Below are 288,358 nucleotides of genomic sequence, written 5' to 3' on the forward strand. Positions count from 1 at the left end.
TCATCCTGCAGGTGGGAATCCAGCTTCCTGTACCATGAGGAGAGGGAAATGAAAGCAACAGACATCATGGCTAGCCAGACAGGAGGCACAGGTGTTTTAATTCCATTTTTAGTGGTGAAAAAAAGAGTCATTGAGCAAACTTGCCATTTGGAGAAGTGTGTGTGTCATAGTTGAGATGTGAATGATTAATGGAAAGGTGAATATGAAAACAATTTACAACATCCAACAAATGCAGAATCTAGTCTGCAAGTTTAATTTAAGCTTAGAAGTTAATTGAAATGAAAATGAAATAACGTGTTATATGTGTATCTAGTCAACCAGAGAACACTCAAGCTCTAATTAAACACCAAGCAGTAAGTCGTCAGTAACATGGAAGAAAAGGCAGATACGCTGAACTAAAGCTGAAGCAAGTGCACAAAGGGCCGGAACGAAAAGAAATGTTAATTAAAAGATAATGTCAAAGGGATAGAATGTTTTCTTGGGATAACAGTCTCCCGTTGCTGAATAAATACCAAGGTGAAGTCCAGGCATCCATCAAAACTGAATGCCACGCCAAAGGCAGCATATTTTAAAACGAAAGACATTTATCTGGAACTCTCATAAAGAGACATTATTCCTCATGAGAAAAGAGTGCTTCTGCACATTTATCCTTGGTTTGACAGATACTGCTGCTGTTGAGGGACCATTCTTCATAAGGGTATTATCGATTTAGCTGTACAACTGTGTAAGAAATGCTTTTTGTATCTATTCAAGCAGGGTTAGTGAAGTACACTTAGAAAGTGGCTTTTGACTTGAAACGAGCTTATTATTCTCATGTGTCTGAATTAGCAATGGTGTTCTTGGGGTGAAGCCTTGATGTGCCAAAACCAGTGGGAATTCTGCTGCCCTGTTAGGTACCACCACTATTTCACATTTGCTTTCCTCATGCTGCTGCTGACCTGCTATAAGTCCTCACCTGATGGTATCCTGTTGATTTTATTTTGTAATAAGAATCCTGTTTTCCCATCCAGAGACACTGTGTGGAATGGTTGTGAGGGCCTTGATAGGCCAAGGGGAATGGCTTTAACCTGCCAGAGGGGAGACTGAGATGAGCTCTTAGGCAGAAGCTCTTCCCTGTGAGGGTGCTGAGGCGCTGGCACAGGGTGCCCAGAGAAGCTGTGGCTGCCCCATCCCTGGCAGTGTTCAAGGCCAGGTTGGACACAGGGCTTGAAGCAAGCTGCTCTAGTGGAAGGGGTCCCTGCCCGTGGCAGGGGTTGGAACTGGATGAGCTTTAAGGTCCCTTCAACCCAAACCAGGCTGGGATCCTGTGGTTCCGTGATGCCAACTCCTGGCAGCAGCCGCCAATGTAACATCACACCCCCCTGCGCGGAGCCCAGGCCCTCCCCTCTCCCAGTGCCGGGGCTCCCCCCTGGTGCTGGTGCCGCCGCTCCGGGCCTCGGTCCGCCCGCCCCGCGCCTGCCCGGCCGCTCCGTGTCCCCGCCCAGCGGCGGGCGGGGCCGCAGGGGCTGTCGGTGCCGGGCCGCGGGCGCCCCGTTCCGTGCGCGGCGGGGGGATGTGAGTACGGCCCCGCGCGGGGTGCCTGGGGGCGCGGGCGGGCTCTCCGCCAGCCTGGGGCTCTCGGGGCTGCAGGAGGGCTCTGCCTGCGGCCGCGCTCGGCGAGGCCTTCCCGGCTGCGGGGCCCGCGGCCCGCCCCTGCCCGCGGCAGAGCCCTGACATGGGCCCGGCGGGGCGGGCTGAGGCGGCGGCATCGCCGCGGCCCGCCCCGACAGGTGCGCGATTTAGGCCTCCCGAGCCCGGCCTCGGGCCGACACGGGGAGGTCCCCGCTGTGCCCTGCTCCCAGCGGCCCTGGCCCGGGTGTGCTGGGCCCCCGCCGAGGGCAGGGCGCGGGTCGCTGCGGGGGACCCGGGGGAAGGTCCCTTTCGCTGGGCCCGCGGTGCCGTGGCGCTGCCGGAGGCACATCCAGTTGTACGGGAGCCGCCTCTTGTTGCGCGGTGGGAGGGAAGGCGCCGCCGAGCCCTGGCTCTGCTGGTGGGCAGCGTGTGGGGACAGGGGCTGCAGGCGGCTGGAAACCTCCGTTGTGCTCGTGTCTGCCGTTCTTGTTTGGTTTTTGATGGGTTTTATAAGGGTGGGTTTGAGCATGTTAAGGCTGGAAATAAGGGTGGTTTTTTCCTGTTTGTATTGTTCACCTGACAAAGATGCCTTTGTCTTGCTCGGTAAGTTGTGAAGCCTTTTGGAAACTTCAGCTATATCTGGGGGCTCAGAGGTCTCGGCGCAGGAACAGGGGCCTTGGGGTGGAGAAGGAGGTGGAATGGGCTGAGAGTGAGCACAGAACCCCCTGGGGCCCGGGCTGCCCACTGACACTGTGCGAGCACAGGCATCCACCGAACCCCGGGGGTGCGTGTTTGTGAATGCAGAGCAGGCATTGCTTGCCCGTTCGGTGGACTGGTTGTGAAGGAGGGCTCCGAGCTGAGCTGGCTCTGCTCCCTCCCCTTGTATCTGGGGAATACAAGAAGCTGGAGGGGAGGGTGTAAAAGAAAGCGTTGGTAGGGGTTACACACATGAGATCTAGAGCTGAGATTATGTCCTGTGGTTGTATGCTATGCAGGTACAAACCCAAGCATCTTTACGTCTGCTGGGCTGGTCACAAAGTAATCTGTTGCTCCAAGGAAAGGATCCTAGAAGTCTTGCCAACCTTGTTTTGATGGAGGTGTCCTGTAGGAGCAGTGTGGTTTGGCTTTTTCAGTCGTGTTTGAATACAGGCTTGAACATGTGAGGCTAGTTACGTGTTGTTTGAAGGTTATGTGGTCTGTAAACTGTACACACCTTCTAAGGGTAGAGGTACTGCTTGATAGACTTGAAAGACAAGTGAGGAGAAGCAAGTGTTTCCATAAATTAATGTCTGCAATGAAGTGGGTATGCATAACTCATTAATGAGCAGTGTAACTACTGGTTGGAGGTGAAGGATGTTCCTCTCCCTGACACCCTACTGCTGAAGCCGAGTTAAATGACCAAATGTTACGTTTTCTTCCGTAACTGTTGGAAATAGCATCTTCAGGAATCGTTCCTAATGTAAAGTTGGTATTAATAATGACTCTAAATTGGGATTTTAGTAGAAAAGCATTTGGCTTTGTGAACAGTTGCTACCAGTGGTGACTAGTTTGTTTTTTGCTTTCCAAGGCCTCACAGAACTGAGTTGTATGAGGATCCCCCATCAGCATGCTGGCCCATCATCTATTCTCCCGACTACAACATCACCTTCATGGGACTTGAGAAGCTGCATCCATTCGATGCAGGGAAATGGGGAAAAGTTATCAATTTCCTGAAAGGTAAAACAATGGAAAGTACCTCTTAGACCAACATTTGCACAAAAGCCAACAGAAATGCTGCAGTTAGTTCAGGCTCATGTTAATAATTGCTGATATAATAGTGACTGTACGTCTTCATTGCTCCTTGTGTAGATGTAAGCTGCACTCTAGTACTATCTGGAGTGCTTTGGTGTTCTTACATATTTGCACACTTTAATCTTAGCAAGTTAAATTGATTATAGCGTTTCTGAGGTGAGTCAGATGCCATGTGTTACATACACATTGATGAAGAACTTGTCTCTGAAGTATTTAAGAGATAAAACTGTGATGTTAGAGCTAGCATCCTACACCAGGGCCTTTCAAGTTTTTTGAAAATGTATTTTCTATCCTGCTCCACTGAATAAACCCACAGTCTGGTTTCAGGTCAGTCATGGTGTCACTGCAGAGTGAAGCTCATGAACTGGGATTGAAAATTCAAGCTCATGAAATGATTTGCTCTCCCCAGAGGCACGAATAATACTCATCAGAGTAACTAATATGGTTCATTTTAGTCTGGACCAGAGCTTTACAAGACTGAGTAGAAAGGAGGAATTAGAAATGGGAGCATAGCAGTATCTTAGACCATTTGAAAATACTTCTCTTCTTTGCAATCTGAATGAAAGCATGAAGTGAGCAGAATTTCCTTGCTTGGCCTTTACAGGAAACATTCATGTGGGATGTTTGAGAACTGTTTCCACCTCTGAAGTGAGCACCAGAGCCTTGTGTTTGAGCCCAGCCTGAGTTAGGTGCAGAATGTTGGAGCCTCACGGACATATCTCAGTGTGCTGTGTTTTCATACTCAGTAGATTTCTAATGATGCCAACACTTTCTTTCAGTTCTAGATTAATGTATAAGAGCAGTATTTCCCCCAAGTCTCCTTCTGAGGGTAACTGCTGTTTGCAGTTCCAGTTTCTTCTTTCTTTTCAGGGCCAAGCCTAGGTCTAAAACAACACAGGCTTAGTTTTGTAGCAATGAAATGAAAAATGCTTCCAATGTTCACTGCAAGCTTACAAATGTTTTGGCTTGCAAGACCTGAATTGCAGTTTGGGAGCAGTGTGTGAAGCTTCCTTGTGCTTTCATTACACCTGGTGTAGCAAGAACTAGGGCACTCCTTGTGAAACTGTAGGTGTTAATGACCAGCTTGCTGTGGGATGTAACTTATTCAACTAGGCTGCAAACAGTCTGTTGGCAAATGGTGCTTTTCAGGATGAAAGGTAAGTGCAGCTTGTATAAATTCATTCCTTATCAACCTTATTCTGTTAATGTTTGGGAAGAGTTCTGATGATAGGCAGAACTTTCTGTGATTTTTGTTATTGCTGCTTTAAACAAATTGGAAGGTATAGGCAGAAATGCATTAAGGAAATACAGGTGTCAGAAGCAAGGATGAGGGCCTATAAAGTTTTGACATCTCTTCACCTAAAGTGTAAGCTTGCTCATCAAGGGAAAAGGCCAAGGTTGTCTGAGAGCCAAGCCCCTTCCATAAGCCTCTCCATTTATGTGGTCCTAAAGACTCCTCCAGGTGATGATCTTTCCAGTTTAGTATTGCCCTTGTGCCTTCAGGCTGCCTTGTATCCGTCTAACCTTGGTTAGACACATGTTAACACTCCACTGAGTGGCTGAGGTTTGGATCTTCTCTCTAACAACCTCAAATAATTTAGTCTTGGATTCTGTGACCATTTTATTAAATAATCAAAACCATCGCCTTTCTATTCCTACTGTAGGAAGGCTTTTCCTCTAGCTCTTCTCTGAGTGAAGTGTCCCCTTTTTACTCCTAGTCTTTCACAGAAAATCAGTTTTTCCTATTGTTTTCCTGTCCTTGTTTTGTAAAGGAGAGAGATGCCACGGGATACCCCAGGGCGCTCCTGGTTTTCTTTGGCTCTGCAGCAGCTCTTGGTGACAGGTGATCTACCCTGTTCCCTGCTGCCTTCTAGAAAATCACCAGTGGGAATCTTTCCACACTTCCCTTCTTCCTCAGGAATGGCACTGTTAGCAGTGTGGTGTCTGTCTGAATGAATGAATGAGAAGTTTCTTAAGCCTCAGTCAGGAGAAACATGAGCATGCCAAAACAAATATTGTTGCAGGTGCTGTTCTTGTCTAACACTTCAGAACAAAACCTCTCGCATGTATGAGTTGTTTTCTTCCTCCTGCAAGTGTAAAATTGGAGAAGAGGTACAGTCTTAGAAAGCTGCAGCTGTGCAGCAATTCAGCATCAACATTTGTATGGGGAGATCAGCATGATCTGTTTGTCATTTGTGTGATCAGATGCAAAGCAGCCTGGTTCTTCAGCACTGCTGGGCTGGTTAAGCTGACTCTGACTTGAACTTCCTGGCAGGATATCCAGATGTATGCCTTCAAATTGATCTGTGATCACGTTCTGAGATTTTGGAATGATATTTTGTAACTTGCTCTTATAAAAATAAGTTTTTAACTAAACTATACTTTGGTCTCTAAGGGGAAGAATTAAGAGCTGGTCATTGGTATTTCTTAACATTAAATGAAGGTAGAGGTGTGACAGAAATACCCTAGCTAAGCATAAGTGTTTGCTTCTATCAACATCCAAGCAATTGTTTTGTTCTCAGTTTTTTTTTTAATTCCCTGGTTTAGGGAATTAAATACTAGCATCAGCTGTGGAATTTCTTAAAGCATGTTAAAGAACGGTGAATATTTGTTGCTATGAGCACTAAGATTTTCCCAGTGTATCAAGACTGTCAGGAGTCTTGTGATTCTTTTGTATCTGTGTATCTCTGTCACTACCTGTCCTTTGTTTCAGTTTAAACAAGAAGTTACTATCGTTACATTCTGAAAACTTCCTGCAAAGTGTTTATCATATACACACTACCCTAACAGCTTATGTGTGTGGAGGGTCTGTATTTGGAAACTCTGTGAACAATGAGTGAACAAAAGTTATTTCAGTGATTTAATTACAGATGAGGTTACTATGTCAAGATCAAAGTAGCTTCTTTGGCAGGGTGGACTATGGAAAGTGATGGTATGCAATGCCAATTGATATTTCTCTCCTGTTTCAGAAGAAAAACTAATTGCAGATGACTTGATTGTACAGGCACGGGAAGCCACTGAAGAAGATCTCTTGGTTGTTCACACAAGACGCTACCTTAATAAATTGAAGGTGCTGTACTCATTCATGTTGTTTTTCAAGCAAACTGTCTAGAATTTGTGTCAAAGGCAACAGATATCCTACTAGATTTATTACAGAATCCACTTTTACATACTATAGCGTGATACATTTTGGTAATATTTGGTAACATTGAGAAGACGGAAAGAAAACCATAGGCATAGTAAGCAATTCACACTAGAGAGGGGTAGAGAGAAAAGGTGGTCTATCATGTTAGATACATGAACGTAAGGAAAATGTTAATGCTTGAGATGTAAATTATATTCTTCTTGGTACCAGAGTTTGTCTTCAACAGTGTAAGTTTTGATTTACTCTACTAAATTCTTCTGAAATTGAAAATACCTTGCAGAGCACTAAAATGGAGTACTTCCTTGGGTGTTTTTTAATGCAAGGATTGCTCTGTGAATTCAGGGTTTATGTAATCTCAAAAGAGCACTCACATGGCAATTCTGTTGTCAATCTGTTGTGGGGGGAGTAATGACTTCCTACTTAGACACTGCCTGTATCAGTGGAGTATTGAGAGAGTTGAAAGATAGATGTAGGTGCATAACCTTGCACATTATCTGTGTGTGAAGGTTTCTAGTACCAGCTTATATAAGATTGCATATTCACAGGGGTTAAAGAGTATTCACTGGGCATTTTTAGATGAAACATCTGCTTGTTAAATGTAGCTTTAAAACACAAACTTGAGATCTCTGTGTATGAATATATTAAGTCATCTGTAGGTGGAATTAGCAGATGAGTGCAGGTGACACTGCTTTTATTTTGCGACTCTTGGAGGGCAGAGAAGGGATTTGTATAAGAAGTAATCTTCCATTTCATAATTCAAAGGGAGTTATTTTGGTCACCTTTGCCCTTCTGCAGTGAAAGAGTCCTTGTACTGCTATTTCTGGAATGTCTTATTTTTCTGTGTAAGGGCTCTATTATTTGTGTCAACCTTTTTCACTCTTACTCCTTTTCTGAGTTGTCTTACACTTCTTTCTGTGCTTTAAAGTTATATAGAATTTCATACATCATTAGATTTGATCTTGCTGCCGCTATTCTTGATATTGAGCTTTTAATTCCGTAGAACCACCTACCTCTTCCACTGGAGCACATCTTTGAAGTGGGGTGTAATGTGCATAGCACACTTTGGAATACTGTAATATTATTTTTATTACCTACAGGATGGCTTCACAGGGAATTGTCTGTATAACTTGTGTCTTGGTGTTCAAAACCAGTACTGTGGTATGCTTGCAGGTGTGATGAACTGTGCGTCTATCCTTGAGAGTATTTCCTGCAACTGTAGAAACTGGAAGATGTTGAATTGCTCGGGCCAGCAAATTCCTGTCAAGCAGTGAAAATAGACGTGCTCAGTTGCAAACTGAAAAGAACACAGCTAGACATGAAAAATCCCTGGGTAGCCTCTGTATGGCTTTAGCCAAAGTCTGCTCTGCTTTTCTATATGTAAATTCAGACCAAGGCAGACCTACCAATAAATGATGTAGGTTTGTATTAGATCAGCTCTGAAGGCTACAAAGGTGCCTGCCTTTCTGGGAAAGCTTAGCTCTCTTAAAGTAATGGATCACTTGAGTACTTTTCATGTAAAATTTGAGCACGAATTCGGTAGGAAATTTCATACTCTTGCAAGAAGTGCTGTTTGGTACCTTAGCAGCAGCTGGAGGAGCTGGCTGGAGGTTGGTTGAAGAGAAACAAAATGGTGTGCACAAAGTGGATCAAGCTGTACTGGACATTAGGTCTGTGTTGGAAGGAAAGGTCTCCCTTTTTGCCTGCTTTAGGTAGCATGGCATTTGGCATTTTGAATTTGGGTGCTTCCCCCTCAGTTGTTCCTTTGAAGAGTTTAGATTTCCAGGATATTGACTGGACTTTGGATAACTTGCTTGCAGTACTTTTCCACTTACTGCCTTTTTCTAGTGGTATGTAAAGTGATGAATTTCTTGCACAGCAGCACTGTGAAAGTTTGGAAGAAGGTTGGCAGTGAGGCTAAAGCAGGTTTCAGAAAGTGCAAGTCTTCATTTGAACCATTTTTATATGTGAGAAGCTCTGTTATAAATGTGCAAATACTGAAATGCAAATGAGGAGGGTGACGCTTGTGCATCAGTGGAATGCAAGAGGTGCTTTTTTGAAGGTGATCCAAAACAGGTGATCCATCAGTTGAACTACAAATCCGAGTCTGTTTTACATATTTGTGAATGTTGTAGGTTTAAATTAATAGTTCTATTAGAAATATGAGGTTTTATACCCATGAGAAGTGGGTTGATGTGACTACAAAGAGTGGTGTCTGGTGCTCAAGTGCTTGTGGGCTTTGGTTCTTGCCTGGTGGTGTGAGTGCCTTTGCCAAGAGACCTGAGATACCTGCCTGCCTGTCTGGTGGTGGTGTCAGAGGGGTGCTGGGGAAGAGGGTTGGACTCTGGGGAGTGAAGGCAGTAGAATCAGCCTCATAAAATACCCAGTTCAGCCTGCAATACTTGTGGCTTCATTTGGCGTTGAGTTAAACCAGCATGGGATGCTGCTTGGGCTGTGTGCACTGCGCTGGTGACTGCAGCTGAAAACGTGGGTTTAGTTTGGATGCAGTGGGCTCCTTCAGTGTGCTTATGGTTCCCCTGTCCAGTCCTTTAGTGGATGTGGTGCTTGTGCTGTCAGCACTGTCTCTGCTTCCTGTGATGTGCCTTCTGGCTCAATTTTTTCAAGCTTCATTGGTGAGAAATTCTTGAAGGTGAGTGGTGATTTACTACAAAATGTTAACTTAAAAGGTCATGAGAGCAGAAAAATGAATTAGATCCCTTTTACCTAAATTTTCATGTGCATGTTAATGTGTCAGGTGAAGGTCTGTAGGAATATACAAAAACTGAACAAGAATACTCAGTCATGGGGACAATGTCTGAGAGGTTTCAGTGCTTACATTGCTGCCCAAATGCTGCAGGGCATTCTTTGCAGCTGAAGTGACTAGTAGAACCCTTCAGGGTAAGGTAGCATTTGGTTAGCAGTGATTTATTTATTTATTCTTTTAATATTTCCACCTCATTGGTGGGAGACTGATGCACCCAAATTGTTTTTTGGCTGGTTGGTTTTTGGGTGGTGCTACCTGGGTACAGCTGATTGCTGCCAGCACAGTATCTCATTCCCAGTGCCAATAGTGTGTTCATACCTTGATCTGGAAGCTTTTGTGAAAATTACAATCTTCCTACTCACCTTTATGATATTATCTGAAGTAATTCAAGCTAAAGACATACTTTCAATATCTTTTGAAGATGGATCTAAATAGCTTTGTCTGAGGCCAGCTTCTGATTATTACATCAGTTGCTTGGTGTTGGAATTACAAGTCCATGAATTTTCCTTTGAGCTGGGAGTAGCTGTAGGAAACAAAGATTTAAACACAGTTGAAATTTAGATATTAGACAAAATTGCACATATCCTAAAAACCTGATGTGATGTTGGATATTTCATAATGCTGGAATGCACTGAATGCATAACACAAGGCAGTACATCAGGGGTTGGTTTTGATCATTAATGTGCTGTTTGTATTAATCCAGATGTATCAGTAGCTACTTCAGCTTTCTTTTCCTGATTTTAGTTTTTCAGTGTAACTTTTAATCCTCGAGCACTAATAATTTGAAATTATTTGGAAAGTCATTTAACCTTACTAAAAAGATGTTTTTGTAGTTAAGGAACTAAAGTTGATAGTGGTAATACTTCAAAGATGAAGTCCTGCAAGAATATCCTCTTTAAATGTTTATGCTGTTAGAGAGTTTTGACATAAGCAAGGAAAATTAAGGACTTCTGAAGCTGGTGATGGGTTGGTTGGTTTGTTTGGTTTTGTTGGATGTAACTTTGGATGCAACCTTAGTTACTGCACTTAGCCACGTTTAATAATACCTGCCTAGTAGTTAACTGAGTAGGAGGTGTGTTAAAGGAGAATGTACCTGGTTAAGGGTTAACCTGGCTTCTTTACTCCTTTTAACAGGGAGTGGAAGTTTTATAAAATTGAAAAGTTTATGCATTGAATTATTTATGCAGAACACAGGAAGGTAAATCACTTTTAAAAAATCTTCTGCTATGAGCAATAGCAATAAAGAAGAGTTAAATGGAATTGATAACTAAAGAGGAAGTGAAGGCGTGTTATTAAATTTATATATGATACTCTTCCCTGAATCCAGACCAAGTTTTCATTTCTGTTCAGTTACGTAACTACATGTTTACAAAATGCTACTGGAGTCAGTCACTTGATGGTGGCTGAATGAGAGCAAGTATCTACCAAACGAAATAGTCACTGGCATTATTCTGATATGTGCAATTTGAATGCAAAAATGTAGTGATTAAACAAAATGTGAAGGGTTGGTTCTCTATCGTAGGAGACTGCTGTGCGTGAAGACTCATGTTACAGAAGCCAGCTGACAGCCTGGAAAACGTAATTGATGTAGTCCTCATCTGTGCAAAATTATCTTTTATTTTTACAGTGTGAAAAAGTATTCAATCAAATAATTGCTTTTAATTCCTTTTTATGAGTATGTACAGAGCTGTTCTGAGGAGTTATTGCAAGAAATGCTGGAAAACAAAATCAGCACATTGAATTAAAATAGCACAAAACTGTCCACAGCTTGAGGCAATGTATTTCTCTATTATTACAGTGGTGGTTTGGGGGAAGCATTTTAATTTGTCTATAGCTGCATTCTTGAATGGCAGGATTTTCCTCACAGTCACCTGACTCTTCCCCAGTATGTTAGGAATTCCACAAACACAGTCAAGGGCTGCATCTGAAGCAGGGAAAGCTGTTGGGCTTGGCACTGCTCTCTGAGCATCCTCAGCTACATGCAGAAAGCTGTGCATACTCTTTCCTCGTACCATGTATGGATTTCTTGCATTCACCACAAAACCTGCAGCAGGGTACGTGTTCATTTGAGTCTGTATTGCTCCCACTTGTTCCCATTGAGATTAAAATATTTTTAAACTGTGTTAAAACTATGGGAGAATTTGTGATCATCATTCACATTTGAGATCAAATTGTATTTTATCCAATGTGACATTTTTGATTCCATTTTAGAACAACAGGATTGAACCCAGTTCTTTACATTATGCTTGTTTAAAAGCTAAAGTATCTTGCAAAAGGACTTTACCAAAACTGACTGTATTACAATACAGTTAAGGTATTTTGTTGATGTCGGAGGCCTGATGATAAGGTAACACAATAATGTCTTGCAAATACAAAAGTAGTAGGAGCTTAAAATGAACTGTTCACAAAATATAGTTAGTATTTAACTTTATGAATAGTGCCATCCCTCCACCTCATCTCACCGTACCTTGTAGTTGAAACATTGGTAAATGGGAAGCCAAAGCATTTCTAAATGTCAGAGGACCCTGAAATTGGCATGTGATTGTCCTTGGTTAAAATTGACCACTTGTACCTCCTATCATCTGTAAGCAGACAGCTAACAGCAGTTGGGCAGCAAATGTACTGAATCTGGTTAAATTCCCTAATGCTGAAGAAAATAGAATCCCAGCCTGGTTTGGGTTGCAGGGACCTTAAAGCTCATCCAGTCCCAACCCCTGCCACGGGCAGGGACACCTCCCACTAGAGCAGGGTGCTCCAAGCCCCTGTGTCCAACCTGGCCTTGAACACTGCCAGGGATGGGGCAGCCACAGCTTCTCTGGGCACCCTGTGCCAGTGCCTCAGCACCCTCACAGGGAAGAGCTTCTGCCTAAGAGCTCATCTCAGTCTCCCCTCTGGCAGGTTCAAGCCGTTTCCCCTTGGCCTGTCCCTACAGGCCCTTGTCCCAAGCCCCTCTCCAGGTTTCTTGTAACCCCTTTAGGCCCTGGGAGCTGCTCTAAGTTCTCCCCAGAGCTTTCTCTTCCCTTCCGAAATGGGATCTATTCAGACTCTTTGTGCAGGGTGTCTATTTCATAATTCTCAGTACCTGAACGTTTTGGTATTGGATGAAGAGGTATCTTCTTGCTTGTGACTAACTCTTTGAATTATATTTAGAAGTGTTATCGCTGGTAGCCATGTTAGTAGAAGTTCTTTGAAGTAATATATGTGTTTGCAAAAAAGCATTTATATATTGCAAATATTTTGTGTTCTAACCTTCAAATCATGTTCGTGATGATAGGACTTTTCAACAAAACATTTTTTTGAAACATTTTTCCAGAAGTGTTTAATATGCTAAATAAATTTTAATCAGTTTTTCATGCTAAAATGTGCACTGTGCATTCACTTCAGTATTGAACTTCTTAGTTGTCTGTTCTTCCTTTCTCCTTGGTATATCCTTTTACTTGACACAGGAAAAGATACTTTAGGCTTGAACAGGCATAGCCTGCTATTAATGCTGCAGAAGGACATGTTACAATTTTTCCTCCCAGTCCCAGGGATGTTAGATTTTCTGAAATACTGGCTTGCTGGAGAACTGCTGATTTATTCCCATTCGATACTAAGGTCTGAAAAACCTGGCGATGGTGATAGGGAGTGATGGTTTTCATAGTTAACAACTGGAGGAGGAACCTATTTGGAACTTACTGATAAGGACCTTTTGGGTCATGAGAGATCCAAATGTCATCATTAAGACAGACTACACTAATTGGAACTTTTTATTCCTCTCATTGTAGTGGTCATTTGTTGTTGCTACAATCACAGAAATCCCACCAGTTGCCTTCCTGCCCAATTTCGTGGTTCAGAGAAAAGTTTTGAAACCTCTACGGACCCAGACAGGAGGAACAATAATGGTAAGGTGATCTTGAGTCACTTTTGTTCTATTTAAACTTGGTGATTGAAACACGATAAACCTGTGAGTGGTAATACTTTGTGTAGCTCAAAGCCTGCAGAGGGAAGTGAGATACGCTACAGTCCTGACCATGAGCACAGTTTGCCACTTGTTAGCAGCTACCCAGGAGAAGGACCTACCTGATTTCATGGTCTGTAATTTGCAGAGGAGAGGAAGGGGCAGCCTGGACCAGCAGTAATAGACATGGCAGGACTTGTGGCATATGCAGAAGTGGAATTAGCTTTTAACAGTGTTCGAATTGCTGATACAGAAGCAGTTTATTAAAGCACGAAGAGCCGTAGGGCTGTGTGGAAGGAGCTGCATATTTGGGTGTCAACAGACATGTAGGTACTTAGTAGTCTGTGCTGGAGTAAGGCTTCTTATTTTTAAATGCTTACATTCATTAACATATCAATTGTTAAAGACATAAATCATCTAAAGAACATGAACGGCAGTGCAGCAGAATCAGTGAAGAAGGCTGAAGTCTGTCTTTGAGAGGGCCCAGAAGTTTGGTGAAGCAGTTCTCTTAAGTTTTCTTTCATTCTGCAGAACTGATGTGAGATGAACTGTTGCTGCTGTCCCTGGTGTGTGTATAAGTGGGTTGGGCACTAGTAAGTTTCACCCCTCCTGCGTTTCACTGTGTGAAGTGAAAGCGGAGAGCAAGTTTTCACCAGATTTTAAGGCAAGATGAAATATCCTGCTTTTCTGTTGTATTTCTTTTTTAGTGATAGAACTATTCAGTGCTTGATCTTTATCAGAAAAAAGTCAACTTCTTTCAGTATTTTAGTACCCTTGTTAAACCTGTGTCCCATCCAGCTGCTGGATTTGCATGTGTGTATGTAAACGAAGCTTTGCCAGTTGTTTTCTGTTACAAAAGGTAGTAGAGAAAGGAGTAGAGTGAACTGGACAACTTGTGACTGATCTTAAATCTCTACTATAAAGATTCAGAAGCATCTTCTAACAGTGCAATTTTATTTGTTTTAGGTAGGTCATCTTAACTGCCTTTGTAATAAACCAAACACTGGTCATAATTATGTGGTCAGAAAAACACGTGTTCAGAAAAATGTTGTTCATGGGTGGAGGAAGAGCTGAGAGTTGCAATCATAGAAGTGGCAAAGGAAAGGTCCAGTAAGTTCTTGAGTGTGGGGATAGTAGAAGGAAGGATGAAAAAGTCACCTCCTCTGTGCTGAAATTGTGTGGAGTGAGTTAACTGCTTATTGCTCTCAGCTGTTAAATGAAAGCAGCCAGTGGTTTCTTCCTAAATCATAGGAGAAGAGTTCTGTGACATTCACCAGGTTAAAGGATCCTTGACAGTTGCTAAGGCCGGTTTTAATTCAGGCTTGTGAGTGGCAATTGGTTTTATTTTATAAAGCCTGTATGTATCTTGACCACCTTGGACTCTGTTCTTTGAACTATTGCTGTTCTCACCTCATAAATCCCATTTCCTAATTGTACATTAATTCTCTTGTGTTACTCTGTTTTCTTGGATGAACGTGTAATTTAAAGTCAAAGAATAATGAGGTAAGGAAACATATGGAAGTGTTTGTACAGTGTAGCAGTGTCTGATGCTTTTGTTGAAGCCTGAAAGTCTGCATAAGCATGAGAAAACCAGGTAAATAACTGCAGATGTTAAACCAACTATAAGGACAATTGAAGCACATGAGTTTGGAAAGAAATGCTAGGTCCTGGATAAATCTTCAGGCTTACTGGGTTATGGTAGTACATTCGATAAGGAAAAGTGCTACTTCCTTTAGTAGATGCTCACTGGCAAAAGTGGGGGTGATGGATGTGGAAGGCAGTGCATCTCCCTAATGCAAACCTGCATAAACCACCTGGAACATTGTCAGTTTACCAGCAGGAGCTGGAGATAGCACCCAACTGGTTTTGCTGGAATTGTTAAAAAAACAAACAAGAAACAAACAAACCAACCCCAACAAAACAGAAAAACAGCCTGATTTTATAGGCCGGGTAATGGTATCACCATAGAATTGTAGAGTGGTCTGGGTTGAAGGAACCTTAAAGCTCATCCAGCTCCAACCCCTGCCACGGGCAGGGACCCTTTCCCCTAGAGCAGCTTGCTCCAAGCCCCTGTGTCCAACCTGGCCTTGAACACTGCCAGAGATGGGGCAGCCACAGCTTCTCTGGGCACCCTGTGCCAGCGCCTCAGCACCCTCACAGGGAAGAGCTTCTGCCTAAGAGCTCATCTCAGTCTCCCCTCTGGCAGGTTCAAGCCATTCCCCTTGGCCTGTCCCTACAGGCCCTTGTCCCAAGCCCCTCTCCAGGTTTCCTGCAGCCCCTTTAGGTACTGGAGCTGCTCTAAGGTCTCCCCTTGAGGAGCCTTCTCTTGTCCAGGCTGACCCAGCCCAGCTCTCTCAGCCTGACTCCAGAGCAGAGCTGCTCCAGCCTTTCGAGCATCATTGTTGTGAACTGTCATGGTTTTAAGCCCAGCTGGTAACTCCGAACCATGCAACTGCTCACTCACTCCCTGCCTTTCCCCCCTTCCCACTTCCGGAAAGATGGGGAGGAGAGCCTTGAGACTTGAGCAAGTTCGCACCCGTCTTTTTGTTGGGGGCCCCAGAGCTGAATGCAGTTGTAGTAGAGAGAAAGAATTGTGGTTTCATCTGGTTCCTGTACTTCAAGGTGCTTATATAAATGTTTGGTTGTCACTCTCAGACAAAGAAGTAGCTCCATTCTGTCTCAGTTTCATCCTTCATCATCATTTCTGGCTCCTGGCTAGGTCTCTGCTGTGTGCTGTGCTTCTGACTGCAGTCAGTAGTTCTCATTGAGCTGAGGGTCTTGGCAAAGTCCCGTCTGAATAGGAACAAGCAGAGCCTTCTCTTACTATAGCCATACTGCCTTTCTGTACCATAGTTATGAGGAAAGAAGAAAATGGTAGAACAGAAAAATAATTGGGAAGAATCTATAGAGTTTCCTAATAGTCTGCTTTTGATACTTTGTGAGAACCTTGACAGTACGTGTGTATGGTATCTATTTCAACCTGGTTCTAACTAGTCAATACTTTTACGTAGTTTTGTGGTGTTTTTCATTGTGCTGATGTTATCTTTAATTCATAAACGTGTGTTCACTTGTTAGAAATGTGACTGTGTAGAAGAGCTAGCCACTGTTATGTCTTTGTGTCATGCCTCCTGAAATAGAGATGCCATTGCTGTTCACTTTTGGATTGCTGTTGATGCCATATGCTGATAGTTTTACCTTTTTTAGTTTTCATTATGGGGCAGTAGGTATCAAAACTTTAAAAGCAATTTTGATTCATCAGAGAGTAAACTTTGTGCAGTACAAGCCAGAAGTACAATCTTCTATTGCTAATGGTCCTGTTTATCATGAAGATTCTTGTATCTGTACTTTTAATGATGTTTTTTTAGCAATATGGGAAGATTGCTTTTTTGGGGAGGAATCCCTAGGCAGTCTGCTAAATCACACATAATGTGTTTTCCCTGTGATTTAATGGGGTTTATAGTTCAGAAACTACAATCTTTTCTCAGGATCTAATCTGTGTAAGTTAGTGCATTCGTAACAGAATGATGTTGATCTTCCCAGTAGTGTCCTTAATACTAAGTTAGAACTGTTCGAATGTAAATAGTGGTAATGAGGAATTCTCAGCTGCTCAAAGTTCTTTCCATAGACGATGTGTAATATGTTCTTTCCATGATTATGGAAAACAATAATCTGGCTTTCCCTTGTTTATTTATTTTTAAATTATAGCTAGTAGTATCTTCTTTTTGGCATGACATTAAGGAGTACTGCAGTTAAACATTTGCTGAACCAAAATAAGTCAGGTTTTTCAATTAAAATGTCATCATTTAAGCCTTGTGTTTCTCTTCTCTGTCAGTTCTTTCCCTTCCTTGAATGTCATCTGAGCTCAAAGGAGAGATACAGGCACAGTTTTGCTGTATTGGAGGGAAAAAGGATTGGTAATATTTTATACTTTGGATGTATTAGTGTTTAAAAAATAACAAGTCACAGGAGACTTCACACTGTAGCATTTTTTTGTCCTCACCCCCAGTTGTAACCTTTAATCTGTATTTCCAAGATTTGGAGCTTAAGTTCCTCCTGTTTTGTCATGAACAGAAGTGATATTGGAAGATCCTTGCTCATTTTTTACTCTTAATTAACGCTTGTACTTTTCCTGTATCATTTCTCTGCCAGGGGTCAGTGTTCACCTCTGCAAAGCGCAGTTGGCATTAGATGTATTCAACTGCCAGAGAATGAAATACAGAGGAGAGAGCAAATAGTCTTTTCAACCAATTATGCTGGGGATAGTTTTGGTTGGATCACAGAGACCTGATCCAGTGTGACCTGCAGTGCTGAAACATCCAAGCATTCCATGGGCATAATTCCAGTGCCAGGAGCTGTGTGTGGGGAGGGAGCAGGAGGTGTGAAATGGTTCCTCCTTTGTTCATGAAGTTCTCCCTGTCCTTTCCTTAAGGCAGGAAAACTGGCTGTTGAAAGAGGCTGGGCAATCAACGTGGGTAAGTAGACATGCAGGGCACTGAGTGACACTTGAAATAGCATGGTTAAAAACATACTGTTTTCATTTAGCACGATCTGTATTATAATAGTAGAAAATGACTGGGTTGTGTTTAACTAAATTCGATTTTAAAGATAAAAAAATGAGAAAAGTGCTGGATTTATTTTCTCATCCACTATCACCCTATTGCAGTTTTATAATTCCAATATTTTTTTGAAAGAAAAAGGAAGATAATGGATAAAGATAGTGGTATCGTGTGTATGTATATCTATATATCTATAATGAAAGTGTTTTGATTGAAGTAATGAAAAAAAAATTAAGGTAAAATGTTTGGAGTAAATATAAATATTTCAATAAAATCTTTGATTTCAATAAATTATTTTATAATTTTCATAGATTTTATCATCAGCTATTTTATGTTATAGCACTGAAGAGACTGGTGGATATGCTGGAGAGCAGGGCTGGACGAGGTAGTGTCTGTGTGCAGTTTTTCCTGAGAAAGACTTGAATGAACAAATTATGAAAAAATTACATGAACTGAAATGATAGTGACTATAAATGTGGTCTCCTGCTTGCAGCAAACAGCAATGCAAACTCAGGAAACTATTGAAGCAATAGCTTGTGTTACTTGACTCATAGCTGCTTGTTTCCATAGAACTCATCAATTTTGGGGGTTTTCCATTATTTCTGGCATCTTCCGCAAAGTGAACATCCAATATTAAAAGTTAAATAGACATTAAAAACTAAGTGCAAGGCCTGCCGTACTTACTGATATGTAAGTGAGCTTGTTAAGTTTCCTGCTTAGATACTGGTAGTGGGTTTTTCAGTAAAAGGTTCCAGTTTATTGTATAAGAGGTATGTCTGGGAGGGGGAGGCCCAAGTACTTTTTTTCCTGTGAAGAATGTGTGTGATTGTGTTGTAAAGAGGAGTACCTAAAGTTTCTTCTGGTCTGAGCGTTTGCAAAAAACATCGTGCAGGTGATAACACCATAGTGCTTAGCTTGGTGGGTTTGACCTGGTGTTTAGCATGGAAAAGAACCTTCCCACATGTCCTTCCCACCTGCCCATAATGTTTATTATGAACCTCCAGCATGCCTGGAGAGCGGAACACTCACGGTGAAATCCTCTTTGTGTTACCATAGAACCATGGAATGGTTTGGGTTGGAAGTGACCTTAAAGCTCATCCAGTTCTAACTCTCTGCCATAGGCAGGGACACTTTCCACTGAAGCAGGTTGCTCCAAGCCCCATCCATTCTGGCCTTGAACATACATTCATGCCTTAGTTTGTAGGGTGAGGGTGGTTGCTAGATGAAAGGGCAGCTCGTTTGCCTGATGCTCACTAGGCCACACATAAGGTATGTACAGAAACCCATGAGATGTTTTGTGTTGCTAGCAAGTGTAGGGGTGGTATTTGCTAAAGAAAATAGTATGTACCATATAAGTGAGCTCCATCTCTTTGCAAAGACCAAAACGTTCCTTAGTATCTAGCTTTTCACCTCTCCAACATTTTTATGTCTAGGGGGTGGTTTTCATCACTGTTCAAGTGACAAAGGTGGAGGATTTTGTGCATATGCTGATATCACACTGGCTATAAAGGTAAGAAGTGCTCTTAACGCAGTACTTCCTACAGTTTGTGCAAATGGAAAAAAATCCATATAAATTCATAAGGACTAATTTACATCTTAATAGGAGAAAATAAAGCCATCTATAGATGGGTTGGAATAGGAAAAAGGTGTGGTACTTGATGCTGCAGAACACAATGTGCGGTATTGTGAAATGGGAGGGAAGAGTTGCAGGGGTCAGAATTCTGAATGTAATTATGAACCACTACAGTTACATTAATAATGTCTAACTGCAAAAACCCACTCACAATCAAGGCAGATTGACTTATAATATCCTCACTGATAATTATCCCAGCCTTGCAGTTGAACCTGAAAATCCCGCATTAGTTTCAGTGGTTATAGTCAAGACGAATGCAGACAGCAATTTTCTCTCTGAATCAAGCTGCACTATACAGTGCTCAGAGTGGTTCAAAATCATGAATAAAAATGTGAATGTCTCCAAAATAATCACTGACTGTGAATGAATACATTTGGTATTTAGCTGTTGAAAGGCTGAAGCAAGAGACTTCTGCAATTAGGGCTTATTTTTATCAAATGTACTATGGTATATTTGTATACTAGATTATTTATAAAGTATCAGTAATAATCAAACATAAAAAGCTCTAATGATTGCAGCACACTACATGACATAACATCCTAATTTCTGTACGTGGTAATTTTCAGGAAAGAAATCCAGTGTTCTGTTTTCCTGCCATCAAAATACAGATTGAGAAATTAGAGCGGGTGGCAGTTTGTACAAAATCCTTGGGGTTTACCATGTCTGTGTTAAAGATAGTAACTTGTCAAAGCTAAGACTCAAGGAATTCAAAAGCATTTTTTCTTCACAGACTGGGATAAGAAATGAATCCTGTTACTAAAAGTGGCTTTAATGCATACAGTCCCTCCAGCAGCTTTGCCTAAATGGTGGAGTTTATGCTTATACAGTTGGATGCCATCACAGTGGGGTGTTTTTCCCTCCCTGCCAATAAGCCTCACTTGTGCTGTCATTGGTGTCCCATGAAGTGAGCTCCTTGATGTTCTGAGGCATGGGCAACGCTCTCTTCACCCTGTCCCAGCCCACAGTTGTTGCTGTTGCTTTTTCTATGTTGTTGCTGGTTCCACTCCAGCCTCTGACAGCACCAGTGATCAATGACTTCGATCAATCAATCAGTGACAGCACCAGCGATCAGCTTTATAACCCCCAGTAGACCTGTCCTTTGCTGGCTTGCTGGGTGGGGTGCAGAGATGGACCTGCTACCCCTGTGCAGAGCCAGCACTGCTGCAGCTGGGTTTGTTACTCTGGGCCATGAGGCTTATGCTTCATAGAATCATAGAATAGTTAGGGTTGGAAAGGACCTTAAGATCATCCAGTTCCAACCCCCCTGCCATGGGCAGGGACACCTCACACTGAACCATATCACCCAAGGCCTCGTCCAGCCTGGTCTTGAACATCGCCAGGCATGGAGCATTCACAACCTCCCTGGGCAACCCATTCCAGTGCCTCACCACCCTCACAGGAAAGAATTTCCTCCTTATGTCCAATCTAAGACACATCTTTGATCCTATGTTATGTCTGGTACTTTGTGGGAGATAGAAGAGATGAGTAGAAATCTCTCCTCTCTACTGACTTGCTCTGCAGGTAGGCAGATACCTGCACAGATGACTGTAAAATGCATGTTCCATGCGTTTCATCTGGTGTAAATATATAGGGTTTTTATTGTATGGCCACAAAAATGACCATATTATGTGAAATAACCAGAGCTTTTGTCATTACATATATTGGAATCGTTTAGCTGTTTATTCAGTGAATGAAATGAAAGACATGCAGTACATTGAAATCAAACCAGTAGTATATTGGGCAAGCTTCAAGCCCTCAGTTTAATCTGTCACGCAACTTCATAACTTTCTCCATCTTTTTCTTTGCTTATATATCCAGTTCCTATTTGAAAGAGTACAAGGGGTGTCTAAAGCCACAATTATTGATCTGGATGCTCACCAGGTGAGTACCTTACCTCTATTCAGTGCTGCAGTTGTTTTGCTTGAAATACAAGTGTTTGATAAATACCATTTTTTCTAATAGTGGTATAAACTGTCAGCTTGCGGAATATATTGATAATCATAGATGATGGCAACTGTGAACAATTTAGTTGTTAATTAAACTGGTCCAAAAGGCTGGTAGGCCAGTTTAATAAAATTAAACTGAGTTGTAGCTCCATCATGTGGCTAGATGTAGAACTGTTTTAGAGTGGCATGCGCAGGCTGCAGAGTAGATCAGTATTCCAGAAGAAACAAGAATCTTTTAAACCAGAATTACAGTTCGTTCAGCATGCGTGATTGTTGCAGCAACCTTTGCAGGGGATGAATTTGACCTTCAGTGTTTTAATAGGAAGCCTAGCTTCAGGCTAATGAAGTGAAGCGCACATCACTCTTCACCTGGTAAAGTGATTTACTGTGGGCACTGAGAACAGATCTCATCTTCGGTAGCATTTCCAAAATAAATCCTGAAAGGAGGGAACTGGTATTTTTAGAAAAGCAGTTAATGCACCATGCTTATGTCCAGGCTGAACCATTGAAGGTAATTTATTATGTGTAAATAAAGCATTTTTAAGCATTTAAGTTCCATGGAACTGAGGAAGCTTAAAGGCTGTAGTTTTCTATCTTCTGTCATTTCTCTTATCTGCAAGTTAAAGCATCCTAACATTACCATTAAATAAGGACAGATTATGCAATAGAAAGATGCTTTGTGTTTGTGATTCTCTTCAGCCACCTCTTTCAGGGTCTGGATGTGTTTGTGCTTCTTTGGGGTGTTTTATTTGTAAGTTTGTTTTGGTTTTGGGTTTTTTGGGGGGTTCTTTAAACCTCCTTGGAATATATTTTGATTTTCAGGTCACCTCAGCCTGCACACTAAATAACCCATTTGTTTCCTTTCTTTGGGGAATAAGAGGTGTGGGACGTACTAGCTCAGAAGATCCTCTCTGAGCATGCAGATATTCGCGTCTTGTCAGTGGTCCAGCTCTTGGTGCATTGGCAAGTTTCACCTTTCATAGGGAAACGGTTCTCCTGGAGGCTTTCATATTCCTGGGTTTCTGTTCATGAGCTCTTTATTTGTAGAACAAAGGTGCTGAAGAAATAAGCAGAAGTTGCCATTTATTAGGAATTCTGGTGCTTCCCAGGAACTTGAATTATGCAGCAGAATTCCAAAAGATACTATCTGTGGAAATGTCTGTTTCTGTAGTTTAAATGAAGTTCTCTGGTGGGTAGGGTCCGTGGTGCTGTATGAGACACTGATTTCAATACAGTCATCATGGTGATTGCTGTGAAAAGATGATTTTTGTACTAGTGGAAAAAAGTCTAAATGAGAACCCAAAGCATACTGTTTAACTTCAGGCTCTGAGTTTTCTCTTGAGCATCCATCTTTTCACCCAATGCAGTCTTTTTGTAGGGAATTCCTGGTGTTAAACAATATGCAGAACTATTGGGTCCTTAGTATTTGTAATTTTTCCAGGGATTACTTCTCATTAAGGCTTGAATTATCAAGAGCTGTAGTTTGCTTTATTTATTTATGAATCCTTGTACAAGAATGAGTATCCCTACAGCAGCTGAAAGTGATGTGTGTCCTCCATCCTTCCCCCAGTTGGAAGATGAGGGATCTATTTAGTGGTCACAGTTGCTTTTGTGATGATGCTGAAGATAATTAACTTCTAATCTTCATTTATTTTACTTCTGTGTGCAGTGAGATCTGTGATAATACCTTCTCAGAGATGAAAGGATGTTGGTTTTGATAAAACCTGCAGTCTTCAGACTGATGCTATCAAAGGCCCCAGAGCTCTCTGCCTCAAAATAACCTTCAAGACTATAAACAGGAAAATGACACAGGAGTTTTAAAGATTAGATCTTTGTAGGCTTAATTACTGTAGGATTTGCAGCTGATTTATTTTTGTGCTAGTTTGCTAGGAGTAGCTAACTGTAAATTTCCTTCAGGGAAATGGCCATGAGAGGGACTTTATGGATGATCATCGCGTCTATATTATGGATGCCTACAATAGATATATTTATCCAGGGGATGGATTTGCTAAACGTAAGTATGATTGAAAATCATATTCCAAAATGCTTTCCTGCAACAAGGTTAATTAGATATTTATTTTTGAAAATTGCACATTGAACATACGATTTTCAGTGATGACTGTGATATCTCACAACAGCGTTAAGACTGTAGTGTTCTCCCGTCACTCCTGGAGTGGATTTCTGGAATGCAAGGTGTGGGTATGAGGTGGGTTTTGTTAGCAGTCCATTCAAAAGCTCATGCTGCACTTAGAACAGCGAGTTAAATAATCCTTTGGATTTAAAGATAGCTGTTAGAATTTAATCTTTGCCTTACACTAAATTTCTAAAGGAATTCATTAGGGATTGACTTACACTGTGTAAAAAGATTTTATGTTTTGAAAATTACTTAGATGTTGTCTTTGCAGTAGAACTTGTTTTATAAGCATCCTGAAAACAAGATGAATCTGAATGTGAAACAAGTTCAGAAACAAAAGGAAGTCACACAAACATTAAGAGCTGGTGCTTGATTTTATTGCTGTTTATTTATTCCTACTGTGACTTGCCCATTGTGTCTGAGACCTGTCACCAGTCATTAGTGGGGTTTTGATAATGGTTCCTTGGAATGCAAAAGCCCAAAGTTCATTTGATCTTTGATTCTGTAACACTGTCATTTATAGCAGGCTTAATTTGTGAACTGAATCACAGTTTATTGGGGGAGATATTGTTCTGCTGCTGAATTCCTCAATGCTGTTGTCATTCTGAGAAAACTACTTAATTGGGATTCTTGGCACGGATTAGGTGCACTGTATTCTACTTTTAACTAGTAAAGAGTTTAAAAATGGTAGTATATGTATTTCAAGGCATTAAACTAAAAAATGACATTTAAAGCACATCATGTCTGTAAGCAGACAGATTGAAGCAAATGAAGATTTACTTTTTTTCCCTAACAAAAGGATCCCTTTATTCATATATCAAATGGCAACAATTTGAACAGATGAATTAAGACCAAAGCAGAGTAAGCCCTTGTCAGCAAATGTGAAGTACTGAGCTCAGCCCTCTCCTGTGCAGCTGGGAACATGAGCATTCCCTTTGCACAGTGAAGCACGAGGCACAGGGCTGTGGCCAGAGGCACGTGAATATGTAGTTTCTTATAATTTCCAGGTGTTTAAATAGGCGTTCAATGGCTCAGTCCTTCAAACATGACTACGTGACCAGATGAAGGTGAGATCAGAGAGGGCATCTGTTTGAGGGGAGGTAGAAGTTGGGCCTGAGAGTTTGAATATTTAGGTTAAACTCTTAACAGATCACTGTCTCCCTGGCCTTCCTGCACATTTTATTACAAGAGTCTCTTCTGTACTTTTTTTTTGCCCCATGCACTTATTAGGGGAGAAAAAAAAGAAGTAAAAATATGAGCCAGCATTGCCTAGGGCTTAGCCATAACAGTATTGAGTGCCTAAGGGGAAGTAGTTTGGAATTATGCAGATTTTGAGGAAAAGAAAGGAGAAAATGCATGTTGGGAAAAGCCTGGATGAAGATTCACTGAGGGGTAAGCTTAAGAAGTTGACAGCTGAAAATCGAAGTTCCGGCCTTAGAAAAGTGTTGCTGTTGGTCTGAGTGTCATTCTGCACTTGTCAAAGCTGTAGAAGTACACTCACTAATGAGCAAGAGATGGACAAAAGGCTGTGCTAGTTCTAACCTACAGACCCATTGCTGAGGCCATCAGTAGTCCCTGATCTGGGTAATAACTGATTGCTGCAGTTCTGTGTCTTGCGATGGGGATGAAGACAAGACCAAGACCTGCAGAGGCATGCAGTCTTATTCATGACGCTGAGCTTATTCATGGCTTCATCAGAACAACCCTGAGTTGCTCCCCACACTGATGTGTTCACCTCCTCCTCTAACGCATCTGCAGCTCGTGGATTCTTTACCCTGAAGAGGTTCTAAGTGCTGTCCAGAAGAGCACAGCTGTGCAGACTTATATGGACATTTATGTAACTGTAAAAAAAGAATTCAGGAAAAATATCATGGAGAAACAATAATCTTTGAAACTAATGTTGATGCAATAAAATAAAGAAAAATGCTTCACTGATGTTGAACAAGGATACAAAGCAGGGAAGAGAATAAGTAACCACCATTCTGTGTCATATGCATTCATGCACTATTGGTGGGTGCTGAATCCATGTGTAAGATGTAAGACACCCATCACAAAATTGAAAGCATAGGGTATGGTGAGGTAGAATCATACCTTGAGACACTTCTGGCATAGGTTTGATTAATTCAGATTGAGTTACACAGAGCCCTGTAGAGGCACCCAAAGCTAGGCTGCATAACCTTGGGCTTCCTCCCTCTACCTTCTCAACCCTCCTCTTCTAATGCTTTATTATAAGCATTAGAAATAATTTGATTTAAATTAAGAATGGGTATTTGCTCTTCTGGTAGGATTACAGGGTAAGAACGTTAAATGGAAAATGCTTAGGGCAAAGCTGAATCTTGTTAGACATTCATAAAGCAGTTCACATGAATTCGTGATCCCTTAGTGGTAAGCTTTGCGTGTTGTGATAAAAATAAAATATCTTAATGATTTCTCAGTGATACTTATCTTGTTTTTTTTTCTACCAACTGTTTCCGCTGCAATAGCAATTCAGTGTTTTCTTCCCCTTATCCTTTATTTAGGTTACTTTTAATAATTTTCTTTATGATTTCTTTGCTGATTGGTAAATGGACTTGTACATCAGCTGCTTTTCAATCACATTTTCCTCTTGTGTCTGAGAGATTCCCCCCCTCCTCTCCTCCCCCTGCATCTGATTTTCTCTCTTCAGTGGAATTTTTTCAAGGTCACTGTGCTTACATTTGCTGGGGAAGCAAGCACTTGGATAAGTTTCTGTAGCTCAAGGTTCTATGAAAATACAATGCATCTTTTCCTCTTGCTTACCTCAGTCTTGCATTTCTTTCAAAGCAATGCTTTGTTTATTGAGTGACATTGAAACGATTTCTTTTTAGGTGCCATAAAACGCAAGGTGGAATTAGAATGGGGTACAGAGGACACAGAATACCTGCAGAAGGTGCATACTCATGTGGAAGGAGCATTAAATGAATTAAGACCTGACATCATTGTTTATAATGCCGGGACTGATATTCTGGATGGCGATCCATTGGGAGGACTTGCTATTTCACCTCAGGTTTGTAGAGCACTAATGTATCTCCAGACTTTCACTCCTCACTAGATATTGAAGGCAGTCCTGAGAGTGACTTGTGACAGTTGTTAGGTGAAGGTAAGGGGCAGAGTTTGCATTAAACCAGTGCAGATACATATAGATACATCTCCCTTGCTCTTTCACCATGTGGTTTTTTGTTGTCTCTTCCTGACTCATAATACTTTTGCTCTCCAGGGTGCCTGCATCTTCTCTCTAAAATACACTGATTTTGAACATCCAGGCTAACCAGAGACGCATATATTTTCACGCTTCATCTGACCTGTGTTTTTCCTGTTTGGTTGGTTCTTTCTTTGTTTCTTTTCCCCTCACATACCCTATTTTGTGATGTACTTCTTTTGTCACCTGCTTCCAGTATGGCGCTTACAATTAATTTTCTCTGTAGCACTGCCAGCTGTTTTAAAGTGCTCATCAGGTATCTCCCAGGTTAGCAATGCTGGGCTGCCTGTCTGTGTGCTCTTAGCAAATAAACAGATCTTTTTCCCCTGTTTCCTAATGCTTTTCTGCACAGATACCATTACCCTTTCTCAGTTCCGTTTACTTTCCCCCCTCCCCAGTTTGGTACCAGATACAGATTTTGGTTTATTCTGTATGGCTTCAAAGGAATCTTCACCTTCCAGGGTCTACTTTTCTCAAAATAAAAATAACTTACAGATCTTCCATTTCCTCCATTTTTTTTATGCTGCTTTCTCTGACAGCTCCTCAGTTCTGTCTCTCTCCTGTTTCCGCATTTGGTGGAAACTCTTTTAGTGTCCACGCATTCAGTATAGGAAACTGCTCTCTTGCTACGTGAGCTCTTGGGTTCCCTTCTCGACGAGCCATCACTCGATCAGTTCTCATATTGTTTTGCAGTACTTTAGTTCTCTTGCATAGTTTTTATGGGTTTCCTTATGCATTTCCTCAGCCATACCATCTGTCACGGAGCAGCCTTTTCATTGCTGATGGCCCTGATGGAGCCAAGGTGGGACCACTTGGGAGCTGCTCTGAATCTCCAGGTTTTGTTTCCTTGGCTGTGTAAAACTGTCTCTAAGTAGAAGGAAGAGCTGAGTGTTTCCGCTTGTTTGGGTTTGACCTTGTAAAGGAAATGACCCGAGATGTTCAGTTCTCATTTGGTGGAAGAGAGCTTTTTTGGAAAGCAGTGGCCACCATGAGAAACAGAAACTTAGTGAAGGAGAATACCTTAAGGTGTGCCTTTAAAAAAGAAAGGGTTAAAATCCTTCCCTTGCAGAAGGAGCAGTGCCAAGAAAAATGAGAAATGAGTTGCTGCAGCTTATAGAGAAAGACAGAAGGTAAGGATTGGGGAAGGAAAGGTGAAATGACTATGCTGGTCACACCTAGAGGTGCAAGTCAGAGAGTGCCATTTGTCTGCACACTGATGGAGCAAAGGTTTCTGTAGCTCAAGCGTTTGTTTTCTGAATTGAAGACAGGGTTTCTTGTTGCACTTGGATCTTGTTGGCTTAGGTGTGAATGGCATGTTTCACCAATCTTGAAATTCCAGGCTACTGGAAATGCTGAAACTGAGCATTGAGCCTGGGTAATTCATCTTGTCAAGGTGCATTAGTCCAGTCTTCACTCCTACAGTTGTGGTCGTCACTCATATTCTAAAATCTTGCTGCAGTGTTAATCCTATTCAGAAGTGTGTCACCTGAGAGTTCTGTCTATGAGTGATAGTTTCTTGGTGCTTGAGGCCAGAAACTACCCAGAAAACTCGAGGTGTAGCAGCTCAGTCCTTCTAATCTTTGTAATGAGGCTGTTGTATTCATCTGCTGGTTTTTCTTTCACAGAGATGCTGCAATAAGCCCATGTGTTTTCCCCTCGGTTCTCCCAGGCTCAGGAACTAGAGTTGTTGGAGCAGGGATGAGGCAGTGAGGAACAGTGTGCTGTAATGTTTCCTGCACCCACTGATGGTTCCCAAGAGATGCACAGTAACTCTGTTACTTCCTTTAAAGCTCTGTTCCAAATGCAATTCTTCGGTTTCCTTTGTCTTTATTTTTCAGTTGTTATTCCTTACTCCCATTGTTGTTCCGCAGGACTGTGTCAATCTGTACAAACCCCATTACTGCTCCATGGTTTTACAAAATACGCTTGTCAGCTGTGTTGGAATTTTATTCTTTACCATTTGTTTGTGGTCTTTTTCAATGGCAGGGTAATATTTCTTTATATTTACAGCCTTCCTGTAAGCAGTGAGAGTAGTGCTCATCTTCATTGTGTAACACTTTGGCTGCTGCTTCCTCATTTTTTTTATATTTGATTGCATTTGAATCCCTTCCCCTTCTCCAAGTTCTGCAGCTATTTACATTTCAAGCTGTCCATTGTAAGCTGTTGTCTGTTTTGTTGTTAGTCCTTTTTTGTTTGTTTTTCTTTTGAGACGTTGTAATGGGTTATTCATGCCAGCTGTGGATCTGCAGCTCTGCTTTTACTTTCCACAAAAGCAGATTTGAATTCTGTTCTCACTTATTTCTGAATTCTCTTTTTTTCTACATGTACTTTTTGAGGGCCAAGAGACTTGAACTCTCCTGTATGTGTTCAGTGACAGTCATAGAATCATAGAATAGTTAGGGTTGGAAAGGACCTTAAGATCATCCAGTTCCAACCCCCCTGCCATGGGCAGGGACACCTTACGCTAAATCATATCACCCAAGGCCTCGCCCAGCCTGGTCTTGAACACTGCCAGGGATGGAGCATTCACAACCTCCCTGGGCAACCCATTCCAGTGCCTCACCACCCTCACAGGAAAGAACTTCTTCCTTATATCCAATCTAAACTTCCCCTGTTTAAGTTTAACCCTTGTCCTGTCACTGGAGTCCCTAATGAAGAGTCCCTCCCCAGCATCCCTATAGGCCCCCTTCAGATACTGGAAGGCTGCTCTGAGGTCTCCACGCAGCCTTCTCTTCTCCAGGCTGAACAGCCCCAACTTTCTCAGCCTGTCTTCATACAGGAGGTGCTCCAGCCCCTGATCATCCTCGTGGCCTCCTCTGGACTTGTTCCAACAGTTCCATGTCCTTTTTATGTTGAGGACACCAGAACTGCACACAATACTCCAGGTGAGGTCTCAGGAGAGCAGAGCAGAGGGGCAGGATCACCTCCTTCGACCTGCTGGTCACGCTCCTCTTGATGCAGCTGAGGATACAGTTGCTTTCTGGGCTGCGAGTGCACACTGAAGCCGGCTCATGTTCATTTTCTCATCAACCAACACCCCCAAGTCCTTCTCCTTGGGCTGCTCTGAATCTCTTCTCTGCCCAACCTGTGGCTGTGCCTGGGGTTGCTCCCACCCAGGTGTAGGGCCTTGCACTTGTCATGGTTAAACTCCATAAGGTGTCAAGGTCCCTCTGGATGGCATTCCTTCCCTCCAGGGTATCAACCGAACCACACAGCTCGGTGTCATCAGCAAACTTGCTGAGGGCGCACTCAATCCCACTGTCCATGTCAGCGACAAAGATGTCGAACAAGACCGGTCCCAACACCGATCCCTGAGGGACACCACTCGTTACTGGTCTCCAGCCGGACATTGAGCCATTGACCACAACTCTTTGCATGCGGCCATCCAGCCAGTTCTTTATCCACCGAGTGGCCCATCCATCAAATTGATGTCTCTCCAATTTAGAGACAAGGATGTCGTGTGGGACAGTGTTGAACGCTTTGTACAAGTCCAGGTAGATGCCATCAACTGCTCTACCCCTGTCCATCAGTTCTGTAGCCCCATCATAGAAGGCCACCACATTGGTCAGGCAGGATTTCCCCTCAGTGAAGCCATGCTGGCTGTCACCAAGCACCTCCTTGTTTTTCATGTGCCTTAGCATGCCTTCCAGGAGAATCTGCTCCAAGATTTTGCCAGGCACAGAGGTGAGACTGACTGCTCTGTAATTCCCCGGGTCATCCATTTTCCTCTTCTTGAAAATGGGGGTTATATTTCCCTTTTTCCAGTCGTTGGGAACGTCACCTGACTGCCATGATTTCTCAAATACGATGGCCAGTGGCTTCGCAACTTCATTCACCAGCTCCTTCAGGACCCGCAGATGGATCTTATCAGAACCCACGGACTTATGCACATTCAGATTTTTAAGATGGTCTCGAACCAGATCCTCTCCTACAGTGGGCGCAAGGTCTTCAAGTCCAGTACCTCCTGGTCAGCAGTCTTTGCTATTTTTAGTTGCATACCCATCTCTATTAGTAAGAAATAATAATCTGGAATTTATTTTTCTTTTTCTGGATTTACTGTTGATTATATCTGCAACTCTTCTTCAGCCACGGATTCTTTTAGTATTAACTACAGACTTTTATTAAAGACACTGGAAGCTTATACCTCAGCTACTGATTGTAAGCATATAGTCTGATTTGGACTCTTGGTTCTTCTGTAGGTCTGTGAAATCTTGACCAGCTTTTGTCAGAGGGTGCCAGGCAAGTTGAACACAAACTAAAACCACTCTGAATTCAGTCTTTCTTGGCCTCAATTCCTCACCTGTACAATAGAGTGAGCATTCCTTAACTTTGCACTCAGGTTAGATGTTATGGCCTTTGAGCAGGAATTCTAGGAATTAATACTAAAGACTTTTATCTGTTGTCCCCTCTAAAAGCAAGTCAAGGATTTTTTATTTGCCTTTTTTTGTGTGTGTGTTTATTTTAATGATGCATGTAAGGCAGATAACAGGACTTCTAAATGGAGGTTTTGTTCCTAAAATGTAAAGCTTCATCATTTATGGAGTAATACTATAATACTAATAATACTAATACTATAAATCCATAAGCCACAGGCTAGAACTGAAATATATTCATACGACTTCTTTTGTACCTGTTGTACACTTGCAGGGAATTGTGAAGAGGGATGAAGTTGTGTTCAAGGCTGCCAGACGCCGCAGAATCCCAATCCTGATGGTGACATCTGGGGGCTACCAGAAGAGGACAGCGCGGATCATTGCTGATTCCATCCTCAATCTGCACAACCTGGGGCTTATTGATAAGGAGCTAGCAACCAGTGGAGCTGGAAACCCTAAGGTAGAACAGATGATCAGAGACTCTGTTAAAGACTTAACGAACTTGTCACTGCAATGACAAGTTACTAGATTTTAGGACACAACTTCCTGGTTTAGGAGCAGGGATTCTACACATCGCTATCAGGGTTAATAAAATGTATTGAAAGAAGACTCAACTTGCCTGTAAAATAACACAGTAAAGATATAATATGCAGTCACAGAATAACTGTGTCTAACTGCTGAAGCTATCTTGAGCAAAGGAAACAAATCCTTTTTAGCTAATTGAGACATATACTCAAGGGTACTGTCTTTCAGTTTATAATATTACTGTAGATAGCTTTAATTGTTTCTCTTATTGTTACGGGTGGTCTGTTATGTTGGAAGAACTATGCAGTTAGTATCCAAAGACTGGCCCTATTTTGGATGTTGCAGTTTGGATTGTGATGGGGGAAATACAGGCTAAACCTACTGGCACTTTTTTTTTAGGTACTGCATTTTATTTATTGCTTTTAAAATTGAAATACTGTTGTAAAACAAGTTTTGTGCAGGCTTCAACTGTCACTTTAATACTGAAGTTAAGTGCAATACTATAAAAACCAGTTCAGTTGGTAGGCTTCGAAGCCATAGTATATTAGAACAAATAGTTATTAATTTATATTTTGTTATTGTTGTTGATAGTGACTTAAATCCTACTTATAAACACCTTGAGAAACAGAATATGAAATGCCTTTGGCTGCTTATGCAAATTAGCCAGAAGGGCTCAGTATTAACACTCTGTTTTTTGCCTCCCTCAAAATGAGGCCGGCATATAAATAATGCTAGGTACTATGCATTGTAAATCACAGAGTAAAGGATCTACAAGAAAATGAAGACTAATTTTAGAGTTCTGAGAATTCCTGCCAAAATCACGTTGTAGAAATACAGGGTATCTTTTGTTATTGCCAGCTTGTTGTGTAGAAACGAGGGAAGAGGAAAACTGGATATTTGTTTTTTTCCCCAAGTAGTGCTTTATTTTTCACTTGTTCGGAAAGTGGTGGTACGAGCAGTTGTAGTCACAGCTGGTAACCTAATTGTTCATATTTACAGATAAAAATACAGTGAGTCTTCTACATTAAGTTAATGTGCTAACCTTATATAGGAGCTTCTAGGAGGAGATGGGACCAAAATAGTGTATTCTAAAGCAAACTCAGTACACTAACTGTAAAGTTCGGTTTCATTTAAGTTGGTATTTATTGCATTAGGCACTGTTTGTAGCATTGGGTCATAAATGTACTGAACTATGTATTTTGCAAGACCTTTTTAACTTTCAGATATTGACTGATTTGTAGTACAGGTTTCACATCATGTTTAGATTTGAACCTGTGAAGGAACACAACTATTTTCCTTGCAGTAGAATTGGTTTGTAAGCTATTTAAGGAATAGTTCATTCTAATTAGAGTACTTACCTCACGTAGTGTTAATTTTTAGATTGATGGGGTTTGTTAATTGTAAGAACATGCACAATTGCTATAAATACCTGCTTTAAGATTTGACGTATTGCACTAATCTTGAGTTGCAGCACTGTTATTAAGAAGCACTTTTAAATTTCTTACTAGAAGGACCATCAGAGTACAGCTAATGTCAAGGTTTATTTTTTCTAGACTGTCTGATGTTACTGAAAGATGTTATTCTTTCATATAATTTTTATAAAATTATAAATTACATTTCTATAACCTAAACCCTGTCATCGTACCATATGGGCTTTTCCAAAACATCTTTTGTTTGTGTTAACATGTTTATATGGTTTTCCCTCAGTGGAGATTAAAATGATGTTGAACAATGCTGACTGACTTTTCTTCTCACTTCGCATGTATTTGCCTGTCAGAAGCTTTGAATGGAACTTACTGAAATTGAATGGAGCTTATTGAAAAGATAGGAGGATGTGTTTTTCATACTTAAAATGTAACTGAAACTGCAGTGAGTTTTAAGGGTGAACAGTACAAGTTTGTCAACAGGCAGATGACACTTGAGCTTGGAAGTTTTGTATCCAAATACTTTTAAGATGTTATCATAAGGGGTCAAAGTCACTTTCTATTTCCAAGTTATGTCCCATTACCCATCTTGTAATTCCTATTTCAAGTATTTTATTGCTACAGGTATTAAACTCTAAACTAAGCTTCTGTTAAGGCTGCAGTAGTCTCTTATAAATCAGTATCTTTTAAGCGAGCTAAATGTTTGCAGAAGAGCTGGTAGCTTTCAGAATCACCTGGAAAGCCTGCAGTTGTTAAACAACAGACGTACTGACTGCACTTTCCTGGCAGAGTTAGAATGGGTAAACAGGCAACTCCTTCATATTTTTTCAAGATGTTAATTCAGTGATATTTGACTTGGTTGCTAATGTATAGAAATCAATCTTTTGGCTCGTTGAAGATAAATGTGTACTGCTTTTCAAAAAGAAGTGGTGAAACTGTTTCTAAGTTGAATTTGGACCACAGATGTTCTATGATTCATAGTTAATGTACTGTTATCATTTGGCAGAGTTTTGGAACGCAAAATCCTGTGTAAGTCTGCTGGGAGAATGCCATGGAGTTGCAAATATTGTGGGGAAAAGATGTCTTGTCTTTTGGTTCTGTTCTTTCTTAATTGCAGTTGTAACCCTAAAATCCTCCCGTCGCAGGAAGCAGTGTTTCAGAACTGATGCCCTAACGTGCAACAAAAAGCTGGCTTGAAGAAAGACCTAGTAGATTTTTTCCTTTGTAATAAGACATGTTTTGATTCAAAGTACTTCAGAAATGCTGAGGATCATTCAATAGCTTATAGTTAATGTACAAACCTGCATTTCTTGCTAGTCATCCCTGTGTGAAAGATACTTAAGAAACAAACTGAAGAGGTGGTGGTTTGATCTATTTGATCTGACAGTTGGCACGTCGAGCTTCAGCTTCCCTGGCAGTTGACACACAGGATAGAACTTGGCATTCAAAACACTGGGTGTTGTGGTTGTAGTCTTACACTCACTGAATTTTTTAGCTTTCATCTCTTTCATGCTGAAGGTAGAACTTTCTCTTTGTTTGACTTCGTGGGTTTTTAACACCCTGCACTGTGAAGTCCCAGGCTCCTATCTTGAATGCAAGAAAGAATTTGGGAAATGCCCAGTGTCCCACAGCTGTGATTCCAAAAAGAAAAGCAACCAAAAAACCCAAGGAAAATTAGAAGTCATGAAAATGAATTGGTAGACAGCTTGTTGTATGGGGAGCAGGTAGTGCGTATGTTTGGTGAATAATAAATGTCTGTGCTCCCAGGTTCCCTACTCCTTGCTGTTTCTCACAGCTTGAGGAACCTAATGACCCTTGAAACAGCTCCTTGGTACCTTCTGTTCCTGCTACCAGAGTAAGTTGCCCAGCAGTGCTTCTGTGTTCTCTGGCACATACCAGAAGGCACTCAGTTCTTGTCAGTGCTGGCTACATATGTTTTTTGTGCTCTGTGAAGTGACACTTCGGAATTCCTTGTACTTTACAAACTGTACTGCACCACTGTGTCCTACAGGCAGCAGAGCCACTCTGGGGAGAAGAGTCGCTGACAAATCCAGAAGTTACGAAGTTAGTAATCTTGGAGCTAGGCTTTGCTCACACTGTGCTGCCAAGGAGCTGAAGGAGCTTGCTGGGTTCAGAAGCTGCAGGGTCTGGGATCTGTTGCTTGTGTGCTAAGCCAGTTTTTGAATAATTGAAAGCATTTTTCTTTCAAGAAAACTGCAGTCCCCTGGTGAAGAAGCGAGTTCGCTTCCTGTCTTTGTGCAGCAGAGGATGAGCTTCCATATACCCCTGGCTTGATTCTGAAATGGAGAGCATATCAGAAGCAATAATAAAGGGCCTAATTCTAAGTCTTAACTTGCTTTTAACTGAGCATGGGTTGTGTATTCCCCAGCCATTCCAGAAGCAAGCTTGCAAGCTGTTCACTGTGTGCCAGACTTTAGCTTAGACTGCAAACAGGTGTGATTTTCAGGTTTTTAGTCTTTCCTTTGTCCTGATGCTTTTGGTAATCTCTTAGATTTTCCATCCAGTGCTCATCTAATTTTCCCTTTTTTATTTTACCCTTTATGCAGACCATTTTGCTACAGCCACTCACTTTTTTGCCTAAGTTCGGTAGAATTAATTCCTTCAAAAAAGAGCTGTTTTCTGGTAAGCTGCGTGAAGGCCTAATTCCTGTTACTGGGCCTGATGCTCTCCCATGGCAGTGAGAACTGGAGGTTGGTTTCCCTCACTGCCTCACTCAGTGCAATGTGCAGTACACACCTGTAGATGACCTTTAGCCCGAAGCAAGTAACTCCTGCCCAACTTTCCTGCAGGATTTTGAACGTGGGAGGATGCAGCGCACGCACATAGCACTGCCTGCCTAAGCTCAGTTCAGCATTCTGTGGGAAGTCAGAAATGCCATTTTGATGGAAAAGATTGAGTGAGCATAGGAAATGATTGTGGTGAGGCTGTGGTTCTGACTTACCCAGCCTGGTGCAGTTCTGACCTCCCCCCCAGCAGCTTCCCTGAGATGAGGCCTCTGCTTTGAGATCGGTTAAGTACAAAAATAAAGAGACTGACATGCCTATCCTGTATTACCATCCTGCAGTATTGTATTTTGCCAGTGCAGTGGCCTGTGGAGCCATGGCACACTTCCATAAACCATTTCCTCTCTCAAAAGTAACGTTAAAGATAATTAGTTAAACTGTTGGTTGTCAGATGTAAGGTTAGTTATATGTTTCACTAATAAGATCCAAACTCTTGTTTTATTTTGCAGTTGAGAGGAGATGTCCTTTAAGCTTGTCTGGTACTGATTAATTCTGGAAACGCATGTTGGATTTATGGATTTAAAAAAAAAGGAAAATTAATTCAAAGCCAACCTAAAATAATGCATCTTGTCTTTATGGTGTCTTAAATTTAGCCCTTAGTAGAGCTATACCAGATTACAGTGCTTTGTAAGAGCAGAGATGTCTCCTGTCTTGTACTTTTGACACCTAAGAAAGATTGTTGTTAACCCTGTTAGCTTGTCATTTGTTCTGGGTGGGTTTTGCCCTTGTGCTTGCCACAGGTACAGAAGAGGGCAGAATAGATTTAAAGTCTGTTTAGGTCTGTAGCAGAGAGGAGTCAAGGAGGCTGAGAGTTTCCGAAACAAGAAGCTGGAGCCTGCTCTCTGCTTTCCTTGCATGAGGCACCAGAGCTGCAGCCAGCAAGAGCCTCTCTGCTTTTTGTGTGCATTGGGTAGCATCTTTCCTGGTATGTGAGTACTGGCATATTTGTTTGCTGCTCCCATATATTGTGTGTGCTCTGGCTTCTCTCTTTCTTCATTCTCTCCTAATCTCTCCTGTGACAACCATCCACCAAAAGTGTCACCAGGAGCCTCCTGCTGTCCTGTGCTGATGACCAGGACTTCCCCAGCGTTGGCACTGCTCTCCAGCCATGGCACAGCTTCCTGCTGAGTGGTTTCCACTTCATAGAGACCTCTGGCTACTTAGAAATTCTCAGTCTCAGGGCTTAGTGAACTTCAGGCTTACTTGTTTTGGTCTGGGCTATGTCAGGGTTTGGATCTTGCATATGAGGTTTTCAGAGACGGATGTGCCAAGGCAGGCTCTGCACGTGCACCAGAATCTGAGTCTGTGGCAGGTACACACAGCGACTTCTGTTGACAGATGTTTGTGTTTAGGGTACGCAGCTCAACAGGGCCCCGCATCAGAAAGAGGTGTTTGATTGCTGCCTGAGTACAAGTAATTCATAATAGCTTGTTGAAGAATGGAAACAGAGTCAGATTTTAATTTGATTACAAATGCAAACAGGTTGACAAACATCAGAAGTAGATTCATTTCATTCTTCCTGTGAGATGACTAAAAACTGGTGTGTCTTAATTTCTGGATGGTTCTTGATTTCAAGATACTGTGATTGTCTTGGAGTACTATTGTAAATTAGATGAGTTAGTCTTTGCCAAGACTACGTCCTGTCATAGTCACAGAAGTGCAGAGGGGAAAAGGCAGAGCTGCAGGTGCTGCGATGCGAGTTTGAGCGCAGCACTGCTTTGGCTTAGCAGAGGAAATAATGGCATAATAAGATGCTTGTTGGTCTGTGGACGTAAGCAGGAGGGTGGAACTGTAGTAGGTAAGTGGTTCTACAGTTCCTCATTCCTATTTACTTTTCCCAGAAGAGTTAAAATGTTATTATTTGCAGTCCATGGGAGAGGCTGATCAGGAGCACCCCTGAGCACCAGCGCCCAGTTCTGGTCTCTACTCTCCTGCATCTGTTTCAGGTAGCCCTGTGAGATTGCACAGTACTCTTCCTATCCAGGAACTGAGTTCATAAAAATTCCCTAAAATACTGCTAGAGGATGTGCTGAGACCATTGAAGTTACAAACAGAAATATGGATGAAATGAGCCTTTTCTGGGTGAATTGTCTCAGCTTCATGGTTGCTTGCTCTGAGAATGATTCTGAGGTTAATTGTCTTGGCCACTGTTCCTTAAAGTTGCCTTTTGGTCACCAAAAAACCCCAACCAACCAGGCAGAAAAAACCCCAAACTAAAATCCAAACCCCCCCACTTCTGGGCAACTTTGTGTTGGTGCTAAATGTATCACAGGGACTATGAGAAAATGCTTTCAGGAGTTTTATTTAGGCATGCAATTAAATAATACACTTAAGGCTGTTGCTGCCACATTAAGACCAGAGAACAAATTCTATGAACAGAAATTAGATGTACTCACAGCCCAAAGAAATATTCTGTGATGAGATTATATAAGAGTGATGATTATGTTATGAGATTATATATAAAGCCAGACTAGGGCTTGATGCCATGCAGTTGAACAGAACTGGCAAGCAATAAGCACTGAAAATCAAAGAAGTATTTGAGATGGTAGAAATAGGCAGAGCTCTATAAAAGCAGTATGAGAAGGAGAAAAGCCAAACCCAGCCTTTCATTCTTTCTAATCTGCAGTCCCACCAGCTCTGTAACTGATACTAATCTTTTGTCTCTTTGTTACTGTTTCTAGATATAAACGTGGTGTCACAAAGATGCAGTTTTAGAGTGGAAGCCTTATTTAAGCAGTGGTGTTGATATCTGGAGGGAAAATCACCCCAGGTTTGCTTCCCAGGTGATTCCCTCCATTTCCTCCTTATCTTAGTATGCTAATTTATGGACATGTCTCGTAGTAAGACACTAAAGTAACTCTTCCATATAACTCCAATAGTGGGCAAACCAACCAAGGTAGCTCAAGCCAGCTGTCCTTGTGATTCCTTCTCTTTACTGTTGATATTGTTAGAAAGCTTTAAGAGTTCCCAGGTAAGAGTTATTCCCAACTTGCCAAGAGCATTAAAAACATACCTGGAGTGTTTCAGGCTTGACACTGATCTGTAGGAGAGATGCACATTTTACCCAATCCTTAATTAAGCACAAGTTTTACAAATAACACAGTAAAAAGTGTATTATGCAAGAAAAGTAAGTACAATGTGCAGTGGGAAGAGAAGTCTTGTATTTTCTCTAGCCTGCATTCATTTACTCTTTAGGGAGGAGAATACTGAAACAAAACTGGTGAGAGATGGATGTTCCACGGTCCATCAAGATTTCCCACTGTTAGTTGTGATTAGATGCAAGACCATTTGCTGATAAATTAATCTGGAAACTGTATCTAACTGTGCTGAAGAACACAACTCCATATAAGCCCTAGTGCTTCATCAGCTCTATCTGCTGCTAGGGACAATATTTGCTATATTGTCATAAGAATCCGGATATTACTAAATGCTTTATAGTCTGGTTTCATTTGTTTGATTAAAATATGAGCTGTGTTTCTGTGCTGGCTAACTAGAAAAACAAATTCAGAGAAAGATAGGCTGTGTGGGGGAAAAACCCCCCAAAAAGCTGGCTAGAGAAAGATGACATTTCTGTGAATGCAGAGTTTGCTGAGCCACAAGAGAAAGATGAAGAGCAAAGCTTGATTTAATGCTATTTAAAACTCTTCCCAGATCTCTTGCTTCCTTACAGAAGCTGTGTGATGGTAGCAATTACAGGGTGCTCTGTGTAGGTGTTGAGGATGTGTGCGTGGCTGTAAGAAAGGACTTGATCATTAATGAAGTTACAGTGCATTTCCTAAAGTGCTACAGCAGGAGGGAACTTCAGCTGAATTTGTCACAGCAAGAAGTTCAAGGCCCGTTTCCCTACTCAGTCTGCAGAGAATCTTTGTGACCCGCTCACAAAAGCGGGCTGTGTTACATAGATAGTTCTCCATGTGTCCATTTGTGCACGTGTTATGTCAACCATGGAATGCTGTTCTCTGACACCATAAGTAATGGTCAGAATGGAAAGGCAGCTCTAAAGATGAATCGCCTACTGTACTGGTACATCAAAGCACCTCATGATTTATTTTGTGAGGTAATCTGGTTTTACACAGTATTTAGATGAGCTCTTAGGCAGAAGCTCTTCCCTGTGAGGGTGCTGAGGCACTGGCACAGGGTGCCCAGAGAAGCTGTGGCTGCCCCATCCCTGGCAGTGTTCAAGGCCAGGTTGGACACAGGGGCTTGGAGCAAGCTGCTCCAGTGGAAGGGGTCCCTGCCTGTGGCAGGGGGTTGGAACTGGATGAGCTTTAAGGGCCCTTCTAACCCAAACTGGTCCATTTTTAGACTGACGCTTCTTTACTGGCCAGAAAGCAGTGTAGTATCAGTCTGAATGCTGCAGCTCCTTGAATAGTATTGAGGGCAATGAATGTACTTCAAAGTTTTAATCTCGTATGTACTGTAAATTGAAAACTGAGTACACAGTGATACAAAAGTAATGATGGTTGTTAACAAGTGTTCAGACAGAAATCATCCGAACCTGCGGTTAGGACGTTTTATTGGATGTGCCAAAAGAAAGGCTAGGTAGCCTTATTTTATAGCAGTTCTTGGCTTATGGGGTAGCACAAATAATCATTGTTACCTTCTCATGTTGGTAACAATAACATGAGAATCAAATGCTTGATTCTCATGTTGGTAACAATCAAGCTGTTGCACATATCAAGCTGGTGGCTTGATATGTGCAAATTGTTGTTGAGTCTGTCTGCTCGTGAAACTGTTGTTTGCACAGACCAACAGCATGCACAGAGCAGGAATGTGAAAGGTGAGACTTGCAGTATAAACGGGTGGCCTGCCATGCCAGCACACTGGTTGAATTAAAGGGTTTCATGAAGTGTGACAGCAGCAGTGCTGATGAACTGCAGATGTGGCTGCATGTTCTAGAGAGCAGTATTAAGAATTCAAGAAGTTTACCTTATTTTGACCTCAGAAAAGTAAATATGTCTGGAAGTTAACAAGCTACAAGAGATCTGTGCTTTACGGTGTAGTTGCAGTAATTCTATCTTATTTTTAATTACCTGATGCTCTTGATGAGATGGGTCTACCCAGCATGAGAAGTAAAGCTGAGTCACCAAATGAAGACTGCAATAAACTGCATTCAAAACAGTTGCCATCTGGGCTTTTTTTACATTCCTCATTAAAACTGGAAGGTTGATTTTTCCCAAATGCTGCAGTGGAAATGGGGCATTCCAGTGTTGTAGCATGGCCATTCTCATGTCGTTTACAACTTGAGGATCATACACGCTGTCTCCCTCTCATGCTTGGGAATGAATTTAAAGCATACTTAATGCTCTTAAGCAAACAACTTGAGGAACTTTAGAAGGAACATTCTCAGGGTAGAGGTAAAACCCAATGCTAACCTTCTATTTGTCCACAGAGGTGATCAGTCCTTCCCCAGGCCTCACCTAATTAGTCTAAACCAAGTAAGTCCATGTGCTGCACAGTTGCCTGGATGGTTGTTATTAAAGTCAGTTTTATTATAAAACCAATTGATTGGGGGTGTGGGCAAGAGGTGATAATTGCTAAGAAATGAAGTTGTAAGCTTTAGTTCACATACAAGTCTTTCCCAGCTAAGGACAAGGAATGTTTGAGCTTAGATGCAGGCAGTGGGATTATCAAGGTCAGAGCTAATGAAGTTGAGCCTGATTTATTGTGCATTTCTACCACAAGGACAGTGTGTAGAGGCTTGGGTTTGATTTAGTTGTCACCACTGAGGTACTGCCGGGGTAAGAAACAAGCAACACACCAAATCAGCGTGCTGTGGAGGTGATGGAATCAGTGGTGGTTGCACAACAGCAATACACTTCTTGTTTCTTTTTTTCAAGGCATGTACCTTGAAATGATACAGATCTTCTAGCACATCTCAGTGAGATGCTGTCTTTGAGGTGCACACTGCTTCCATACCGTCCCTACAGAATACACTTATACCTCCTCCTGTGCTGTGAGGAGAGCAGCCTGCGGCGTTTGGGGAGTGGATGACATCCAGGGGGAAGAGTTGGAAATGTGGAATCATAGAATCACAGAAGAGTTTGGGTTGGATGGAACCTTCAAAGCTCATGCAGGCCAACCCCTCTGCAATGAGCAGGGACATCTTCAACTAGAGCAGGTACCCCAGAACCACATCCAGCCTGGCCTTGGGTGTCTCCAGGGATGGGGCATCCACCACCTCTCTGAGCAAGCAGACTCTTGTAATACTCGGCAGTGTTTTAAATGAGCCTAAAGGGAATCATGGGGTCACTTTAGCCATCAGAAACAGTTCAAAGTTAGAAGCAGGAGTAGTATCCAGGCAGGTACATTTTGGCGGTAGCTCAACTCAGGGAGAGGAATAATACTGTTGCTCACCCTTGACCTGCGACTGCCCATAAGTGCTACCCAGACTCGGGTTCTGGCAGCTCACTGAAGGTATTTTACACTTGAAGGTGATAATTCAGATGCTTAAAATGTCTCATTTTTTTTTGTTTTTAACATTTTCCTTCCATTGTATCAGCTTAAGTTTACCAAACTGGACTCCTGGTGTATCTAAGACTTGGGGCTCTGGTTGTGTTTCATCTCTTCCCTCCTCTGCTGTAGCTGTTCTGCAGTTCATCTGCTTAAAAGGAGGTGGGAAGGATTTTTGCAAATCAAAGGTTTGGCTCAGTTCTTCCTTTGACTATTTGGAAGAATTCCATTGAGAATAAAATGGTAGATCTGAAAAAAAATGTGGTGCTTTTATAATAATACTTCCCCTGGCACTATGGAAATGGCTTGCTTTTCTTTTGCACTCTGTATGGGTGGTTTTCAAGCTGTTCTTTCATGGAAGAGAGGGGGATGTAATATCTGTGTCATCAACCAGGAGTTGCGTAATCTTTAGTGACTTAGTGCAGAGATGGCAGAATACCACGTGTGGAAGCTGCTTTTGAACATTCCTGTGTGTTACCTGGTGTTTGGTATTCTGCTCTGCTTCCATTGGGTTCCTTTGCTGTGCAGTCTCAGAGTAAATCAGAGCACAACTGCTCAAAAGATATAATGCTTAATCTTTAACTGTTTATAGAGGGAGTGAAAATAAGACTAGAAATACCGAGTAGCACACAAATGATAGGAAAGGTACAGACCCTGCAGGGGCTGAGGAGTCCGAGTCTGGCAGCAGGCGAGGGTTTGTCCTATGGGTAAGTAACTCATGAAGGGACAGTGAGGCCACAAATCCTAGAAGTTAACCTTTTTTTCCAGAGGTCTTTCCAGAGAAAAATTGGCCTGGCCTAGAGAAATGATGTGCAGATCTCGACAAGCCATCGTAATTAAAGGATATTCATCTATCTACACTTGGATACCTTCTCACGCAGTGCAGAGCTGTGTGGCAATTTAAGACGCCCAAGTCTCTTTCAGTATTTCTTTACAAACAGAGAGCAAGACTCTGGTTAAATTTTGGCTGCATGCACGTTAAGAGGAAACCGTCGTTGCTGTTGGTGCATGTATGTGTACGTGTATTTATTTTACACTGCATGGTAACTGTTTAACAAGTCTCTGCTGCCGGGACACTCTTGAGCTGGCCTTTCTGTCACCACGATAACCTCCTACCAAGCAATCCTAGTTCTGGTTTATGGCTATAGTCACTAACATGGAAGCAAACCACTGGATTTAAAGAAGATAATTTTTTCTTTTCTAGATTTCAAGAGCTTGCCTTGGTTTTTGCCAGTTCAAGGACCTGTGGTGGAAAACAACAGCCATTATTATCATGGAGATAGAATCTGAGACATTGTGTCTGATAGGAGCAGGGCTCCTACTGAAGCGTGTGATGGTTGAGTTGTAGGCTAATTATCTTTCCCATCTGTTACTTTATAGGAATTTGTAGCACTGGGATTTAAGGTTTGTCAATTTTTGCTGTCTTTCATTCTGAACCTGGACATCTCTGCCAAGGCCAACAATGAAATGAGCACATTAAGATAATAAATCTCCAGTGGACCAGCCAAGTTATTTATTTTGGATGAACGAGGCTGCATGTAAAACTGGGGTGTTCTTGGGTTGACTGCTTACTAGAGGTGGGAGTGCTTTAGGAGTTGAATGCTTTTATAATAAGCTTTAGTTGTGGGAACATTTGAGCGTGAAACGTGAAAGAATGCAGACCTTTCAAAATATGGTATGTGAGAAAAATGTATGATTTAGTGTTTCCATTTCCATGGAGGAAATAGCAATGCTTTGCTTGAACCAAATGATAAATTTCCTTTAAACTTAGTCATATCATGATCAGGGAAATAAATTACCTTTAAATCTTTGTGAAAACAGCTGGGGGAGAAGTGAGATGTTTTAAAGCAATCTGCTGCCTACAAGGGCATGGTTCTATCAGTCAGTGAGCAGAGGATTGCATTAGTCCTCTTTTTAAAGACATAACAGCCCTAGAGAAATAACTGGTGTTTATCGGAATGTGAGCTGGGTTTGTGGGCACTGCACTGGTAGGCTAGTTGTAAATAATTGTCACTTATTGTTGGACAATGCCACACTTGCTCCTTGCAGGCCTATTGAACAGGCAGCATAACGTAAGAGGCATATTATTGAAATGAAGTTATTTCAGCTTTCATTGCATTTACAACAGATTCAGTGCTCTGCAATGAAAAACCCCAAACTGCTCAGTTTTGAGCCGCTGTGTGAATCTTTCCATGAGCCCTTTCTTGGTCCTTGTCATGTAACATCATCGTGTGGCCCAGCTTGCTGCCAGTAAATGGCCTCTGTGGCCCGTGGCAATCTCAGCACCAAGCCATTCAGCTTCTCGCCGCAGCAAAGAGCAGTGATGGGGAAGATGACCAGTGTTTACAGGAAGCTAATGGGAAACCCTGCTGTTTTGATGGAGAGGAAAAGCCAGTGCCTTGAAGAGCAGGCAGTACCAATTATCCTCGTGATGGTAATGCTGTTTAAAGATGTGTTTTCCTCTGTGTGCATGGTCACATTTAAACCCCCCAATCTGGCTTTTCTAAGTTACTTACTGCAGGAGGGCCTAGCAGTTTTACATTTGAACTGGAGGAAATATTGCTTGAATGCGTGTGGAATTTGGAAGTCTGATTTGGCTCAATTAAAATGTGATTAGGCTTTCTGTCTCCATTGTAGAGGCTGCAAGTGCTCTGGAGAAACATTTAATGTTGAAGGCTGGCCTGCTGGTTTTGACTGAAATGGAGATAGAAACATGCAATGCTCTGAGAGATTCCAGGACTCCCACTAGGTCAAAAAACCCTTCAACTACAACATTTCCTCAAGCTCCCTAGTAACGTGTCTCCATGTATCACAATTGTTATTGCTTGGAAACCTACCAACTTTGCAACGAGCTGAGAGTATTTATTACATGTGCTGGATGACATTCTCTTAGGAGAGAGGTCTGATCAAAATAATTCCCTTCCTTCTGGTTTCAGACTGCATTTGTGTTACGCACTGTTGTTTCACTGTATGTTACATGCTTTGGATGAGATTGACTGAGTTTTGTGAGTATTTATCTATTCTAATTCTATAAACTGCAATAGTTTTAATCAACCTAACCTGATAGAATGTGTGCAGGATCCAGTCGCTTAACTCTGGGCTAAAGCAGAATTAGTTATGCTTTCAGAAGTGTACTCAGTATAATCCAAACCAAAATATACAGGAGACCTGAAAAGTCCCTGAGCTAGTAGTCTTGTTATAACCATACTAAATGAGAACTTTATGATAATGGCTTACTTCAGTCTATTTAATCTTTAAATCTCTGTAAGAACTGTATCTAGATGGTCTTTCTGTGTGGAAATACAGAAATCTTTGCTGAATCAAAGTTAAGATTTGTAGTGCGTAAACCTGGCTGACGGTGTACCTGAGATCTCACACCAGACCTCTCTTGGTTTGGCATGGTGCCTTCAAGCAAGTTGTTAAAAAGTAGCCCAACAAATGACTTCACCATTTTCAGCTGAAAGAACAATGTAGTTTGCATAGGGAACAAAGACCCTCTTCCTTTGTTACCACTCCAGGCTGAAGATGCTGATAATATGGTAGGCTTATAGTAAAACAGGGCACTAATCTTTCATGGAGTCTCAGTGTATTCCAAATCTTTGATCCTATGATGTGCTGGATCCCCTAGACCCCCCTTATTCTAGGATGTGCATGGTTCAAGCTGATTTCATGAGTCTTCACGGTGAGTAGCTTGATGTACTTTTTTTTTAAGGGGAATTTGGGGAGCAGAGCCAAGATATTGCACATGGGCCTCCCAGCACCTTCTCCATGGGGCCCCATGTGGTGAAGGGTTGTCCATGCCCTTTCCAATATCCTGCCTATTAGAAGTGCTGTGCTAGCGCTGGGAGGTGTCTCTGTGTCTTCATGACTTAATGAAGACATAAAAGGTTCTAAAAAGTCCTAATGTTGCAAGCAGGGCATCAGTAAGTGTTGGCTGGACCCCAAGTTCCTGAAAATATTTGGGCTCCCTGGGCTAATTTAGTGCACGTTAAGCACCTCAGTGGCTGCATGGAACATACCCAGCATGAGTAGCCAAAGGCTATGCAGAAGTTACCTGCAGAGCAGAGTGAGCTGCTGGGCTCATAACTCCATGTCCAGCGCTTTAACCACTAGAGGACACTGCCTCATTATTATTATTAGGGAAATTAATCACTGCGCGTTCAAAATGCCAAATTACAGGGGTTGTCCTCCTGTTGGATTAACTTAATCTCAGATAAGATTTGTTTGTTTTGCACTGTAACTATCCATAGTGCTGCCATGCTCTGATTCTACTTCAAGCTGAGCCAGTGCCCAAAGACAATTATGTTGTCCTTCCCCAGGTGAAAGAAAATACCTGGTCTTACTGCTTAGTGCCGCGAGCAAAGCAAAGCACTGCTAGAAGACCCTGCAGTATAAAGAGTGAAGCATCAGTTGGGTGAGTTCCTCTGTGAGCAATTGGTTAGGATCACGCTTATTGTTAGAGTCTCTTTCAGGCTTGATAAACTTTGGCCTTTGCTCTAAAGCACACCACAAGGACTGCGCAAGAAGGTAGATCCCATGCTGATCCTGTGAGCAGCAAAGAGGAAGCAGGAAAGACACCGTTCCCATTGGGAATCCTCCACAGGGTGATGGCAGAGCTGGGTGGGATGGTCTCATGCTTTACCAGCCCACGATGCTCTTGTGCTCTGGCTATGCAGAATCAGGAGGCCATCAAGTGAATGGTGCTGCAGTCCAGTGTGTGGATCTGGTATGTGTAGGCAACAGGGGCAGAGCTTTGCTTCCTCTGGGAAGAGAAAGGAGAAGGTACAATTCTTTTTCTGTCTCCATCCTGGGACAGCTTCAGAAGTAGGCTGTCCATCAAAGAGCATTGTTTTATGTAGCAGGATCCAAGCAGGAGAATATAGGTATGCTTCAGGGCAGATTGATAGAATTTGCTGCTGCTTTCGTCTGTCAGGGTATGGAATTGTACCAGAGTCCCATGGCGGTAGCAGGAATGTATCTAGGTTTTTGATTACATCCACAGAGCTGCTATAACCATAAGGAATAAGTGAATATAGATGTTCTTCTGCTGAATCCCACAACTCACTTCGATTGCATCATGAACTTACTGACTTGGGAAGTCATCCCTCGTGAATCAGATAAATGCATCTCCTCCAAGAGCTGCTTGTGCATCCCATACCCTGCAGATTGGAAAGAGGCAATTTGCTGGGTTATGTTACAGAACTGGCTCTGTTCAGTTGCTGTGAATCGCTGAGGTGTCAAAGTGAATTCAGCTTTGATAAAGTGCTGTTATAACCATGAGGAGATAGGATAGTCTGAAAGTATCAATCAGTCAGTTCCTGTGCAGTGTCAACATCGGTGTGCCCATGTGCCTTGTATAAAAACTGCTGCTCTCTGCAGCACATCTCACTGGGTCTCAGCAGCTCCCTCCATGATGAATATTCATACTGGTGTCTGCTCCCCATAAATACAAGCTATCCCAAATACCCCTTTTATGTGGAAAATTTGGTGTTGTTCTACTAATAATGGAGAAGTGAAGAACCTCATGGACTATCAGAATTGTCTAAAAGGAGATGAATGTTGTGGTGCAGATGTACGAACCCCAATAAACGGCTGTGGCAGGGTCTGTGTCTCAAGGTAAACTGGTCACTCCTAGGCAGCGTTTCTGTGCACTAGTCAGAAAGCATGTCTGCAGATTTCCTTGCTGGATGCTGCCAGCAAGCACTATTTCACTCACAAGTGCGTGTATTAATTTCCGTTGTTGTAATTGTGGTGAGTTCTGTTCCTGTACTCTGCACGAAAGCGATTCTCAGAACAACAGAAGAGCTGCTCAAAGGTCTCTTGAGGCTTGAGCTTGACTGAAAGGCAGCCGGATGGGAAACATATTTTTGACTGACAGGTGCCTGAGATTTGTAGCCGTAAAGCTTTGGTAAGAACAGGGTTGCTCAGAACACAGTGCTGCTTGGAAAAAGGGAATGTAACGTTGGGTAGCTAATAACGGTTCATGCATGGATGTACAGGGAGCTTGATCACTTTCATACAGCTGGAAGCCCAAATCAATTACCTAAGCAATGATAAATGTTAATTGCTTTGTGTTCATTTTACTAGGAAAGCATTTGGGTTTGTTGTTAAAACTGGATATAGGACTATTCTGTGACTGCACTGAGCTTCCTTCTGTGTCAGACCAGCTGATGGGTGATTTTTGCTGAGGTGAGTACTCCTGCAGGTCTACCTTGACTCATCACCCTCATCACCTGCTCAGGCAGAGTTCTTTGTGTTCTGGATCTTGAGCTGGCTCCTCTTTGGAGGAGAGAGCTGCTAATGCAGCTATCCCAGCTGCTGATGCAGTCTCTGCAATTTAGTGCTGTATCTGTTCTCCTCTCACATTCAGCACAGCTAAGGCGAGGGGAGTTTAAGTCAAATCTGTGATGAAAACAGCTGTAAATGGGTCTGTTCAATAGGCTTACAAACTTAAAAGAAAAAAGCATTAAAATCACGCTGCAGCACAATTGGGCAAGTCACCCAGATCAGCACCGTTTAATGCCTGAGCCATAAAGCGTGGGCATGCCACCCCTGAAGCAGAGCAAACGCTATGAAGGATGCCCTCGGCCACACTGTGGTCCCTCTTTGAGTCAAGGACGTGTGTGATTCCCGTAACCACGGTCCTGGCTTCTCTCATGTGTATCATCAAGGGATGCCTACCTGCTGTGGGAGAGCAAATCAGGGGCATGTAGCATGGGAATGGAAGCCACCTATGCCATGGTAAGGCGCTGGCACAGGGTGCCCAGAGAAGCTGTGGCTGCCCCATCCCTGGCAGTGTTCAAGGCCAAGTTGGACACAGGGGCTTGGAGCAAGCTGCTCTAGTGGAAGGGGTCCCTGCCCGTGGCAGGGGTTGGAGCTGGAGGAGCTTTAAGGTCCCTTCCAACACAAACTGCTCTGTTCTACGACAAAAGCACACATAATAATCATGTTGTTTACAAGCAGTGTTTTCCATACACGTGTCCTCTGCTGAAGTTGTTGAATGTTTTTTCAAGTGTAGTGCTATTACAGAGCATTTTAATTATTTGATATGAGTGTCGTGGTTCACAGTATCAAGTCTTATCACATGTTTCTGTTCTTTAAACAGACACCATTGCTGAGTCACTGTCTAAAGGCCTCAGCACTGCAATGTTTGCTGTCTTTTAATCAACATCTGTTCTCATCAGTGTGGCTATAGATATGTTGCACTTCAGTTGTGGGAGGTTTTAGCACAGAAATACCTACTAGTTGGGCTGTTCTTTTTGGGATGCCAGTGAGAGTTGTCTCGGCCACATCTCAGTACCTGAGGACCCCCTCATGTACCAAATCAAGGAGGGTCTTCAGGTCTCTGCTCTCCCCAGCTTTCCCAGCGGACGTTTCACCCACGTCACTGTGGTGAGGGATGGCTGAGCAGAGTCAGGGTCGAGGTGTCTGACAGAGAACCCCACAGCAGCAGCACTGCTCCTTGAAAAGCAGCAGGTACACCCTTGCGTGCTGCTTTACCCCCTGTGTGATCAGATTGTCTTGGGTTCAACAGAGGTGAAATCCTTTCCCCATTGGTGGCTGTAAATGGAGTTCATCTCCACTGCTTCACTTGCATTGCCATGGATTAGATGCAGTTGATAGCAGAAGGTTGCCCAAGTTCCCAAAAGCTCGCAGTTGACTGTTGCTGTTTTCAGGCACCGTCTAAAGGAGCTCAGCTTTCTGCCTGCTCTCAGGTCTCCTCAGAGCCCAGCAGGGGTAGGACTGCGCGTTGGAGATGTCTGCACTTGAATGGCAACCCACAGCCAGCGGGTGTTGTGGTCCCACCACCTGAGGGTGCTTGAGAGCAGGGTGGTGACACCAGGAAGAGGACTGCAAACTGGGTCTCTTGGCAAGAGCTGGCAGAGATTTGTCCTGGACAGCTTCGTACCTGGAGCCCAAGTCTGGCCACGGCGTAACCTTTGATGCCAAGAGTTTTAGTCCCCTCTGGCTGGGGGTGGTGGAGCAGTTTGAAGTAGGTGGGGATAGAGAAAAGAGCTTGGATGAGTTTTAAATGTTTTTCAGTGAAATTCTGCAGCATTTGCTGTTATTTGCATTGTCTCCTTTGAATTTTGCCCTGTTGCAGGATCAGATTATCTAGAAGATTCAAACTCTGACGATTAAATTCCAGGTTAAAATGGGTAAACATATTGGGATCCTTTAGCACTAGATTGCAGTGATGTTATATTAGACACTGAAAAGATAATGCAAACATTGCTCATTTAGAAATATCTCTGAAATTATTTTAGGTGCCTGATTTTAATGTCTTCTGGCATGAACTTTTTAAGTGGTTTATCCATGCGTTTATAAATTTCTCTTTTGCTTGGAATAGAGCAGAACTGGGGCTTTGGTAGTTAGATCCTCATAATTGTTCTTGGAATTTTTCTTTGGATGAAGCTTTTGGCATACTTAGTGAAACAGCCCTGTGTCTGGATCTCATTCATCACAGATCTTGAAAAGAAATGTCTCTTGGCTTTCAGATAGGGCCATGGAATTTTTCAAAGGATGAATTCAAACTATAAAGTGTATGTACATTAAAAATAGGTTCCTTTAAATCTGCAGAGCTTACGTAGGGATCAGGTTTGTATATATTCCATTAATGGTAAGTGTAAATTTTAAATTTATCATTGGCAATGGAATATGCAACTCTGTGTTAAGCTGGGGTTACATTTTAAATATGTCAGCATTTGGCAAGTAAATTTACTTCCTTGAATTAATTCTGTTCTCATCAGGCATCGTGAATGGCAACCAAAGTTATTCCTGTGTATATGTCCCTGCCCATGGCAGGGGGTTGGAACTGGATGATATTAAGGTCCTTCCCAGCCCAAGCCAGTCTGGGATTCTCTATTTTGTTTTATCAGCTTGCACGTGCACAGGGGTGTTCAGCAGCTGATGAGCATTGAGCAGACCCATATGGAGCTGGGATCCTGGCAGACCTGGTGGGTGCTGGGCAGAGGTGAGGCACACAGACAGCTTGTGCAGCTCCCAGCTCACCAAAGCACAGCAGGAAGGAAGGAGGGAGAGCAGAGGGGGAGCCTGGGCCACACAGTGTAATAGTTTGTCTCTGTCTCTGATCTCGATGCCTCTGGTTCTGAGAAGGTGTTTATGAGCAGTGCTCTGTCCTGCTGCTCTCCAGCAGAGCTACTCCTAGTGTGTAAAATTAAGCTCAGACATCTATTTACATCAGGTTCAGGGCTTATCACTTTAACTGGAGCGTGGTTATTGGAGCCAGTATTTGCTTTAGATGGTATTATAAAGTAGGGTGCTGGGTTGTATTAAAGCAACTGAGCTCATATTAGCAAAGCCTGGCAGTTCTGGATGGAGCCTTTAGATTTATGTAGTTTTTTTGTCTTGGGCCTGACCTAAATCACAAGCATTTAGGGACAAGAAATGAATTAAGTCTTGTCTCTGTACAGTCTAAATCCCTGGCCTCTGCTGAGTGTACCATTAATGGAGCCAGCAGTGGTCGTGTCTTTCCTTGAGACTATCATAAATTGCATTTACTAATGGCAGATTATATAAGTTTCAGCCAAGTCTTTATCAGCACTTAGGCCAGACACCAGATAAACACTTGGCTGCAATTCTGTCCTCTAATAAAATCGCACATGAAACTTGAACTCGGTTTTGCAATTTTAACGCTTAAAAAATGAGCTGGTTACTCAGCGGTGTAAACCGCCACCTGAAGCCAAAGCAAATCTGCCGCGATGCATCAGATGAGAATCCAGCCTTTCCCCTTGGCGTGAGAGTCCTGGCTCCTGCCCTGGCCCTGGAGGAAGATGAGGAGGAGGAGCATGGTAGGAAGGCTGCTCAGAGCCAGTGTGCATGGCACCCATCCCTGGGGCGCGGCGTGCATCCCTGCTGTGTGTTTCCTTGGTAGTGCCGCACATGTTCTCCTCTGTCTTGCAATTTCTCCTCAGAAGGGAGATTTCCCACTGCTGGGAAGAGATTCCCTGCCTGGGCCAGGCCTGTGCTGTGGAAGGGGTGGACGGGCACATGCCGGAGCCCCCAGGGACTGTGCTCCCCAGTTAAAGTGACAACGCATTGGCGATTGTCACAGAGACGGGAGCAGCTCCGGCACAGCCAGTGACTGCAGCCTGCGTGCTGCTTTCCCGAGGTTGCTTGCTTTCTTTTTCAAGCCTTTGAAATGCTTTTTGACATCTGCTCTCCATTACCCATCACCATGGCTGTCCTTTTAGGAAACAACATTTTTCATTATTCTTTTCCAAGTTAGCAAACACATCTTAATGTGCCCACAACAATGGCAAGGGATTTGCTCTCAGATGATTCGGCCATACAGCCGAGTCCAACTACAACACTGTTTTCTGCTCCACATCTACATTCATCCCAGTCACAACTAACCCCAGGTTTTTATTGGAGTTCCTGGGTTTGTTTTTCATTAAAGAAATACTTTGACGCTGTCTGGATGGGCAACAAAAAATCTGGCAGGAAATCTGAACCTTGCAGTACTTCACATACTGAGTTCACTGGCAAAAGCATTTTGTTTGTTCTTTGTAGGCACAACACAGTCATGTTGGGGCAACCCAAAGTATCACATTTAGTTTTCTTCTTTTGCACCCAAGTGGAAAAATATGCAAACGTCAAGGGAGTTTTAAGCAAAAGCAATGTGTAGGAATTGTAAGATAGAGGAGGGCAGTAGCGAGAGGCTGACCTCCATTTCCCCTTTCATGCCACGTCACATTTGCTGTATTTCATTCTCTGAAGGTAAGGAGGCTTTGAAGGAGAGGCCAAGGGTGCAGCTGCTGTGAGGGTGAGAACGCACACATACCTTGTCTCCTGTCTTCAGTAGTTATTGCTACACTGCCTGCATTTTCAAATTATAGAATCACAGAATCCCAGACTGGTTTGTGTTGAAGGGCCCTTAAACCTCCTCCAGCTCCAACCCCTGCCACGGGCAGGGACCCCTTCCACTGGAGCAGCTTGCTCCAAGCCCCTGTGTCCAACCTGCCCTTGAACACTGCCAGGGATGGGGCAGCCACAGCTTCTCTGGGGTTGCAACATCAGGGAGAGCATCATAGGCTCGCTTTGGGATTTGTGACTCGACACCCCCCCCCCAAGTCTGTTGGGAGTCAGAGATGCAAAGCGGGGAGATATTGCAGGCCAGGGATGCTCTGAAGGAGGAAGAGGAGGGGCCTCTGGACTTAACAAGTCCCACTTCCACTAGGGAAGGCTGGGGTTGTTGGTTTGGTTTTGTGTGGTTTAGGAAGTCATTAAGCTTTTAGTAAATAAGGAAACATTTTCTACATTTCAGTTGCTCCTTGAGACAATTCTTCGCTTGTGGTTTTGTACATGTAGGGGGAGATTTTGTGATCTCTGGGACAGTCAGAGGAGATTTTTAACTTTCAAACTATTAATTCACCTTTGAGCAGTGCTAAGAGCTTATTAAGGGGGGGGGGGGGGAGTTCTATTCATCAGCAATAATGTAGTTTCCTAAAGCACACAGCCTCTTCTGATCAGGTGAGTTAACCTGGAGCGGTGCCTGCGAGTTGGTGAGGGTATAGCAGAGAAGTTAACATGGATTTTTCTGTGCCCCTGACAGCTTCTGAAAGGGTGGCCCCAGCACTTCCAACCTGTGTTGTTCTGTCTTTTGGGAAGAGAAAGATAAATCAAAGGAACAAGTAAGAATGAAAAGACCAGGGGTCATCTGTAACAATATACAGAGAGCAATCTGTAACTAACCAGCACCCTGCAAGCATCAAAGACCTGAACAGCAGTGTAAGTGTCTCTTATGTTTGCACTAGACCTTCTACTCCAGTCACATGCAGAGCCCAAGCCTCACTCCGTACTCTCATCCAGAAAGCAGATGTTGGGTTTGCCTGCATAGCATGTTTGTTCTGCTCCTCGTTGTGGGCAGTGGATGCGTGAGGGACTGGAGCTGGGACTCGCTGAGCCTTTGCCGCACAGGGAAAGAGCCCAGGTGAGTTTTCTGATAGCCCCAGAAATGAGAGGCGCAGCAGCAGGCTCCCGGCTCCCTTACCGAGGGAGCCAAATAAATCCCACCCCTCTTGTCCGGTGTAAAACAGATGTCAGAAAACCAGAGAGAAAGCTCCTGTCCTCACAGGGCAGAGGAGCTTTAGCTGTGAAGAATGGGGCTCCCTCATCCCTGTCCAAAGCCTTTTGATAAAATGACAGACAGTGCGTCCCTGGGCTTTGATTTCCCCCCTTAGGGCTGCAAGTCTGTACTCTCAAAATAGCCAAAGCTTATCAGTGTGTGCTCTGTGGAGCCAGGCTGCTGCTGTCCACTCACACTGAGGCCTTTCTGAGAGTCCTGGTGTCATGACCCCAGCACATCCGACAGAGCAGAAGGGTGGTTTAAATTTAGAGCACAGCAGGGTGCAGCCGGGATTAGGCAGGACGGTGACCAGAGCAGCCAGCCTACAGCCTACAGCTTGGCTCGACTTGTTCCCGATAGCTGAGCAGGATTTGCCTCATTTCGTTGTGTTGGGTACTGCAGTTGCAGGACATTGCAGGTTTCAGAGGTTGAGCTGTGGAGCTGTTCACACCTGGAGCGTCAGCAGGCACATGGGCTTGGAAGAGCTCTGGTCTGGGTAGGCTCCAGGGACCTCTGCCGCCTTGTTTTCTTTTTGCCAGAGATAATTTCTGGTCTCCATCCAGTCCTACTGCAGGATGACAGTGTCCGTCCTGAGAGTTGGAGCCCCTTCAGCCTGTGTTTCTCCATGGGCAGCTTTGCTGTTCAGGTGTGAAATGGTATGGTGTTTGCTCCAGATGTGAGAGAGGCGTCGGTATCGGTGTAGACCTGATCACTGAAGCGTTCATATTGCTGTGGTTGACTCCAGAGTGATGTGTGGAGGCTGTAGCACTGCCTCAAACTGCTTTTGAAGATTATAGCACTACACTTGCATGGGGTGAGAGAGCCTGTTTTATAACTGCTCGCAGAAATCCTTCAGCGTTACAGTCTGAGGAAATAACTCCACAGTCAGAGCTGTTAACGTGCATTTATTGAGCAGCTCATTCTGATGCTGATGAGAACACGCAACACGTTGACTTTTTCTTTCCAGATTAAAGCAGGCAGTTTAGTTTCTGGGAAAAAAAACTGTGTCAAAGCATGCTGCTCCCAAGTCATGGAGGGGAGGGAGGCAGAAAGATTTGCCATTGACTAATTTAAGGGGTGCTCTAATCGGCTCCAACATTCAAACAAGCTTCTTTTCGTACGGTTGTTGGGCCATTTTCGGTACTAAATAGCTCCATTAAATGGTTTTCCAGGTCTTATGCTGGCCAGGCAGCTATTGAAGTCAATGGGAGTTTAGCCTCTGTAAGAAATGGAGCATCAGTTCTTCTGCCAGGTGAAATATATCACTCAAAAGCTAAGCTCTTGTTCAGAGAACCCAACAAGCTAATGTAAACAAGGATATAAAGCTTCTCAAATCCTGCTGAGCTGGTTTTGCAGAGGTAATGTCTTTCACAGCACTGAAATCAGTTTCATGGGAAAGCGAGCCGGGAGCCACATCGGTGCTGCATTTCCAGCTGGAGGAGTGGGAATGGGGCTAAGAGCACCCCGCTTGTTCCACCAGGGAGAGCGAGTTCTTCCAGCACAAACCAGGATGGCGTCCCTGGGAGCTTCCTGGAGCCCGCTGTGCTTGCATCCTGGCAGGTGACCTTGTCAGAGGTGCCCCGTAAATGAAGTGGTTTTGCAGAAAAGAACAAAACTCCTTCAAAGCTATCTTGGAAAAGGCCTGGAATGGCCATGGTGGTGGCTGATCTGGCTGTGGTTAGGTACAAATCTCCAACTGCAAAAGAGCCTCTCCAAGAGGCTGCTCCTCACTGGGATATCTTAGTGCTTCCTAGGGTCAAGATTAAGGATTACAGGTAATTAATTCTACTGTTTCATGCAGAAAGGTCAGAATATTTTTGGTTTCCCAGATCTGTGAAAATAATCCTCTGACAAGCAGGGGTGGTCCTAAACTGCAGAACCCATCCCTATGAAAGACATCGACTCTTTTGTCATGGATAGCTTGTTTTTTCAAAACCCCAAACCAGCCCAGGCGCATGTGTCTAAAGATGTAAATGACCTTGGAACGTGTCACTGTTGAAGTTTCACACACACAGATCAGTAACTGGATTAAAAGGAGCTGAGTTGCCACAGGGCTGGTGTCCAGGCCCTGTGCAGGGTGCAAGGGGCCTGGCACTTCCCAGGTCACCTCAGTGTGAGAAGAAGAGCAAATTCCAGTCTGTGTGTGACTCCTGAAATGTAAATCAAAGGTAACAGCCCATGGCTTGGCAAACACCATCAGTCACTCTCGTGCTCTCACCAGGTTGTTTTTCACTGATGTCCCTCAACATGGATGTAAAACTAGATACAGAGAGGATTTCTCTTACTACTTTTTGAAAGAGGAAGACGATGTTGCGTCAAACGCAGATTTCCATAGACACGTGGCTGCTAAAGGAGAAGGACATGAATATTTCCTTTTCAGCTGATGGCTGAAGTGCACTGTTTGCTTTGCTCTCCCATACGTGTAACCTTCTCTGGATGGCCCTGCCTTGGCAGGGGTTTGCACTAGATCTCCAGAGGTCCCCTCCAAACCTGATGATTCTGTCATATGAATAACCTGGGCTGCCACCCGCTGGCGTGTTCCCCTCCTCTGGTGTGCTCCTGGAATGGGGACGGGTGGCACAGCAAGGCAAACGGATGCACTTAGCTGATGTTCTGAAGTGGATCTAGCCACAGCACTGGAAGCAATGCGCAGAGGGAGGATGCAGGAAGGGGTGGCCGCAGGTTTTGTTCTTTGCTCACTATTTGGTTTGCATGGAATCTGGGGGCCTACTGGGGGCCGTGTTGCCGGCTGTGCTGCAGTGCCCAAGAGGAATCTAAGTGTTCCAAAGCTGGGAGCAGCCTGGTTTGATGCCAGGAGTGCTGTGGGGGCTGTCTCACTGCTGCCCAGCCTGGGTCAAGGAAACCTGTCTCACTGAGTTCTGTGCTGCCAGTGTTACTCCTGGGACCTGGGCTGTCCTGGGGCACCTGCATAGTGAGCGCTTGTGGGCTGGCCTGCAGCCTGCTCTTGTCTTTAGGGTCTTAAGGACAACAAATGATCATAAAATTCTGTGGGAGAATGTGACACAGAAGAGGATATGGACATTCCATCTATCCTTCTGAAAACCAGGTCCCCATAATCTGTGAGGTGTCTGTTAACTTTTGGATGTGCTGTGGTGTTGCTAGTGGTGTTTGCAATAGGTTCATGCCCAGGGATGTCTTGGTGGGAAGTAAACTGTGGGGCAGAGCAAATGGTGCCCCTATTTCCCACCTTCCTGATGAGTCCACGCTCAAGTGACCCTTCTGTGCATCCATACCAAACCTATTATGTGACCTAGAAGTAAAGCCAGACTGTCCATTAGGTAGAATTAACTTAGCCCTGACCAGCAGGTAGTTGCCATTGCCACCTGCAAGAGAAACGATGTGCCTCCTCAGTGGAGCCTGTTCCTTCTCATGTGTCCCTATCTAGCATCAATCTTCGGGTGCCTGTGTCCATAAGGAATGCTGTGAAGTAGCCACAGATGGAAGGCTGGAGCAGTGGGGCCGTTTCAGCTGGAGCTGCAGGATGCTGGGCTGCTTGCACTGTGATGGCAGGATGGAAGGTGTGGGCCCATGAGGAGGCTGAGAGGGATGGTGTACCGGGCAGGAGAAGTTCTTGGTGTTGGGTCCAGATCCCAGGGGTGATGGTTTGGGTGGTCTGACTCCCAGGGGGATGGGGTGGATGGTCCAGCTCCCAAAGGTGATGGGTTGGGTGGCCCAGCTGCCAGGGCTGATGGGTTGGACGGTCCAACTCCCAAGGGTGATGGCTTGGATGGCCCAGCTCCCAGGGGTGATGGTTTGGATGGCCCAGCTCCCAGGGGTGATGGTTTGGATGGTCCTGTTGCCGGTCACGAGGGGCAGCCACCACTTTCCAGGCGGTCTGTTGAACCTCAAAGAGGTGCATGTGGTGACAGGAGGCCACTGAGGCCCTCAACTGCAGATGGAACACAGGGACTCTCCTCCACAGCACGGCGCAGAGCTGGCAAGGCCACCACGAGTGCAACTGCTGGCACACTGTGGCCGAGGTGAACACGTGCACTTCACAGCACCAGCAAGCAGGGGCATTCCTGTGGGCAGGTTCACGTGTCAGAAGAGGGCACGAGTACCAATCTCACAGTACAATCTCATCCCCTGCCCCACCTCGCCCTGCCTCTGCCTGTCTCTCCTGGGAGCTGCTCTTGTCCCAGCAGGGTATTGGAGCTGGCATTGGCTGCAGTCAGAGTGGGCTCCCCATAAGGGACCAATTAAAACATGTGACTACAGCAGAAACCTCCACAGATCGTCTTTGGCCAAGCACTCACTTCCCACTCCACAGCAGCCTGATGAGAAATGCTTCGTACCAAGAGCAGGCATGAAGGAAGCAGAGTGTGTGTGGGGGGGAAATGACCAACTCACCCTTATGACTTCTTCCGCCGCCGGTACATGCAATAACAAAACGCAAGTGCAAGAGGCACAGAAATCACGATGGCTGCTGTGCCGATCATGCAGCTCCTTCTCACGTCTTGTGGACAGACGAAACTTGCTGCACCCTGAGCACTGGAAGCGCTTGAGGCTCTCTCCTTGTCAGCGCCTGCAGGGGCAGTTCAGAAGGTGAGCATGGCCTGTGCAGCGCTGCTAAGCTGGCAGCACGGTGCTATGCCCAGGAAAGACTGTTTCCCGCAGTGCTGGTGCCTGGAGGACGCTCCCTGCTTTTGGGACAGGGCGTCGCAGTGAAAACGACTCGGGGGCCAGGAGGAGAGCCTGGGGGGACACAGCTGCTTGACCAGCTGCCCCTTCGAGGGACAGGGACAGAACCCACCCCTGCAGCAGGCAGTGCCAGCCCCAACTCTCCCTCGCCTCGGGCCAGCCCCCACACCCCAAGGGAACAGAATCACCCCTCCTGGGAGAGACTGGAGCCTTGCTCTCCCCTTCTGCCTTGTCTCCAGCACAGGCACGGTTTACAGCCCCTCCCATGTGGGATGTGTCTCCTGCTTAGGGACCCCAGCAAGAGCGGTCAGTACCTGAGTCCACTGAATAGAAGGCGTACACGCGGCCACGCGGATCCTCTCCAGGCTGTGACAGCACTGCCAAAAAGCAGAGATGACAGGTAGAGCCTCAGCTTGGTTCAGGCCCAGAGGGGGCAGGAGGACAGGGAGGTTCCCTCTAAGCCCCTGCCCAATCTGGCAATCAGGGCAATTACCTGGCTTGTCAGTGTCCTGCATTGCCACTGTGTCTCGAGAAGAGACAGGCCCTGAGATGCTGTGTCCTCCTGCAGCCGCCTCACTCTGCACAGCCTCTTGTTCCATCGCTTGGGAAAGAAAGTTGGACCTATTGGAACCGTTCCTCACCAGGGAGATGGCATCTTCATGAGGCAATAGTTCTCAAGGACATAGATCAGGTTTTGGTGCTGCACCTCATCACTACTGCACGGAGTAGTGTTGGGGATCTCATCACTGTGCACCTCATCCCCACTGCACCTCGTCCCTACTCCAAGCACGAGCGCTGGGGACCAGGGAGTGGCAACTGCCTCATGGTGTGCAGTGCACGCGTGCATTTTGTCCCATGTAAGGTGATGCTAAATGGTCCTTCAGAGAGGACAGGAAGAAGCTGCAGTGAGGCCAGTGGGGAAACAGCCTTTGTGAGAAGGGCTCCTGCACCCATCCCTATCAGCACCAGCAGTGTTCACATTCATCCCATCCAGCTATTGCTCTGCAGGCAGGAAATGGAACACATCCCAAGAAGCTGCTGTATCGGCATCTCCACTTCACTTCCAGAGCTGGGAAAGGGTTGCCAGGTTGGCTGGGGCCTCGCTCCTGCCCGGAAGTGGCCCCGTGGGTGAGCAGTGCTGCACATGGGCTGAACACAAGCTCGGCTCATGCCAGGCTTCAGCTCTGCTACTGCCATCTGCAGAGTCCTGCTCTGAGCTGTAATGGGAACACTGGGGAGCAGCTGCCCCTGGCGCTCCCTGGAGCCACATCTGGCAGCAGAGGCTCTGACCCACCTCTGTGCTCTCCAGCTCCTACAAGGCATGAAAGCAGCACTGCTGCAGCGAGACTCTTATCGATCCCTTCCCTCTTGGCAGCCTATGGGAGCTCCAGATGTGTAGCTACAACCTCACGGCTAAAGCAGAGTGAAGTAGACCCACCGTGTCCTCTCCTCATTTCCTCCAGTATTTGCCTCAGAACTTCAGAGGGCTCTGGGGTAGTTATTATTCTTTCATCCTGGGGCTTTGCTCTTGTAGGACCTGAACGGGAAGTATTTGGGTCAGTTTCACACAAATAGTTACAGAAAACCTGCCATCTCCTCTCTCCAGTTCCTCCAGTATTTGCCTTGAGACTTCAGACTGCTCCAGGGACGTATTCTCCTTCTTCCTCCCTCTGACATAGCTCTGGGATTGCTTTCAGGCTTGGGGAGAAGATCAGCAGAAGGAGCTAGGACGCTGTTGACCTGCAGAGGATCTGAAGGAAAATTGCACACGCATAAGCTCTTGCCACATTGACAGTTGTTGATTCTGTCAAGGAAAGGGACATTGAGGACTTACCCCCAGGCTGCTCCAAGGTCTCCGAGGGCACTAAACCAACATCCTGCCAAGTAGCCTCTCGACCATTGCCACCGGCCTTATCTAGACCCAAGCACAGGGGAGAAACGTTGCCGTTACATGTTGGGATCCACTTCTGCCTTAGTGAACTGCAGGCCCTGTGAGGGTCCGGTAGCAGCGTGGGAGCTTGACAGAGCTTCTGGGGGTACTTGTGAGCTCTTGGCTGGCATGTAGCAGCTACAAACCCTCTTTCAAGGGCATGTCCAACACCCCTCGAGGGGTGGAAGGACCAACATGAGGCCCCTTGGGGCGCTCTTCCTGGGAGCGCTCCTGCTCGAAGAGGAAGCCCTGCCTGAAGCAGCAGAGCCACTGCTCACCTGCTCTCCGTGCTCGCCATGGAGCAGCTGCAGCCTGTGGGGCAAGGAGGAGGATGAGGAGGATGAGGAGGAGGTGATCAGCGAAGGCCATTCCCCCCTGCACCCGCACCACACTGCTGAGGCTGCTGCTGCTATTGCTGCGGCTGCTGCTGTTGCTGCGGCTGCTGCTGCTATAGCTGCTATTGCTGCTGCTGCTACAGCTGCTATTGTTGCTGCTGCTGCTGTTGCTGCTGCTGCAGCTGCTATTGCTGCTGCTGCTACAGCTGCTATTGTTGCTGCTGCTGCTATTGCTGCTGCTGCTGCTGCTACGGCTGTGGAGGGCAGCTACTGCTGTGGCCTCCAGGGGCTGGGACACAGCTGCCGCTGCAGTCAGGCCTGGGCTGTCACAGGGGCAGGTGGCTCTTATTGCTGGCTGGCAGTAAACTAAAACATATTCTTAAACTGACATGCAGAAGGAAGCTGTGAGAGAGCACACAGCGAGTATCTGCTGCCTGACCAGCCTAGGGGCCTTCTGTGGTGGAGTGACTGCCCCAGTGGACAAGGGAAGAGCTACTGCTGTCATCTCTCCAGGGCTTCTGTAAGGCCTTTGGCAGAGTCTCCCACAGCATCATAGAATCCCAGACTGGTTTTTGCTGGAATGGACCTTAAAGCTCACCTGGTTCCAACCCCAGAGAAGCTGTGGCTGCCCCATCCCTGGCTGTGTTCAAGGCCATTTTGGACGGGGCTTAGAGCAACCTGCTCTAGTGGAAGGTGTCCCTGCCCGTGGTCGTGGTTGGAACTGGATGAGCTTTAAGGTCTTTTCCAACACAAATCATTCTATGAAAACAAAACTGCTGCTGATGGTGATGCTCAGCATTTACACTGTGCAATATGTGCCCGAGGGGGACCCTGGTTTATAGCTGAGGTTTCCAAGTGTGTTGATTATTTAGAGGTTTATTTTGAGAGTAAGAATTGGGATTCTGCCTCCTACTGTTTTGGTTCCTCTGTGTATCTCTTGCAAGGCATTGCAAGGTGGAAAGGATGGGTGACATGAGGGATGCCCTGCAGGCACTGCAAGTTGGAAGAGATGGGTAACATGATGGATACCCTGAAGGCATTGGCAAGGTGGAAGGGATGGGTAATACAATGGATGCCCTGGAGGCATTGCAAAGTGGAAGGAATGTCCTGGGTTCAGCAGTAAGTCATTTTTCTCCTTAGTAGCTGGTGCAGTGCTGTGGTTTTGATTTTCGGCCTGGGAACAGCGCTGATAACACCGATGGTTTTAGTTGCTGCTCAAATGTTTAGTCTGACCAAGGACTTTCTGTGTCTCATGCTCTGCCAGGGAGGAGGGGAAGCCAGGAGGAAGCAGAGACAGGACACCTGACCCAAACTAGCCAAAGGGGTATTCCATACCACAGCACGTCATACCCAGGATGTAAACTGGGAGTTACCTGGAAGGGCTGGCTTATTGCTTGATCAGCCTGAGTATTGACAGGTGGTATTGTATTCTCTCCCCTTGTTATTTCCCTTATCATTATTATTATTGGTGGTAGCAGCAGTGGTTTGTGTTATACCTTAGTTATTGGACTGCTCTTATCTCAACCCGTGGGGTTTACATTCTTTCGAGTCTCCTCCCCATCTCTCCGGGAGCAGGGAGGAGGGGGGGGGGAGTGAGCAAGCGGCTGCATGGTTCTGAGTTACTGACTGCACTTGAACCATGACACCTGCAGACATTGCAAGGTGGAAAGGATGGGTGCCATGATGGATGCCCTGCAGGCATTGCAAGTTGGAAGGGATGGGTGACATGATGGATGCCCTGCAGGCGTTGCAAGTTGGAAGGGATGGGTGACATGAAGGATGCCCTGCAGGCACTGGCCAGCCTGGTCCCGGTGCCTGGTGCTGCAGGTAGCAGCCCTGGAGGGCTCATCTCAGGCTGTCTCTGCACTGTGGGCAGAGGGGCTGCAGCAGACGCTTCCGCAGTGCCTGCGGGACCGCGGGTGGTGGTTGTTGGATGGCAGCACTCTTGTGGAGCCTCGCAGCAGGGGCTGGGCTCAGCTGTGGCTGGCGCTTGGGGGTGTGGATGTAGCCCTGAGCTGGAGCTGTGCTGGCTGGGGAGGTTCACCAGGCACGGTGCTGATGCCAGGCTGGATCCTCTGCCCTTCACACAGGGGGAGGGGCCCGACACACCCTTTGTGAGCGTTTTTCCTGCTCCGGCCCTTGGAACCGAGGCAAAAGGTTTCCAAGGGTGGGTTTGTGTTTCCCTGTTGGAGTTACTGGAGCTGCTGTGGGACAGCTGATGGTTCCTGCCTCGCCTCTCACACCTCCGTGGTTGCAGGTGTGCTGAGGGCGCTGAGGACCAGTCTGACCTCCTTCACCTCTCCTCCCACCTCACTGCCCCCTAAATGGGGGCTGCGCCTGTGCGGCTGTCACTCTGCATAGGCTCCCTGGACAGATGTCATCACCGGCACTCTTCTGTCTCCATAATGATGTTTATGCACACAAACACTTTGCTGTCCTGCTAGTCTAGTAAAGGAAAGAAAATCCCCTGCTCTGCTGCTTTTGCTTTCTTTTCCTGGTGCTTGGCCATGGTGGCACAGGAGGCTCTGTTGCTCCCCAGCCATCTCCTGGAGATGATTCCTCTTCGCCGCCCTGCCCTACTGCCATTGTGATGGGAGACAGACCTCCAGGGAAGGTGCACTGCTGCCTTCCCTCCATTGAACAGCACTGCTATTGCTGCTGAAACCTCAGGCTTTGGGCCTCTCTTCTTTCCTGCAGAAACCATCCTGCGCTCTCCTGCCCAGGCCAGGCTGGCTGAGTGCCTGGGGCAGAGCAGCACTGCAGCTCAGCCTGCTGGAAGGTGTTTGTCCCTGGGGCTGCTTTGCTGAATGCCCCTTGCGCAGGTGAGCATCCATCAGAGTGGGGATGCATCACTTCAGCAACCTTTTGATGTTGTATGTGAAGGGTGGGATCCCACAGATGGGCTCTGCTCTGCCTGGGGGACCCCAGTGACCTGAGTGACCCCACCACGATCTCTTCCAGCAGCACGCCATGGCTCAGCCCCAAGACAGACACCAGCTTAGCACAGGGATTTCTCAGCCTGTTCCTAGTGACACCCAGGATAACTGCAGCTGCATTTCAAGATACCAGGTGCTCTGTTGTTTACTTCCCACTGTGGGTTTTCCACTGCCCCAACCTTGGCCAAGGGCAGCCAGCCTGGATGCTCTCCCCACTGCGCTCCAGCAGTCCTGCCGGTCCAGGCCCTCCTGTTTCTGTGGAAGGCCTTTCAGGTCAACGAGTCCCTGCTCCTCCATATTTGGATGCATGTCCCGGTGAGAGATGATTCACTGAACTTGCACCAGGATGTTCAGCAATGACACAGGCAGCTTTGCTCCAAGTACCAGAGCAGGACAGCTCCTGCTGCCAGGCACGGCTGAGGAAGCTTGGGCACAGGGCAAGTGTGCACAGGGGCCTGTGGTCCAGCTGAGCCCAGCGCAGGGCTGCCCAGCAGAGCACTCACCCAGGGAAGCACTCTGGGAGGACACGCACTGCGCTGAGCTCTGCAGCCCATCGTGTTGGTGCGCGATGTTCACAGTTCAGTATGACTGGTGTTTCCATGCTTCTTAGAGCAGCTCCAGTGCCTGAAGGGGCTGCAGGAAACCTGGAGAGGGGCTTGGGACAAGGGCCTGTAGGGACAGGCCAAGGGGAATGGCTTGAACCTGCCAGAGGGGAGACTGAGATGAGCTCTTAGGCAGAAGCTCTTCCCTGGGAGGGTGCTGAGGCGCTGGCACAGGGTGCCCAGAGAAGCTGTGGCTGCCCCATCCCTGGCAGTGTTCAAGGCCAGGTTGGACACAGGGGCTTGGAGCAAGCTGCTCCAGTGGAAGGGGTCCCTGCCCGTGGCAGGGGTTGGAGCTGGATGAGCTTTAAGGTCCCTTCCAACCCAAACCAGTCTGGGATTCTGGGATTCTTAGATGTGCTTTGGCCCCTTGGTGTGCACCAGGGTTTGCGTTTCCTGGAGTTCCCACAGGGCCTGGGGACCAGAAGGTGCACAGCTGGAGCCCCTCTTTGTGAGTGAATGTATGGCCTTGAACAATGTTGTACTTCTTTGTAATGTATCTTCTCTGTGTGGCTTGTTGTCCTCTTTGCATCTCCTGTTACCTGCTTTGCATCTCCCTTTGTATTTTCCCCTTTGTCTTTGCACCAAGGTTTCTTTCCAAAGCCCATGAGGATGTGTGGTGCTGCTGCCGAGACCACTGCAGCCCTGTCCCAGGAAAGGGGCAGGGTGAGGGTTTCATGCTCTGAAGGATGCTCATGACAGGTGTGGGGGGGTTGGCAGGGTGGGGAGCAGGAAAGGGAGCGATTGCTCCAGAGGAGCCAGCTTTACTCACTGTTACAGGATAAGTCATGCAATAAACTGATGCTTCAGTCTTGCACCTTCTGCTCTCAGAATGAGTCATTTAAGTGCTACTGGGTTCTTACAGTGCGCTTGGCAATTACAGGGTATGGAAAACTAAGTGAAAAACTGAGTAAGGACTGAAAACAGAAAAAAGGCCACTCCTCCCCACAGCCTGTGGATTAACTGGGACGTGAGTTGCTCAAGCACAAAGGGTCTTGCTCCACTCCAGGAAAAACCTAATTCAGTGCACCAGAAAGATTTTCACTTAAACCACTGCTGATGTTCTCATGCTGCCATTCATTAGTGAAGATGGGCTGATTTTTTAGTCTTTATGTTTAATTTTTGTTTGGAAATAGGAGGAGAAAAATCGTGCCCACTGTGAGGATTTGGTTCTCAAAGGCTGGTGTATTATTGCAGCTGCAGAAGCTGCACAATGCATTCATGGTGGCTTTCCCAGATGAAAATAGGTTCTGGTGTGTGTGTGTGTGTGCCATGGGGGTCTGGAATGGGGCTCTTTTAGCCTCTTTTAGCCACGTTATGCCATGCCATGCCACTGTTTGCGTTTGTGTGCATGTCCTCCGGTGTGTAGTGACTGTACTGAGCAGCCACCCATGGAGCAGAGCATCCTAGGCAATATGCTTGTGTGTGTTCCTCTCTTTTTCTCCTCTTGCTCATAGTAAATAACTCTGATTACAAGAAATAACCAGATGTTGCTTGAAATAATTTGGCTTTGTGATAAAAAATAGCATGTTCACTGCAGAGCTTTTTTTCCTAAAAGGCAAATTTCTCTTCAATTTGCCTTTTCCTTTCACATCACCATAAATCCCTTCATTGTATCAGAAGGGATCCCTCTCCTCAGAGTCCCTGTTCATCCAACACTTCTGACATGTGGGCAAGTGCTGGAGGAGGCGCTGGGTCCTTCTGTGGGCACTGGGCATGCAGCAGCTGCCATCTCCTGGGGTGGAAAGGAGAGTAGAATGGAGTCCCGGTAGGTAGCAGAGTGTGAAAGGGGGCAGCTCCATCCCCAGGGACACCGGGAATGCTGGTGTGTGGCTGGGCCCAGGTGCAGCAGGAGATGCTGCGGGAAGCCCTTGCAGTGAGGGGGCTGCAGAGTTTCTTGGAGGAACAATCCCACTGTGAGGATTGTGCTGTGAGAGGAGAGGATCAGGCAGCTGGAGCCTGGGTCAGAGTTCTCCTTTCTTCTCTCAGGAGCTTGTAGAAGCTCTGCATGGGACAAAGGAAAAGGGGTCGGGCAGCCTTTCCAGCACCGCCTCAGCTGCTGGAGCAGGAAGTGGAGAAAAAACAGGGCTGCAGAAAAGTACTGCCCTTCTTTCTCTCCTGTGTAAATGGCTTGGTCCACTTGCCACCATTTTCTCCACCTCCACCCTTCAGTGCATCTCCCAGCATGTGGAAGGAATAAACCAGGTGGGAAGGTTTAAGTGTTCAAGGCCAGGTTGAATGGGGTTTGGAGCAAGCTGCTCTAGTGGAAGTTGTCTCTGCCTGTGGCAGGGAGTTGGAACTGGATGAGTTTTTAAGCTCCCTTGCAACCCAAATCAGTCTGGGGTTCTATGACTGGGGAAGGAGACCACAGTGCTTACCCTGATTTGTTGCAGGGCAGACAGAGGCCACCAGTAACTCTTCAGTTTGACACCTCCTTGCCATTAAGCAGCCAGCCCCAGAAGTTCCTCTCGGCTCAAAGGGCATCTCCATCCTGTGTTCACCCAGCACAGGTACCATGAACAGCACAGGACAAGTGGAGGTTAGTATGGAAAACTACCCAAGTGTTGCTGCAGGTTTCCAGCAGGTTTTGCAATCCCTGCTGAGCCCGTGGCTGGCTCAGGGTTGTGCTGTTCCTGGACACCAAGCTGGTGAGATCAGAGCGAGCTGAAGTTCATCTGTGCAAGCTCCATTGCTGCCTCTGCTGCTGATGGGCACTGCCCATGCTCCCCGGGGGGAAGCAGTGGGGCAGGCTGAGTGGAGACAGGCCCCACATCCACCTGAGGTGGCAGGAGTCCTGGGGGAGCTGGAGCTCAGCAGAGCTCTCCTGCTGCCCCTCGGCGGTGACATGGCAGCATGTGTCAACCACGGCCTTACCAGGGTGGTGTTCTGGCTATGGGTGTTTTCCATAGTGAGTGTGGGTCGGTATCAGCAGATCTCTCTGCATGGGTGATTAAGGGACATTTTAATCTTGCTTGCTACTGATCAGAAAGCAGAGGACTGGGTTAGAGCCATAGCTCTTGAGGAATAGCCAAATAGTCATAGACAGACCCAGGGAATAACATGGCACCAGCTCCGTTTGGGAAGGATTATTAGCCCAGCAGGAGCCTGAATGCCTGGAACCACAGCAACACAAATAGTGGGGAGTTCATTCATACAGCAGAAGAATCTCCTGACCTTATCTAACCTTACATATTCACTACACCTCTTCATTTAAATAATCACTGTGGGAGCACTCTGCCCGTGCCGGAAGGTCCATGCTTCCCCTGGTGCTGCGCTGCAAGAAGATGCTCTCTGTTACACTGCTGTGTGGTGAGCCTCCTGGGTCCCTACCACCGAAGGAAAATAAATCTGTTTACAAGGAACAAACAGCTTTGTGTAAACTACAGCAATGAGCTGCCAATTCCATGTTCTTCCAGCATAGAAAAGCATCCTTCCCCCGCCATAAAGCACTCCGTTAGCAGCCACAGTACAGCTCCAGGGGTGTGTGGTTATGAGATCATGTCACTCGGGACTGGAAAGCACCAGACTATGCCCTATGTCTTATAAATGCAGATGTGTGATGATTATCTCATGATAACCATCGGAGCTCCTGCTGAAATGATACTCCTCATAATTTATCCTTCGGAAGTTTTTAGTTGGGATCACCCCGTGCTCAGGGTCTGCTCAGTGAAGAGTCACTGAGAGCTGGTGCTGTGTGTGCCATGGAAAGATGGAGCTGTAATGGGCTCCTGAGCTCACACGGTGTCTGTAACCAGAAAGTCAGATAATTCCTAGTTGGGATGATGGATACTAATGCTCAAACCATTAATATCACTGAATATGGTTGCATGAGATTGAATAAGAATACCCTTATTGTCACCCATGTTCCCTTTTTTTATCACCAGATGATACAGTAATATATTATTATAGTTCTTTCTGTATGCTTCTTCCTAATGTATGTTCATCATCTAGACTCTAGGAGGGCTGCAGCTGCAGCAGGAGTGGAAGCACATGGGGTAATGACTCACCTCCCATGGGCTAGACATGGATTTTTGACCCAGCAAACTACAGTAAAACTGACATAAAGGTGGAGCATTGTGTTATTCAGGGAACAAAATGTCACAGCAAATGGCTGCTTGAAGTTTGGCCTGTTTTAGTAGGAGACTTGTAGCTGTGAAGTAAGTGTGAAGAAAATGTACTTGTTGCATTACAAAAGGTCAAGTATGCTAAACACCTTCAGCTGCAAATGAGCCAAAGGATGCTGCAGCCACAGTCAGTCCCTGCCCTGCTCTCTTCTGGTAGGAAGCCTCAAGTTCTGAAACAAGGAGCTGGTCCAGAGCTGGGTGAAGAGTCAAGAGACAGCAAGAGGGTTTCTTTTCCTTTATGCTTCTTAAAAACTCCTCCCCTGGTCCCCCTGAATGTCCTGTACAAACACTGTTGGATGTAGCTTTGAGTTGCATGATTTCTCCTTTCACTAGTAGGGCTGAAATTGGAGGGCCCTGTAGGAGGGTCCTCTGATAGCAGTGGGGTTTGCACGCTTTGTAGTGGAGTCCAAGGAAAGTCCTGGTTATATAAGGGCATTTCTCCTCTGCAGTTTGCAGAGGTGCATTCAAACTAACCTGAAGCTTGTTTTAAGGCTTGGCTTGGTCTCTGTGGGCTTCCAAGAGAACATGGAATTGTTCGTGTTGAAGGGCCCTTAAAGCTCATCCAGTTCCAACCCCTGCCATGGGCAGGGACCCCTTCCACTGGAGCAGCTTGCTCCAAGCCCCTGTGTCCAACCTGGCCTTGAGCACTGCCAGGGATGGGGCAGCCACAGCTTCTCTGGGCACCCTGTGCCAGCGCCTCAGCACCCTCACAGGGAAGAGCTTCTGCCTAAGAGCTCATCTCAGTCTCCCCTCTGGCAGGTTAAAGCCATTCCCCTTGGCCTGTCCCTACAGGCCCTTGTCCCAAGCCCCTCTCCAGGTTTCTCGCTGCACCAGGGGACTGCAGTACATGCAGGGGAGTCCACATACACTTTCAGATTTAGACTGAGCTTGGAGAGGGACCTTAACATTGAGACAGACAACTCACCTTTCCCTTTTCATTTGCAGAGCTAGGAGGGATGGGGCTGGGAATGGCAGTGCAGGACAGTTCTTTCTCTGTCACACCTGTAGCAGTCCTTGCCTTCCCCACTGCCCTTGCAGGCGCTGTGCAGCTTCTCCCCATGGGAATTCCCCACAGAAAATCCTCTGCTCCTGCTCAGGATCCAGAAGTAATGCAGATCTCTCCCCTGTTCTCCCATTCCCAGAAATCAGGCTGTGTGTGTCTGTTTGCATGTGTGCACGTGCCAAGTTTCAGCCCAAAGAGAGTTTTTACACCTGACTTACAACCTGATGAAATGATTTTATGATGGAAGCACTGACATAACCCCACAGTAATGCAAACACACCAGGGGCATGCCCGTGGTTTCTAATGCTTTTATGAGGTGTGTGTACAGGAGGTGACATCCCTGGCGCAGACAGGACCTGGCTGGGACCCTACTCCTGAGCCCTCACGTAGAGACAACAAAACCCGTTTCCTAGATGTTGATCAGCCCCAGGTGAGCTCAGTAGTTAAATCTCCCACTCCTCCACCCCTGCCAAAGAAAAGCAGTAGCAAGAGAAGAGAGTATCTGCTCTGGAGTGTGGATTGCTGGCATCAGAGCCTTGTAACAGTGGTGTTTTGCTGCCTCGGGCCATGAAATGAAATGTCCTGGGCTGGAGCACTTGTGTTTGAGGGAGCTGGGACTTTCCTGAACTCTTGGGTAACTCTGGAGCATCGCTGGGGACGAGGTTTTAATTAAAGTGTAAAACTGCATCTGCTACAATCCTGCATTATTGTTATTAGGGGGATAAAACCTTCCATTATCAGCTAATTTCTGAATGTGCAGAGTCGTAGCTAAGGATGAGCTTGGTGACAAGAAAGAGGTTTTGGCTGATCAGTCAGGAGCTCATGTAAAGGTGGCGTTCAGCAGCCAGTGTGCGCTGCAGCGTCTGTGAAGATGAGGTGCTGGAAAAACACCTTTGATGCCCAAATTGTCCTAGAAAACAACAAATATGCCTTTAAATAAAGACTGTTATTGTTTCTATTGCACAAGCAACGCTGGGTGAGAAGGCTGCCTCTATGCTGATACTTACTTGATGTTCTGCAATGATTGATTCAGAAACCCTGACCCGAATACACATATGAGCAAACCAGCAGCTTCAGTTCTATATCTACACTTATTTCTTCTGGGTATCTCTGAGCTGCATAGGTTGGTCACTCCACAAAACCACACATAAACAGGTATTATGTCCAATAGCGTGGTACAGAAGAACAAGCTTCTATCTTAGCTAAAACTATGACCAATGAAATTAGAACTTTGGCATTTGGTGCACTGTAATATTCCTGGAGAGAATAGTGGCTGTGGAGGAACTGCATGTGTCAGCACAGCGAGAGTGAAATGGTTATTTTTTGGTCTTTCACAGATGTAGTCTCTACGGTGAGACCGGGAAATGGAGCCCAGGTCTGAAACATGAACAAACTACGTGGGTTTTAAAACCTCCATGGATCTTCGATGCTGTCCCACATTGCTTCCCTGATGTTCTATGAGTGGTGAAAACCGGACAGGTAACACAGACAGACACCGCCACCAGCAGTGTGGCCTCGGGTGTAAGAATTTCCCTTCGTTTATGTTTTAATATTAAAGACAAGGAGCACCTGTAAAGTTTGTTTAAAAGTTAGGTGTTAGGTAAGATGGACACTTTACAAATGCAATTTATAACTGTCGAATTGCTACTGTTGATTAGAACAGGGAGGTGTGAAACTGCTGCAGTGGATTCAGGAACCATTTATGATTTATTACCTCTTTTTTTTTAAATCAACAAACAGAAATCTGCACAGGGGGTGCAAACACCTGATGAGAGAGAGGTGCTGGTGCCAGCAAGTGCTTTGGTGGGTCTTGAAGCACATGCTCCTGTTTCATGCTCTGGGTGTGGACCGAGCTTTGAGCAGAGATGCGGATGCCATCTGATGATGCTCAGCCAAGGGTTATTAATCCTGGTCACTCCTGCCATGTCTCTGTGCTCATATCCATGTGACTGTGCATGGCCAGAAGACGAGCAGAAGCTTCTCACGATGCAGAGGACATGTGGGCAGGTGGGCCTGTGCTGTCTCTGCACTGCTGCGCTGGTGCAGAGCACTCTGGGTTTGCTACAACCATGTCTGAGCTTACTCACTCCATTACTGCAAACGCCAAAGCAGCATCTGCTGCGCAGCAGGTAACTGAACTGCATTCCTGGTATTTTCTGAATGCTGGTTACTGCAGTGGAATGAGTTGTCTAAAAAGTTGAAACAGAGACACGGGAATGTTATGGCAACTGCTTCAGGTTGAGATTATTTCATACTTCACAACACCTACATGAAACAAGTAGCACTTGTGATGGGGATGTGTTAGGTAAATGCCATGAAGAGGCCTTGGGCAGTTCTGCTCACAAGCTGTGAGCACTGCAGTGAGCCTGCCTTGCCCTCAGTGCCTGTGGGAGAAGATGAAGGAGTCCAAGGAGCAGCTCCTGTGAAGCCCTTTCTTTGCCTGTGCAAGAGCAACTGGCAAGCCAAGCAGGTGGGTAGTGCTGCAGGATGCCATTTTGGGGTAGTTTATATTGCAGTCCTTCACACTGGAGTGTCAGGAAAATCCCAAACCCAAAACCTAACCATCCAAAAACCCTACAGGGTACCCAGGGGTCTCAGAGATCACGCAAAGCCTTCATGTGAGGTGACTGGTGTGATTGTTGAGTGAAGGCTCGTAAGGCAGGTGAGCCAGGTTTAACACATAGTTGAAAGCTACTGTCCAAAACTGGGACGAAACCAAGAGGATGCCGCATGTAGGTTTGTCTCACCTAAAACCATGTGTATTTTAGTACATCTCCAGAGAGCTCCTTGCTATGGGAAATCTTTAACTCTTGCCACAACATTGTCTGAACTGTGTTCTCACCCCATATTGGCACAAAACACTTCATTTCAGAACGGCTGTGTTTGAAACAGGCTTTGCATCTTTTACTGCAGTTTCTACGACTTGTTTACCTAAGTCACTCCACGGGGAAAGAATAATCCTCTACATATGTCCTGTGGTATTACAAATAGCTGTTATTTAACTCAGGCTTCCTCTCATGCTAGCAGTCCATGTGTTCAGTATAATGCAGTGTCTTGGATCATCACTTGCTAAATCTATTTTAAAATAAAAATCTATTGCATTTCAATATGCACCTACAGCATTAGATATGCACTGTGCAGGTGTGTACTGTGTGTGCACAGTGTGCAGTGTGCTCCGCTCTGCTTCCCAGGTGGAGTGGCTCAGCTGGTTATGTAGAGGTGATCATTTAAGCAGACAACTATGCAAACCAGCAATTACAGCATCATTTCCACTTCTTTTATGGGGTTCTCTGGTTTTCCAAGCCTCAGCCTGCTCAGCCTACTGGTGGGCTCCGCAGCATCGGAGCACATAGAACAAGGCTCTTAACAATAGCATGAAATGATGGAGCATCGTGTGTGGACGCGTGGTGCTCCTTGGGGTTTTCATTCAGAGCAAATCTAACAAACTGGTGTTTTCTCCCTTCCACGATCTTCTCCTGCTGTAGTGGCTGAAGGATGAGTTTGGTTGTGATGTGATCAGTGACCAGTGTTGTGATCAGTGCCGCTGACTGATCTGTGGGGTAAGCCTTGTTACCCTTCCAGCCTTTAGTTTTGCTCAAATATTAATCTGAGGGTTGTTTCATTACTAAGCCTTTTCTGCTTTCACTTTTAGATAATTTAGGGGGTGAAAGTGCTGTTCAGGTACAAACTGCTCCCTTTTCATCTTCAAGGTGCAACTACAGTTTCTCTCCCTGCTCCTTCTATGGGCCTGTGGTGACCCATTTCTCTGTGCGGGCTACAGCCAGAGCACAGCCACAGGAGCAACTTGTTTCGAGGGCTATTGCCTGAACAGAGCCCAGGTGATGGGCACAAGAGGTGATGATTTATGTGGGTCATGTTTAAGCACAAATTTATCCAGCCTTTTATAATAGTGAGGCATTTACCAGCCTCTTGATTATTTTGACCTTATGTTCACTTGTGAACAGATTTCGAGTCTATAGTAGTTTTACTGCCTTCACCGTACCATGTGTCTGTTCAAAACCTTGGCTCCATCCCTTTGGTGGACTTGTGAGAGATGGTCAGTCAGACGCTTGCAGTCCTTTCAGCCCCTCTCCAGCGGCTATAGCCTGGCTCTGCTCAAGTTTTCTGTTTTCATTTTATATTTTTATAACTAATTGTCTCTTTCAACACTCAAAATCTTGCTTAATTGTCAGTCATGGTGTAAGGCCCGTCCCTCTCTAGCATGGGGGGAATGTGCAGGACTTCTGCTGACTGCCTTGATACCTGTAGGTCTTACATTTAGTATGCTTATGTGGGGCTGTGCTCCTGTTGGAAGTTAAACTACTTCTTTAAAGAGGCTGCAAGACTGGCAAGGAGGATTTCATCATTATCATGGAATCCCAGACTGGTTTGTGTTGGAAGGGACCTTAAAGCTCACCCAGCTCCAACCCCTGCCACGGGCAGGGACACCTTCCACTGGAGCAGCTTGCTCCAAGCCCCTGTGTCCAACCTGGCCTTGAACACTGCCAGGGATGGGGCAGCCACAGCTTCTCTGGGCACCCTGTGCCAGCGCCTCAGCACCCTCACAGGGAAGAGCTTCTGCCTAAGAGCTCATCTCAGTCTCCCCTCTGGCAGGTTAAAGCCATTCCCCTTGGCCTGTCCCTACACCCCTTGTCCCAAGCCCCTCTCCAGGTTTCCTGCAGCCCCTTCAGGCACTGGAGCTGCTCTCAGGTCTCCCCTTCAGGAGCCTTCTCTTCTCCAGGCTGACCCAGCCCAGCTCTCCCAGCCTGGCTCCAGAGCAGAGCTGCTCCAGCCCTCGCAGCATCTCTGTGGCCTCTGGCCTCACTCCAACAGCTCCATTGATTCAGTTTCCTCATGGCAGAAGCTGTGTCCGTTTGCACCTACAGCCATTTGAAGGGGGACTATCAAAGTCTGATGACAGAGTGTTTAAACACCACATTCCATGACTGAACTACCTGTAGCTGAAGAACTGTGTATGAATTTGCATTTCCAGGGGTATTTTCCTGTGCAATCTGAATGCAGCCTGTTCGGTTGACACTGCCGCGGCTCACCTGAGGCACCACTGGCTTTCAGTGGACATCCATGTTCTGATGTGACTGTTCAGAAGTTAGCAGAGAAGTTGCTCAATGTTTTCCAAGTACCTGCTTTGAATTCAGCACTAAATAACAAGCTGAGGTCTGCTGCGCTGCCATTTTTGGTGAGGTTTCAAACGGCCTATTTCTGTGCGATGATGAATGTTAATAATTGCTGTAAGTATGCTATTAGTCAAAATGAAGCAGAAAGAGACCCAATTATTGAACTAGACTGCTGTGACTGGAATCTATAGCTGATATATTAAAGCCCAACTGTCATGCTTAATAATTAACTCAAGCCGCTGGCAATTCTGCAAAAGAAAATGAACATTAATAATGAGTTAACTGATCATTATTTCTTTTTCCCCATACCATTGGAACAGCGTCCTGCAGTATATCAATTAAACAGTACGATAATTTGACATCATATGAACTCTCTTTTCACGTGTACTTTCCTACCTCCTCCTTTCCCAACACCACTTCTATGTAATTACTGCTTTTACCAAAATCTCCAGTTGCTGCCCTTGTCTGTGTAAGTGTTGAAGGAACCATTACAGGATGCAAACATTACCTAAAATGGCTCTGTTTTCACCTGAACCAAGAGGAATGATCCACATTCAGATATATGTCTCGTTAAGAGCACTTCCTGTGCCTTCAGTCTCCTCATTCTCTAGGCTGCTTAGCAAAGGATGGTGATAGCAGAAATAAACACCCTAATGAAGTGATCCATGCATTACAACATATGGGCGCCTCCCCAGTTAACCTCCCAGTGATTACTCCATCAGGTCTGAAGTGGCTGCTGATGGGCAGTCCCAGCAGTGAGCTCCTACGGAATAAACTGGTGGATGAGGCTCAGTTGGGCTCCTCTCTCAACAGGGGTGAGCAGCAGCCAGCGCTCTGCTGGGGAAGGCACCCCCCCATGCTGAAGGAAAACCCCAGCTTTGGTGGAGTGGCTCCATGACCATGGTCTTCCCAAAGTGTTTCAGAAGCAAGCTGTCCTTTTTCAGTGATAAATGTTCTTGCAGGAGGAGGGACAGGCTGCGGTTTGACATTGCCTGCAGTCCCATGCTGCAGCTACCTCAAGGGAGTCATTTCAGTTGGACTTATCTCCCTCCTCTGGTTGAGCTCTGCCAGCCTCACCTTGCCCTTGCCAAAGTCACCGCCTGGGTTCTGAACTTCCTGATCTTTGCAAGGGAGTCTGAGCAACAGCAGGACCATTGCACAAGTTGAGAGTGTTCTCTGAAGTTACTGCAAAGGTGATGATTCCCTAGTCTGGGCCCAGGCAAAGCAAGGCTGGATGCAGATGGCAGAGGAGAACTGCCCTCCGAATTATTCAGAGTTTGGCACCCACCAGAGACCTCGAGGTGAGCAAGATCCTTTTGTACATTTACCTTTTCATTGAGTTTGTTTTTCGTTTGAGGAGGAGACTGAACTCTCCAAACAGAAACCTGGACTTAATGACGCCAATCAGAGCTTATCAAACACAGGGCGATGCCCAGTGGGCTGGATGGATTGATCTCTTTGCTCTTGCTCTTCATGATTAGAGGGCTGAATTTACAGATACAGCCGTGTTTGAGCGATGGCTGAACTCAAACCATGTTTGGGTTTTGGCATCCTACAGAAAGGTGGTGCGTGCTTGTGCAAGAGCATTCACTGTGCACTGTTTGCCTTTGCTCTTTCTTCATCCTCTGTCCCCTTCTCACCTCCAGATGGTACTGACAGCAGGCATGTGGTACTCTCAGGAGGGAAAGCAGAGGCCAGGGAGGTGAAGCCACTTCTTCAGGGTCAGATGTTGAACAGCAAGATGGAGAGCTCAGCCCTGTCTGGGGGGACTCCATCATGTGGGGTTGTGGGGACTCCCCTGAGGGGGGATGTGGTCTGACAGCAAGGGCTTAAAGCACAGCTTGGAGTCCCTGCCCCTTCCTCTCCTCTACTTGCAACTCATTTTCTAGACTATCAATCACCCACCTCTTTGGGCTAACTCTGCCAGGCTCCTCCCACAGATCCAGGTGACAGAGCCCAGCATGGCTCAGCTAATCTGAAGGCTTTGCAGGATGGAGATGTGCTTTTTGCCTTTTTTATAAGATAATTCTACCTTGAAGTGGTTCAAGAACCAGTTCTAACATAAGTGGTTCTTGAAAGGTTTAATTAGAGGGATACATAGACCAGATTAAAAGTACCTTTGTTACGAGTAACAAGTACCTTTGTTAGTTATTAAAGTAAATCAAAGAGCAACTATAGAATATTGCTTTTAAAAAGGAGAGGGAATAAGCAAAAAACAACCCTGAATGTGGAAAAACTCAGTTATAATCCATGCAAGAGAAATATTGGGAAACAGCTTCTGGTGCTTCTAGTCTCACCTCTGAGAAGCCCCAGGCCATAGTAACCATCCTCCATGAAAGCCACCACAAACCAGCTGCATCACTGCATCACTGCATCCCTCAAAGACTCCAGGGACTGGTGCCTGGCCCTGTGCATGGACATGAGCAGAAATGAATATAAGTGAATTGTCTCCCTGTGACACTAATGATAGAAGTACAGTTCCAGATGTGTAAGATCAGTTTTTCAGGTCTGGCTGTCCATTTTAAACAGTGTATGTGTTTTATTTTTGTATTCCTGACGTGAATTTTAGTTCCCCTGGTGTTTTCTGGGACTTGCTGCTGCTGCAGTCCCTGTTGGAACTGACCATTCTGAGTAAGGTGACTGTAAGGGTGTAGAAATGGGACTTGTAAACAGAATTTTCTTATGTCAGCGGTAATTCTAAATGTTCATTGAAAAAAAACCCCAACTAACCTTATTTACACTGTGCATTAAAAATAGGAGGATTTCAAAGGGGGTTAGCATATCTCGTTCTTTAATACATATAAAATAGGAAGATGATGTTAGATCACACATTGCTAGTCTATGCAAAAGTTCATATAAGGTTTGATCTATTCTACATATATTATTGCTGTTGCAGCACATGTGGAAAACTGATGGTAAAGCATTTGTTTGGTTGTTGATGGGATGTGCTGAGCCAAGCCACGCTGACATGGGTTTCAGCAGGTGCTGAGCTGTGCTTGGAGGGGCAGCAGGGACACAGCTCAGCACCACCACAGGCACAAACCTGCTTTTCACACTGTTTGGATTTTATGTGTTTAGTTCATCTCATGCTCAGTGATGGTGAAGTTGCACATTGGTTGGTCCCCTACCACACAAGATCCTGAGCATCCTCTTCTGCCTCTTCCAGCTCTTCTTGAGTGGGTGGTTAGAGGAAAAAGGGGATTACTGGAGGTAGCTGTGGAGCAAAAATAAATTAGCTTTGGATCTAATTTGGCACTAGCATTTAGCTGGGGACATCTCATGATGAAGAATATTCTCTGGACAAGACAATCTTATCTACTCTGGGAGAGAACACTGTCATTCTGTGTCTCCTTGGGGTGGATATTAGGGATCAGCCTATAAAGACAAGACTGCTCTGATCCTGGAAATGGCTGGTCCTTCTGGTGCCCTTCTGGTGCCATTGCAATGCACTGGAGGGGATGGAGATCAGGATACCCACCGTGGTCTCACTCTCCTGCCTGAAGTCACTGACAGCTCAGGTAAGCAGCGGTGCCTCAGAGCCTGGCCTGCACAACACCAGTACTGAGGTGTTGCACATTGAGGAGTGAAAAGTGGAGCTTGCTTGCTCTGGGAGCCACCGCAGCACCATCCTGCGGCAGACAGTGAGTGGGATTGAATCAATGGTCTGTTAGCTTCAGTGGGTGTTCAGCTCAAGCTCAGCGGTTCAGGTTTGCAAGGGAATTCTGCTCCAAGTAAGTTTGCCCCCAAGGCCAGCTTCTCCTTAGCACAAGAGCAACAGGAAAATGACTTTCCAGCACTCACCTTTGCACCTCCAATAAATTCAGCAATGAAATACCAGAGCAGCACCTATGAAAGAAGCTGTCCTGCAACTTGAGAAAGAAAGAATGCAAGAAATCCCTGGACTTCTGAACTGGTTGGAGGGGGTGCTGCTTTTGGATGTGGAAGAGACATGAAAGGATCTTTAGAATGATCAGGAATAAGTGTTACTTGTATATAAAACTTTCGTTAAAACTGAAGTTAGCTGTATTAATAATCTTAACAGTTTGGAGCAAGTAAATGACTCATTGCATTGGAGGATATTTACTCACTAAGTTTCTTTAGATAAATCCTCCGATACCTCCGTTATCTGACACTTCTTATTTTTCTGTATTTAACAGGAACCCAAGTACAAGTCTGTACTCCAGGAACCATTGCCAAGGAGATCATTACTCATTAACTCTGGGTAAGGAAAAATGGGCTTAGCAACATCGAAGATCTCTGGGGGGAGTCACTACGTTAATTTCCTGTCAAACTCCTGTTGGTATTCTGTGTAAGCATTACTCCAAATTAATAATGCAAAATAACTAGAAAGCAGCGAAAACCCCAAGGAGAACATTGCCATTTTTAGCCAGAATGGGTTTAATTCATATTATCTGATGCATCCGTTGCTGAGCTATTTTTAATGCGGGTACCTGAATAATTATTTCCCTGTGCACTTCATATAGAAACTATAGCTAAAGGACATTTTATCTCTAAATTAGAAATGGTGGGAGAATAATTGCTAGTAACATGTTTGATTAATTTTCACCACCATTGTCGAACATACTTCTTATGAACAAATGCCTTCATTAATAGATCATTTTCACAGAGTACAACTATATTATTTGGGACACTTCTTCCCATCAGTCACTGAATAAATGATTCTTGACTATTCCTTTTCATTCAGCCAGCTGCATTCCATTAAGAAAATGATCAAAACCATAGTTCAGGGAAGGACTCTGAATTCTTTAAAAACCCACAGGGAATATTTCCCTCATATCAGTGTTCTACAGATCTAATCTTTTAACCCGGAAACACCATGCTCCGAGTGTAAGCTGTGGAAATGACCAGAACTGTTGGGACAGACAAACTCATGCTCCTGGATCCCAGCTCTGCAGAGCCCCTGGGATGCAGCCTGGGTGGTGTAGAGGGAAGGGACACTGTCATTGGCTTTGCATGGGCTCAGTGGGCTACAATAAGCACTTTGCTCCGTGGGACCATGTTCAAGCATCTTTGAGTGCAGCAGAACTTGAGCATGTCCTTTTCTGAGGGAAGATCATGGGAACTTGGGCTGTTGGACACGTGGGAGGGCCGGAGCTGTTTCTTTGCCTGTCCCAGGGCTGGATTCCATCTTCCTCTTACACTGAAATTCCTCCCTAATAACTGTAGAAATGAGTGACTATTTGGCAATAAGGGCTGAAGGCAATTCATCCTCATCACCTAAATCTTGGAAGAACGTCTCATACAGCAGTAGTTTGACAGTACCCACCAAAGCACATAGACCCATTATAATTTTTTCCCACAATTAAGTGGGTTCATGTTTGAGCTCTTGGCATAGTTTCCTATAAATTCCCCCCTAATCTCTTAAAAAGGAGCCAATATAATTTTGATTTGTAAGCAGTAATAATCCTCTTTCCATTTCAAGGGTCTACTCCCTTGTTTTTATTCCTGTGACTAATTGTTCATCCATTCCTTGCTGATAAATGCCAGTTAGTATGGTTGGTGGCAGGAATTAATGGAAATCGTAAATTACTTCTTGTCTGTGGCAATACTTCACTTTGCAGTCCATCTGGTAGACAAAATTCTTCAGCGGTGCAATGTTTCAAGGGATGAGAATGTCTTTGTTCTTGGTGAAGGCATAGCACCATAACCACTTCAAAGGTATATGGGCCTTAAAACTCCAAACTGATGCAGCACACCACTGGGAAGCACATGGGACTCACAGCAGTGTACACAGGATGCAATGGTGAAGTTAGGTGAGAAAGAAAAGGGCCAAATACCACTCTAAACCAAAACAAAACCACACACCTCCAGGACAGTCTAAGTTCAGTTTAATGAGGTGACTTGGTTGGAGATGACTGAAAAGAAGTAATAGCCCAGTTAAAGAACAAAACTTCTTCTATACCTATGGAGGACCCTTAGTCAGCAGGAACAGAGATGAGATGAATGTCTTCCCCGAGGTGTTTTTCCATATGCAAGGACTGTTTTCCTGCTGGTGGTTGCTGCAGCAGTTCCCTGGCAACCCTGGTACCTCAGCAGCCAAAATAACCTGGGTGGCGAAAGACCCCTCTTGGCCTTCTGTAAGTCTGAGCAAATGCTGCAACAACAGTAACTTCCTGTACAGTGTTTTCAAACAGATCCGTGCTGTTTCACTGGGAGGTGTTGGGTGAACCTTCTGAACCACCCTCTGTAAATCTAATTGATAGCTACACACGATCTGGCTGCTCAGCCTGGCTGGGCTCTGTGTGAATTCCCATGTGCTTCCTTGCAAAAGCAGCTCCATGCTCGTGGCAGCGCTGCTGCAGCGCGCCTTGTTCTTCAGCCCCAGGAAGCGGTCAGTTGGTGGTGCGCGGTACAGCTTCTCTGTGCCTGGGGGCAAGGGTAGGTCAGCCAGATGAGCTGAGCTCAGGAGCAGCACAGACCAGCACAGGCCCTTGTAGCTGGGGGAGGAGGGGAAGAAAAGGGAAAGAATTAACAATACCAGGAGGCCAAACCCGCTTTGGTCCAGTAACCGCTGCCTTGGGAGCACTGACAGCACCTGGGGCTGTATGTGATGTCAGCTGCATGGACATCCAGCACTGTAGCACAAAACTGAAGGAGAGGCCTTGAAGGCATTTTATGAGCTACTCACGCAAAATAAAACACAGAACTTCTTAATTGTCAAGGTTTTTCTCTTACATCCTTCTCATTTTCTAGGTACAATATATTTAATATAAAACTTGATAAGAACAAGGAATGCTTCCCAAAGCAGGTGGCTAGTGATGAAATACTGTCCTGTGCTCTGGTCCCCTGCTTTTTGTCCCCAGAGCTTTGTTAGACTGGTACACATGTACACAATATGCTCTTACAGAGTGTTGTGCTGTGGTTTTGGCACATGTAGTAACACAGATTTTGCATTACATTTTTAACATATTCTCTATGTAATTACACTCTATACAGTATTTTGTTATTTCCACTTTGGATTGCTTTGATCATTCAATGAACAAACATACTGAGGAAATTCTATTTACAATGGTCTTAAATTCAGACAGCTTTTGCTCTTTCTAATGGATCTTAATAAAGATTTAATAACTTAAACTTTAGGGACTGTAGCGATAGGACAAGGGGTAATGGGTTCAAACTGAAACAGGGGAAGTTTAGATTGGATATAAGGAAGAAATTCTTTACTGTGAGGGTGGTGAGGCACTGGAATGGGCTGCCCAGGGAGGTTGTGAATGCTCCATCCCTGGCAGTGTTCAAGGCCAGGTTGGACAGAGCCTTGGTTGACATGGTTTAATGTGAGGTGTCCCTGCCCATGGCAGGGGGGCTGGAACTGGATGATCTTAAGGTCCTTTCTAACCCTAACTACTCTATGATTCTATGATTCTATAATATTACATATGAGACATGAATTCTATCACTACGCCAATGTTAGCAGTCAGTGACAAAATCAATAGATATTTTACAAAGAGGTTTTTTTGAGTTTCAGTAATGTCAAATGACAGCTCATAAACAGGCAGCATTTCTAGTTACGTGTTTATTCTGGGTCACTGCTTTTTAAAGACCTCTATTTGAATGTTCAGACAGTGAAAGGAGCAGCCAGCTATCCAGAAGGAGCTGATGGTTATTGCAGATGAGGACACATTTACTGGGTGCCTTATGAGGGGCTTGGAATACACAATTAGTTATTACATTTGTTTTTTGTTTTTTTCCCTCAGGTTTTATAAGTTAAAATAGGAATGTTTCTCCCAAATTTACCAGATCAGAATCAGAACTTAAACTCCAGTTGCTGGGAGAAGGGAAGTTCTACTCAATCAGCTCTGAAGGTGGTGTCTCCTCAGCAAAGAACCCTGTGATCCAGGGATAACTTGTGGATGAGGGACAAAAAGCCACTCACCCAGCCATCTATACTGATTAAGTGAAATTACTTTGAGAAGTGGAAGAAATTAAGAAATAGAAAAAAATGATATAAAACAAGGCCCTTGAGCTGTATGGAGTACCCTGAAACTGTCATAGCCTCATTTCTTAAGGCCTGGGGAGGCTTAGGAGGCACAGCTTCTGCTGTATCCAAAACATTCTGCATGCTGTGATTTCAATCTTGTGAAAGAGGGTGGGGGAAAACGGAATCACCTGTGAGATTTTGGGGGTTAGACTGAGAACTGCTTAGGTAATGATAACATGAAATGGACCTCTGAGTGTTGCTCTTGTCTCCCTCCTCCTGCAAGCATATGGCTTGTCTTGCGGACTTGGTGTAACCTTCACTCCAGAGAAGTGGGGAGGGGGAATTTCACACAGGGGCTATTGGGCTGCTGCAGCCCTCAGTTATTTAGGGGTAATGTCTAAAAGAGGACCCTGCTGACATGTTGATCTGGTGATAACTCTCAAATGAATTTCGCAGGCAACAAGGAAATGGCTGTGCCTCTTTCCACTCTCACTAAAGACCAAGCAAATATTTAATGGATGACTAAAAAGGAACATGTATTTTAAATTTGTAAATACCAGTGTTAAGTGAAAAGGCAAATTAGCATGAAATGAAGGAAAGGGGAAAGGTACAGCCTTATATCAGAATCATACTAACAGCCTGACACTTCGAGCTGTGATGAAAACTGATCAGAAGTCAGCACTGCCACTGCTGGGAGGCTGCAGAGCTCTCGAGTCTGGGATGGAGCAATCAGCAGAATGTTTTGTACTTTGTGTTGCAGGAAATACCAGAGACACCCGAAGCATTCAATTTTTAATGCTGTGGAGGAAGATGTGGGCACCAGGACAGAGCTCCCACTGGAAGAGTGTTTCTGTGCTTCTGAAACAGTCTCCGTGTTCCTTGGCTGTGGGTTTCCTGTCTATCTTGTCCTGTGTGGTGGAAAACAAGGCTTGGAAGCATGAGGAGTGTGAAGCTGCTAATGCAGAAGGGTGCAGCAGCTTTATGTCAGGACCAGCCTATGAAACACAGAGCTGAGTGACCTGGAAAGCCCTAGATGTGGCTAACTGAAGCCAGCATCCAAAACCCTGTCCCCACAGTGATTGCTATGCTGTCCTCACAGAAACAGTCTCTTGCTGTGAGTGAAAGAGGAGCTTGCCTGCTTTTCTCACCATGCTTGGTTACAGCTGGGCTTGCAGCTCTCTCTTTGAAGCACGGTGTTGGTTTTGACTGACCACTAAGCATCACTTAAACGATATCTTTAAAATTACAGTTATCTCAGATTTCAAGTGGCTGATACGCTGGATTAGTTGTTGTTACGTGCCAACATTTGATAGCTTGTATGGGAATTTGGAAGAGCAACTAGGGATATACTCTCAGCCCCATTGTAGTGTTGGAGTAAATGGGCTCTTGATAATTTTTCCAAGTGAATAAAAGTGGGAGGAGAAGGCGCTTGCCAAGAGGAATAGTTAGCAATTAATGAAAAATAGCCTTGCTCTTTGTAGGCTTCACAGATGTGAGGATGGGACAAACATGTTTCTGGTCCTGATTCAGCAGGTTCATGAGGGTCACACAATTCACAGCACAAAGCACTGGCCTGACCTGCAGCGAGCAGTCCACTGGAGAGCCATGGAGCTGCAGGGAAGGCTTTGATCTCTGCGGGCGCCTGCCAGTTGGCCACTGCTGTGTCAGAAATGCCTGTGCTGCTGGTGAGGAATGGGAATGTGATAAAGAAGAACTTCAGAGCATGCCGTATGCAAAGCCTCAGCTTTCTCCTGCCTCCAGAAGCCTAAGCAGCTCCAGAACCAGCTGCGTGGTAAAACTGTGGCTGCCTCACTCCCCCAGACAGCAGATGCCTCCATATAGCATACGAAGAAACAAGTGAAACCAAGCCTAAAGACCCTCAGTCAAGTTGTATTAAATCTTTTGTAGCCACAAAACATTTCCGCTAGCTGCAGGAACAAAGTAAGGAAACACATGTAATTTATACGGCTGTGCTAGTGCCAGAGGCTGCTTCAGCTGCCTGTGGTGACAGTGGTGGCCGTGTCCTTTAGTATTGCCCAGGATGGAGGCCAGCTTTCAAGGACAGCCACCATGTACTCAACCTGCAGCAAGAACAACGTGGGAAGAGGAGAGTGCCCAGCCGGAATTTTGCAGAGAGGCACAGGGACAAACACCCTGTGTGCTCAAAGCACGTTTAAAATGCTTGTGCTGTTCAGTCAGTCATGCAGGATTTCCCTAAGGAGCTGAGCAGTAGGTGCAAAATGAAGTCCAAGAGGCTGCAGGTCTAATGAGGTCCTACCACCCCGCACAGAGCTGGAGCCTGAATGCAAGAAAAGAGATCAAAAGGGACTGGCTCCCCACTCTGGGTGCTGGCAGACGGCTCACAGGCCAGTGAGCCGGTATGGATAAGCTTCATCTGTACTTCTGCTGAAGGCAGCAAAGAGAATAAGGTAAGGGGCAAAAAAAAGATTGTCTGGAGGTAATGAGAAACCGAACTTCATGGGGGACCGAAAGGATCCCAGAGCAGCACTTCTTGTTGAGCACAGAAATGTCAGGGTGAGGACCACAGCCAGTGTTACAGTGCTGGGATGGCGCTGCAGGAGGCAGCTCTGGGAATGATATAGTTGAACGAGGTGCCATCAGCTTGTTCTTTGCCTTACCAAAAAATATCTCTGGTTTGGTCCAAGCAGCAGCCGGATTTCCAAGGTCTTGCAGAGAGCTGGTTACTTGAAAATGGGACTAGATGGTCCTGGGCTTAAATTGTGAGTATTCTGGCCAAATACAACTGTTAAAAACCACCTTATACGGAGGAATGAAAAATGTTGTATTTTTGTTTTATTAGGAGTTTTTCATCTGTTCTCCAAACTGCCTTCAATTCTAAACTGGCTTTTTGACTCTTTATGGCTGGTTAGGTCAAATGACAAGAAGGCCACTGCTGCCTCTTGGGAAACCCACTGCTATGTACAGTAATGCAGGAAATATTCTTACAGTAATGGGGCTGGGTGGAGGATTGTGCCCTGGAATCTCCCTCCCAGCAGGAGCTGCTGTAAGGGTGCTGAGGCGCTGGCACAGGGTGCCCAGAGAAGCTGTGGCTGCCCCATCCCTGGCAGTGCTCAAGGCCAGGTTGGACACAGGGGCTTGGAGCAAGCTGCTCTAGAGGAAGGGGTCCCTGCCCGTGGTAGGGGTTGGAGCTGGAGGAGCTTTAAGGTCCCTTCAACACAAACCAGGCTGGGATTCCATGATTCTAAGTGAAAAGTAAAGGGCTCTGTGTGTGTGTGTAATATACAAATACCGCATCACATCTTCCCTGTGCAAAGGTCTCTGGACTGTGAAGCCAACAGGGACTTGGTACAAGCAAAGATTATTCTTTTCTGCATAACAGCAGCATTAACCATGAAGAAACCCCCCAGCATTTTTGAAATCCAGTTCCAAGTTTACACTGTGCTGAAATATCTTTCCATTGCACAATAGCACAGGGAGCTGCTCTGGGAGAAAGATGGAGCAATTTTTCATTTAGAGCTCCAGAAGCAGAATAAACCACATATATTTTTCACACCACATGAGGATTTATGGGAAATATTGACATGGTTGCTTCTTTCTGTTAAGGTTACAACAGCAGCTTCGGTATTTTCTTGGCACATGTCTTTAAAATACAACTGTTTACTGGTTTGTCATCTTTGCCTTATAACAAGGAAAGGAGAATTCTGTTCTGCACATCAGGGTTCCCTTCAAGTAATCTCATCTCCATGAATGTAATGACCTCTGGTTTTCACATGTGTATACTCAAACTGCAGCTACCAGTCTGTTCCTCACTTTACAGGAGTAAAGCCATCAACTGATAGACTGATTTAACATTTTTATGTGGTTTATAGTAATTTTCTTTCCATACTACGTACAGGAAACTGAGCATACTTTCCTGTATAATTTGTAGGGCATTATACAAAGCAACTCATTGCTCTGGACATTAAATTCAGTTTGCAAAACAATGTTCCTACTGCAACCATGGCTTCCAAGCAAAATATTTGCCTATTTACTGCCCTGATAGCCTTGGCAGTTGGACTAGATGGGAGCAGAGCCATAGCATTTACCTTTGCTAAATAGTAAGGGTTTGCTAGCGGATTATATGTCTCAAATGCCTTACAATCAGGTGGAGACAGCCTGGAGAGTCAAGAAGACAAGGCTGAGGCTCAGGGTGATACATGGCTGAGACTTACTATGGGAACTTGGGTAGAAATAGAGGAAGCTAAACACAAAATTTCAGATCAGCCAGTGACAGACAGAATCCCTGGGGAGTGTGCAAAGGCTGGGAAGTGAGTCTGGACTACAGTAGGGAAATAAGAGATCGAACCAAACCTCTGATTTTGCTCTGTTAAAGCTTTTCCCTTTTATCCAGTCAGTTTAAGTAATTGTGGAGAACCTAACAGTAACATTAACAAGCTAATTAGCACCTGGATTTTACTGGAAATAGGTTTTGGGTTTCATTGCTGACAAAAAGTGTACTAAATATATTTGGGTTTATTTAAAGCACTGCCTAGTTTTTGAAGGTGCAAGTTCAATAAAGGTACAAGCTCAGTCAGTGCTGGTTCCCTGCCCTTGCCCTGCCCTCTCCTCCCTCCCAACTGCTGAGCGCAAACAGCTTCAGGAGACAGAGCTCTGCATGGTTTTCATTAGGCAGAAGGGTTAAGCGAGTTTTTCCTACAGCTCTTTATTGCTAGGGTATGACAAGGAAGGAATCCAGCTTGCCTGTCAGATCCCAGATTCGGTTTTGTAGTCTTAGCAATAAATTAAAAAGCAAAGGAAAAATCCCCCCTGTGAACTGTGCACATATTATCGTTTCCCATGGATTTCCAGCTTGCTGTGAAACCCCACCAGGCCCGCTTCCCGATGTCAAACTGCAGAGTGGAATTGCACTGGAAGAAAGGGGTCACTAACAGGAGGTTGGAGCTGAACCAAAGAGCAGCACAAAGGGCCTCAGTGGTGTGGGCTGCGTGCAGCCGCGCTGCCAACCTGGGGCTGTGCAGCCGCATCCTGATGTCCGCCACCTCCAGGGCACAGTCAGGTAGGCCCACTTGAAGGGGTGCATGAAAAACCTCTCAGGAACTTGCTAATACTTTGGAAAGGCCCAAATCTACCCATTCTTTAGGAAATATGCCTCCAAGTTCACAGAGACACTGCGGGTGTCCTCACCACAGAATTGAGCAATTATCAGTAATAGAAAGAAACTTCAGGCTTTAGGGGAGCTAAATGTATTGTAATGCAACATATACTGTAAGACAGCCACGTTAACATCCTGGTGATGGACCAGCTGACAAACACCAGCGGGTGAGGCAGACTAATGAGTGTTATCTTAAAAATATCAACAAGCAGAAGCAATACAAACCATGCGATTCATTAAGTAACCACCTATGATCCTTTGAGTTCCAAAAGCTCAGAAAATGCTGATTAGGAGGAGGCTTTTAGCTAATAGGAATCCTGTGGTTTGACAAAGCAGAGGAAAGCAGGACTGTAAATTCTCAGGCATTGCAGTAAGAGCTGCATGGCACAGCATGCTGGCTCCTGGAGATACTGCTGCAGAACTGTGTGGATATGCCTGTGTAGAGCTTTCTGTCTGACTGCATTGGGAAAGCCTCTTTGCAAATTCTAAACGAATGCAGATAACTCGTGGAAGTGAGTTTCAGAAGCTGCACAGCCTCCAGAGAGAGAGTGCATGTGTTGCAGATGCCCCTTCACAATCTCCTGCCCTGTGTTGTCGGTGAGCCTGGCAGGGACCGGAGCAGCCTCCACTGCTGCAGCTCCTAAACCCACAGCCACTGCTTCTTCTGCTGCTGACTAGTCACCTCCAATGTTTGTGGGTAGCTGGTGAAATTAGGTATCTGGAAAAACTTGATAATATGAAAGTATACTGGAACATTTCTTGGATCAGACTGCTGCATTACTCATGCATCATTAATTCTCAAAATATTAAGGGAACATTTCTTAATATTAGGCCATATTCTGTTAAAGAGACACAAAACAACTCGCTGGGTTTAAACCATAACACAGAAGGCACCATCAGCCAAGCAGATCCAGTGCATAAAGGCAGGTAGGAAAGGTTTGCTGGGCTCAGCCGGAGAGCTTTAGATTTTCTGTTATGCATTGTGGTGTGTAAAGTTTTATTAGACCAGACCTGCAAAACCTCATTGTTAATGCTCATGTAGCTCACCTCCTATGTAGGATTTTCTGTTGTCACAGCAGACCAATTTAAGGCTTTATTCAGCATTCCTCGTACAGCTAAAAACACTACTAACTTTGCCTGCAAGCCTGAGGCTGAAGAGGATGCAGCCTCACTATTAGTGGTATCAGGACTGCAGCTACATTCATGAGCTCTGTTTTTTCTTTCTGCCATTCCAGCAAGGTATCTCCTCTTTTGCAGGCTTAGAGCTGCCCTGGCATTTCCACTGCATTCATCACTGCTGTGCTGGGAGCACAAACAGGATCTCGGGCGAGTCCTTGTTTCCCTCTTCTCGACATTGGTACATAATGATGTTACCTACTGTCTTATTGCTTGTGCCCCAGCTCCTGTGAAACTGATAGTTGTGCATAGCACTTCGTAATTGGAAAAAGTCAGGAGCATGTTGGCAACCGACTGCTTTATTAAGTTATTCTTCTGGGCAGATGATACTATGCCCTGCATCTTAAGGTCATCTATTAAGATGGAGTGTGGAATTGGTAGATGGCAGAGGAACAGCTCCCAGGCAGTGGCTGGTCTGAGCTCACATGGGTTCCCATGCCTCATGCCTCTTCACATAGTCCCAGAAGGTCTGTGCTTGCAGTGGAGGAGGTGGCATGCAGTGTTTGACAGTTCCATCGGTTGGCACTATTTATTCAGTCCAAGCTGTGGGAATAGCTGACCGGATGCTGCTTCTGCCTGTTTATCACTTTGCAAACCTTCCATGTTGCTCTTGAGCTCTTAATCTCCCTGGGGTGACCTGGCTGTCAGGGTGACAATTTCGGGTGACAAGCTGGCTTATTGCAGCTAACTCATTCTCTAAGATCTCTGTGTAGCACTAGTGTAATACTTCATTGTTTTCTCCACTAATGACCCCTTATTAGATGCTTTGTAGGTAGATATCTGTCAAATTTCAGCCTAAGATGGACATGGAAGGCTACAGAAATGGCCAGGGCCATGCATCCAATTAATGGAAATCGGATAATTATCCACCCAGGATGCTGGGGGGAAGTCTGCAGTGCGTGTGTCCTGCCAGGAGCTGCCTCTCCTCCTGCTCTGCCCCTCTGAGGAGTGAAGCACCTCTGCCTTTGGGATCCCCTGAGGATGTAACCACTGATTTCTGCAAACTCACACATCCCTGTGAGGAAATGATCAGAATTCTACATTGTCTTCTTGAGCTAAACTTAAACTGCCCTTGAGCATCCCCCCAGGTTCCACAGGATAGCTTAGCTGGGGTCAGGTGTTAACTCCCTACGCCCACTGTAACCCCCCAAGTGCTGATGAGGACTCTGGTTTGGAAGACGCAGGAGCAGGAGGGAGCAAGGAATCAGAATCATAGAATAGTTAGGGTTGGAAAGGACCATAAGATCATTCAGTTCCAACCCCCCTGCCATGGGCAGGGACACCTTACGCTAAATCATATCACCCAAGGCCTCGTCCAGCCTGGTCTTGAACACTGCCAGGGATGGAGCATTCACAACCTCCCTGGGCAACCCATTCCAGTGCCTCACCACCCTCACAGGAAAGAATTTCCTTCTTATATCCAATATAGCTTCCCCTGTTTAACTTTTAACCCGTTACCCCTTGTCCTATCACTACAGTCCCTAATGAAGAGTCCCTCTCCAGCATCCCTACAGCCCCCCTTCAGATACTGGAAGGCTGCTATGAGGTCTCCACGCAGCCTTCTCTTCTCCAGGCTGAACAGCCCCAACTTCCTCAGCCTATCTTCATATGGGAGGTGTAGGACAGATTGGATAAAGTATGTAAACCCTGGGCCCTGGGGACATTCCTTCTGCAGCAGAGTGAATTGTGCTGTAAAAATTTACCGGCTTCACTTGCTCTTGCATACAGAAGACTTTATTCTGGAGAGTGCTATTTTTTTTACTTCTTTTTTCTATTTTAGTGAGATTATTGTAGGTGTTCCTGCTGGCTATAAGCAGACATTTGAAAGGAAACAATATATCTGCATTTGGAAGCTTGTCCTGGAACTGATTCCTTGAAACAAAAATAATTTTCTATTTAATCTCTCTCATGTGTTATTTCTGCATCATGCAAAGTAGTTCTTTACAAAAAATTAAGCTCTTGTGTATAATGTAAAAGGTAGACTTTAAATAAGAAGATATTTTTGGCAGTCTACAAGATGGAATTTGATCAGGTGAGCTCTGGGGAGTTACTTTTCTGGGAAGCACAGTGAGGGTACAGGAGCCAAACTGTGCCTTTGCTAGAAAGTCCCAGTGGCAGGGGCTTAGGGGAGCTTTGAAACAAGCTCTGCATCACTACAGCCTACTTCACATTTAAACCCTGTCAGCATAGATGGAACAACAGAAAGTGAGAGACTTTTGTGTGAAGCCTGAAGAGGGGGAAGGCTGCTCAGCACCACTCGGGAATCTGGGAAACTCAACTGCTCTATTTTTCACCAATTTTCTTGTCTCCGCCATGTCAGGTGGGTGTTAATGCTTTCAAGTTGTTACCACCACAGGGACTCACTATGAAGTCTAAGCATGACATCAACAGCAGCCAGGCACCAAGCAGCTGCAAGGGATAGCGGGCACCAAGCAGGGTGGGATTGCTGCTGGAAGTGAGCCTGTGGGCCTGCATCAGTCAGTCATCACCCACGATGGAAGAAAAGCCAACAGAGAAATACAAATAGCACTGGAAGCAGTAACGTAAACATCTTACAAGGAAGGTCAAAACTGCTGTATTGTATTTATCAGCTGGATTAGAGTGAAAAATGAGATGTGCTCGGAGTGTTTTTGCAGATATCTAGCAGGTCAGTGCTGTGAGCTGCTGGGCTCAATGCAGCACTAATGCTTGGTAAGTGGTGAATTACCCACGTATTGCCTAGACATGTGAGCTCAGCTTGGAGTGTTAAATGGCTGTTGAAGTACTTCCTTAGCAAAGACAGCTACTCCATTTTTCTCAGTAGCTTTCCCAACCAGCACTCCTTCCTTTCACACCTCCCCTCTGAGGGGCACAGATGCTGTTGAACAGATCTAAGCACAGAGTTTTTTCTGTGTCCCAGGAGCTGGCTTAGTCTCTTATTAATTTTATATATCTATATCTGTACCTCCTTTCCTTCAGGGTAAAGGTCAAATATCTGCTATTCTAACGCTACCCAAGTTAAAGTCATGCTTTTGTTGAACTCAAACAGGGGAGCAGGTAACCTGCGGGGATTTCTAAGGAAAACTCATGGAGCTGAATGCGAAGCTAGAGGTGGCCATTGGACCTACATCATAACTGCCCTGTCTCTGCACTGGAGGTTGCCCTGGGCTTTGGGGAGGCATCTGTGCCACCCCAGTGTCATCTGGGACAGTCACCAGCACACATGCCTGTGTTAAACCAGTGCCTCTGGAGGGTGCTTCTCTCCAGCATTTTGCCTGGTTGCTCAAGCAGGACAGTTGCAGGAAAAATATTTGTTCCTGGTTTCTATGTGGCAGCAGGAGACCCAAGACAGCCTACTTGGAACATGAATGCCTGGAGGCTTGTAAGTCCTGAGTCAGCTTCAGGAAACCATTCCTTGATGGCCTTCCAGATCCAAAGCCTCTGCTTAGCAAGGTACCTCATCTTACCTAAAAAGAGGAAGTCCAAGATGATCATCACCTGGTTTCCCTGGGTATCTAGCCAGGATCAACAAGTTACCAATCAGGTTAGTTATGATAAGGGCGATATTGAATATCAACATAGTTCACCTAAACCCCCACTGCAGCTAAAATCTGCCAGCAAGGATGAAGAATAAATAAGCACATCATTAAGCTAATGAGACCCATATGCTTGTGTAGGCAAATAAAAGTGAGCTAAATCTATTGAAGAGCCAAAAAGCAGATGAATGAACCATGACTGACATCCTGGAATCATGTTTAAAATGCAAATATTGATATTTCTCACACTTCTTTTCCCTTATGTAAATCACATCTAAATAAGGCATCTGGTAGAAGAGAATGTATTTCTGCCTTTGAGCTCTTTCTCAAATGAATGAAGTAAACCCAACTTGAGAGAATACCTACAGACTGCTACAATTACTGGAGACTGCAGACAGTTGGGGAGTCACAAACAAGACTTGTCATCATGGTGGAAGCTGAGCCTGAAAGTAATTTGTATCCCAATCTGCACAAATTAATCTGAGATCTTGTCTCCCAAAAAAAGCGAGCCACACCATTTCCAACCGGGATGAAACTGCAACTGTCGGGACTGTGGAATCCAGAAACAGCTGCAGTCAGAAAGAACTTTAACATCAGAGAAATTATCCTCTTTCTTCCGTTTTGTTTCCATGTTACTTATACAGAAGAAGAAAAAGAAGAAGGAAAGATAATAAAACCTACCAGCTTTTATGAGCTTGATATTACTTTTTCAGGAAATGTGTATCTCAGGGAAGAATTTTCTTTCCTTTGCTAAAGGTTTGGGCTACTTGTTGCTATGCACTTGCTCTTCTAGGAGCTGCTGTCCAAGACATTTATTGCTTTGCAGGTCTGACAGATCAGCCCATCTTTCCTGACCAGTCACGTCATTTAATTGGGCAAATTATCTCTTATATCTAGTGCTGGCAGAAGGCTATGAGCTTCAGGTTACCCTCCAGGGAAAGCATGCCAAAATTTCTCTCTTTCCCTTTGCTAAGTGCCACTTTGAATCGATGGAGATCCTGACTCAATTAGCGTGGGATGGACCAGCCCTCCTGCCTGCTAAGATGCGAGGACAGGGCTTGCTGTTGCCCTGAGCATGGTTATTACAGCATGTGCCCCTGGGTGCTGGTGTTTGTGACTGAGAGCAAAGTGACTGTGAATTTAGAGCCAATTCAAAAGGAGGTCAGGGAGGAAACTCTGTGGTGGGGCTTGCTTACACTGAGGAAGAGGATTCTTGGTCAATGTTACACTCACATGCTTGCGTAATGCATCTTCCCCAGTGACACCCAGGGATTGCACTGGGAGCTAGAATGAGCCTAGCATCAGATAGTCTTCTTGTGATACACTGTATGTAGCATAGAGTACATGTAATATACTGGCTCATACAGGCAAGTGTGTGATACTAAATGACTCAATGGCAGTCAGATGTATTTTCTTAGCTACTTTCCTCTTCATATATGTATTTTTGCCTTTTGCTGATATTCTTATTTTTCTGGCTGCCATTTCAGGGAGCAGAAAGAAGAAATATACCATTTTCCTTGGCTTCCTTTTGGACTATCTTCCTGAAAGCAAAAAACCTGTGAATATTCATCACTTTTAGTTTAATTCATAGTGCATTCTCAGATGGAAGGCTCAAGTAATTAGCAGGTACTGACATACTGTCAAAAATGAACACTTTGCCAGTCATAGAATCACAGAATCCCAGACTTGTTTGTGTTGGAAGGGCCCTTAAAGCTCACCCAGTTTCAACCCCCTGCCACGGGCAGGGACCCCTTCCACTAGAGCAGCTTGCTTCAAGCCCCTGTGTCCAGCCTGGCCTTGAACACTGCCAGGGATGGGGCAGCCACAGCTTCTCTGGGCACCCTGTGCCAGCGCCTCAGCACCCTCACAGGGAACAGCTTCTGCCTAAGAGCTCATCTAAATGAAATGAACACTTTTCCAAGCTGTGTGTACCCAAGTGAAGCACAGCAGCAAAAGACGTAAATGTTTGGAAAAGACATTTACAGGTTTTAAAAAAGCATAGATTTTCACCAAACAGTTTCAGACTGCTAGCTCTAAGTTTACAGTCTTTCTCTCTGCACCTTGAAGTGGGAAGGTAGAGCTTAAAAACTATGAAATAATGAGAACTAAGCCCAGAATGGAGAAAGTGAGTGTATATGTGCCAATTTACACCAGCTAAGGATTTGGCTCTCAGCTCCTATAAATTATCTGATTACATAAGTTGTTATTGTTGTGGGCTTGGTTTTGTTTTGTTTCTGTCTCCAGGTCCGCTGTTCTGGGATTTGACAGCATTGCAACATCCCCAACTAGAAGCCTGTCAAAGAGCCCTCTGACAAAAGCTTTGTTGTGGTCCATGTTACATCTACAACATCACTGAAATATAACCTAGCTGTTGTGACTAGAGAGGTGCACTGAGTGTAACTGAAGTGTTTATTATCTGACACTTGTCCACCTGAAGCATGGCAGGGTCCTGAGCTGGCATCAGCTTGTAATAGTAACCAACTATTTACAAGCCACTAATGACAATTTCCTTCCCTCATATCAGATTGTAAATGCATTAGCAGATCACAACTGTAGCTCATATCTTGCTTAGCAGATGAAAGGAAATAATTCTCCTCTGGATTAACTGAATTAAAATGGGAGTGCCATTCCTGATTCACCAGGACTGAAGCAAAGGCTTCTTTTGTGATTCAGGATTGAGGAGAATAGCTGTATTTTCCTGTTTCTTCTCAGTAACTGTAAGGGTTTGGGAGATCACGTTAACGACTCTCATGAGTGCACCATATGTTTTAGTCTGTTTTAATTACTGCAGCCTTTACAGTCTCAGCTAAATGTCATACTTAGTGCTTTATTTTACAATTAAATCTCTCCTTTGGGGAGATCTTGGAGTCTTTTTCTCTCCTCATCTGGGAAGGGTGAAGGAGAACTGCGAATTTACATTACTATGGCCAAACAGCTTTGTTTGGAAAACAAACTTGATTATTATTATCTCAAGATGGTTTTTATTAGATGCTTTGTTGAGGCCACAGAACAACAAAGTAGGAGATAAAAGACATTCTCTCTCCCTTTTCAGCAGTGCCTTGCATAAGCTGAAGCATCGCTTTAGCATTTGAAGGTAAAGGTCTACACAAAATGAAAAGACAACACGAGCTCAGGCTTCCACAGGGTTTTAAGCTCTTGGTACTAAGGATGCATTTACATCTCAAGCAGACTCCTGGTAACTGCGGACAAACTTGACTCTATTCACAGCTCTCACCCACTCCTCAAGCCCACGCACGCTTCCCGCACAGCGCCTTGCGCACAGATATGTCTCATTAAGAAGTGAGTTGATTATCTTTTCCCTTAAATAACAGCAAGCCTCAATTTAGCCCTTCCGACCCTCGCGGGGAGCCGCGGAAGGGTCTGCTGGAAACCGTGACTGCGGGGCCCTGCAAACGGCACTGGCGCGGCTCCAGAGGGTCTGCCAGGCGCTGCCCCAGCACGGCAGCTGCGCCGGCAGGCGGACGGGGAAGCACACGGTGTGCCGGCCGGCGGGCTGCCCTGGGCGGGAGGGGCAGCTGGCGGGTGCTGGCCGTCCGGTTTTATCCGAAACTGCGAGCGGATCAGCTGCTCCTGCCATAAACGGGATGAGGTGGTTACTTACAGCAACCATTTCCAATGATCTTTATGCAGGCAACACTTCAGAGGGAAATCTTTGTCGTCTTTTCCTGTTTCTGGGAGACCGGTGTCGGTCTGAGGGAAAATTAATGTAATTTATTGCTGATCAAACCAGGACCGTCACAAACAAACCCCTAAACCACCTCCCTGCTCTCTCCTGGGCATCGCGGGGCTGGTTCTAACACTTTTTTTCCTCACGGCCATGTGGAATTGTAACCTTCATGGCCACCTCTCCTCAGAGGCGCCTGAGCGGCCAGAACCGGCCGTGTCTGTGCCGCGGCCGCTCCTGTGAGAGACCCTGCAGGCCCGCCATGGCCACAGTGCAAAGGCAGCGGAAAAGGCAGGTTCTGTGTGGGAACCATGAGAAGCAGAAGGCACCGCGCTGCTCCGAGGATACCTGGGCAAAGGTGAGCGCTGGGAGGCGGGAAGGAGCTGCGGGTGCCCGGCCCTCGCCCCGCAGCAGGGCAGCGCTCTCCCCATGGCTGTTGCTGGCGTTTCACACAGCAGGAGCTGTAAGTGAAGCTCATTCATCTTGGGACACTGTCCTCCTGCCTGTCGCCTTTCCCCGGCCTGAAACCCTCCCCCGTGGTCAGAGGCTCCTCCTCATGGGCTGTAAGCTGCACTCCTCCATGCTCCCTGTCTTACCTACCTCCCTTGCCTCTGGCCCTGGGCCAAGGCACGGCCTGGTCAGCACCTGCACAGACACGAGTGCAGCCTCTGCAGAGGCGCTGGGGCAGGAGGAGCCCTGTCTCCAAGGGCTCACCATGTTGAACAGGGCTTTGGCAGCCATGCGGAATCCCCTCTCCTCCTCCTAAAGCCTGGCTTGTGTTTAAAACTGGGGGGGGAGAATCCTCCTTCCTACTCTGGTGGCAGAGATGGAATCCAGTTTTCCCTCTCCCCCTGTGGAAAGGCAGAGTGTAGCCCAGCTGTAACTGTTCCAGGAAACCTGGAGGTGAGCAGGTAGCACAGGTTCAGTGGGGCCTTTCTGATGAGCAGCTGCCACAGTGCTCTGGCAACCCCAGTTCTCCCATCTCAACAACAGCAAACCCACCCAACAACCAGCCTTTCCCCTGTGACCCTCTCTTTCCCCTGCAAAGGCTCATGGCTTACACTGGAGACCACCGGCGTGGGACCTGCCCCAACACTTCTGCAGAGCAACACTTCACCATGGAGCGTGCTGTGTCAAGAACAGACAGCCCAGGCTGCTGCATGTCAGACCCACGCTGGAAAGCGGGGGTCCCTGTTTGTTTATTTTTGCTTTCTGATGGTTATAAAACTAAGGGGCCACATTTTTCATTCTCTCGGGCATTACTAAGGGCTATAGGGATATTCCTAAATAGTTTACATCTGTGCTCTGAGTCTGGAAGAAAACACCGAGCTAGATTTCAGGAGAGAAAGAAACTGGAGACAGCTGCGAAAGGGGCGTTGCTGCTGTCTGCTCTATGACTGTGTGGGTCATCTATTCCCTTCAGTAGTAACAGAAGAAGCACATCCAAAGCAATAGTGAGCTGGCCTTTGAGTATGAACTAACCAGGGCTACACAGTATTACATATAGCCTTGTTACTTTCCTATGCAACAGCATCCATAAATTCAGCAAAGAAGTATGTGGATGCCTATTGCATGGACCAAGCTCCAAAGCTGCAGTGGAAAAAAAGAAAAGGAAACTTTGCAGTTGGATTTTCCAGAGCAGGTAACATTGGGACCACTTTTTAACTCTCAATTGAAATGATTTTGTGTGAACTAGATATATTTGTGCAAGATGACATCTCCAGATAGTCCCTGTGGGGCTCATGAGATGGTTTTGCTAAGAACTTGGCTAGCTGTGTGTCTGTGCTGCCCAACAACAGGGATGTTTTGCCTCACTAGATGATAACTTTCACATGTTGTTAGAGATCCATCACAGTAGAAGTCAGTACTAACTGGCTCACATGGCCTTCAGCTTTCCAACATTTAGTCATCAGGTCTCCAGGCTGATTCAAGTTTTTATTAGCTCCACCCCTTACCCAATTTGGGAAGCTTCTAACATGAAGCCTTGTTCCTGGCTGAGAGGTATGGTCTGCTAGTACTTGGTGATGGTCACCCTTTTCCTCACAGCAGTCAAAGCATGTTTTTTCTTGTTTCTTTGGACTATTTGCATTTTAAAAGATACAAGGAAATCAGTCATGACAATTGCATACTAAATAACAATAAGTTGATTTCTAACCTAAGTGGTTTATTCTAGCATAAGGCTGGTTTTGTGTAGAAAAAAGGGCAAAAGCCTGAGGATGATGCTTTTATTAGAAAATAGCTTTGAGGAAAGAAAATGGAAAAAGAGTGTTCTGGTGGTGGTCACCCCTGCCTGGTGGGGTTGAGAGACAGATTTATTGGTAAAACCAGCAATCTGTGCTATGTTTTCCCCATGATGGTGTGTTACTGAAGGGCAGAGCAAGGCAACGTGGCACAGCTCTGCCTGCCTCATGGCTGAACCCACATTCAGGCTCGGGCAGCTTCTCACATGCTCTAACCATAATGGCTTGTAATAGCTACCGAAAGGTATTTTGGCAAGGAATTGCCTGTCTTGCTCCTTCAGGAAAGCAGGCAGCATCAAACAGCAACTTGTGAACTGGGTAACTTTGGTAGTCTGGGGAAACAGCCATTCGGGTGGTTTATTTGTATAGTAGGTATTTGTTATGAGTACAGGATGTTACTAGGGCTCAGACCCTGAATTCTTGACCTCAGTGCAAACATCTTTATTTGAGACATCCACCAGAAGAAAACAATGACCTGTGTCAAGTAATTCTAGGGGCTTATGCGCTTCTTTGTCAAAGGGGACCATTCTGTACCTCCCAAGTGCATAGGTTATTGCCAATGACCAGCACTCACTGGCACCAGCTTGAGCTGGAAATCTCTCATCAGTAGTGATGGTCTCTGCCTCAGTCTTGTGTGTTACTACAGCTCGGGTTACACCAGGGTCCTCACAGCAATCCAGGTGCTGGTTAGAACAAATGGCTCTGTGTGAGTCATATGTGGGGACTGAGCAGGACTGGGTATCTGGGGCAGATGAAACAAAGCCACACCTCGATTAACAAGGGGATGTAAAGTACCGCTGGGATTTGAGATCCTGCTGGAGAATAGAGGGGCTCTGTGGAAGGCTTAAACAGTATTTTCCTCTGTGTTTGTGAGCACAGAGATGAGACAGAGGTAGTCTTATTTATGATTCTAGTGGGTTTGAAGAGTTGTATGTTTATAGTAGTTTTCTGGTACCTCAGGGAGTGGGAAAAGGCAGTGGGCAAGCCAGATGGCCAAGCAGAAACTTGAGAAATGGTGCTTCCCATGCAGTGAAGCACAGAAAGATCAGATGGAAATCATATCTTTCTTTGGGAAGACACAATCTTCCCATTTTTGGAAGTGTGTTATGGGGATGATGAGCTTTCCATTGGCATCTAGATGGGAATGAAACCTTTACAAAACTAATTTAGAGTTTGGAAAGGAAAGAAGGGGATCCTGCGTAGGCTGGGATATGTGAAAATCACACAGAGTTGATGTTATGGACATGAGAGTGAAACCCAGGTTTTCCAAGAGCAGAAATACGAGTGCAAACGCATGTGCCTACAGTGCTGTCTGTGCCCTGGTGAACACACATACACTGGGTTTGGGGAGTTCTGTGGTGCTTGCAGGGTGTATATGAGGATGCTGACTCCAGCACCAGCTCCTTCTGATAGCTATAGGATACTACAGCATGAGGTGGATATGGGCTCACCTTGGAAGCAAATGCAAGAACTGTTAATTTTGAGGTGCTCATGCAAATATGCGCCACTACACTGCTGGGAGCAGAAAGGGAAGAGCTTCTGGCAGTAAAAGAGGAGCAGGCAAAATTCAGCAGTTGGGAGGGACATAAACTATGTATCTGAGTAAAGGAATGACAGAAGATATAATTAGCTTCAGGTTAGCGACCTGGCAAGTCCTCGCTTGCATTGAAAGGGCAAGGGATTAAATAACAACCACACACAAACTGAAGAGAGAGGTTGAAGTTACCTAGCCATGCTGCCTGGGGCTGGCTGTGTGCCCCTCCGCTTCTCCATGAAGCTTCCATGAGAAGCATCATCCCTTCTCACCCCTGGCCCATGGCTGCTGCCCAGCTTCCTGTGTGCCTCTCAGTGGCTGCTCTGAGCACCCCTGGGAGCACTCTGTGCCCCTGAGCCAGTCTCAGATCCTGCCTAGCCGTGGAGAAGCAATGGTCCCATATTACCAAACAGGGGCCCTTTGCTGCCTCCTGTTCCCTTTGCTGTCAGGCCCTCTCCTTGTTTTACCACCTGCCAGTTGCTCAGTCAATGTTCTTTAGGAGATACCCTGATCCTCAATTCCTCTTTAGCTCTGAATAGCTCTGGGCAATGCCACCTATTTGCCTTGTCATTATGTCCTCTCCAGACAAATTACTGTCTTGTGACATTAATTTGTTCCATGCACCAATAGGGGACAAAAGTATAAGAGGATTCCAGACTTTGAAAACTGAAGCAGCTTTTTACAAGAAGAGCCACACAGAGTGTGCACAGCTCCACAGGGCATTTCAGCCCTGCTCAGGCATGGCTGCCAGGCTTCCCCTTGCTTACTTTCTTCTTGCAACCTGTAGCCATCCTGACTTTCACACTGGCTGCTCTCTTGCATCCTACCTATTGCTATATCCAGCAAGGCTGGGCAGCACTGACAGATCACTGCACCCACAGAGAACCCTGCTGACGTTAGCAGAGCTGTATGTGTGTAAAACCCACATGAAAAGAGCCCACACAGAAAAAGCCTGTGGGGTCTGGGTCCTAGTTGACAACCTTAAATATTTGTAATGTTCTGCTGAAATGACATTTCAATACTGTTGCCCCTTCCAAATTAGGAGCATGTTTCAGAATCGTGATGTGAAGCATTACTTGGAGGGTAGCTTTGCATGATGCAGCGTGCTGATGGTTATTCTTATCTGGAATATCCATGGTGTTTAGTTTACAACCCGCATGCTGTTTGCTGCAGCAAATCTGAACAGTGTGCATTAGTTGGCTCCTCCTTCATGAGAAGACCTAGAGCTTCATCTGGTTTTTGAAAACTTTCAAGGTCAATGTTTAACCCTTTCAAAAAAAAGCAGTAGAAAGAAACTCGTTGTTTCAATTGCACCCTCAACTTCCTCACCAGCAAAACATTCAGGTACAGAAGATTCTGTGAGAGGAACTGGGATAGCCAGGAGGAAACTGGAAATGCCAACAGGGGTCACTGGGGGGAAATACAACTCTGCCTGCTCTCTGCACATCTGTGTGGATGTCGGGTTTGAGCCGCTACTGCATAACCAGGAATCAGTCCAAACTAAAGGGTGTCGGATGTGCTCTGCTGGCGTTTCTTGGGGACTGTGTGTGACAAAAATGAAGGTAACAAGCCCTGGAAGAGGGCATGTAGTACCCATTTCTAAGACTATGGGGTAAAGGAAGAGCTCTCCTTGGCAGAGAGTTTGTTTCAGTAGCCTTTGCCATCTGAGAGTTCATCAATGAGATGACATTTGCTGGCATCAGAGTGCTGATTTGAGAGCTGTTCCTTCCATTGTGCGATGGAAAAAGAAATGGTGAAAGAGCATGAGAACAAAGAGTAGTTTCAAGTCAGGTTCCAAGACAGGGATAACTTTCCTGCTATTTGGAAGAGCCCTTTGATCTTACATTTGGGTACATTTCTCAGACACTTGCAGTAAAATGTCGGAATCTGAAAGAACACCTTATCAGATGCTGCTTAAAAGTGCTCTTGGTTTGTTAGTACATTAACTAAGTTAAGTTAAAACATTAAAGTTGCTGTCGGGCACGCTTGCTCCTTGCTTAAAGAATTATGCTTTACTCTATTTCACATGTATAACTTTACTTCCTCCAAGGCCACTGGATGGGTACAGCAGACTATTGAATTTGACCACATACCTGCTGAAAAACTCTCTAATGATAAAGAAAGTGTGATGCCCTTTTCCTCCTAAACTGCCTAAGTAGGTAATTCTCCCGCTGCACTCATCCAGTGCTGCAGGAACCTTCTCTTGTAAGCTGTTTCTTTAACTTCACATTAAGAATTCAACTGTGCTATTCATAGGATACCTTTGTGAGTCCTGGTGAGCAGAAGTCTCCAGAGCAGCATGAGCTTTTCTGCCCTGGGTTCAGAGTACACATACATTGCAACTGATGTGTTTGGACTGGGCTAGTCTATAAACTGTGCCTTTTTTGTCCCATTTGAAATGTGTTAGACTCTGGCATTTCAAAGCAGCAGTATCTTCTAAAAGCTCTTCCTGTGTGAGCTTTACGTGTCTTACACTTCTCACCTGTACACTGCAGTCAAAGGCACACTGCCCAGCCTGACTTTGGCCACGTAGGCATTGTCTTCTGCTGCTGTGTGACATCTTCCCAAAGTCTGAAAAACTGTGGCCGGATGAGGACACGGGAGGAAATGTTTCAGTCAGAGCCTGCCTGCACTTGACAGTTGTTCTGCTTTGTGGTTATTCAACCAGAGTAGCACTGCTTTAAAGTGGGAATGCTGTAGCCATGTGGAAGAGATGTGACAAATGAGTTCCTCCTATTAACAATGGCAAGAAAAAAAAGGGGCAGAGGACACTGGGATGTGCTTCCCACTGGTTTGCAATTAGGAAATGGTTGCTTAGGAAAACATTAAAGACTTTTTTTTTGTGTTAAGTCTGGAATTCTAAAAAGTCTCATTTTCCCTTCCCTGATTCGGTTCCACTTCTTTGGGGCTTTTATTTGGGAAAGCTCCAGTTGATTCTAAGTGTGTCAAGTTCTCTGGGATTAACCACACCATGTATAGAGTCTTCTCTATATGTTCTGGTTTCTTGCCTGTCTCTTGGAAGGAGGCAGTGCTACCCCTCTCCCCTTTGGTGCCCAGTGCAGAGCTCAGTTTCAGGAGTGTTGGAGATGCAAAAAAATGGCTGAATGCAAGTCCAATAGAACAATTCCCCTCCTTAAGTCAGACTTTCTAGAGTTAGTTTTGTTTTCCAAAGCTAGTCCCTGTGTGTGTATGTGCTAATCACACCACTGATGATGGCTGCTTTGTATCTTTGTCTGGGTTCGTATGACCTGCCTTATCATTTCAGGCCCCAGATAATGTTGTCAGTTTTCTTTCATTCACGAATGATGGATATTTCCATTTAGCCTCACTTTATTAAATCCTAGATGTATTAGTTCTTCAGTACCACCTGAAGTCAAAGCAAAATGTTTTAAGTGAGCTGATGTTGTTAAAAAAAATCCTGTTTCTGAGCCATGTTTTCACTTGGGCAGTGAACGCACTACCTAAGGACAGGCCACCAGCATAGGACTCCAACTGTCCATTTAGTTTTAGGGCTTCCTGGGTTTATGCAGGTGAGTGGTGGTGTGTTGAGGTGCAGCAGAGCTGAGCTGGCAGGTTCTTAACAGCCATTTTGCTCTCTGTGGTGAGAAGTTTCTATGCTCTACAGCAAGGTCCTCTGGGGCTGTATTGCATCCACCACTGCTGTTTTACATTGGCATGTAGAGGGATGAATTGCTTGTCCCAGCGGTATGTGAGGAGATTAATGGCAGAACAGGGTAGAGTCTGCTCCCCATGTCACACTTACCCACCCTACAATGCCATTGCTCTCCTTCGGCTCGGTCATCAGCTGCTGGACACAAGACTGACACCTTGAGCATGACTTCGCCACACCTCTCCTAAAGGTGCACCAACAAACATGGAGTCTGTGGCTGTGTTTCCTTCTGAAGTCCCCCCCATTGCTGTACCTGCAACTCTGGCTGTAGCAAGGACATTGGAAATACTGTTGTACAAGTGGTGAGAAGAATTGTAAACCAGTCTTTAACGGGTCTGGGTATTGGGATCTCCGTTTCCTCTGCCTGTGTTGGTTGTGTGAGTGGGGCAAAAATGGTGGGCACAGTTGGGCACTTCAGGGAGAGGAAACCTCATGCTAAAGGTCTAATGTAGCCGGGGCAGCTTGCACCCCCACTTAGATCTGAGGATGGATATATGTGCCTGAAAAGTTCTCAAGTATTTTCAATGTGCATCAATTGTTCTGAGAGATTTTGCCCCTACTTAGAGACTCTGCCTTGCTGAGGCCACTATGACTTTAACAGCAAAAACTGCTGGAGTGATTCTGGGAGTCTCCTGTAGTTCCCATTTTCATTCTATCCCAGTGCTGGAGGTGACTCCATTGGTCTCTCCTGGTCTCCTCCAAACACGTGTGACTCAGACTCCATGGTGTGGAGCTGGGGGACATGGGCTCGCTCTCAGCTCAGCCACAAAGCCAGGTCCAAACTCGACTGAGGCATTACTGTGGGTCCTGCTGCTTCCCGGCCCCTCATGGTGCAGCAGGTGACAGCAAGTGGCACTCAAGGGCTGTCACTAGGTGTTTTAAGGAGATTGTAGATGCCACCTTCAGAACAGCAGTGCTCATGTTGCACCTTTGCAGCGTCAGAGAGGAATCAGAGTCCTCTGCTCTTTCTGTGCTTTTTCTCCCGTGAATGATATCCAGGACTGTGTAGGATCAGTTTTTGAGGGTTGATTGTTTCCCCTCACAGTAAAAAGCATTTTTCTCTCTGGCTAAAGTTACGCAATGATTTTGTAAAGCTGGTCAAGCCCTGAGGGTGTCCAGCAGCAATCGGCAGCAATCCCTGTCCTCACACATGCTGTAACATCACAAAATAAAATAGTCCCACTTTCCCAAGCTTTGGCTGTGTCAGAGACAGGATACCACAGCATTCAGAAATGGAAACTCTTCCACTGCTGCTTCTCCCTAATTGCATGCACATTGTGCCTGTGCAGATTTCAGACTTGCCTGTGGATGGGAGCTGCTGAGAGCCAGGGGCAGCCCCAAACTTCCTTTGATAATGTTGCATTTTTCCAGTCACAGGCAGGGCTGGGCTGTGTTTGCTATAAAGAGGGGAGCGCTGAAGGAAGAGGGCATGACAAGGAACCTTTCCCCAGAGTGGCAGTGATAGCAGAAGCTGACCCAGCACTGCAGGGAGCCACCATCTCTGACTGCAGGAGTAGATGCTGCTCCACCCCTTGATTGCAAGGAAAGGCAAAGCCAGCAGCCAGACCGTGGTTGCTGTGCTACCCTCGCCAGCTAGTTGCTCCAGGCTGGTGTTCACCTTGCCTGGGCCAGGGCAGGGTCAGTGCAGAGCTGCTGTGCTGAGGGCTGAGTAGGCAACCTTGGTGGGGCACTGAGCACCACGCTTTGGTGCTTCCCATGCAGGCCTGGCCAGAGCAGGACAAGCAATGGGGCCTGGACACACAGGGGGTGTTTGGTCAGTCCCTTCCTCCCATAACTAAATGCCTGAGAAGAAGGAGGAGCTCTGCAGTGTGAAACCAGCCCAGCTGGGTCTCCCTGTGCTCCCTGTCCTAGGGTCTTGCTGCAGAGGTTCAGGGCTGGCCCTGCAGCTAAGCCATAAGGGTGTCCCAGGCGAGGTCCCAGAGCTCCCCACCCAGGGTGGGCCAAGCTCCCTCTGCCTGCAAGCACATCCTGCTGCCTGGAGGGAGAAGGCACCCCGGCTATTCTTACGACCCTCTGAAGGATGTTTTCTCGATGACATAGTGTTGCAGTGACTTTGTTCTTCCCAGGGACTTGTCTCTAATTTATACGAGGATGGGTTTCTATAAGCAGTCTCTATTGTCATAGAAATATGACAACTGGACCCTCTCGAGGTAAAGATTAGGATCGAAATCACCAAACGCTTCCATGGTGGCTTGCAACGCGGTAAGTTTGGGGCTGCTTAAACCTCGGTAAGCAGCGGTGGGATGAAAAGAAACCGAGAAGCGCTTCTGAGCAGAGTCTTGAGGCCTCCTTTGGTGGCCTGAGCGGGTGAAGCTGGGCAGACTCCGGAGGCGAGGCGGCTCTGCCCCACGGAGGGCGCGGGGCTCGGCCTTCGCCTCTCTCCCCCTTTTGTTTTGTGCTGGCGTTTGCTTTTCAATGGCAAGCCCCGGGGAACGGGTTGCAGCTTCTCCTCCTTCACGTGAGCGCTGCCCCACAGCCGCGCTCATTGTCCGGCCGTGCCCGGCCCCGCTTTGCGCTCGCCGGGGCTGCAGGCGCTGGGAACGGAGCGGGACGGCGGCGCCGGTGTCAGGTTAGACAAACACCCCGCGCTCGGGCAGCCCCGCCGCGGCTTTCCGGCCCCTCCCTCTGGCTCCCGGGGTCCGCTTGCCCCTTCCCCCGCAGAGCCGAGAGAAGCAGCGCGGCGCCGTGAGGGCAGCGGCGGAGGCAGCGCGGCAGCGGAGTCCCGGGCGCGGATCGGCCCCGGTGCCCCATCCGCGGAGCACAGCGGAACATCCCGGTCCCGGGCGGAGCGGAGCCGGCTGCACCCCCTCCGTGCGGGGGACAGGACCCACAGCCCTTTCCTTGCTGCAGGGACATGCGGGTATTTCCTTACGCTGCTGCTCTGCGCTTTCTCCTTTTAGGTTTCTGTTGTTCTGAAAGTGGCAAATTGTCAAAGCAGAAAAGTTGTTGTATATGTTTCAGGGCTGTTGCTTTACTGCAGACAACTCCCTGGGTGGAGGGGGAGCAGCCTGCGGTTCCGTGGGAGTGTTTGGAAATCATATGTCATTTGGAGGTGGGGGGAGATCTGGCAGAATTTTTCCAGGAGCGCGCTCTCCAAGCTGCGCAGGCTGGACTACGTCGTGCGAGCTCAACCAAAGCCAATGGCAAGTTTGAAAAGAAGAGCAGGAAATAGATGGGTAACTAAGGAAAGTGCTTTCTGCGTGCTTTTGCCGGTGTGCTGGCACTCCTGGAGTGATGGGTGCTGAGGGGGGCACTTGCCAGCTGCCTCACTGGCAGGGTGGGCTGTGTTGGGGGGATTTGGGGAATAAGGCTTGCAGGATCGCTGCAGAAATCCAGCCCGGCAGCAGAGTCGCCCCCGGCGCGTACAGGGCTTCAGCGAGAGCCACCCTGTTCTCTGCCCCACGCCTTCCTCACCTTATCTCTTCCTCTTGTCACTCAAAGCCTTGTGCTGGGGCGTGGAGGTCCACCCAGCGCTGAGCCACCCGCGGGGAGTGAGGCCAGAGGAGGTGGGGTTGGGCGCAGGGTCTGTACCACCTCCTGGACCTGCAGGAAGGTCCTTTGAGCTTAGTGGTGCCACAGCGAGTTTTTTTTCTCTAAGCCTTTGGTGCTGAAGGAAAAGATGTTAATGCTGAGCTCTACAAGTACTGAGGTTTGTTTCTTTGCACCTAGAGGTGATGAGTAGAGGAGTGGTGTTTGGCAGTGTAGCTGTTCCCATGGTTTTGTAGCGCATCATCAGCACCTGAATTCTCCTTTCCTGCTCCTCCTCATGGGACATCTTTGTTTCAGGCATCCTTTGGGTCGCAGAGGGAGGCTGTGGGCACATCCCGCAAACATGGCTTTACTCCTGTGGGGCCTCTGGTCTGAGCATTCTGCAGGAAGCTGCTTTGCTTGATGGGGTAAATAATATGTAAATGATAGCCTTGCAGGTATTTAAATCCTAGGAAAAAATGTTTTTCTTTTAATTAAAATCAGTTTCTGTAATTGGAGAGATTTCTCATTGTTATCCCTCCATCCACTTGAAGACCTTTTCAGTGTCATTAGGTGCTAATGTCACATTACATACTGCTAAATTTGCCTGGTCTCCATGCAGGTGGAAGAAGCCATCCTTATGCAGTTCTGTGCACTGAAGGGCAGGTAGCCTTTCAGGGGTGGTGCTGAGCAAAGTCCCACAGAGGTTGGTGGCATTAAAGGTGATATTCCAGTGCCATCAGCACCTTCTGTCCCACTCAGGCACGCAGCATGGGAGAGCTACAGCGATGCCCATACCTGCAGACTGCTGGGGAAGCAGAGCTGGGGATCAGTTGCACACAGGAGTCTGCACTGGGGTGCTCATGGGTGTAGTCCACCAGGCACCTCAGGCTGGCTTTTGGCTCTTTTGACGACATGGCATCTTCTCAGCTGCTGTGTCCCTGGTTGTGTTGAGCTCTGCTGTTACACTTTTGGGAAACACTGTTTTGCTGGACAGTTCCTGCTTGGCAGGAGGGACAGTGCTGGGGCACTTCCACACTGCCAGAACCACTCCAGCCCTGTGGATGTCTATTCCTCGGGATTTGCAGGAGCAGAGAGTAGTTACATCCTATCTCCAGGCTGTGGCCTGCTTTCACTCCATGTTGAAAATCATGCTTTTTGTCCCTATTTTCTCTGTGTTTGAACCTCCTGTGGCTCATTGCTGTAGTGTTTGGTATCTGCTCTCAAAGCCTGCATGGAGGGTCCTTCCTTGTCATCCCTGTGCCCTTACATTTTATCCTGTGTTAATCAAACCAAGTTTACTGCCAAACATGCCTTTCACAGGTGCCTTCTTTCCTTTATTTCAGGAGGAGACAAATGTTTACAATATTGGTCTTCTCTTTCAAGCAGTTCTTTGGAATTTTTTCCATGCTTGAGAGTTTCCTCCCCCAGTTTGCAGGTCAGAGGTGGGTTTCAACTGCTTCTGGCAAGACCAGAAGTGTCCTTTAAGTTGTCCAGAGATGTTTGCAGTTGCTGAAAGACTTACAGTGGGCACATGCTTTCCTGCAGCTGCCTTCTGGCTTTCCAGCTGAAGAAACCAGAGGGCTGCTGGGTGGCCCACCAGTGCCAGGGCTGCACGACTCTTCCATGAGCCACATCTGCCCCATGAGAGGGCTGTGTCTGCTGGAGCTCCTCTTCCTCCTCTGGCCAGGGCTGAACTGCACTGAGGGCTTTCTTTGCAAAGTTGCATGCAGATCCCTGGTGGGATTAAGGACTTTGATCTTAGTTATTCTGCCTCTTATCTCCTCTTAGATGTGGCAAAAGCCTGGGTGTTTTAAGAGTAAGGCTCTGATACAGTGCTATGGTCTCATGCATTCACTTTTGTTTAGCTTTTCCCCTCATTCTCTTGCATTAGAAATGTGATTTCCTTCTAGCTCATTGGCATAACATTATCCTTCCATTTTTCTGGAGGTGACATGTTGCCTTTAATAACATAGGTCTGGATTTAATATCCCAAGTAGTCCTTTTTCTGACTCCCGTGTTTGTACAGATCTAGAGCTAAAAGAAAAGAGACTTCTGAAAGGGACTTTCCGAAAAGTGGTTTCTTTTCTCCTGCTTACATTATTGTGGTCTTTTTGTAAGAAATCAAACTGTTGAAGCAAATATGTATCCTGCATAGGTATGAAGAAATTGCAGCTCACTTGTGGCCTGGATCCAGTCTTCCTTCTGCTGAACATGGTTAGAGCCAGACCAGACCCTTTGGGTTTTACCTTTTCATTCTGGTGTTACAACCCTAATATATTATTCATGAAAATTAAGCTGTGTTAATTCTATCTCCTGGTCTGCTTTAAGACAGACATACATTCCTGTCCGTCTTGTTTGCTAATGAACTCTGTGGATTAAATCCAAAGTCAGGCAGAAGTTTAAGCACTGTCACTGTTTCACACAAGTAGCTTGCCCTGACATCATTGTCCAGATGTGCTCTCCAGGCTTCCCACATCGGGGAGGCTATGGAAGTGAATGTCTGGCCGGGAGATGTCGCTGACCTGTACCCTGGGAGCACTGGAGCCTGTGGCTTCCCTCAGGGTGGTCTCATTTTATGAATGAAGGCAGTCCCCACTGGTGCCAGCAATCTGCTATTGTAGCCACGAGGGTGGAGACAGGAGCCGGGAGTGTGTCCAGTCCCAGCACAGCCATGCTGTTCCTGTGCTTGTGGGGGGCCTGGGCTCAGGGCACCCTGGAGAGAGCAAGTGAAGAAGTGTGTTGTGTTGTGAAGGCTTACAAAGCGTCCCTTCTCGCCTCACAGGCTCTCTCCTGCCTGTTTTGGTAGGAATTTCTTTTTGATCCTCAGCATGAAACTTGTTTCGGTTCAGTTCTGGTTTTCACTCTTGACTCTATTCAGTTAAGACACCTTGGAGACAAGGAGCTCATTTTTTCCTGTATCCACAAAACCTTTTAGTAACTGCTAACCCTTTACACCTGTGCATGTATAGTCAAAAAGGGATCTTAATGTGGTTTTGTCTAGACTTGTGATGGAGGGAGGGAGAGAAAGCAATTCCTGGGGCATGGATACATGACTTTTTGGAAGCAGAAAATACAACCAGCAAAGGTTATACCCCTAACAGAGCTGGCAGAAGGCGTCTTATGGGTGTTCTTAATCCACCTCAGTGCAAAGCCAGCCAGGTTAGCTCAATCCACCTTTGGTTTTGACCTAAATTAGCTGAGTCTGCACTAGTGCAGTGAATGTTCTCTCTGTCCCTCCTGCCAAATGTATGGTGGGGGACTACCAGCCAGCTGCTGGTCCTCAGCCAGCTTCTGCTGTAGCCACATCCAGGAGAGACTGTGTGTCCCCCAGGCTTTGCTTAAATGAGAGCTGAGCCTTTGTTCAGTATCAACAACGTTTGTCAGAGACAGCTTAAGATGTGCCCCTTATACTCATGTTTGTGCTGTCCTAAATCACCTCAGTGTGTAGCTCTGAGCCCTGCTCCCATTAGCAGTTCTTCCTGGGAGATGTCACAGGTCGCTCCCTGCTGCTGTGCAGTTGGACACTTCACAAGTGGGACTGGCTGAACTCCTTCCTGCAGGTGGCTGTGGTTCAGAGTGAATACTTATGTTGCCCATGGAAGGACAGACTTGTTCTTTTACCTGGGGATTCATGAACCATCTGGGATGATACTGGATATTCCTGGGTGGACAGAGATTGAGAGGATGCCTTGAGATCTGAATTCCCATTTAAATTGAAGGGCAGTTTGATGTCTGTGTTTCTGTGGCAATCCCATTTGAAGTGTTTTATAGAAACAGCTTCTAGAACTTTTGCCTTTCTGTCCTGTGCACTGGGCTTTGGAGGCCAGGTTACTTATAAAAGAAGATGGAAGCTGGGAAAGGTGTTTTGCTAGCATCGTGAATCTTTAGGTGGGGGAGAGACAGAACATCTAACACTCTGAAGTGTTGTGTAGCCTGAAACCTATTCACAGGACAATGCTACTTTAAATATATGTCTGGAATGGGAAAAAAAAACCCACTTCTGCAAATGATGATTTTTCCTTTTTTTTTTTTTTTTAAGAATTAAACCTAACTGTTTAGAAATGATGAATTATTGTAACCTGTGAGTGCTGTAAAGTCCCGTCTATTCAGAATAGTATTTCAAATGATTTAAAGTTGTTTGCTCAAGGTTTGCTTTTACCATGCCATGAATTGTCGTGGATTTATTCCAGCTGTCTTCCACAAATGTCTCACTTGTGATGGATTTGTGCATGGGAACAGGCTGCAAGGGTTTAGTTTTGATACCAAAGCCCCATTTTGTTTTGTTTATAATATCAGTTTGCTTTGCAGAATGTATTGCTGGCTTTTCATGGAGTTGGCTAGACTCCATGTTGGAGTAGACATGCTAGCAACTCCCCCGGGCAGAGTTACTGGACCTACTTTGCACCTTCTGAACCCCCTTGAGAATGGGTCAAGGGTGGCATATCTGTAGATATCCCGCCTCTCTGCCCAGCGCGAGACCTTCCCCTCACATTGGCTGTGTGGTCCCAGTGCTGCCTCTTGGCCGAATCTAGCAGTCCTCCTGCTACGTGGTTCACAGCAGCACTTCCTAACTTGCTTTAGGCCAAATCAAGTGGATTATTTTAAGACAGTAATTAGACTACTGAAGAGAATCCTGCTGGCTTTTGGGTTTGTCTTTTCCTTTCCTGAAGTGAATGAGGGAGGACCATGAAAGGCTGCTCGACCAGCCACATCTGAAGGGAGCTGGGCTGTTGGTGTAAGGGCAGGCAGATGGAGGTCTCCTCACCAGCACTGCTGCAGCTGAGGGTGGGGGATGGATAGTCACCATGGCTCACTAGCAGCCTAATGAAGTCCTTACTGAAGGAGAACATCTTTCTTTCTGGGCTGCTGAGTCTTGCCCAGTGGCTCTACCACCTCTGATGAGGCTTAGTTTTTACTTATTAAGTTCTCATAAGCAGAACACTTATATTTGGTAGCATGTCATGTTCTCCTTTGCAAATTAATCTGCCTCATGCATGGAGCTCTATCATATATATAATCAGTATCACATACTGCCTGATGATCTTGAGGGACTGGGTATGATTAGTGTGTAAAACTTGGATGGCCACTTGGAAAGAATATAAACTGATACTGTGCAGAGCAGATTTATTTGGGGGTTTACTCCTCAGTTCCAGACTGGTAAATAGGGTAAATGGATCCGCTCAGTAAGAGGAACTACTCTGAAACATTAGTTTGCCTTTAGAGCAAAACCAAACAGACGATCAGCTTTCTGACATGCAGTTTGGTTCCTGGCATGGCTGCTTGCGTATCCAGAAGGATACGTTCTGTGGAAAGCATTTGTAATCATTTGTGGGCTTTTCTGAAGTGCAGACATCAGTGGCAGGAGTGCATGATAGGCAATGGCTGTATATAAAAATGAAGATTTCTGCATTCTTCTCAAAGTGTTGCCATAGTTCACTATACCCTGGGGTGCTGGAAGTGTCTGAATATTAAGGATGTGTAAAAGAGCAAGAATATGCAACCTGTCTGGGCAAACAGGTTATCTTGAGGGCACCACTGCTTTTCCTGCTTTGAAACAGAATTAACTTAGATGCTCATAATCAAAAAGGAAACTCACCTGTATGTATTTACGTTTCCTATAATCTCTCCTTCTGTCAAGAGTGAAAACAAACAGCACTTTGATGTAGATTAGACAGTTGCATGTATTTCATTCTGATTCTTGGTTATGTGTCTCTAGTTCATGGTTGCTTGGCTTTGAGGCTGTGACTAGCACTGTGTTGCATGTTTGGGCACTGTGGTACTCTTAACACACAGCTCAGGTTCTGCATGCTGCCATGATTGTGGTCTGTTTTGCACTGGGAAAAACCCACTAAAAGAGGCAGGGAAATGTTTGGGCAAGCATGTGTGTGTATTTCAAACAAAATAGTCTCCACTGGGTTTAAAAGAAAATGTTTCCATTGCTTTTTAAGCCTGCTTTTCTAAAACTCCTTTAAAGAGCCAAAATAACATCTGCCATCAGGAACACCCTTCACTTTGGGCCTGTCCCTGGGAGTGCCCAGCATATGGCACTCCCGTAAGTCCCAAGGATGGGCATAGAGTGAGGGGTTCATAGCAGGACCGGGCAGAAGCAGAGCCCAGGGTTTGGGTAATGATGCTCTGAGCTGCTTTTCAGTGCAGTCTTTCCTGATGGGTAAATGAAGGAAGATAAAAATTTGTTAATTCATTAAAATAAAACAAAGTTAAAGAAAACTGCTTTCTGCAAATCACATCCTGTTTTCATCCACATTCAATTAGCATGGACTTGAAGCTGCAGAGTGAGTGTCATCCATCTGACCCACCTCTCCTCCCCTCCTATTGACACTGATATTAGGACTATGGGAAAACTTAGACTGCTGGCAAAAGGGGTGGAAAATCAAATGTTTAATGTTTTGCTTGAACATTTTGTGGTTTCTCCTGAAATTCTTTGTCTGAAACAAAGGATGTTCTTTGTTCTTTTGGAGGGTGCTTTTTAGTTGAAAAAAATATGCAGTGTCATTGTGGATTGCAGAAGTTCTCTACGAAATCCTCTTTTTCTCAACCTGGAAAGAAGGTCAGTTACAAACTGCAAAGACTTGTTTGTTCTGATGGTGAAAAAGGGCTTGTTGGCAGATTCTTGCCAATACACTCAGAATCAAAATGTTAGTGATTTGGAAAAATCTTGAAATAGAGTAATTTCACATGACCCCCTCTTGGAACTGTTGGAGTTCTGCATTCTTTGTTCCAGCATAGCTCCCACTGAAGAAATACTTCAAAAACAAGATTATGGATTCTTTTAAAAGAGTCATTCTTTGCTTCGTGGGTACAGCACTAAGTTGTGTTTATGTACCTTAATCTTACCCTGATTTATGAGATCAAAACCAAGCATTCATGGGTTTTGTCTGGAGAAGATATGAACTGAGCAGTCGCTGCCCTGCTGAATGCACAGACTCAAGCTCTCCCAGCTGGGTGATGTGCTGCTGTAGCCATGTGTTGCCCTCATTCCCAACATCCCAGCCAGAGGTACCAGTCCCTTGGCTCTCCTCACTGCTCAGAGGCCTGAGGGGTAGTGATGGGCACAGGGGTTTGGCTGAAGGCTGAAGGCACTCGTTGGTTCCCTTTGCAGCTGGGAAAGGGAGGGGTTTTGCAGCCTGGGGTGCAGGAAGAAAAAGGAAAAGCCCTGGGAGTAAGCAGGGAGGGTGGTGGTGGTGCACCCAGACTTGGAATGCTTAGTGGCCAGTAAAGGGCACCTGAGCGCTAAGGGCTGTCTGAAGCAGGGAAAATTGGTGACGTTGTGATGTTGTTGGTGAAAGGACCTTCTAGTCATGTACCTTCTGCCCTGTCAGCCAGACTGGCTCCTGCTGTGATGCTAGCTTGTGCTGTTAAGTAGCTGCTGGTTGTCACAAAAGTGTTCCTTTGCCACTTCAGAATTACTGAGACACAGAACTGGCTGTTCATTAACTGCCTTAGAGGAAAATAAGATCTGATTAATCATCATTTCAGCAAATTATAGCCTGTGCTACAGGGGGGTAATGAAAGCAAGCAGTGAAGAGCTGCTCCCTGCAGCTAGCTGTGACCCACCCTCGCTGTGCAGCCTCATCGCCTAGCCCAGACCTGCAGGGCTTGAGGTGCACCAGCATCACTGTCAGGAGTCAGGATGGGGAGCATAGAGTCCTATTGAATGGTGTGAGGACCACGGAGCAGTGCCCAGAGCGCAGTGGAGATGATGCTTGTGCCTGAAAGAGGTACAAGTTGTGGGCAGAAACACAGCCAGCCAGCAAGAGAGATGTCTGTTGGCCGTAATTCCTAACCTTTGAGATCACTTCACTTCCTCTTTGTTACTTTTTTCTAAGCAGTTGCTGATCAAGTTCACGTTTCCAAGCTGAGATCTTGAATTCATCGTTGAAAAATGCATGTTTTTCTCTGACATAGTCTTACAGAGTACATTATGTCAGGTTTTACATGATGTTTTCAAACATAGCTGGTCTTAGTAAATTATGCAACAGGGAAGCTGCAACTAGCACCTTTGCATTAAAATAAAGGCTAAAGTTTGAAGAAAGGAAACCTCTGTAGATGCATAATGCAATTATTAGAAATCCCACACAAATGTTTGCAGGTGTTACTCACAAGGCCAAGAATGTAAAAAGCAGGTTCCTTACATGAAGTTGCTTTGCTTTCTTCTGGCCAAGATTTAAAATTCCCCTCTCCCCAGCTTTTTTATTTTCTGCCATCTTTGTGCCTTACATCCTTGCTTTTCCAAGAGCTTTGCTCCCCTTTAATCTCTTTTAAGGGCCCTTTCTTAGCTGTTTCACAGCAGCTACAGCTGCTCCCCACATCTGCCTGGGTCTGGCAGAATAGTAGAAACCTCCCCTTTCTTTGTTAAGTGGGATCATTCAGCCTCCCTTCCTAACTTGATTTAGCTGTGTTTGAGACATTGACCATGTTGATGTTGGGATTTAATGGAATTGGCTTTCAAGAAAATAAAGGAATAACAGCTTTCACTTTACAGTTTTTCAGGACCTAAACATCAAGGAAAAGCCCACACCAGACTGGTGCTAGTTGTCAATCACCTGGGTTTGGTGCACAGCACTTAGGACCTGGTGATGTGGTTGGGGCTGGATGAGCAGGAGTGACAGCAATTGAGGGCTACTCTACCTTTCTTCTCCATGCCTTTTCTGTGCCTGTGTGTTTCACAACTGGTTTAACTCTTCCCTGTGCAGAACTGGTGAAGAAGTTCTGTTCTGTTCTATGATTCTGAGAGGCTGTTATGGTTTAAGCCCAGCCAGCAACCCAGAACCAGTGTTGTTCCCAGGCTGAAAGTCAGAAAGGCAGCATTGCACCAGCTACTAAGAAAGAGAAAAATGACTGCTATTGCTGAACGCAGAACAGAGGCTTTTCCTTCTTTTTTGTAGTGTAGTCTCCTTATCATTAACCATGATGATGATTGCAAGTACAAACCACAAGTAGATTAATAAGAAGAGAAAGTTGAGAGGCACCTTTTCACTTTTTTTTTTTTTAGAAGAAAGTTTTGTTTTGTTGGCAGAAAACAGGTTGTTTCTCAGTTAGCTGATACCAGCACTGGAGAGAAGTGGATGGGAGTCTTACAGCTCGACCTATGTAACACCTTCATTGCCAAAGATCCTGAACCAGCTGCCCAGGCTTTGCTGGGTCTCGAGGCACCTCACTGAGCCTCACCAGAGCTATCTCAGTGGAGGCCCTTGGTATCAGCTGGTGGCCCCAGCACGGGGGTGGTGGCCCTGAGCAAGGAGGGCTGGCCCCATTCAGTGTGTGGGCTATGGTCCCCTCTGCGGTGGGCACCCGGGGAAGAGGAGACAAATGCCTCCTTGGCCCAGTGACCCCCATTCCAGAGTTTGGTAGGTGGGAACAAGCTGCTTAAGGGCCCCATTCGAGTGGAGCAGGCAGCCCCAGTGCTGCTCTGGCCCTACCTGGGTCAGGCGGCCATAGGAAGGGCTTTGAAATGTGAAGCAGCTTCTTTAGGCACTGGGGAGGGGGGTAAAAAGAGAATTAACCATATCATAGGCACATGGTACTTCCCTGCTCAGATTACACTACAAAATCTGGGCAGTTCCTAAGATAGAGCTGGAAAAGGGGATTTGGGAGTGAGAGCAGCACTTGGAGCAGAGCACAGCTGAAATGGCTGGGAACAAAAGGTGATAGAAAAACTCCCTGCATCCGCATTGCTGCGCATCCACAGGTCAGCAGAAACCCTTCCTAACTGGCCATTTGTTGCAAATTTACTTGGAGAAGTGTAAAAGAACTTTGTTTGAGTGCTGGCTTTGCTGTGTGCCTGTGTTCTGCTAGCTGCAAAGATTCTGTCTGGATGTGTTTCTCTGCTTCTGTACTTTGTTTTCCAGATTTCCTTTCTAACTATTCATCTAAAGCTCTTGCTAAGTTTCTTCTGTTTGATAAAGTTTGGAGACTCAAGGAGATCCGTGTGGGTTGGCTTTGTTAGCACTGCTAAAGCTGTGTCTGCTTCTGGACAAAGCTTTTTGCAGTCAGGGGTTTTTTTTCTCTTCTGCAAGCCACTCCATAAGCAACACGTGTTTGTGCCATTAGTTAGATCTTCATGGGCTTTTTTCTTTCTCTTCTCCTCAGAAGCGCTTCTTACAAAAACAATTATTTTTAACGCCGCTTCTGGCCTTTTGAGTGGGAATTCGGGGCATTTTACCTCACATACTGCAGCGAAAGTAAGGTTTGTTTTTGTTAATGGAAGTCAAGAAGTAGCAATGATTCACTGTGACAGGCTGAATGTGAGCCATATGAGCCACGCTGCACAAGCATAAAGGATGATTGTGCTGCAAAATATCTCCAAGTAATTTAGATTTTGACACGCTTACCACTTCTCAAGTTGCATTTCCCCTTTCCCTCTGCTCCTGCCCTTCCCCCACCAGCCAGGATCTGATGTGATGGAAAAATATATGCATTGTCCCTGGGAATAGTAATGGTTGTGCTGAAAGTGCTTTGCTTCTGCGAATCTTACTGTAGCAATGAGCGAGCCTCACCACGAGATGATAATAACTCCATGCTTACACACATAGTGTTAAATAAGGACTTGTGTGCTTAAATAGCTCAATTCTTAGATGCTAATTCTCGTAACTGAGTGCATGAGTGTCACCTGCTTCTGTGTCTCAGTGGTGACTGGCCCCCGTACACAGCGGTGCTGTGGTTGCAGAGGTGCGGGCACTCGGCTCAGCTCCTGGCGTGTGTGACAGGGGCTGCACTCAGGCAGGACCGCATGTCCCCAGGCAGCCTGGAGCCCCGGGCATGGTGCCACTGAGCCCCGCTCTCGGGTGGAGGGTTTCACAGTGCCATTTTGTTCCAATTAAGCACTATTGAGCTCTTCTGTGCCTGGTTTATTCTTTTTGTTGTAAACTTTCTTTTTTTACATCTGTGGTTTCTCTGTATGAATGGCAAATGAAGGCTGTTTGAATGTTGACTCCAGTGATACATACTCATAGCGGGATTTTATGTCCAGCTTTTTTATTCATTAAACATCTGCATGTCTTAGCACTTGGATGTAGAAAGGAATAGCAAATGGCAGTTCATTTCTGGCTGAGGTTTCTTCCCAATAAGTGAAAGGCAGGGTGGGGAGCTCTCTGTGTGTGTGATATATTAGTGTAGTGTTATAAAATAAGAGGTATTTTAATGGCTCTTGAAGATTGAATTCTGTTCTCTTAGGAAGTGTGTCATGCAGATACAACAGACACATACCAGGGTAAATGAGAGCAGAATTTGGTTTCTCAGTGAGTCTGTTCTAACCCACTGGCCCAGTCCAAGCCTTCCTCTGAAGTTATTAGAAAGGACCCTGCTGACACTGATGGAAGTGGGGATAAAGCCGGGCATTAAGATGGTCTAGATTGCAACATGCCTTTGCTGTCTAATATTGAATGTGAGGTTTTTAAAGCAGCAAACCAAAAATAATACAGTGGATGCTATTTTTAAGGCAAAACCCCAGCAAAATGTCTGTCATCAGGTTCCAAACAATTTCTTCCTTCACTTTAGCAATGAGCTATCCATTATATGGTCTTAATTTATGGAATGTTAAACAGTTTCTGGCATTACTGTGCCCCTGCAGGAAGAACAGATGGTACTTTTGAATGAGTTTTGCAATGGGATAAAATGTTCCAGGTCTTCAATAGATCATATCCATCTGTAAGAAAGGAATAGCATTTGTGTAAAATAAACAGGGTAGAGTCAAACTCGAAATTCTCTACTGAAGGAAAAACAGTGCCTGTACGCTAAGGTGGGAGTGTGCATTGGAAGGTAATGTGGAAAGCTATAGCTTACCTTTATTTAAATGAACACTTACTTTGGTTAAACATTCCCAATGGACAATCTTATGTACTAGGGCTTGGAAGGCAGTGCTCAGTATATAACCTGATCAGTATGTACTGACAGTTGTCTAACAGAAGTATGTTACATTTGCAGTCAGATAGATTGGCTATGGCTTCATCATGTCTCCATGCAATAAAGTTTATAGAGCTTTGGCTCTCTGAGAATAGTGTGGAAGCCATGAGCACCCAGTTCCTGACAGTCCTCCTCATGTCAATATATAATGTAGCCAACTGTGCAGAACTGAGTTGAACATCTCCATTGCAATGCCTATCTTGCACCTCCCATGAAAGTTAAGGTCAAACAGAGGATTGGCAACATTGTGGGAAGTTGCTCCACTTTCCTTCTCCATTCTTCTAAATGACCAGGAATTGTTAGGATGATGGAATCCATGCTTTTCAGAGGTCTTCTGAGATTCTTCCAGTTGGCCTCCTGGGAAATGATTGCTTTCTCTTCACTGGCCTCTGCACTTTTGAGGTCAGCGTTTGCTGAAGTAACATCCCCTTCAGTTTATCTGTCTGTCTTACAATTCTGTACATTTTTTTTCATATTCTCTGTAGAGTTTTCCTTTGCAAATTGAAAAATCACAGGCTCTTCAGCTTTATCTACCTGAAAATTAGCTGATTAATCATGTAAGGTCCCCGTATGGTCATGAAGACAAGCTCACACCTAGGGGGGCAAAACCACACTATCAGTGATATTGTTAGGGGGGCATAAACAGAGTATCAGTGATATTAGTTGCCTTCTGAAGTTTTACCCACCTTTCCACTGACTGTATAGGAAGCTTCAGCAGTGAAGTAACTCCTAGCAAACTGAAGTTAAACTGAACATGTGATCTTTGCAGAATCTAGTTCATGGTCCCCTTCCTTTGTTCTAGTCTTGTTCTTTGTACTTTGAATACCCAAGGTCACTGTATCGGCAACCTGCTTTTAGAAATGATTCTGCAAATTTGTAGTACCTTTATAGTATTGCAAATGCAGTGAAACTGTTCCCTCTCCCAGCCTCTAGAATGAGGCAGCTGGTGGGAAGGTCTGGCTGGGCTGCCAGAGTGTGTAACATCACATGTGGGGTGAGGCAAGGTTGTGCCTCAGGAAGCCTCTCTGCAGGTGTCCTTTCTGCTGGATGGAGCCTGTGCTCGTGGAAGCACAAGGGAGGAATTTGAGAGGATCTGGGCAGCTGGGGTACCTCTCATTCAGCTTGCTTTACTTTCCATCGTGTTTGGGTTTATTGGAGTCTGGGGGTTGCTTTTTAAGTACCAAGTGTTCTGTCATTCTGGGGAGATGTTATTTTATCTTTTCCAGATTAGTAATTTAGTCATCTTAATTTTTCTTGTCAGTTATGTGCTGGACTGTGCATAAGCAGCATGGAAGGGGGGAGTATGAGCTCTTTCTTCTGTTGCATTGATGATTTCTTTCCCCTTGCGTAAGTCATCTTTACAGTTGTAAGATTTCTTCAGATGGAAAATAAACCAGCTTCCTCCCTTTCCAAGGAAAGATTGACCAAAGCATACATACATATATACTTAAATGCACCAAGACTAAACCAGTTGTGTGCACTAGTCAGTGCCACCTTAGTGGAGTATTGTTAATTGCAATGAAAATCAGATTCCATTTATTGTTTGGTTAATGTGTTCTACAAAAACAAGATGTTGTGAATGGAAATATTCTTGTTTAAATTCTATGCACCTCTATAAAATACCATAAAAATATTCAATCAGCACGTTATATTAGTGTGTCTACCTGCAGCTACATATTTGATGCAAAAATAGTGCTCTCATCAGTTGATTGCGCTGGGCTCTCTCTCCAGCATTGACAGAATACTTGGGTGTAGCCTGACATGAAAAGCAACGTTTACACCAGCGTGTGCATTTCCACAAATGCTCTACCAGAACACAGGGCTAGCTTACTGTTCAGTGTAAAAGGAGCTGTCTTTTTCTCACAAAGGTTGGAGAAGTCTGGTTGATTTCTCCAGTGACGACACCTATTCTTTTCTGGGCAGCAGTTAAACTTGCAAGTTGTTAGATACCGTAAACCCATAGTATCTTCCCCAACAGAATAAAGCCAAATTCTGCAGTGTCAGTGTTTGTGGATTGCTGAGATTTCTAATGTGGGTGTTCTGCCTTTAGTTGCAGGTTTCCATGGGTTTACTTGTATCTGTTGACGATCAGTAACTTAAAATCTTCAGGAGTATGGATTGCCTGTTTACACAGCAGATCATGTTAGCTTCCTGTGGTAACAGAAAATGTAGTGTATAACTTAAAAAGTAGGCCAGATTTGCTCTTCTAATAATTGTTCCGGTTTGTAGGGTAAATATGGTGCAGAACCACAAACCATTAGAGCACAAGAACTAAATTTGTGTATCTGAGGGGAGAAGTTGGCTGAATGCTTTTAAACATGCAGCAAACTGTGTTGGTGATCTCTGAGTATGTCAGCTTGAGGTTCTCTACAGTATACAGGAAAAAAACAGTGCTCCTATCTCCAGGAAATCATCCTCCCCATTAAGGTTACAACTTGGACAATTTGGACCCAGTCCAAAGCTACTGAGATCAATGGAAAGAGTTAGGATCTGGAGTTCCACATGTGCAGCAGACAAATGGATTGTGTGCCTCCCTTGGAGAGCAAAAACATGCCAGGGGAGTACAAGAAATGTGTTTATTTACAAGTTTCTGTATCTGTTTATGTTGGAACCTTTCAGCAAGAATTAATACTGGATAGTTTGCTTTTATGAGTTTCAAAGTACCAGTCAGAGCTTCCATTTTATAACGGCCTCTAAAGAGCTTTAAATCTATTTCAGGTTGGTTATAAATACATTTACTGCCCAGAAGAGAACAGGTCTTATCACTGAAGAAACAAACCAGGCTTTCTCCAGCATGTAATAAGATGATCTTAAAGGTCTTTTCCAATCTAGCTGATTCTGTGATTCCATGATGCCTCCTCTGAAACACTTCTCTAGATTTTAATCTTCAATAAAGAAAGGACCATTACAAGCCTTGACATCTCTTGAAGGATAACTAGGGCTCAAAGCACCATCCATCCACATCCTGTCCAGCAGAGAACTGACCCTGTCTGTCTATCTAGACATCTTCCTGGTCAGCATCATGTTTAGTTTATAGAATTGTGTGCCACAGCAGATACAATAAAAGATCCCAGGCAGTGTGTGTGTGGGGGTACATGGGATCCCAACCTGCTTGTCCCATCACCTCAAGGACTCGCTGGTTGCTGAGGAGCAAAACCTTCCTCAGCTTCGTGCCCAGCCAGTGGAGTGCCAGGTAGTTTGCTTTCCAGACACAGGAGCTCTCAGCTTCTCTTACACAACTCTTTACAATCTCTGAGGATCACTGAAGAATAACCACAGATTGGAAGATGGGAGGTGTTGCAAGTGTAGCTTGTTAGTAACATCTGGCATTATTGTTGTCTCTGAACGATAGGCTCTCAGATGGAATAGCAGAGCAGCAGCTTTCTGCATTTTGGTATCCAACACACCAAATTAATTCTATTATCTTTTATGGAGAGTTGGTGCAGGACCAGTTTTGATTGATGGATTGCATCTGCGGCTCCTGACTGATTAGCAGTGTGGTGGATGAAGCTTCGTTTACAGGGATTTGCTTTCATTCATCAGGAAAAATTGCAGGTTGCTTTCCAGCAAGTTTTGTTGTTGTTTTTTTTTGCATTACAACTTTTCAAAGTGCTCAACAAATGGCAGGCTTTGATTTCCGTTTCCTTAATGCCTGTGGTAATTAACATTTCTGGGAGAACATTGTAACCAAATGGTCTAGTTTTTCCTCCATTAAAATAATGTATTTTTTGCTTTTGCTAAAGAATTTAATTGGTATCTAGAATAACCCTGATATGAAAGCTCTTTCCTCACCATACGAGAGCAGACTGTTCCTGAGGAATGACACTGCTGCTTTTTCTGGGCTTCGTTAATTTATAATTGGCAATATGCCTCATGGTACATCCCATCCATTTCTACAGACACTCTTCCGTCTGCAGCCCACTGTCTGCTGGTGGGGTGGAGAGAGGGCATGGATGGGAGTGCTGAAATAAACACGGGTTCCTTGTTTTCCCACTAAAGAGTGTCTGGGCAGATAATCAGATTAACTAGCTGAACATCTTTCAGGGCAGTACTACATGGCTGGATCCTTCCCCTAGCCTGTCTTCATGGAGTTGATTTCTAAACTTTTATCTCCTTCATAGCTTGTAGAAAACCACAGGATTGGGGAATGAAGAAATGGGGCTGAGGAGCAGGAAAGCAAAGGAGTAGAGTGTTCAGTGATACTGGTACTAGTTTCTGTAGGGCCATGCATTTCGTCCTGTAGCCATATTTCTTGTGTGAAGGTTCAGTCAGTAGAGCTCCTGCCCATCCTGTCCTGCAGTGAAGCTTCCAGGTATGGTTCATTATAGGCAGAAGTAGTGGTCAAGACAATTGTTCCTTCTTACACTATTTATTCCTACTCCTTCCTTCTAACAGGAAGACTCTCTGTGCAGATTAGAGCACAGCAAACTCTCAGGATCACTGTCAAGGGCAGAACTAGCAAATGTGGGGGTAATTCCAGCAGTACTCATGTGCTCAGGGCTACACAGGGGCTGACAATGCTGTAAATGAAAAATTCTGGAACACACACTGTAATGAAGATGTCATCCTTGTGACCCAAGACAGAGATGTTTCCTTCAAGTGTAAGGTGGAGGTGAGGATGACAGCAATGATACCTCCAAAACCTGAAAAGGCTACATTTGAGCTAGCAGTTTATAAGAAGCTGAGGAGTCTTCCTTCTCCAGTGGCATCCCTGTGCGCCCAGGCTTCATCCAGAAGAACAGGGCAGAGGATGTCCTCTGTGCATGGAGCAGAGGCAGTGATGGCCTGGTGTGCTGTGTGTCAGTGTTACTTGTGAAGAGGTATAGCACAGGCAGAACGGTGGGTATGCAGTTCACCACTCTCACTCAGGGCTCAGGTAGGTGTGCTCTGCAGCTGTGACAGCCCTACATGTATTTTCTCAGCTGTGGAGCAGAGCGCAGTTAATGAAAGGAGCTGGTTTGTTGTTACAGTTGGAGCACTCTTGAGGGACAGATAGGGATCCTGTTGAGTTACAAAGAAAAGGGTTTGATCCTGGGTCCGTCTGGGGATTTTGCTACATTGTGAAAAGTTGTTCTGCCTTTTGAGGAGGTTGTCAAGATTCATAGTCTACTCTTAGGAAATCATAATTGTAGGCAGCAACTCTGTGTTGTGGATCACAAGAGGTATGTTGATCAAGTGCTGCATGGAAGCCCTGGAGAAACTGTGAGCCGAATTAGTAAGAGACTATAGAGTGCTCACTGTATAATATGTGGTGTTTACACCTCATCAGCAGATAGAATTTCACTATTAATCATGACAATGACAAGGCAAGGACATGTTTACCAAAGAATTATTTACTACAAACTGCCTGTATTGGCGTTTTGTTTTGACTCTCATTTGGAATTAATTGGAAGGATGAAGCAAACCCCTCAAGTTGCTCTGGAGAGTCTCAAATCGCAGTCTTCAGTTCTGAGTTGAAGCTGAGGTGATGGAGGAGCCACTGCTCCTCTGTGAGTAGTTTTGCCTCACAGGTAGGCTGGGGAAAGCTGCTGCAGTTCCCCTCAGCCTTCTCTCAATGCAAACAGTTGTTCATTATGTCCAGTCTGGCACGGGGCAGTGCACAGGGCAGGAAAGGTCATTTTGCAAAGCTGTCAGCAAACAGCAGCCTTTAATTTGCTTAATTTGTGTTTCAGGTGGGGTTGGAATTTCCATTTTCAGCTGTTCCAAAAGGGCTGCCTGAAGTAGGCAGGTAGTGCCCAGATGTACTTCTGTAGTGCCAGGTGCTCCAATGTGTTTCCCAGCAAAAGATCATCTGTATTGGCCACTGCATAGGGCAGTGGGGCTCAGAGCAGTGGCAGGACTCATGTATAATGTAAGACTGGATTAAGAAAACAAACCCAAAGCTTCAATCTGGTGCTTACAGAAAGTTCCAAGAGGCATCATAGTCATGTCATTGAGGAAAGAAGAAGTGAGGAGAGGGAATTGCAGAGAGTGGAAATGGGATGCTCAGGTTTTGCATGGCACTGTCTTTGAGGTTGCAGGTGGTTTTCTCCTTGGTGAGAGTCAGCAGCAGCCCTGCAGAAATGTGAGCTCTGGGAAATGCTGGATGAGGCAGCGAATTGGAGTATCCTGGAGGAAGATAGGGAAAGAAAGGAGAAGAGAGAGAAATGTAATCCAGGACCTTGAAATGATACTTTTTGAGGAGCTAGTTATGAGTCTGTAAGGGTTATGCTCTGCTTGAGTTACAGTTTCTCATCAAGAGGTATCTACGTGCTGGGGAGCACTGTGGAAACGGATTTGTCCCTGAGCGGAAAGCGAAGAGTGCAGCTCTTTAAGTAAATTCTCTTCACTCATCACAGCAGCCACCAGTGTGCCCATTGACAGTGTTCACCTGAGCTGGGGCTGGCACTGGCGCAGGGCCGTCACTGGAGCTGTGCTGCCACATCTCCTCAGGCTGTGTCCAGACATGGATGACTGCTTGAAGTGCTGAGCAGCACGCTGAGGGGCATGCTCTGCCTGCTGACAGAGGTGCTCTCTGTGCAAATTGGTTCATTACTTGGGAGCTTTGACAAGTTTTTGTTGGCTGTGCCTTGGGAAACGTTTCTGAGTGGCTGTTGCCGTGCTTTAATCTTTGCCCAGATTCTTTTGGCTGGAGCGGAAATAGCTGGATTATTTAGTTGTGTTTTTGAGGTGCATATATAGTCACCTGAAACCTGGTGGTGTAAAAACCTGCATGTATCAATAACAAGTGCACATGTTTTCACTGGAGAGCAGAGCTGCGTGACCCTGGCCTAGCTGCAAGGCCATGCCGATTCTGCTGTGCGTGGAAGCTGCTCTTGCATTGTCCTGAGGGAAACCAGATCTCTGTTGGTTTGTTGGAGGCTCCGTGCTTGGCCTGTTTCAGCTGCTCCAGTCCCCCTGTCCACACACAGCCCCTCTGCTGAGCTCACTGTTACCAGGGGGTCAGATCTGGGAGAGTGACCATGACCCAGCAGTGTGTGCTTGCAGCCCAGAGGCCAATTCTCCCTCTCTGCTCTGGTGAGACTCTACCTGGAGTACTGCATCCAGCTCTGGAGTCTTTCAGTACAGGAAGGACATGGACCTGTTGGAGAGGGTCCAGGAGAGGCCACAAAAATGATCAGAGAGATGGAGCACCTCTCCTGTCAGGAATAGCTGAGGGAACTGGGGTGGTTCAGCTGGAGAAGATTCTGGGGAGACCTTACTGTGTCCTTTCAGTACTTAAAAGGGGCCTGTAAAAAATACGGAGACAGATTCTTTAGCAGGGCCTGTTGCAACAGGATGAGAGGTGATGATTTTAAACTAAAAGAGAGGAGATTCAGGGTGGATGTGAGGAAAAATGATTACCATGATGGTCTAAAACACTGGCACAGGTTGCCCAAAGAGGTGGTGGATGTGCCATCCCTGGAGACATTCATGATCAGGCTGGATGTGGTTCTGGGCAACTTGCTCTAGTTGAAGATGTCCCTGCTTATTGCAGGGATTGGACTAGATGAGCTTTGAAGGTCCCATCCAACTCCAACTATTCTGTGATTCTATGCCCAGCCCCATGTGGTCAGCATGGCAGTGTTTCTGTTCACCTCTGTTCCTCCATGTCTCTTTAGCTCCTCTGCAGTTGCCATACTCCTGCTTATCACTTGGACCTGCTGCAGTGGAGACTGCTAATGGCACAGGACACCTTTCAGTGAGCCAGCTACCTGCCCTGTTAGTTTGGGCTGGTCTGGGGTGAGAGGGAGCACTGACACAAGAGACCCAAGACACGATTCTCCCCTCCTTGGCTCTGGAAAAAAAGCTGCCTTCACACTCCAAGACTTCAGAAACAGCTTCAGAAGCTGCACAGTCTGGAAGGATACATCCCAGAGCTGCCCTGTCACTAGTGCTAACACTTGGGTACTTCAGCTGAAATACTTGGGTGATGCTTTTCCATTACTGCACCACATCAGATTCCTATTTGGAGTGTTGGGAGTGTCCTGGAGAGTGTTGGGAGCATCTCTTCCTGGGGTACTGCTTCTGGGAAGGGAGGACTTATCAGAGCTGCTTTTGGAAAGCTGCGTGAGTTTTGATCCCGTGCTACTTGCTCCGTGTTTGTCCCACTTTCGAGTTCCCTGAGTGATCCTCTGGACTTCCAAATGTCCGGTTTTTTAATCTTTTCCATGAAAAGGCAGTTAACTGTAACTGATGGTTTATTGAAAATAAAGCTGAGGAAAACTGCCTGCAAAAGCTATGACTGCTGAAAACAGGCTGATTTTGCCAAGAGCTGGAGTGTTGACAACACTGAAGTGACTAAGCATCTTGTGCTTTCCATTTGATAAGCAAAGCAGCTCATTGAGATTAGCTTTATGCTGGAGTTTATCCTACCCCTCTCCTTTTTCTCCCCACCTCTGGTGCCCAGACTGCAAAGGCTGGCTCCAGCCCGTCCAGATTGTGTTCGTCAGCAGGCAGACATGCCGGTCTGTGTGCGCTGGATGTTGTGTAAGAGCAGTGGAGGAAACCCTTCTGCACTGCTCATTGCTCCGTGTAGTGAGCAGCACTGCTGGTACCTCCGCTGGTGCAGCCATCCAGCCCTTCCAGCACTCCATGAGATCACCAGGTTCCGGACTGGGAGGGTGTGAAAGGAAGAGCTAATCCACTGCCTGGCACAGGAGTGACCAGGCTCAGGGTTTTTTTTCTCCTTTTCATACAAGAAAGTTCTCTCACAAGTTTCCATTTTTCTCTTTCATTTAAAAGGGATTGTTTTTAAATGGATATTTCCTTCCGTCCCCTCCCTCCTTCCTCCCTTAGTCTAAACTATGACCGCAGCCATTCAGGAGCTGCTGGCAACTCAGCAGACAGACTGCTGGCTGCAGAGAGGTGCTCACATGCACAGGCTGGTGAAACACATTCGCCTGGGTGTTCAGTGTGGGTGTGCACATGTGCTTCAGACTGCTGCTGGGCTTTTTGCAATGCCCTCACCAATGTGATGGAGAAGAGATGCGATGCCACAGAGCAGGGCTGTGTTTGGTGCCTGGCCATGGACAGCCTGAGCCTGGAGCCCAGGAGAACCATTTACAGCATCACTGTGGGCTGATGAACCTACTTTATGCACAGGTGGTGATTGCCACGAGTTCATTTGCTTTCCCACAGCTCAGAGCACAGCCAGGCTTGTTCTCTGTATGTGTGAACCTGCATGTGGATTAATGGCCAACCAAAGCAGCAAACCCCATGGTTGCACCCAGCAAGGAGCATGCTCCCAGGACATGGCACAGGAGGGGTTGCGTGTGTCTGCCACCTTCTGTCCTCACATCAGGCTGGCATCTGGCCCTGCACATGGTTCAACAGGAGATGATGTGTATCAAACCAGCATTTCTATTTTAGCATCCTTAAAAAGGGCAATTTAGTGAGGAATTGAGAAGTGGGAGAATAACCGTTCTGTCTAAACCTGTTTGCAGGGGTCTGCAGCTGGTTAAATGGCAGGTACATCTGCACAGCTGGAGGTCAGTGGGTGCTCATGCAGGTGGTGTCCCCTGCAACAGGCTGAATTATTCTATTTATTGCTTTTTGCTTATAAATGGCTGCCTTGCTTTATGCAGTGAACATTTGAAAGAATGCTTTTGATCCTGCAGCATCTCTTCCACACGTGCACACGTTCTGCTGTTGTTCTGCTGTCTCTGAAGCAACCTTCACACAGAAAGATGGTGTTTGTGTGAAGTCTTTGAAGGAAAGTGCCTCCTGTCACCTCTGCTTACCTAAAATAAGCTTTTTGGTTCAGCACTGAAATGAAACCATCTGGAAAAAGAATCTCCTAATAAAATACTCCTCTTAATTTAAAGAAGTTGCACATTTAAAATGTCTAGATCTTCTGTGGGAGCATGCTGGTTTCATCAACATTTTCAAGCAATGCTGCTGAACTGGTTTAATCAAGTCAACATTCTTCCTTCTGACTTTGTTATGGCTTTGATTGAAGTAAATCACTCTGAGTATATTGTTTTGCAAAAACATCAGAATTTATAACTTTCTGGCCCTAAATTGAATTGAAGTAAGCATTTTGAAATTCTGTTCTGTTTCCCTGCCAGGAGACAGGAATATGATGGTTTTCAGCCAATGTTAGTTACAATTTTGCTGGTTGCTGTTAGCCCTCAATGTTCTGTCACACAGATAATGGTTTCATCTGCAGTGTGAAACATTCTCATTTCCTTTTCTATGAATATGTATGCCTATATTTCATGTTCATATGGACTCTTATTTCTTCAAGCTGGTTTTCCATGAGGTGTCTGTGCTCTGCCTGTCCTAGGAATCATTGTTAATGAAGGAATTGAGGAAGAAGCAACTCCTTGGTGTTCTGACCATCCTCTGTTTACTGCTGGTTTACCTCACAGTTTTACTTCTGTTGACCTTGAGGGACTTAGTCCCAGTTCAGAGCACTGGTCCTCCTGTGCATGGGCACTCATGCTTGCTCAGTACACATACTGTGCACAGGACTGGCAACAGCTAAACTGATAGCGGCCCAGTACAGCCCTGCTAATGCCAAAGGGGTTAATCCTCGAACCATAGGAGAACAAGACATTGCAGCACAGTGGGTTAGGGAGCTCCACAAAGGACGTAAATTGAAGCCGCCTGGTTCATGAAGGACTTCATGGGCATCAGGACTGGGGTGACACTTGGGTTATCTTGCTGTAGAGCTCTGTAAAGCTTTCAACAGAGACTTCGGAAGACCTTTATTTCAGATGTGCAGGGCTTAATTTGTAGTGATATCTCAACTGAGCAGTGAAAGTCCATGACATTGTTAACTGTGGGTGAAGGACAGAGCTGAGAGTAAGAAGACTCGATTCTCATTTAGGTGAATCTGTTGTCCTGGTTGTGTAAAAGGACATTAAGGAAAGCGTTAAAATGTTTAATGGAAACAAAGGATTGCAATAATATCTGTTGGTGTTAGACTCCCCTATTCTCCAGAGATAGTGGGTTTTTTACCCTCTTGGTGCAGACACTTCTATTTCACAGCTCCAGCTTTCCATGCCATTAGCAAGTAATTAGCTGCTGCCTCCAGAGCATCATTTGAGCACTGGGAAGGGATAGATCCAGAGGCAATGGCATGTCAGCTGCATGGCTGGCACGAGCACACACACTCAGTTTGGAGGGATGTGCTTTCACAGTGGGGCTCAACAGCCGTGCCTGTGCTTCACTCAAAGCTGTTTTCTCAGTGCCTGAAGTAGAGACTGTTTCTTTGATATGTAAGTTTATGGGGTGGAGGAGTGATGGGTGTGGGGAACAGATGGAGAAAGCACAGGGAAAATGCAGTGCTTGAGAGGAATTAAAAGAGATACTCTTGTTGGGATCATTGCACTAGAAGCAAGGAGCCTCTAATGAAGGAAAGTGAGCCTGAGGATAGGAAAGACTGTGATGCTATTGACAGAAAAAGGATTTCAGCCTTATCGGTTTGAGGTTAGTAGCTTGAGAAACCAAACGTTGAGGGATGTGGAAATGATTAAAAGAGAAAGGGTACAGAGGGACTGAATGAGGCATTGAGCAGAATGGTTGAGAGGTGGGGAGCAGGGACAGGGCTTGCTGCAGAGAGGGGCCACCAGCTCTCCAGCCTCTCTGTGGGCAAGAGGCAAGGGAGCAAGGAGAGGAACCAGAGGGGAAAAATGGAGGTGACCTGAGCAAGCAAGTGAGACGTTGGGCAGAAGAAGGATGCAGATGGGGAGAGGAGGAGGCAACTGTACAGGGGAGGGCAGTTGAGCAGCTTATTTCACAAGAACAGGGCTGTGCCATGATAAACCCTCAGCCATGCTTGAACTTCCAGGCATGTTAGATATAGGCATAACTGGCTTTCTGCTTCTTGCTTCAGCATATGAGGTGATTTGGGGGTTTCTTGTTGGGAGTTCAAGCTTATGCCTGAGAAGTGAGTGCTTGTTTTGAGAAACCTGAAGGTACAAGCTGGAGGGTAAACACTGTTTCACGGGGGTGTCCTACTTCCATTGTCACATTTACCTTGCAGGCTGCACAGCACCAGGGTAGCAGTAGTTGCCTCACTACCAGCAGTAGTGAGCAATTGCTGGTTGGATATGAAGTGGGTGATGAGCACAAGCTTGCCCTTGATGTGGCCTATGAGTACTGATTATCAGCTGTGCTCAGCTGGCACCAGCACAGAGTCTGGCCAAGGGACTTGTGTGCGCTGGAGTGTTGGAGCCAGGAGGTACCAATGGGAGGGGATGATGGCAACATCCTGCTGTGGGACCCTTACGGAAGAAGTTTATATTTAGTTGTCCTTCCATTCATTATTTTCCAGCTAAAGCTATGTAATAATTACAAATCTGGATTACCTGGAAAAGCTGCTGAAAGTAGGAGAAATTATTAATTCCCAACCTAGATTCTGAAGAATTAATTGCAGCACCACATACTGAAAATTCTCCTCCATACAAAATATTCTGGGTTTGAGAGCAGTTCTGAAACAGTGAAGAGAAGGCTCAGGGGCAACCTTATCACTCCCAACAACTGCTTGACCAGGAAGATGAAGCCAGGAGGGGGCTGGTCTCTGCTCCCAAAAAACAAAGGATGAGACAAGTGGGAACAGCCTCAAGGAGGGAAGGTTTAGATGGAGATGAGGAATAATTCCTTCCCCAAAAGGTGCTCAGGCATTGGAACAGACTGCTTAGGGCAGTGCTGGAGTCACTGTTCCTGGAAGTGTTCACACACCATGTAGATGAGACCCTCAGTGACATGGGTTACTAGTGGCCTTGGCAGTGCTGGGGAGAGGTTGGACTTGATAAGCTTAAAGGTCTTTTCCAACCTGGTTAATTCTATGATTCTTCTAAGCCATAATTCTGCCATTTTTCCTTCAACCAGTATCCTTTAGCACACTGACGCCACTACACTCACGTTAGTAGTGGAAAACCTGCATTTGTAAGAAGTGTCTCTCTGTGCACCATGCTGGAGTCATTCAGATTGTGGGTCAGAGCTATGGAAACTCTCAGCACAGCGTGTCCGTATCTTATCAGCACAGCTTCCCCTGCCAGCAGCGCCCCACACACTTGCTGGAAGCCCAATTTCAATGGGAGAAGTAATCTTTCTGAATGGATTTTCTGGCAGGGTTCCTGTTGTGTGTGTGGCTCATTGTTCGTGCTGATGTGACTACGTTTTACCCCCTAGATTAATGGTTGTGGGTCATTATTTTTTTGTTGATGGGAATGGTTCTGGAAAAAGAATTAGGCTGCTAATCCCATAAAATTGTATAGGAAATCTTTTTGGTTTTAACTACTTTTCCTTGTTAATTGTGTAGCTTTTTGAGCGTGCATTTGATACAAAGGACACCAGCTGATTTACTTTAACTCTTAAAGTTTTCTGTGGTCAAAGGGTTTAGTAATTAAAAACAAACCACTTCCTTTTCCTCAGCACATTTTAACAAAGTGTTATTATACCAGTTCATTTATGTATTAGTGTATATATGTATATCGATTCTATTCATAGTATAATCATTCACTATAAGGTGTTACTGATGTCAAAAATAAGAGGTACTTGCCAATGGTGGCATATCCTCAGCTGGTGTGAACATCCACTGCATGTACAGTTGAAACTCTAGTGAAGTCAAAGTTGATACCTCTGTAGCTACAGGCCTGCTGTGGAGCTGTGCCAGCTTCTGTGAGCTGAGGATCCGGCCTCTAATCTGTATTACAGGATAGCTAATATGATGTTTAACCACACAGTAACCGCAGTATACAAAGAAGTTCTATTTTAGCACTGCTAGAGCAAAAAAAAATAGCTGTTAATGCTGAAGCCTGAAGAACAAAAGCTTGCAAAGTAGGGGAAGGAGGCAGGAAAAAGCCTCCTCCTCTTTTGAGTTAACATGTGTACAGACAAATTCTCACGTCTCAAGGCTAAGTTTTGTCTGAGAAAGATCTTTATGATTTGGGTCTTTGTAATTAAACCAAAAAGAGTAATTATCTTAAACTTACATCTGCAGAGGAACAACTGTGTGTTTACTTCTTATCTGCCAAAAAAATCTCTCTCTTTAGCTAGAAAGATTAACAAAAAGGCATTGAAGTATAAAAGCATTCTTTTCATTGAAAATATCTACATTTTGTGAACAGATTCAAAAGAGAGCAGTCAAAACTTTTTTTCTTTTTCTTTTTCTGTTTCAAAATGGGAGCGAGGGGGAAGCACGCAACTCCAAACTTAGTGCCTACGATGCTTGGAAGACATTATGATTAATTTTGTACTTAGGTTTCCAGATGTTGGATTTTGTCCCAACTTTTAAAGACCTCTAATGTTTAACAGGATATGTGCTGAGTATGGTCTTTAACAGAGTTTTCTTTCATAACTCTAGGATCTATGAGACAAGGTAATTCAGGAAAACACTGCAGATTCGGAGCTAAATCTACAGCCTTCTAGGAAAAAAAAAAACCGAAAACATTAAATGTGCAAGTTTGGATTGGAGCTGTGTTTGTTTCTGAAGACTATGGATAGGTATCAAAGCTGGCAGCAGAACTGTTTGAATGCCTTCCTTCTTGTGCTGCTATGGAGCAGCATTTCCCATGCCCAGAGAGACTGCACGGGTGCGGAGTGCCAGCCCCTGGACAACTGCATCGAGGATGTGCTGGAGCCCGGCGAGTGCTGTGCCACATGCCTGCAGCATGGCTGCACATGTGAAGGCTACCAGTACTACGACTGTGTCAACGTGGGCTTCATCAACGGCAAGGTACCTGAGGGGCAGTCTTACTTTGTGGACTTTGGAAGTACTGAGTGCTCATGCCCCAAGGGAGGAGGCAAGATCAGCTGCCAGTTCATGCTGTGCCCAGAGCTGCCCCCCAACTGCATCGATGCGGTGGTGCCAGCAGATGGGTGTCCTCAATGTGGGAGAATAGGCTGCCTCCACGAGGGTCAGAAGTATGTAGCGGGGCACACCTTCCACATGCCCCCCTGCAAGGTTTGCCATTGCCCGAACGCTGGTGGTGAGCTGATGTGCTACCAGCTTCCAGACTGTAACACATTTGCCCTGAACACTGCAAGTCCAATAGATGCTGAAGACAGCGAGCCCGAGAGGCACTATGACGATCCATACAGCTATGACCAGGAGGCACCAGAAGGAGACAACACCCAGGTGGAGTCTCCAAAAAAATACAGGAGTTACTCGTCCCACCTAGAGCAAGAGAGCATCAGCCAGGAGCAGAGTGAGGATTATGACTACCTACCAGCTAGCATTGCTCCTTCAGCTTTGGCTCCGGGTGAGCCAGACTCCGAGGAACTGGCTGCGCTGCTCACCACACCAGTGCCCAGGGCCCCCTCTGAAGTTCGAAGTGCCACAGAGAGAAGTGAGCGAAAAAGGGTGCCCCGCACCACTGCAGCATCGCTCCAGCAACTGACACATAAGGGAACACCAGTAACCACCAGTGCTCCTCCAGGGCACACAAGAGCCACCACTGAGACACCCAAGCACATGGAGGAATTGGAGAGGAAACCAAAGGGAAAACAAGGAGACAAAGAGAAGCAAGATCAGGAAAGAGCCCCACACTCTAAAATGAAAAAGCATGCCAGAAAAGACGACCTAGGGAACAGCCTGTATCTAGGCTTGAAAGAGGTGAATTTGACAGAGCCGAGTGCATCAAAATCTTCCCATGAAACACAGGAGGGAAATGATTTCCCCAAGGTAAAGTTCAGTGCCACAACCTCTCCTCCTGTTGCTCTAAAGGAAGACCGTAGTCAGTCATCCCAAAAGCAGTCACAGACGCTTTATCGTTACCATCCTGAGGAGCATGGGGACCCCAACTCTATTCACGCTAACCCCAGGTTGCCAGAAGGTAAGAACTGCTTCCATTGTAGATGCCTAGAGAACATTTACTCATAATAATGTTGGTGCATACCCACCGTTCTTTTCTCCTTATTGCTCCTCACAGGCATGAAACCAGTTACCTTTTTTGATCTCTGTCAGAAGATGGTTTGTATTTCATTTGACATAATAGATCCTGTTTCACTATTGCCTGCCTTGCTTTGATTTCACAGACCATGGATTGTGTTTTCTGGTATTTGGACTTTATTTCAGATGATGATTTGTTGAACTCCAACCTTTTCTTTCCATTACTTGCTTTTAATTTCTAATCTGATGTTGGAGAAAGATCATAACTCTACACACCAGGATTTAATCAGTTATCTGCTTGGATCCTCCAATTACAGCTAAATGTAATGACATTTGTAGCTTTTGCCTTTTGCTGTTGCCTTTTGCTGGGGAGGAAGTGGTACGTTGTGCTTCCACTACAGAAATATTGATAGGATTTCTTGTAATATTTATCCCATGGTTGAAAGGTTGTCTAAGCTGGTTAGTACAAGAACTTGATAGATACACTCAAATACCCCTGAGGACTAGTAGGGAGAAAAAGGACTGCCTCTTGCCTTATGTTTTTTGGGGGCTGGAAGTTTATGATGTTTATGATCAACTGTGGCAAGTGTACGTATTTCCTCTGTGCCTCTGGATTCCTCTTGACATCTGCAGTAGGTGTTGATTATATGCTTTATGCAATGCTCATTACTGTAATGAATGCAAACTTCATAGCTAGAAATTAGCACATATGCAGCTCATATTTCCAATTCATTTTTCGTCAAATCAAGAGTAATATCTTCTCTTTCAAGATGTGACACAAAATGGTCCCCTGAGACTCAGATGTATAGTGCTTGCAGTCTGAGTAGAGAATACTGATTACTCCCTAGACAGTGACACTTCTTCCCAGGTTATCGAGGTTGCCCTTCAACATCTTGAGCTGCCTACTCCATCTACTCAAGAAGCTTAGGGGAGATAGGAGGAGAGCAGATTTGCAGCTGGGACTCTAGGTCCAACACAAACAGCACCTCATGACTGTTTACCACACAAAAGATGTGCCAGGTCTGTGATTGGAGGTGGTGGCTTTTTTCTGTCACTTCCACTTCTGTTTTTGTTGTAAACATTTACCTCAGTTAGTGAGGTGACTTGACCTCTGGATTTCACCAAGACGAGGCTCTACAAACCGATCTTGCTTGAAGAACCTCACACACACCATCCAGTGGGATGCCATTAGGAAGTATAGTCTTTCAAAAGTGATTTAATAGATAGTTCCTGTGCTCCAAGCCTTACCTCTGTACTATCTTCTCTTCATGGATGCCTGTTGTATTTTATTTCTAGCTCCTTTTTGTTATATGAAAGGTGAATCAAACGGGTGAATGGCTGATTATCCTGGGGGAGTAGTGAACTGATTGCAGCATTCCTGTTCATGTAACATGAATAAGAGGATCTGTCCATAACACCTTCATCTGCCCAGTGCAAATGCAAGTGGCAAAAAGCATCAGCCTGTGTGGTACACTGAGTTAATCTGCAGTACTACTGTGAAGCTTAAGCACAAATCTCTTCTCTGACATTTGTTCCAGAGTCACTCAGATACACGTTAGTGGCAGTACGATAGTTCCAGTTTGGTGGGATTTTGTAATAATTCTCCAGAATTAAGAAAACTGTCTGAGCCCAGGTTGGACACAGGGGCTTGGAGCAAACTGCTCTAGTGGAAGGTGTCCCTGCCTGTGGCAGGGAGCTGGAACTGGATGAGCTTTAAGGTTCCTTCAGCCCAAACCAGTCTGGGATTCTAGGATTCTATGAAAAGTATAGAAGGCTTCACAGGAATTCACTAAAAATTCAGCCCAAGCTAGATGGCTATTGCATTTGTTCTTCTTATTAGCTGTGTCCTGGCAGAAGAACTCAACTGTGGCTGGATCCCTGATGCCTTTGGTTAAAAACTTGGCTTCATTACTTATATTTTATATATCTCACTTTGGTTTTATATGTAGCTGAGTTTTCATCTCCCAAATCTCTAATGGCTCATATATAATCTAATGGTGGAAACAATGCGGAGGACTTTGGTGCTTAGGAAAGGTTAACTGAGTTTTGATTCTCCTTTTGCACTGTGCTTTCCCCTGTGTTTCAGTATGACCCATGCTGGTTCCCTTCCCACTGAGCCCTGGTCTGGTCCCTGGGAGAGTCTGTGTCCTGATGAGGACAACCCAGGGACAGCAATAACTGCATCTGAAAAACTGCTGTTGTTAGACACAAGCATATGCAACCAGATGTTACACTGCACTGTATTTTGCATCAGCCAGCTCAGATGATCCATTTAGCATCTTCACTCATGGACTCCAGTGAGGTGCCATGTGTTTGGGGGCATTTTTTTCCCTCTCCTTATTTAGCTGCTCTGAGCTTTTCTGGAACCATCTGTTTTTATGGAATCCCATACTGGTTTGGGCTGAAAGGGACCTTAAAGCTTATACAGCTCCAACCCCCTGCCACGGGCAGGGACCCCTTCCACTGGAGCAGCTTGCTCCAAGACCCTGTGTCCAGCCTGGCCTTGAACACTGCCAGGGATGGGACAGCCACAGCTTCTCTGGGCACCCTGTGCCAGCGCCTTAACACCCTCGTGGTGATTCTCTGGGTGCTGTGTGGGACCTGGCCCTCTCTGGTGGTGATCTGGGGCAGCAGCAGCACTCACAGCCCCAGGGAGCTGCTGCCATCACAGAAATGGGCTCTGTTGCAAACCCACTGGTAAGGGGGTGACTTTGGGGAGCTGGTTTCTGTTTGCAAGGTGGAACACACAGCACCAGCTCTGCAGGGCTGGGTGATCCCAGTGGATGCTTTCCTGCCTCTGACAGGTGTGGCTGTGGCTGCTGGGGGTTTCCAGCACACTGCTCAGTGCCAGCCCATAGCACTCCCCTGCAGAGGAAGCATTGGGCTGTTACCCCATGTGTAAGTGCAGTTGTCGTAGATCATGCCCTACCCAGGTTGAAGAGCAACTTTCTTCAGAAACATATAGATCTATTGCAGTTTCTGTGGCAAATGCTAATTGCTCCATTCCTAAAGGAGCTGTAAGTGTAAAGTAGAGGTACTTGCTCTGCTGAGAAAGTATAAATTTAGTACTTTCACCAAGGGAAGGGTTGAGATTGATGGAGAATGTTCTCATTATACAGTCTCTTTCCAAACATTGATGTTATACCCTGTCACATACTGCAAGAGCAGCAAACACAGGGAGTTTAAGTTTCCATATTTCCTCATCCTAAAAATGCCCTGAACAGAGGACGGTTGGATAAAACGTATTTAAAGATCTTACTGTCAACTTTTGTTATGATTTTCCCACTTTTTTTCCCCATTTCCCCATGCTCTGCCAGTGGAGTACTGTTTCCTGGATCAATGTAACTCAGGTTGCAAAGAGCCTTGTTGTGAATGGGGTTTAATTTGTACTCTGGGTTTGGCAGGCTGGGTAGGAATTTGTCTAGCTTGGAACCTTTGTGTTTCAGAATGGAGGTACTTTTCCACTTAAACCAGTCCCCAGTTGTGTATGAGTTTATCCTGGTTGTTTTTAGAGATAAGGATAATTGCTCTCCAGCTGCTCTCACCAATTTGCAAGCTGAGAGCAGTGGATGAGAGAATGGCATTTATGGCATGTGAATCCTGATCAGGTAGGAGGTACTAGGAGGCTCTCTTAACTTGTAAGGATGCATTTGAGGTTTCAAACAGCCCATCTACTGCATGATTGCTAATACTTAGTCTCATGAATTTCTGAACTGAGGACAATCTGGAAATGAGCTCCATGAAGCAGACCTGCAGTGAGGTCTTCCCTGAGCACACCAACCCTTCATCACTCCTTCTGCCACCATAACATGTCCTGCAGGTGGGAGGGTGCTATGAATGGTGCCTCGGAAGCACAAGCTGTTTGCAATTACGTTGTATTTTTTGGTATCAGGTGAAGTGTTCTTTCACATCTTCTTAAATTACCTCAGGCTCGATTCTGCTTTGTCTACTTCATCCCAATTCTCTCTGCAACAGAAAGCAATCAGCTCTGAGCCCTCAGACTAGGATAACTTGAGGAATAAAAATAAACCTTGAGAGAGTGGGGTGTGGAGAGAAAAGCCTCTGGGCCTGCAAGTGTGAATCAGCATGAATTCCAGCCCCTGGGGACTGTGCTCAGTTGTTTCTTTGGTAGTAGAAGTTCTGAGATAGTAAGATTATGGAGGAAGATAGTGTGAATGGAGATAAGGCAGGCTGAGATAGAGGAAGACTAAAATGCTGTAAAATTAAGAAGAGTTTTAGGGAGAACTGCAAAATAGATGTCTCTGTTGTGCCAACAATGGCATTCAGACCTGAGAACAACCAGCCACTGGAATAATCTCCCCATGGAAGTGGTAGATTCCCCAGCACTGGAAATTGTTACTATTCAGCTCATCAGGGCGCTGGGACATCTATTCTGGACTGTGCTTTTGCGGGACAGGTTGGACCAGATGATCCTTGAGGTCCCTTCCAACCTGGGATTCCCTGATTCTGTGATTCCCTGGACTGCCAGATGCAGCCTGACTTTCCATTTCCAAAGCTCTTGCTTTCAGTGGAAGCAGCATTAGTCCTGTAGTCACACGTGAGGAATTTAAGCATGTATCAGGAGAGCTGATGCATCCTGCTAGCCGAGGCACGCAGCTGAACTGTGGGCACCCAGCCTTGCCCTACCCAAGCGTACCTGTGGGGTCAGTGGTCATGGATTTGTGTTTGTGTCTAGCTGGTCTCTGGGCACGTTGCTGCGTGAGTGCTGCTTGCCTGTTTGTGTTTTGGGAGCTGCTGGGGGTCAGACCACTGCTGCTGCTTTTCCAGCTGGCTTCAGGTCAGTGTGCCTCTCAAAGCTGCAGATACTGAATGTGGAGCATTGTTCTTTCTTTGCAAGTGAAGCATCAGAAGTGTTTCTTTTATTTGTATATTCTGATTGAGACATCCTGCAGGGACGTAGGAAACAATTATATTTTGCTGTCAGTGGTTTGTAACATAGGATTTATTACACTGAATACCAAATCTGCAGCCTGCCACTAGCACACGGCAGATGCAGTGACATTCCAGAAACACAAACCTTGCCTCAGTGGAGAACAGAATTTCCTGCAAAGCAAGCACTGACCTGAAAAGCATGTCATCTTCTGCAGCTGGTGTGATCATGTGGTGTAGTCAGACTTCCCATCACTGGGAAGCTCTTCCACTGCAGCACAAGGACTGGTACTCAGGCAGCTGACTGGAGCAGTGTTTTATAAGGAAATTCATTGTGTTGGCACCAAGGAGAGGTGCAGAGAACGTTTGAAGAGAAAGTGAAGCAGGATGAAGCATTCACACCTGGCTGAGGAATGTAGGTGGGTACTATGGTGTCCGTATCCCTTCCTGCCCCGGGGGGCTGCTGGGACAAGCCTCAAAGGCAGTGTCTGCATGGGACAGGTCTTGCACAGTCACACTGAACACAGGTATCCTTAACTTCATGGGATTTAGTTACCAAGAGAGTACAAATCTTACATGTTGAAATAATAAATTCTATTGGAGTTGAGAATTTGACCTATGGTGGCATCAAAATATGTTTGGAATCCCATCCTGTGTACCTGTTTTGTAGAGGTAAACATCACCATTTGTGAAAAGTTAGCTCTGTCCATGGCATGCGACAGGACCATTTGATCTCAGTTATGAAATTAAAACACGCTGGAGACAAACCGTGGAAATAAGATGGGAGTTTTCTTGAACAAATGAATGAAGCACTTGAAAAGCTCAGGCTGCTGGGCTCAACAGGTTTTCCGAGGGGACTGCGTTTGCTGGTTATTTATAGCATGTATCTGAGAGTATTTTTGGGTTCATTTGCATGATTGATACTTCTTCGGAAGGCAGAATTGAAATGAGACTTCTTTGCAGCAGTGTTTGTAGTATTCTAATCAATCACTGAGGAATTAAAAATGACCCTGAATACAGCTCCTTGTTAGAGGAAGGCAAAAGTACCGTGTGATTCACATTTGATGAGACAATAAATAACCTTTTGAACAGTTTCAAATACATAGGCCAAACAGACGTAGCTTTCTAGCATCTGCTTACTCATGAAAGGATTTGTAATTTCATTACCCTGGGCCTCACAGTGAGCAATCTCTCCTACCTCTTAGGGATTCTTAGGTAACAAGCCAGCAGTAATTGGAATTTCATAAAGATCCCCTTATGTGTGAGCAGGTTTTATGTTTTACTGACTATTCCCAGTCTGCCTGTGCTATGCCTGAGATGACCAATTCTCTTCCAAAGCCACCAAAAAGTCCTAAACTGCTATCCCAAAGCAGTGGTGGTGTGGGCACTAAGCCAGAGTCTGAGAGGGATAAGTGGAAAAAAGGGAATTGTGCTACGTTTAGGAACAGCAAACCTCCACTGAAGTGTTTTCCCTTTCTTAGCTTTGCCTGGAGGCCAGGGAGCTGCATCCCCTGTGTATGATACGCATCTCAAAAGCAGTGAGCATCATCAAAGGGAACCTTATAGCCTTACTGCTACCATTCACAGGACAAGTTGTTGCTTGCATCTCCAGTGACTGGTACGGTACAGGAACAGGTTTGTACACAGAGTTGTACCCCTTTCCACAGGGGTGATGTGGTGAATTGGGCATATGAGTATGTCTCAAGTAAGGTAAGTGCTTAGGATAAGCTTTATTTTGTATGAGGTCACTATGTAAAAATCTTATTTCAAGAGCAAGAATTTGCACCTTCTCTCCTGTGTTACCCATCTGTGCTGCACCATTACCTTCCCTGTTTTTTGGCTGTCACTGGACCTCACTATGGATTTCCCCCCTCCTTGTTTGATGCTGTCTCCTCTTCTCTCCCCATAGCCCTCTAGGAGCCACATTGTGTGTTTTTTCAATTAAGGAATTGTTTCCTTCCACCTGAAGCAGCACTCTGGGGCATGCTGGTAGCTGCAGGTTGGGGTAGAATGACAGCCTCTGATTGCTGAAGTGGCAATGGATGGCTGCAGCGCAGCATGGGGGCTTGGTGGACTAGCACAGGGAATTTGCAGCCTGGTGTTGGCCACCAGACACTGGAGACGAGTGGAGAAACTCTTCTGAGAGAGCTGCAGGAGAAAGTCTTGCCTGCAGTGATGTTAGGGAAGTTACCAGGTTAACAAAACCCATATAAACTGTGCTTAGTACGGGATCATCAATGAGCACTGCTGAAAAGGGACAGAAGAATACCAGACGGGTTAAAACATCATGGCCATGCATAGCCCAAGAAATACATAGTCCAGGAAATTTTAAGCTGACTTTACATGGTGTATTCTGGTCTTAGTATGTCACCGAGATGTTTTGGTGTATTTCTTTGAGTCATAACCTCGATAGCATCATGTGAGGGCTGCAGTCTGGCATGAAGCTGTAATAGTACTCACCTCCTCCTTATATTCACTGTGAGCAACATCAGCTGTGTTTGGAGCAGGGGAGCTGGAGTTTGACTGGAGCTGGCTCATATGCAGGGAACAGAATTGAGAAGAAAATGAATGAGCTCTTGCAGCAAGAACATCTGGCTATACTTCAGTTCCCTTTTCTTCTCACCTCTCGCTATTTATATGTTAGTTTCTGTCTGAGGTTTGAAAGACATTGTATGTGCTACTTACTGGAAGCATTTTCTGAGCACAAGTTAAATTGATTAATATTACAGAGTCATACATCTTGTATGAAGTGAAGCATCAGAAGTGTTTCTTGTATTCGTATATTCTGATTGAGACATCCTACAGGGATTTAGGAAACAATTATATTTTGCTGTCAGTGATTTGTAACATAGAATTTATTGTACTGAATACCAAATCTATAGCCTGCCACTAGCGCATGGCACATGCAGTGACATTCCAGAAACACAAACCTTGTTTCAGTGCAGAACAGAATTTTCTGCAAACACTGACCTGAAAAGCATGTCATCTTCTGCAGCTGGGTGGCGAAAGCAGATAGCCGTGGCTAGCTTTGGTACTGAAAACATGCCTTTTGAACGAGAGTGGAGCTTACTGTATATAATGGTCACTTCTTACGACTCTTTCCAGAAAGAGCTCTTTTGCACTGAACGAGCAGAATGGGAAACTTTTGGCTTGTTCAGTGGTGTTTAAGGAGTCTTCTTTCTTTATTTTTTTCTTTAATAATGATTCTGAGAGATCACTAGGAGGAGGACTTCCAGATAAGAGTATTAAGTCAATCCATTGGCTGCTTGGTGGCATGGAAAGCCTTACACACACATAACACCTCTGCCAAACACTGTCAGTATTTGGCCATCAAGCCTTCAGTTGATGGCTGTTTCTCTCTACAGCTCAAGTAGACCCTATTGTAATTCTTCAGCTATTTCTATAAAACATCTTGTTTATGGCCTATAAGCTGCCGAAGATTAGTGTAGTTCTTCCTCTAATCCAAGAATTCTTCCTCTGCAATGTGCATTAATTTTCCTTTTGTTGGAATTTCCTTCCATGAAACTACTCATAGCTTTAATTTCCAAATTCAGAACTGCAGCTTTCTAGCCAAATGATTTTGTAAGAGATTTACTCTGAGGGACTGTTTTCGTTGAAGATAACATACACTTAAGTAATGTCTCGTGTAATAATGATAAAACTTGTACTTTTGCTGGTTCTGGATCAAAGTTGATAAGCTCTGCGTTAACTCATGGCACTGAAATCAAAAGAAACTTATAGTACACACCAGCAATGGCTGGGTTTGATATTAGAACTTTACATAGATGTTTAATTTGAACCAGCTTGGATTGACTGGAGTCACAAGCAAATTGTGTTTTTCTTGTCTCTCTAAGTGAGGGGTAAGATAAGTATGGAGACTTCCCAAGATCCTGTGCACTGGTCTCAGAGATTTCAGTTGTTTCATTAAACTAACAAATGTGCTTTACATATGTTGTTGAAGAATGGACTTTTGCCCTTGCTTGGCCTCTGGCCCTGGGAAGCAATGTTCCTGGTGGTGTCTGTACTATTTCTCCTTTGTTCTTGGCCTCAGGGACAAGAGGAGCAGGTTCGAATTGTTGTGAGTTTCTGTTGTTGGACAGGCAGGGACTTTAACTCCCTGAGTATTAGGTAAAACTAACCAAATCAGATGAGAAAAGAGTTATACTCTTGGTGTTCTTATTCTTGATGAATGTAACCAATCAGTTAAAATGGATAGGGGCTTGTGGAGTCAACCAGTTACATCTGCTTTTCAGTGTGAATAATTTGATATGCTGAAAAATTCTGGCATGTAGCAGAGAGGCCAGCATGGGCTTAATATTTATACTCACACTTCTGTGCTAAGGTTAAATGTGTCTAACATGCTGGGGCTGAAACTGAGCATCCTTTGTCCTTCAGTTCTGAGTCCACATTCTCACTTTGGTGAGTGCTGGCCCTGCAGAATTCCAGGGCAGCTGTGCAGAGCAAGCAACTCCTGGGTGAGAAAACGTCAGGGCCTTCAAAGGTGGGTGCTTCATCAGCACTGCTGTTTGTCTGCAGTCTTTCAAACCATGGGATCTGACCTTTATTAGGTGACACTAAAGTCCTGTTTTGGAATGGGGAGCAGCTTTACATAGTCTTGAAATCTGAACCTGATATTTCAGGGGGGTTGCACACTGGTATTCAGCTTGTCAATCGTGTTGGTAACATTTCTTCAAAAAGAAGACTTTGAAGGTCAAATCCTGTCCTATCATTGCCATATTAACCCCATTGGTTTCAATAAGGAGTACACTCATTTTAGCTGTATTGCTTCCTGTAGTATTTTAAAGTGATGAAGGGCAACTGTTAAGCGCTAGAAATCTTAGAAGTTAAATTCTATCCGTAAGAAAGAACTCCTCACCTCTCCCATGAGCATAGAGCGGTTGCTCTCTCCTCACATGCCTTCCTTTGCAGTCACAAAAAACTTGTATGTTACATTTTTCAGGCAGACTCAAATTCCCCTGCCAGATCTTCAAGTTACAATAAACAAAACCCTCATAAACCCCATGATCGTTATGCAAATACATTATGATACCCATTTGTCTTTTTGTTTGTAAATTCCACAAATCGAATGTCAGGATAATGGATATTTATGAAGATGCAGTCGATAGCAGTGACTGAGCCCACAGCACAGCACAGTGCTAAATGCCTCTTCCCATGGCAGGCAGGAAGGGGCTCGATGCGACTGATCCGGCATCACAAACCACAGTCCTGCAGGAAAAATAGCTGGTGCTGATCCATAAACATGCTTTCCCCATCCATGCCTGCAAACCAGAACTGAGGTCCACGCTGCTGTGTTTCAGGTGGGACACAGGAAAGTCCATTCTCCTCCAGGGAGTTAATCCTGCACCTGACCATAAGTATGAATGTGTAAATAGTGCCAACACTGATGTACAGATTGTGTGTGACTCTGTGTTGGGTATCAAATACCTTAGAAAAAGTGCAAAGTAACTTCCAGCTGTGTGCTGGGGAGCTGGAAAATGACTTTGTCTTGTTTGCCCTTTTCTTACTCCTTGGTAGCAAGACTTGATTATTAACTTTAAAACTGCTGAGTGACTTTCAAGTACTTGTGTATTTATAAAACCACCTCAATCTGATACTAAAATACTTCTTAACGTTCTCTGACTCAGTCTGTCAAGCAGGGGAGAGTTCAGTCCTGCAGTGGTGATGGCCATTGAAAAGAGAAGTTTTGTAAGCAGGAGCTTTATAAGCGGCAGAATTACTCCGCAGGTTTGCATGGTGGTGTAGGAATGCTTGCTATCTCAGTGTAAAGATTCAGCATATAGACAGATAGAAACTATATTCATGTCCCTGAAAAGTGAGGTGCTGCAGAGAGCCCCTTGGGTTTGGTAGCTGGAGATCGAGCTGTGCTGCAGGGTATCCCTCCTGAACCAGGGAGCCTTTGCTTGGGTGAAGGTGAGCCCAAAGTCCTCAAAGTCATGCAAAATAATGTTTGTTCTGTTGTTTTAGCAGCTAAGCCCTTACCCAGGCTTTGGGGGCATTGGTGTGTTATGGGGTATATGTGAGTTTTGTTTCAGTACTTGTTATGGGGGCAGCTCTTAGGGAGTTTATTGGGGATTGAAAGTTAGGAGTTGGTACTGTTGGTAGTGGGGGATGGTTTCTGTTCAGTTGGATGTTAGTGGGGTGGCTATGTTTTATTCATGTGGTGTAGGGATGTTTTTTGTGGCTGGTTGAGGGCTATTGTTGACTTGTTTGTGTTGGAGATTGTTCAGGGCTTGTCTTGTGGAGCATTTTGGGTAGTTTAGGAGGGGAAGGGATGAGGGATAACAGGAAATAGTTTAATGTAAAATGCCAGCTTTGGGAGTTGGGGAGAGAGGTTTGAGTCCTCTTTTTCTGAGATCACAGAATCACAGAATGGTTTGGGTTGGAAAGGACCTTAAGCTCATCCAGTTCCAACCCCCTGCCATGGGCAGGGACCCCTCACCCTAGACCATGTCACTCAAGGCTCTGTCCAACCTGGCCTTGAACACCTCCAGGGGTGGAGCATTCACCGCTTCTCTGGGCAACCCATTCCAGTGCCTCACCACCCTCACAGTAAAGAAGTTTTAACTTGTATCTAACCTGAACTTCCCCTGTTTCAGTTTGAACCCATCATCCCTTGTCCTGTCGCTACAGTCCCTGATGAAGAGCCCTTCTCCAGCATCCTTTAGGCCCCCTTCAGATATTGGAAGGCTGCTATAATCTCCACACAGCTTCTCTTCTCCAGGCTGAACAGCCCCACTTACACTGAGATGTTTTGGGAACTCTAAGAAAAGGTGTAGTCTTCACTCTTCGTTTTATAAGATCAGTGTTTTTCATAAACTATTGTAGTATTTTAGTTGTCAAGTATTTTGTTTTCTAAGGATGTGATGATGTGAGATAGGATTAGGAGGGTGCTGAAGTAGGTGAGGGAGACTAATAAACATTTTCCAGCATGGAAATGCATGCCTTGAACATCACCTACAGAATTAAGGAAGGAGTGCCAAATCCCACACTGTGATTCAAGTAATCTGATATTTACGGTTATTTGTAAACCATCCAGAGTCATGTGACTGTCCCAAAACATCATCTTTCACTTAAATTGTAAGAGAGCCACAGTCTTCCTCAAAGGGAAAAAGTAGATCTCAAGTGTTTAAAACCAAGCAAAAAACCCAACCCAGCTTCTAAATAAAATGCAGCCAATTAGAAGAAGCAAAAAAAGAAAGCAAAAGTTAATTAAAAAAAAAAAAAGGAAAAAAGGCAAATGAAAAGCATTCATACATGTACGTGTTTCAGCTCAGGCCCTGTTGCAGCCCTTCTCCAGCTGTCATGCTCTGTGGGCATGGAGGCTGAGGTCGGGTGGCCGTGACCCATGGGGGACCCATCTTTCTGAGCACCTCTCTGTGTATGTACCTGGAGCACATTCAGAGGAAGGTCACTGCAGGAGGGAGGACCCAGAGAGGAGCTGGTAAAGTCAGAGTGTGAGATCCAGATAAAGGCATTTCTCTTGCTGAGCCCTAACAGAGAACACTGGAGAGGGAAATCAGTCCTGCAGAAATTTTCAGCAGGGGTGGGGAGATGACCAGACAGGTATGTCCTGCTCGTCACACACTGTGCTGGTAGAGGAGTGGGTGATAGGCTGGGCTTGGCTTTTTCTCTTTCGCTTGCAACTTGGAGGCAGCTAAACAGGAGTGGTTTCAAATAGTATCATAGTTGCCATAGATACAGGTCTGAATTGGAAATAGAGGTCTGGACCAGGCGTTCAGTCTGTCTGCCAAGGCAAACCTTGGACCTAGGGATGAAACCCGAGTGGGTTTGAGGAGCGACGCTGATGCTTGCGTTGCCACAATCTGATTCAGCCTTGCCACAGAGGGTGAGGATGCGTTTGACATCACCAGGCAGCTCCAGGAAGGGTTCACATAGGCCTGGAGACTGGGAAGGGAAAAATCCTTCATGCTTCAAACACTTTCTCCTCCTTTTTTGCCCCAGGAGGTCTGTAGAGCTCGGAAAAATGCCATGGAATCCTGGGACTGGGTTTGATTTGTGTTTTGTAAATGTTTCTGTGCAACAAAGCAGCAGCACATTTTAAGTAGTTCAGCTGGATGAAGGCATCCTATTAAGGTAAATTCAGTTTACTTGTCCCAGGAATGTGTGGCCAGTGTGTGTCTAATTACAGATAAGGCAACAAAGCCTTTCATCTTCTTTCAGTGAAAAAGAATCTGCAAATAAAATGGAAAATGTTTTGGTGAAATGTATGAAGGTCTTCTCAAGGATCTGGTCATCACTAATGAGCCCCACTTAGGGAACTGGGAATGTTTTTTGCCTTATCCTTCTGCTTTGTGGGTGGCTTTGGACGTATTGAGACAATTTCAGCTGACATGGAAATCCCTCACTTTAAGATAGAAATCTGTCATTCTGCCTGTAGAGGTTTCTAGCCTCATCTGTGTGTTGTTATATGGGGAGGGCAAGTCAGTAAGTACTGCTCTAGTGAAGATGACAGAGATGCACAGAAGACACAGTCTGGCCTGAAAAGCACATACTGAACATTGTGTCATATTTCCTCTGCAATTTCTTGCTCAGTAGGTGGTAGAGAATTAGTGTTTAATTACTTGCAGGCTATGCACGACAACCAGCCCCCTGAAACTGTTTACATTCTGGATAAGGCTGGAGCTGAGTGTTCGCTGTGGCTCAGCTTTTCTCAAAGTCTATGGAAGACTTTACAGTGCTTGTTTATCTTTTATACCTTATACTGGGATAAATGTTTGTTCCCAAAGAGCTTTTATCTATTTAACAAAAATGCATCCACATCTTTGTGATCTTATGTCTGATAAATCTCATTTATAGCATTCTGCTTCCTAGCTTTTGAAAAGGTCCAAGTCTGTCATTCAGGAGGCTTGTGCAGTTGTGGGAGTTCATCAGAGCCACATCTTCAAGGTGGAGCTGGAGTTCTAGACTTGCTTGGATACAAGGAATTACACCTCCCAAGCATCACTTGAATAAAACATTAATTTCCCATCAAAAACCGTTATGTTGCTCTGATAATTGTTTCTGGTTTGAGTAATCCTCATTTCCTTCTTATCTCCGGTGACTCATCCCAGAAAGTTCTCAGCCGTCCTGCTTTGCAGATGCTCTCAAGCTGTCTATTCCTGATCTGACTCAGCTTCTTTATCATCAATGTCTTCTCTCACTAAGGAGTTCACTCCCCATCCAGCTTAAAAATGACTGGCACTGCTGGCCACACGTTTAAATTTAACTCGAGTTTTAAGGAAGTTTTAGGGTAAAAATTCACTTCTCATGTTTTCAGGTTGTCTCAAGTCTTGAAGCTGCAGCTTTGAAGCCCAGATTGCAAAGATGTATGCCTCTGAGTCCTTTTGTCTAGAATGGGAACAGATCTTTCAGCTTTCTTGTGAGTGGTTTGCCAGTATAATGAATTCCCAGTATGATCTGTGCATGTTATAGCATGGTTTGTGTGGAGTTCTGTGATGTCACCTGTGACCTTTGCAAGCAGGTTTGAGATTCTGTTACTGAAGTTGTAGTGAATGTAAAGTTTTAAGGAAGCTAATTGGTGGGCAGTGTACTGAGCAACAAACCCATGGGATTCACAGAAGTCCTTGTTGATTAGAGGAGACTCTGAGGGCTACAACTCTCTGAAGCGTCACGTGCTTCTGTGCAGGATATTCTGGCACACTGGAGTTCAGAGACTCCGGAGCTGTGCTACAGTGGTGGGGAAGTGTCATGTAGTGCTTGTACTGCTGGTGTGACATGTCTGTCAGCTTCGGGGTCTGCAGCAGAACCTTTTAGGGCTCTCACTTTGCAGGCCGGGCTGCAGGAGTGGAGGTGCAGGTGTTGTAAGGTGTAACTCCTGTTATAATTAACTGCCTGTACATACACATCTAAGACTTACATCTGCTCTTTAAGGCTACAGTACATTTTTGCTCCTGAAGGAACACCACAAGTTGCTGCCTGGAGTCCTGTGTGCGAGAGGGAAGTGATGGCCTTGTGCACAGATGAGTCCTTCCTCCTCCTCAGTCCTTCGTCTGCATGTTGGTCTGGGTTACTGGTCAGAACGTTCATCAACCAACTCATTAGTTGTATTGATGCTTACAGGTAAGTTTTCTTCTCCTTTTGTAAGTCACTCTCATCTTTTTATGAGCAAAATGGAAGCTGATGTTCAATATACAGTGCACTGCAGTGAGTAAATAATTTGTTTTGCTTTTTTATGGGTTTCATTACTGAAGTTGTGTACTCTGAACTGGCACTGCCGTTGTACTAGTTGGAATTATCCTCTTGTTGCCTGTACCACATTCATGATAGCAAATCATCCTTACTTTAGTTGACTTTTCCACTCCGTGTATTATTTACAGTTATTTAAGCTTCATATTTTGGGTAAAGGTTTTCTTTCCATGCTGAAAAGAGGCTCTAGTATTCAAAGTTGCACACTGACAATAACTTTCACTCAGTGAATGATGACAGAGAGAGGAGTTTTGGGATAATGCTGTGTTTCATATAGCTCTTTAGCTATAACTGTCATTTGAGGTGGTTACCTCAGCTGTCAGTCTGCTAAGATTACATAAAGTTTTAAAATTATCTCCTCTTTGTATGGCCAAGAAATGATTCAGTCCTCTTGAATATTGTATTGCCTCAAGCTCTTGGTATTTATTACACATACAATCAAGAAATCAAGAGTCTGAGGCTTGCAAAGATTAATTTAGTAGCATTTAATAGCTGTCTGTTTGCTAGTAATTTGGTTCAGCAGAATGAGAGTTTTAGTTTTGAATTGTCTTTTAATGAGCAGATAAGCAGGTTTCTCTATCACACACTTTGGGTCTTGTCACTTCAGGGCTGCATTTTTACAGATGGAAATTGTTATCTCTTGGATAGGTAACAGGCTGTTGTGGTGGTTTCTGTTGATTTTAATGGAGCTTGACTTTTAAATACTCTGTTAAATACTTCTTTAAAAAGTAGAATAAGACTTTCTTCTTTACTTCAGAGGTATTTCTTTAACTGAACATTTGATACGTGATGGATTTAGTACAGCCAGAATGAACCCCTAAACTTTCCCACTCTGTGTGTTATTTTTGTCATTGTTTTTGCCTTTTGCCAAAGCAGGTAAGACAATGTAAGAATAGCTTTATTTTTGAAGGAGTTACACTCATCATAATGATTCTGAACTTGTTCATCTCTGGACCTGTACTCATGGGTTGAGCAATAGAGTCTGTGGTCCAAGAAAGCCTCTTGCACAGCAGAGCTCCAGTGCAGTGCCAATCCATGTGGTCCTGCAGCGTCACCAGTGAAATGTCACTGTCACAATGGAAAGAACACTTGAAGGGGTGATGAAAGAAGTATGAAATAAGTAAATAGGGAGATGCTGTGCTAAGGGACATGAAAGTTTCATGGCTGCACTGCATCTGTGCCCAAGTAAAAGGCTGGCTCCATTGAGGTGTAAGGGTGACTCTGCCCTGGGCCTCTTCCAGGCTGAGGGGGGTGGATAGAAAATCCTAAATCTGGGAGCAGAGGAGATGATGCATTGTGACATTGCAATACTTGATAGCCAGAGTGCCAAGGCAGGCAGAGGTATATCCTATGTGATAAGGATTTCTGCAGCTGGAACAGGAAGAGCACATAGTGTGTCTGTGTGAAAAATAAAAAGCATTTTAGTTAACTAGTGAGCTACCTGTGATTTTATTGATTTGTAGAATAGTTTGGGTTGGAAGGGACCTTAAACGTGATGTCCCTTCCCATGAGAAGGGACCCCTTCCACTAGAGCAGCTTGCTCCAAGCCCCTGTGTCCAACCTGGCCTTGAATACTGCCGGGATGGGGCAGCCACAGCTTCTCTGGGTAATAATGCTGCAACAATTGGTATGTGCAGCTGAAGTTTTCTCAGAGGAAGGAAGGGAACTGAACTGAATTGAAAGGAGTGAATTCGGACCTGGGTGCATGGGGCCTGACCTTGCCCAGCAGTAAATGTGTCAGGCATTTGCAGGTTCTCCAGAGAGTATCATCTCCATTCTGGCCAGATCAGTTTAGTTCAACCATTTGTTCCATCAGAGCCTGGAAGCTGCTCAAGGGGAGGGCATTTCAAAGTCCTGCACAGTTGGTTTTCATCTTCCAGTCTCTAAATTGTTTGTGCTTGAGGTGTGGGTCTGCCCACTTTAAAAAGACCAAAGTCTATTTTGCGCTTCAGTACAGTGTTAGTTGTCCTAAATACTGTTTGTGCAAGCTGAGCCTCCTTGGGAGGGCAGGCATTTCAAACAATCCTCCAGAGAGGAGGTTTGTGTGTGAGGTGCTGCCTGACATGAGGCTGGTCCTCCCCGTGGCGCTGCAGTCGGGCCGCTTCTCTCTGCGCAGGCCAGCCAGCCTCACAGTGTTTCCAGGAGCCTTGATATGGCTGGCTGTCAGCAACATCAAGCACCAAGCACAACTACAGCCTGGGGAAGACTGGATGGAGCAGCCTGAGGAGAAGGACTTGGAGGTGTTGGGTGAGAAGCTCCCCGTGACCTGGCTTCAGTGTGGCTTCAGCTCAGAACCCCCCCTGTGCTGGGCTGCACCCCCAGAGCTTGAGCAGTGGCACAGGGAGGGGATCCTGCCCCTCTGCTGTGCTCTGGGGAGGACCCCCCCCCCTGCAGTCCTGGTCCAGCTCTGGGGCAGCAGCACAAGAGGGACGTGGAGCTGTTGGAGCGAGGCCAGAGGAGGCCATGGAGATGCTGCGAGGGCTGGAGCAGCTCTGCTCTGGAGCCAGGCTGAGAGAGCTGGGCTGGGGCAGCCTGGAGAAGAGAAGGCTCCTGAAGGGGAGACCTGAGAGCAGCTCCAGTGCCTGAAGGGGCTGCAGGAAACCTGGAGAGGGGCTTGGGACAAGGGATGTAGGGACAGGCCAAGGGGAATGGCTTTAACCTGCCAGAGGGGAGACTGAGATGAGCTCTTAGGCAGAAGCTCTTCCCTGTGAGGGTGCTGAGGCGCTGGCACAGGGTGCCCAGAGAAGCTGTGGCTGCCCCATCCCTGGCAGTGTTCAAGGCCAGGTTGGACACAGGGGCTTGGAGCAAGCTGCTCTAGTGGAAGGGGTCCCTGCCTGTGGCAGGGGTTGGAACTGGATGAGCTTTAAGGTTCCTCCAACCCAAACCAGTCTGGGATTCTGGGATTCAACTGGAAGTCTAGCTGACAACTTTAAAAAAAAAGTGTAAGATTGGCCATACCTATAGAGACATGTAATGTACCGTTCTGTAGGGCATTTCTTTTTGGTATGAGGTGAAAAAAGTGCAAAAGCAAACAAAGCAGGGCCTGTGTGCTGCTCCCATGGGGTCTTGCAGCAGTATCTCGGTTTTCCTAATCAGAAATTTAAAATCAGAGTCATGGTGGCTGCAGCCTGTAAATGACATGTAGGCTGAGGGGGCAGCGAGTAACAAGGAGGCCTGCACCGGGCTGTGTGCGTGGCTTGCACTGTAGCCATGGGCAAATGTGAGGACATTCACACAGGCTCTTCAGTCAGGAAAGAACAGGAACAGGCTGCCCAAGGCAGTGGTGGAGTCACCATCCCTGGAAGTGTTTGACACACTGTGTAGACAAGGCTCTCAGGGACCAGTGGGTTACTGGTGGCCTTGGCAGTGCTGGGGAACGGTTGGACTTGATGATCTTAAAGGTCTTTTCCAACCTAGGTGATTCTGTGATTCTAAGAAAAAGCAAAAGCTAACTGTCTTCTTCCAGCCTGGCAAAGCAAACAGCTTTGCACCACACAGGGCTTAAAGCTGCCGTGACGCTTGCAGAACAGAGAGTGGGCTGTCTGAAGATGTGCTCAGCATCCCTGCTTCAGCTGTCATTGCAGCTTTAAGGCTGGTCTTTACACAAAATGGCTTACCTCTGGGGACAGTGTTATGATAAGCAGCATCAATCCCTACAGGTCAAAAGTCCACTTCTGTCACTTGCAGTTTGTGAAAGCCTGTGGAAAAAAAGAAAACAAAGGAGTATTGTGTCAGGTAATAGGTAAGTGACTGCAGCTTCCTCTCTGCTCTGCAGACATGGCTATAATTTGCACTGCAAATTCTCAGATATTTTTAAAGAAAACACAGAATAGGGAGTGAAGTGTGGGGGATTTTGGTGGATCTCCATATCCATTTTTAAGGAAGTGTCCTGGGTTCCGCAGTAGCAGTCATGTTTTTCCTTTGTGTTAACTGGTACAGTGCTGTGTTTTGACTTCCAGTTTGAGAACAGTGTTGGTGAAGCCGATGTTCTCGGTTGTTGCTAAGTGATGTTTACCCTGACCAAGGACTCTGTGAGGCTCATGCTCTGCCAGGGAGGAGGGGAGGCTGTGAGGAAGCAGAGACGGGGCGCCTGACCCGGGCTAGCCGGGGAGGTATTCCATACCACAGCACGTCATGCCCGGGGTGAGGGGTAATTAGGAGTTACCCGGAAGGACAGGGGCTTCCGGGTGGAGTTTGTTTCTCTTGGGCGGTGGTATCGTATTCTCTTCCCTTGTTATTTTCCCTTATCATTGTTGTAGCTGATAGTAGCAGTGGTGATTTGTTGCTGGACTGTTTTTGTCTCAACCCGTAGGAGTTGCACTCTCTCGATCCTCCTCCCCGTTCCTCCGGGAGCGGGGAAGGGGAGAGCCCCGGTGCGGGGAGGCAGGGGGGGGGAGACGGACACGGACCTCGATTGTTGTCAGCTCGGCACCACTCACTGGGAGTGAGTGAACAAGCTACCTGACTGGGTTTAAACCACGACAGTTCTTTTTGGCGCCCAACGTGGGGCACGAAGGGTTGAGATAAGAACAGATCTGACTGGATTGATAGTCACTCGTCACAATGCTGATTTATTGGCTCTCAAGGTTGTTCCTCTTGATCTCACAGTTTCAGTATATGATATCTTACGTCCATCCGGTACTTGCTGTATTAGTGTTTTTCAAGTATGGGGCTTGGGCTAAGGTTTTTATCCCATTGTACTTTATGGTAATGACTTGTAATACAATAGAATCATTGATCATGAAATTGATCTGGCTTATGTTCCCAGTGTGGTCACCACCTTTATACTTTGGGAGGTATATGATGGAGGTGCTTAGCAATTACACATCTTTTTTCTCCTTCTCAGGTGCTCAACCTGGGAAGGAGACATCCTTTTACCCTCCTAGTCGTCCCCCCAGACCATTTACATTTGAGAGTTTTGAATTTTTTGAATGGCCTTTTAATGCTGTTGAGACTTGTTTGCTGATGGTGATGGGAATCACCATGCTAACACGCATACAGAGTGTGTTTTACCCACTACTGATTTCAAGAGTTAAGCAGATTCAGGTTTGGGTCTTGTCTGGGGTCAAACGACGATGTAGGAGGACCGAGAGATTTTCCCTGAGGCTGGACAGCCATGAGTGGCAGGGTGTGTGGGATAGTATGGGCAAGTATCTAGGTCAGTGGGCCCCTCCAGTACTTTGGAATTTCACTACTGAACAACTGCAAAATCCAGAAGAATTAGTAAAACACTTAAATGAGGTGTGTGGTCATTCTGGCCATACCAGAGATGGACAAATCATGGCAACGTGCTGGGGCTTGGCCTATGCTTACAGGGCCTTGTTCAACACTATCCAGCACCTTCAAAAGGAAAAGAATGTCGGCGGATCTGAGGGCAAAGCAACAGTCGCTACTCAAACTTTGGCTGCAATGAACAGCACAGCTGTCCCAGTGGCAAGTACAGCAGCTGCTCAAACTTCAACTGCAACAGACAGCGCGGTTACCCCAGCTCCAAGCACAGTAGCTACACCACCCCCAGTAACAAGTACAGTTGCTACTCAAACCACAGTGATAATCACTGCAGCCAAACCAGAGGACCAATTCGTACCAATATCAGTTGCCCCTGTACGCAAGAGAACAAGCAAAAAGGAGGCAAAAAGGGTGAAGCGAGATGAAGAACCAATGAATTCACCACCCGGTCCAGAATCTGATCAGGAGTCATCATCACATGACGAAGAAGAAGAAGAAGAGGTAACTTCTCGACCTCGGACCTCAACCGAGCTGCGGAATATGCGAAAAGATTTTACCCGTCAACCAGGGGAGCACATCATCACCTGGTTACTCCGATGCTGGGACAATGGGGCTGATGGTCACGAACTAGAAGGTACAGAAGCCAAGCAGCTGGGATCACTTGCTAGAGAAGGGGGAATTGACAAAGCAATTGCAAGAGAGAAAAAGTCCCTCAGCCTTTGGAGGAGGCTCTTGGCAGCTGTGAAAGAAAGGTTTCCGTACAAGGACGATGTTACGAGTCGTTCGGCCAAGTGGAATACTATAGACAAAGGCATCCAGTCTCTGAGGGAATCGGCCATCGTAGAGATGATCTATCACATCAAGCCGAATAACGGGGATACACCTATAGATCCAGATGAAGTTGAATGTACACGACCCATGTGGCGAAAACTTACACGGAATGCACCGTCATCATATGCCCATTCATTGGCAACAGTAACCTGGAATGACATAGTACCACTAACAGTGGATGAAATGGTTCATAAACTCCGAGAGTTCGAAGACAATCTCACCCCTTCCATCATCTCAGCTGTGAAAAAACTGTCCCAGGACATCGAACAATTGAAGGACAATCTATCTGATTTATCCGGCTCCTCACGTGTACCAACACACGTCTCAGCTATTAACAAAAGGCGTCCTATTGTTCAAGAGAGGAGATACAGGAGGTATACGCCACGGGGCACCCTATGGTTTTACCTGCTGGATCACGGAGAAGACATGACAAAGTGGGATGGAAAACCTACTTCAGCTTTGGAGGAACGGGTGAGTGAACTGAAGAGGGGAGCAAGGGCCAAGACTGATCGTCCCATGAGAGCTACGGCTTCAGTCTCTGGTGATCAGTTTCCCAGATGGAGTGGAAGAGCTGATTTCACTCCAGCTCCTGTGATAAAGAAGAATAATCCCTTTCAACACGACTTAAGTGTCCAATGCTGTGACGACTGTTAGAGGGGCCCTGCCTCCAGCCAGGTGGAGGTAGGGGACAATCGGATTTACTGGACTGTGTGGATCAGATGGCCTGGCACATCAGTCCCACAGAAGTACAAGGCTCTAGTAGATACCGGTGCACAGTGTACCCTGATGCCATCAAGCTGTCAAGGGGTGGAACCCATCTATATTTCTGGAGTAACAGGAGGATCCCAAGAGTTGACTGTGCTGGAGGCTGAAATCAGCCTGACTGGGAGGGAATGGCAAAAGCACCCTATTGTGACTGGTCCAGAGGTTCCATGCATTCTCGGCATAGACTACCTCAAGAGAGGGTACTTCAAAGACCCAAAAGGGTACCGGTGGGCTTTTGGTATTGCTGCTTTGGAGACTGAGGAAATTGAGCAGCTGTCCACCTTGCCTGGTCTCTCAGAAGATCCCTCTGCTGTGGGGTTGCTGAAAGTTGAAGAACAACAAGTGCCAATTGCGACCACAACAGTGCACCGGCGGCAATATCGCACCAACCGAGACTCCCTGATTCCCATCCATCAGCTGATCCGTAGACTGGAGAGTCAGGGGGTGATCAGCAGGACCCGCTCACCCTTCAATAGCCCCATATGGCCAGTGCAAAAGTCTAATGGAGAATGGAGACTAACAGTAGACTATCGTGGCCTGAATGAAGTCACACCACCATTGAGTGCTGCCGTACCGGACATGCTAGAACTTCAGTATGAACTAGAGTCAAAGGCAGCCAAGTGGTATGCCACGATTGATATTGCCAATGCATTTTTCTCAATCCCTTTGGCAGCAGAGTGCAGGCCACAGTTTGCTTTTACTTGGAGGGGTGTCCAGTTCACTTGGAACCGACTGCCCCAGGGGTGGAAACACAGCCCTGCCATCTGCCATGGACTGATCCAGAGTGCATTGGAACAGGGGCAAGCTCCAGAACACCTGCAATACGTTGATGACATTATCGTGTAGGGCGATACAGCGGAAGAAGTCTTTGAGAAAGGGAGGAAAATAATCCAAATCCTGCTGAAAGCCGGTTTTGCCATAAAACGGAGTAAGGTCAAGGGACCTGCACAGGAGATTCAATTTTTGGGAATAAAATGGCAAGATGGACGTAGACAGATCCCCACAGATGTGATCAACAAGATAACAGCAATGTCTCCGCCAACTAATAAGAAAGAAACGCAAGCTTTCTTGGGTGCAGTGGGGTTCTGGAGAATGCACATCCCAAATTACAGTTCGATTGTAAGCCCTCTCTATCATGTGACCCGGAAGAAGAATGATTTTAAATGGGGCCCTGAGCAGCAACAAGCCTTTGAGCAAATTAAACGCGAGATAGTTCATGCAGTAGCCCTTGGACCAGTCCGGACCGGACCAGATGTAAAAAATGTACTGTACACTGCAGCTGGGGAGAACGGTCCTACCTGGAGCCTCTGGCAGAAAGCTCCAGGGGAGACTCGAGGTCGACCCCTCGGCTTTTGGAGTCGGGGATATAAAGGATCTGAGGCCAGCTATACCCCAACTGAGAAAGAAATACTGGCAGCCTATGAAGGGGTTCGAGCTGCTTCGGAAGTGATTGGCACTGAAGCACAGCTCCTTCTGGCACCCCGGCTGCCCGTGCTGGGCTGGATGTTCAAAGGCAGGGTCTCCTCTACACATCATGCAACCGATGCTACATGGAGTAAATGGGCTGCACTAATTACACAACGAACTCGAATAGGAAATCCCAGTCGTCCAGGCATTCTAGAAGTCATCATGGACTGGCCAGAGGGCAAAGATTTCGGAATGTCACCAGAGGAGGAGGTGATGCGCGCTGAAGAGGCCCCACCATATAATAAACTGTCAGAAAGTGAAAAGCAGTATGCCTTGTTTACTGATGGCTCTTGCCGTATTGTGGGAAAACATCGGAGATGGAAGGCAGCTGTATGGAGTCCTGGACGACAAGTTGCAGAAACTGCTGATGGAGAGGGTGAATCGAGTCAGTTTGCCGAGGTGAAAGCCATCCAGCTGGCCCTGGACATTGCTGAACGAGAAAAGTGGCCAGTACTTTATCTCTATACTGACTCATGGATGGTGGCAAATGCCCTGTGGGGGTGGTTGAAGCAGTGGAAGCAGAGCAACTGGCAACGCAGAGGTAAACCCATCTGGGCTGCTGCACTGTGGAAAGATATTGCTGCCAGGGTGCAGAACCTGGTGGTGAAGGTACGTCATGTAGATGCCCATGTACCCAAGAGTCGGGCCACTGAGGAACACCAGAACAACCAACAAGTGGATAAAGCGGCTAAGATTGAAGTGGCTCAGATGGACTTAGATTGGCAACGTAAAGGTGAATTATTTTTGGCCCGGTGGGCCCATGACACTTCAGGCCATCAGGGCAGAGATGCAACATATAGATGGGCCCGTGACCGAGGGGTGGACTTAACAATGGACACTATTGCCCAGGTTATTCATGAGTGTGAAACATGTGCTGCAATTAAACAAGCCAAGCGGTTAAAGCCTCTTTGGTATGGAGGACGATGGTTGAAGTATAAATATGGGGAGGCCTGGCAGATTGACTATATCACACTGCCACCAACCCGCCAAGGCAAGCGCCATGTGCTTACCATGGTGGAAGCAACCACCGGGTGGCTGGAAACATACGCCGTGCCCCATGCCACTGCCCGGAACACCATCCTGGGCCTTGAGAAACAAATTTTGTGGCGACACGGCACCCCAGAGAGAATTGAGTCAGACAATGGGACTCATTTCCGGAATAACCTTATAGATATTTGGGCCAAAGAGCATGGCATTGAGTGGGTATATCACATCCCCTACCATGCACCAGCCTCTGGGAAAATCGAACGGTACAATGGGCTGTTAAAAACTACACTGAGAGCAATGGGTGGGGGAAATTTCAAGCATTGGGATACACACTTACCAAAGGCCACCTGGTTGGTCAACACCAGAGGATCTGCCAACAGGGCTGGCCCAGCCCAGTCAGAACTGTTACATATTGTAGAGGGGGACAAAGTTCCCGTGGTGCATATGAAGAATTTGCTGGGAAAGACAGTCTGGGTAATTCCTGCTTCAGGTAAAGGCAAACCCACTCGTGGGATTGCTTTTGCTCAGGGACCTGGATATACTTGGTGGGTAATGCGGGAAGATGGGGAAGTCCGATGTATACCTCAAGGGGATTTGATTTTAGGGGAAAACAGCCAGTGAACTCAATTGTATGCTGTTGCCTGCTGTGTAATGCTTTTATAGCCCATCAACTAGATGTCTCCAGGTCACCAGCGACTGGCCCTGACTTCCCTCCAGCCATCATCCCAACAGAGAATGAACTTTGAACATCATGGACCGAATGGACTCGGCAGCATTATAGGGATTGGTCCATGCACTAAGAAAATGATTTTTCCTCTTGGTCTGTATGTATATGGATGTATATATGTGGGAGAGCGATGGTGTATTGAAAAATGTGGGATCTGAGCACGACGTGAATGGTATGGAATAAGGGGTGGATAATGTCCTGGGTTCCGCAGTAGCAGTCATGTTTTTCCTTTGTGTTAACTGGTACAGTGCTGTGTTTTGACTTCCAGTTTGAGAACAGTGTTGGTGAAGCCGATGTTCTCGGTTGTTGCTAAGTGATGTTTACCCTGACCAAGGACTCTGTGAGGCTCATGCTCTGCCAGGGAGGAGGGGAGGCTGTGAGGAAGCAGAGACGGGGCGCCTGACCCGGGCTAGCCGGGGAGGTATTCCATACCACAGCACGTCATGCCCGGGGTGAGGGGTAATTAGGAGTTACCCGGAAGGACAGGGGCTTCCGGGTGGAGTTTGTTTCTCTTGGGCGGTGGTATCGTATTCTCTTCCCTTGTTATTTTCCCTTATCATTGTTGTAGCTGATAGTAGCGGTGGTGATTTGTTGCTGGACTGTTTTTGTCTCAACCCGTAGGAGTTGCACTCTCTCGATCCTCCTCCCCGTTCCTCCGGGAGCGGGGAAGGGGAGAGCCCCGGTGCGGGGAGGCAGGGGGGGGAGACGGACACGGACCTCGATTGTTGTCAGCTCGGCACCACTCACTGGGAGTGAGTGAACAAGCTACCTGACTGGGTTTAAACCACGACAGGAAGTCAGAAAGGAACAGCAGTACATGTAGCGCCTACTTTTTGTTGGTTTCTTGCCAGGGCATCACTCTTTTTGACCTGTGTTCTTCAGTTTATGCCTTATTTACAAATGTACTTCTTGAACATGACATTCAAAAGCCATGTGCTATGAGACAAGGCAGATCTTCATTCTTCAGAGTGTCAAATTCAGGTGTAGAAAGTGTGATCCTCTGGATCTGACGGGACATATGGCCAGCATCTTTTGTTGTTTTTTTTCTCTCTTGGGTTCTTTTTTGGTCTGCTGAAATAAACTTGTATCTATGTGGAAGTAAATCATAACTAACATAATGCTCATACCTGTGAGCTGGAGCTGGCTGAGCCAGGTCTCCTGAGGGGAGGCAGGAATGTGTTTCGTAGTTGTAGTAAATGAAGAGAGCAATGCGCATGGTTTGAATGAACTCCTCAGTGGGAGATAGCTCACAAAGGAGAACTTCGGCTAAGAGAGCCTGGCCTGTTGGCTCCTGCCCCTGTGAAGGAGGAACGTGGGTTGCTCTGGAGCACAGCAAGTCAGTGGCCCTGGGCTGGCGCAGGGCTCTGCTGCTGGGACCGCAGCTGGGCACCAGTGCTGGGTGTCCTGGCCCACGAGAGCCTCACAGATGCAAAACGATTCAGCACAGGAGGGTTATCTCAGGCCCGGGTGTGCTGCTGCCTCCGTGCAGCTGAGGGGGTTTGCTGGCACCTTCTCTCTGCCTGCACCTCCCTGCCTCTGGCTCCACAGCGGATATTGGCACCTGCGGACGCTCTTGGCACGGGAATTGGCAGCCTTCGCTTGAGCGAGTGACGTGGAGCAGGAACTCGGCAGCAGTGTTTTTCTCATTGTCCGGAGGAGTCTACCCCTCCCTGCTGTTGTCAGGAGCCCCACCACGTTTTAGTCTTTTGTCACTATCCCCATTCCCTGGTTTCCTCAAATCCTGTCAGCTACAAAGGGAAAACAAATGTTTTTTTTTTCACAAAACATAAAAAATTGCATAATCTTTTCTTTTAGGGGGGAAGTTGGACTGGGAGGGGCATTTGTATTGCACCAGCTCTGGTAACTGAAGATTACCACTCTTAAGGGAAAAGTACCTTGATAAGATGATTAAAAAACATAGAAAACTTGCATGTTAGCTTGGGTCCTACTTAAAAAAAATCATTTTGCAAAGATGGGGTGTGACAGACCCATCTATTTATCTGGGTGACAAGGGAAGGAAAAGTCATCTGAGATCTGTATGAAATGAAGGTGACCTTGGCCATGCTGTACATAGCTTCATATATGGGCACAATACTTCATGCTGACAGCCAGAACAGTTCTCAAGGCATTGAGAAGGTTGTCAAGATATGCATAAAGAGAGATTTGAGAGCTTTAAACTAGATTCGAAGGGGGATGGGGTTGTTGCTGGGCTTGCCCCAGTGGGGCAGCGCTCCAGAATTAATGAAGACTGGGAGGCCTCCTATAATCCTAGGGTGAAATCGGTGTGCTCAGCTCGCTCCCTGAAATGTCTGTACACCAATGCGCGCAGCATGGGAAATAAACAGGAGGAGTTGGAAACCTGTGTTAAGTCAGGAGACTATGATCTGGTGGCAATTACAGAGACGTGGTGGGACAGCTCACATGACTGGAATATAGTCATGGAGGGCTATGTCCTTTTTAGGAAAGACAGGCCAGCCAGGAAGGGTGGTGGGGTTGCTCTTTATGTGCGGGAGCAACTACAATGCACTGAGTCCTGTCCAGGGACAGGTGACGAGAGAGTTGAGAGTCTGTGGGTGAGAATTAAGGGGCAGGCTGGCAGGGGCGATACTGTTGTAGGTGTCTGTTACAGACCCCCAGATCAGGGTGAGGAAGTTGACGAGGCCTTCTACAGGCAGCTGAGAGAGGCCTCACAGTCACAGGCCGTGGTCGTCATGGGGGATTTTAACTTCCCTGATGTTTGCTGGAAGGACCACTCGGCAACCCAGCCGCAGTCCAGGAGGTTCCTCCAGTGTGTGGATGATAACTTCCTCCTGCAAATGGTGGATGAGCCGACCAGGAGAGGAGCGCTGCTGGATCTCATCCTCACTAACAAGGAGGGTCTGGTTGAAGCAGTAAGGGTAGAGGGCTGCCTTGGTTGCAGCGACCACGAGATGGTGAAGTTCAGGATCTTGTGTGGTAGGACTAGTAGAATACCAAGTAGAATTGCAACCCTGGACTTTAGCAGGGCAAACTTTGGCCTTTTCAAGCAATTGCTAGGGGAAATCCCATGGGCAAGGCTGCTTGAAGGAAAAGGGGCCCAAGATAGTTGGTTGACATTCAAGGACTGCTTTTTCCGTGCTCAAGATCGGAGCATCCCGACACGTAGGAAGTCAAGGAAGAGGGCCAAGAGACCTGTGTGGCTAAATAGGGAATTGCTGGGTATGCTCAAGTGGAAGAGGAGAGTTTACAGGTCATGGAAGGAGGGGCTGGCCACTTGGGAGGAATATAAGGCTGCTGCTAGGGGATGTAGGAAGGCAGCTAGGAGGACTAAGGCTTCCTTAGAATTAAACCTGGCAAGAAGGGTCAAGGACAGCAAAAAGAGCTTTTTCAAGTACATGGCAGACAAAACTAACACCAGAGGCAATGTAGGCCCACTGATGAACGGGATGGGTGCCCTGGTGACAGAAGATGCAGAGATGGCAGAGTTACTGAATGCCTTCTTTGTCTCTGTCTACTCTGCTGCAGGCAGTCCTGAAGAGCCCTATACCCCTGAGACCTTAGATGAAGTCAGGTCGACGGAGCGACTTGCCTTAGTCGATGAGGAATGGGTTAGAGATCAGTTGAGCAATCTGGACGTCCATAAATCCATGGGTCCAGATGGGATGCACCCGCGGGTGCTGAGGGGACTGGCGGAAGTCATTGCTAGACCACTCGCCATCATCTTTACCAAGTCCTGGGAAACGGGAGAGGTGCCTGAGGACTGGAGGAAGGCAAATGTCACTCCGGTCTTCAAAAAGGGCAAGAAGGAGGACCCGGGTAACTATAGACCGGTCAGCCTCACCTCCATCCCTGGGAAAGTGATGGAACACCTTGTCCTTGGTGCCATCTTAAAGCATATCAAGGATAAGAGGGTTATGAGGGGCAGTCAACATGGCTTCACCAGGGGGAAATCATGTTTGACCAATCTCTTAGCCTTTTATGAGGAAATAACACGGTGGATGGATGATGGCAGAGCGGTGGATGTGGTCTACCTTGACTTCAGCAAAGCCTTTGACACAGTCTCCCACAGCATCCTCACGGCTAAATTGAGGAAGTGTGGACTGGATGACCAGGTAGTGAGGTGGACTGCGAACTGGCTGAAGGAGAGAAGCCAGAGAGTTGTAGTCTATGGGGCTGAGTCTAGTTGGAGGCCTGTAACTAGTGGAGTGCCTCAAGGGTCAGTACTGGGACCAGTATTATTTAATATATTCATCAATGATTTAGATGAGGGAATTGAGTGTACTATCAGCAAGTTTGCTGATGACACTAAGCTGGGAGGAGTGGCTGACACGCCAGAAGGCTGTGCTGCCATCCAGCGAGACCTGGACAGGCTGGAGAGTTGGGCAGGGAATAACGGGATGAAATATAACAAGGGAAAGTGTAGAGTCCTGCATCTGGGCAGGAACAACCCCAGGTTCCAGTATAGGTTGGGGAACGACCTGCTAGAGAGCAGTGTAGGGGAGAGGGACCTGGGGGTCCTAGTGGACGACAGGATGACCATGAGCCAACACTGTGCCCTTGTGGCTAAGAAGGCCAATGGCATCCTGGGATGTATTAGAAGGGCGGTGGTTAGTAGGTCGAGAGAGGTCCTCCTTCCCCTCTACTCTGCCCTGGTGAGACCCCATCTGGAATATTGTGTCCAGTTCTGGGCCCCTCAGTTCAAGAAGGACAGGGACCTGCTGGAGAGAGTCCAGCGCAGGGCAACCAAGATGATTAAGGGAGTGGAGCATCTCCCTTATGAGGAAAGACTGAGGGAGCTGGGTCTTTATAGTTTAGAGAAGAGGAGACTGAGGGGTGACCTTATAAGCGTCTATAAATGTATAAAGGGGGAGTGTCACGAGGATGGAGCCAGGCTCTACTCAGTGGCAAACAATGATAGGACAAGGGGTAATGGGTGCAAACTGGAACACAAGAGGTTCCACTTAAACTTGAGAAGGAACTTCTTCTCAGTGAGGGTGACGGAACACTGGAACAGGCTGCCCAGGGAGGTTGTGGAGTCTCCTTCCCTGGAGACATTCAAAGCCCGCCTGGACACATTCCTGTGTAACGTTATCTAGGTGTTCCTGCTCTGGCAGGGGGATTGGACTAGATGATCTTTTGAGGTCCCTTCCAATCTCCAGCATACTGTGATTGCTGTGAGTTAGGCTGCTGGGGTTTACATTTGTGGCCATACTGAAGGGAAAGTGTCCTCAGCTTGAAGTCATTCTAATGCGTGTCAGGTCAGTCTGTCCTCAGACTTTAAAGTGAGAAAATAGTGACTAAAAAAGTGGATGTATTGCAGTGGGAAATATCAGGAGAGGAGCTGTCACTTGTGAAGCTGTGTGGTTGTAATCAATAATAATCTTTTACATTGCTGATTGTATGTATACCTGTAAAACTTCAGATTGCTTGCATTCCTCCAACAGGATCGATACTGGATGGTGCTAGGTAAATAGTTAGGAAGTTCAACTTGTAACTTGTTTTCTTATGCTGGGCTGGATTGTGAAAATATTACATCAAGAGTTAAAAATGTCAAATCTGTCTTTTTAGCAAATGTCACTGGATGTCAAGCAACCGTATCAAATTTAATTGACTTCTTCAACATATGAAGTGTTTTGGAACTGCTCCATGGAAAAAGCCTTCAGAAGTCTTACCTGTCGTGTTTCTGTTCAAGTTGGATCTGTATGTTGCTGGCAGAGAACTGGACAATTTGGGCTCTTGCTGGCCTTGGGCTGGTTTTGTTTGAAGCCAGATGTTGAGTCTTGGGAACTAATGTAACCTTCTGTTCTAAATGTTAAAATATTTTGCTCATTCACAGTTGTTTTTTATGTGCCAACCCCACTGCACAGATGTTCGTTAACTTCTTTTATCTCTGATTGTCAGTGACAATTGATGTCATTAACTTTGTATCCTAGATGAACATTGACATAAAGCCTTGGAAAGCTGAAGGTGGTGAAACAGTTCCCCACTCCTAGGCAGTTAAGCAACTAAAATGTGAGATTTATAGAGGGGATGAGAATGGTGAAAGCAAAAAATGTATTTAGAAGGCTTCTTTTCACTCCTTTCAGTATTAAATATTACTTCCTATCTAAATAACTTTAATCCACAAATCAAGTGCATGGAGTTGCACTGATCATTACTGGAACAGGTGAGGGTGTAGAAAAGAAATCAGCCTTACTAACAAATTGTTACGCTACGCCAGGCAGTTCTGCTCTATGCTTAACATGCTGGAAATGTAAGCTACCTCAATAACATTAGGAGTTCATGAAACTGTGAACTTGGGTTTCTGTGTTCTCTCAAGTTCTTCAAATACCTGTTTTACATCTTCGTAAGTGATCTGGATGATAGGATTAAATGCATCCTGATGAGGTTTGCCGATGACATCAAACTGAGTGGATAAGTGGACACCTAGGAAGGGAGAGCCACCCTGCAGGATGACCTGTACAGGCTGGAAGAGGGGGTTGACAAGAACCTGATGGGAGTTCAACAAGGACAAGTGTCAGGTCTTGCTCCTGGGAAAACACAGGCATGCAGCACAGGCTGGAATCTGCCTGGATTTGGAACAACTTAGTGGAAAGGGGGTCTTGGGGGACACAAGCTCAATAGGAGTGACCGGTGTGCAGCTGCAGCAAAGAAAGCCAACAGGATGTGGGGTTACATCAACAAGGCCATCACCAGCAGAGGTAAAGATGTCATTGTCCCACTCTGCTCAGTGCTGGTCAGGCCACCCCTGGAATACTGGGCTCAGTTTTGGTCCATGCTGTACAAAAAGATGTGGATGGGCTGAAGAGGTCCAGAGAAGGACCACAAAGATGATCAAGGACTGGGCAGCATGTGAGGAAAGGCTGAGAGAGCTGAGCTTGTTCAGCCTGGAGAGAAGAAGGCTCACAGGAGACCTTGTCACTGTGTACCAGTATTTAAAGTGTGTCTACAAAGAGGATGGAGAATCCCTTTTTATAAGGAACCCCATGGAAAAGACAAGGGGTGATGGAAAAGATAAGGTGGGTAGGAGTTTCTCCTAGGGAGATTCCGGTTGGACTCAAGAGGAGAATTTTTCACAGTGAGAATCAGCCACTGGAATAATCTCCTCAGTGAAGTGGTGGATTTCCCAGTGTTGGATACTTTAGGATTCAGCTGGTCAGAGTGCTGGGCATCTTGTCTAGACCATGCTTTTACCAAGAAAGGTTGGACGAGATGATCCTTGAGGTCCCTTCCATCCTGGGATTCTATGGTAAGTATTGTTCACTCTATTACAGTGCTAGCACATGAAGACACTGGAGATGGAGCATCCTATGAAAGTCAGCGAATTGCTGCAGAGGAATCACATCTTTTCCAACTGTATAAATTCAGTGTAGGTGTTGTATTAGTTTGATTTCATCCATTGGCAGGCAGGAATTGTGTGGTGGGGTGGTGCAGTGCAGACACACTACGTGCTGGTGCTGCCAACAGCAGAATGGATCTCCTCTTCCCAGACCTTTAATACATGCTGAAATCAGAAGCTTTGCTGAGTCATTGAGCCAAAGTGCAAAGAGGTTTAAGACTGATGAAGGGCAAGGGGAAATGTAGACTGTGTGAGCAGTGTGGTGGGCAGTGTGTGGAGCATCAGGAATTGTGGGCTTGCTGAATGGTTGTTTTGTGCCCTGACATGAAAGGATTGTTTTTTTCTGTTGGAGAGTTTCCAAAAAGACATGGGAAAAGAGATTTGGGGGAGAGAAGGAAAAAGGGTCAAGGAAAATAGGAATAATATGTGCTGTTAGCAAAGGGAGAAGACTAAGATACTCTGAGATGAAAACCAGGGGTGAAAGAGAGAAACCTTCCAGGGTAAGAGCTACAGGAAACCAGCTGGACACAGATGCCATTGCTTAGTGTTGGAGGCGCTGCCGCTGCTCTGGTTACTTCTGTCTGTCCCAGCAGCTGGGTTACTGATGCTTTTATCAACACGCTACAGTGCCGTGTGAGCACAGACTCGGCTCAGGCCATAGCTGCATGCGCAGCTCTGCCTTTGCTCAGTGCAGTTTGGGTGAGGCAAGATTAGAGCGGTCCTAACCTGAAACATGTGGGTGGCACTTCTCTGTTGTTGAAAGCTGAATATTCATATTTTGTGCGAAAGTTTTTGTAACAAATTGCCTAGAAAGCTTGTGATCCCAAGAGGTTTTGTGTTGTCTTTTTGCCAGATAGCCAATCTGTCATTATAATGTGGTTGCAGTGCATTTAACTTGAATTTAAAAACAAACAACTCCTCCCTAAAAGCAGCCTTGCCAACAGACTGCTGGTGGTCCCAGCCCTTGCCGGCAAGAGCAGGGCTCCGAGTGGGTGCTTCTCCCACAGCTTTGGAGCTCCCCCTGGCACAGCAGCTTAAACTTGTCATGGTGCTGCTGTGACAGAAAAGCCTTCTCCCATGTCCTTGTACCAAACGTCAGTGCCATGGGGACAGTGTTGAGCCTCAGAAAACTTTCTATCATCTCATCTGCAGGAAGGACTGGAAAATCCTTCAGGTCAAAAAGCATCTTAGGTACCTGCAGCTTGGGCTTGTTGGGTCAATGGCTTTCCAAGCACTCCTGTGTTGGGAACAGGTACATTGTTTTTTAATTATTTATAAGGATTGCCTCTCTGATGTGATAAAGAATTCTGGCTTCCATTTTGGTATGCAGACACTTTGAAGATATGTGCTGATACTCTGTTAGAATCATACATACCCTGTCTTCACTCCACCCCCTTCCTTTTCCTTGCAGGTTAATGCAGATTGGCAAAGCCACATCACAAGTCAGATTTTGACCCCATGTTTCCAGCTGTATGGGGGGGAGCAGTTCTTCACCTCTCACCTCTTGTCCTATGTGAAAGCTGATGTCCTGCAGTGATTAGGAAACAGCTGACAGTTAGCAAAGAGTGTTTGTTGACTGGGAGAAGCAGCAAGTTCAGAGTTGAAGCTCTCCCTTGATTAAGAAAGATGCATTCCTTACTGGGGGAGGGATGTGGCTGGTGCCCGGACACTGCCAAGAACATGGTGTACTGTCCCACACTGTCGCGCACGTTGCTTCCCTTCTTCCTGCTGAGGTCTGCATGAGTTTATCAGTGATGGGGCAATGGGGGTGGAAAGTAGTGCGACAGCTCCTGGGCCACGTGGAAATGCAGCTGGTGCCAAGTGTGAGAGCTTTCATCTCATAGGTGTCATCAGCAAACACATTGTTCTGAAGTGGCTGCATTATGTCAAGTTTCATCTCTGAAGTCTTGAACCATTTGAGTTCTAGCGCTGTAAGAGAGGATTTCCCCTTGCATGTGTTAGTCAGGTATTGAAGTAAAGAGTTTGGCTTTAAATGTGACCTGGAGCCTGGCAGTGGTAAAGAGAGTCCTTCCCACAGGAACTTGCCTCTTTCCTGCCTTCAGGATCCCATTTGGGATGTGTGGGATCTTGATTTGTCAGAGGTCTTTCTCAGCAAGAGAGGCTGGCTTGGAGGTTAGTAGAGAAATTGCATTCAATGAGGAAAATGGGGAGATGCCACTGGCACTTCACTGGGATCTCTGGGTTGCCTGGTGTTGTTATTTGCCTTTACAGATCCATTTTCCACCCCATCTGAGATTTCAGGTACAGTATAGAAAGGTGTAATTGGGAAATCCAGATAAAACCAAATTAGATCTCTGTGATTGCTGGAGAGACTAGAAGTTATGCAGAGTCCTGCTGCTATGGAGTAGGTTATAAAAGACCTGGTTTGTGCTCGTTTACCTTTGTGCACATAAAGAACAAATCAGGTTGTCAGCTACAGGATTTAAAATGTACATTACAGTCCCTTTACAGAGTGATGTCAGTGGTTGCAAGTACAGCCAGTGAATAGTTAGTGCTAAGATATTTCTCCTCTTGTCCTGGATCTATTGAACAACCAAGAGGGGATGAGTTTCTTTCACTTGTGTTCTCAGATATTAAAGGATCTGTTTTTCAGAAGGTGTACTGACACAGGGAGATAAAAGCTCTGAAACCCAGTATCTGCCTAGTGACTTTGGTCTCTGTGCAGGATATATTTATATCCCTTTGATTTCAAGGGTGGAAATGCAGCTGGATTGTTGGAACACAGTTGAGGGGGTAACCACGCGCTTCAGCCATTCTGCATTCAGATTGAATGCAGACTGTGTGAACCATGTGTCAGTACTTACCAGAGTTGTGCTTGTAGCAATTCAGAATGCAAGCAGCTCTGTATGAAGTAATTGTCTCATATGTGAAAATAAATTTATGCCTTATAGGGCTGTGAATGTATTTTTCCATTCCCCAGACAAAATGGGCAGGTCCTTCTCAGTGAAGGTGCAAGGGTTGTGCTCTTTTTCCTTATAAATTAAGAGGCCACTGAGAACTCAAGAGAGGGAAGAGAAAAACTTTCATTTTGCACCCAGGCAGACATTAAAAAGCTTGACTCTGCATCAGCCTTTTGTAGCCTATAAAGACAATAAACAAACACTGTCCTGTTTGAAGCTGTTGGCCAACTCTGCTAATGGAGCACAGTTGTTAAGCTAAGAACTAAAATTGTGAGAATGATGTGAAGGACCTCGTCCTTCCCAGGCATTGTCCTTGCCTGTGTGGGCCTCTACAGTTTGGTGGTGCTCCAAAACCTCTCAGCCACCCAGAGCCTGGTTTCAACCACTTGGATCCCTTCTTCATGGCTGATGACTCAGCAAGTTATTTTCTTTTTGCAGCTGTGTCCAGACTTTTCTGGGTTTAAGCATACAGACACTCAGCTCCTTTCTTATGTGCTGCCCCAAAAGGTTTCCATCACCACTGAGTGCTTCGTATGGATCTTATTATCAACAGCCTCCAGTACTGTACTGAGACTGTGCACCAATTGTTAGCTAGTAGCAGGCTGACTTGAACTGGAAACCTGGTTAAGAAGTTTCAAAATGGAACTGTCCTGATATTTCCATCATCCAATTACAATTTGATCTTTAAACATGGAGCACTAAACCCACTTCCCTCCTCCATTTTGCAGTTAGTTCTGTTCTCCATCACCTCGTCCCTTATCTAGCTTCTGTTTCCTCCGCCTCAGCAGGTGCTGTGTGCCAGTGGGCATTGCTTTCCCACTTTGTGGTTGGATATTAAAAAAGAAAGAAAGTGAGCAGTGGACTCTTTACATACAAATAATAAATTCTGCTTTTTGGAAATGTATTGATGAAGTGGCATGTAAAGCTCTGCCTCTTTCAGTATTTTCTTTTACTCTGTTTCAGAAGTCTCCTGCAGTAAGTAACTGTAATGAGCCTCTGTGGGAGAGATGCAGAGACCCCTCCACCCTTCAGTAGAATTTGCGGCCTTTATCCCAAATGCTCCAAAACACACTTGAGTCAGAGTTGGAGTTTTTCACGAGTCAGTCCCTTTTCTCTCTCTTCATCTCTGGTTCCAAAGTAAAATATGTTCAGGAATGTAAATTCCTTTAAAATTGGCTGCAGTCTGTAGTTTCCAAGTGGGAAGTGTAGCCAGAGTCCATTGCAGGAGATGGAATTCCGGCTGAGACTTAACTCGTGCCTGGTTCAGGTGCTGTGGGTGGGCATGCCCTGGTGCTGCTGTGGCACACAGACCTCCCCCAGCTGGGCAGGATCAGGAAGGGAAACCTCCTTCCTAGCTGTGTATGGAGAACATGGCTAAACTGGACCGTGGCTCCTTCTTCTCAGTTGTGTTTGTACTTAGTTCAAGTGGTGTATGCATAAGAGCTTGAGAAGGAAAAGCATCACAACTGTCTTTATGTAAAGCATAAAATGCTGATATGGCTGAAGGAATACTTTCTGTGGAGACAAGCTGTCAGCTAATGAAATGCCAGTCTATTCACAACATCCCTATGATTAGTTCATACTCTGTGGGAGACAGATGTTTCTTGTTGAATGTTCCCTGGAGGAAGCACTATTATCCTCGATCACACTGCGCCTCGTACAGGACTTCAGTCAGCACGTGTCTGAGTTTCATCAATGCTGCTGAACTCAGGACTTGCTTGGATATAAACATGTTCAGACTTACTCTACATATTCAAGGGCTCTGTGCTTTAATTTTTTGTAGAGGAGCAGACAGGGCCCGTAGGCTTCCATGGACACTGGTTCAAGCTTCAGGCGGAAACATCCACTTTGACCATAGTTTACAATAATTTGCAAATGGGGTCTTATTTGAAGGTGGCTTCACTAACAGTACTTGCAAGTAAACTAAAGTATCGTTAATACTGATATGCACATACAAGCAAGACTTGCTACTTTTAATTAGAAACATGGAGTTGAAACAAAACAGGACTTCTGCATGTGATCTGGGTGGTGTAGATTTTTGACAGGGAGGAAACAGGGAATTTAAACACCTTGTGTCACTGTATTTCTCTTAGTGTATTGTGGCCAAAGGCTCTAGTGGGATTACGCTGAGCTGCAGCTGGGAGACCAGATAGTTTGAGCTGGAGTTAAAGTTGGAAGTGGAAATGAGACAAATGAGTACCTAGTACTACTTCCTGTGTGAAACCACAGCACCAGTTTCAAACAAGGTGCTTCATTTCCGAATTTCCCCCCCAAATTATTAATTTCCTAGGTAATTGAACAATCTTGTTTCCAAACAGCTCTGGTTCTGATGCACACTGCATGGCAAGAGAAATTTCCTGCTATGCTTCCTGCTAGTGGCTGCAAAACTCCCCTGAAACATTCCAAACACCATTATCAGCTCATTCAAATTAATATTTCCTCCTACATTTGTGAAGGATAAAGGGAAGGTTGTTCTGTGCTGTTGACTAAAGTATCCCACTGAATTTCCTTTGCAATAATTGCTCTGGCAGTGGGTGTTTCCTGGAGAACTGAAAGTCCTTGGGGTTAATGGATCAAGGCAGAGCCCTGGGCCATCAACTCTTCCAGCCTGTCATTAACCCAGGAAATGCCCTGGGCCACAATCATTGCTGCAATCTTTGCACAAACACTGACTGCAGAACTTCATAAAGAAGAGTCAAAGGAAATGAGAGGTTCTTCAGAACATTGTAAACCAAATAAATAATGCCATTTAGGATTAGAAACTTGACAAGGACTAGCAATAGGTACAGGAGGATACCCAGCTAAGGAGAGCTGGAGCCCCGCAGCAGCTTTTCTGAGCAGTTTAAGCATCCCTATGCACTAATTAGAAACTCAATGAAACTTGGAGTTTTTCCTCCTTTGATGAGCAGTTTGTGGTGAGCAAGCCTCAGCCCTGTCCCAGCAGAGCTGGAGGGCACATACCTCCCCTGGGACACCGGGTCGCTGCCTGATGCTGGTGTGTAATCCTGCCTTCGGTTACCTTCTCAAGGTATGCAAGGTGGTTTGCAAGGGCTGAAACCCCTGCTAATACCGTGTCAGGTTACTTTGAAAGCCACGCTGAGAAATGCAGCAGGAAAAACAAGGCAGCAGCTGGGGATGAGTCAGTGAGTCAATTTTCCCGCTTTGTTTCAGCAATGTTCTGAATAGAGATGAGCATTCAATTCACAGTGAATAACTTCTCTGATGAATTTTACTGGGTTTCTACTTTGCATGAATTGGTTGTGAAGAGAAAGAAAATCTTGGCTTGTTTTTCTCCCAGAATGATCCAAGAGTTGTCCTGTGAACAGTGTCTGGATAGGCTTTCCTAGAGAGCAGCTCGGGGTGCGTATTCTGGCTCTTTGCTGCGTGTGCTTGGACTGATGGAAGCACATCAAGCACTGGTCAGCTGCTTGGCTTCTTGTTTTTTCAAATTGCAAAACTCAAATACCTAAAAGCTCCTGAAAGATGCAACCTGAAAGATGGGCGGACTTTGGGATTGGCTTCATAAGCAGCTCCCTCTCATGTGTTAGCTCCGCCAGTGTATGTGAAGTGTCTGAACCTGCAGTGTGTGCCCCAGTGAAGAAGATATGATCCAGATACAAATGTACAGCACTTCTTTGTGACTTTAAACAAAAGTACAATTTCTGCTGTGATTGGTATGAGATCAAATGGGGAGGGATATGGATCATATATATCACATATGGATCAAATACATATATTATTGATATGGGTTGCATGATTAAGGTGTATCTAGCATTGTTAAGCACTTGAACTCTGACATGGCACAGCAGCTTGGCTTGTCCTTGATCAACCTTCCAAAGACCTTTTTCACTGCTACACTCTTAAAGAAGCAGCAACATGTCTTGATGGGTGGCTGTCCCTAGCATTGCAGTGGTGGGGGTTGAATAGTTACGTGGTGAAACTAGTGATTTTTTCTGTAGAAAACCCCACATAAGTGGGGGAGCACATAAGCTACATTAACCTCTTACACATCCTTCTGCCTTTTTATGTTTATTTGCTTTTTCTTTCTAAGGAATATTATATCTGTAATTTGACTCCCATTCCAGCCTCAGCTCAATTTGTCAGAACATACTCAAAGTGCTTGTGTTACTAAATGCTTGAGATGCAGCAGATTCAGTCGTCTTGCGTGACAGACAGTCCCTGCCTACATCTCACTGCGCCTTTTGATTTAACTTGGAAATTCAACAGGGCTGGTGGAAATGATGGCTGTGAAGAAAGGAGCCTACCTAGCTACAAAAAGGAGCATGCAAAGAGCACTCTCCCCCAAGATAAAATTCCTTAGGCAGGAATTACAAGGATAATGGGAACCAGGCGTTCCAAAGCCTCAGCTCTTTTGAAAGTTAATAGCCAGCAGAAATATACTCTGTGCAATATCTGAGGAAGGAAAGTCAAGGAGGAAAATACAGCCAAGACTAGGCTGAAGGGCAAGAAACATTATGCTTGCTTTGAGTTATTATTGTAGCTAGTAGAAGGATGGCTGTGTACGAACCATTTCACTCTAAACTCAGTGACAGAAGGATAGATCTCAGTGAGCCAAAGTTTTCAGAAGCAGGAAGAGAAATTGCTTAGATTTCTAGTTGGTGAAAAAGGTTAAAGAATTTATTTAGTTGATCCCCCACCACCACCACTTCTCCCCCCGTTCTTCCAACCTGGAGCTAATAAAGGATGCTGTCATGGAAACGTTAAAGACCAAACATAGTCTAAATTATCTGACCTCTGGCACAGGTAATACAAGTTTTGACTTACAAGGATTATCCAGAACTAAAGCCAGAGGGAATATAAGGTTGCTATTCATTCACACTTTGAACAAAATCTGCCAAACAATCCTGGCTGAGGCAATGTTGATGTATGTCTCTATTGTACAGTGTGTAGTAAAATGAGAACATTCACTTGGGTTTATCCAGTTTTTCATTGTGCCTTTGGGCAGACGCAACTCTTCATATTTTGCCAAGTGAGCCAGCATAAGGAATTTATGAAAAAAGAGTAATGTAGGAAACAGAATTTTCAGGTTGAAATAGAAAGCAGATGCCTCCAAAGGAGTGAAGGCAATATAACAGGAACTTGTCCTGGATGAACAGTGGGATGGATTTCTAAAAAGATGCAGGTGACCAGAGGGGAAGAAGGAGATTGTAGAAACCCACTTTGCTCGAAGTTTAAAATGAAGGCACGTTGCTGCAAGTGTGATGGAACTCAGTCACATTACTGTGGTGATGGCATGGCAAATTGAGTGCAGTAGGAATGGAAGGGGGTGATGGAAAAGAGGGAAGAAGGATTAGGTACTGGACTGAAGCCATGGGATGTGTGTTGAACTCAGCTCAGCCTGTATTTCTCCTGCAATCTGCTTTTTCATTATTTCCAATGAGAGGAGCCTAAAAGCCTCATGAGTGCATGTGGGTTAAAGCCCCTTCCCAAGCAATGAGCTAACTGAGGTTTGGTCATGGAAACACTTGAGCACTACTCTCATTTCAATGAGATTTAGAGTCAAATCTGCTTCTGGACACTGAGCACTTTAAGGAGCTTGCAATAACCTGCACAGAATAAACCATGCACTCATTTATCTGGGAACAGGTCCTGAGGAAAGCTTAACCAGGCCTAATGACGTAAGTGGTGGTTCAGATTGAAGTGAAAGCAGCTGGCTCTGACGCTGTGTTGTCACTCTCCCCTCCCCTGTCTGTGCCAAGATAAATGTTCTCCTCTTCACCTTTACTCATTAAAATGTCTTCCTACCCACCTCTGATGAATCAAGAGCATGTTGCACTGCACACTGAATGGCAAAATTAAGTGAGGGAATTTAATAAAGCCTCTCAGACTGTTGACAGGTAAGAAATGACAAACTGTTAGAGGGGAAAGCTACAGTACTATTATTATTATTGTTATTAATTAAAGCTTTAAGTGATGAAGAGACTGGAGCAGAAAGAAGGCCCCCTGGAAGCAGGTATTTTTCAGTTTTTTAAGGACTCTGTCAAGTTAATTGTTGTTCTGTGAAGTTCTTCATTATTCGCCATAATGTGGGGGTTTATGTTCTAAGGTGCGTATTTGATAAAGAAATACCTTTTTTTCCAGTGTGAGCAAACAAATCTTGTGACATGGACGTGCTGCGTGCTCTGCAGGTCTAGATACCCCTTCTTTTAAGAGGAAAGATAGACACATATGAAACCATAAACACATGTTCAAGGTGCTTTGGGTTTTTTTCATAAGGGAGCAGGAAACAAGTCATGAGCACTGACTAGACAGGAAAAGCAGCACTCTGCTTTGATCCCTTTTTGATCATGTTTGCTCATGGAAAGGTGATGGCAACTGCTCCTATTCTGATCTGTACCATTTCTGTTCTTTTTCCACTCATCTCTGATGGATGAGAGTAGTTGCAGCAGGTGAAAGCAACCTTTCCCACCAGATCAACTTTTATACCACATCACAGCTTGTTTTTAAGGTGCAGGAGGGTGCTAGGTGTGCTCCAGTGAAGGAATCAGCCTTCCTGCTCTCCCTGACCATGGCAGGGTGTTGGAACTGGGTGATCTTAAGGTCCTTTCCAACCCAAACCAGTCTGGGATTCTATCGTTCTACTCTTTGCTACTTGTTAAGTTGTTATCTGCCATGGGCGTTGCTGAGGAGGCTCATTTGGGGCTCTCCAAGGCCGGTTCATCAAGCTGATGTGCTGCTGCCTTCTTGCAGGTGATGCTGGGCTGCGAGGCTGCTCTACTGGGCTCGGGATGGATAATTTATGGCAGCTCAGGGCTTGGACAGTTTATGCAGTGGTTTTGTTCAAAAATGATGTTATGGCTTGAGAGTCACAGCTGTCAGCTTCCTCTGTGGATGAGCAATGAGACCTTCAGAATGAAGGTGCATCTTAATGGAGTGCCTCATTTCTAGAAGCCTCCACATCAAAATTAATCTCAGTGCACAAACTCATTTCCTTGCAAGATCCTGTGGTGTTTGTTGGTTTTTAGTGTCGTCCGTCCCTCCCAAGAGTAAGTACTGCAGTTCTGAGGAAGATAAATGATTTTCCTCAGGTATAGTAGCTGGATGGCTTGCTTCATCATAAGAACAAGAGCTCAGCCCAGTCATGGAGGTACGAGTGTTGCCTGTTTGTGGAAATTCAGGTGACGCTGAAATCAGTGGAACTTTAGTGTCAGGAAACCTCTGCTGAATATCCTATCCCTTCTTGACCATCATAGAGCTGGCCAGTGCTTTATCTCTCTCAAAACATGATTTGTGAATACGGGGGTGGGGGTGAAAAGGAAGGGAGGGTTTTTTAAAATCCTTTTTGTCTCCTTTGCTATTCTAACTCCCTGTGTAAGCAATTCAGTAGCCTTTAAGTGTCTCCTTTCCTCGGTGTAAGGTTGAGCTTCAGCTGAGCTTTTTAAAATACACACACAAACCCCTACCTTCCGTAGCAGGTATTTCAATTCTTGTAGCTGAAAGGTGAAATTCCTGAGGAGTAGCATGTCAAAGCTGCAGAGATATCGTATGGAAAACTTTGATGTGTCCCTGGGTCATTGGAAGGCCGTCGCACCATGAGTCGGGTTTGTACCCAGCACTGAGACAAGGTGACATTTCAAGGCGCAGTCAAGGAGGAGTTAAAGTTCTGTGGGGGGAAAATGTTTCTCTAACTATTTCAATTAAACTCTAAATGCCTCTAAAAGACAATACACAAACTTGAGATTACGTCAAAATATGCTTTGGTTCATATCTTCAGAGTGATGTAGAGTGATAATTGTAGGAAATAAGTTACTAAATGGAAAACAAGTAAGGGGATGTGATGGTGTTTGATAGTACAGCCTGAAATAAGTTATTTCTTTTCCTTGTGAAGAAATACATAAGTAGCAAATTATCTGTTAACAGGTCCTGTTAAATGACTCTGTGAAGTATCAGAGATGCGCACAGTATAACAAATATTCAGGATTATGGTGTTCTCAACTAAAATGACTTTGTTTTCCATGAGCAGATGCAAATCTACTTCTAAATCATGCTAAAATCATGAAAGCCCCAAATAAACAAAGCTCTGTTTGAATGTTTAAGTATTTCAGTCTGTTATAGCTTAAAGTCTCCATCCCGCATAGACCTATGTGATCTTCAGTCTTGTACATGTATCTAGTTCTAATGTAAAATCAAAGTATCATAAATCCATTCTAACTACTGAGTCCTACTATGAATTATTCAGCTTTTCTAATTCCTGATTGAGATAAAATGGAATAGTTCATTTTATTATAACTGTATTCTAGAGTTAATTATTCATAAGCTCATAACAGAAGGTGATATATTTGGTAAGTGTGACTGCTCAATAGAATGGCACTCGAGCCCAGCAATCTGCCATTGAATCTTTACTGAGGACTGAGCAATTAATTTTGATTTGAATTATAAATCATGTAGATTACTGTAGATTAGTAATTTCTGATGTATTCTTGTGTTTTAAACCTAGCAGTAATATAGCAACAAATGTGTTTCAACACTTGGTAAAATGAATGGCATTTCCACCACAGGACTGAATTAAAATGGTGTTGAAACACTGTTTTATAGCAATGTCTTGTAATTACCTGGCACCATGTATTTCCTGCTTAGTTTAACTGCATATATCATCCCTCTCATGTCATACAGCACCTCTTACACATAACACAGCTTTTGAGACTGAAGTATATTTTTAACATTGTTAATAATGCTGCATAAAATGGAAGCATTGCACAGACTGGAGCCCTGAAACTAGCTGAGGGTTCTTGAAAACACATTGTTGTGCAGTGTGGGGTTGCTGGGTGTTGGTCAGAGAGTGCCCAGCTGTGGAGACATCCAAGGTCCATTGCACTCACACATCTCATACAACTTGACTTGGGATGGTTTTGTCTTATTTCCTCTTTATGGCAACACCAAACCATCCCAGAAACTGGCCTGGAAGTATGAATAATGAAATTCACAAGATGTTCCTTACATTCATATAAATTGCTTTAAAAGGAACTGGTGAACTCAGTTCTGATGAGCCAGTGGAGAGAGCAGGTGCAGCACTGGGCCATTGACTCTTTGTGGAGAAAGCAGAGCCCTGTGGTCTTAAAGACCATCTTTATTGCATGTATTGACATGTGAGGCACATGTGTGCCTTCCATTGCTGAGGTGCAGGCACAGGGTGCCCGGAGAGTCTGTGGCTGCCCTGTTCCTGGCAGTGTTCAGGAGCAGCTTGGTCTTGTGTTGAAGGCACTGTTACAACAGCATAATGACTTACTAAACCAACTTGAGTTAGGTGGCCAAGCATGATTACAGGGCTTCTTTTATTCAGAGATGTCAAAGATGGAGTTGTCTTCAAATCAGTTGTGTCTTTTATTGTGTTTAAAACTCTAATTTGCTGTTTGTTCCTCCCTGAAAGATATTACCATATGATCGATCATGTCAAGATACTGCAGGTATCAGTTGCCTCTTTTTGCATATAACCAAGTGAGATGGGAGAAGAAAGAAGAAAAAGCTGAACTACTGTTATTTTAAAGATCTTCTCAATTAAGAAAACAGAGCTAAACCCAATCCATTCCATTTAAATAATTTTGGGTGTGTGTTCTATGCAGGTTCCGCAAAGGAATTGATTGAGAGCTGCTGTGGAGCTGGCCAGCAGTGGGCTATAGACAACGGGGAGTGCACAGAAATCCCTGTCAGTGGAATGGATGGTGACATTTGCAGGTACGTGAGGCATACCCGAGTGGTTTAGGTTAATGTAGAGAGCAGCCCTTCAGGAGAAATCAAATGATTGTACAGTTCATGGGATGTCCAGGAGACTGGGAGCTGCTTAATTCACTGGGTGAAATATTGGTAGACTTGCAATGTGTCTTGGCAAATTAGAAAGAAGGATTTTCTCCTCCCATTTTCCAAAATCTAGTCTAAACAAAAACCTCTTAGGGTTTCTTTCTGTCCCTCACATGAGCAGAGCACAATTTTGTGCTTCCCAGTTTTATGCATGTCTGTGGAGTTGCAGAAAAATAGCAGGGCAGAGTTTGTCTTCCATTTGGCAATGCTAAATGCAATGGCTATCTGTATCATTAAATGATGCGTTCATTGTCCAGTATGATGTCTATGTTCAGCTGGAGTGGGGACCATAGGCCTTGGCAGTACTGCTGGTACTGGTAGCATCTGGGCTGAGTGAGGGTGCCAGATTCCAACTGCACAGGAAGGAAAGAAGAATGGGTGCAGAGTAACATGGACAGCATATTACACTGGCTGTAATTCATCTTCTCTCTCTCTCCTCCCCCCTAGTCTGAAATGGGACTTAGGGAGGGATGAAGGCAAAGTTATCTGAGACTCACACAGTGCAACGTGAGCCAGACTTCTGTAAGAGTGATCCCAATGTTTTCAACATTAAAAAGAGCCTGGAATAATTGGTTTTATCAAAGTTAGTATCATTGCACGTTTCTGGAGTTACTGGGAGATGAAAGTCCTCCCCCCACCTGGATGTGGCATGACATAACTGACACATACCAACCACCTGTGAAGTAAAGACAGATTAAAAAATTCCAGCCTTGCCCTAAGTAGGTGCAAATCCAATACAGTAATGAGCTGCACGTGCACATCTGAGGCCAGGGTTAGATGAAAAAACCCACATCCAAAATGTTACAATGCCTGGGAATCTGTTGGGATTTAAAAGCTATCAGGAGTTCAGTTGTTTTACTTTCAAACTTTCAGTTGTGTCCCTGCTTTAAAGATTTAAAACCACCTGTAAATATTCTGTGTAAAGCAAACATTTGATGTGGAGACGTATTCAAATCCGTGGTCTCAGAAGGGAAAGCATAGGCAGGACCTTGCTGCTCCCACACTGGAGCGTGGCAGACGTGGTCACTGTACACGTATCCAAACCTCAAGTGCACCACTTCGTGTGGCAGAGTGCCTGCAAGTAATTCAAGCTCCCAAAGGGTCTGCTGCTATCCTGACTCAGTACCTAAAGATTTTAGAAAGTGGAAGATAGGTATTGACTGTAAAAATTGGTTCCTCTATCCTACAAATACTTGGGGTTCACAAGTGATCATCACTGCACAAGGGATTGATTTGCTTCAGCTGAAGCAAATGAATGAAGCCTCCCCTGTGCCAAGGCTGGAGATTGTTTCTAGAGAAGTTGCAAATTGACGAGTCTGTTGCTTCCAAACGTAATTTTGGGGTTTTAGGGTGGTGAAAACTTGAAGGTTAAAGCTACTATGGATGTGGCTTGTTCAGCCTGGAGAAGAGAGGGCTCCTTAAGGGGAGAACTTAGAGCAGCTCCAGTGCCTAAAGGGGCAACAGAAAACCTGGAGAGGGGCTTTGGACAAGGGTCTGTAGGGACAGGACAAGGGGGAATGACTTTAACCTGCCAGAGGTGAGACTGAGATGAGCTCTTAGGCAGAAGCTCTTCCCTGTGAGGGTGCTGAGGCGCTGGCACAGGGTGCCCAGAGAAGCTGTGGCTGCCCCATCCCTGGCAGTGTTCAAGGCCAGGTTGGACACAGGGGCTTGGAGCAAGCTGCTCTAGTGGAAGGGGTCCCTGCCTGTGGCAGGGGTTGGAACTGGATGAGCTTTAAGGGCCCTTCCAACACAGACCAGTCTGGGATTTTACGTATTTTGATGTCTCTGGACGTTCATGTATCAAATTGGCCTGTCTCTGTGTAGCAGCCAACAGCCCTAACTGCAGGATGGGACCTGGGGCTTCCTAAAAGAGGTCATGTGTGGTAACTTGTGGATGAACTTAAAGCAAGTTAAGGAAATCCTTAGATAGTCAGTTGATAGCCAGATATAAAAATATTCGCAGAGCTTGTGCCACTGGCTGTATCAGAAATAGGATGTTGGGCTAGATGGAATCTCCTCTGACCCAGGATAGCAATTTTTATCTCCTAACTGATGTGTGTTTTTTCATAGCAGATCAGTGTTTATCTGGGTGGCATTTGCATCAGCTGTACAAATATGAATCCTGCTTTCTGCTGACACTGTGCCCCGATTAGAGACTCACATCAGTTTAAGATGCTGACATCATTTCACTGATCTGAACTCATTAACTCTTCCCCTAAAGCAGAAATGTTCTGAATATTATTTTTGAACCAACATCTCATTTATCGGGTCTGCAAAGAGGAGGTTTGTGAAGAAGAAACAAGAGAATGTGATGAATACTGTTCCCAATTCATTTCTGGGGAAGGAGCAGTTGAACCTGAGCTATGCTGATAGGTGAAGAAATACTAACATAACAACTGGTCAGTGATACACTAGTGCTTCAGCCAGTGCTGTTCCCAGGATGTATTTCACACCAGAAAGAAATTTCTCATGGACAAATGTCACACTTCAGAAGAACACGAATCTATGGAGTGTTTCAATGCAGTAAACACTATGCATATATAAAATGCTTTTAGTAGCATTTTGTCATTTCAACAAATGGTGAAACCTTTCAGTTAGTTTGTTTTTTTGGGTTTGTTGGTTTTTTTTTTTTAATTTTTCTATGAAAGTTGGTGTGTCTTAACTAAGCAGTAGTGCTTAAATTACTGGTACTTAAATATATTTGGGTAGTAACCATTCATTGCTCCAAAAATGGTATTTCTCCAGTTGGTAATTAATACTGGAGTAGAAAACTAACTTCCTTGAAAACAAAGTGCATGGAGGTGGTGTTCCACTTCCTGTAATCAAACTCAAATCACAGCTTCCTGGTCATACTTCCCTTATGTTATCAGCACAAAAATGTTAATGTAAAGCTGACACCACAGGCCACTGGCATTGGGAAAGTGGCCAAGTGGCTGTCACTTGTGAAAGTGGATGGGTTTCTACTGGAATAAGAGACATCTCTTTCCTTTTTAATTTCAATTGAAGCATTAGGATGAAAGCTGTGAATTGGAAATATATTCTTCTCAGAAAAGGAAAGCTTTTGTTTCCTGGACAACTGTATTTTATTTCAGTAATAATGGTATCTGACTGACAAAAGTTGTTTGCTTGCAAATATTTCTGTTGCAGGAGAATGCTTTGCTATTAGATGCTGGCTGTTAAAATGCATCAGCCTCCCATTCACCATTATCAGGGTGCCCTACAAGGCAGCCTGCCCTGTGACAGTGCATCAGCAAATGATAGACACCAAGGTTATTCTTGGAGAAAGAAAAATTTTGCTTAATTCCTTCATGCCACCAGATCTGTCCAGAACAGAAGTTCACCCTAACTCATATAACATAATACAGAAGTTAATCTGAGCTTTAACACATTATCTGTGTCACATATGCCCAATCCACAGGTCACGTACTCAGCATAACCCCCTCAAGCGAATTCTTGTGGTCTGAAGCTCTTAGTCCTCACCCTTCCCTATCACAGGGACCCTTCCCTCTCCCAGGACCAGATGTTCCTCCTGGTGCTGCAATGCGTGGATTGAGAGACAGGGCCGTGGGGTACAGCCAAAGGGACTGATTTTGCTGCCCTTTTGTACAAGAATAAAAGAATCATGTACCTCTTTGAAGGGGCTGGGGTGGGGAAATACACTATAGACTTTAAAATAGTAGGGAAGAATATTATTTCAATGAACATCTATTGAATTTCATTTAGGAAATTGCCATTGAGATTTTTAATATGTTTCATTTCAGCCTTCAGTGAATCTTGTTAAAATGTTTAATTTGAAGAGCCATGTGTAGGAAATGTACCTACCCAAAGCACTTCGTATACAGCGATCAAGTCACCCATAACCTTCTATTTGATAACCAGAAGCTTAAATTCTGGGTTACAATCTGTGGAGCTATAAAGGAGAGTTTATAGGGGTTCTGTGACATTATACTTCCCTTAAATTTTGTCCAGAGCTTCAGCCCTCTGGCTGGTGAAGAAGTGTGTAGAGGTGCATTTCCCTTTGCCACTGTCCAGAGAAGAAGGCTTCTGTCTGTTTGCTGCTTCTGAAACCTTTGAAGACTTCAGAGAAATAAAACCTAGGGCAGAGGGACCCTTGCACAAATATAGGAGAGCTGTAAAGGATATCAGTGACCAGATGTTGAGAGACCTAAACTCAATGCTTCTTGAGCATTTATTAATGAATTTTTTTACTAGTAATATGAACAAAATACATCCTGCAAAGGTCAGTGGTACCATCTACACTAGTATTGAGACATATGTCAAAGAGAGACCACATCTCTGGAATACGTTGTGAATCCAATAGGTCCAGGGCGTTTTGCATCCTCTCCTGATGTCTTCTCAATGTGAGTGAGTGCCTGAGCTCATATTCCTTTGCAGAATTGCTCAGAAGCAGTGCTGCATCTCCACCGTGAAGGAGAACAGCTGCCTGGCCGGCATGATTGCTGCGAAGGAAGGAGATGTGTGTGGGCCAGAGGAAGGAGATCCCTGTGGAGGATCAGCATATAAGGTGAGTTGCTCTGATGCTTCTACGGGCTTTGCTGTTAATATGAGGTGTCCTCATGTCCTGCATTTAGCAGTAGTTTCTTCATATATTATCATGGAGCACTGAAGGTTGTAAAGTTGCAGGAATATGGCAGGGAAATGACGCTGTTTGCATTGAGGTTTCAATTGACTGGTGATGCAGCTTCTTCAAAAGCTTCACAGGAATGTTGCTTTGAATTATTTCCAGCTCTGTTTTTAAGGTGTAACTTGCTGTATTACTTTTGCTTCGTCAATTTGGAAACAGCTGAAAAGACCATTTTAGTTTTTCTGTCTGGGATGTAGAAGGCTTTAGAAAATGATAGAGCAAAACTGAATCAATGATCTGATGTGAAACCCATTAGTGAAGAGTTTACTTGGCTGCAGGGTTGAGCTGCAGCCTCATTTCTCAGTTAAACAAGATTACAGCTTAGATGAAGAAGCATTTGAGATGATGATGAAAGCTTTTGTTCATAAATAAAGAGAGACCATTAAAGAATGGTTCAAATCACAAATCATGAGCCACAGCCTCAGCTTATACAAATGAGATTTGCTTTATGAGAACCAGTGGAGCCAAACCAATTTAAACCAGTTCGAAGATTCAGTATCTTGCTTGCTCGCTCTTCATTTTACCAGAAGGGTGCATATCAGAAGTCATTTCACTCTCATAACAATTTACATAGCTATAGCAAAGCTGAAGTGCAGCTTCCGTTGTCTCAGCAGGGAACTCATTAGTTCTGTCTGTTCTCATATGCTGGTGATTCTTGTGGATAATTGTTCACTGGAAAAGCAAAATACATGGGTGACTGCTGAGGAGTTTCAAGTTTAATCAGCTGTGTTGATTTGTCTTTTTCACAGCCGTTATTTACTTGGGTTTGGAGTTTGCCATAGAAAGAGAATTTGTACCTTTGAGAGAAAGCATTAATATTTCTGAAGTCTGGCAGGATTATTATCCTGAGGTTTTCACCATGGGTCTCTTACATGCCAGACAGAGCACGAGCTGTAAAGTAAGTCTTAGCACACATGCCCATTGCTCAGAAAGAAGTGGAGAGGGAAAACATCATAATTCCTGTTTGAACTGAAACAACTTACAAAATAATCTTGTGGAATAGCTCCTCATGCCAGTTCCGATGTCATGTTTTCCTTCAAGAGAAACTATCTGAAATGGTAAATTATCAAGGAACAGCTTTGCCCCCTGCAGTCCTGATCCAACTCTGGGGCAGCAGCACAAGAGGGACGTGGAGCTGTTGGAGCGAGGCCAGAGGAGGCCATGGAGATGCTGCGAGGGCTGGAGCAGCTCTGCTCTGGAGCCAGGCTGAGAGAGCTGGGCTGGGGCAGCCTGGAGAAGAGAAGGCTCCTGAAGGGGAGACCTGAGAGCAGCTCCAGTGCCTGAAGGGGCTGCAGAAAAGCTGGAGAGGGGCTTGGGACAAGGGATGTAGGGACAGGCCAAGGGGAATGGCTTTACGTTGAAAGAGGATAGATTTAGAAGAGAAGTTAGGAAGACTGGGTTGGATGGGGCTTGGAGCAAGCTGCTCTAGTGGAAGTTGTCCTTGTCCATGGCAGGGGGCTGGGGCTGGATTAGCTTTAAGGTCCCTTCCAACACAAACCAGTCTGCGATTCTATGAAACATTCCTTCAGAGGTGACCGCACAGAAAATGCTGACCGTGTATAGCAGTGTTTCCCCTGATCCACTTTGCTGTTGGTGACTGCTGTGTCTGAGAGCTATAGATCAAAGGTATTTGTCTGGAATGTGAAAAGATTTTTTCCCCAAAGACTTTGCAAGATGTTTGGACTGTCCTGCCAAAAGCCAGGTGTTTTACTTCAGGTAATGAACATATGTAGTTCTTCAGGCATTTTAGGTGTGGGGTCCTTTCTTTTACTTTTAGATGAATGCAGGAGTGCCAGGTCTTTAGCTATAGGTATTCAACTTGTGTTCAATACAACTTAATTTTAGGCTGCCTTCAGTTGTTACTTAGTCTAATACAACAAGCACATGCTTAGGGACTTTTTCCTAGTGGATGGGAACGCCACCATGGTAAATGATTCCTTGCAAAGATATTTTTGAGAAAAACATAGAATGTTGTGAATCTTAGAGTGATTGTCAAGGTGTGTTTCTTGATTGCAATGTAAAAATAATCATATTTGTTATAAAATCAGTTGTGGACTCTGGTGTAGTTCAAAAGGGAGCTCAGAGAAGATCGACACATTAAAGTTTTTACATTTTAAAAGGAACTTTTCAATGAACAAGTTTTTCCACTGGAAAATGGAACACTTCTATTTACCTGGAAAGTATGTGAACCCTGTGAGAAGTGTGTGAGTGATTTAATACTCCCTGTGATGCCTGCACATAGGAGAAACTGTGAATCAAATCTATGACTGAAAAATACATGTTCTGCAAGGCAAATATTCCAGTATTTTACAATACTTCAGTAAAAACATGCATTTTTTCTTAGTTACTTCTATTTTGCATATTGAAGCTGAAAAAAATTGTTGCCATACTAAAAACATGTATAGAAAGTAGAATTTTCAGTTCATAAAATTTTAAATTTGGGTATTCTGGGTTTGGGGGGATGAAAACAGGATGCTTCTCTTTTCTAGCATGACCACAAGACGTTATTTCAATGTTATTTTTTAATGCATCTTTGGAAGAGATGATTTAGTCCAGTTAGCATAAAAAATAATGCAGCATCTTCAGGACCTGCACTGTTAATTTTTCACAAACATGTATCTGGGCATGTAAAAGCAACTCTTTATGGCTGTGCATATTTACAAATGTGAACAACATCTAATATTTATGATGTTTGGGGCAGGTGTTCAGATTAGGAAGAGGAACATAGAACATGAGGTGCAGTCATAGGTACTGCGCTGAACGTGCAAGGGATACAAACTGCGTGTGAAATGCTCAAAACTAAAAGCAACAGTGTTTGAAACTGGAAAAAGGTGACTTGGGGGAAGAGTCCTGTTAAAGGACAGTGTTCCCAGCCTTCCTAGCAGAGACAGTCTCTGGGTTTGTGTGAATACGCATCTAGGATTGCTAATCATGAAACTTGATTCCTTTCCACTTCCATACCGTGTCCAACCCTCACAACACGGCTGCTCTTATTTGTTCTCCTCAGGTCAGGGAAGTAGGGCTTTTCCTCTCCTGGGAAGCAGGGCTTAATTTAGTTTTCTTCGGTTCCATCCTTGGGCTTTCTGTTGACGCAGGCAACCGGGGCCAGTTTGAATTATGACCTTCATTTTGTGTGTCTGATGCCTTTTTATAGACTGAGTATCTGAATAGACCCTGAAATCACTTCTCTTAGTTCAGAGAGGCTGTTACAGTGTAGCTGCAACCTTCAAATGAGTGCTGCTGGGCTGGATGTCCTGACCCTGAAAGGAATTGCAGGGGGGAAGAGACTCGGCATTTTATAACTGTTCTGTCAATGAAAGCACCTAAATATATGTATATATTAGAGATGTTAGGGCACTTGCGTTTAAATCCAGACAGGCATCTTCAATTCTCATATAACTCCTGTATGTTTCTAGCAGAGACTTGCAGCTCCTCAGCTTCCTTTCTTGGTTAGGTATCCACATATTATGCACTTTTTGAATCTGATAGAAACCTGATATATTTCTGTAGCCTGACTGCAATAGATTTGGATGTGACTGAGTAAAGCATAACATAGCTTTTGTCTGCACCCTGCAGCAGAGAAAACTGGAGGAGAGATGACATTTCAGGGGTGCCCCATTGCATCATCAGTGAAGCTGCTGCTTAGATGCACTCAGGAAAGAAAAGGAAGGCAAATAGCTCACAAAATACACCCTGGTCTTTCATTAGCCACTGTCTTAGCAGGAGGGTGTCCCCTGGACACTCAAGTGATTAAAGGTACAAGTAGGTTTGCAGGGCAGTGGTTCACAGGGGAAAGTCTACTGCCAGAGCTGAGATGCTGATCCTCATATCCATGCAAGATATTTACAAGTCGTTTCAAATTGCTTCAAACAACTAAACATTTTTTGAGCTCTAATACAAAGATGTGTACATCTGTGTTACTTTGTTTAGAATATGCTATATGCAGAGCAATGGCTGTGCAAGAGCTAGAAAGAGATGGTCTGTGGCACCATTACTTCCTTGCATGCAGAGTTGCTGAAACCATTGTCACATTGAGACTTGGTTTGCAGCCTGGCACAGTTAGTGTAGGATGGCAAACCCAAGCACCAGCAAAGCTTTGATGTCTGCAACTGTCTAAACCAAGGGGCTTCTCCAGATGCTCCACTGTTGAAGACAGTGCAGATCTTTGCAGGGCTATGTGTGGGCTCACCCCTGAGCAGATTGTGTTAAATCCTTGTTACTGATCTCTTCTTGCAGCAATGCTGTGACTGTTGTAATCTGGGCCTGCGATTGAGGAGTGAGGGGAAATCCTGTGAGTCCAGCATCAATCTGGGCTATCCCTGCAGCCATGTGATGCTGTCCTGCTGTGAAGGGGGAGACCACTTCATCCATCCAGAAATAAAAAGGCAACCTGAACCTCTGCCAACAGTGACACCTGAGAAAGGTAAGTGTCCAGTCATGGTTTGAAGACATTGCAGGAAAGAGTTCCTTGATCTTAAAACAGTTTGAAATTAATAATAATAATAATAATAAAGTAGGTGTTTCTGGTTGTTAAAATATACCTTCTTTAGTAGTGTGGGGGTTTGGGTTTTCCCCCTGAGTCACATAGTACAGAGACCTGCCACAAGACATTGGTAAGAAGTAAAGCTGAAGCTGGTCATTGTCTTTTAGCAGAAGCAATCCTGAAAGATTCTTCATTAAGCAAGTAGTCCCATGGGTTCTGATACCAGTGAAATATCCCGGGAATAGATTTTCTATTGTGCTGCTGAACATCACAGCAGCTTTCTCATAGCACACTCTGGAGAAGCCTCAGAGGACTGCAAGTTAGTTTGCACTCTTTCAACATGCAAACATGGTGATGCTGAAGATCTGAGTCAAATCCCGGCAGCCAAAGAGGCGTGATAAAGGGAGCATGAGGAATGTGGAGCTTGGACAGCTTTGCTTCTTCCCTCAGCCCAAGACCATACTCCCTTGATATCGCTCTGTAGCCACCAGTCACACATGAGTTGCATGGTGACCTCCTGCATATGCTGGAGTTCCATTTTTGCCCATTTTCTTCTTGTGAACTAAGTGTGTATTCTTCCTCACCAACAAATGTAAGGGTTTATTTTGACCTAGCTGAGGCCTCACTGAGCGAGGAAGTTTGCACATATGTGTTTAAGGAAAACTGACTAAAAAACTTGCTGAAAAACTTACTGTAGTATGGTAGAAAGTCTTGGCAAACCTTGTCAAGAAAGGAAAAGTATCGTGCTTCTGGCAGGCTTTAAAAGCAGTAGAAAGGATAGCCATGTCACTGTCAAGAGGGTCCCCGAAGGTTTGTGATGCTAGCTACAGAGGTAACCAATAAAGTAGTATTTTGTGTTGACAAGAGTTTCCAAACCAACTGGACAAGTTTTTCTCCTGAAATTTGAAATTCAGTGTTGTTCTTCAGTGGGGCCAATTTCAGACAGGGCCTCAGTGTGATTCATTGGTTCAAATAATGGTAGCAACGGTGTTAGCAGTCCATGTGAAAGGTGAGCTTGTGACCTCCCAGTGTCACCGTATTTCTCAATGGCCCCTGTAAAATGACTGTCCCTCCAGGAAGGAGGTGGTGGATCTGCAGCACAATGGTCTTCAGGATGGGTTCATTTGCTCTTGGATTGTTCTGGGTGGATTTGATATCTGGAGTTCATCTGGTAAAACACTCTGTACTGTACAGTCCTAATCCTAACAGTCCTGCTAGAGAAACAGCAAGTGTTGTTCTGTTGTAGTTTCAGAGACAGAAGATCACAATGAAGCTTTGTCCATCAATAATGAAGCTGAGCTGTCAAATAATCTGCCTGGAGATGACCTGGATGAATGTCTTATCTATGGTGGGGAGCTCTGTCAGCATTTGTGTATAAACACGGTGGGGTCCTACAAGTGCTCGTGTTTTCCAGAATTCACTTTGCAAGAGGATGGGACCAGCTGCTCTCCAGGTGAGAAAATGGGCAGGAAACACCATGAATGATGGTGTCTTTGTGCCAACTGCATTGATCTATCAAGCTTGCTTTGTTTCTGTGAGGTATTTGATGGGTACTGGTGCATAGACATTTGCTGTAGGAATTGGACAGGTTAATAATACAGAGGAAACCAACAATTTAGGCAACTTAATTATGCCTTGGTTTTGTGTATTGGTGGCATGGGGGCAGGGTGGTATTTAATATGTTCAAATGAAGACTGTTTTCACTATTCAAAAGAGGATTTGTAAAGGTTGTTAATGAAATACCTTTTCTTCTCAGAGTCATTTTGTATTTCACAGTTAGCTTCCCTTTAAATGAACTTTTCCCCAGACATCATTGCTTCCTGAGTTTTGATTTTTATCTAAAATCATTAACATCTTTCAGCGTGTCGTGGGTTCAGCAGTAGCGGCTGGGTTTAAACCACGACACAGTGATACAAAATCTTAATATATCTAGTGTGGTGGAAGGCTTGAAAAGAAAGTCTCTTGTGCTGTAATTATTTTGATGTCTGGAGTTCTCCAATGGCAAGATCTGAAATCAGATAACCTTTAACGTTGAAACCTTATATTAGTTACAAGTGCTTTCAGTTATTTAACAAGCAGAGTAAGTGCTGCCATCCAATGACAAAGTTCCATAGACTTCAGATACTTTCTGCCCAAGCCAAACAGCATTCATTATGTCATTCTTCTCAACATCATGCTACAGTGCTTGCATCAATAATGTGTTTGACAGGATTTCTGCAGCAGTGCTCTGTTCTCTTGCTTATATTAAAATTCTGGGGAAGGAACCTGATCCAAAAGAGGCAAAAAAAAATGGTTCTTATTTTAGCACTGCAAATTTGGCTTCATCCTTCACCTGGAGCATATGTGTGTGGTTTAGCTTGGCTTTGCTTCTCCCACTACTAACTTGAGTGCAGATTTGGGTTCATACACCTTGTATCTGGGTAGTCAGTGCAGATGCGCAGGACTGCAGTCCTCATGCGTGTGCCAAGAATTGAGGGGGGGGCTCAGTTATCCCTTGAGGAAGAGGATTGCAACAAGGGTAGGGACTGCAAGTGACACAGCTGAGACACGTAGGAAGTGTGAGGTTAGGGAGGGTTGCTGCTGTCCTCCAGTCCTGGGTCAAATCAAAGGTTGAGCAAGGGAGCTGGCAGGGCAGAACACCTCACTTGTTACACCTGCATGAGCTGTGCTCTACCTGGCAACGTGGCACGGTGGCCTTCCATTTCCCATTTTTCTCTGTGTATGTGCATGGCTCTGTCATGTGCTCTGTGCACCCACACCAGGTAGTTGTGAATCTCATACTGGTGGTAATTTTTACTCCTGTGATTAGATAGAATGCTTTTGTATTTGAACCTTTCCCAGCACATTTCCTGCTCTTTGATGGACTGTGAAAGTTTTTGCATTTAACTTTTGCTTTTTAAAACGTGTCACACTTTTTCCGGAGGCTTGGAAGGAAGGATGTGCTTGCAGTGGTTCTGCGAGGCAAGGAGAAAGCAGACATTGATGAAACTTCAGAAGCTACTTCTTGTTCTCTGCTCTCTTTCTGGGGAATTCAGGTTATACCACAAGCATAACCTCTTATTTGCCTCCGTGTTATAGCCCATTGGTTGTCTCTGATGTAATGTTTATATTTTTCTAATTAAGTGGCTCTTTCTATACCTCAAACCCGCCTTGCAATCACTCAGTCATTTAATGTTGTCATTGTTCCGTGGCTCACACTTTGCTCCGGGTGACACTTGTACTCAGATCAATGAGAACAGGACACATCCCTCTTCAGAGAGAATTTAGCCTTAGCAGAGGGGGTTGGAACTAGATGATCTTAAGGTATTTTCCAAGCCAAACCATTCTGTGATTCTATGATTTAGGCTTCTGATTTGGTGATATGGATAAACTGGATTACTCCTACTAATGTACTAGAGCTTTTTTTCTTTTTAACTATTCTGATACCTTTAACATTGCTGTTTGTTTAAAATCCTCGTGACAGATAGCAGCTGTCATGTTTTCCACTTGGTTGTGTAAAAGTCATTCCAGGGTATCCTATGCTTGTAAAGGTGGATCCTTTTCATCCATGTTGAAATGGGATGTACAGAAGAACTTTAAAGACTTGGCTTGGATTCAGCATTTTTTTGGTCATACACTGACTGAAAGACAGCCGCTGTGTTTACAATAGAACAGTGTCTGAGGAAACAGAAGTAACACTTTGTTTTATTCATTTTACTCTCCAGAAGTTGTTTTCAGGCAGACTCCCTGATCTGTATCCATGGTGTTTGTGAGCATCTCCATTAGCTTGCAGTACTCTACATGTTTGGGCTGTCCGACAGTTGCTCATATCAAACAGATGGCAGCTTCTAAAACTGACTGTTCACCTCCATGCAAAGGCAGTTCTTCAGGTCACCAGGATGTTTCCTCCTGCAAACCACGATGGAGTGGGATAAATGGGAGCCTTGCCATGGGGTGATGGTGGAGGTAATGCTGTCTCTGATCTATCTCTTTTGCCTTACAGATCCTGACAGAGGACAGGTGACAAGGCTGGAAGCAGAAGCCACCATCCCTCCGGTAGCCTCTCCTTCTCAGCCTCTTCGCATCATGTCTTTAGAAGAAGAGCAGGATAAGTGTAAAGGTATGTTGGAGGTATAAACTGAAGGTGCAGATGAGTGAGGAATGTTTAGAGAGCCAGAATAGAATTCCACACATCCCTTCACCAATCTGCTTTCAGTGCACGTCCTTAATTTGTTACTTCTGGCATAAGGCTGAGTAATTGTCAGGGGAAAGCTCTGGAAGTAATTTGGGGCTGTTCTCTTATTTCAGCGTTGTTACACACCTGCTGTGTAGTTCAAGGTAAGCAGGACAGCTGTGCAGCATAGTGTGAGCAATACAGGTAGGAGTGGCACAGGTGTAGTAATAGGAGAGTTGAGTGATTAGGGCTGCCTGGACAGATTGTTTACAAACTGCATTCCCCATTGCCTAAACTGGGGTTATATTTGGGTGACCTGGAGGTTTGTAACTTCAGCTGATCTGTGTTGTGGTTGCTAATGTATTTTGCAATTTTCTTTGTATAGATAATGGTCCCTGCAAACACATCTGCAATGTTGTGGAAGGAAATGTTGTGTGCTCTTGTTTGTCTGGATATACACTCATGGCTGATGGGATTTCTTGTGAAGGTAAGCGGTTCATGTTCACCACAGAGACATGGTTAAAGCACTTTTCTACCTCATACCCCTAGGTGTTTCTCTAAGAGTTCCTTCTTTTCAGTATTGTGACTTGTAAGTGGCAGTACAGAGATCAGTGGCAGAAGGAATACCAGATCTGCTTTACAGATGACTCCTGAAGCACATCTGTCCAGTGTGCCTATTACTTGGGGACTTTAGGTGAAGACAAGCCTGGACACGTGCTTTTTCCCTTTGACATTCCAGGCTTTTTTTTCAGCCCTCTTCGTTTCTCTTCCCGCTGCTGTTCCTCCCCAGTGTCTGTCTACACAACTATGGACATGCAGCTTTTCTTCCTGAGAACGGGAGCAGCTAGCAGGACTTGGGCATGTTTGTTGTCCTGGGGAACCCCCTCAGAGCTATAGCTCTGCCCTGTCATCTGTTTTGTTTAGTTTTATTTCTTGAAAACCTGAATCCAGTGAGGCTTCAGTGCTGTGAAGAATGTGCCATTGTGAGCTAGTTCAGCTCCATGTGTTTCACTTGACACTGAAGCTCAGGCCTGCACAATGATGAATGGTGAATTCCAAAGCTGCATCATGATTGCTCATGTTGTATAAATCTTAAATAGACATGTTTGGGTAGTGGTGAAGGATATGTTTGCTTGGGAAAGGGCTGGAGGTTAAAAAGCAATGTCCTGTGACATACTTTAATTATAAATCTGGAAGTATGAGAGCAATAACAGCCAGCAGAGAAATGAAAGAAGCTTCTGATGCTCAGAATTGCTCACACATGATCCGCATCCCTCTTAATCTCAGATCTGATTGAATAACAAATCACAAATCATTTTCATGAAATTCTGGAGAGTCTGTGAAGAAAATGGGAATTTAATATCACCAGCTGAAATAATCACTGTGCATTGCTTACTCAAGTGTGGTGGAAATTAATCTGATTAATTGATGTCAGCATCAAAAGGGGCATTTCCAGGCAATCGTTTTCCTACAGGAGGTGAAAGAATTTGGTGATGTCAGTGGAAATAGTAAGTTTAAATTGCAGCAAGAGACATTTCTTATCTGTATTCAAGTAAGGATTTGATGGTAAGGGGGGTGGTGTACTGGAGCAGGTTTCCTGCAGAGTGTGCATGGCCTCTGTGTGACTGCCTGTTTTCAAGAATGTCTCTTTCTGTGATGACAACAGTGTAGGGGTGCAAGCAAGGACTGGATGATCTCTGGGGATTTATTCCAGCCCTATTTTCAGTGTAACACTCTATGTATTATAGCATGGTGCTGATGCGGTAGTTCCAGCACACTTCATTTGGACATCTCCAGTGTGAAAGAAGTATTGTTTCATTTCAGCAATTGTTCTAATAAAATTCTGTTTTTCCCTTTTGGCTGCAACATGTTGATATAGATTTGGATGAGTGCCTCACAGGTGCTCACGCTTGTTCCAGAGGACAATTATGTGTGAACACATTGGGATCATTCTACTGTGTCAACCACAGAGTGATCTGTGCAGAGGGCTTTATACTCAACAGACATAGAAAATGTGTTGGTAAGATGATAGGTGTAAGCCGTTCACCACAGCATCATAATTCTTCATGCTCTGCAATGCATTTAAACCATTTGTGCTCAAAGGCTCTCTGGCCATCTTTGCATATGACATTTCAATATGAGTTAGTAAAAACACATGTGCACCATTTGCTCAGCCACTTAACATCATGACTTGTATGCTATTTGGCTTTTTCCCTAGCAATACATTCTCAGGATACGTATAACTTTGTGCAAAAAATCATAAAACTCCATAGGTATGATGACCACAGCAGTATTGATGACTATTAAAGTGGACTAAGAAAACAGCAGCTGATCTCTCTGGACAGTGTCAATACTGGCAAATCCCCAGACATCGTGAAATGACAAAACTTCATAAATACAGCTCAAGAAATCTGCATAAGTCTGGGCAGTGGAAAAGATCCATTCCAAAATGATGGAAAAAATTCAGATTAGTCTATTAGTGATTCTGGCACCAATTTCTTTGTGTAATGTCAAAGATGCATCATAATTCTGCTGCATCATCCCTGCTATTTAAGTTCATGTAAGAAACCAATCTATTTTTACAAGTGCATTTATGAGGATTCAATTTCCTTCCAAAAGCCAAGGCTTGAGCTTATGAAATAGTTTCTGTTAGGGGTTCTTTCATAGAGGCTGGTTTAAGAGACACCTGAACTGCAGCAGTGTTGTGTGGTAATGCTGGAAAAATGGAGCACCCAGAGACCTGTAGTCACTAATGAAAGCAGCAGTGCCTGTGACTATAATGTCATGTGTGAATACATTCACCTCCTTCCACCCCTGTCCTTCTCCTGCATTTATAACATCGATCTTCTGACAATCACAGCTTTGGTTTTGTTCCTATCTTTTAAAGCTCTATGATCTCATCTTATTAATGAGCATCATATGTAGAATGGTTTTAAACTGACAGAAAGGAGATTTAGATTAGATACTAGGAAGCAGTTCCTCCTCCCTGTGAGGGTGGTGAGGCACTGTCACAGGGTGCCCAGAGCAGCTGTGGCTGCCCCATCCATGACAGTGTTCAAGGCTGGGTTGGATGGGGCTTGGAGCAAGCTGCTTAGTGGAAGGTGTCCCTGCCCATGGGACTTTAAGGTCCCTTCAACCCAAACAATTCCATGACTCTGTGATATGGCATAAGGGCATGAGCAGGAAAGTTGATGCATTGTCATAGTTTAGAGCAGAAATGCAATTTAATATCTTCTGAGTTTTTCTTAAATTGTCACAATTTTTTTTAATTTAGTTAGTTTTATTATTTCTTTTGAAATCAGAGATACTGGTAAGCATGGAAAACTAATGAAATTATTTAGTTTAAATTAAATGGCTGAGAGAACGCTACTGGAAATAAGGATGTCTTTACAGCGAAAGTACCAGATTGTGAGATGGAAAATGGTACTTGTATTTGGCCACAGTCTGCATGATGGGTTTCATGGCTTTCACAGAGCCTGTTGTACGTACCACGCTTCTGAATAGAAGGTCTGGTAAGTGAGCAGCTGAAGGAACTGCCTCACCTTGCATTCTGCTTCCGAAGATCTTGCTATTTAATCCCCTGATGTTTTTCCCGGACTATGTGTATATATATATATATATATATAGAGCTGTCCTTTTCTACATCTCCCATGAGCGCTCTGAAAGTAAATTAATGCATGTTTGTCAGCATCTTTGGCATAAGAGGCTATAGAAGATGCCAAGTGCTTCCTTTTATTCACTTTCTTCCTCTCCTGTCCTCTACTCCATGACATTATAGAGAGTTTTATTGTGACTGAGAAAAGATAAACCTCAGGCATTGCTCATTAAATGAAGGATACAGCTCTCATTTGTAAAGATAAAAGATCCTCTTCTCCTTCACTAAGTATCAAACCTCTGTATTTCTCTACTCCAGGTCAGGTTTTTACAGGTATCCTTGTAAATAATCTAGAAAACTTGAAGTTTCTCTGTTGTTTTTTGGCGTTTTTTTTTTGGCTGGATCAGCCCTGTGTGCTCCCTACCGATGCACAGCTCTGCCCTCTGTGGTGCTCGAGGACATCTGCAGTAGTTAACATTTTTCTACTTTTCTAGTCAAAGGGGAAAGCCACGAGCATACTGTGGTTTGTTTTGTTCAACTGTCTCATTGCAGCCATATTCACCTAAGGTATCCTTTGCCAGCTTAACTGCTTTTGTGCTCCATCTTGAGCTATCTCAAACTCCATGAGGGAAGCTTCTTGGTAATTTGTTTGCAAATTATTGTTGTTTTAATGATGTTACTCTTTGCATATTTTTAGGGACAGGAGGAGCAATCTTTGCACAGCAGCAAAACAGCCGATAACCTTTTATCTCTTGAATTTCCTTTAGTCAGACTGTGGAAGATTATAATTCCAGGTGCACTCAAGAGCAGATATCCAGAATTCCTGAAAGCCACCCATGCACAGTGAAGAGTCACCAGCTGTTTAAACAGCTTGCACACACCAGCTTTGTGTAACTTTGTGAACAGATATTAAAATGTCTTTAGGCTTGAAAGCTCCATGTTCTCCAGAGATAAGAGCCAGGTTGGATGTTTTTAATGTGGATTGCTTTTCCTGGTGACTTTCAGGCAAAGTCATTACCACCACCTACATGCACACTGACAGGAGGCTACTTTACTGCTTTCTTTGCTCTTCCCATCTAAATTCCCCCTTCTGCCAGTGACCAGCAAGTGGTCATTTTATTGCTGACCCACAGGGACTGTGCGTGAGTACAGGATGGGTGGTTGCAAAGTAACAGCGGGACTACATTAAGCAGATGTATTCCATAAAGCAAACTGAGCTGAAGTCATTTGAAGAGAAAAAAAATCCTGAGGAACTACAGCTGCAGGAAAAAACGAAGTCTGCATTTCACATTGTTAGAAAAAGTGCATAAAAATTAATTTTTAATGTCAAAGTACGTCTTGAAAAGAAGAGGTATTACATGATTACATTTCATTCTGGTTTTACTGACATCACATGAGGAATGTTGTTGCCACACACATTGACCTAGTAGGTTTTTCAAAAACAAACTGTTCCTTGTTTTTAATATTTACTGAATTATTTTTCCTCTTATTCCTGTTTTTTTTAAATACCATCTTGCCTTACCTCTCAGTCTGAACTGCACTGGATGAAGGCTGCAGCTCCCCATGTTGGGAGTTAACTTTGTTTCAAACTTAAAACATACCTCTTGTTTTTCCTAGTGCTCTGTAAATCATCTTTCTGACTTGTTGAGCTGGTTTCCAGTACTGAAGAGAGGCAGGTTATGGGCATTCTTGATTTTATGGGTAATCAACAGGGAGGGAAAAAGGAGAGAGATTGTCCTGTTTTATAGAAATACAGTCATCACTTCCCTCTACTGTGTTTCATAATGGTAGAGCAAAATGACAGTAGGTACAGCCCGGGCTGAACAGAGCTTGTGCAACAGCTCTGTGCTGCCCCAGCACAAACTGGGACCATAGTTCCAGGGATGCCTTTTCCCACGCTCATGCTAAGGGATGCTGTTTTGCAATAGGCATTGGTAGGAGGAGCAACGACAAGGGCAGGTGGGAACTCAGGAGGAAGATGGTGGAAGTCTTCAGAGATCTCATTTTGTGGCATGACCATTTAGGAATGTGTTTAGGAAAATGAACAAAAAAGGGCATGTCTGTAATGAAATGAAAGGGAACTTCAGTGGGCTGGCAACTGGCCTGATACCAGAGAATGACATTCATACCCTAACAGTGGATATGACAGAGCAGAGCTGTGCATACTGCATGGCTCACAATTTAAACCCAGGTCACAATCATTAGGCTTTAGAGATAGTCAGTGCATCACTTGTGCACAAAACTTTCACAGAAGGCAGAAATTCTGCTTGTAATCTTCCAGTTCCCATCATTCTAATTTCTTCAGATGCATTCTGACCTGTTGGACTTGTTTTTTTCAAGTACTCAGAGATTAGAAAATTGAATGAAACAATGTAGACAAACCAGGAAATTATATTAGATCTTTTTTTCCTCTGTGAAATCTTGACCTTCTTTCTACCTGTGTACACCTGGGAGTCAGGCGGAACACCTCCTACCTTCTCTGGGTAGTGTTTCAGACAAGCACGCTTTCCTCCTACTGGCTTTTCCAACATCGTGCTGAACTGAGTGGAGTTCACATGATGCAGTGTAGTGCTGACAGTTTGTTTATGTGGGAAGGCTTTTTGTGGTTTCCAAGAAAAGATAATCTCAGATCTGTTGTATCGCCAGCAGAGAGTCTTTGCACTGGTTTGGATGCTGTTGAGTGGCTATCCAGAGCCATTTACCTCTAAAATTCAATAAAACCCAAGCAACAACAAGAAGAAGAAAAATCTCTCAAATTTACTTAAGAGCTAGGTCTGATCGGGTGAGAGAGGTCTACCACAGCAGCTCATGTGAGCTGGAGGGGGAGGTCGTTTGGTTTGGGGATTTTTCTTTGTTTTGGCTGTGTTTCCCCAGAGCCAAGACCACTTACAAGAATTTTATTCCTTACTCTTCATTCTAATCTGTAGCAAGTAGGGAACTGTGCAAGCCTTAGGAGGACACCACTATGTAAAAACACTGAGGTAGGCAAGTACCTGCCACTCAGTGGAAGTACTCCAGCATCGTGTGGGACAGGCAGAGAGATCTCCAGCATGGCAGTGACCTTGCTGTGGATTAATCAGCTGCCGTTGGATAGCAAGTACGCAGCATGTGAATAATAGTGGTGAGAAGAAAACAATGCACAAATAAATGAGAAATAAAATGGCACCAAGCTAACACACTGGTCTTGCCAAACTCAGTGCACGTCACCAGTTAGCTGACTTCAGCAGGAACTGAAATGTCTTGGTGCTCCTCCTAATATACTTGGTAGAAAAAAAGTTGACACGTTTTCTGAGACAAAAAGTTTTAAAAATGGCTTTTCCTGTTTTCACGCTTCATGAGGGGAAGTAATGTATCTGATGTTGTACTGCTCCGAGAATGAGGTTCTACAGCCAAGATGAGCACATCCAGGGGAGCACATCATCACCGCACCATTCCCGTGCAGGTCAGGATGGCCGAGCGGTCTAAGGCGCTGCGTTCAGGTCGCAGTCTCCCCTGGAGGCGTGGGTTCGAATCCCACTTCTGACATTTCTGTTTTCAGGGATGGAAACACAGCCTTGCCATCTGCCCCATGGACTGATCCAGACTGCCCTGGAACAGGGGCAAGCTCAGGGGCAAGATTACTTGCATTAGTATATATGAAAACAGCTTCATGCGCAGAGAAACCAGATGACTGGTAATGATTATGGTCACATTTGGCTTTTGTTAGTTCCAGAAGTACTTCTTAGCTGTATACAGAGATGTAAATATGTAAGATTTTGTGGAGAAGCACAGGACATTCTCTCTTCCCAGTCTCTACCCCTTTTTGTTGCTTTTAAGTACTTGCTATTTCTAGCTGTCATTATTAAAATAAGCAAAACCTGAATCTGAGGTTATTTCACCCAAACCTATCAAAATGTACCATTTTAGAGGTATTGTATTTCCTTCCCACATTGTCCTACATTCTGCAACCTTGTATTTAAGTAATTTTATTTTTTTTTTCTAAAAAAAAAGACTTTTTTTCCTTCTCCACCTGCTGAAATCAAATCTTTTTTAATATTGAAATACAAATTTACAAACTTGATTGAGCCTTTCAGGTTTTCTCTCTCCATGTTTCCTCGTTATATCCACTTCCATGGACATATTTCTCAGGCAATCAGTGCGTTACATGACTCCTTCGCCTTCAGCCAGGCAGGCAGTTTCAGTTCCTGTCTCCAGCAGCAGTTCCACACCAGCAGCTCCTGTCATGAAGCATGTGGCATGAAGCAGCAAGATTGTTACATACGCTGATCTGGGAAAACCTGGTCATGAGCAATGAGCATTAACCACTTTCTCATTCAGTTGTCCAGGAGGTTTCTCTCCAGTAAATCAGAAGCTGATTATCAATCCTCTGCCCATACCCTGCATTTAATCAGTTTTGTGCATCACTTGTCCTCAATGCCACTGCACATTTGGGTAGAGGGGAGGAGAAGGAGCTCTCCCTGTGATTTGTGTCTTAAGTTACTCTGTGTTAACAAAAGGTCCTGGGACAAAAGTCTTTCATCAGAATACTGGAGCACAAGCTGTATTGGCTATCTTTTGGAAAAAAACGATTTCACTTGAGCTTTTGACTCCTTCCAAAAGAGCAGGAAGAGGCAGATCCCTTGCCAATACATGGCACTGACTTGTTGAACTGTTCTTTGTAGACATCAACGAATGTGTGACAGACACACACACCTGCCAGCGGAGAGAGCACTGCCTCAACACAGTGGGATCATTCAAGTGTCTCCAGGAACTGAGCTGTCAGCCAGGTTATGAACTGAAGGATGGAGAATGTGTTGGTAAGACAAGTGTTCTTCAGCTGATGCAATAGCTGTTAGCAAAAGAGAAAGGGAAGAAATAGCAAAGCATTTTACTGCGGCTGGGCTGTGATACCAGGATTGTAGCTAAAAAAGGCTGATCAAATGTTTGGCTTCTGAAATGCATTTATTTGAAATAGTCCAGCAATACCTATAAATTATTTGGAAAATTGAAGAAACCTTTTGAATTAGGATTTACCCTGCTTTTAAGGTGTTAGAGATTTCACTGATGGAGGAATTCCTATTGCATTCCTCTGCCCAGCTCTTCTTTTCTCTGAAGGGGCTGATACTGTTTGCTGTTGAGCACTGAATCACAGCCTGAGTGGATCATGGGGTTGATTCAGTCTGGCCCTTCCTGTGTTTAGGAGGTCTGTCTTGCATTTATTTACATTTGGAATTCTCATGGGGTTAAGAAGTTATTCTTCATCTCCCCCTTCTTGGCCTGTTATAGAGGTCAACTGGAGCTGCTAACATCAGCACAGCAGAAGTTGCTCTGCAGCATGGGAGTGTGCAATAGACACATGTGCCCTGTCTTCTGGGGCAAAAGTCAGTGCTATTTACTCCTAAATTTTTTACACAAAGAGTTTCCTGACAGCTGGAGTAAGATGTGCAGGGGAAGAACTGAGCTCTTGACATATACCATAAGGTCATAAACAGAACTGCTCAGAAATCTCGCTTTGTATACAGCCATTATAAAGAAACCTTGGTTTAATTGAAGAGGTTATTTGTGACTGTCTTGTTCTGCTGTCTGATTCTACAGCATTTCTAACATTTATTGCTAATCTTTCTAGTCTTAAAGTTAGGTTATAAAAGGTTACAAAATTTTACAAATTGTTTTAAAGTACCCTTTAAATTAATGGCCTATAAGAAAGACTAAAGTTTCAGAACTGCTCTGTAAAATTGCCTACAGATATCTCCTGAATTTGCAGTTTATGAAATACTCAATTCCACATTTTTCTTTGTCTCTGTCTATAGATATGGTAAGAAAACAATTAATATATGACAGGCTGAGAGAGCTGGGCTGGTTCAGCCTGGAGAAGAGAAGGCTCCTCAAGGGGAGAACTTAGAGCAGCTCCAGTGCCTAAAGGGGCTGCAGGAAACCTGGAGAGGGGCTTTGGACAAGGGCCTGCAGGGACAGGCCAAGGGGAATGGCTTTAACCTGCCAGAGGGGAGACTGAGATGAGCTCTTAGGCAGAAGCTCTTCCCTGTGAGGGTGCTGAGGCGCTGGCACAGGGTGCCCAGAGAAGCTGTGGCTGCCCCATCCCTGGCAGTGTTCAAGGCCAGGTTGGACTGGGCTTTGAGCAACCTGGTCTGGTGGGCAGGTGTCCCCGCCCACGGCAGGGGTTGGAACTGGATGGGCTTTAAAGTCCCTTCTACACAAACTATTCTGTGGTTCTATGAACCTATGAATATTGTACCTTCTGCATGTTCCCTTGTGGCCCTAGCATTTAACTGAGGATTTAGAATAGAAAGAGAAGTACCAGCAGTTCTCTCCTTGTCCTCCTGGAGGAATGGGGATGCAGATGTAGTTTCCTCTGTCTTATCTTCTAGTAAAGATGTTCATCACAGGGAGTGTTCGTAGGAGCCAGCAGCATTTGAAAAAATTCACGGAACTGAATTTTGAATGAGTTTACAGCTGAAGTTTCTTCCTGGGTGAGGTTCCTTCCACTGGAAAGTGGCAGCAAACCAGCTGGTACTTGCAGTTACTCAACACAGATCAGTTGAGTGTAAACTGATAAGCTTGAAACTTTAAAGCTTTCAGTCTGCCCAGCAAGCGTTGGGCTGGTGAACATCTCTGAGAAATAATCTCATACATGTAATAAGAAATGAGAAATCTGTGTTGGCCTCTGGCTGCAGAGGAGGAACATTGGTTACTAATATCACTGTCTGTCATTCCCATTTTTTCAGTATAGTTTTCAGAGTTGGATAAGTGTTTGTTCTGTGTATGTAAGTACATGTATATATACACATGTACCTGTGTACACAGGAAACCCCAGCCTTGTTGAAATGAGGTGCCCTATTAATATCAAATTCAGTGGAGGTAGGTTTCTACCTGGAATTACTGAGGAGCAAGAGACCATTTTGCTTTTGAGTGTGGAACATATTTTGTGTACCTTATCTGTAGTTTTGATTTGGGTCTTTAGGATTTTAAAACTGCAGTTGTCTGAGTATTTGTGGTTTACAAGAGATGCTGTGACCAAGGCAGTAGGGATCTCAGTCAGATTTGCTGTAGACAAGTTCTGAAGCCTCTGCTAAAATGGATGGCCAAGAGCAAATGCACCTAAACCTTAGATTTCCCATAGGCAATGTTTGTTATCTGATTTCAGTAATGCTTCCTAACTTCCCTCCTGAGAATTTAGCTAGTCATGAAGACTACTGAAAATTACAGCTTCACTGGTCACAATTTGGTGTTTTGATCTGATAACAGATATTGATGAGTGCAAGAGGGGAACTCACAGTTGCAAGGTAAACTTCGTTTGTCAGAATACAGAAGGATCATTCTACTGTGAGTCAAAGCAACGCTGCATGGATGGATTTTTACAAGACCCTGAGGGAAACTGCGTGGGTAAGTCTTGACTGGGAATATGTTTGTCATATGTGCAGCAGCACTGGCCAACTCCTCTTCCTTTTAGCCTCTCTAAAAGGTACATATTGACCACATGTAGTTTTCATCAAATCCTGCTGTGAATTTAACTTAAACATCACAGTCCTTTCAAAGATATGCGTGCTTGCTTATTGAATTTGAAAGTCTTGCCACAGGAGACCTTCATCAGCACAATATATTGAAATGAAGGGAAAGAAGTAACAGCTGGAAGAAAACAGACCAGAAAGGTTAAGTAGCTTCTCTCACTATTCTAATTCATTTTCTTCACCAGATATTAATGAATGCACATCTCTCCCTGAGCCATGTAAACCAGGATTCAACTGCATCAATACCGTTGGGTCGTACACCTGCCAAAGGAACATGCTGACATGCAGCAGAGGCTACCACTCCAACGAGGAGGGAACGCGGTGCATCGGTAAGGTTAGACTCCAGGGTCTGTTCAGGTGCTTTCTCAGAGGAAGAAGAACATTTCAGTTCTAAAAAAGGGGGTTTGAGGTTGCTAACTGGGAAATGGGAATTTGCTGTATGCATTTGCTGTCCAATGAGTTCGGTGATATGCTTGCACTACAGGATGCTGCACTGATGTCTGGCTGCTGCATGGAGTTCCTCCTGGTACACCAGGTGACACTGGTTTTGACTGCATATGGGATTTACTGGCTGCTGTTCTGGAGTGAATGTGCTCTAGCTACTTTTCAAACTCATGCTGTCAGTCAAAACCACAATCCTTTGCTATTTTTACAGTATCTCACTGTGAGTGACAGGATCTGAAGCCATGGGATGCAGCAAAGACAGACACTGAGTTTATGGACTCATAAGAGTAGCACTAAGTGGATGTTCTTCGTAGCACTATGAATGGTGCTCCCCATTTACATCCAGTTGTGTGTCTATTTAGGATAACTTCTTACTTTTCTTTGTGAAAAAATGTTGAAATATTCATACAGGCTGGCATGCAGCTTGATTCTGATTTGTATTTGTTCCAATGTGTTTATGGAGTTACTGACACAGAATAGCAGATTTCGTCTCTTATTAACATTTGTTCTGTAAATGCACACTATGCACAGAGGAACTGAAAGCCTGCTGCTTGGCCAGGCAGGGTTGGCTGTGTGTTCTTTAATTCCCTATGTTCTGTGTTACACAGAGTAGGAAATCATAAAACAAGAGTGGGGAGAAAAAAATAAGACAAATCAGCATTTTGGTTAGTGATGAAATCCTGATGATTTCTGCTTATAGTACCTTTGAATGAAAGGAAGGGTGGAAAATAAAGAAGATTTGCTTTGTGCTGCTCCAGGTGGGTGGAAACTGTGTTAGAAGCTGTATGATCCTGTGATTCTGTGATTAGCAAGTTGAAATGAAAAATAGTGGTATAGATAGACCCCATTTCTGCATAAATTTCTGCATTCTCCTTTTTTGCTATTCATTATGCTCTGTCTCCCTTCATGATTTTACCCCCAGGACTACCCAGACGATGCTTGGCCACTGAGAAGGTGGGAAGATTTGGAAGTAGCACAAGATGGGGACAGTTTGTGTGTAACTGAGGAAGTGGAGAAAGCTTCCTAAAACAGCTCCAGGGGGCAGAGTAGGGCAGCCTGAAGTATTTCAATTGTCACAAAGGGAAGGCCCCGAAGGTCTTTCTTTGTTGCTGTGAAGACACAGCTCTTCAGCTGGTTTCCATCAGTCCTGTTGCAGAGAAGTCAGGGGGCTGGGTACGCTTGCACCACCTGAAGTGTGATGGCCCCGACATTGTTTTTAGGGTTTCCACCATGCCAGCATCTCCATGACTGCCATTTCTTTCACAGGTCAGCAGTTGTCACTGAGCAGCTCTGAAGTACTGGCTGCCTTGCTAATAGCCTTCACTTTCAAGTCCTGCCAGTGGCTAGTGCAAATCCTCTTCCTAAATTTCAAGTGGATGATTTAAAGAAAGAAGCCAGCTTCTTTCCCCAGTTGTTCCTAAAAGAGAGTATTTGTAATGTGTGACACAGGAGGAAATTGCCACCGTTCATGCAGCATTTATATCTTCATAGGCTGATGAGATAACACAATGCATTGTAATTACTGATGATGCTTTGTCTCCACTTTACATGACTGACAATGTTTTTAAGGAGCAGGTATAAGGAAGCTTCTCCAGTTTGATTTTGGGAAAACAAATGTTTAATGTAAACCGGTGATTTCTGTCTTTGCCATGTCACTGTGTCTCCACAGTCTGGATCTTCTGGTATTTTTTTGTATGGCTTTCTTTAAGTAGTCAGAGACATGCAGGAAAAGAAACCCCAAACGTATGGTCCTACTTCCCTTCTCTGTGGTAAAGACTAGTTTCTTTAAGGCATTACAATAGCTAATTAGATTCCTGATTCAAATTTATTCACAGTAGTAAATACATAATCTGCACGTTTCCCCAGCAGAACTCTACTTGTATGGTTATCTTCTCTGCTTAGAGGATTCACCTCTCTTTAAAATGTTGGTATTTTCTGGTTTAAGAAATGAGCCATTAGAAGCTACCTCATAATGTAACTGAAAAATACTGTAGCTATTGTGAAATACAGCATACTGGTGATGGTATAATGCCCTAGAACTAATTAAAGTCTGAATGCAATGGAATATATAACTCTGGACAAAGTAATAAAATGGTTACACACACAAATACATTACAGATAAAACTGCTACTTTACAAATGTATATCTGCATTTAAAACTTCCTTATTCTGATACTGCCTCTGGATTAAAAGAAAGTGAGACAGCATTTCAGCAGAAATCTGTGAGCCTGTCAGGAATTCCTTGCTTGGCAAGTGACATTCCCTGCCATCCCTGACCCCTCCCTGTGCCAACAGGAGTTTTTTAGGTGGGAGTCTGTGCTGAGTATTGAGCAGTATTTGTCAGCACCTCTCACCAGGGTTGATACAATCCCCACTTTTCCACATCCAGGTTTTTGTGGCAGGTAACTTGCTCTCACTTCCCTATGATTTTCTCCACAAGTGACTGTTTTCCCGAGCGCTCTCCAAGGCTGCTGTTTGTTGGAGAACTGCCCAGAAAACCTTTGAAGTTAAATAGTGCTCCAGTTGATCACTTCAAAGAGAGCAGTAGGGAGAACCTCCAGCCTTAGACTATCATCCTAACTAGTGTTACATGAACAGCAATTTGGGTTGTAAAAGTAGTTGAAGGTGTCAGTAACAGGAAGGAAGCAGAACTCGATGGCTTAGGAAACAGCAGAACTCAGAATGCTTCAAGAAATACAAGTTTCTGAGGGCTAATCAGAATTTCTGATGCTTCTTGTCACAGATGGTAACAGGGATTTGTTAGATACTGATGAGCTATTTAGTCATGTTGCAAGTCTTGTAAATCAGTGTGTATTGAAAACTCTCATCCTCATTTGAGCATTATTAAAATGAGATTGGGAGTGATGCATGTGAGTGGAGAAGCAGCTAATTTGTTGGTGTTGGGTTTGGATGAAAGGCCATGAAGAATATTAAAATGTGAGTTGATTGAGAAAAGAAGAAAGATCAACATTGAGAAAGAGTAAAGTATAGACAGCAGAAGCAAGACTGAAAGGGCAACTGGAGATGAAAATAGCAATTGCTTTAATTGAAGGGATGAGCAGAATTTCTGGCTAGTTCTCGGTTTGCTTTAAATGCCTTGCCGTGACTCACAGAATGGCAGAACGTCAGAATAGGGTGTTTAAATGTCATGGTTTGAGGTTTGATCAGAATCAAAATGTGTGTAGGTTGAAATGCAGAATACACTGGGAAAGGTCCGTTGCAGTTGCCATTTTCACTTTTAAGATAATGCATTCCTTTTCAAAAGTTTACTTAGGATATGTAAAGCTGACCAGAGGAGCACAGTGGGAAAGGCTGATTCTCTTTGTTCTGTGCAGGGAACAACCCTAGCAGTTTCTATTCCTGTTACTTTGTGTTTTCTCTTCATAAACATTGATTTTTAGCAAACCGTATTTAACTGATCACTTTCTCTGGTTCTGCAGATGTGGATGAATGTCAAACTGGTGTGCATCGTTGTGGCGAAGGGCAGATTTGTCATAACCTTCCTGGGTCTTACCGCTGTGACTGCAAGATGGGGTATCAGTACGATGCCTTCAGCAGGAGCTGTATTGGTATGTAAGGCACAGGATGAGATGAAAAGACTGATTGACTGAGCCTTGGACCTCAAGGCAGTGCTTAGCACCACTGTAGTGTGCAGTTATGAGTTCTGCAATGCAGAGCCTCAGTAGATAGCAGAGTCACCTCCAAAGCAGCCATCGCCGAGTGTGACCAGCCATTTAGAGCTCTGCTATTCTGTGTTGTGATTGTGGCCCAGGTGCCCTTGGTTTGGTTAGTTGCAGGTTATCAATTAAAGTAATCTGCAAGGTACTTCCATATGGGTTATGCTTCTGCTGCTGTAGGTATTTATCTTTCTGAAGATGCCACAGCTTTCTTCATAAGATACGGCATCTTGTGATTTATCACTGCTGTGCACCAATTAGAGCACAAAGTCAGAGAGCATAAAACCTGAGGTTGCAGCATTTCATGCTCTGCAGATCAATCTCTTGACACTTTTTAAAATAACCTGCGTTTTGTTTGATGCTTTTGCTTCTAAGCTGAGTGTGTGTTTGCTTGGTGTGCTGGCAGATATAAATGAGTGCTGGAACTACCCTGGACGCCTGTGTCAGCACACGTGTGAGAACACCCCTGGGTCCTACCACTGCACTTGTTCTTCTGGTTTCCGCCTGTCCTATGATGAGAAGCACTGTGAAGGTACCAGACATTTTTCCCACTCAGAAGAAATTGCAGTCTGATTTAAGGAACTTTAGAGAAGGAGTGAGGTTCAGTATAAATACAGTAAACTCATGATGTCCTCAAATTTGCAAATATTCAGTATTCACACTGTCAGATGAGAGCCAACAAGTTTCTTCCCTTTCTTCTTTTCCCTCTCATACTTTTTCTTTTGTTAACAGAGGAGAACAGAACAAAGTAAGGACAGGAGACTGTTCATGCCAGTTTTAGTAAGGGTGAAACATGGTAGTGATAAAACCTGAAAAAATTGATTTTGAATTGAAAGTTACCCATGATTTTTTAAGGCAATGATTACATAATTTTAATCAACTGTAACATAAGGTCAGAAACATACGTTTGCATGTATATGTGTTTTCATTGGCATATATGAACATAAAATTCAGGTGGAACAGACATCCTCATGCTTCTTGGCATTCTGCCTAAAGCAGAAACATCTTCTTGGTACAAATTAGTCCCTCGTTATTCACTCTGACCAGAAGGACCTGGTAACTGCTCTCAGAGTAAAAATAGTGGAAGATACCTGACCTACCGTGGCAACGTGTGTGTGTTTGTTTTTGGATACAGATGTGAATGAATGTGATACTAGTCCTTGCAGCCAGGAGTGTGCCAATGTTTATGGTTCCTATCAGTGTTACTGCAGGCAAGGTTTCCAGCTAGCAGAAGATGGGCATTCTTGCAAAGGTAAGGCTGCTGCTTTGGCAGATCAAGTTAAATGTGTATACTCTTCAACAGGCAGGGCTGTCTGACTCTCCACAGCACCTAATGCTGCAGGTGATGCCTAAGGATGATTGTGAGTTACACCCTGCCACAGACACTGCAAATTGGGAAATGTAATTCATTTTCATACCTTTCAGCTGGGGCTGGAATACCCTTGTGCGACCATAGAACTGGTGGGGTTGTTGTCTCATGGGGCTAGAGCTTCTGAAATAAATAAATAGAAGTGAAGATAGGTTTACCTATGTAGCATCAGTTAAAGCCTCCACCGAGCCATGGGTGAGTGAAGGGTTGTTGTTACTTCTGCTCATGGTGGCTGAATGAGGAGTAGAATCATCAGAATGGAGAAAGGAAGGGTTTTACCTGTTTACTTGGAGTTACCAATAGTGACATTGGAGAGTCTCTAAGAAATTATGAAGAAACCCATGTTCTTCCTAGCACAAGGAAGCCCCCAAACTAATCTTAGAAGAATTACAGAGCTACCAGAGAGAGCCTTTCACTCATATGTGCTCTAGACTTTTTCTTTTCCATGGATCCATACTACTTGCAACCAGTATTTTGGGGAGCAGCCTCATGTTCAGCATTTCAGAATGCACCATCAGTGGTCCTAGAGCAATGTCAAACTTTCATGGTTGCATTCTTGTTTAAGAATGTATTATAAATGCATCAGATAAGAATTTCCTTGTGTTCTGCAGCCTCCCTTTCCAGATTCCTGTTTTTTTATTTACATGTGTTTGTAACTGTTTTTTCCCCAGATATTGACGAGTGCACACAGAGTGCAGGCATTCTTTGTACTTTCCGCTGCGTGAATGTTCCTGGTAGTTATCAGTGTGCTTGTCCTGAGCAGGGATACACCATGGCAGCCAATGGAAGAACCTGTCGAGGTAATGAGGAGTTTAGGAACTGAAGCCATTATGTCATGAAACTTTAATGCTTGGAATGACCTAAGCTATTATGGTGATTCAGTCAAGTCTCCATGTTTTATATCAGTCACTGCTAAAAAGCCAGTATTTGACAAAGTTGCCAAATATTGTTATCTGCTGTGTCAGCTTTTTGCTGTGGCAACCCAGCTGCCAATGGGAGCTAATTGCTTAAATTAATTCCTGAGGGACCCCACTTCATCATTCAGACTGGTGCACTTGATTACTTGCATGAGCTGTATGTGCACCTTGGCACAGCAGTAAGTGATCTGGTGTCTTAGAGGTGCCAAACATAGAAATCTGTGGCTTTGTTACGGGTTGCAGTTTCCTGTCCTGGAAAACTGGGAGAGTGAAAGTAGGAGCTGTAATGAGGACCTGGGCGTCCAGAAGCCTGCCACCTAAGCTTAATTAGACTGGTGTTATTAAATGTTAGTGTAAATGGCATGTCCTCCACACATACACCATTTTTTCCAGAGCTGTAGAAATGTGTTCTGGGTGTCTGATGATTTTCATTTGGTGCACAGCTGTCTGGTTTTGAAGTAAAAATCCCTCATTTCCAAAGGATGCCCTGACTGTGGAATGACTGAAGATCTGGTTACCTTTTCGTACTCTACATGCATTCCTGCAGTCTGTTACACTAACTACCAGGCATTTCCTGCTCTTAGGTTTTGAGGAACCTGTCACATAACTTTTGGTTATGTCTCTCCTAGGCTTAAATTCTCTTCTTAGTGGTGAGGGCAGTAAATTTACACTGTGTAAATCATGAACAGCATGAACGTGCTTGGTCCTGACTTTGGAGCAGAGGAGCAGACTAAACAACAAAATCTTTTCAGTTTTTAAGTATGGACGTGGTCACATCCACGTGCAGTTAAATTCTCATGTAAAAGTCACCTTTAGAAACTGCAGCTGTTCCTCTCCTCAGGCTTTGTTTGTTTGGTTTCTTTCCTTTGCTAACTCAAGTGCTGCTGGCATGTTCCCTGCCACCTCTGCCAGACCTGGGGCTGGAGCTGAGGACCAGTTCCAGAGTTAACAGTGTGAGTCACTTCATTCATTGGCCAGCACAGCCCTTCCAAGCTGGAGGCACCCAGCGTGCTCCAGTCACTGGAGGTGCAGGAAGAGGGTTTGCCACACGGACCAACACATGGGGTCAAATCCTCCCTGCTCACTCCTCCTGTGTGGAGAGAGTTCCTATTGTACAGATCAGCCAAACAGCAGTGTTTGGAGAAGCTTTTCGAGGTGCCTATGCCACTTGGTACATGTGCCCTCCTTAGAGGGTGAAGGTGGTCGACCTGCAGAACAGTGTGAGTGTTGCACCTCTGCATGTGGCATTTAGTCAAGCCTTTGAAGTAACGCCAGGTACATGCCCTTTTCCTGAGCTCTGCAAGTCCATAGTTGCAGGTCTGGGCAGGCTTACATGCTGACCCTGCAACCATGGTCAGAGAAAGTCTGAACCAGTGTCAGCTGTACTAAACTCAAGAAGATGATACTGGTTTCCACCACCTAAGATTGCTCATCGGTTGCACATCATCTGACCAGCTCTTATGAGTTACTGGTGGTATATTCTTTGTACCTTTCATTCCAAACAGACGAGATGTAGCTCATGTAATAACATCTCAACATATGGACCTTTGTGGAGAAACTGCCTGTGGTATTTTTCAGCACAGCCAAGCTGGTGAAGGGAGGGTCTCACGGCAGTGATTGCAATGTGGAAGAAATTTTCTTTTCACCTAGAGGCATGTCTGAGGATCAGCCAGGGATTTCGTTTGCTTTGATTTCCTCCTTCCTATTGTATGCTTTTCTTTGCAAGACTTTTAAACCAGTCAGTTCAGTGCATGAGATCAGTTCTCGTCCCAGGGGAATGGAGGGTGTGGGAGGTTATAGTTTTTCTCTGAAGAATCTCTCTCCTCTGTGACAGTTGGCAGAACTGCAGAGCCCTGCACAGTCCACATGGTTTGTCTGTTAGCATTTAGTTCATTTTAAAGCCTCCGTGCGTTGTCTAGACATTTGGGAGTACACAATGTGACTGTGAGGTCTTTGCCAGTATTTTGTGCTCAGGCTGGATCCTTGTTATTGCATCTGGTTTTCAACATTTTAAGGTCCATGGCTTGGGCCTTATTTAGGTAACCATGTTTATGCTCTAGGCCATAAAGTGTCTTTGAGCTTTAAATGTTCTTTTTTTGTCTTCTGCAGCATTACTTCTCATTACAGGGAGATATTTATATTTAACTGTGCTGGTTTTGGCTGGAGCACAGTTAATTTTCTTCATAGTAGCTGGTACGGGGCTGTGTTTTGGCTTTGTGCTGGAAGCAGTGTTGATCACACTGCTATTGCTGAGCAGTGCTTACACACAGCCAAGGGCTTTTCTGCTCCTCACACACCCCACCAGCAAGGGCTGGGGGTCCACAAGGAGCTGTGGGGGACCCGGCCAGGATAGCTGACCCCAACTGACCCAAGGGATGCTTTAGACCATATGTCATCATGCTCAGTAGATAAAGTGGGGGGAAGAAATAGGAATGGGGAACATGTGGAGCGATGGCATTTGTTTCCCAAGTTACTATTAGGTGTGATGGAGCCCTGCTGTCCTGGGCATTACTAAGCACCTGCCTGCCCGTGGGAAGCAGAGAATGAATGCTTTGGTTTGCTTTAGTTGCATGTGCAGCTTTTGCTTTACTTATTGAACTGCCTTTAACTCGGCTTGCCCATTTTCTCACCTTTACCCTCCAGTTCTCTCCCTCATCCCACTGGGGGCAGTGAGGGAGCAGCTGTGTGGGAGTCACTTGCCAGCTGGGATTAAACCATGGCATTAATTTACATGTTCAGAAAGGTGTGCACTGCTCCTAAAGCGTTGTTCACATTCTGTCACATTCAGAAAGTGTTCACATTGATCTGTTGGAGCTTGTACCTCCTGGACACTGCAGCTGGTCTGCAGTGGTTACTTTGCTTTGTACTTGCCCCATGCTTTAATCCAGAGCAACCTTCTTCACAGATAAATTCTCCTGACATAGCCCAGCTTTCTCAGTTCTCAACAACTCAGTGAGAAGGTCCTATTGGCTTTTAGCATGGGTTGGCTATATTCTGATGCAACCTGACGGATGGGATCTGTTTATTCCTGAGGGATAGCTTTTGTCGCAATATGGAGTATGACATGGGAATGTGACATGGGAATAGCTAATGTGTAGGCAGACAGAGAATATGCCTCCATCCATTGCATGTGGTTGCTCTGAGGAGGGGAAGGCCCCTCTGCAAGCTTTGTTTGCTTGGGCTATGTGGACATTTTACAGCCTCATCCATGAAGAGGGAGCACGGACCAGTGTCTGTGCCCATGCTCTGATGCTTGAAACCAGGTAGATGCTTCCTCCAGCCAATGAGCCTGTCACACATGCACAGTAGTGGACATCCACCAGGCTTGTTTAGGAACTCCTTGCATGACATAGGCTGGCTCTGAGCAAGAACCTGTGGTTCAGCGAGTACCAGTGAGCTGTGAAACTGTCAGGATTGGCCCATCACCTTCAGGAAACTGAAAACTAGTGTCAAGCAAAGCAGCAGTGAATGCATACACAGCAGCTGTGGGCATGGACAGGTTGGCTGCTCTGAGAAGTTCAGGGTTCCAGTGCCTTGGACTGCTAGCTAGTTACTTCGTTGTGTTTCCTTTCAGCCTGGTTTATAATGTGACTTACAAAACATCAGGAGCAAGGGAGAATACAGCAGGGTCAGTTCTGTCTAGATGTACACATTTGGTTTGAGCCAAACATGGTTGTGTTTGGCTTTTATTGCAGTGTGGAGTGGCAAGACAGAAGGATCCTGGGTTTTGAGGACTTTTTCTCCTTCTCATGTTGTTTCTCCACTGAAGGTTAAACCCTGTATTGCATCACATGTGTTTGGAATGAGAACAGCCAGGTCCACAGGAGTGTGCCAGTGTGCAAAGCACAGGCACAGAGACAAACTTAGCCTGTGGTAGGGGGCCAGCCCTGGCCATGCTGGCTGCCAAGCTGGGCAGAGACTATCATACAGTAGGGGAAGGCTCACAGGCTGCTGGTAGGGTGGGCTCCCTTGGCCGCTGCACACACTGAGCAGTGCTGGCAGCTCTCATTGGTCATGGCAAGGAAGGATTGTTTTTTCACTGAGGACGTATGGATTTTAGCAGGTCGGAAGCAGTGTGATGGACCTGTCACCCAGAGTGCTTGTGCACCAAGGTGACCCTGGCACACCCCACTGGCTGTGCATCACACCCCCGAGGTCTCCTCTATGCTCAGTCCTGCCTGAAGAGGTAACACAGCAACTGAGTGGTGAGGACAAGAGCCCTCAGCCTGCAGAGCCCCTGGCTCCTCTTGCTTCCTGTGCACAGTCTCCCATGAGCATATTGCATCCCCTAAACTGTGATCACTTGTGAACTTACCCTGTCTTTATCCTTGTGTTTCTTCTCGTTAGATGTCGATGAATGTGCAATAGGAACCCACAACTGCTCAGCTGCAGAGACTTGCTATAACATCCAGGGTAGCTTCCGCTGCCTGTCCTTCGAGTGCCCTTCCAACTACAGAAAAGTGTCTGACATGTGAGTATTGCAAGAACAGAGTAAGCAGCCCAGGCCAGAGCCTGAGGTGTTACCTAGTGCTTTAGTTTGTATGAGGCGGATGTAAGTGCTCAGAGCTCTAAGGAGATGCTTTGGTACCTGGAACACATCGACTTTCCCAGTATAGAATTTTTGGCTGGTTTATTCCAAGCCCTCAAGCCCCCATTTGCCCTCCAACTGCTGCTCTAACAGCAGTCACCAGAGCCTGCAGCTCTACTTGCTGCAGCTCTAGAAGAGCTCTATTTATAATTTAGTTTCAAACAATGAGATCCTCTATGCTGCTTCCAGCAGCAGTGGCTGCAACAGTCACCACTTACAGTGGGTCTGGGGCTCCCTGTTTCATATTCTGATTGCAGTTCCTCAGAGAGGGTTGAAACGTTGAAGGGGAGCAGGAGCAGGAGCTGGCCAGGCTGCAGGGTTCTGAGAATGGCACATCCCACAGCTCACAGCTACTCAGCAGCTGAGGCTTGGGAGCCCCATTTCCTGCCTTAGTGGCTGCCAGTGCTTTAGGAATCCACATTTAGTTGCTTATGACTTAAAACATACTTTCCTGCCTTAAAGAATGGAACAGCAAGTTGAGGAGCTTGTTTCCCATTCCCATGTTTTAGCTATCCTTTTAAGGGTGTTTTTGGCTATATTTCTTGGGGCACTCTCCTGGGCTTGTGCTGTTGGTGGTGAATCACAGACTCCTATTCCAAGCTCTATGCGGTGTGACTGGATCTTTCTCCTCTGTGAGGGTGCTGAGGCGCTGGCGCAGGGTGCCCAGAGAAGCTGTGGCTGCCCCATCCCTGGCAGTGTTCAAGGCCAGGTTGGACACAGGGGCTTGGAGCAAGCTGCTCTAGTGGAAGGGGTCCCTGCCTGTGGCAGGGGTTGGAGCTGGAGGAGCTTTAAGGTTCCTTCAACATAAACCAGTCTGATTCTGTGATTCTTTCCTCATTGTGGAACTTTCCAAAACAGCTGCACATGTCCATGATCTTTTCCTTTTGATACTGTACTTTGACAATGTTACATCATTTACAAATGCTTTATGGGCATTGTAAAAGCAGAACAAGCAGTTGCTAATTGCACACTGAAGTTTGGGACTCCTCTGTCTAATATTTTGCTGTAGTCTTAAATACATAGACCCTTTCCTGCTTTTACATGTGCACTGACTGTGCTTCATTTCTCATCTCTTAGGAGGTGTGAACGAATCAGTTGTTTTAACTATCTGGACTGCCAGAACACCCCAGTGCGCATCACCTACTACCAGCTGAACTTCCAAACCAACATCGTGGTCCCAGCTCACATTTTCCGTATTGGACCATCGCCTGCCTATGCTGGAGACAACATAATCCTTACTATTATCAAGGGAAATGAAGAAAACTACTTCAGCACTCGAAGGCTGAACTCGTACACGGGCATTGTCTATCTTCAGCGACAAGTGAAGGAGCCTAAAGACTTTTTGCTGGATGTGGAAATGAAACTGTGGCGTCAGGGAACATACACCACTTTTCTTGCCAAAATTTACATTTTCATCACAGCTCATGCGTACTGAAGCATGTATTGACATTGGATTTTATTGGTGCTATGCTCTTTAGCTCTTCTACCAAAGCTTAATCCTGTTGAACTGGCATTTCATGTATTTAGCCTTTATATTATTTTTCTATCATTGCTTTAAACTTTTTTATTGGTTGTGTAAATTAAGTTAATTTTTATCTTTTGTGTTTTGTTTTCTTAAGCAATTCTTTACATCATCGTTTGACAAGGAACGAAGGAAGGGTTACAGAGGCAGCACGTACATTGTGTTCAATGCTGGAACCTTTTCTTAGCAATGACTTTTAGGTTTAGTCACATCTGCAGGGTATTGCACTAGAGAGGAAAGATGTTCACTTGGGAGTATTGGGTTTTGCCACTAAGGAAAAAAACCTTGAGCAATTTCTCTTTATGACACCAGCTTATATCTTGGCCTAGCCACGGGATTCACTGAGGTTTCTCTGTGTTGGGATGCTGTTGGCAGCCATACGTGTACACTGATAGTTGGCTCATCTCATGTTACCAGTCTATTTTCCTCCTTCCAACTTTCATACTATGTTGCCTAAAGTATATATAAATAAAAGAAACCTCCACCAGAGAAAAAGCCTATGAATGAGACTTGCTTTGGTGGGACTGCTTATATGCTAAATGGTTGCAAGACCAAGGCCTTAAAAGAATGTCTGCTTTAGGGTGGAAGCTCACATTGCCACTTCTAGTAGTTGCCTTTATAGGGACTGTCATTCTCCTGTTCTGTAAGTGCTTTACCATTCTCAAAGGGAAGTCCAAGAGGAAACATGGAAATAATGAAAAAATCCATTACTGCTCCTTATTTTAAAGATTGGGTGTGCCACTAAGGACTCACTTGTGAGTCCATATAAAGACAAAGGAGGGTTGCTTCTCTTCTTCAGCAAAATCACTTCATTTGTGTTACTAAGTGGTGCCGAGGAAAATGCTGGTTCAGCTGGTGGTTTATATCACGCCATTTCAGGAAGAGCACAACCAGAGTTTTGAGCTGGATTTCCTCTGGTTCTCCAGGAAACTGGATGAGGTCCAAAGCTGAAGGCCAGATGTGACAAAGCATAGAATAATCAAAGTATTTGTAAGAATTAGAAATGAATATCAGAACTTCCTTATGGCTTTTTTCTTCTTAGAATCACAGAACAGTCAGGGTTGCAAAGGACCTTAAGATCATCTCGTTCCAATCCCCCTGCCATGGGCAGGGACACCTCACACTAAACCATGTCACCCAAGGCTCTGTCCAACCTGGCCTTGAACACTGCCAGGGATGGAGCATTCACAACTTCCTTGGGCAACCCATTCCAGTGCCTCACTACCCTTACAGTAAAGAACTTCTTCCCTATAACCAATCTAAACCTCCCCTGTTTAAGTTTTAACCTGTTAACCCTTCTCCTGTCAGTACAGTCCCTAATGAAGAGTCCCTCCCCAGCATCCCTATAGGCCCCCTTCAGATACCTCAAGGCTGCTATGAGGTCTCCACACAGCCTTCTCTTCTCCAGGCTGAACAGCCCCAACTTTCTCAGCCTATCTTCATACAGGAGGTGCTCCAGTCCCTGATCATCCTTGTGGCCTCCTCTGGACTTGTTCCAACAGTTCCATGTCCTTTTTGTGTTGAGGACACCAGAACTGCACACAATGCTCCAGGTGGGGTCTCAGGAGAGCAGAGCAGAGGGGCAGGATCACCTCCTTCGACCTGCTGGTCACGATCCTTTTGATGCAGCCCAAGATACGGTTGCTTTCTGGGCTGTGAACGCACACTGAAGCCGGCTCATGTTCATTTTCTCATCAACCAACACCCCCAAGTCCTTCTCTGCAGGGCTGCTCTGAATCTCTTCTCTGCCCAACCTGTAGCTGTGCCTGGGATTGCTCTGACCCAGGTGCAGGACCTTGCACTTGTCATGGTTAAACTCCATAAGGTGTCAAGGTCCCTCTGGATGGCATTTCTTCCCTCCAGGGTATCAACCGAACCACACAGCTTGGTGTCATCGGCAAACTTGCTGAGGGTGCACTCAATCCCACTGTCCATGTCAGCGACAAAGATGTCGAACAAGACCGGTCCCAACACCGATCCCTGAGGGACACCACTCATTACTGGTCTCCAGCCGGACACTGAGCCATTGACCACAGCTCTTTGTGTGCGGCCATCCAGCCAGTTCTTTATCCACCGAGTGGTCCATCCATCAAATTGATGTCTCTCCAATTTCAGAGACAAGGATGTCGTGGGACAGTGTCAAACACTTTGCACAAGTCCAGGTAGATGACATCAACTGCTCTACCCCTGTCCATAAGTTCTGTAGCCCCATCATAGAAGGCCACCACATTGGTCAGGCAGGATTTCCCCTTAGTGAAGCCATGCTGGCTGTCACCAAGCACCTTGTTGTTTTTCATGTGCCTTAGCATGCCTTCCAGGAGAATCTGCTCCAAGATTTTGCCAGGCACAGAGATGAGACTGACTGCTCTGTAATTCCCCGGGTCATCCATTTTCCCCTTCTTGACAATGGCGGTTATATTTCCCTTTTTCCAGTCATTGGGAACTTCACCTGACTGCCATGATTTCTCAAATATGATGGCCAGTGGCTTAGGAACTTCATTCACCAGCTCCTTCAGGACCCACGGATGGATTTCATCAGATCCCATGGACTTGTGCCCATTCAGGTTCTTAAGATGGTCTTGAACCAGATCCTTTCCTACACTGGCCCAAGGTCTTCATTCTCACAGTCCCTGCGTCTGTATTCCAAGACCTGGGTGGTGTGGTCAGAGTCTTTGCCAGTGAAGACCAAGGCAAAGAAGTCATTGAGAACCTCAGCCTTCTCCAAATCCAGGGTAGCCAGTTCTCCCAATAGCTTACAGAGGGGTCCCACGTTGTCCCTACTCTGTTTTTTATTCACTACATACCTATAGAATCCCTTCCTGTTACCCTTAACATCCCTAGCCAAGTTTAATTCTAACTGGGCCTTAGCTTTCCTAACCTGGTCCCTAGCTTCCCAGACAACATCCCTGTACTCTTCCCAGGCCCCCTGTCCTTGCTTTCACCTTTTATGAGCCTCTTTTTTCCTTTGAATTTTCCTCAGCAGCTCCTTATCCTTCCAAGGTCTCCTGGCCCTCCTGCTGCACTTCCTTCTGGTTGGGATGCAACACTCCTGAGCTTGCAGCAGGTGATCCTTGAATATCCACCAAGAGTCTTGGGCCCCCCTGCCCTCTAGGGCTGTATCCCATGGAACCTTCTGAAGCAGGTTCCTGAAGAGGCCAAAGTCTGCTCTTTTGAAGTCCAGGGCAGTGAGCTTGCTGCACGCTCTTCTCACTGTCCTGAGGATCTCAAATTCGAGCATCTCATGATTGCTGCAACCAAGGCTGCCTTGGAGCGTCACATTTCCAACGAGCCCTTCCCTGTTGGTGAGCACGAGGTCAAGCATGGCACCTCTCCTTGTCGGCTCCTCTATTACTTGCAGAAGGAAGTTGTCTTCCACACAATCAATTCTTTTTTTATTTTCCCTCCCAAAACAGCAAAGAATCTCCAGTGCTGGAATGTTCTGAGCTTCCCTTGCTCCAGCTAGAAATAGATATTCTGCAAAATGTGTCAAAGGAAAATCATAGCTACAATCTACGGATGTTTGCTACAGTACATACAGCTCAGTAATCACAGAACTATAGAATACCAGTTTAGGAGGGACCTCACGGGTCATCTGCTCCAACCTTGCCTGGTAAAATAATCAGCTGCTCTTTTCTGCAGTTGATCTTATTTTGACTTGTGTGTACACAAAACAAACGGAGAGACCAAATCTTGGGGCTTTTTATGCCATAACCAACAATTTTATTATATTGTAAAATACTTGTTTGAACTGCAGCTTCAAGTCTTGTAAACACCACCAGTATGGTGAGAAGGGAGATGTTCTGTATTCGCTATAGCCCAAGGCCAGTTTCTACCACTTCAAGTCATTTCTTTAATTTGGACTCTTACCAGTAATAAAGTGCAAATCTTTCTGTATCTGATATCATAAAGACCCATTACCAGGGAAAAATTATTGCTGTTCTCCAGCTGTAAAACTTGGGAGCTGTGGGAGTTTGCATACATCAAGCTTTTCTTTGGTTTTTCGGTAAAAATTGGTTCATACAAGTGACTTTCTTCCATCCGTCCTTTGTTTTCCTTAGTGAACAGTTCCATAGGCACTGAGCGGGGAAGTGCCAGCTGACAAATACACGTTATTGTGATTTGTCGTCTCAGTTAATGCAGATCTCACAGCCACAGCCCTGGCACAGGAAGAAGCGGCCACAGCAGCAAGTAGGAGAGCCTTTCCCATCCATTGCGCAGGATCTGTGTGAAGCAGAGATACCTTCCTCCAAGCCCCAGTGGGGGTACATCAGGAGTCACCAACACCCAGAGTTTTCCATCAGTGTTACTATTTGATTGAGCGTAAATGATATTCGAGCCTCGACAGCGGCTCTTGTCAGAGAACAAATGGACAAGCCATTTGTTACTTGGAGACCTTTTGCTGACTAAACCCAGCCACAGCCAATCATATGAAGGATCTGGCAGTTTGCAACACCAACATTTCATTTTCTAGACAGGTAATTGATGAGGAAAGTTTAGGAAAGGCTTTGCATACGATTACCAGGAAGTGCTATATTACAAGTAAAGTCTGTCTCCATCAGCACTGTGCACAGTAGGCATTCTAAAGAGGGTTGAGGTAGTTATTCAGTGCAGCTGGTCAAAGCAAAGGAAAGGCTTGTGGGAGACCATTTCCCATTCTTCTGATCCCAATATGATCAGAGGGATCTCTTACCAATCCAAAGCGTGGTCCCTGTCAGTTCTGGGAGGAGCTGCAATGCAGGGGCCGTTGGCACTGCAGCCTTGGCTGTTTTCATGATTGAACTGGAGCAGACATGTCCACCAAAGACCCACTGGCCAGCAAGGGTGGGCTTTCACTGGGTCCAAATGGCTTTGTGCTGGAGCTTCAGTCTCCTGCCTCTGGTCTAGCTCTTAGAAGGGCCAGTTCCCATCTTCAGGAATGCTCCTTTTGCTTCATTTGGTTGGGTAACAGAGACAGGGAATGTGAGTGTATATCCACGTACACAAAGGGTCTCAGCAAGAAGAGCTCAGTCCTGACTGCACCTTTATGACCACATGGGTTAAGTAGCTTTTATTTATTCCCTCAGCTTCTTTGTGGCCTGGTTGAGGTGGATCAAGAAGAGCTACTCAAGAGCTATGAAAGCTGATAAATTCATGAGGAAGACAAGAGCTGCAAACCTAATGAAGAATTAGAGCAGACGTGGGGCAGATGATTATATATGTGCAAGAACTCAGATTATTAGTACATTCCCGAAATTGGAAATGGCCTTTATGTGACCTCTCTGAACAATGCATCTTCTTTTGGCTGGAATTAACATAACATAGTCTTGAAATAGCAGGAGATGGATGAGAAAGAAGGTTTTACCTGATGTTTTTAATGGTTTCCTTTCTGCACCAGGGAGGAAGCATTTTACAGTCTCTTTGTATGTAAAGAGTACAAGTCTGTGGGTTACTGCAGTGGCTGACTGGTCTGTGCATCCCTGCCTGAGCCTGATGGAGAGAAAAGGCATTGGATTGCTCAGCTTGGGCTTTACCCTTTCTCCTCACACTAAGGGACCAGAGTCTATATGTGTCATCCATCACAGAAGAGCAAGCTGTTAACTGTAATGGGACCCAGGATCCACAAACAGAACTTCATTCACTGTACGTTTTCCTCTTCTTTATATCAGTTATTCCTCAGTTTAGTGATTTAGAACAGAAGTTGATTTCAAACTTGTGGATTTTATGGTTTGGATCATCCTTTGAGGTTAAAGCTGCAATAAGAGACATAATGATCAGAGGGCTGGAGCAGCTCTGCTCTGGAGCCAGGCTGAGAGAGCTGGGCTGGTTCAGTCTGCAAAGAGAAGGCTCCTGAAGGGCAGATCTTAGAGCAGCTCCAGTGCCTAAAGGGGCTGCAGGAAACCTGGAGAGGGGCTTGGGACAAGGGCCTGTAGGGACAGGCCAAGGGGAATGGCTTTAACCTGCCCGAGGGGAGACTGAGATGAGCTCTTAGGCAGAAGCTCTTCCCTGTGAGGGTGCTGAGGCGCTGGCACAGGGTGCCCAGAGAAGCTGTGGCTGCCCCATCCCTGGCAGTGCTCAAGGCCAGGTTGGACACAGGGGCTTGGAGCAAGCTGCTCTAGTGGAAGGGGTCCCTGCCCGTGGCAGGGGTTGGAACTGGGTGAGCTTTAAGGTCCCTTCCTACCCCAACCAGTCTGATTCTGTGATGCTGCAACAGTGGCTTCAACATCAGCAGATCAGAGACTCTGCACAGGTCCCATCCAGAACACCCCTGTCAGCGCTGGTGCTGGGTGTTGTTTGTTAGGATGGGCAGAGCCGGTGGCAAATTACTTCAGGTGATGTTACAGGGACCCGTGGCTGGTGGGACTTTGCAGAGCCCAGCGCCTGGCAGGGCTCAGCTTTATGTTGAGCTGGAGGAGCCATTGCTCCTTCCTCCCTGCCTGCAGGTTCTGCTGGGGGTGGTACCTTCACCCAGCCTTGGGGCTGCTGTGCCCTGCAGCACATTGCTCTTTACAGCCCAGCCGGAGGCAGCAGCACTGGGAGCTGCCTGCAGGAACTGAAAAGCAAAGGAGAGGAACAGTGAAACTAAACAAGACTGGAGTAAGGTTCTTCAGTTCCCTGGTGCTGTCGTAGGTGGTTTTGGTGCTGCATTTGGGATTTTGTGTGGCCCTGGGGTGAAGTCCGGGGTGTGTGATTAAAACTGGGCTCCTCTGGGGGTGGGTAAGTCCTGTGCTTCCCATCAGACCTTTGCAGGGGATTTTCTTTCATCTGGTTTGCAGGATATAGGGAATCTGTTCCATGTTCTTTGGCTCTTTGTCTCCCTCTTTATCCTCTACAGCTCATGCGAGAGCCCCTGGCTGCTCTTCCCCACTTATTCTTCTTTATTTTCCCCTTCATCTTTCCATTGCTTTCATCCATGCGAGGAGGAAGAGAAACTTCCAGCCAGGGAGAATTATGACTCTAGAGTAAAAATAGATTTTTGAGGTTAAACAAAAGGCTCTTCACACTTTCAGAGTTTTCTGCATCACAGAGACATTCATTGTGAAGAGGCTGTTGGAAACCAGGATTTAATTATATCCAGTTCCAGTGCTGTGAAACTGAAGTCACACACTTGGGACTTTTGTCTTCTAAACCAGAATTCTTTATCCGGAGTGTTCTCTACAAACAGCAGTCCATGTGTAGGACTGTTCCAGAGCTTTGGAGACCTTTAGATAAGCTTCCACCCTCCAAGGGCTCCTGCCTGGTGTCCCCTGGCATATGCTGCTGGAGGAGTTGACAAGGAGTGTCACCCCTTGTCCTGAGGCTGCTCCATGGGCTCGTCCCAGTGCAGGTGGCAGTGTTGGAGCAATGGATGGGTTCTCCAGCTGCAGCCCCAGCAGGGGCTTGCTTGGCCCAGGAGCTGTTTCAGGGTAGACGGTGACATCGGCTTCTGGTGAGCTGAGGTTCCCTTTGTGGTGGGGTTGAACACTACAACGTCTGCAGTGGGTTTTGCTTTATTAGCTAGGGTTGGAGAGGCAGAGGGTGCTGCTGTGGGACCCCATTGAGAGAGGCAAGGAGGAGATCCTTGTGTTCTGTGTGGTAGCCGAGAACTGTTCTGACTGCAGGAATTCACAGCAGGGTTTAGCTGCTCAGCCCATGGGATGGTTCAACAGTGATGGTGGGCTGGCAGAACTGAACGGGTGGTGCAGGGATCAGGAAGCTGCTGCAGCAAACAAGACAATCCAGTCTGTCAGACCAAGACCAGCACGATGGGAAAGGTTCACTCCAGGGAAAGAATTGGCCTTGGGTGAGACACCTTGTGCTCACAAGTGACCCAGGGCCAGGTTAGTCAACACACAACATATGAGAATGCAGATGAAATTAGTTATACCCAGGGCTCACAGGTATTTATTTCATTATTAGCAGCCTATAACTAAAGCAATAAATCAAATCTCACAGAGAAACATGAAGATTCTGAAGAGAAACACTGGTTATGGAAAGGGCCACCTGAAGGAGTCAAATATTTGACTCAGTAGAATTAATAGACCCTCTGGACCCCATTCTATTGACTCGGTAGACCCAGTAGAAAAGTGATGAATGCTGTCTTTGCGGGGGAGGAGGAGAAGTAGTGGTCATGGGAAGGATTTAAATCTAAATTTATTTTGGAATAATAGCCAAATGTGCAGAGAACTCTCCTCAGTGCCACTGTTTCTAGGAAGTAACCATGAAGCATGCTAGTAAAACCAGTTTCCAATTTAAGGAAAATGCATCCAAAATGGGACATAAACGCCCTGAGGGAACGGGAGGGTGGAGACAGACCCTGTACCACATATTACACCACAATTCATGTAGGCAAGAGTCTGCACTCCCCATTGACACAAAGGTAGCAATTATTGATGCAAGTAATCCCATTAACTGGGAAGGTTTGAGTACTCCACTGGGATTTGGGATCTGGAAGTGCTGGAGTCTGTTCTGGGCTCTATCCAAACAGATAACCAATTGCAAAGCAATTGTGATGCACGTAGTTACAGCCTCTACATGTCCTTGCATGCAGGATAAGAGTTATATAATAAACTCTCTACCCTGTGAGAGTATCTGTGGGTTGGGTATCTACTGCATTAGAGGCTGGAATAAATCCTACTGACTATTCCCTGTCACCTGAGGATCTCCCATAGCAGACATCAGAGCTGATAGCAGTGGCTGGTGAGGCTGAGGGTGTTCCCAGCTGTCACAAATGTAGAGTCATTGTGGGCCGCGGGGCATCTTCTCCTATCTGCCAAAACCCCAACCCAGAACAGCCAACCAACAAAACCCCAACCTCAGTGACCCTGAAAACAGTGATTTCCTCAGAAAAACACTTAATTGTTTCAGGGAAGAATTTTCTGCAGTTTCCCAGCAGCTGCGGACGCAGAGCTCCATTGCAGTGAATGGTTTAGGTGAAGACACAGCTTTAATCTAACTTAATTTTCCCCTGGGGAGAGGAACAAAGACACATGACAGATGTTTGCAATGTTGCCTGAATCACATCTGGAAGACTCGCACATCTCTAGTGCTGAAGGCTGTTTAAGAATACAGTTACTCCACATAGGTACCTATACTATTGTGCAAAAACATATCTTTCAGCTTGTAAATCCAGGGGTCAGAGGAAGCTGAAGGCCTGGCCCCAGTTAGGAAGAACCTTGAGGAGGTAACAGACAGGAATGGAGATGCCAGACTGGTCACTGTGGGACTCCCCCCATCCCTCCATCCACCTCACACCCTGTACAGACACAGTGTGTGGGGAACTGGGGGGTTGGTTTGTGTGTTTAGTGAGTTGGATTAGTCTGGAGGAGGAGGAGGTTGATATCCCTGTCGCTGCTGTGAGTACGTTGTTTGGGTAGTCTCTTCCTCGCTGGGGTAGAGTCCAAGCCCTTTGGCATGTAGTGCAGAGCTGCTTTTTCGGTGTAGTTTTTACCTGCTCAGGACTGCAAAGCTCCCATCAGCCCCATTTCACAGCCTTCTCACCCTTAGAGACCCCTGAGCTTCACAGAGTGTTTGGTAGCCTCTCTCCTTCCATGGTTGCCTTCTGTAAGCTGTAGTGCTTTTGCCCCACTGCCAGGAGGTTTCCGTTTCATCGCATCTCTTCCTTTTGAAAGGGGCACAGGTCAAAAACAGAAACATCCAAAAAACCATCAGCCCTTTCTCACTGATGCCTTCGAGGCCACCCCGGCGCTGGCAGGGCATCATCCGCTGGCACCACCACTGCCCAGTCAGGAGCTGAAGGACAGTATTGTTTTACATTACACTGTGCCTTCACACAGTGCAGTGCTATGGGTCGGGCAGGCAGCTGCTTCGTGCCTCTGGGGACGTCATGGGGACCATTGCTGAATGACTGCCCTAGGAAATGACTAATAAAAGATGATTTATGTGTTCCCAAATTCCACTGGTTTTGGTGGGTTTCCTCCTTTTTTAGGCATTATATTTCATTCTCTCAGAGTGTTTTAGAAGAAGAAAGCAAATATAGAGTTTAATGTTGAATATTTGTTCCCACATGTTCTTCATGTACATTTTCCTGGGAGGGTATTGGAGTTTACAGTGTGTGTCTGTAAGTGTCACTGTCACTGGTAGCCAGCACCAGAACTAGCATGGGCAGTGTCTACTCTGACCCACAGCTGGTGCTCACAAGGTCAGGTCATTTTGGGGCCTCCTTGGTACTATTCTGGCTTTCTTGGCCCAGGTTTGTGCTATAACTGGTTGTCCAGAGCACCGGAGCAGGGCATTCATGGTGAGCAGGAGCATCATGATAGCTGTTTCATAAGCTGCCACTTGGCAGTGATCTCTTCCTCTGCCCCTTTACCAGGACTGGGTGATGCAGCAGATCACTGGATCCCCCTGCCCAGACAGCTCTAGCCAGTTTCAAATGCAAATCAAGGTGTTTCATTATCTCCATTGTATACTACAGCTTCCCCTTCAGAATCAATAATGTAGAGATTTGCAGGCAGGCTCATTTTCTTCCAACGCTGATTTAATCAGTTAATAATGGTTTCTCCCCTACCTCTTCCTACCTTTTTTTCCCTTTTGTTTCTCATCTGAGCCACTGGAGAAATATTTCCTCTCTTCTCATAGAAAGTAATGCATTCACAGCCATTCCGAGATACCAAAGATATATTTTTCTTATGCTGCTAATTGCTTTTCTTGGCCATTAGTTAATCAAAGTGGAGGAAGTAGAATGGGGGCAGACAGAATAAATAGTGCATGGTTGGAGCTGAACCAGGACTAGAGCTTTCAGGGGGGGTTGTTTCGTTTTCAGAGTGCTAAATTGTTCATTGTCTGCACACGGGTGTCTTGCTGGTGAATACGTGTGTAGTAACTGTGAAGGCAGCGGGGCAGTTCCTCCATGGTGTAGAATAAGGACCACGTTGCTTCTGCAAACTCTAAGTGGAGGTTTTGGCAACATGGTGATCTGAAGCAGTGCATAGTTCTAATGCAGGCTCGTCCCACGGCTGAGCTCAAACATTTGTTTCCACTTAAAAGAGCCCCTTTTTAACCTGTCCTGCATGCAGGGGAGCAGGGGTTGGGGTTTGGGGTTTGGTTTTGGTTTTCTGATGGTAAAATTTAAGGTGATCCTTCTTCCCAGTTTCCTGGCACTGTTGTTGTGTGAAAAGCTTGTATGGAATGTGAAACCGAAGCCTTGTATTAGCATAAACATCTCAAGGTCTTTCATCAAATCTGTTAACACTTGCTGTCAGTGTGTTTCATCATGGCTCTCTAATGGGATTATGCTGGTACTGGCTAGACAGACAGTCACAAGTTCATTCTTGCTTCATTTGGGTTTTCTGTTGGTGTTTTTTCCTGCCTTCTGTGGCTGCCCCATCAGTTTTGGCAGATTTGCTCGGCTCAGATTGCCGAGACAAACCAGTTTCTAGATTTCTCCTTATTTGGAGCAAGTGCCCTTATCCCTATTGCCAAGAATATCCCACACTGGGTGGGAAGGGCCAGGAGCTCAGCACAGTCACTGGGGGCTGCAGTTCCCAGAGGAAGTCTGGGCTAGGGTGTCAGGGCAGCAGTGCAGGATGAGAGCCTACGTGCAGGGCAGGCTTTTCCCTTGTCACCTCATAAACACCAGCTTCACAGGACTGCTGACATCTTTGACAGTCCTCACATCTTAATTTGATGCTGAGGTGAAAGAGAACTTTTTATCTCAAACAAGGTTTTTTTTTGGTAGAAGCTTCCCTGTTTACTTGAGTGCCATTTAACCATCTCAAGATCCACAATACATGTAAAGACTCCCAGAAATGTGAGGGGTGTTCTGATCTGCTCTTTATTTCTTATGTTCTAGAATAGACTAAAAGAGTGTTTTTATGAGCTTCCTGAGGAAATTACTGCCATTCTTCATTTTTGTACTGAAGGGCCATCTTAGAAACAATGAGCGACCACGCAACTCAGAACAAAAGGGGAAAAGCATTAATATATATACTTATGGGAAAAGGAGAAGATGTTAAAATAGTCTTAATGATTCAAGATGGCAGAATGTTTTTCTTTGAGTATGGAGGAAGTTAGGTTTGGTGACTTCAGTTGAGATTACTATAATCCTCTATACCTGCCCTGTCGCACACTTACAGTTGGCTCCTGTGTTCTTTGGGATGTTGCAGTACAGTTGGTCAGGAAGGAGCATCATAAAGGAGTAAATGGAAAAACCACATAAAAAGGAAAACAAAAAGCAGGTCACCCATGGAAAAAATCAGAATGTCTTTTAAGTGCAATTGGTTAAAGCAATGACTGAAGTAGTTGCAGTCATCCCAGCCATGCAGCCAGGTAATGATCAGCAGAGTTGATAAATGCTTAAAACTGGTTCATAATTAGCACCTCGAGGCATTCCCATCCGTTCTGTCATGCCTACGTTTTCTCAGCTACAGACAGAAGAAATGCACATCCATAAAGCCACGGACAGAAGGCGTGAGCTGTTTACTACACAGTGAGCTCCAGATCCTTGCATGATGGTGTACACATTGGAGACTCAACGTTGGGACAGACGCTTCTGGAGGCTTTCCACCGTCAAGAGTTGGAAAGCACCATTTTAAGACATCCCTGCCAGGAATTACATCCCTGAGACCATAAGTGCTGAGGTTTACCATGGTTCAGTGGATGCAGTTTAGTTCTGAGTTCTTGGCAAGATTAGTCTCTAGACTCGCATGAAGTCATCACAGTATGGCATGTGGCTGGCTGAAAAAGTGGAGCAAAGCAGAACTCCCCCTTGCTGAAAGCTGGCAGGAACAGAAGGGAGGAATATTTCTGACTACATGAGTGCAGAGCTTTGATGGGGAGCTAGCTGGCTTCAGTGGTTTATAACAGACTGACTCTGTTATAACTGTGGAAGAAAGGAGCCAGAGGAGTGGGTGGGTTTCTTGCTGGTGCTCCTGAATCCACAAGCGTGGCTGGCATGGAGAATGTGAGCACACAGTGTTAGTGGTTGATAACAACTGGGCTGCCCCAGCTAGCAGCTGTGGCCAGGAGACTGCATCTTTCCATCTGCGCCTGGCAGAAAGGCTGGGATCTTTCATGGGAATGCAGCGCTGCTGCATTTGTCTGTGACCCTGTCCCCTTAAGTTTGGATGGTGGTACAGCCCCTATGCTGCTGAGATGGAGGCCAACCCAGAACATGACAACTGAGTTCTTGGGCCTCATTTCCATTGACGATGAGGCCATCACGTACCACCTTAGCAGGGTGTAAATGGATTTCAGGGGATATAAATCAAACCTGTCCTCACCCTGCGGCCACCTTACCCACACATTATTGCATGCAGAATGATGCAAAATCGTTTGAGTGGAAACTCAAACTCAGTAGCCTCTCCTCCCTTCTGCCCTCTGTGAAAACACGGTGGGACTTCACCCAAGAGCTGGTTCAGCTGTGGCCCTTCATAGGGATGCTCTGTGCAAAGCGTAGAGACCATCTGTAGTGTGGGCACCTCCTCTGGGGGGAGACCAAGGTTGAATTCTTTGTACTGCTACAGACTTGATGTGACCGGTCAAATCAGTCAAACCCCCTTTACCTGGCTCTCCTCCCCACAGTGGGAAACACACCGGCCCTTAACACACATTGCATGAACATGGAAGATAATTTTTTTCCCTCTAATAAAAACAAATGCTGCCCAAGCATCTAAAATATGAGGTTAGGGTATTTCCTGTTTGCTTTGGTGTTTGTTTTGGAAAGAACTGAAACTGATATTGCTGCACCCACCAGCTCTTTGCCTCTTAACTCTTCTTTTTTTTTCTAGTGAAAGATTTCTCTTGAGGGTTTTAGACTGATTTTACTGTACACACATTGCACTGAAACAACTTGTAACTTTTTCTTGTGCTTACTTTGAGAGCTGGGTCCTATTAATAGAATTTCATATGGCAAGCATGTAATATCCATGCTCTGTGATCTCCGCCACTAGCTTTAGGTATGGAAAGGAGATTAATGCTCATCTAAAAGCCATAATTTATTTGGAAATGCCTATCTACAAGTGTACCTTTTCCCACGTTGCTGTGGGAAGGGTGAGAAGGAGTGATGGACAGCAGCTCCAGCTCTGGGAACAGATGGAAGGTGCAAAGCAGAGATCTTCAAGAGGAGCTGACATTTAAAGCACTATAAAGTCTGCAGGGAGAGATAATATTGTTCGTGAGATATAATGATATACTTGGAAAAAACAGAGAAGCTTTAGAGCATGCAAGCTGCAAAACCATTTTGAGCCTGAATACTTACTTCTTTCTACCAGTTTACCCTTATGTGCAATAAAGATGTTATCTCTTCCCTCAAATTTGTCTTGCTCGTGTTCCAATACTTTCATGTCCAAAATTACACAAGTAGGATTTGACTTTCTAACTTACTTTCCCATACTTGATATTGATGTCTGCATTGACCCACCTTTAACGCATGCTGTATGTCCTCATGTTTGGCAGAGGATGTGGGAGTAAGGGTGTCTTTGCTGTGCTCATTGGTTTTACTGCTGAATGTTTATCCATAAAGTCAAAATAAACAGTCATTTGTACTGGCTCTTAATTTAGATTGTGGATATCATAAGTACTTGAGTAACGTCATTGTTTGTTATTAGGTTTAAAGCAGCAGGCATGAGTAACTAAGACAATACAAATACAAATCTACTTAATTATCTGAGCCTTAAGTACAAGCCAATAAAACCAAATCACAAAACAAGAAGCCCATGTGAGTTACTAAGATAGGAAAGGCTTCAGGTAGAATTTATCTTTATTATTAATTTTAAGTCGGCCAAATCCTGCAGCTCCTCAGTGCTGAGGGGAGGATGTCTGAGGGTTATAATGGGCTACACCATGATAAGCGATGACAGAAGATGGTGGTAAATGCAATGTGTTCCTTATTTAGACAGGCAGCAACAGGATGGTAAATGATAGATACTGATCTTTAGGTCCTACCAAAGCTTTTGGGAGAACAGGATTAGGGCTGCACTGGGTAACGTCCACTTGCAGATGGAGCATCTGGCACTGTGACCACAACTTTATCACCATTCAGAGTAATGTGATGTACTCAAAGAACAAGAATGCTCAATTTTTCCTTCACTGGTTTCCTGATGGAAGACACAAGTCTCATGAGAAGAAGAACAGGTTAGGTTAACATCTCCTGGTACTCTAGGATTGCTGCCCCTCACCTCTCTCCAGTTTCTCCTGTCCTGTACCCTGATGGCCTCCCCAGACACCAGCACTGTGGAATGCAGAATGTATACATATTTTCTTGGGAGACAATGTTGGCTGTCTCCAGTTTTGGCATAACTTGTCTCTCCTGTGACAAACATACTGAATCTTTAGAAAGAATTAGTTAGAAAATGAAAACATAAAGCCAACCAGTAAACATGACCGTCTTTGTACGTTTAAACACACCACTACCTCTGCTGTGAAGTTTGCTGCTCCTGGTTAGATGCCATATTGAGACTAATGAAGTTGGAGCAGTCACTGATCTCACCCTGTAAGTGATGGAGCAGTGTAAGCTGAAACCAAAAATAAACTCATCTGCTATCAAGGACAATCAGAAGCTTTCACAGGGAATTTCAAAGCAGATGGGCAAAAAGACTGAAAGATGCTGCTTTATTTCTTTCAAGGAATATGTAACAAAAGAACACAATTGCCTCTTTTTTGTTTTTATCTTTTATTTTTTTTCTTCCTTTAAGTATTGTCCCTTATCCGTGTGGTCTGTTAAGGCAGTAAGTGTGCTCATTTTCCTTTAAGTAGAGGATTGTCGGGCTAGGTAGTTTACAAGATGCTCACAAGGTTTAGGAGACTTTGGTCTAACTCCTTCCTTCAGAAAATACCATCTCTAAACTTAGGCAACTAGGTTATGCTCGTAGAATATTTTTCACAATAGATTGTTTCTTTCTTTCTTTTTTTTTACTGCTTTCCCCTGCACTGGGGTTTTCTCCCTCCCTGTTTGAAGTGGGAGGAATAACAACTATGCTAGAGTGGAACTCTTAAAACATTGCCTGTATTCTGCAGTAATGTGGAGAAAGAAGAGTTGACTCAGGAAGAAATCCCTTTTCTTGGTCTATGTGTTTGAAGGGGCAATGAGTGCAGCTGTGACTATCCAGTGTTTCCCAGGACAAAAGTGGGTAATGGCAACTGGAAAGAAAGAAATGTCAGCTGTAGCTGGGAGAGGGATGAGATTGCTTTGCCAGCAGAGGAGGGGAAAGCAGACTGGGTGGGAATAATGAATGGAGGAGCCAGGGTGGCAGGAGAGGGAACTGACCTGCCCACAGAAACGAGCCTTGAGAGAAAAGAGGACTCTGTCCTTGAGAGTCAGGGGCACGTTTTCAGGGACAATTAAGACCTGTTATAAAAAATAGATGCTGTTTCTCCAAGGCTCTGAGCATGCCAGTGCTCCTGAAGTTGCTGGACTTTCCTGAATGGTTGCCATCAGCCAGTGACAATGACATTCTCTTTACCCCATGAATATGTGAAGGGAAATTAATGCATTCTGCTTCCTTCAGAGTGGGAATCTGGGGGGGCTCTCATGAATAAGACAGGAGGGAAATGGGTAGCAGGACAGTTTCTAAAGATAAGTTAGCTGTAAGGACAGGAGTGGGAACTCTGCTGCGTGGGCCCAGAGGGGATACCACCACATATGGCTCAGAGGAAAGCTGGTTTGCAGTTATCTCTTTCCTTTGCTAAGATTAAAATCTTGGAGTCTTTCAGGAAAAGGCTGCAAATCTCAGAGCAATGTTGAAGTTGCAATGCGGCTCTTTCAGTCTGTGTGAGTTACAGAGGGGGCTTTCTACCTAAGCAAGTATTTTGGTACTGAATTAATTAGCAGTTCTTTCACTGCAGCACTTTTACTGGCTATGCTCCCACACCTGCATCTCTTCACCTTTCCTGCCTGGAGCCCCAGTTGGCTTGTCAGCCAGGCTTGGAGTACTGGGCACAAGTCATTTGTGACGTAATGCACCATCTCTACAGAGTTATACCCACAATGATCTTGCTTAATTATCTCTTTGATTGCATAAGTTAGTGCTAAAACAGACTCTGCAAACTGACTAATGCTGCACTAGCATCTGAAGTAGACTGTTTTTAGTGGGCAGTTGGTGATGTCCTCACAGCATGATCACATAGTGCACAATAATAGGAGGAGGCAACACCACAGCTGTCATTCCCTTCTTGGTTTCAGCATTCCCCCTGGCTATGCAAATGTTTTTGGTTTTACAAGTCAAAATAGAAGTATGGCTAATGGCCACTGCCTTCAGTTATGCCACAAATTTATGTAACCAATGTAGCCTGGCTGCTAAAGAAGGCATTAAACTGCTGAGTTGGAGCAAATGCAGGTCAGGGTATGTGCTGAGACAGTGTTTTGTGAAACATGTAGGCAAAAACTGTAGGATGCACAAGGGGCAAAAACCAGCTTTTCAAGGCAACGGGCAGTGCAAATGGCTAGGTTTCATTTAACTCTAGGGTTACTGGTAGCACCTCAGTATGTTTCTTGCACTCCTAAAGTTCTGCCTTCTACACCATGGTCCCTGCATGGATCTAGAGGCCTTGGAGGCAGGATCAGGCTGCCTGCAGGCAGCAGACAGGCTGTGAGGCTCAGATCCTGTATTTGCCTTCACAGCACTACAACCAAACTATTGTGCCATCTCAGATAACATTGTTCTGAGTGGAAACAACATCTAAGTACTATACATAGGCCAGAATGAGAAAAGTATTGTTAAAGATTTTGTCACTTATGATTAACTGTTGCCAGAACTATTTCTCAGCTGCAGAGGATAAAGATTCCTTCTAAAGGGGAGCATCAGCTGATTTAAAACTAAACAAAATTCACAATGCTCCATCACATTCATCAGCAGAAATAGTCAGAAAGATGATGGGTACCACCACCCTGCCAGGAGAAGTATGACCGACATCAAGCTCCACTCCTCAAGGGTTTCTTTCAGAACTAAGCAAACTTCCAGACATTCTCCAACCAGAGATTCAATTCTGTTGTAGTCCTGCTTTCCCAACAGAACAGTGTTACTCACAGAGCATTCAAACTGGGGTCCTTGAGATCTTGAGAGCTATGTAAGCCAAGCGACTGCTTCAGGAGCAGCAGGGTTCCAAGGATGGTCTGGTTTGCCTTCCTAAGAGGTGCAATCTAAGCAAGAAACCTTGAGTCTTCCATCCAAACTAGTGTTCCAGAACTCATCTATTCACCTGAGAAATCTAATGAGAGTTAATGGAAATGCAGGATGAGATCTCCCCAACCAGAGTTAAATTTTAGCATCTTTTAGAATTGTGTGGCTTTGCAGTACAACAAAAGGTAGGGGAGTAAAGGAACATGCTGGAAATGTTGTAGTGAGTAATGGTAATTGTGATGGATGCATTTCAGCTGCTATAAATATACAACTTATTGTAAAGGATTTGTGAAGGGGAAGTACTGAACAGTCAATCTGAGGAATTATATATGTATTTTTTAGCAGCTTTCAGAGTGGTTATTTGTGAAAGATGTGCTTGTTGTGTTCCACTTATATAGAAACTGTACACAGGCAAGATTCTGAGCCTCATGTACTCCATAAGTAGGTTGTGCTGAAGGAGTGTTTTCTGGTGTGGGGTTGGGAGCTGTGGTGGGGTGGGGTTGGGTTTTTTGGGAGGGAGGGGGTGTTGTGGTTTTATTTTTTAAGTATTATTAATTTTTGTTTGTTTGCTTGTTTTAAACAGCTTCTTGTGAAATGGTGTTGAAAAGAGGAGGAATACAGCCTTTCCCTTCCATGGCACTAGGGCAGACAGCAGACCCACTGTTACATCAGTATACTTCAGTGCCACACTACGAACTGAATGTACTCTCTACTCAAGAGTAGAAGATGAGCACATATGTATTACCCTGTGCTTGAGGGAAAATACAGACAGACTGTACTACGAAATGATTAGGTACAAGCAGACAGAGGAGGCTTGGATTCCTCTGTCACTATTAATTTACACAGCCAGATAGAATATTTTCTCTCCCTAATCTTCTGATTACCTTCATATTCAAATTTAAATTAAAAAAATAAGAACTGGCCAGAAGTTCTCACCTTTAGTTTATGTGCTCTTTAACTATCAGCATGTAGCAGGGTGTCATACGGCAACATGCTTCCATAACAGAGCCTTCTGGCTGGAAGGTTTTGGAATGAAGCATCAGTGATGCATGGCTCATAAATCTGAGAAATTCAGAGTACTGATTTATACTTTAATTCAAGTACGCATCATACATATATTAAGATTCCAATGCTTAACTAATATAAAGGTCAATGGAATGCATAAGCTTCTCTCTTCCTACATTTTTAATTTCCACATTTTGGTTCATTTGGGCATATGTGCACACAGAGCAATCAGGAAGCTTAATCCAGCAGTTTATAAGGAAAGCTATAGTGATGTGTCTTAATCAAAATTCAAATTACTTTCTTCTGGGGAAAAAATTATAGCTGTCAAACCATTGCTGTGCTAACTAGAAGTTTATCACTTTTGTTATATAATCTCTGGGGAAATTAGATTACAGAGCCACTGTCTGACTCTAAAGGCCTATACGCCAAGCTATAACAAAATGCCTTGATCCATAACCTGTTACACTGACAAAAAAAAAAATGGAGCCTAGGATTTATAAATAACAGTGACGTTGACATAGGTTCATTTGCAAAGATGTTGCATCCATAGATCTGCATTAATCTGTAACTGCTTATGTGCAAGGACTTATTTATAAAGGTTAGGAAGAAATATTTGTTAAGATTTACAAGTGAGATAAGATTTATCTTGGAGTTTATAATTTCAATTATATACAATTAATAGCAGTCATAATTTAAGACTTCTGGTTCATGAAAGGCTTTGCATATTGATTAGTTCTCTCTTAGTTTTCAGTTAGACATTAAGAATGCTGTCATTAGAATAATTTTTTAAGGACTGTAGGTTTTCATCTTGAAATAGGCACCAAAGGGACAGATCTGTTTTTTATGGTGTAACACTTGGTTCCTAATTAGCTAGATACAGAATTTGGGATTTGCAGTGGCAGAATATTAATGTGAGAGCTAAAGGCTTTGGTAGTGAAGGTGAACATACAATTTTATAACTGTATATATTGTCTACATCTACTGGGTGTCTCCTTTTAAGACTGTAATAATATCAGTACGCAGTGTTACCCTGGCAGTATCTGTTTGGTCCAAGGCCCTGGTTAGGTATCTGCGGTATAGGGCAGTTGTGGTCAGCAGGGACAATGAGGGAAAGACACCCTCCAGCCACAGCTTTCTGTTTCACATGACAAGTCTCCTGGGATGGGGCAGTTTCTTGCCCCCACTAGATCAAGTTGTCTGAATGCTATGGCTCCAAAGGTCTGTCTCCTGCAATAGGGATGACCAAGGAGCAGAGATTTTCTGTGGAAACCATCCTTACCCATGAAATCTCAGGTTCCAGAGGCTGCAAGTTCCACAGGGATGCAGCTACTGTGCTGACTCCGTATTCCCAGGGGAAGTAGGTTGTATCTGCAGACAAATCTGGTTCTATTTGTGTTTTATACTACTAAAGTACCACACAGTTTCCAGCATCTTTGACCTTCTGTCTACTTAAATCTTGAATATAAAATAGGAGGAGGGATGTCCACACAGGAATATTTTAGCACTCTCTGGGAAGACTGGATAATGGTATGAGAGTATCAAGGTTTCTTTTAAATGCATGATGTAGAAATCTAAATAACTATAGTGTCTATGAATGCTTCCAGACTGGTATCAGAGGAGAAAGCTCTTCTTCAGGCCCAGAAAGTCTTCAAGTAGAAGACAAGTACTAACAATCCAAGTTTTCCCAGTTTGACAATGTCCCTCAGTTCTCTCAATGTCAAATCATTCAATGCATTGCTAAAAATACTCTCCTTATGCACAAAGCCAGCCTAGATGAAAGGCCAGCATTCTTTGAAGAGGAAAGCATCATAGCTGTCTGTGCTGATTGACTTCTCCAAAAGAGCATTCTGCAGATAGCTGTTCATCTTGCTGAATGGATTAGCTTTGGCTCTGCTCACACCCTCTTTGTATTTCCTCCTGTATGAACATATAGGCATCAAGGGCTTTTTTTTTGCTATGGGTATACTAGCTGGAAGCTAATTTTAACTTGAAAGTGTGGACACCAGCAAATGATGACTTTCAATTTTGCTTTTGAGGTCTATTTTGATCACAAATATTAAAAGTTTTGCTCATCCTGTTAGGGAACTAGAGCAACGTGTGTATCTTGTAACAGTTGAAGCTGCTGTTTCCTATTTGGGTAGTTCATTAGCACAATAGTAAAACTTGGCAAATAAATTAATCATTCAAATACTGTTAGTTGATGCCTGCATTTGGATTGTATTTGATCTGAGGCTAATAAAGTTCCAAATTAAACAACACTTAACACTCTGGAGCCCCTATTTCTCACCTGCAGTGAAGATCCTGTGCTCTTTGGTACAGCCGCAACATTTTGGACCACCGTAATGTTAGATGATGTGTAATTATGTGACAGGCTGTCCATTTCTGAAGCAGCTGGAGTATAGGTTATGACAAGATACAGTGAGTGGATCAGACAGATTGAAAGACGAACTGTGGAGGATGAATTGGGGAACTAGGCAAGTGATGTTGCAGTTAACGTCATGGGAATAGTCCTAAATAGCTTTTTCAGTAGCCATCTTCTTACTCCGATGTTGTGGCAGCACTGTAAGGAGGGTGACGGAGGTTGGCATGTCATGTTTCCAACAACTGAAATGTCCTGGACGGATGGATGAAATTCTCCTGGAATCTGCCTTAATTTGAACATGATGTAAATGCCTTTTTTTAATTATTTTTTTTGAAGATAGCCTGCATTTGGGATCGAGGGAAAATGAGAGCTCAAAGTAGCCTGGAGCCAGATGCAGCTGAGGGCTCTGTGTCAACTAATTTGAAAAAAAAAACAAGTCATTTTATGATCTGAACAAGAGAGCTCAGTGCTGGGAACTGTAATATGGCACCTACATGGCAATCCAATAGTACCAAGGGATTTGGTCCAGCAAAGCACTTGCTTATGAGCCAGTCTAGGCAGTATATTTTTCAGCTGATGACTATTTGCTTCTTTAAAGATTTAGCTGAGTGGGTCTTTGTGCTTTCATACTCACTGTCTCTATATACTGACACTTTCAGATTGCAGTATTAAATGACTTTGTAATATTGTCTTCCTGAGTGTCTGCTGAGGACAATTACCTCTTCAGAAACTCATGGTACTGTCATTATTCCTAAAGATAATGCTTATATTCTAGAAGCTTGTTTTGGCTTGTTTTTTTGATTCAGTGTTGTGACTTGGTATCTTGATTAAGTTTTCAGGCATCTTCCTGCGGCAGCCCAAGGCTGCAGTAATATCACATGAAGAATTCTTAGCATGTGGGTCCCTTAAGGCTAAAAGCAGAAGCCAAAGTAAGGAGGAGTCTCCTTCTGTCTTATTTAAACTGCTAACATCTAATACACAGACCTTTCTCACTTTCATTAGCCAGGCCCTGAATCACAGCTGCCATCTTGCTTAATACTGAAGCCAAAATAGTTGGAGATGTACGCATAGGACAGTACAGAAACCTGGGAGCACCCTGTAATGCACAAGCTGATTCCATAGAGATACCCTTTATAGCATCCAGATATGCGCTCTGTCCAAGGCAGGGCTTCACAGTATTCTTAGCTTTAAAGATCCAGGCAAGACCCTGGTGTTTTGGTAGGTGCTGACAGCCATCCTGCACAGGGATCGACTGCTGCACCAAGGGAACAACAGCGCACAACCACTCCAAAATCTCTAGCCAGGTTCCCAGCCAAACAAGGAAAAGGCTTTGAGAGCTGAGATGCTGAACATGCTGAAACCCAGCTGTGTTACAAAAGAGCTTTATTTCTTCTTTAAGGATCCTTTCAAAAAATGTTGATGAAGTAAAATGGTTTTGAAATTATGGAAGAAACTGCATTTACATCTTACTTGTATCTCTCTCACAAAAGAAATGCAGTCATTACTACAAAAGCTAAGACTTGTCTGCTAGTGATGGATGTGTATGAATGAGAAGTGAAAGTTCATTTTATTCTTAACAGCCCAGTGCCACATTCAGTGTTTCAGCCTCTTAATCAGTCAATGTCAGAGAGTGTCACAGTCACTAAGCGCCACAGTTAGCACTGCACTACCCTATTACTCCCATTGCTACTCCTGCTGTTAAACGGGCTCTGCATCACAAGTTCTTTCATCAGAAGGCAGGCTAGGAGTGTGTGAAAAGTTTTACTGAAAATACTTGCTGGGCTTTGAGGCATCCAGATGCCTGTGTCTTCCCAGCTGGCTGCAGTGGGCAGATGGCTAGGAAGCTAAAGGTTCTGCAGAGGGGACACAAGGTTGAAAGACAGTATGTCAGCTATGTGAAGAGAAGAAAAGAAAGAGTAGGCTGAAATACTCCATTGTGGGTGACTCAAGACAGTACCTGCATCTCCCATCCTGGTGTAGTTTCTGTCTCCATCACTGGAATTACTGCAGCAGGCCAGTGGTACAGGGATGGATGGCATGGCTGCTATACTTCAACAGTGCTTATCAGTGCTTGACCTTCACCTTTATTGTAGTCTCTAATGTGAGGACTGAAATTTAAATAAAGCCAAACAGATTGCTTTTATCATTTAACTTCGTGCTGCAATCTCTCTGCATTGCTCCCAACCGTCCCTTCATTTATTTCATCTTGGACTGATTGCCCAAAGGGGGTAGGGAGAACACATTGCTTCTAGAAATACGAAGACAGTGGAGGGGATTTTAAGGTCTTGCTCTCAAAGCGTGGTCTAGAAATCTTTCCTCTGAGGAATGTAAGTGTTTCATGGTAGTGTTAATAAAACACGGTTCCTGCGTGAAAAAGCTAATGATAGAAAAATCATATTCTATCTGACAAAGCATAGTTTGCTACCCTGAGTGAAAGACTGAGGGATGCAGTGAAAATATGAGTCTATTTCTTCCTAAACCAAGGCCTCTAGGCAAACATTAAGCTGCAGCTTATGTACAGCTGTTTGGGAGATGGAGGGTTCTCAACCTGCATAATCCCTTTTCAGGTGCAGACACTATGCCAGGATTTCTTTCATCATGTCCAGTAGACATATAGCCATGAAGTGGTGGAAGGCCCTGCCTTCTTCCACTCAGCCCCTGCTATCAGCGTTGCTGTGATGCTCAGAGAGGAGCTTCAAGATGATGCAGCTTAAAGGTGATGCAGAGAGCATATGCCTCCCTTTCCCCAGGCAGATCGTGCCTGGGATCCCTCCTGAGACCCTCCTCAGCCCAACAGCCCCAAGGGCTCCTCGCAGAGCCCTGTGCCTCTGAACCTCCCTCTCCCCTGCGTGGAAGACAAGTGCAGCATCCGCACAGGCGTGTGAGGAGGACAAACTCACCAGTATGTACAATGAATTCTGAAATAAAGCTCTACACGTACCAGGTAAATGTTAGTACTTTCAATATTTAGCTTTTTTTTTCCCCTCCACGGTGCTTTGGAGCTCATCAACCAAGCATGTAGCTGGCAGCTCTGTAGTGGTTCATCACCACCACCTAGTGACCAGTTTTGTTTCACTGCTGCATTCAGAAAGGCACAGCTTTAGCACACGGTCCTCTGGATGGTCTCCCTTTACTGTGGGGCAATTCCAGACTTCCCAGTCCTCATAACAGAATTGCTTTGTTTTGCTGCATACAATCGTGATGAATTGTAAAGAAAAAAAAAAGTAGTCCTCTGTATAGCACCGTATTAGGAGACTTAGGAACTGCAAGGTCATGCGTGCTGGGGTTTTCCATGCTGTATCAGTAGATCTGTACTTTTCTCTGTAGAAATACTGCTTCCATCACAACTGTTTTTTGTTCACAAGTGTTATTTTTTGTGTTTATCAGTCCTTTAGCTGTTGGAATACCGGTGGTGCAAACTCTGTGAGTCTTACTACAACAGAGATTATAAATACCAAGGGTGAATGCTTGTGTGGTGCTATCAACACGAAACCCTTGTGGAATGCCTGTACAGGCTATATCTTAGTCCTCTGGTGTGTTTGGAGATCCTTACCCCTTTGTGCATGTGTTCACTCTTGGGTACTGCTTTTGCTGTGAATTAACCATTTGTCTCTTTCTGATATGGGCTCTGTGCAGGCCTGGGGTACCTCACTGCAGGAACTCTCCCCAGTGTGCAGAGTGAAGACCAGGCCAGGTCTACCTTTCCCTGTCCTGTACCATCCTTGCTATCCTGTAAAGGCTTGCACCTTCAAATGCAAGGCACAAGTGCACACATTTGGATTTATTCCAAAACCCTATCACTCTTGAGGCCTATAAGGAAAGCACTGAGTTGTTTTCCAAATGCTTTGGGTGAAAGTCCTCATGACAGAAACCAAATCCAGAAAAAAATTATAGTGATGTCTTATGGGCACATGATCCCTTGAGAAGCCTGGAGAAGACCTGGACAAACACCGGAGCTAAAGCAGGTCTACACCTGAGCAGTGTGCATAGAAACACTCTGACCATTTGCTTCATTTAGGGACTAGGGACCACTTCCAGACTGGACGCATTAGCACTAAACACATCCTTGCATCTCCGTACATGTTGTAGTCATTTTCATAGCTCCAAGCAGAATCAGGTGCTGAAGACGGTGTTTGATTTCAAGTGGAATGTTAGCACCAGGAGCAGGTTAACAGAGACTGTCTAGTAATCCTACAGGTATTGTTAGTGTTGAAAAATGAGAAGGGGAAGAGAGGAAAACTGTGATTTACTGTAGTGCACTGCTAAATCTGAATCGACTTCAACTGCTGCAAAGCTGAGAAATCAATAAGAAAGGCTTCTGACCAGACTTCAGCGAAAGTATTTTGTTAAGATACTTTGAAACAGTTTGGAAAGTTTTTTGTTTGGTTTGGATTTTACCTTAGAAACAAGTGGAATGTTATTTTTTATTAGATTCTCAACTAAAACTTGCCGATAACTAGGCAAGGCTATTCACAATCTCTAAAAGTTGGTTAGAGACTGTCTTGGTCCTAACAACATGCAGACCTATTGAGATGGGTCTGATGGGAGACTGCCACAGAGATGAAATGATTTGCAAAGGGCCACAGTGAATCAGTAGCAAAACAAGATATGAAAGCCTGGTTTGTGGATTTGAAATCTTTATCGATGTAATTCTATTCCAAAGTACATAACAGATGCATGAATTGGGTGCAGTTTAACTGCAGACATGCATTCCTGGGCATTTGTTTCCAATGAAAAGTTATACTGAAAGTGTATTTTGAAGAGTGAGGATGGGCTGACATACATGCTGCTCTGAGACACAAGAAGGCACAAGGCACACTTATTTTCATGCTTAGATGACAAGGAATTTATATCAACTCATTAAACAAGAGCCACCTAAATAATCTCATTGCTGAAAGATTTTACCAAGGGGAGTTTGGTTTCCTTAAGGTGGGAGATTAAACCAGTACAGAATGCAGTGTAGCCCTTTGAACTCTGCTTCATGGCTTAGGCAGGCTAATCACACCTTGGGACATTAGCCAACCATCTGATTATTGAGTTACTTATTTATTCAATACTTACTTTTGAAAATCCCAGGCAGATTAAAATTCAGCAAACATTGGCTGCTAAGACTGAGCGATGCACAGAAGGTCAGAAACAGAGCAAAATTAATCTAACTTCCCGTTGGAAACTTCGCAAATATGCATGTTAAAACATGCTTAATTCACAATGAACATAAAGTTCATGTTCAGGAAACCACAATACCTATTTACAACCTATTTTCTCCATAAGTATCTAGTTTACAAGGTATGTAAATCTTATGCAGGCCAACCTTCACAGTAATTCAACACTAAGAGAATTCGCTGCATGCCAGAAGCTATTCCATGTTTCTCTGCAGGCCATTTTGCTAGAAGAAATCCTTCAAGAGTATCTGCACTGTTGGGCAGGATAGAGACTCGTTCTGCCCTTAAGGAAAGACAGCTTTAAAAATGCTTCATTTACAGCAGAGAGGTCAGGTTTTACAGTAAGTAACTGCAGCGCAGCTCACAGGCCTTAAGATGCCTCCAGATCCCGACTCCCTCTTCTTCCTGCACAGAGCCCTTCTATTCCAGCTCTTGAAGTAATTCCAGAGTAGCTGTCAGTCCATACTAAATGTTCTTCCCCCTAACTCCTAACAGGCTTTGATGTGGGATATATTTGTAGGTTTGGGAAAGAAAATGGAAAAGCTTGTAGTAGGCAAAGCTGGCTTTCTGCCTTGGGAGATCAGCTGCCTGCGCTCAGTGTCCAGTGTGAGTCTGGCTCCTCAGAGACAAGGCTGTGCTCAGGGAGCTGCTGGTGACTCACTTGTTACTGCAAAGAAAAAAAAAAGAAAAAAGAAGAAAAAAAAGGAGAATTTTCTGAAGAAAAGCCACCAAGATTTTTATTTTTATTTGTAAACTTCTGTGCTTGTACATTAATAACCTGCAGAGTCCAGGGATTCTTGGTATTAAGCATTTTTAAGAGCTGCTGGGATGACAGCCAGAATATCAAGCTTCTATCTATAGGATTTTCTTTTTCTTTATGTTAAAAAAGAAATATAGAATCATAGAATAGTTAGGGTTGGAAAGGACCTTAAGATCATCCAGTTCCAACCCCCCCCCGCCATGGGCAGGGACACCTCACGCTAAACCATGGCACCCTCTGTCCAACCTGGCCTTGAACACTGACAGGGATGGAGCATTCACAACTTGCATCATATATACCTGCATCAGTCCTGAAAAAAAACCCCAAACCCAAACCAACTGAGAATATAAATGCTGAGGTGGTTTGGATTAGACTGGGAAAATGTCCCATAATTTTGCAGGGTGCTCTTGCTTACAAAGAATTTATTAAAATAATAAGGGGTGTGGTGGGACATCTGAAGGAAATATCTGAGTGTATTGCACCCCTTTAAGAGGTCATAAACACGTACATGCTGCTTCTGATGTCATTTCTCAATTCTGCTCTATCTTACATGTTTTTTCCCCTTAGCCTAAAGTGACTCACGTGTGCACTTAATCCTACCATCTGCTATGATACTTTTCTGGGGTTTTTGCTGTTGTCAGGGTTTTTTGGGGGGGGTGGGAAGCTGTAGTTTGTTATAGTGGGTTTTTTTGAGGGGGTGGTTTTGGGTTTTGTGTGATGTGGTTTGGGGGGTTGGTTTTGGGTTGTTGGGGTTTGGGGGGGAGGAGTGTTTAGTGTATGGCTTTTTGTGGGTGGATTTTTTAGTTTGGTCTTGTTGTTGTTGGGGTGGGCTTGTTTGGTGGTTGTTTTTTCAGGGTGTGTGTGTGGGGGGGGTGGTGGTGTGAAATGCCCCAGACACTGAGTTCCTTACTTAAGGCAAGGATTTCTGTTGGTGATACTGAGACAGAACCACTGCTCAGCATGGCAAGGTTCTGATACCCCTCTTGGCACAAGAAGTTAACTATAACCTGGTAAGTTCTAAGCCATGCATTGACAGTAGCATGACCATACTTTCTTTGAAACTAGAGTTTTTCAAGTCAGGTTTTGCTTTGTACCAAGTTCAGTGCTTTTACTGGGGGGTGAAAGTGCTTTTTTTGTCTTAGGTTAAAATCTGCCTTTCCACCTAAAGTTTAATCTGATTACTTCTGAACCTTCTCTCCACAGTAGGACAAACTCTAGGAAGAGCAAGAGGCTTTTCTCCAGGAGACTGGTGTAGCTAATGGCATAAACTGAGAGCAGTGTTCCTTCCACAAGGATGGGTGCGTTCCACAAGCAAAGGGTGGTGTTGGAGTATGGAAACAGGCAGGAGCTATGCTGGAGAAAGCACGGAGGCTGCAACAGTGAGTACTTTTAAGAATAACATTCTTTTCTTTATAAATGCTCATCCTCTTTCTTTTATATGAAAGCAGCTGCTTGTTGACAATGGTTTTATTTCATGAGTTGACTGTATGGACGGTTCAGTTAATTTTAAATTAAAGTCAAAAGGGTGACTGATATGCATCTAATTCTGAGCCAGCTTCAAATTGGGTATCTTGAGTAGTCAGAGCAGCATGGAGCTCCAAGCAGGTCAATCACGTTTGTGTTCACAAAATCCTGGAAGGATTTTGGAGCCTGCACAGAACTTCATGCTGCTTCATACAGAGAAATCAGCTTGTTCTCATTCTGCTTCTCACTGCATAGTAGCATTTGCGGTGGAGATGGTTAGTACCCCAGGCAGTCTAACCTCTTGTAGTTAAGTCACATCCTGATGCCTGCAGTGTTAGGTGTAAAGGGGTTGTGCTACCTAATGGACTATTTTCCTTGATCAGATTCTGTGCTGCGGTAAGAAGTTGATGTTTGACTCATATTCTGCAGTCTCTCAGGGTCTGTTTGACTATATTCAGCTGATCGGAGCTAGCCCAGCTAGAGCCACAGCCGGCACGCTTCAGCGACAGCGAGGGCCAACGGAGATGAGGAAAACCAGAGAGGACAGCGCAGGGACATCGCGATTCCCGCCATACCCCGACTCCCGCCATATCCCGATTCCCGCCATGTCCCGATCCCCGAAGCCCCAGCAGCCCTTGCGAGAGAGCGGCTGACGTGGCGGGGGCGTTCCCACGGTGACCACGCCCCTGCCGCTTGCCTTGAAAAAGCCTCAGAGAGGGCGGCGATGTCGCTGCCCACCGGGCGCAGGGAGGAAGGAGCAGGTCCTGTCGCTGACCCTGTCGCTGGTGTCCCAGACTGCGGACCAATGTGGTTGCCTCCAGAAAGAGAGCTTGCAGTAAGGTGACTGCAGCAGCTCAGACAGAGACCCCGTCCCAAACCGTGGCTGTTCAGGTCTCTGGGTGCAGGGAGTGCCAGAGCCTGCTGCTGCCGGGGGAGGGAGGACAGCATTCCACCTGCGGGAGGTGTGAGCAGGTAGAAGATCTGCTTAGCCTGGTGGCAGGACTTAAGGAGGAGGTTGAGACACTGAGGACCATCAGGGAGTGTGAAAGGGAGATCGACTGGTGGAGTAACTCCCTGGCGGGCCAGTCGGAACGGTTCCAGGGAGATACCCCCCAAAAGGGGAAGGACCCCCTGCCTTCTCACACAGAGGGGGATGGCCCGAGACAGCCCCTGCCCTGTAGCTGTTGCGCAGAGGTAGGGGACCAAAAAGGCGACGAGGGTTGGAAGCGAGTTCCGGTTCGACGTCGTGGGAAGCCCTTCCCCCTTCCTGCCCTGCTTCCCCAGGTGTCCCTCCGCAATAGGTTCGAGGCCCTGGATCTTGAAGGAGAGGTAGGTGAGAATGTGGGGCAAGGCCAGCCCACAAGGCCACATAGGAAAAGGGGGTCGACTTTGCACCTCAAGACTGCCTCTGTTAGAAGAGAAAGAAGGGTCATTGTAGTAGGGGATTCCCTTCTGAGAGGAACAGAGGGCCCGATATGCAGAGTTGACCCTCATCATAGGGAAGTGTGTAGTCTGCCTGGAGCCCGGATCAGGGATATCACCAGGGCGCTCCCCAACCTGGTGCACCCGACAGACAACTACCCGCTGCTGGTTTTCCAGACAGGTGGGGAAGAAGCTGCTTCCCGCAGTCTGAGGGGGATGAAGAAAGACTACAGGGCCTTGGGGCGGATGGTGAAAGAGTCTGGGGCTCAAGTGATCTTCTCCTCACTCCTTCCACCTTCCACTGATGATGTGGGAAGGAATGGGAAGATTCAGTTCATAAACAATTGGCTTTGAGACTGGTGCTACAGGCAGGGCTTTGGATTCTTTGATAACAGCTGGTTTTATAGGGCACCAGTCTGGACAATGACAAGTGAGAAAGGTTTGTCTCACAGAGGCAAAAGGATGCTGGGGCATGAATTAGCAGGGCTCATTTGGAGAGCTTTAAACTAGATTCGAAGGGGGATGGGGTTGTAGCTGGGCTTGCCCCAGTGGGGCAGCGCTCCAGAATTAATGAAGACTGGGAGGCCTCCTATAATCCTCGGGTGAAATCGGTGTGCTCAGCTCGCTCCCTGGAATGTCTGTACACCAATGCGCGCAGCATGGGAAATAAGCAGGAGGAGTTGGAAACCTGTGTTAAGTCAGGAGACTATGATCTGGTGGCAATTACAGAGACGTGGTGGGACAGCTCACATGACTGGAATATAGTCATGGAGGGCTATGTCCTTTTCAGGAAAGACAGGCCAGCCAGGAGGGGTGGTGGGGTTGCTCTTTATGTGCGGGAGCAACTACAGTGCACTGAGTTCTGTCCAGGGACAGGTGATGAGCGAGTTGAGAGTCTGTGGGTGAGAATGAAGGGGCAGGCTGGCAGGGGGGATACTGTTGTGGGTGTCTGTTACAGCCCCAGATCAGGGTGAGGAAGTTGACGAGGCCTTCTACAGGCAGCTGAGAGCGGCCTCACAGTCACAGGCTGTGGTCGTCGTGGGGGATTTTAACTTCCCTGATGTTTGCTGGAAGGACCACTCGGCAACCCAGCCGCAGTCCAGGAGGTTCCTCCAGTGTATGGATGATAACTTCCTCCTGCAAATGGTGGATGAGCCGACCAGGAGAGGAGCGCTGCTGGATCTCATCCTCACTAACAAGGAGGATCTGGTTGAAGCAGTAAGGGTTGAGGGCTGCCTTGGTTGCAGCGACCACAAGATGGTGGAGTTCAGGATCTTGTGTGGTAGGACTAGTAGAATAGCAAGTAGCAGTGCATGGGGCTGTGTATAATCTGCACCCAAGAGAGGAGGAGGAGGCGAGCAGTGGGAGAGAAACACAGTTTCTGGCTTTCTGGCTGTAAGGCAAAATCTTTTGTGTTTTTCTGCCTTTCCAAATACCTGGATCATACAGTAAAGGCGAGGAATATGGCAGGGTTCTTTCCCTGTGAGCTGGAGCTATTGCTGGTTTCCTCTCTGTCCCACAAATCTCTCAAGGTTCGTTACCTATCTGCCTATCTCAGACACTGAAAGCTTCATTTAGTTCATCCTTACAAAGGCTTTGGGATCCTCTGGATGAAAGGGGTGTACCAAATAAACAGTACAATAACCAGTCCAAAGGCATTTGTTGACTTTTGAGGCCACACATTTAAAGAGCCCTCAGCTCAGCTTTGAGTTTTGGAAAATGGAGATATCAGGCTTCCCTATTCCCAGAAGAATTATGTGTACCTTATACCAACGGCATCAGTAATCTAATACCTGTAAAACGTAGGCCTGTGTTTTAAAAACTGGCTCTTTAATGAGTGATGGAGACAGCTCTGTCTTTGCTCAGTGGGTTATTTTCACCCTCTGCCTGTTTATAGGCCGAATGACCACAAATAAATCTTTAACTTCAGACTGTGTGGTGACTGCTGAGTAGCAAATCCAGCACTTTTGAGCTTTATGGAGGGTAGTAGGTCCACAGCAATGGGAACTTCGTGGATAGCTGGAAGGTGGCTGAGCGTTGTTTCACTCCAAGTCAGTTTTCTTGTAGAGGAGCATCCCTTTGGACCTTGCTCCAGAAAGGTGTACAACAGAACTGAACTCTGGCTAATGATGCTGCAGGTTGTCCAGTATCTTCTGAAATAATCAAAAGTAGATGCTAAATTTAAGAGCAGCAAACTTGGGTCTGGCAGCTTCCCAGGTGAACAGTTGGCACTGGTGAGTGCAACTAACTCTCCCAGTGAACCTTTCCTACTCCTAGATCTTGTAGGCGTGAGCTGTGCAGATGGCTGATGTGCATGTACAGACATTAGAGCTTATCAAGTATCTTCCTTTGTGTTTTGGCTCATAGTTTAATACAAACCAGGCTTTCTTTCTGTGTTCTACCATTGTATTGTTTGTGAATATAAACCTCCTTTAAGATTCAGAAGATATGCCCAGTGCCCTTCTGAGCTGTATCTGAAGGGTGGGTTCAGTGGGTTAAATAAAAGTGATGGCACTGCCCTTCAGCTCACTCATGTCAGGTTTCTGTCAGTTGTGAGTCCTCTGATTTCATTACTCAGCAAGCTGCTGAAGTTGATATTGGTTCTCCAGCTGTTAGCAAGGGTAAAATTACATTTTTACTTGATTCCTGGCTTTCAGCAAATTAACACGAAGCCCATCAGGATTCTTCAGGGGAGAACAGCAAGTGGAACAATTAGCCAAGCCATAAAAATCTAACTTAAAGAAAAGCTGCCAAAGCACAAGGCCAGTTCTCTATTTAAAAGTTTTATAGTAGTTTAGTTCCACTTATGTGAATTACTGTTGTAAATTAATATAGGACAGATCTTTGCTCCCTTTCTGCAACATGAATTTTAACAAATTTTCTCCAATTAATAGGGATATTTTGCTTTGAGCTCTTGCTAGGGGCACATTGCTTTAACCACTCACAGAATCTCTTCCAGGCGATACCCATGGACATTCATTGCTTCAGGGTTGTCCCCTATGCCTGAGAACTAAAACTAATTTGGAACCTTCTTATGTAGAAACTGCAGACCTCAAATGGTGCCATGCCTTTTGTTAGATGGAGATGTTCACAGTTTAGGATGCTTGTAACTGTGAATGCTTTTGCTCTGCAGGAAAACATCCCTTTTGTGGGCATATCTCCTGTTTTTCTCCTACTCGGTGGATAGTATGTGAAGGAAAGCACCGGCCTGCTTTCTTCGTCACTGTAGTTTTACCCTTTATTTCTTTCTGATAACTGTCCTGAGTGACCTCTGCTTCCTTCAGGTGCTCTTTATTTTGGACCTGTGGTCTCCCATGAGCTGTCTGTCCATCCCTACAAGCTCTGCTACTGCCCTTGCCTCCCACGGCTGCCGTTTCTCCACCTTCTGTATCAAGAAGATAGAGGAATCATCCTGTCCCTTTTCCTCTTTCCAAGCATATCTAGCCTTCAGCTGCAGATCTCTCTCCCACATGGTAGATTCATCTCACTGAGATGCCAGCCTTAGCCTTTACTAATTGGGTCACTTCACTGTCATGAGGTACATCAAGTGCCACTTCATCCTTGCTTCCAATGTCAAAAGATCACAGGAGCTGCCAGCATTTATCCCTTTGTCTGCTTGCACTTCTCTACCTGCCTCCCCTGCTCAGCAGTATCCATCTCTTTTTATCCCCAAGACTTTCCCACCCATTTATCTTTTCTTTCTCTGCTCCCTGGGGCACAGATGTGCCATTTAGTCCTGGCCTCTCTTTGAAAACTTTTTCCTGCAAGTGTCTCCTTCCTTAGATATACTCTAGAAAAGAAGAAATCGGAACAGATCTCCTCAGCATCCTATGTAATATATATCCCTGGGGAAAATGTGTCTTATCCGCATTTAAACAAATGAAAAAGGTGTTGTTTGGGGTGGCAGGAAGGGGTTAGGTGGCACGGGGCCCTGGCTAGGGAAGGGGAGGCAACCTGCTCTGACTTGGGATTTCAAGGCCCAGAAGACACGTTTTTTACCCAACTCCATTTAAAGCCCAAGTGATCGTTTCCGTCTCGCCAGGACAGATTCAGCTCGGCCAGCCCAGCAATACGAGTGTTTGCCTTCGCTCCGGTGTGCGGGCCGGCAGAGATGTCAAAGGCGCGGCGATGGTCGGGACTGCTGGGTGGGCGGGTGCCCCTGGGAAGGACTCGTCCCTGTTACAGGAACTCACCTGGGCAGTCACTGCTCTGAGAACATCGGGCGTTTCCAGCTGGAACCGAAACGGGACGGTTTGACCTTTTAATGCGTCAACCGTGACATCTAGTGGTGTCTGGGGTTATTGCACGCGCCCGGCGCTGCGTCTTCTGCGGAAGTCCTTAAATCCGCACAGGGGTCCCCTGCAGGTGCTGAGGACGGGAAACCTGTCTGCGCTCACGGGCTCATCCTCTGTAGGGTTGTAAGAGGAAGGAACAGAGAATGTCGTGTTATCCTAAGCTGGTGCGGAGTAGGCCGTTTGGTGCAGGGCCATGTGTTGTCCCCTCCTCAGGGTGGGGGGTGACATGTGTCCCCCCCCCAGTGTGGAGGGCAGTCCCCCTCGGGGCAGGACAGGCTTCCTCTGGGCTGGTCCTGTGGCGGGTGGGACGTGGAGCTGTGGCGAGCCACCGAGGGAAGCTGGGACATGGTGCCAGGGGCCTCTTCTGGCTATGGGAGGTAATGGGCAAACGGTGGTGGGTTGAGGAACGGAACAGGGGTCAGGGCTGTGTGGTGGGAGGGCCAAGCTGGGGAGGACTCTGGACAGCCAAGAGCTTAGAGAAAAGGTGCCATAAAGTTCTCTCCTGAATGGTCAAATTGACCCTGGGCTAACAGGTTTGAGGTGGGTGTGCTGGGGTGTGCTGCCCTGCTCTGCTCTAGGGGGAATGGGCAAAGCCAGCAGGACTCAACTACTGTTGTGCCACTGAGCACCTCAAAACTGCACTGGAACCAGTGGGAATCTGTTTCCCTTGGCTTGTGCAGCAGCTGCCGTGACGCACTGACCTGGACTGAGGCACTTGGTATTTCTGGAGTGCTTTCCAACCTTAACCACGCTTTTAACACTGTGGTGTTGTCTGTAGGTGATGTAAATAAGTGAGTCTGGCCATAGAGATGTTTGACTCCAAGGACCATGGACACACAGGTCTGGTGAGAATTGGGCTGCAGGCTGGTACTTTCTGTGCTGCAAGGCTGCAAGTATAATTGCTTCCTCCTTTTCCTTGGGACAGGCATGTGCCAAGTACACTGCTGACCTGAGCATGTAATTTTGTTCACTAACAAATGAAAATAGTGAGGGGGAAAATGAGGTATTTTTAAAGGAAACTTTCACTATAAACTTCAAAACTGAAATCTGATGATTTGGGATAACCACTATGTCCTGCTTCGTTAACACTGTCACCTTGTGTTACGCACAAGATGTGACCTGGGAGCATGCATCACCAGAACAAGCCAGATTACATCTAGTCACGTCAGAGGTTTCAGAAGTCACTCCGAGACAGGCAAAGCCAGAGACACTGCGTGCCCCGGTGACACCCAGCCAGTTGCATGTGCCCAGTTCCCTCAGTGTTTATGCGATCTGTACTCACTCAGATTCACACCAAGTAAAAATCTGCCTGTTTAAAATGATACAAGTTCAAAGCTACCCAGGTTTCAAAGGCAGAGTGTCAGTTTGAGCAATTAACAACACAAATAGAAACTCCTGGTAGTGTTCCATTTGTTAGTGCCTGCTATCTTGGTCTTACAAGTAGCATATTGACCTGGGAGAGTTGCTGGGCTCTGTTCCCAACTGCTAGTGCCCTGCTCCACAAACCCACCCTGTCAGTGCCTGCCCTTCCCTCTTACTGCTTATCTTACAAAATGGCATTGTTAAGCCTGGGTTGGAGTGGGTGAATGATGACAGCTCAAAGACTCTTCATGCCTTTTTATCTCTGGATCTTTGAGGGAAGCAGAACTCATTCCATTTCAAACCTTTTTATTTCCAGTATGCCTAGCAGGGCAACAAATTCAGTTGTGTGGGCCAAGATAAAGAACTAATTCCAGCATCCTGGAGTCCACCCAAAGAACACCCGTTCCTTGCTCTTTTATAATGAGAGGGTTCAGCAACTCTGACAAAAAGCCATGAGGACAAAAGCAGTAACTCAGGTGGGTCAGTCCCAGGCTGTTTCAGGTTGGACTAGGCCAAAGCAATACCTTACCAGGTTGGTGAACAAAACAGGGAAGTTCTGGCCCATCTCTTTCCAGCAGTTTGCTCTTTCAGTTGCATATTCTCGGCTTGTTGAAATACTATTGTCTTCTTGTCTTTTACCAGAGTGAGAGTTGCAGGACCTATGACATAAGGGAAATGGTTATCTCTTCTGGATAAATGCAAGCTGAGAACACAAGGAACAAAATTTCAGTGAATATGGAATTAAATATTTATATGCTCTGTAGAAGCCATAGGTACCAATATTGTATAGATACCATATTCTATAGCATATAAGACCATAATTTAGTCTGTGGCTGCAGGAGAAAGGCAGATCTCAGAGGCTAGAAAACAAAGTGAATGGATCTTTAGAGTTGTGTGTGAAAAAGGAAGATGAGGAACGTACACTGCCAAGGTCAAGCTGGTTTTGTCAAGTTTTCCAAGGTGACACTCATTTATAGAATTAAAACTACTCGTTCTGAGGGAAGGAACCTTTGCACAGAGGCTGAGCTCTCATCCAGAAAAGTGCAGTCCTTGAAGCAATCCAGACTTTAAGTAGTTTACAAAAATTCAGCATGCATAAAGAACAACAAAGAAAATTCTTCGTAAAGGTAAAAGATTTGAGTATCCAAGAAGTAAAATGGAAACAGGTTTTAAGTTCAGATTGCAAGGCCTTTGTAAGAGGTTAAGTGCTTTAGCCTTCTACCTGCCTACGATGTATCACATTGTACACAGCTGTGATAGCAATGTGCATGTTCCACACTCAGATTTTGTTAATGGGGAGTCATGAGCTGTTGGAGGATGCTCCCAGGTAGGTGCAGTGTATTTTGGGCAAGTGGAGGTGTGCATGCAGACAGCATTCAGCCAGTTACTCTGCTGACTTCTCTCAGGCCAGTATCAGGCCAGTGATGATTTTTATTTATATTTGAAGGCGCTATTCTATGCGTAAAGACTCTATTTTCGTTAACATACTCAAAGCCACCATTCTGTGCAGCCGTACCCTTATTATATGAGCTTTGCTCATCAAGGAACCAAAATAACACTCTGACTTTATTTTTAAAAGCAAACTCTCAGTACCTGTGCAAAAGCAGCTTGTAGGAAACCCGCTGTCTTAAGTCACGTACTATTTATATGCTGTATATTGATTACACAGAAATGTGGCTAATTTACACATGGATAATATGTCCAAAGAGTCTCTCTCATTCTCTTCAGACCTACTGATGAATGTGACCTCTGATCATAATCCATTTTCCAGGAGGACTTGAAGCTGCTATTTAACTTACCCAAGTAATTTCTCATTCTTCCTGAGGCACATCATCAGAAGACTTCCTTCGCAATTATAAATATAGGAAAGGGTGTGAAAAGGACTTGGACAGGGATATATATATATATGGGTTTGTATGTTCCATTCAAGATCATTGTCTTTTGTGTCATTAAAAATAAATCATAACTACTTGTAAACAATTAATTCAATTTCCTTTATTATGGTGTAGTTTAATTTCTCTTTGCCATGCTTTTCCATAATATTATTGTTTTAGTCTCTCTTCATAATACACTGGTTTGCTGCCTCCCCTAAGATCCCCTTCTGTTTTCTCTCAGTGGGTGTAATACAGTGCAGACCATGCCCTTGCACGCAGTAGCATTGGTGTTTATTGCCAAAGCCCAAATGGGCTTGCCCATTATCACATTGTCCCTGGGTAAAAATATCATTTTGTTTGCTCTAGGTTGTTCTAGTTTTAATTGTGACTGATGTGCTCTCTTGAAAGTTTTCTGTCCTAAGCTCATGAGGCATGTTAAGGTGTTTGACATGAGCTGGTAGACAGTATCATCAGATCAGCAAGCATTCATCCCCTCACTGAGACAAGCTCCAGATCTGGGACGGACACGAGTGCCAGCAGAAGGCAGGGTCTATTTGACTTCGCTGGCTAGCTGTCTTGTGAAACCACATCTGCTGGACTCTTGGAGACCTGCTGTAATTTGAGTGTTTCCTTCCCCTGCCCATGGTCCAGCCATCACTTCTCAAAGCATGTTCCCTTGTGTCCTGGGTTCAGCAGTAGCAGTCATTTTTCTCTTTAGTAGCTGGTACAGTGCTGTGTCAGAGATGGAAGGCAGCTGTATGGAGTTCCCAGCGACAAGTTACAGAAACTGCTGAAGGGGAGGGTGAATTATTTTGGGCCTGGTGGGCCCATGACACCGCAGGCCATCAGGGCAGAGATGCAACATAGAGATGGACTCATGATCGAGGGGTGGACTTAGTGATGGACGCTGTTGTCCAGGTTATTCATGAGTGAAACATGCTGCAATTAAGCAAGCCAAGCGGTTAAAGCCTCTTTGGTATGGAGGACGATGGCTGAAGCACAGATATGGGGAGGCCTGGCAGATTGACTGTATCACACTCCCTCTCCTGCTCTGAAAGACTGTTACAAGAGATGGAGCCCGACATCATGGACCGGATGGACTCGGCAGCTTTATGGAAATTGGTCCATGCACTAAGGAATGATCTCTCTCTCTCTCTCTCTCTCTGTGGATATATATATATATATGTATATATATAAGAGTGATGGTATATTGAAAATGTGGGATCTGAGCATGACGTGAATGGTATGGAATAAGGGGTGGATACTGTCCTGGGTTCAGCAGTAGCAGTCATTTTTCTCTTTAGTAGCTGGTGCAGTGCTGTGGTTTTGACTTTCAGCCTGGGAACAGCGCTGATAACACCAATGTTTTTAGTTGCTGCTCAGTAATGTTTACTCTGACCAAAGACTTTCTGAGTCTCATGCTCTGCCAGGGAGGAGGAGAAGGCGGAAGTAAGCAGAGACAGGACACCTGACCCAAACTAGACAAAGAGGTATTCCATACCACAGCACGGCATGCCCACTGTATAAACTGGGGGCAGTTACCCGGAAGGGCTAGATCACTGTTCGGTTGGGCTGGGTATCAGTCAGCGGGTGGCAAGCTGTTGTATTCTCTTCCCTTTTATTTCCCTTATCATTATTATTATTATTGGTGGCAGCAACAGTGGTTTGTGTTATACCTTAGTTACTGGACTGCTCTTATCTCAACCTGTGGGAGTTGCATTCTTTCTATTCTCCTCCCTATCCCTCCGGGAGTGGGGGAAGGAAGGGTGGGAGTGAGAGAGAGACTGCGTGTCTGACCGAGTTTAAACCACGACACCTTGGTGGTGGAAGCTGCTGTCAAAGATTCTGAATTCTCCTCATCAGTTTTTCAGGGCAGCCTGATCTTCACTGGGGAAAGCCTGCAGAAGGCAGATAGCAGTTAGAGATCTGGGCCAAGTGGCTCCTTTTATGCTCTTCAGAATCTCTTTAAAATTATTATAAGAGTAGTCTTCATCCTTCCCTTTCTTGACCACAAACTCGGACCCCAAGGAGTTCCCCAAATAGCACGACTGGACTTAAGTGTGGACAGGAAGGTACAGCCCACATGTATTTATGAGAAAGGCTGTAAATCATTTATGTATTAAAGCTACAGACTTCACTGAGTAAAGTTAGTGTCCTGAGAAACTCCTCAGTTGCCCTGAAAGGAGAGGGGAAAAAAATTAAACCACTGGGTTCAAGATCATCACAGGATGTAAATCTCTACCAGCAAAGGCGGCATCTGGCTCTATGTTAATCCAGGACAGCTCCATGTGAGACAAAGGAGCCTTTTTCCAGCCATTCATCTGTGCAGGGTCACCTGCAGCAGCTGCATCTGGAATCTTGCTTTAAGGTTCTCTGTCTTGGTGACTCCTCTCAGGCAGTTACGGCTCAGGTTCTCCAGGCTGGACATGCTTATTTGCTTAGGTATTGTCTTGATTGCAGGCAGATAATGAGCTCAGGGCACTGCATATCTTGGCCCAGGTTGTCTCTCTAAGCCATTGTAGCCTTTCACCCTTCATGCTCTGAGACTTCCTGATGAGCGTTCTCTATTACTGGGGTATCCTGAAGAGCCTACTGGGTACAAGAGATGTAAACACTTAGGAAGCAAATGGAAAATACCACTAGGAAACAATGGGAACCAAATGCTCCTGGGGAAGCTGGGTGTATTGTTACTGGGATGTTGCCCAATCGTTGTACTTAACCCTGAGCCTGGGGGCATGAATAACTGGTTCATGAGTGCTCTACACTGTAGCACTAAATCTGACAGCAAATATAGCAACCCCATGCATGTGTCCTAAGGTCCAGACCTCAGGTGACAGCACTTTTTCTTCTTTTTGCTGAAGACTAAGGCACACGTTTCTTTTTGTTATTTAGAAAACATGGCTTTTGAACAGGGCCAAGACTGTGCTTCTGTGAGTGGCCATCACTAGCTGAAACAGCAGCAAACCACCGCTGTCAGCTGATTGCAAAAGGACAGGAAGGGAGTTTTCTTGCAGATGTGGGACTTCTACATAGCTTTGTAGAAGCTTTATTGTAGCAATGACTTTATTTCCCTAGTTCAGTTTTTATGTGGAGATATATGTCACTCTAGTCACGCACATGTTCTTGTGTGCAATGTTGTTCAAGAAGTAATTACTTCTCATTACAATGGTTGGTTTTTTTTGTTGCCTGCTTGTGCTGCTTTGGCACAAGGTATTCTGTAAGGCCGTGCTGCAGAGGCTTGGAAGACAGAGGCTTATAATCAGTGCATTCTCATGCTGTGCAGCAGCAGCTAGTCAATCTGGCCTGTTGTGTGCGTCATTTAGCCCTCTCTTGAATACAGAAGCTGGAGATGCAAAACATCACCTCTTATGCCTCAACAGCTCTGGAACTGTGATAGGTCTTTGCGATCTATCGATTAAGACATAGGGCAGCATTACAGTTCTCCAGGAAAGGAACCACTGACTAGAGATGCAGATACGTTATCTCACTTTATCAGACAGGAGTGCAGTTACGTGTGATTATGCCCAGCCAGAAACATCTAATATCTGAAAGCATGAGAGACACCTTTGCATTAAACACAAATCCCACTAGTTTTCCTCCTAAGAATTATTTCTCTGTGATTGTAACTGAATAGGAAAATGCTGTGTCTTTTAGGAGATTAGAACTGCTAAATGCATTTACACTGTTTGCATTTTCCATATCATCTCTCCTCTGCTCCTCCCTTTCTTTGCTCAGTATGTTTTAACTCAGATGTGTATAGTGCAGATACTGTTAACAGTCACACTGGTGACTGTGCCTTAGCTAGCACTGCAAGAGCAAAGTTGTAGGAGCTTATTTCTGCATACCCTTCCCACACTGAGCATGCATGCATGCAGTGTGTGAGTACTTCCTGAAGGGAAAGTAGGAGAGGGCAAATGGGCAGGAAAGAGGTGATTTATAATTCTGAGAGCCGTCCATGACTTCTACCCGGTTCTTGTCTGGTGTCTGTAAATACAATACCTCCTGATATATATGAATCCCCCCTCCCCAAGCTCTTTTAGCATCATTTCTCCTGTCTCTGTTGCAATCGGCAAGGCAATGGGCTGTGCTCCCACCAGAAGGAAGAAGCTAATCTCACAGCCTTCTCCTCCCAAGGCCACAGTCAATGTCTCTCAGAGAATCAGCTGCCAAAGGATGTTCCTGCAAAAGCCTGCTCACGCCCTGTAACTTTTTGTCTGTTAGCTAAATATAACATGGGTGATGATTTTACTGACACAAGGTAAATGGGCATCACTATTAAGTCTGTGTTTGTGATGCTCTATTATCTATGGCTTCAGAAAAAGATATTTTGTAAGGCATGTGTCTTGATGCCATATTGCACTGTTGTTATACATTAGTTAAATCAATACAGTGCTGCAGTAAGTACTTTCATATCAATTGATCTATTTTGTTAAAAAAAACCCAACGTTTCTAGGTACTTATATCTGGTACTATCCAGATCTATACCACTCATTCCTACTTCAATGTAAACCTGGCTGTTCTCATGTCTTGGGAGGACTTCAACTTGAGGGAAAGGAGTTACTGATCTGGAATACAAAATATTTGCATACAATTACTATAGAACAGGTGATGCTGAAACAACATTTCTTGAAATGCTCTTAAATATGGCTCTTAGTGCAAGTGAAGCTGCCAGTGCCCACTAAACCACTTTACTGTCTCATATTATAACCTAAGTTTCAATTTTCAGTGTTCTTATGCAGCTCCAAATAGCCATTAGATACCTCAGTTCCATCTACCAGGCATTTCCACCAGTGTGTAATGCTGCAACAAAAAGTTCCATTGGCTCAAGACTGAAAGCAAGCAATGTTTGGATTTAGAGTTTAGTCTTGTGTAGCTGAAATGAAGTGATTTTGTTCTCCAAAAAATCATTCTCGCCTGATTAAAATGATTCTACAACCAGTTCCTGCCCTAGGAAACAGCATTTATACTGTCAATGACTGCCATGTTCAAGAAAATATCATCTTAAAAAGAAACATGACCTGAACAATGTAGTTGCTCCATGGCACAGACAGGATCAGGCTTCCTGCAGAAATGCCAAAGCTATTGGATTTATTTTATTTTTTTTCCAAAAGTTTGTTGCTCTGCAACCTGCTATTCAATGTCCTAAGGGATTTTTCAGGGAGAGGTAGAGAATTCCCTCCTCTGTCTGGTTGCATTAACATCCTCAACTCCCACCTTGAAGGAGAATGCCTAAACTGCCAGGCTAGTTTCGACACAGGAAGTCCTCCACACTCCTGCTGGACTCTAGGCCAGATAGAAGGGAAGGATTGAACATAACTCTTAAAGAAGTCATTTAGGAGGGGAGATTTTAGTTCCCTGCTCCCAGGACTGGTTCTGTCCTTTTAAAGTGCTAAGCTGTGTATCAAGCACAGGACTGTATGTCTCTGGTTCTTCTAATTATTTCATGTACTTTCTTTCAGAAGAAAAGGTGCTTGGGTCTTCCCCCTTCTCAGAATATGAGTGTAAATATCCCAGAAAGCAAGAATTCCTTTAAGAAGATGTTCCTTAGTGTGTTACTAATTCTCGAGTACTTGCCCTAATGGAAGAATGGGAATGACTTGTCTGATTGGAAGCTGAGAATGCTGGCAGTAGGAGATTCTTTGTCATGGTAAAGGTGATAAGCTCTGATATACTGCACACTGCTACAACAAAGGTTTTGGGTAAGAAATGGTGGCTTGTACAGTAGTTTTAGGATCTGAACCAGTGAAATGGCTTTTCTACATGCACGCTGCTCTCAAGGCTCTTGGAGACATTTTGAAAATGTACTAAAAAATACAAACTTATTGCTGAAGCTGTGGGGTAACAGAAGAGTCCACAAACCTGGAAGTTAAAGGGCTTATGTCAATTTGGCTCATTCTCAGCATCAAAAGATCACGTAGATCTTCAGGATGAGCACTGTCCTGTTGAGACAGGCTGCCCATTTCCAGTCACAGAACCATGCCCACAGAACCAACTGCAGACTGGGTGAGCTAGTGCAGCAGCAGTATCAACCCACCTCAGCCTGCTTCTCTCTCAAAACGTACCTGGTGACATGCATTCCTGTGCTCTGCTGGGAATGGAGTCCTGGGAATGTGGCGTGCTGCCCTCAGCCAGGCCAGGTCCAGCAGGCGAAGCTGGTGTCTACTGTAATTTAGGGGCCAACCCAAGATGAAAAGAAATAGCAGGGTAGCACTGAGTATCTTAAGGGGACGGAGTCAAACTATACGGAGCAGTTGAGAAATGAGTCTTTGGCATAAAAGTTAACCAATGATAAAGAGGAGAGACAAGCATCTTAAATCTTGAGCCAGACAGAGGGCCTGTGTGCAGGATTTGCATGCCTGGAATGCGTGAAACCCATGTGAGACATACAGAGTAGTTGAGCAAAATAAATGCTGTTTTTCTCTGTTAGGCCATTATCAAACAAAAGAATGTATTTGTGTTCCTTTTTAACAGTAAGTTTCAGCCCTGAGACACTGAGGGGAAGCAAAAGTGTGTGAAAGTCAGATTTCTTCACTGCATAATTTTAGATTAAAAGAAATGTTCATGCAACTCTCATAACATTGCAATAGTTTTCTTGGCGTTAGTATTCCTGGGACTATTTGGGATAATTACTGACTTGTTAGCAAACCTGGGTGAGTTGTGACAATCTGTTAGTGCCTGAGCTGCAAGCAGCTCACTTTTGCTGTCCTTTTAGAAAGATGGGTGCTCTCAGCACAGCCTTTGGTCATATTTTAATGTTGCACTTGAGTTCTTGGTAAACTTTCCAGGCTGTAGTGTTGGCACATAGGTTGGTTAGATTGTTAGACATTATTGTAAGTGTTACGAATATTTTCTCACAATTAATGAAACAAAGTTTTTGATGAATGACATTAGCAAAGATCTGGAGTCTTGAACATCAATTTGTCACATGGATTTCATGCATGGTTTCAGTTTTTGTTTCCAAAAATGCAGATGTCATGAAATCATAGCCACGACAAATGATAATATGGAAAGCAATAAATGTAGCTAAAGATAAATCCAGCACTGTGGATTCGTATTTTCTGAGCCTATTTATAGATACTTTAGATGAAATTTATGTTCACCACGTTTTCTTGATGAGAAACTGTTGAATCCTACTTCATCCATCAGATGCTATACAGTCAGCTGGGTGGGTGCTCATCTAAATAAGGTGAAGATCAAGAAATCTTTTCTTAATTCTCCTTTCTTCCCTCTGGAGTTTGACACAGTATCTTGCACATTTCCTTTCTGGTAAGAAGTAGATATGATGGAGAATGCACTCACTCAATTAGGCTGGAGACAGTGAACACGGTGCTGCCCTTTCCTCTCTGCAGTCAGAATCAAACTGAGAACACTTCCGTGTATTGATTTGCTGTGCTCTTTATGTTTAGGAGGAGTAAGATTTGACAAATTCTTTGCTTCCCCCACTGGCTTTATCAGTAAAGCTGTCCTGGTTTGACTAAACGCCAGCCTGGTTTTCATAATACCAAGTGATGGGAAATGAACCAGAGACATTCTGATTGAATCGCTGGGAAGATTCACTAATGAATTAGAAGAGAATAATCAGTGGCTGGCACTTGCAGAGTACTTATAGCTTGTGAGAACTGCCCAGGTTGTAGTTTCTTACCATTTTATTAACCCAGTTTTCTGATTGTCTGGAGGAAACAATATTAAAATCAGCACAGCTTTTTGGAAGTTTGTAACAATAATAGAGATTATTTTTAACAATTATTAAAAATTATTAAAGACTTCTTATGGTTCAAGCGGTTATAACTAGTTTTAGTAACGTAATTATTAATTCCCTTTTTCCTTCCCCTTTTCTGCACATCTGTGATTAAACATTAAATATAGAACGTTTAAACATTCCCTTTGGAAGAAAGTGTGTCATATGGTGGGACAGGAATGGGAAGCTGGTGCCCTCGTCTCTGTTCCTTATTGTATATTATATAATCCTGGTTCCGGTCACGGCAGAAGTTTACCCAAAACAACAATTGTGTGGGTACACAGGTACTGATGGCATTTCCTAATGGCCCTCAAGGATCAGTCAGTGTTTTAATGTTCTCAGCTAAAACCAGATGCCACCCTCCCTTTATAGTTAGTAGTGTGAGATCACAGAAACTCCCTTTACTATTTCAGTTACTCTGGTGACACATAGAGGAAAACATAGCTCATGGATTTCAAGTCTTTGTGGAGTGGGCCTAACCAAGACTTCAGCTGGACCAGATCAGTGTGCTCTTAAGGAGGAAATCTTGAATAATGGAGTTCTGCTGATTGTTCTTGTTTCACCTTCTGTTTCTGAATACTTCAGAATCAGTGTTTGATCTCTTTTTCTGGTACTGTCCATCACTGTGGTATTGGAGTGCTCTCCACATATTAACAGTTATACTCCAGACTATAAAGCTATATAGAAGTCTGACTCTTTTTTGAATATCTGTTGCCATGCTTCTGTCATGTTTCTTGTGCTTCGTGCTTCCTCATTTGTATTAGATCAGTTACAACAACTGTGAAACCAGCCTCAGCCTAGGTATCTGTGCAAAAATCCTCCTTTCCCCTGTGCAACTGTGAACATGTTTCACCAAGTTGCAACTTCTCAGGCAGGCAGAGGTGGTTAAGGCTTGGTCATTCCCTTCAGAAGGAAAAGCTGCATTATGAACCAGAAATATGGTCTGGGAATTATGTTGTCTATTCCAAACTTTCATTCCATGCAAGCCTGTTTTCCATACAATGAGCAGAAATGATGGCCTCTTTCAATAGAATGGGATCCAAGCACAAGGATTTTTGTGTCTGTTTGCTTCTCAAAGTCATGCTGATACCTTCACCCCATTCCTCTTGCTGCATTTGAGCTGCAGACCTCTGTCTCTGCCCTTTGTTGTAGTCACTTCAGTTTTCACCAACTAACTTCTGATGTTCAAGATGCATAAGCAGATGTGGCAGCTGGGACCAGAACATAGCCTGGCCATGCCTAGTCCGTGGCCCTAACCTCTCCAAAGTGAGTATGTTAAAAAGAGCTTGAATTATGTACCACTCAGTGCTATCTTCCATGGACTGGACAGTGGCCGATCAGCCAGCCCTGTTGGGAAGGGAGGGAAATGGCCTTCAGCTCCTCTCTGGCAGAACACTGAGCTTCTATCTCACACTTCTCAAAAATCAGGCTACTGTAAAATAATACCCAGTGCTGCTCATCAGAACTTTGCAGCAATTGGCACTCCTGTCCTGAGGAACACACCTTGTCCCTGGGTGTTCTACATTCTTTAGTAAGACCCCCTGTCCAAGTTTCTTGCAGGACATGGGCAGTGGAACAGCTGAGGTGCTGTGTAGATCTTGATTAGGTTCATGTCTCAATGCAGGGTCAATTCTCGGAGTGTTCAGAGGTATGAACCTCCAGGAAGCTTTCATGTATAAAACTGCATTAGCTGTGGAATTGAGGCAGCTGATATGCAGGGGAAAGGAGAGGTTCATCGTTTCAGCTTTACATACTGCAGGTCCACTAAGACACTTGCGCAGGCTTTGAACAGAGAGTGAGTGGCAGAAGCTGGAAGGAAAACCAGGGCATGAATAACCACACTAGATCAGTTTGGTTTGCGCACTAAGAAAGGACATATGGATGAGAAGGGTGTCAACTGCCAACTGATCAGCAGACTAACATACACACTATTGGTGTGGGGTGAATGCCTTTGTGTTCAAGAAGAGTTTGAAGGCTCAAACCCAGCAGTGATGTCTAAAAGAGTCAAAGAGGTATTATTTTAAAATCTCATTGATTGTAACTTATTGCCTGACATGGGGAAGGAGGAGACTGCAGGGCTATTCCTCATCCCCAGCTCTGGGAAAATGATCTTCTGCCCCTCTGACTTGCTGTTGAGTTGTGGTATTCTCATAACCTCAAAAGCTGCTTGCTGCAGGGTTGAGCAGTTTCCTTGCGTTTTAGCTGTGACTGGAACTACAGCTCTGTGCAGCACTGCACCACTGGTCCTGCACCATGCCATATGCCTAACTCTTTCATATAGAAATGTTTCTTTAGCCAGTAACCAACAGTAAAGGCAGTTGTGTAATGTGGGACCCATCCTTCCACACAGTTAAGATATAGAAATAGGGAGAGCTGTGGATGTGTGGCACGGAACCACAGAAAACAGGGAAGGTTGTAACAAGGTGGAATTAGAAAGAACATTGCCACAGGGGGAAAAATACATGGGAAGGTCAAACCACAGATTGAAAAACAGCATCTGGCTCTGACAGAAGAAATCCTGAACAAACCCCACCTATCTCAGGAAGATTAGCCCCAGAGAGAAGAAAACACACAGGTCCTGGCTCTGTGTGGTCTTACATGGGCACTAGACAGCCAGCTGACGGTAAACTGGGGGGAACGCAATGGCCATTTAGAGTTCAGGACTGTGAGACACTTGTCCTTGAGGACAAGCTCAGCAGCAAGAGCCAGGAGAGGAGGGCTTCTTCATTCATCCTGCAGGTCTCTTCTGCTAATGGTAGTGTTGACCATCCATATGCTCCCACATAACATCCACCAGCAGGCACCCCACCAGGCAGTGGTAATGGTCAGGCACAGGCTTCAGCACTGGCACAAAAAACCTGCACCTGTTTGGAACCTGAGCTCTCTTTCCGTTCCCAAAGTCTTACTTCCTGCAGGGGAAACCAAGAACTTCAGAAGAGGATAGAAGCTGAGGTTTTATTCTAAGTAAAGATGTCCCAGTGAAGATTTTGAAGTGTATTTCTATGTTGTGCCACCCTCCCATCTGTGTTCTGTGGATCGTGACACCATAGAAAATAATGCAAGGCACATTCTCAAATACAGAGTACGGGACAAAGCCACTTTGGGAAAATGCAATTTCACAATCACTGTGGAAGGGATTAGGTGAGAATAGAAATCTCTTCCAATAAGGAGAGCTCATGTTTCATGTGGATAGACCATGGGCAGAGGCTGTTCTTTTGGCATCAGCATCTCATGTGTTCTGTTGATACACTCTGATATTATCCAGAAAGAGTTAATTCAAATCTGCTTCTATGTGAGGCTTTGAAATACACTTCCAAAGTGATTTTACTCCTCAGTGAGAAGCATTTGTCTCTGTTTTATTGACACTTTATCGTACAAAAAAAAAAAATATCTTATTTTGTTCTCTTTTTAAAAATGTAATAATTTCAGCATTGCCCTGCCCTGTTCCGCGTACCCCTCGGTGCATGGCTCACACAGAGAAACGGGTTGCTACGTTTCGGTCGGTGCTTTCTGTTTTGCTCTGCCTTGACCTCTCCCGTTGTTAAACCACTGGAGGGCGGAATAGAGACAGAGGAAACCTGTTTTCAAGCCGGGACTTTCTTCACGTTGCAGAGATTTGTGTGTGTAGGACGTTTCTTTTCGGTATTCGGCTGCTCTGGTTCTAGACACTGTCATTAAGGCTTTACACAGTAAAATCCTGACACAAATAATCCGAGGGGAAACTCCTGTTCTTTTGAATAAGAGTCAAGACCTTTTGCCAATATGTAGCAAATTCTGTGAAGTCTGATGGCATAAGGCTCCTGGAGCACTCATGGTACACTGCAAAACATGCTGCAGAAGAAACAATGCCAAAAATGAAATACACCCAAGAAATCTCTATGTGACAGCAGTATATGCTGAGGCTTTAGCTCAACGGTGTCATCACAGGCAAATTTTGGTAGACAAAACTATGTCTGGTTTGGAAATTCACCTTATTTTGGGAAAACACGTAAGCTGGACAAATTCATTGATTACTCTATTTGCATAAGTAAAACACTGTTGTGTATCTGCTATAAATATCAACCTGGTCATAGCTGTGATGCAACTGTCCCATACGGCTGTAGGAACTATTGTCTCCATGCATTTGGTAGGTTTTCTGTTCTGCTGTTCCAGTTATTTAGAAGAGATTTAGGTGCCGTATTGAAGGGATCTTTGTGGATTCTTGAGGGTGGGCTTTGTTTGATTTTGCCATTGTTTGTTATTAAAGGGAATACATTCTGCTCAGTATCAGTGATGTGGTTAACAGCATTCAGGAAAACCTTGCAGGCACTTTCAAATGGTCTAGCAACATAGAATGACACAAGTCAGTGAGTGTTCATATTGCTGCAAGGAGTTGGTTGCTAGTATAGATTAATGTCCCTAACATATCTTAACAAACCGCACCCCCAAAATTACTCCTAGAAATAACAGCCTTTGCAGTGTATGTACTAAACTTAAAAGTCCTTGTGACAGAACCAGCAGGCACAGCAGAAGCGAGGTGGGTTTGTACTCAGAAAGCATGTTTTAAACTAGGGCAGTGCCATTAATACAGTGCTGTGCTTGTCACTCCTCAGGGAGGAAAGGCCAGTCCCCTGCCTCCTGCTTTGCACTTGTTTCTGCATCACTTGTGGTTTGTTTTCATGCCACAAATTCAGTGCCTTCTGTCATGACATAAACTAGTAGGTGCAGTGGGCCTACAGCATACAACAGGGAGTAGAAAAGCTGTTGATACTAAAACGCAGTGTCTCACCATCTTCTCAGCAACCAACAACCCAGCTGGTGCCAGCAAGCACAACTCTGTTAAGGTCCACCTTCTGTACTTGCTGCCATGTCATTGTGATTGAAGGTGAAACAGGCTTAGGCTCAGCTAAGCAGTAAAGCCTTTGGGGAACAAGGAATACATCATTTACCTATACTAACCTCCAAAACCCCAAAAGAAAATAAAGAATTTAGACTGGGAAAATAAGTGGGGTTAGAAGGTGCCTCAGCTGATAAGTTAAAGAACATCTATTTAAGTAGCACATACACTGGAGACAAAGATAGTCCTATTGGTGAGAGCTTCCCGTGGTCCCAGGGATTAGTAAGTAAGTCTGAGTATGACTTCTGGCAGCTTTTTAGGACCTTGCCCAATTCATAATTCATAGGCAGTGTTTAATACCTGTGAGTTAAGTTTTGTGAACTGACCTATTTTAAAGTCCCACCTTCTTCCCTGCCAGTTCTCCATGAGAATGGTAACCCAGCAACTTCCCTGGGATTAGGCCCCTGTTTGTTCCACTTTGATCTAGGGCTGCATGCAAGTGAGGTGTCAAGTCATGGGAAGACAGGTCACCCCTAGTGAAAATACATATGCTGTCTCACATGCCTGGGTTTGTTTACCTACAAATAGAAGCACTTTTTAATGTCACAAGATAGCTCTTAGGCAGGGTCTTACGAGACCTGGTTCTGTCTTGCAAAAGGAGTCTGGAGCACAGATGCCAGCCAAAAAGATAACCTGATTATGTGCCTGTTTGATAGCTCAGCTCAGCTGCAGCAGCACCTGGCTCCTGATCCAGGATCTCCCAGGTGAGGGCCTGGGGCTTGGCCTCGCTGGGTGCTCTCCAGGCACAAGGCAGCAGCAGGGGAAGGCAGGAAATAGAAGGAGCTCACACGTGTTTGACTGTAGGTGCTCGCTTTACTGGTGGCCAGGCTTAATTTTTCATCACTACCCCTGTGTTGGCAGTTTATGGGTTTATCTTGTATTTCACAGAAGGTGAAAGCATATTTTTGTTAGCCAACTGATTCTGTGCTTCTGGAAATCCTGCTTCCATTATTAGCAACATGACTGCTCTTTACAGAAAATGAATACCAAGTGAGTAAAACAATGTATTTTCCTTGCGGTGAAGACAGCATTTAAAGTACAGAACACCCATTAAAGACAGTAAAAAGTGCAATTTTGATGGTTTTCAATTTTACTTATGGTAGACAGGTAGTTTCATGTTAGAGATAAGCCTATCTGTGAGTGAAATAATTACTCCTTAATTAAGGTAATTATAAAAACAGGAATGTAAATACTCGGAGTATAGTATCCCTCAACATTTTTTCTTTCACATTATCCACAAACTTATCTCGCATACCTAAACCCTGTTTTTACTTGATGATTACAACAGCATATGCTTAAAACTGAAAACAGAGTAAGCAATTAAATAGCGTGTAGACTGTTGGGTTTAAGCTGAGAGACTTTTTGTTGTCATTTTCCTCATTTCTTCAACCTTTATTTCTTTAGCTCATTTTCTAAGGAGCTAGTGGGATTCTCCCACCAGTCTGACACTCGGCTTATTCCACCTAGATGTGGTCAAGGGGCACTACTTTCAAAGTTCCATCAGGTTTCACAAAAGTATCTGGTCAAATGTAGGAGACTTTACTACTATTGGAAAAGGCAGGAGCAGAGGGTGGGCTTTTGTTAGAGAGACGAGTGAAAAGCATTCTGAATGCCCCAGCTGCAGGACAAGTTCTGTATGTTGGGACTGCAGAGGGTCCACCCATGAAGCAGGGGCAACCAAACTGCGCTGAGGCTGCTGCTGCTGGAGCTGATCCTTGTTTCATTTATTCTGATAGGTCATATCAAAGCATGAATCTCTTGTGTGTCTTCTTAATACATAATCTAGCGGTTTCAGTAGCAAACAAAAATGCAGCAGCAAATTCATAATTATATTCTCATCAAGGCAAGATTAAAAGAATAACCAACACTTTACAATCACAGAATCAATTATTGCTAGACTAGTTCGTGTATCTAGCTCTATACAGTAGTAAAAGTGTTATCACAGACTGATGGCAGGTTTGTGGGGTTTTATTTCTCCCTAATAAAAAAGGGAAGTGTGCACATGGAATTAATGGGAGAATACTTCTTATGCCCAGCTACCTAATAAATCTGTGGGCATTTGTTTCCCCTGCTCCTTGTCTCTTTCTGGGAAGTTCTTTCCCTGATGTGTCTGTGCTGCAGAGAGGCCTGTTGTGTTCCTCTTTGAGTCTCACTGTGCTGTTGGGGATGTTTTCTAACTGGGCCAGTTGTTTAATTTTCTTTGTTCCCTGTATCCAGATGTATATGACATGGCAAAATTTGACTTGGAGGAGCAATCCCTTCAGTTGAAAATGCAACATTTCTGGCACAGTGGCTGAGATGCTGTAGGAGAGCATTTCCAAATACTTGGAAGCTGCATTGCACATTCATAGTGTTCTATTATCACAGTTTGTTGTCTCTGTGATCTGCCTGTGCTTGTTTCAGACAAATATAGTAGTAGTGTGGGAGTTGCATGCTCTAGTGCCAGAATCTCTGTTATACACAATGGGTACAGGAAAGCCCTGTACCTCCTGTGAAAGTGTGGCGCTGTAAATGAAAGCTCCTTGGCCCTAAGAAAAATGAAACATGATAAAGAGGCATGTGGAAGGGTTAAAAAAAGGCAGAAGGAGCACCTGGATTACTTTTCATGGTGTCAATGTCAAGACACATTGTTGCACATTGCCTATTAGGGGACAGCAGTGGCTGTTTGCTGCTATGCTGAATCTAAATGTTATCTTCTTGGCTCTGTAAGATGCCGAATGAATTTAGAAAGGCTGCTGAGTACCCTCAGATCCCATTGAAAAAGGAGCTGCATCAAGTTAGGGGGTGATAAGAACACTCAATGCCTTAAAAATCCAAAGGTATCTGATGGCTTGTTCAAACTGGGAGACTCAAAGTTAAGTCATGTTCAAAGTATAAATTTCATGAACAGAATTGGCTCCTGTTCAGACTTAACACCTTTTTACTACTGAAAAAGAGAATCAATGGCACATTTATGACACTTTAGCAAGTGTAAAGAATATATTCAAACCCACTAATTCAATTAATGCAGCTTACTTCCCTGTGTGTCCTCTGGGAGCTCAGTTCCACTGGAAAGAACACTGAAGTCTTCTGAAATGGAGGTGCCAAGTTCTAGTCCTACCAATGCTTTGTGCGTAGCTCATAGAACGACTCAAGTCTCCTGGACAGTCGCTTGACCTGTGTGTCTCACTTTCAGCATAGATAGAACAGTTATTCTGGCCAGTTCACACAGGTTAGAGATTTTTAGCTGCAGATACCTGCAGGTATTGAAGTATCTCTGATGATGCAATAACCCAGTGAAAAAATTGTAATATCCTTTCTTGGAAAATATAGCATTTGGAATCAAGGCCATCGTGTGACAGGTCTGTCTGTGCAACCACTCTGGGAGTACTGCATGGCCATCCTGAGCACTGCTTGCCCAACATCATCTGGGATGTGCTTAAAATCAGGAAAGACTTCCCTGGACTTGAGGCGTATTTCATAGAATCATAGACTCATAGAATGGTTTGGGTTGGAAAGGACCTTAAGGGCATCCAGTTCCAACCCCGTGCCATGGGCAGGGACACCTCACACCAGACGATGTCACCCAAGGCTCTGTCCAACCCGGCTTTGAACACAGCCAGAGGTGCAGCATTTACCTGCCTCTGGGCACCCTGTTCCAGGGCCTCATCACCCTCACAGTGTTTCCTTGTATCTAACCTGAATCTCCCCTGTTTAAATTTAAACCCATCGCTCCTCCTATCACTGCAGTCCCTGATGAAGAGTCCCCCACTACAAGTCCATCTTCATAGGCCCCTTTCAGATACTGGAAGGCTGCTCTGAGAATATTTGGATTAGGCTTTAGGATTACATTAACTCTTCTGGTTATTAATATGTTGGTTTGCTGGAAGATTTTAAAATAAAAGTTTCTTCAGAAAACCATTCCAGTGCTATATTTTGTCATAGCCAAAATGAGGAGATATTCCACATTTCCAGAGAGTCTGACAAGATCAGTCTGATTGCTGCATTGAGGGTAGTATATTCTTGAACAAGTTACGATGACGAATCCAAAATCATTCTCTGAGGCATCTGGAGGCTTTTAACTTATTGCTTTAATAATAAGATGATCAGGTGCCCTTTCATTAGACTGCACATTAAGCAAACTGTTCCTCAGAGCACACTGCCCATCCTGACCTTGCAAAGAAGATGAAACAAACTGAGATGTTTTCTTTAATTCACAGTGATCCCCACTACTCTGTTGTTTGAGTTTTGAGTTATTTATATTTAATTCTTAATTGTCTAAGGATTGCTGTTTTTTAAAGGGGAAACGTGGACCATTGTTATAATGCAGTGTAACACCTGCCTGACAGGGCAGTTTCATTTCCTATCTAAAGGAGCCTGATCTCAGCTTGGATCTTGCCACTGAACACCAGAACTTCTGAAGCTGCCCCTTAAAACCTGCCATCCAGTAATGTTGTCTCCAAGTCCAATAATTTGAATTGTATAGTATCTTTAATAGCTTTGCCTAATCGTATTGTACTACAGAACACCATTTTCTATTTTAAAGTTGAGTTAGTTCTTGAATATAATCTTTCATGTTAGAATTTCATCTGCTTATTAAAGATAGCTCCTGAAGGTCACTTAGTTGCAGCAGAATGTTTCAGAATTAATCCTTATGCCTCAAGTTTTGATATCTCGCAGGCAAATAGTAATCCATGTGTGTGTTTATACATATATATCTATATGTATTTATATATTCAGTGATCCCTTCTAGCCAATCTGATGAGCTTTTGGGGGTTGACTCATGACTTCTGAAGGGGTGAGGGGTTTGCAATACCACAAAACCAGCAACTTAATCATATCTGTTGAAAAGAATGTTTAGGTTTATAGCTAGGACAGTGCAAATACTTGTTAATGCTTTACTTTGTTGTGAAACAGCAGCTTTGTTTCCCCATGAGATCATGAGTGTTAAAATTTCCTGTTGCCATTGTCTTTAGTTTCAGGTGAGTTGGGGCAGGATGGGATGTATAATCATATGGCACATCAGTCTGGCCCAGGAGATAACACGTCACCGCTGTATGTCAGTTCTCTGTCAGCATGCTGCAGAGATCTTTTCTCTGACATTCGTGACATACCATGGCTTGTTAGTACGTGCCCACGGTACGAATGAAGGAAGGAAGGGGGAATCTTTTCCATATCAAGATAATCCTCACAAATTCCAGCGACAAAATTCTTGAAAACCAAGTGAAAATATAAACTAATATTTTTCTGGAAAATACATATATATATAATATATCTATTAAAGGAGAGAGGCAAGAGAGAGCAGACTCTAAAATGTAAATTAGAACAGAGAATCTGAATACAAACTACAACATGCAAAATTCTGAGCAATATTAATTGTGCAGTGTCCTAACCTGTGTATCCAGGCAGAAAATGGGTCATACATAAAAGCAGAGAGCCAGTTCAGAGTGAGTCTGGTTGGTAGTGACAGCAAAGGTTGAAGTTTTAAAGAAAGTTTAGTGAGTTCTGTAGGGCAGGCCATTCTGGATGCTGTTTGCAGAGCACAGATGTCCCAATATAACCATTACTATTACTACTAAATTACTCCTTTACTGACACTGTTAACGGAGCAGCCAAGCAGAGGCTGGCTTCTGTGCAGTGACTGGTGGCCTGCACAGTGTGGCACTTACAGTTCGGTGTCAGGACAGCCACAATTCCACTTGACAAACTTTACCTCTCTTGGTGCCCTTCCTTGATGTCCCCTGTGAAGGAGCTTCAGACTTCAAGACTCTTATTAAATTGAAGAATGGGTATCTTTTTGGTGAGTTAGGCATTGTGTTTCCCCTAAGTGCTCTAAATAGGTAAGCTTGATGCCTTAGGAAGTATAGTGCCCATGGCACCCTTTGTGGTATTTTTAGGGCTTTTTAAAGGAGTAAGTCTTGTCTCAAAAAGAACATCCTGATCCTTTTTAAAATGACCACAGTATTTACACTTCATTACATTATGATCCTTTCACTTAATGAAACAAACCAAACGGTCCATGTAGGACACCTGCTAAGCTGGACATCAGTATTATTACTGCTGATCCTGCTTCTCGGGAGGGTTTTACACAGCTTGTTTTCCATGCAATTGACTCTGCGCCAGTGCAGCCACCTTAGCCCTTTGCAGCAGGTTCACCTTCAGTTCAACAGGATAATTGATCAGCAAGGGTACAGCAGGCAGGTGGGAATAGTCTGGAATTTGCCTGAAAGGAAAAAGGATTAAAGAAACCTGTGTGCATGCGTTGGGCTGCAGCTCTTTCCTGTTTGTAACTTTGTGTGGTGATGTGATTGGTATCTAATTGCTGCAGGGTTCCCTTTAAACAAAAACCTAAAGCAGCCCAGTGACTCCCTTTCTAACACTGGTTGGGACAATTTATTTTGCTTCAATTGAATGTCTCTCCAGGTGTTGATCATGAATGTACATAACTTCCTGTTCCTTGGTCAGTTTGTGCTTACGTTTCTACGTCTTCCAGCTTTCCTCTGGAATTGGTCCTGCAATACATGTACAGTGTTACGGTCACTCACTGCAGCTTCTTACAGTAAGTACAAGAATACTAACCAGGATATTTCCCAGTGCATACCTGCAGTAGATGATGTTTAGCATTTGTTATTGCCCATCATGTGTATGAAATGTGTGGCATCTAACAGTGCTTTTGTGACATGGACTCTTGGCTTCTACTCCCCAGGGAGTCCTGGTTCCCTCTGTGACATTGTGCGAGTTGTTTTCTTCCATATGCTCCAGTTTTCTTGTTTGTAAATTGAGATTCCATATGTCTCTCCTCTCGTAAAGCTGTTATTCCCCTGTTGCCTGCAATAGTATTATCCAGCAGAGTAAAGTCCTGATGGCTAATTTCTATCAAATCTCTCCATATTGTAGTTGTGGGGTAGTGCATTTGCCATTGCATCATTTGCAATAGCCAGGAGACAACAGCCAGATCATACCCTACATCAACAAAACTTCATGGGCCAGGAAACATTGGGGGTTGATAAATCCAAGGAAATGCTTTAGATTTCCTTATTGGAGGAGTGGTGTTGCCTTTACCTCTGAGCAGGGTGTGACCCTGCTAATCCCAAGTGCCTCAGATCCTGGAAGGAGAGCACATGAACTGCAGGTACTGCAGGAGGGATGCAAGATTTAGGCAGCACTCTAGTCCTTGTTCCCCACTTGGCTGCTTCACTTCTTTGCCAGTGTTGACTCCAGAGATGGTGTGTCAGCACAGTAATGCTGATCTAATAGTTCTCTTTCTAACTGCTGCTCCAGCTCCCAGCTTCAGTGGCAGTAGGGCTGGCAGGCAGTGATAGCTCGGTCCAAGCACCACCACTCAGCACGGGGAGGGGGTGGGGGGAGTGGTGCTGTGCTGACGGGACAAGGAATTAATGCCAACAGGCAAAGAACTGATTAATGTACTCAAGAATTAATCCATGGTTTTATGCCTGGTTTGGAAATGTTTCAAACTACATCCCTTGTAGACTGAATATTTAGTAATATGATAGGAAATAGATGTAAAGTAAAACAAAGTTTAGGAACATAAGTTATAAGTAAATTGACATGGTATCTATGGGATTACATAAAGGCTACAGAACATGTCATAATTTACACTCAAAGGTTTTAGAAGTTGTGGATGTAGTTGTGCACAGTTAAACTATGACATAGTGTTTGTGTGCTAAAGTGGAGTATAAACTAGTCACTGGCTCAATGAAGCTCTCCTCATGTGCGCAAGGCAGAGGTGGCCACGTTACAGAGAGCAAATGGCGGCTTAGCACGCCCCAGCCCTCTCTCAGTTGATCTTATCTGCTGTGTCAGGAGGTGACAGGCTATGTCGGGCCATACAGAGGGCAGGGGGTCACCTGGAAGTCTCCTAAGGTGAAGACAAGGATAAGGACACACAGGGATAAGTGAAGCTGGCTGCAGCTGGGGCATTTGCCTTCTGAAGTCGAGACAATCATACCCCCAGCTCACAGGTAAAGGCTACAAGATTCATGCTGTTCAGGCCATAGAGCCTGTGGAAGATGAGTGCCTGGGTGTACCACACCTTGTAGGATGCACAAGAGTGTGACTGGAGAATGAGAAACTACAGAAACCTGGGCTGGGATCTTGGTCTGGAGAGAGACTGGAATTTTGGATAGAAGAGCAGGAAGGGGAGCTGAGCCTCAAAAGGCTGGCTCCAGACCACAGGAAAGCCTTGAAAAAGGACTGGTGATTTCATCTTATCCTCTAGCCTTTTTCTACTGCACTGGTAGGGAAAAGTAACAAGAAAAGTCACTCTTCTCCTAAAGGTGGGAACTGATCCTGAATATAGTTTCAGTGGTTGCACTGGGATCTATACCTTTGTGCATCTTGTTGATGGAAGGCTATGACTGGTTGAAGGAATGGAGCTAGAAAACCCTTCATCTCCCCTTGCTTTTTCAAATATCCAGGGATTGTATTAGTGTGACCACAAAGGAAAAAAGAATTATGAAGTTCCTAGCTGAAGGATACAAAATGGCTCAGCTACCCTGGGCTTTTGTGCAAGTCTCTTGTAACTTCAGGCAACTTCAAGGTCACTTTTACATAAGCAGCAACCAGTCAAAGTCCTACCTGAGCCTGTGGCTGGGATTAATGCAGAAGTAATTAGAAGTTTCCATTGTTCATCTTTCTGTCTCTCCCACCATGCTGCTGAGTACAATTCTATTGCTCTGCAGTAATTAGCCTCCAGTTTTGTTGTTTTAAAGTGCCCTTTTGTTCGTTTCCTGTAAAAAAAACATAATTACTGGGAATTCTTTGACTGTTTCGGTGTCTGTCATATTACTCCAGTAAATAACTTTAAAAAATCAAATATTGATTTATATGTTTGGCTTCCCTTTGTTCCATACAAGAGCAATGATTTCACTTAGCTATTATGATGGATAAAACTTCACAGATAATTAAATACATTAAATCCCTAAGGGAAGACTTACTTCAGGTCTGAAGTATTCAGACTTAAAAGTATTTGGAAAGTGTTAAACCCACTATCATTTCAATATCGTGAGTTTAAAAACCCCAGCAAACCCTCACTGAGCAAATTGAGCACAAGTAACTGTTGCACGTTAAAGACACCTTCCTGTATTCTAACAAGACAAAATCACTAGACCAAGGCTATTTCTTTGACTAATTATGTATTTTATGTGACCTTTCAATACAACCACATTGCTGAGTAAGAAGTCTGACTTAAGGTGCTTTTTAAGACCCTGAATAATGTAGCCAGGTGCTGAGTGCCTTGTTTGTTCATACCATTGGTGATGCCAGCCTCACACTGATGTGCCAACACCAGGAAAGCCTGTTGATGTGTCTTCTCCCCACCACATCTTTCCCTTTTCAAATCTATACTTAGATAACATAGGCAAGAACAGAAAGAGTGTTTAAAATTGCCATCTTATTGGAACATAAATTCATACTTATTTGTTTGGTGTTCAGGACTATTAGCAGACAAATGCAGAGAGCAGTGGGTATCTGCTGCGTCTTCCACATCTGTTCTGGGTGGGCTTGGGACTTGCTGATCATACCAGTGCAGCTGTCACCTGAGCTATTAGGGAGATACTGACCTAAGGAGCTCTAACCAGGAGACCCTGGGAAATCATTAACTTGTGGTGATTTTGTGCTTTGAATTGTGTTTAAGTCAAAATAGGAATCTTCTGCTTTTCTTTTTATGGAAAAATGCATTTTTTTCAACTTTAGCTGAAAAGCTGATGTTGGATTAAGAGGCAAAGCATAAAATTGTCTGAAAAGGGCAAAAATTCCAACATACACATAAAATATCAGCATTCCACATCAAAAATCTAAGTCATCTTAAAAACTAATATACATCAAAACTGAACTAAAGAAGGTGGGAGTGTATCCATGTATGAGAGGTGTAAATATCTTCCCTGCCTCAGGCATCATTGCCAAATCCCATGGCTCCCTCTAGGATCTGAGTCCATGTAGCAGAGCCATACTGAGCAATGACTGACTTTCTACTCAGTTTCTCCCGACTGTGAGTCAAGCTACCATGGGAGACTAAGGGCTATATCTAAGGGAATTCTGCCTTCAGGCTCGAAGTCTAAGCTGTCATAGCAGCTGGTGCAGGCTGCGCACGTTTGTGGTGCCAAAGTCTGGTCATGAGTTTCTCAAGTCAAATGAGATGAATCCAAGCTTTTCAAATTCACTATTGCTATATTTCATCTGACCAAATATAGGGAACATCAGCATGAGAAGTGTTATACTGGTCTTCAATTTTTTTTGGCTAAAATGTAATTGTGAACAGAAGGACCAGACCCTAAAATAAGCAAGATAAGGTTGTCAAAGCTCTGTTTTCTTTTTTATTTCCTCAGGCAAAGCCAGTGTTCATGCTAACTAGATTGATCTAGGAGGACAGCCTATTTTATCTTGCTTTTGACAACATATCTTGACAAGCACTGGTCTGAGACAACCATTAACCATTCTAAAACAAGCTTTCAAATCACTGTTTGCTTAGTTGTAGTTATGGTACAGTGTGGTACAGTGCCATACAGTGCCAGCAGCCAAGGAAATCTTTACATAGAGGATGTCAGCAACCCTAGCCAGAAAGGTAAGATGTTATGATTCTGTGAAGAGAGTATGTGAATCAGAAGATTTATTAGCAAGAAAATGAATCCACATGATAATGTGGGAGACTTGGCATCTGTTTTGCCTGCTTCATGAATAAAATTCAGTATTTGTAAGTTAAATGAAAAAAACCCACCTCTTTAATATTAAAAGGGTTAATTCTTAACTCATTGCTCTTTCAGAGACAAGAAATATTTTCTGTAAGTCATAAATAACACATTTTAATAAACTGAGACTTTGATTACTTCATATGGTCCGACTTGCATTGTAATTTTGCAGAGACTGTTTGACACTGTTCCAACAGCCAGTTGCTGTTCTGCATATTGAAAGATCTCAGAAGTGCACAGGTCTTCATGGTCTACTGGTGAACACTGTTAGTTCTGAACATATATTTGACCTTCTAGCAAAATAATTGACTTTTAACGGAAAGTGATTTTGGTTTTTTAAACCCCCTCATTGTTTTCATGATTTACCTTTAATTTATGTTCCCATGCTCCACAGTCATTTTTCTCCAACTGCACTAATTTCAGAGTTCAAACAAGGCTTCCATTTCACCCTTGAGCCAGGATCCTTGAGTTTGCTTTCAACTGGAAGTGCACAAGCCAAATTTTTGGAATCAGTTCAAGGTCAAATTCAGTTCCTCGGGGTTTTGTCTCGAATGTGAACTTCCACAAGTAATGAGAAGCTAACCTTTTCTTAGTGATAAATATTAGCCACTATCTTGGTGGTGGCGTTAAAAGAGCAAGAGGCCTAAGGCTGGCATTTTGCTGCAAGGAGCTTTACTTCAACTGTTCCTAGGGGCTAGAAACTAATTCAAGCAGCATCTAGTTTGTCCTAGTTCGTTATCACATGTGCTTCCCTCCCTGATTCCCAGAAAAGGGAATAAGGAATTACTAGACTTAGTTTGTTCAGCAGGTTCATGTTGAATTACATGAAATTTCCAGTTTATTTCTATATTGGAAAAAAAAATCATCTTATGTACTTGGAAAACTACTTATGTCTTTCTCATTAGGACTGCAAGAAAAAACTCTATAGCTATAAACTATTATGTGTAAGTAAACTGTCCTAGAAGGTTAAAACTATATAGTACTGCATGTGAGTCCGCGTGACTTTAAGGTTTGGCAGGAGGATACAATCTCTTTACTCTCAGTCCAATGGGAGAGGGTGAAAAATCACTGACCTCTCTGATGGGTGCTCACTCAGATGAGTGCTTCCAGTTTGCTTCCTTACCAACCATGTCTGTACAGCATGAGCCACTATAACAAGCTGCTTTGCCAGCAGTTTTGGAGAACAGAAAGGCTTATTTTAGCTGTTTTTTTACTAATACAGAAAATTTTATAGGAGAAATATGAATGTTTTGACTCACTTTAGGGGAACCTTTTGTTAGGTAGCTGTAAACGTGCAGGAAACATAGAAGACAACTAAACTGCAGTATCTGCAGTGAACTGTTTGTGTAGCCCTGAGCAATAGTTAAGACCTTGCCCCATGTTGCAGCAGGATGAGCAGAAAAGAACTTCTTCCAGAAAGTCTGAATTTTCTCTGCTCACAACAAAATATTATGAGCTTTTCCCCGTATCTCCACTATTTCACCATTTTTCAGTTAAACCAGATGGCATAAGAAACCTTGCATTTCTGTCACTGCAGGTTTCCTGTGGCACTGGGCAGCTTCCATACAGCTCTCTTGCCCTTGAGAATCATTTTGCTGTGTGAAGTAGCAGCTTCATGGACTTCATTTTCTAGAGCTCACCTGCTCGTCACTGCAGCCAAGGGGTAAGCCCTGTTCAGAGCACGGATGATACAACAGTGCCACTGTTTTGGCAGTGAAGTCCTGCAAAGGTCCTCATTACAAACCATGCACTGCTGCTGAGACTGTAGCCGTACTTTCCTGTCTGTGGAATTCCTTTGTTCAGATCTGACAGTTCATCTTTAACCCTGATTATTTATGGTTTACCTGATTTTGGCTGGGCTCAGTTCAGGTCTGAGCAATTTTCCAGTGACTTTGTACATGATGAACACTTCACTAAACTTGCTACCTATGCCTTTGATCAATGTTCTCTTATAAAACTAATTATTTAAAATGAAACAGCTTACTGATGTAGTTCTTAGCTCGCTTTTGAACTGCCAGACTGGTGGGTAGTCAATATATTCTAACTGCAAATGATAATGGTATTTATTGCTCCTTATTATTGCTTTTACCAAATGGTCTGGTGTAATTTGGGGCTTTTCTATTAACTTACCCAGATGTATTACCTACTTGTGCAGTGTCAGTGAAATAGCTCCTGCACAGCAGCATAAAGGGGTATAAAGGCTGCTGAAGAGTTTCCTATGGAAAAATAATAGGCCATTCACATAAGCAGCAGACCAAGGATGGGAGTCATTTCAGTGTGGTTGCAGGAGTTACAGTAAAGCATTCTTGGATAACTTCATGGAAGAGAGATGTTTGAAGGAAGGATTTAAATGAGGAGTCAGAAATCATCTGAGGCTTCGAGACTGGGGAGATTGCCTCTAGGATAGCAGTAGCATAGAAGAAAGTGGTGAAAATAATAGGAGACCATAAAAGGAAATTTACAGAGAGATCTGTGTAGAGGAAGAAAACCTTGGGCAAATCACTTGGGGCTTGGAAAGTAACCATGTACTTTATTTCTTTCTCAGCTGTTGAATAAAAGCTGGTTTTGTATCAAGCTTTGTGTTTTTGTAAAGAGATCAGTTACTTCTTTAAGTTCCCTCAGAAGCTTATTGTCATACTTCTTCAGTCCTAGAATCATAGAATAGTTTGGGTTGGAAAGGACCTTAAGAGCACCCAGTTCCAGCCCCCTGCCATGGGCAGGGATGCCTCTCACCAGACCATGTCACCCAAGGCTCTGTCCAGCCTAGCCTTGAACACTGCCAGGGATAGAGCATTTACCACTTTGGACATCCTGTTCCCTGTTTGAATCTGTTCTTTAGGACCTTCTGGCTCTTTTGTCCCTTCAGTAATCTCTTGAGGCAAGTCTGGCTGGGAAAGTTTGCAAAGGGCATCAACTGGAAACTTTCCTATGGGACCGAAGCCAAATGTAGTAGGAGAGCACAGTGGTTCATGGGTTTGGCAGTAAAGACTGACAGGTGCATCTGAGCATGGAGCTTGTGTACACTCTTTGGAGAGTGCCAAACGATCCTAAAGGTCTTTTCCAACCTAGCTGGTGCTATGGTTCTGTGTAGGAGTTGCTGCCACTGGTCGCCTGCAGCCCCGGTACCTCACGAGCCTTGCGCTCCTCCACTTCCAGTCTTTCCAGACCCGCTCGTGCCACAAAACTCTTGCAAGATCAGGGGAACGGTTGGACTTGATGATCTTAAAGGCCTTTTCCAACCTACTTGATTCCATAGTTCTATGATTCTGTAAATGGTAATGTTTGGTACAATTCAGCCATAGATTTTATGAGGCTCTAACTGAGCCCTCAATCTCAACTTCTTCAGAGATTTGTTTGTTTCTTTGTTTTTTTCTGAGAGTACATAAAAGCCTATTACAAAATGCTCCCAGGCTTGTTTCCTCTTGCTATTGCAAAATGTTTGTAAAAAAAGAATAGTGCTCTCATTTGTACTTCATCCAAACACAGACATTTACTGTGCAGACCTGTGTTTTAATTGCCTTGACTGTATGCAATGAATTCATCTGGTTTATCATCAAATGTTTCAATGAGATTCTTGAGCTATGTTTAGCTGCCTTAATCTTCTGTGTAGTTTGCAGTCCTCTTCCCTCTCAACGTGCATCTCTTCATGGACTGTAGAAGATAGCTTTAAAGCTTAAGTACTGCAGTTAACCTGGGTGGACTGCTCTGGGCCTGACACCCACTGTGAAGGCAGTAGAACCATGGGTGAGGTCTGTTTCTCTCATTCTGATATCACTCTGACTGGAATAAAAATTTCTTTTGGTTTCAATAGAATCACTTCTTATTAATACCTGTACAAATAAGAGTAGGAGCCGGTCTGCAAATGTGGAATTATTCACCGTATCTCTCCAGCAGGGCTTTCAAAGATACCCAGTATCTTTGATCTATGACATCATTAGCTGTGAAAGCCAAATGGAGACATTCTACAACTGAAATGTAAATTCCCAGATATGACCTGAAATGTAAATTCCAGTAATATGCCTCCTCTAGCTGATCTTTTACTTAATATAAAACCCTGTTTAACAAATTCTCACCACCCCCACTGCAGTCAGCTTTGTGCAGTGTGAAAGCAATGATGCACAACTAATTGCTGGTGCATTGTGCTCAGTTATAGCAGCTGTGAATGATTTCCAGAAGTTGATTATTCTTGGATGAATGATTTTCTTACCTCCAGTACATCCAGGATTGCTGAAGTCTGATGTACTTTTGCTCCATTACTTTTGATGCATCAGTCTGTGGTGGTAAAATTTGTTTCACATGTTGCCGTGGATATGTTCTGTAAGGTCTTTTGACACTGATGTTTTGTGCCTGTATGGTGCACATACTCACCAGGCCACGAGATTGGGAAGAGCAAAGGCTAAAATGAAATTTAATACCTTTAAATTTGATCCAAAGTCTTCAAAGGGTTTCAAAAAGAAAAAAAAAACAACACTATGTATAGTGGCAGGATGCAGTGTTTGCAGATGTAACATTCCTGCTCTTTTCAGTTGTGGACTGTGCAACAGATCATCAACCAGATCCATTCTTCATGGCAGCCAGGGAACTTTGGTGGGCTTCTCAGAAGGCAGAACTTAGCCCTAACTGTTCAAACCAGTGTGACTGTCAACACATCTGTCTGTCAGTGTTACCTACTAAGATGTTCAGAATATTAGTTCATCCAGCAACTTCAAGCAGTCTTGTTTAGTTTTGACAAATGAACTGAATCTTTTGCATTCAGAGCCATCCAGAGATATGAAGACTGATTCTCAGTGTGCAGCCCACAGTGCTGAACTAAACAGGAGAGAAGTTAAAAGAATTTTGTGTGAGCAGAATTGCTATTTCTGAAATATTTGTGGAACAGAGTTTCAAAGGGATTTGGGTAACTGGAGACACAATGAATGGCAGGTGTGGCCTGCCACTCACCAGGAGGCAACATTCCTCAATGCTTTCTGAAGGTCCCATGGAAATAGGAGCTCTTGGAGGGCATTGCTGCAGGAGGACAGTGCCTGTGGCCTGAAGACGACACTCTGTCTTAAAAGATAATGCAGTCAGAGTGGGACATTCACAGGAACTGCATGAGGCAGATGCCCAGTGTTCAATGGTTTGAGATCTGAGGAAGTACTTAGTGCAGACCCTCCTGGTATCTAAATGTTGTCATAAACCAACACACTAAGTGTTACTTTTGGTGCACGTCAATAGGATTTAGCTCCTCCAGTCTCAATTTATTGTTTTGACATCAAGTTACCAGGTTTTTGCAAAGTTAGTCCAGGGTGTGTTTCTATCTTCAGGGTTGAACCTGCCAAAGGCAGATCCTAATGTGATTACTGAGACAGAATTATCATTGACGTTCTGGAGTTTTGCTCAAATTAGGACTTCAGTGTTCAGCCCCTTTTTTTTTATGTCATCAGAAGTTATAATGAGGTTATTTGTGAGTGTTTTCAGTTAAATAATATACAGCAAATCATCACACTTGTTTGACAGAACAAAATACCTTTTAGTGTTAAATCTGGTCTCCAAAATGACAAGCACTATTTACACCCAGGAAATGGCTTCATTTGTAGTAATTTCCTTTTCTTTAATTCCATTTCCAGTTTCCATTATGAAATTCCCAGGCATGTAGCATGGCCCAATAAGAGGCGGAGTAGGACCATAAAGGAGGAAATACCTGCCCTTTTGTACATTTCACTCCCAATTTCAGAAGGCAAGTAGAAGAAACATATACAGGAATTCCAAATATAGGCAGTTAAAATAATTAGCAGCAAGATTAGCACAAGTGACACTTTCTTTCAATTTTTTCCACATCTCCCTTCACAATCAGATGTAAAGGGAATATTGCAGCTGATGTAGTAATATCCCTTTTGTGAAAATTCCAGTGCATATTATGAAACTGCACCCCTTAACTCTGCTACAGAGGTGAATATCACTGTACCTGCTGACACATGGAGAAGCTGAATGGCAGCAAACTTTTCTCTAAGCCATAAGCAACATCACTGGGAGTTGCATGTCCATATTTATAACAGGGTGTGTAGCTCTTTAGCTTCCTACAAATAAAGTGAGATATGACTGCAAATCCAAATGTGCTGAAAGAATGGGAACCTCTTTTTCATAGCCATATCACCTTCAATGTGTTTCCTTCTCAGCCTTCTTCATCTGCCCATCAGCTTCCTCACAGCCCCCACTGTAATCAACAGGGTATTTTTCCTTTGAGATCTCTTAGCAACTGTTATTATTATGTGAGGTCTGAGATGGATACTGCTCTCAAGCACTGATGCAAACAACACCGTTCTGGTCAGCCTCATGAGTTTGACGCAGTGTTTGCTATTAAGAGATACCTAATGAAATTGTGAAGAAAAAAAGAAGTAAATAAAATTAAAGCACAACCTGGACTCCCACACCTAATAGTCCTGTGCAAGCATTGGTCTTGCCTGGGTATGGCTTTCCAGACCAGTTAACTGCAAAGCTCAAATTTATACCTTTAATTCAGTAGCAAAACACCTTTGCTGTTTTTCTGCTGTGCAGGGGTTGCCAATAAGGAGTAAATCACAGAGAAATGTGCTAGCAGCAAGTAAGAAAAGGCAGCTCTTCAAAAGAACAGGAAGTATCATTCTGCGGCACTTAGAAGGTATGGTAACAAAACTGGAAAGGTAACTACATTGTAAAATATTCCTTGACCATTGCAGAAGTGTATAGATAATAATGGATTTCTCAAAAAAAATGCACTGGAAGACTCAATAACTTGCACTCAACAGCCAACAAGATATTTCAAATGCATTCATTGATGTCAGGCTTGTACTTCAGTAGCAGCATTTATGGTGCTGGATGCTGAAGCTTTGGATAATTGAGCCTTGTCTAATTGACTCATGATTGAATTGACTCTTGGAAAGATGTCATTTACATGGTTTACATAGATTACATGCATAAGATAATAAGGCTTTCTTCAAGCATCTCACTGGATATTTGCAACCAGAATAAACATACTACAGAGAGTAATGCAAGTTCCTGTTCTATCTCAGGAGCCATGGCAAAGGGCTAAAGCCTCAGTGTAGTGTTGTGCCTCAGGTGCAGTGTTGTGCTGTGTAAGAGTACTACACAGCACAATAGGTGCAATACTGTGCAAGAAAGGAGAGCATCCAGTCACACACCATTATTTTGTTGTTACCTTGTCACCATTATTCTTTTCCCTGCACTGAATTTTACTCTGCAGCCCATCCCCTGCTACAAGCTATGTGTAAATGACTATAAAATGACAGATCTGAATGCATCTTTTCCTTTAGAAGATATCCATATTTATTAATTCCTAGCAAAGCTTTTCCAGAAATAATTGGCTTGCTCTAATGTTAGGCATTCCCTGTAAATGTCAGATCTGGTACATTTACAGATGCCAGAATCTGAGCAGAATGTAAATTACTGTTCAGGCCACAATCTGGACTGAACTCTAAAAGCCAAATCATAAAAAGCTACTTGAAAAATGGTCACTTTTATGTTCTTTCCATTTCTCACCAAAATATCTGGTCCGCATGCCACCTTGTAGGCCTCTAAGGTGAGCAGCCTGAAACTGGGCATCAGTTTTGGGTTTAAGACAAAATATTTGTTAATACTTTCAGCAGGAACCCCAGTGCTCTCATGTCAAGTGAAGAGAACTGTAATGAAGCCACTGGCCTTGGTGTAGGGAGAGAAAAGAAACACAGCCCTGCGCAGCGTGTTTTATTGTGCTCCCTTATACTTCTTTTTTGTGGTTGTGAGGTTATTTCTTTTGTCCTCCTTAAATGAAAGCCAAAAGGATGTAAATAAAGCACCTGGAGAGGGCTGGGGCTGTGGTGGGCTCTGTGTACAGGTAGATATCAGTGCTTGTTCCCTGCCTCAGCTCTGGACCAACATGGGGTTTCCAGGGCTGGGCAGGCAAGCCCTGTGCTCAGGGCAGGCTCAGCCCAACAGCCTCATATCTTCCTGTGGTCAGTCATCACAGTGGTGGTAGGGCAAACCTATCCTGCAGGTGGTTTCTCTCTCATTTTGAGCTGCTATTGTGTGTTTTAAAGGAAGAGCTTTGGCTGTTGGATGTTACTCTGCATTGGGAATGGTGGCTCACTTTCCCTGTGGTCTACCCCACCATTACTTAGCCATGGCTGTGAGCAAACCCAACTGCTGATAGTCACCTCAGCCTGTTGAGAGTGAACATTAGGTGGAGGTATTGGGTTATTCAGCATAATGGTGTTATTTTTCCAGTTCTGTAGCTCTGGGAAGCTTTCTGCTCTGATTATATCGAGAGCTCCAATTTTACGACAGATGATTCCAGTCCTTCAAGAAGAAAAACAGCAGTTGTGAGATTCATGGCTAAGACTCCAAGCAGGAGTGTATGTTACAGCGTGTGGGGAGGGAGGTATTTCTCTGGACTGGGCCTTTTCTTGTGACTGTGGTCTTGTGTCAAATAATGTTGCTTAGGAAATAATTGATGTGAGGACTATAGTACTGTTCTTGGTTTATCTGCTATAGGATGTGTTGGTATTTTGATGGTTGGGGTGTAACCAGAGGTAGTCCTCAGTAAACACTGGTGCGTTCTCTGTCCTGTGCATTTGCTTTGCTCCCAGCTTGCTTTAAGGCATTTTTTCTGAGTAACAGCAAGGCCTTCACAGAGCAGTCAGGGAAGCAATGAAAGCTGCTGGGCTTGTTTGTTTGTTTGCTCTCCTGGTACCACTTTGCTTTCTGGTTTCTTTGTGGTCCAGCAGCCTCATCTTTGGTGTAACAAGCGATGTCCTTTCCTTTGAATCAACAAAGTCTGTCTGCAACATTTTGCAATATTGATGTTGAATGAGCTGGAACAATGGAGTTTGGGTAGCTCCAGAGGGGCACATAATCAGCACTTTGATGTGTCAGTGCTGCCCATGACAAATGCACGTTCTGCTTTCTCTAAGTAATGAAGCTGATGTGTGTTGGCACTCATGCTCGCATTCTTGTGCTTTGGTGTTAATAGCAGATTGTGAAGCCAAAGACTTCATCAGGTGTTGTTCTGCATCAGTTACTCCTGAAGAAGTTTATCAATCCTTGTAGACATTCTTACTAAATGTTTAAGTTCGTATGGATTTTCTGTCATTGTTCCCAATACTTTGTATGGGGCAGAGATCTGTACTTTTAGTTTAATCTGGTTCTTGTATATCATAGGATCCCAGACTGGTTTGGGTTGGAAAGGACCTTAAGATCATCCAGTTCCAACACCTGCCATGGGCAGGGACACCTCACACTGTTACGCAAACATATGAAGTATTTGTTGTTTTAAAAGGAAAGCAGGACCAGATTTTAAAAACGAAAAATCCCCAAGCAGCTCTGCAGGGACTGATCTGGTAACTTTGTTAACTGGCCTCCATAAAGACTAGAGTAAAACCCAGCGAAACCAGTGCAAGTCCTCTCTTGACTCAGAATAGCCTTAGATTGGACTGCAGACTTCTGTCTTGTGCCATGTAGAAGCCGAATTTCCCCCAGTTTTTCTCGTGCAGCCAGAGTAGTTGTTCTACCTGGATAAACCTTTGTGTCATGTGTTTCATGAGCAATGGAGGAGATCCTATTGCTGTTCTAAAAATACAATGTATTCAACAGTCTTAATCCAAAAGTGCAAGACAACACAGGTCTCTTTCATTAGTGGGTTGTGGTAGGTATTGCTGAATCTAGTTCAAACAATTACTGTTCAATTTTATGTCTGCAGGCTATGTAATAAACTGGAATATGGTTTTCACTCTGATCAGTCACATGAGAAATATCTATTTACTGTTGCATACCCTTAAGCATCCTTATTCATCCATACATTCATTCTGGCAAGTGCTGTGTGCTTTACGCCATTATATTATGTACAGAGGTAAACCATGGCTTGCTATGTCAGTAGTTAAGCAACATCTTATATCTTACCAGTGTGCAGTTGAAGAAGCCCACAAAGCCAGACACTGAGCCCAGATTCTGAGACTGATGAACTGGGCCGTAGCAT

The 288,358-nt window shown here is 44.8% G+C and overlaps 2 protein-coding genes, 1 long non-coding RNA gene and 1 other non-coding gene across 20 annotated transcripts; all 4 read left to right on the forward strand.

Annotated features, from left to right (window-relative positions):
- The first annotated feature begins 1,464 nt into the window (after positions 1-1,464).
- HDAC11 (histone deacetylase 11) lies at positions 1,465-33,366 on the forward strand. Of its 4 annotated transcripts, none has more exons than XM_062620890.1 (11): positions 1,536-1,554; positions 2,607-2,770; positions 3,179-3,327; positions 6,372-6,472; positions 13,076-13,192; positions 17,678-17,720; positions 19,238-19,314; positions 21,256-21,318; positions 23,301-23,397; positions 26,364-26,542; positions 31,382-33,366. In XM_062620890.1, exons 2-11 carry the CDS (start codon positions 2,703-2,705, stop codon positions 31,622-31,624), a joined length of 1,137 nt encoding a protein of 378 aa, XP_062476874.1. In that variant the 5' UTR covers positions 1,536-1,554; positions 2,607-2,702; the 3' UTR covers positions 31,625-33,366. The 4 variants fall into 4 exon arrangements, with proteins under 4 accessions (XP_062476885.1, XP_062476874.1, XP_062476865.1 ...); XM_062620881.1 differs by lacking the exon at positions 1,536-1,554 and adding an exon at positions 2,181-2,214; XM_062620901.1 differs by lacking the exon at positions 2,607-2,770 and having other exon boundaries at positions 1,465-1,554.
- Positions 33,367-74,991: 41,625 nt separating this feature from the next.
- Positions 74,992-96,220, forward strand: LOC134164809 (uncharacterized). Of its 9 annotated transcripts, XR_009965280.1 has the most exons (8): positions 76,631-77,071; positions 79,283-79,347; positions 83,825-84,178; positions 85,355-85,493; positions 89,456-89,555; positions 94,377-94,515; positions 95,134-95,285; positions 95,942-96,220. It is a non-coding gene; the product is annotated as an uncharacterized LOC134164809 (long non-coding RNA). The 9 variants fall into 9 exon arrangements; XR_009965274.1 differs by lacking the exon at positions 76,631-77,071 and adding an exon at positions 74,992-76,426 and having other exon boundaries at positions 83,825-85,493; XR_009965277.1 differs by having other exon boundaries at positions 76,629-77,071; positions 83,825-85,493; positions 95,945-96,220.
- A 1,562-nt stretch (positions 96,221-97,782) lies between these two features.
- On the forward strand, positions 97,783-217,825 carry FBLN2 (fibulin 2). Of its 6 annotated transcripts, none has more exons than XM_062620948.1 (18): positions 97,783-98,216; positions 133,729-135,199; positions 180,199-180,310; positions 184,829-184,958; positions 189,315-189,501; positions 190,808-191,014; positions 193,544-193,660; positions 194,100-194,201; positions 195,594-195,734; positions 201,971-202,105; positions 204,552-204,689; positions 205,000-205,143; positions 208,698-208,826; positions 209,341-209,466; positions 210,070-210,186; positions 210,975-211,103; positions 215,568-215,691; positions 216,886-217,825. In XM_062620948.1, the coding sequence occupies exons 2-18, from the start codon at positions 133,819-133,821 to the stop codon at positions 217,241-217,243; spliced, it is 3,777 nt and encodes a 1,258-aa protein (XP_062476932.1). In that variant the 5' UTR covers positions 97,783-98,216; positions 133,729-133,818; the 3' UTR covers positions 217,244-217,825. The 6 variants fall into 6 exon arrangements, with proteins under 6 accessions (XP_062476932.1, XP_062476950.1, XP_062476907.1 ...); XM_062620923.1 differs by lacking the exon at positions 97,783-98,216 and adding an exon at positions 105,899-106,241; XM_062620932.1 differs by lacking the exon at positions 97,783-98,216 and adding an exon at positions 105,899-106,189.
- TRNAL-CAG (transfer RNA leucine (anticodon CAG)) lies at positions 200,752-200,834 on the forward strand. The gene has a single exon. It is a non-coding gene; the product is annotated as a tRNA-Leu (tRNA).
- Positions 217,826-288,358: the final 70,533 nt, after the last annotated feature.

This window comes from Pezoporus occidentalis, unplaced genomic scaffold (genome assembly GCF_034315485.1).
Source record: "Pezoporus occidentalis ecotype Australia unplaced genomic scaffold, CSIRO_AGI_Poc_V1 ctg106, whole genome shotgun sequence".
Lineage (NCBI taxonomy): Eukaryota > Metazoa > Chordata > Aves > Psittaciformes > Psittacidae > Pezoporus > Pezoporus occidentalis.

Bases quoted from the DNA above. Each gene is read 5' to 3' on its own strand.
- FBLN2 (XM_062620948.1), top strand. From the start codon at position 133,819: ATGTGCAAGTTTGGATTGGAGCTGTGTTTGTTTCTGAAGACTATGGAT. The intron at 193,661-194,099 runs GTATGTTGGAGG...TTCTTTGTATAG, and splicing joins AGAGCAGGATAAGTGTAAAG to ATAATGGTCCCTGCAAACAC. The intron at 208,827-209,340 runs GTATGTAAGGCA...GTGTGCTGGCAG, and splicing joins CTTCAGCAGGAGCTGTATTG to ATATAAATGAGTGCTGGAAC.
- HDAC11 (XM_062620881.1), top strand. The intron at 17,721-19,237 runs GTAAGTAGACAT...TTTTATGTCTAG, and splicing joins AGGCTGGGCAATCAACGTGG to GGGGTGGTTTTCATCACTGT. The intron at 23,398-26,363 runs GTAAGTATGATT...ATTTCTTTTTAG, and splicing joins AGGGGATGGATTTGCTAAAC to GTGCCATAAAACGCAAGGTG.